At 40.9% G+C, this 214,621-nt stretch overlaps 3 protein-coding genes across 16 annotated transcripts; 2 read left to right on the forward strand and 1 right to left on the reverse strand.

Moving 5' to 3' along the window:
- The first annotated feature begins 10,572 nt into the window (after positions 1 to 10,572).
- On the forward strand, positions 10,573 to 24,991 carry gng13b (guanine nucleotide binding protein (G protein), gamma 13b). The gene is made up of 3 exons (XM_061847323.1): positions 10,573 to 10,912; positions 20,313 to 20,439; positions 22,063 to 24,991. Exons 2-3 carry the CDS (start codon positions 20,342 to 20,344, stop codon positions 22,166 to 22,168), a joined length of 204 nt encoding a protein of 67 aa, XP_061703307.1. The 5' UTR covers positions 10,573 to 10,912; positions 20,313 to 20,341; the 3' UTR covers positions 22,169 to 24,991.
- A 20,595-nt stretch (positions 24,992 to 45,586) lies between these two features.
- Positions 45,587 to 63,563, forward strand: rad23aa (RAD23 homolog A, nucleotide excision repair protein a). Its single transcript, XM_061846825.1, has 9 exons — positions 45,587 to 45,887; positions 47,979 to 48,140; positions 48,749 to 48,957; positions 49,961 to 50,004; positions 52,314 to 52,441; positions 55,391 to 55,478; positions 59,030 to 59,160; positions 61,377 to 61,538; positions 61,616 to 63,563. The coding sequence occupies exons 1-9, from the start codon at positions 45,822 to 45,824 to the stop codon at positions 61,727 to 61,729; spliced, it is 1,104 nt and encodes a 367-aa protein (XP_061702809.1). The 5' UTR covers positions 45,587 to 45,821; the 3' UTR covers positions 61,730 to 63,563.
- Positions 63,564 to 68,239: 4,676 nt separating this feature from the next.
- nfixb (nuclear factor I/Xb) lies at positions 68,240 to 185,700 on the reverse strand. Of its 14 annotated transcripts, XM_061846125.1 has the most exons (13): positions 179,487 to 179,836; positions 176,006 to 176,041; positions 152,074 to 152,605; positions 99,038 to 99,103; positions 96,559 to 96,633; positions 94,736 to 94,856; positions 91,742 to 91,777; positions 91,195 to 91,325; positions 88,616 to 88,690; positions 83,409 to 83,537; positions 80,064 to 80,239; positions 76,958 to 77,049; positions 68,240 to 72,387 (listed from the first exon to the last, which is right to left on the reverse strand). In XM_061846125.1, exons 1-12 carry the CDS (start codon positions 179,511 to 179,513, stop codon positions 76,978 to 76,980), a joined length of 1,476 nt encoding a protein of 491 aa, XP_061702109.1. In that variant the 5' UTR covers positions 179,514 to 179,836; the 3' UTR covers positions 68,240 to 72,387; positions 76,958 to 76,977. The 14 variants fall into 14 exon arrangements, with proteins under 14 accessions (XP_061702109.1, XP_061702121.1, XP_061702112.1 ...); XM_061846137.1 differs by lacking the exons at positions 176,006 to 176,041; positions 179,487 to 179,836 and adding an exon at positions 185,620 to 185,700; XM_061846128.1 differs by lacking the exon at positions 176,006 to 176,041.
- Positions 185,701 to 214,621: the final 28,921 nt, after the last annotated feature.

A 214,621-nucleotide genomic window follows, 5' to 3' on the forward strand; every position in this document is an offset into this window, starting at 1 on the left:
TGACAAGTTTGACAAGATAAACCAGAGGTGTCCGAACTCCAGCCAGGGGGCCATTTGTGGCCCACAGGCCATTTTTGCATATCTTACGAAAAAGAAACAGCCCGAAAAAACGGGATTTTTGAGGGGTGTGTGTGACAGCAATACGCTTCCGTAATATCCGCCCCCCCAAAAAACCTGAAAAAAGAAAAAAAGAAGAAAACAACATTGCCCACAGTCATATCAAATTTTTTTTCATTCAAATTTCAAAAAGGTCCCTATATGAAACAAGTACGAATGTTTCCTATTTATATATTTAAAACACCTCATCCAACACCTAATGGATATGAATACTGCAAAAATGACTTGTTTTGTTATGATACAGTGAAGAAATTGAGTATTTGAATACCCTCCTATATTGCAAGTCCTCCCACTTATAAATCATGGAGGGGTCGGAAATTTTCAGCGTAGGTGCATGTCCACTGTGAGAGAGATAATCTAAAAAGAAAAATCCAGAAAGCACAATGTATGATTTTGTGAATTATTTGTGTGTGTGATACAGCTGCAAATAAGTATTTGAACACCTGTCTATCAGCTACAATTCTGACCCTCAAAGATCTGTTAGTCCACCTTCAAAAGTCCACCTCCACTCCATGTATTATCCTGAATCAGATGCACCTATCTGAGGTCGTTAGCTGCATAAAGACACCTGTCCACCCCAAACTATCAGTAAAACTCAAACTTGTAACAAAATTGTACAACTCCACACGGCTGGTAAGGGCTATGGAGAAATTGCCAAGCAGCTTGGTGAGAAATGTCCACTGTTGGAGCAATTATTAGAAAATGGAAGAAGCTAAACATGACGGTCAGTCTCAATCGGAGTGGAGCCCCATCCACGATATCACCTCGTGGGGTCTCAATGATCCTTAGAAAAGTGAGCAATCAGCCCATGAACACAGTGAGAGAGATAATCTAAAAAGAAAAATCCAGAAATCACAATGTAGGACTTTTTAACCATTTATTTGTGTGATACAGCTGCAAATGAGTATTTCAACACCTGTCTATCAGCTAGAATTCTGACACTCAAAGACCTGTTAGTCCGCCTTTAAAAGTTCACCTCCACTCCATGCATTATCCTGAGTCAGATGCACCTATCACCTCGTGGGGTCTCAATGATCCTTAGAAAGGTGAGGAATCAGCCCAGGACTACACGACAGGACTTGGCCAATGACCTGAAAAGAGCTGCGACCACCGTTTCCACTGTGAGTGTGGGTAATATATTAAGACGTCATTGTTTGAAATCATGCATGGCACGGAAGGTTCCCCTGCTTAAACCAGGACATGTCAACGCCTCGTCTTAAGTTTGCCAATGACCATCTGGAGGATAAAGAGAAGTCATGGGAGAAAGTTTTGTGGTCAGATGAGACCAAAATGGAACTTTTTGGTCATAATTCCACTAACCGTGTTTGGAGGAAGACGAATGATGAGTTCCATCCCAAGAACACCACCCTTACTGTGAAGCATGGTAGCATCATGCTTTGGGGGTGTTTGTCTGCCATTGGGACAGGACAAGTGCATTGTAATAAGGAGAGGATGACCGCGACCATGTATTGTGATATTTTGGGAACAACCTCTTTCCCTCAGTCAGAGCATTGAAGATGGGTCGTGGCTGGGTCTTTCAACATAACAATGACCAGAAGCACACAGCCAGGAAAACCAAGGAATGGCTCCGTAAGAAGCATATCAAGGTTCTGGCATGGCCTAGCCAGTCTCCAGACCTGAACCCAATAGAAAATCTTTGGAGGGAGCTGAAACTCCGTGTTTCTCAGTGACAGCCAAGAAACCTGTCTGATCTAGTGAAAATCTGTGTGGAGGAGTGGGCCAAAATCCCTCCTGCAGTGTGTGTGCAAACCTGGTGAACAACTACAGGAAACGTTTGACCTCTGTAATTGCAAACAAACGCTACTGTACCACATATTAACATTGGTTTCCTCAGGTGTTCAAATACTTATTTGCAGCTGTATCACACAAATAAATCATTAAAAAAATCATACATTGTTATTTGTGGATTTTTCTTTTTAGATTATCTCTCTCACAGAGGACATGCACCTTCGATGAAAATTTCAGACCCCTCCATGATTTCTAAGTGGGAGAACTTGCAATATAGCAGGGTGTTCAAATAATTATTTTCTTCACTGTACATCAGTGATTCCCAAACAGTGTACTTTAGTGTGCCGTAAGCGCTCTTCAGGTGTGTCGTGGGAAGTTATCCAATTTTATGTAATTGCTAAAAAAAAACATTTATTTCCAAGAAATAATGTATCTTTATTCATCTATTTATGCCAGTGAGGCACAATGACAGAACAAAAAAAAAAAAACATCTATTAGATGGCAGGAAATACAGTAGTTAATCTAGCCATTTTTTGTGACATTTACTTTTGTTGGTGTGCCGTGGGATTTTTCAATTGTAAAATATGTGCCTTGGCTCTATAAAGGTTGGAAATCACTGCTGTACATGATTAAATGGAACTGTGTATCATACTACGGTGTCGATTCTCAGTCATCCTGGTCAAGGCTGAAGCGAAGTGACTGGACTGTTCTTTTTTGTTGAAGATGTTTCACTTTAATCCCAAAAGTCTTCTTCAGTTCTAAATTTTCTGGATGAAGCCTCTCTATTTATGGCTCTGTGGGTGTGTACCCTCATGTTCAACAATGGTGTGTGTTTGTCACTGTAGTTAAATCATAACAATATATTAGTTTAAGTGTTTTTTGGGTGGATGCTAGTCGAGTGGTTGAATGAATGCTTCCTGCTTCATTATGTTTTCACACCTCACGCAATTCGAGAAGGACAAGGCTTGTAGCCTACCACATCGTTCCAGGACTGGTCTAACTGTGCAGCGTACCGGTACGTATTTCCATCGCTAGAGGGCGGTATTTAGCCAAGGCACAAAACACTCTTAACACTATACTGTATATAGAAGCACTCGTTTGAAATATCCTCTTGGCAGAGATTCTTGCCTCTTTAAAAGGGACGTACACGAACTACTTGCATGAAAAAATATGTACTTCACTAGATTTGCGATCTATAACATAAAATGTATGGTATAGTATAGTATAGTATAGTATTGTATAGTATAGTATCGTATCAAGATAATGTGTCAATGCGTGATCACATTCAGATTTGAAAATACTGGAAGGTTATTGACAGAAGGACTGTTTAACACTCGGGCCCTTTCATGTATATCTGGGATTCCCCTTTTTTTCTATTTTTATTTTTCTACATTACTACAGTGAAATTGTGTTTGAACGTCAGTGTGTGCGGAGTTTGCCCGCCAAACATTTGTTGCTTGATCACAGACTACGAAAACAAAAAACGAGACAAAAATCAACCAATGGATGTTAGGTTAATGGGACTGAAGTGCAAAATGTGTGTCCACGTGTGGGCGAATGTTTTTGTTTGTTTTTTGTCTATGCTGCATGTGCAGCATGGCATAATGAATGGTTAGCATGACTGCCTCACAGCTCTGAGTTTTGTTTGAATGATCTATTTGAGTTAGCATGGCGGGTGACTGGTAAGCACATCTGGCTCACAGTTTGAAGGACCAGGGATCAGATCCCGACCTCTCCTCTATGGAGTTTTCATGTTCTCCCCGTGCCTACGTTGGTTTTCTCCAGGGCCTCTGGTTTCCTTCCACATGTGTTGTAGGTTGACTGAAGACTCCAAATTGCCCTAAGGTGCGAATGGTTGTTTGTTTATAAGTGCCCTGCTGGCGACCAGTTCAGGGTGTACCCCTGCCTCTCCCCCCAAAATAGCTGTGATATGTTCCAGCAAGCCCCCGACCCTTGTGAGGATAAGTGGTACAGAAAATGGATGAATGATCAATGTGAATATCAATTATCTGACTATACTCTAGTTGCCTGATTGGCTACCAGTCCACATTGTACCGGACTTCTCACCTTGTATAGGATAATCACAAAAAATGTATAATAACATTGTGCTTTTAAGATTTAACATACTGTCAAGTTACATCTTTGAAATCAATCTCAACCTTTATCATGGACGTAGGCCAAAAACTCTAAACTTTCAGAAGACCGACCAGGTTGCTCATAAAATTGTTTGTCGTCATTCACTTTCATTGTAGTGTCGTACGAAAAGAGACAGATGACAGCAGTGACTTTTATCGGTTCATTTGAGCAGTTCCGCAGCTTGGAGAAAGAGTAGGTGTGTGTGAGGAGATTTCTGCATGTCCAGACGGAGCGCTCCGACTGCAAATAGAAAAGCGGACTAGAGAGGACTGAATGTTGTAATGCATCCATAAATAAGAAATACATTGAATGCAGCAGCCTTGTTGATGCGTGTGCATACGCACAAACAAGTACGCATGCACATACACACACAAACACACACACACACACACACAACACACACACACACACACACACACACAACACACACACACACACACACACACACACACACACCGCGTTCCATTAGAGGAAGCTCTGGCCATTAGTAGTTTTATCTTCTTTGTGTGGGACAGCACTGACAAGACTCAATCCCTCTGCACATACTCAAAGACACTGAATCAGGCCCAACACACACACACACACACACACACACACACACACACACACACACACACACACACACACGCACACGTCAAGGATTTTTGTGTCCTTGTTTTCAACGGTATTTAAACGGACATCATGAACTGAGAGATGCCCTTCCATATTAATACAGATAATTACAACTTCATCTTCTTAAAGCAATCACTGCTTTCATGCTGATTACACACCTCAAACAGATGACTGTGTGTAAAAAAAGATCTTTGTCAGTCTTGCTGCAATTTGCATTTATGGAATGAACTGTGCCACATCTCCGCAGATCTTACAGAACATTATCTCTTTTTTTTCAGAACCAAAAGGCTGGAATGGCTTGTCGGGGACAAAAACTCACCTCATTAGAATCTTACTTTGAAATTGTCTTTCTGATGTGAACAGAAGACAAGATACAAATACTGTACAGTTACTATAAACACAAACAAAAACAAGTTTTGCAGTAATTCTACTTGACAAAGCTTTTCATATTTCCATTCGACAGAAAGAACTGTTCATTTCTCAAGGTCATAGTTATTTTGCAATCATTGGATGAACAGTACACCCAGTTCTATATCTGATTTTGTATGTATTTGTGAAATTCTGATTATTTTTTTAATTCCATGGAAGGTTACAATAATAAAAAAGCATCATAGTGGTACATTAATTTTAGTCTGATTGAATTGTGGTTAGCACATCTGGCTCACAGTTAAGAGACAGTGACAGTGATATCCTGTCAACCCTGTTTCAGACCTTCCTTTAGTTTCCTACCACATTCTAAAAACATGCATGATAGGTTAAATGAAAACTTTAAATGGCTTCCGGGTGTGAATATGAGTGTGAACAGTATATTTAAGACTTTACCGGATGTGCCCTGCAGTTAAATGCCAACCAGTCAGCTTCTTGTCCAAAGTCAGCTATAATACTGTAGTCTTCATCTCACCCAAAAGCCTAATGAGAAAAAGTAGTACAGGGGTGGAGTAATTTAAGCACTATCATCTGCACGCAACAACAATGTTCCGAATTATGCAACACTCTTGTATATACTTTATTTCTACAAAGATAACACATTTGTGAATTAAAATGGGAAATTAAATTAAAATGGCAAGTTTGTCCATTGCCACATGCTGTAACTGTGTCACCTTCATTCAAAAAATGCACATGCAACAAAACAAACACACTCATGCACACACTGGCACACACTTACTCACACTTGACCTGAATTAAGACAACGGGATGGCAGCTCTCTACCATAACTGGGTCCATTAGGGGCGAAAGTGCAGCTGAGCCACATGCCACTCGACCACAAGGGGACACAGGATTAAAGACACAATAGAGGAGTGGGGTAATGTTGGTGGGGCCTGGAGTGGATAAAATACAGCAAACAATAGATGACGGCAAAAACTGTGGAATTTAATGTTTTGCTATTTGTGTCCATTTATTGTTCTCTACCGGTGCATTCACAGCTGACAAGTGAGCAAATCTGTCATGTACTTTAATTGATTGTTCTATTTTCCACACAGAGGATCAATTTGTACTGTGCACAACATCATCAACTCGGACTTATCTTTTTGTTAGTTTGTAACTTGAGTAATTTATAGCAGAGGTTTCTGATCTCAACATCCATTAAGCTGTGCATCATGAATTAATGATCAGTGCTGAGTAAGACAAGTCTCAGTGCTGATGGCGCTCCCATCGCAACTGCTCCCACATCTGTGGGGGAGACTCCCACTTTTAGATATTTTTCTTCCTGCATGCAAGTCGAGATGGCTGAGTCTTCGAATACTGTATGCATTGCATTTTATGCTGTATTAAGACATGTGGAACTTAATATTTGAAACAGAGGAAAAGAGTGATACATACGCGAATACGAAATTGATAATAAACTCAGTAGTTCTGGCTATGCGAAAGCTCCGATGATCATTGATAATTAATAAGAATGCGGCACCAATTTCATTGTCATCTAAATCGCCCCAAAATGAGACACTTAAATCGTAAATAATTTCGCTCAGTTGAGACACTGACATTACGCTGTCATCATCATCATCATCATCATCATCATCATCATCATCATCATCAATCATCATCATCATCAGTGATGGAACCTCTCCTGCACACAAGCACCAATCTAGTCTCTTCCACTATGTTATTTTTTGAATATTTGACTTACAATGAACACATACAGTAGCTGCATGGTGGAGTAACTGGTTAGCACATCTGCTTCAGAGTTCTGAGGACCCAGGTTCAAATCTGGCATCGCCTGTGTGGAGTTTTTGTGGAGTTTTCTCCCACACCCCAAAAACATGAACAGAATGTTAAGACTCCAAATTCCCCGTAGCAGTTAATGTGAGTGTGAATGATTGTTTGTTTGTATGTCCCCTGCAATTGGCTGGCGACCAGTTCAGGGTGAGCCCAACTACCTGCCAAAAATTAGCTGTGATAGGCTGCGGCATACCTACAACCCAAGACAGGAGTAGAAAATAGATGGGTGGAAGAACACCTTAAGCATTCCTGTTCATAATACCATAACGCAATTCCGCCTCACACAAAAATAAGAATGAATGAAATTGGAGTGCATACTAGGTCAGTAGTTAACAGGATAACTTGCATGGTCAGAAATACATAACCAAAATCAAATCACAGTCTAGTTGATTAAAATGTTGCCTCATATTTCAGCAACGTTCGAAGATAAATATAACCTTCATTTGCTTTTCACCTAATGTCATGTAAAATGTTGTACAGTATTCCTGATGTCTCAGTTCTTCAAAATTTCCAGCCATCCATTTTCTGCGGTACTTATCCTCATTTTGGGTCAGTGGTGCACTGAGGCCTATCCCAACTGACTGGCAAGAGGTGGGGTGTGGCCGAGACTGGTCCCCATGCAATCACACGGCACATATAGGCTAAAACAACTCCCTTGCATTCACACCTAAGGACAATTTAGAGTTTTAAATGAAGCTAATGGCCCCGTCACACCATGACGTTCTGGTCAACGTTCTCTGAACATTTCAATCGTTCTATTTTTCAGCGTTCTCAAACGCGGATGGCACATCTCGCGTGTGATTAACTTGTGCCTAACGCATGACTTATCGTGTGTCTAACGCAGGAGAAGCGTGTAACAGCGACCAAATAAGATACCCCTAAAAACCATTAGCGTGTGCTAACGTGTCACTGGCGCGTGACGAGCAGCGTGTGACTAAACGGATGAATAACTACATAATAGCGTTTTGCTGACATGTAATTTTTACACAAGAACGGGAACGAAAACGTTGGAAATTTCATACTCACTTCAGTTGTTCTCGTGAGTTTGAACAGTCAGCATCATGCCGCCTAGACGAAAAAGAGGTGGGGTGCGGACTTCAGCAACTGGCGCTGCAAGTAAGAATGCAAAGCATCGGTTTATATACCCATATGCATGGACGTTCGGGAAACGCTTGAATGACGCTCAATGGACGCCAAAGGACGTTCGTTTGACTTTAGTTACACGCTGTGTGCGCAAGGGGATTGTTCAGTGGTCGTTGACAGGTCGCCAGTGAGTCGCTCACTGCAAAGCAAACAATTAAGTAAAAACCAAGTAACGCTACAGTAACGACTGACTAACGATAGCCAAATGCGTGCTCGGCGAACGTTAGTAAAACGTTCCACAAACGTTCTTGAACATTCTGCAGCGTTTAAAATTAAACGTTGATGAACACTGGTCTCGGTGAGAACTTTTGTGCATGTTCAAAACTTTTTTTCCGGACAGGCGTTCTCCGCCGATTCCCAGCGATCATTGACGTTCACTAGCGTTCAAACAACGCTCTTCTGGCGCTATCTCGGTGACCATGGGTGACTACCAACGTTTCCTCAAACGCTATAGAACGTTGACCAGAACTTCATGGTGTGAAGGGGCCATAACATTCACACAAACTCAAGACAGGAAAGCTGGAGCCTAGATTCAAACCACCAACCTCAGAACTGCACATGTGCGCTAACCCCTCATCCACTGTGCTGCTTCTCGATAAGACATTCTGTGAAAAAAGTTGTGGCTAGCTGGGTGGTGATGTAATCGTCATTTCAATGTCCAACATTGTGCATGCATAATTTGTATCATCAAACAGGAGTAACAAATTGAGTTTCACTATCCAGTAATCCTAATGCTGCTACCAAATACAGTCCATGAACATTTCAACATACCGTGTGCACAGCATTCAAGCACAATCCGTATTTCGAATTTCTGATTAGCAGTTTACTGTCATACGTACAATGCGGGGTTTTTTTTGGGGTGGGGGGAGGGGCGTTGGTCTCTCAGCTTCCCAAAATAATTGCCAGTCTGTCTAACGGGATTTGATGTCAACAGAGGAGAAATGGCCATTAGCAACCCATCATGTACTGACAAGATGTGAATAATGGGGGTCCCTGCGCAATTTTCAATATGGCTTGGGCAAACTATTTCATATCGTCGGTCGCAGGAACTCACCCGCTTCTCTTGAGGATAAAAAAAAGTATCACATGAAATATGTCCCGTGATCATTGGAAAGCCATAGAGACTATCTAAAGTATGCATTTATTGGTATAGACCTCTTAATCATGTAATGCTAAACTAAAGATTTCAGATATGTAGAATGAAACCTAATGTATGCAAATTTTCGTTTTTCATGTCTCCTTTGCAAATATTTAATTATTTGTCAAATATTGTGCTACAACCTATACTGTTTATTTTCTTACTTTTTGGAGTCCATGTTTGAAATGAGAATAGCTAACTAATTAGCTAAAAACAAAAACTCCTAAATCTTAATCCTTCATCACATGACTGGGGTATGGGCAATAAAGTGTTGGCTTGAGGAGGTTCATGGAAGAACTTTGACTAAAATTTGTTTGTGAACTGTCTGTACAATATGCTTGACCTCTGATCTTACAAATGGCTTCTGGATGAAGAGACAAAACCTGGGTTGTCTAGTGGCGCACATAACTGACTTTCATAGAGTGATGGTCTATTTAAGGCGATGGATTTATGAATAGTGAATAGTCTTGGGCAAAGGAAGGCTATCTAAACTTGTTTCTCATGACTCAGAATCCTTATTCCAGAACACCTATTTTCTTAAAGAGAAGCCATTCTATTCTTCGTTTGCGTTTGTATTCTGTGTACATATACATACTGATTACAGTTGCACATATTACTGTACTCAGAAATCTAAGAGCCACGGGACGGGAGCCAAATTCACTGGATGTTTCCGCAGATGAGAAATTGAAGAGATGGATGCACATAAATGGAAACAAAAGAGTTCTGAACAAGCTTCAAAGAAATTGAAAGTCAACTTCAAGGTCAAGGTATATCCGTGTCAGCTTGCACGATCCGCCGTTGTTTGTGGACTCCATGATCCTCCACTGTTGAAAATGAAGCATGATAACACAGACTATATTTTGCCAAACCCCATGTGGACATGCCACAAAGTTTCTGGGAGAAAGTTGTGTGGACAGATGAGACGAAACTGCAACTATGAGGAAAGGAACATCAGCTCTATGTTCAAAGATGCAAAAATGAAGCATAGTAATAAATGAACACTGTCCCAACTGTGAAACATGAAAAAGGCTCTGTTAAATTCTGGGGCTGCTTTGGTGAATATGACTCTGTCTACGGTACAGAGGCATCAACATCAAAATTTACTTTATGATAGTATCGACGGAAACTGGAAGCAATTTGACTTTGGAAAGGCAGAACCTTTGATGCATCTCTTGTGTTGGATCTTTTATTGTGCAAGTGTGGATATCAGGCACTGAAAATCAAGCTTAGAGTGGCCATATTTGGGCAGAACTCTCATGTGTGGCAGTACTAGAACACGCACACATGGGCACTGATGAAAGGCAGCTCAACTTGTCTCGAGACACTGACTCTCTCTCTCTCTCTCTCTCTCTCTCTCTCTCTCTCTCTCTCTCTCTCTCTCTCTCTCTCTCTCTCTCTGTCTCTCGATCTCCATCGTTGTGTGACGCGCACACGCAGACGCACAAAGCTTCCGGCACCAGAGTGGAGCGTGCACCGCACACCAGCTGGTTAAGTTGTCCTCTTCCTGTCCTTCTCCTTCATTCTCCAACACCCCCAGCCTCCATCCCAGCAACTCTCCCACTCCCAGCCCAGACTTCCTCGCACGGCTCGTGACCGTCTGTTTACGCTGGTGACTGTGGATTTATCATTTCTTCTCACGGGAATCTTGCGAGCGGACGTAATTATCTAACATTAAACCCGCTTTGACTGCATTTCACATCGGCAGTTACAACCGTTTATTTTCTGTGGCCTCCCTTTCGTTTACCTGCACCGGTCCGAGCTGAGAAGAGCAACAGCCTCTGGGGGAGCATCAGTGAGGTAACTATGCGTCTCATTCTGCACCTGTGACAAAAGATGCGTGTTTTTGATTGACAAATTACCACAAAATCAAGGGGGGAAATACCATTAACGTGTTTCATGTATTGTAGATCATTAACAATAGAGATCTTGGATTAGTAGTTGAACAAATTAACTTTGTGCACGTTTTCCTCTGACATTTCCCTTGCATTGTTTGGGAAGAATCATAGCCATCCTTGGTTATTCAAGTAGAGGTGAATCAAGGACAAGTGGACTAGGATGAAGATGTGCAAACACTTTTACCCTTACCTTGATAGTGCATGGATGTAGTGTGTACGGGTATATCTTTCTGGACTCTCTGCCCCTCCAAGTAATTTTTTGTCCACGCCAAGACCTTTTTTTATGAGATAACTCCTGCAATATTTGTACTAGACAGCCAAAACTATTGGGACACACCCTATAGAGGAGTGCTTCCAAATTTTTTTGAGCATGGGTACAGTTATCTTACATATACTGTGCAATGACAAACTCAATGCATAACTTACTATAGCCATAGCCAAAAAAGCTGGCACATGAAATTTACATAGAAGTTGACAGAACATGTATTTGTTCTATCTGTCACTGTACATAGCTGGCATACAGTAGACAGATGAACAAAGACACTACATAATTCTATATTTGTAAATAACTCCACAACCGATGAAGCATAATCATGTGCATACATGGGACACTGGTTGGGAATCACAGCTTTATGGGCAAAGAACCATAAAATTTAAATAAATGGGGTCATAGAACACAGTGATTTCACCCGGCTAATCAACAATTCTGACGAAAAGTATACCTGACAGTGCGAATGTGAGAGTGACTGATTGTCTGTCTCAAATGTGCCCAGCGATTGACTGATGACTAGTCCAGGGTGTAGTCTTCCATCCGCCAGACGTCAGCTGGGGTAGGATGCAGTTCAGCCATGATCCTGGACATGATAAGTGGTATAGAAAATGAATAGATAGATCAGGAAACAAACTTGTATTATACCAGTATGTGAATATAATAATCCACTTCAATCATTCATCATCCACCATCACAATATGTGTGTACACAGTTTCTATATTGTTTTTTTTTTTTGATAAACTGTTATTAGGGAACATTGGTTGGTAACCTTTTGTTTGTTAAATAGTGAGCCCACTTTCAACTCCAAAAGGCTCCATTTTGTTCATTTTAAAAGATCTTGCTGATTGCAGGAGCCCAGAACTATAAATACACTGTGGCTATGGCTTGAACTACCCAAATAGTGACAGATTGTCATTTTGTTACAAAAACGTTATGATGCCATTAATAACCCATTTATAAATATTTATAAATAATTTATAAACAATGAGTACTCAATTTTTAATTAATTAGAATCTGGGCATTCTTAATTACACATATTAAGATAACATAGACATATTGTACAAGCTGTGCTTCCAACTTTGTGGAAATGCCTTGGAAAAATACCAATTTTTTCTGAAGAGGTCAGTATAAAGTTTTCCAAATGAGTGGGAGTTGTTATCTAGTTCATGCAAACAGGAAACAACTTCATATTTTCTTCCATCTTTACCTCCTATTTTTAAGAACATAATGGAGGAAGCGGAATCAGGTTAGGAATTCGCTCGAATTCCATGACGTGTATCGATCAGCTTGGATCGACAGGATTTTTTTTTTTTTCCACGTGGGCATTACCAATGTTGTGTCACGCAGCAGTAGCAGTTGCACACAGTGGATATTGTGCACCAGTATCATTTCAATCAGTTTAAACAGCAAGGAGCCTCTTGATTCTCAATCTCCACTCTCAGCTGGTCAAAGGAGCTCTGCCTGTTCCTTTCTATTTTTAGTTTCTATTTACAACGCAGTAGCTATAGCGGCAAGACGAATCTTTTCACTCAGTTTCTCTCTCTTTAGTCACTCTTCTTTGTCTAATTTTTCTGTTTTTGCTTTTGAGTCTTTTATTCACTCTCACCTGTTCATATCACATTCACCACTGGCTCACTGCTTTAGCACTTAAAGCCCTTTTCCTTTATACCACCATTAAAGTCAATATGATTTGACATAAACGGCTATGCACACACATGTGCATGTGTACAGTATAATAGTGTGATGGGGCTTGGAAGACAGCAGAATAGGAAGGGGCTAGCAGAGGTTAATCTCTGGATGCTTTTAACCCAAATCACTACGTGACCTACATACCCTCAATAAAATAACCACCCTCACTCCCTATACCCCACCCCCACAATGGCTTTCCAATGCATTAGACCTACAGGATTTAACATGCCGATATGCAATATCGCTACACATAAAACATGAAACACTTGGGCATTCCCTAATTTGCATTCAAGGAGGCACATTTAAAGCGATTCCCTGCTCGAGGGCCATTGCTGAGTGCGGCTTTTATTACCATGACAACAAGGGGTGGAGCTAGGCGCCGTGTAGTTTAAAAATAGCAAAGGAAGTTAGCATAAAGTTAGCACTTCATCACCAAGATGCCGAATTACAGTAGAACTGGATCTCAAAATGGGTTTTTTCGGAGACTCTGCGAACCAAAGGCATTTTTCCCATTCAAATGAATGGAAATAGAATTTATCAATTCCAGGTGACGGTGGGGCCTCAAATTCATTTAACCTCACATTATTTGCTGAGGACTGGGAATGGGTCCTGCTCCAAATGGTGGAAGTCTGTGAGTAATTGACACTCACCTTAAAACGTTTATTGTTGCCTTCACCGTAGATTTCACGCGACATGAGAGCACTATTTTGTTTTCTCTACACTGCATAAGTTACTTAGGGTCAAGAGGAACTGGACCCTATTCGACCTGATTTTGGCAAAAAAGGGAGACTATCTCCTGGATTGGTCAACAGACACATGGCACATACAGATCCTGAGAACTTTTGCATATTCATAACATCAGTGAGTCGTAATGGAACTCACACTGCCTTCATCTAAGTCAGGCGAGTGTAGCACTCCCCCGTAAGTGCTGCTCAACAATAAATAGCAAAATATCTCACAGCACTTTGTCGTCAACATAAGCAGTTCCCTGAAATGTGACAGTAAGATGACAGTAATTTATGTCAGTTAATAACAATGTACATCTATCTTAGAATGAATCGTACTTATGAGGATTTCCAAACACCCACCAATTTCTTATCCAACTGTGGGAATTATAAATTACGTTATCTGCACAGTCATGCAACCATTTTGGGTTATGTTGTCATAATTAAGTGAATAAGCAAATGTCTAAAAAAATTTCTTAAAATAGCACATTTTTGGCATTATTAATGGTGTTGGACTTAAGCAGGAACGTGTGACTTCCATTGATTATAAAAGTAGCAGATTCTGATCTGTGCAACAACAAAGAAGAGGAATTAAAAAAAATGCTTCTGTGGATTAATGATTAAACAGTTTGAAAGGACTAAAAATAGACAAGGAGTCTTGAGTGAGTAAGTAACTGTGGAGAACAGAAGGAGGCAGAAAACAGCTATAATGAAACGGTTAAAGTGTGAGAAAGTGAGAATACTGCTAAGGGGAACTCAGACTCATAATACACAATCTAACAGGAGAACAACAGATTTGCTCTTTGATACCACATCGAGCCCAAAAATGCACACACAGCAAACTATATATTTGCCATGAACTTGGGTGTGAGCCCAAACGTACAAAATTGTGAGTATCTTCACAAAGAACACCAAAAGGGTCAAGGGTATACCTGATCGGTGGGTGCAGTGCAGTTTTGTAGTCATTATGTCTTAGCCACCGAGTTGTAAGGTTCACTCAGTTTGTTATGGTACACATTTATCAGTACTTCTATGGGCGAGCCTTCCAAAGTATAAGACCATATTTGAGCAGGGTTTTCTTGCAGTTCCAGTTGCAGTCGTATTATTCGCCTCACTTGTATACAGACACATAGCTATTGATTGATTCGTTGATAAACAATTGTCCAGTTATGATTGAAAGTGGCGGCACACTGGCTCAGCTGGTAAAGCATTGGCCTCACAGTTCTGTGGTCCTTGGTTCAATCCCGGACCCACCTGTGAGGAGAATGTTCTCCCTGTGCCTGTGTGGGTTTCCTCCAGGCACTCCGGTTTCCTTCCACATCCCAAAAACATGCAATATCAATTGGACACTTTAATTGCCCCGAGGTGTGATTGTGAGTATGGTTGTTTGTCTCAATGTGCCCTGACATTGGCTGGCCACCAGTTCAGGGTGTACCCCACCTCCTGCCCGTTGACAGCTGGGATAGGCTCCAGCACGCCCCGTGACCCTCGTAAGGATAAGCGGCGATGAAAATGGATGGATAGATGGATGGATGGATGATTGAATATAATTATTGGGTATTGTGTGTGTTGCAGCAGGAGTATTAATGTCTCTTGTTCATGATTAATGTCACCAAAATCTGATGAACGTTAACCAAACCAAACTGAATTGGAGCAGTGGAAAAGAGCAGGAGATTGATTTGTGGATTGTCATACTTTGGATTGTTTATCTATTGTTTTTTCAGTTGGTAGGCAACTTCCTGTACGATGGAGTAGGCTGCTACCAAGTGACAAGTGACTATACTATACTCCCAATAAAATGTGATAACTATTTTCACAATAATATGTGACTATAAATTCCTATATCAACAACCAACGTCAATGTGTGCTCCCTCAGCCAAATTGCAGCCAAGTTAAGAAGAAATTGGTAGAATGTTCAATGTTTAATGCTAAAACATTAAAGGTACAACGTGTACATGGTGGAGATCATCAAACTTACAACTTTGGTTTTGTCACTACTGTTTCAATACTGCTAAGAAACAGAAGCTAACCCCTGAATCAGTTCAAGGTTGATTGGTCAGACCAGATCCAACACATGTACTGTAATTTATCCTTCAAACAAGTCAGAGTTGTAGTGATGATAACCAATCCAATATACATAAAAATAGTATTTAGAATGAAATATTGTCTCTATGGTAGCTCAGTTAACATGGGAAATATGACTAAAACTCATCCACGCATTCCAGAGCTCCAACCGCTTTTCTGCCGAGAGGCCTGAAATCAGTTCATTCGAATTTCTCAAGCTTATGTCACTAGCGAAAATCTCCGCCTATCTGGGTGCTCACAAGCCAGCGCTGTTAACATAGCAAAATGGCAGCCAGTCATAGGAAAGGGGGCGGTCTTAGTCAAATACTGACAAATGGTTATGAAACTGGGTCAAACAGAATTCAGCTGCGAGAGCGTCTTTTTCTGGACAATGTATTACAAAAGTAAGATGCTTTTTGAAATGAAATTGACACTTTTTCACTAAGTCCATGTGAGATAGTCATTCTCTGGAGGTCTACAGAGTCAAAATATGGGACCTTTAAGTTGGCTGGTTTCAAATATTATTGTAATCTAACGGTCAAGCTCTGCCATCTGAGATTTAAAGACTAACATCTGGTTTTCATACTGCTGATGTCTCCATTTCCAAAGATTTTATTGGCAAGTAAGCAATGCTTTAAGTGTGCCTCCCCACCATTGCTCACCACATTTCTCTTTAACACAAAATTTCCATTCTTCCTCAAAAAAGGCTGCTACAGAAACTAAGAATGAGAAAACCCTTGAACAAGCTTGAGACGGTTAATTAGAGAAGGGGAAAAAATAACAACGTGGGAGATAATTAGACACTGGGACAGAATACATTCATTGGTCATTGGTCACATTGTCAGATAATCTAATGAGATGCTGTGCCCAGCAAATGCTGGAAAACCTGCCAGTATAAAATGAGCACGTCTGAGGAAAAGGGTGTGACGTTAGAGTGAGTGTTAAAGCAGATGGATTGAGCAGACATGCAGAGGTGAAAGTGAAGAGATGAAGGAAGGGAAAATGGAGAAGCAGGAGATGGTGACCTATAGAGTTCGAAAGAAGAAAACATCCTCCTGTCATCTCTGGAGGACTCTGGAGGCTCCAACTGGATCTCAAGCTCTCAGGCAGGGATTGGCCATTGCCCTCCCACTCTCTCCTTTTTTTTAAACTGGTAATAGATGTGTTGTATAATAATGTGCCTCCGACTCACAAAAAGACACAAACACACACTGTCTATTCTTGTATTTCCTGTTGAGCCCCTTCATATAAGTGGTGTTCTTCATATGGAGCCAAGATATAAAAATGGAAGCACTTATCAGGTTATATACTCCTATTTTTATGTGAGAGATTTGGCTCTAAAACAAGACGCATCGAGCAGCACTCCAATGATATTTGCCTTCTTTTCGGAGGCGAAAAATCCTTTATCTGTCACTGTTAGTGATTCTGCAGAAACATGTGTTCAAGCTATTGATGTCCATTCCCAAAGGTCAGAGACGTAGCATGGATTTCTTTTTTATGATGTGCAGCTAGATTCATAAATAATGGGACATTGACACAATTCTCATCTTTTTGGCTCTAAACACCACCACAATATATATGAAATGAGTTTTTTTTTTCAGGCAAAGAAGTTGGTAAGTTATGCAATGACCAAGTCGGTTACCTGGCCTGAATCTGATTGGACAAGCATTTTACTTGCTGGAGAAAACCGTGAAAGGAAAATCCCCCGCGAACAAGCAGGAACTGAAGACAGTTGCAGTAGAGGCCTAGCAGAGCATCATTAAGAACAAAATCTGGTGACTGATTGACACAAAAAGATTTACAACCAAGTATTAAAAGGAAAGCTTGATTTATGATTGTAAGAAGTATGATTTATGATCGATTGAAAGTGTGATTTAGGATTGAGCATTAGTTAGATTGATAGAGGGCATTAAGGAGGGATTTGGTGGATAGTGAGTGTGGGTGGTGTGATTAGAAAAAGAATCCTCAGACAAAGATAAAATGGAATGGAAGTAAATCATATTTCTCAGGCGATCGCATCATTGAAAACAAAGCAGTGCATCAGCATGAGCTCATATTGGAACTTAAATCAGCTCAGCTGCTCAGCTTACAAAACTCAATACGAATATATGCTTCTTCCTCATTGTATCTAATTACAGGCCATGTATGTACATTTAAGGTATTACATTTGGGGGTTTCTCTGCTAATTTATGACCATTACAAAAGGAGAAAATATTGCATGACCCAGCATGAACACAAAAATAACTAAAGTGAAATTCAAATATGAAATGAACAAGCTCACGCAAGTGCAAACCTCTTCATATGTAGGATTACTAGTTCAGTGACAATTATGATAAGATATTTTTTCAGCGTGTGTGCTAAGTTGTTAGACATATTTTATATGTACGCAAATACGTATCTTCAGACTCTTCAGTACTTGATGCTACTCTACATGTATTGAGGTTTCGGAAAAAACACTTGGCATAAAATACAGGAAGGAAACTTTTGCCCTGACAAGACAAAGTCAGCGGGCAAGAAATTGTCATGGCCGGGGCTTGCGAACGCGACGAAGGCAAGCCAAAGACGTGCAGGACTCAAGTGCAGGGAATCAGGGAGATAAGGCAGAAGTCCAAGAATCATTAAAAAATTATATTTAACTACAAAAACAAAACACAAACTAAATATAGTCCAACAGCCAATAATCAAAGCTAAAAAGACAACCTTAAATAAAGCTAAACTGCAAACTTGACAAGACACGGCATAGAGAGACAATGGCATAGGCACGGAAAAAACATGACATCAACAACCAATGCACTGAAAGAAACCCGAGAGTTAAATACACAGACTGACAAGAAGATGACCCGCAACTGGACAAGACGTTAGTAGTTCGAGGGAGCTGATTGGTCAACATAAGGGAGGGAGGTTAGACACGGGCAGGTAGACAAAGCAAACAAAATGAGCAGACGATCCACTGAAAACTTGGAACGCAAGGAAACATAAAACGAAACCAAACAAAACAAACGCAGCCCATGACAGGAATATTCATCAGGCCGGTGGCTTGGTACACCCCAAACTTGTTGCCAGCCATTCACGGGGCACACGGAGACAGACCACAGTCGCACTCACAATCACACCTAGGGGCAATTTAGATACTCCAATTAAGGCATGTTTTTGGGATGCGGGTGGAAACCAGAGTGGCCAAAGAAAACCAAAACAAGCACGGGGATAACATGCAAACTCCACAAAGGCAGCGACAGGACATGAACCCCACTCCTCAGAGCTCTGAGGCCAACGCTCTGCAACTGCTCCACCATGCCACCCTCCATTAATTAATCCATCCATCTATTTTCTTAGCCGCTTATCCTCACAAGCGCCACAAGGAATACTGAAGCCTATCCCAGCTGTCAACGGGCAGGAGGCGGGATACACCCTTAACTGGTTGCCAGCCAATCACATAGAGCACATAGAGAGAAACAGCCGCACTCACAATCCCACCGAGGGGCAATTTAGATTGTCCAATTAATGTTGCATGTTTTTGAGATGTGGGAGGAAACTGGAGTGCCCGGAGAAAACCCACACAGGCACGGCAAGAACATGCAAACTCTACACAGGGAAGGCTGGGATTGATCCCAGGTCCTCAGAAATGTGAGGCCAACACTTTCCAGCTGTGCCACCATGCCGCTGCATTCATGACAAGTGAAAGCTTATTCCCAGGTTATGCAAAATCCTTCAACGCTATAGAGTAAGAACGGGGACTCTCGGTTACACCTGTCACCCGTCACTGAGGGTTGAGGACACTCAGCCTGGTGGCCCGGCAGTCCGGCCTACTCTCTGCCCCACCATGCCTTTCCCCTGCAGATTTGTAATGCACCACATACTTTCCCACATTCTTTAGGGTGCGGGTTGGCCCATCTTACCCTCACCAATCCCCCCAATTTTAACACACGACAGAAACATGACCACGGTACAGGAACAATGGTTGCCGTTCGGGGACCTGGGCGCTATAGCGATACAGTGGTTGGTGGGTATTCACATTTCTCTTGGTTTAACTCCGTTTATTTTGACGCTGTTCATCAGATGTCATGAAACATCTTCCTGTTCTCATTGATCACTTTGTATTCTGAGTTGCTCCCTTAATTTCAGGCAAAGAGGAAAAACTGGATGCGTGGCATTTGCTATTTTTGTCCTTCTTACTTGACACATTTTCTCACTCTTCTTCATTAAAGCAATTTGAAAGCTCGATAAATAATAATTACATTAATAATCACCAACAAATGATGCACTGAGCTGCAAATACACATATTGAGCCAAAATCTTGTCAGCTGTATGTCTTTGGTTCTAAGTCCAAATTGCCTTTGGAGCTGCAAGTTTATACAGGAGTTTTTAGTGGGTTAGCCTCTTGTGGCTGAGCTTGTTTGTGCTCAATAAATTTGACAGCCTCTATTTCCTCCCTCCTTTTGGTAGACAACAACAACGCACAGCACCAAATCACATGTACTGTACTCCTTGGTGCACTCTCTGCATTTGAAGTACTTGTCTGTCTATATTTATACTCTTGTGTTCACTGTGTGCAGAAAGACAAGTTCTAAACCAGACTGCAGTCATGGATGAGATGGACCTTCCCCAGATGAAGAAGGAGGTGGAGAGCCTCAAGTATCAGTTGGCTTTCAAAAGAGAGAAGTCCTCCAAAACAGTGACAGAGTGAGTTGATTTTATCAAGCTTCCATAGAAGAAGAATAGGTGGCCCCTTTTTAATAGATGGCACTCAATAATTAAAAGCCATCCCTCAATTAATGGCCAAATCCGTTCTCCGCTTACACAAATAAATGTCTTTCCCCACACTTGGCTTTTCCCTCTCAAGAAAACATTTTGCTACTATCTAACTGTATTAACCTTTAGACTAACTGCATTTCGACAAAGGGGTGGCTATGCTCTGTATACGAAAAATGGATACACGCTATCAATAGAAAGTGATAATGCAAGCCAGTTGCATTATTCATTTAACACCAAGGTAGCATTGTGTGACTATATACTTGGATAAGATTTAAATATGCATAAAAGCATCATATCACGGGTCAAAAGAAACTGCCCCCTCCCAAAAAGTCTCTTGGCTTTCATTAAAAGATGAGGTTCATGCTATGGTCATGAATAACTGAAAGATATTTGTTGATAAGTATCTTCCTTGTAATCGGAATTAGATTGTTAACTCCTGACCTTTGGCACAATAGATAATAAACAGTAGGTGTAAATCTCAAATCTCCAACATTTTATTGTAACTATTAAAAGGTTAATTTGAAACATAGATAGGCTGATTTCCTAGGGGTAATAAGAAAGATCAAGTAGACTGGAAGCTGCTATTGTCAAGATGCTGCATTGAAGGTCAAGTATCAACTGACATGGTCAGCTCATCAGAAGTCCTTACAGCAGCAGTATGATCAAAAGTTTCTAAGCATTTCATATGTTTCCTATTTGAAAAAATAAACAGAAATCAATGTGAGGTTGCATTGTTGTGTTTTATACTCCATAGTGTAAAATATACAAACTCTAATCTAAACATCATCAATAACAGATTCAAGTCTCAATTCCAAGCATCATTTTAAATGATATTCTAAGGGCACTGAAGCGATTACAACTGGAATGCCCTGAGAATTAAGTGACCTGGATGAATAAGAATATTCACAGCAATGTTTAAAAAAATAATTTCTCATTCTTCTCGCAATTAAACATATTGAAAAGAATTCTTTATGACTCATTCTCTCCTGATGACATGATATCATCACCAACTTCAGTAGCAACTAATATCGGACAGACCTTTTAAAAACACCACTCATTTGAAAACGTTATATAAATGTTTGTAATTATTTCTATGGGGTGTATTAACGCTTTATAGCCATAAACTATATCAAACCATATTACTGAAAATCATCGGTGTACTTGTTGTCTTCTGTTCTAGAAGAGAATCTTTATAATCTAATGCATTAAAGAATATTGTGTTGTTTTTCTGGTTGGTGAAGCTATAATGAGCATTCAGAAAACAGAACAAAAAAAAGACCCGTTCCTTAGGTGTGTGCAGTTTTACATTATTCACCTAAAGCATTGCAGTTTGTCTGCAGTTGACGATTAAATATGGTGAAACAGGATGTGTCCAACAACTGTTAAAAAAAAAGCTAAAAAAAGAAAACTGACATCTGCTCCAGTTGCTTCCAAACCCTGTGTGGCATCCTTGCTTTGTTACCATAAATGGAAAGTATGGAAAGTGCATATAAGATAGATGTGGTAATTAAGTTGCTATGGAATTTAAAACGTTTCTGTCTGTTTTTAAAGTTTGGTGAAGTGGATAGAGGACGGCGTCCCGGAGGATCCCTTTCTGAATCCTGAGTTAATGAAGAACAACCCATGGGTGGAGAAAGGAAAGTGCATCCTTCTGTAGGAGAACGCACACACCCAGCCTGTTCCCCTTTCAACTTGGCCCGCAGCACAGACCTCCAGATGCCCCTTGACCCGAGGACTCTGCCACACAACCACTCACCATGAATGTATAACAGTCCCAAGCACACACACACCCCGACAAGGCCACACAAACACGCACTGACACACACGTTTTGACTGACTGCCACACTTTTCACTGCAAGTTCACTCTTGCCACGTAAATGCATAAGGATTGCTCAACAATGATCAATACACCTACTAGATGTCCCTGTATATGACAACCTACTTATGCAGCCGCAAGGCACAATGTTTCATTCTGTCGTTGAAATTAATTTGCTTTTATTTACTCATGCTTGATGAGCTAAAATGCGCTACTAAGCTTTGGCACTGTCAGACATTGAAGTTCTGCAGGCTTTTATTTTCAATGAGAAACACAGTTTGAACCACACGCTGCTCAACGGTTACAAACTGAACCTAACTTTTTATACTCCAAAGTAAATTCTTTAGTTTAGTGGCTGACATGATGCCTTGCAGTTGAAAACGGTTATTATTTGCATCAACGGTGATGACTATCTTGGTCCACAGAATGATTCATAATAGTTGAGGCGCCCCTAATTTCCTTGAATTAATACGACATGTAAAGAGCTCATGAAAATTGTAGTGCGGACTGTTTACTTCACTCTACACCTTTTGAGGACATTTAATTCAGACATTTTTAATTAACAGTAGGGTACTTATAGTAAAGTAGAAGCCTTTTCTACAAACATGAATGTGACAGCATAACATAACGTCATCTAAGGTAACGTAAAGGCCTAGTTCAAAGTGTGTTGCTTATTAGTATTTACTAATAACTCAACCAAAATTTTCACTCGCACATTCTGTTCCAAATGAATACTAAGAGGAATTGACAATATAAATGAACTGCACTATGAAAGCCACAAGCTCTTGTGGTAGAATTTGAATACAGCACCTAAAAGTGCAATGCGTGTATATATATAAACACAGTCACAATTTTAAGCATTGTAACTGTCCACTCTTTATTTAGGTCTGTGCATAAATAATGTAGATTGTTGTTTTCAAAAAAAAAATAGAATAGTTGAGCTTCCCAAGGATACAAAAAAATATCCCACGAGACTAAATTCACTGCCTGGAATAGTGACCAAACAACCAAAGCGTTTTCCCATAGCAGGAATGAACAAATGTTTACCGTGACAGCAAAAGTAGACACGTTTACAACTTTGAAAGTTATCATCCCACAAGAGTTCTGGCTTCATACGACTTTTAAAGCATGAGTTTCCTATTTCACATTACATAGTATAACTGCATGTTGTTGTTCTTAAATGTTATTAGGTCAGAGTCTTTGTGTTTATTGTTGCTCCGGCTTTCTCCAGAGTTCAATGCTCCATCTGCTCTTTACCTATAATCCCAATGGATAACACAAACACAAACACCGAATACAAACACTGTCTGGATAGACATGTACAGCCAAACCCCTTTAACTTATTAATCGATACGCTGTTTTTTTTTTTTTTTTGAGGGGGGGTTGCTCAGTTACTTAATTTATTTATTTATGAGGACATTTTTTATTATGATGAATGCTATCACTTTCCTGTTTTATTTACTTTGTCTCTGTTTTACCTCATATCTCCAACTCGAAAAAAAAAACATTGAATCGCACGATGCAACACCTTGTCAGATCAACTACTGCCTTTGACACAATCTCCTTAGAAGAATGTAAAAACTTGGCATAAGTTTAAACAGCTAGCCTGAACACATCAACAAAACACAGATGTACATGCACACGCATACAGGCACACACAAACACACACACATTGCTTAGTGAGAATGATGAACGAGGAGGACAAGGAGGACATGGGAACCTCACATCATCTCAGTACTGTAATGACTCTCATTATAATCGCTTTTTCTCGATGACCCAGCTCCCCGAAGGCTGTTCTGTAATTGGGTGACTTTTGCACAATGAATTAATTGCAAATATTTAATTGAAAGTAGTCCATGATGTGCTAATTAATTCGTATTTGCCAACTAATCAAGCACCCACCATATTGGAAAAAATTGTACCTTATGCGTCTTGTAGAACACGCAAAAGAGGAACACATTATCAAAAAGATACTGGTCATATTTATTAAATTGTGTGACTAAAATAAAGGCAAATGGAAAAATAAAATTCTGTACCTATTTATTAAATGGTGTGACTAAAATAAAGGCAGATGGTGGCGGGAAGAAGTCCTGTACCTCAAACAGTTCACTGAGAGGTAATGTTCCGTTTTTAATTTAATGTTTTTATTAGTTCATCTAGGCTCGCTATACGATTTAACGGAACATTCAGGTGACGTCCCCACCCGTTCCCTCACTCCATGAAGACGGACTCAAAGTGGCTTCCACAGGACAAAACGTCTGAGCTCCATGTGTAGCTTTTCTAAGTGCTCTCAACCCAAACTTTTATCCAACATTTGAATTGAGCATTATGGACACCACCACTGGAAAAGCAGCAAATGCTATTTACGTGAGATGCACAGTACCTAACCTGCCCCGGGTTTTACATTTCTTCTCTCTGACTACTGTAACTTTTTAGTTTCTTTTCTTATATTCAGAACATCTCTCTGTGTATGTTACTTCTATTATAATGTCAAAATTAACTTGTCTAACCAGCTAGCCACATATTCCTTGTGAGAGTGCTTTGGAGTTCCTATTATGCATCCGACTAAGCCCAAGTATAAAGATGGCAAGCAATAAATTCATGACAATTTTTTATTGAATTTTTTTGCAAAAACATTTATCTTATTAAATAAAGTAGAAGATTTTGAGAGAGGCTTGTTTTTTGTGTGTGTGCTTTATTTTAAAATATAAATCAACACAACATGCTGGTTTCATGGGGATTACATTTAAAGCTCTGTTGACTGGCAGAGCTGAGAAGGGGGAGCCGGCAATACTCCTATAATACGTCAATAGAGTACAAAAGTTGTTACGAGTTCCATTATGAGTCAATAAATTTCCTATGAAATAAAAGTGAAGCTCTCAATGTAACGGAAGGAAAAGAGAATGGTATAGGATACAGTTGAAATAAGTTGATCAATAACATGCTGAAAGATAACAAATCTGATATTGATTGATATCTGGGTAAAGGTAAGAATCAATTGAAGGTGTGAATTCATGAATTAGACCAAAGTATTGATTTTCAAATCCTGTGGCCATTGAAGCTAAATGGTGTCCACCATTTACAGCACAGTAGGTGCAACCAGCCAAGGTGCTGTTGATTCTAACATTAGTAATTTATGGTCTTCCTCATTTGGTAAAACACAAAAGCATATTACCTGCACCAAATGCTCAGAGTCCTGAACCCACTTATTGAATTTGTCACCCCTCTGGGAAAACTGCACACACTTTTCACCAAGTTAGGTACAACTTGAAAACCTATTTTTAGCCACTAAAGCATATTTGCCTTCTGATGCACTTGTCTTCCAAAATGGTAAGTGGAGGCAGCAAAAGTGAAACTCAATTTAAAAGCACAGATGCCACAGCATAAACATAGCAACACAATTGATCACGCTTGTGGCTAATGATGTGAAGCAATCAATATAAGCCAGTTCAGTGAGTACTGGTTTGTGAAGTTTCACTATGCATAAGCTGAAGAGTAGGTGGCTCTACAGGAGGAAGAAGATAAACAGCAGGTATAAGATATGAGATTAAAAACAATTTTGTATTCTAGATGAAATAGAAGCAACTTTCATAGACCATGTTTGACAATGAGGGACGTGAGAACACGGCACGTGCAGCTCAATCTGAGCAGATGTACTGTGTCCAACGTACCCAAAAACTGAGAGACACCAACAGGTAATTGCTTTTTCATTACATATGTTTGGGCTACAGTGTCACTGATTTCATGTGGCCCGCAAAGGCAAATCATATGTGTCAACCTCAATGATTCTTGTTCAAATCTGGACCTAAATTTCAGATTGTCATATCATAAATGACAAAGTTAAGATAGCGCAATCATTTTTGTGTTCCCAAACATCAACAATAGTTGAAAAACCCATTACCCTTGATTTCTGATTCCAAACTTAGTTCATAAATTCAATGTGTAAATGTGATGAGGCGTTTAAAGGTTTTTAGGGTTTCACAGTCATAACGGCCCACTGAGTGAAACGGGAACTCCAATATGGCCCGCGACAAAAATGAGTTTGACACCCCTGGTCTATACAGTGCCATACACAAAATGTTGTTTATTTCTATCAGTTGTTCGTGCTTCATCCTATTAGCCGAGACATTGTAGGACAGTTTGGTGCCCTCAGTATTGGATCTTTGATTTTTTCAGATGATGTTGTTTTGTTAGCTTCATAAGGCTTCAAATGGATTAATAACCCATTCATCCATTTTGTATATATTTTTTTCTGAGCTGAAGCCTATAGAAATTGACTTTGGGGTAGAGGCAGGATACAATTAGCCTGGTCACTACCCAATTGCAAAGAACTATTCACACGCAAACACACACACACACACACACACACACACACACACACACACACACACACACACACACACACATACACACTTAAAGACAATTTAGTCTTCAATGATACAGACATTTATGTTTTTTGTTTCTTTTGTTTTTAATGTGGGAGGAAGCCCAAGTACCTTGGTAAAGTCAACACAAGCTCAGGGAGAACATGCAAAGAAGATGTAACCCCAGAATTCAAACCCCCAAACTGGAAAACTGAAAAAAGTTGGATATGCTAACCTAATGGTTACAACTCATCCCCTAAAGTAATAATATTCCTTTTTTTTTTTTTAACATGGGCATTTTTGACATCGACCATCTTACTGAAAGTATTGGACCATAGAAAACCCGATGTGGACAAATAGCTGGACCCAAATGAAAGAAAATATTGTCTTTCTTCCTAAATGCTTCTGATAGCCCATAAATAACTGAGAGGGTTCTGTTATTTTTTTCAACAAACTATAAATCCCGTTCCTTAAGTTAGTAACATCAGCAGAGCTTATTAAATTTATTCAAATTAAATAGTGATGTTTGAAATGCTTGAGGAGGTTTAAACTGAACTCTGCATCCAATTGTTAAAAAAAAATGCCTGAAACACCCTTTGATGAGTTGGAGTGACAGCTCATTGTTTGTTTCTTCTCTAGATGGTAAAAATATCTTTTTTTGTTTACTATTGTTAACTATGTCAAAGAGTGTGTTATATAGAGTTGAGCTGATGTACAGCTTGACTTTAGTTCAGATCATACTTTTTATGGGTCAGCTCCCCACAACCCCGCTTTACCACTTTACGCCTACTAATGGGGGATTGACCTCCACACCCTCATGTTGCTAAATCCACACCCTCATTGTCCCTTTCCCCCAGAAATCCTCTCCTGCACACACATCACCCGTCTCCTCACTGTCTGCCTTCTGTTGGGTCAAATGCGTTGGTTAATGGCCCTCTAACTCCCAATTTACGGTCAGATTACACTCTCGCGCTCAGAAACACACATACCAGTGCATCTGTTCATGCATGCACACGTCCAAAAACACATTAGTCGCCCTGGAGTGTTTGTGCCCTTACATATGAACACACTCTGCATACAAAATGGGTGTTAATGTCCTGAGCCTGACCATTTCTGCTTGGATTAAGATAATCATAACATTCTTGCGCACTTTGATTCACACACACTTAAGAGGCAATCACTAATGCACAATGCCAGCATTAATAATCTCTCTCTCTCTCTCTCTCTCCTCTCTCTCTCTCTCTCTCTCTCTCTTTCCGTCACCAACGTAGTGTACATGCACACAAATACACTCCCGCTCTACATGCACACACCCCACACCCACACTGGCCAACTGCTCTCTAATCAATTCTTCATTGCTGATCAATCCCCACCCTCAAAGATGCACCTCTGTGAATGGAAACGTTTAAGATTCTGCACCTTGTGAGAATGCAGATAAAAAACAGCTCTGTAAAGGAAATAAGTTCTTTTTTCAAGGTAACTGTGGCGACACTGGTCTTCATTTGCATCATGAGTAAACTTACCTGGAGACAATCCCATCTGAATGGCTGCCCTGATTGCCAGTTAATCGCAGGATGCACACTACCTGTATCCAACCTAACAATCTTTCATGCTCATATTTACAATTGTGCAATTTAGTCAACAATAAGTTTACAGTGCATATTCTGTGGAAAGTGGAAAGAGGCCAAAGTAGATTTGACTTACATACAAAGTCCACACAAGATGAAAAACGAATAGGAGAGTCAAAGAATTTTCAATTGTGTCATAAAAGACATATTTCAAACCAAAAGTAGAAATTTTCACCTTGAATGTGAGAACCCCAGAGTAGACTCTGTTACTGTGACCTCCTCTCCCTGCAGACCATTAAAAATTTTTCCACATTCTTTTATGTACATTTGCCATGTCCCAGGTTGTCAACCAATGAGGAGAGTGACTTATGATGAGACCAGTGAAACCAGACTTGGGGAAGAGTCATCTCGAGTACAAGCAGAAGACCAAACATCGAAGCCTTCACTGGGAGAGTCCCCCATTTCCAAAGCTGAAGAAAACAAGACAGTCGAAGTCTAAAGTTAAAGTCACATTGATCGTGTTTTTCAATGTGAGGCGCGTTGTCTCCTGAATTTTTTTCTTCCTCACAGGGCCAGACAATCAACCAACATGCATCTCAAGATATCCTGCAACATTTGCTTCATATTGTGTGTAAGAAGAGGTGAGAATTGTAGGTGTAAAATTTGTGGCTGTTTCACTTTGACAACACATTCACAATGCCGTGAACATCGAACAGTTTCTTGCTGAGAATAACATGGCTGTGCTCATGCAAACTCACTACTCATTCAACTTCACTCTGTGTCATTTTTCTTTTTTTTTTTCATTTTCAAACTCTCAAGTGGGTAATTAAAGGGAATTTGAAGATTTGGATGACAAGATGGCCATGATGACTGGAGCTGAAATATTTTCAGATTAGTACATGGCAGAGAAAGTTGAGAACGTGTGTAGGACTGCAGGACAACATCACTTCTATGTGTGTATCACCAAAAAAGATTTGCTTACTTACTTACTAATTACTTCAATTCAATCAGGACTATTCATGATATATATGCTAAATATTTAGCAAATTCATGGCACTTTCAATGCATCTTGGATTTAATGCAATTCTTTCTCTCTGCATGAAGGCTATTTGGAGTATTCTAAAACCGCCTCTTCTGTGTTGTAATTCCTTCAACCCAAAATGTGCTTTTGTCCCCCAAAGGCATTTTCTAACAGTATGACAAATGGATCAAATTGAGCCTGATCTAAGAGATTACAGCACAGATTCATCTACAAATGCGTTGGATTTCCGACTCTTCAAGGTTACCATCAACTCTCATTATCACAACAAATGTTAATCCTGCAGAGGTAGGACTTATTTACTTCTGAAGCTGCTCTGCTATACACAGATCGGGCTTTCGAGAAACTCAACTGCTTTTATAGGTCTGTTGCAGCAGCGGCCATCCACTAGAGCCTTCTGTTGAACAGTATATCTGCACTCATCTTTGATTTATTGGACAACATTTTTTTTAGTCCTTGAAAGGTATTTGGTCTCAGATGTCTTGCACTGACAGTATCATAAAAGGTGATTTAGTATACAACTTTAATCTAACTAAAGGCAATTTCCTAAGTGCAAAGAATGGCAGACAAGTCAGGAGACTTTGGAGTTTGCATGACATCTGATTCACTTCTAAACAAAATATATTTTATAATGTTTTCTATTGGTTTTTCTTGGATTTAAAACAATACATTATAGATGAATATATTGTTTTACAACAATGACAGAATGTTTAATTTGACACTTCTACACCTTTACACTTGTATTTATCACATTAGAATCTACTGAAATATCTGTGTTTTTTGGGGTTCGAGATTTACTTCCAAGTCCAGGTTCAAGTTCCAGGTACTAGGACAACAGGAAATAGTCGTCACAGGATTTGTAGAATCTGATTACCATAAATTGTTCTTGTACCCGAGTTTCCCAGCCAGGAGTACCTCCTCTGAGCCAGTCATTCAAAAAGAATTATGGCAGGTAGAAAGCAGATAACCCGTGATGCCCCGTAGCTCAGTGGTTAGAGCACTGGTTTGGTAATCCAGGGGTTGTGAGATCATATCCGGTGTAAACCATCAGATGGTTTATCGTGAATTCCATCTCAGCTTGTTCTGAAGCCTAAATTTGGGGCTATAGTAAAAACAAAAAGTGTAGGAACATCCATCCATTTTCAACACCCCTTAACCTGCATAGGGTCACAGAGCGTTGGAGCCAATCCCAGCTGACTTCGGGCGAAAGGTGGACTAAATTCTGAACTGGTCGCCAGTCATTCAAAGGCCCCACCATTGACATGTGCTTTGTAGAAGTGGAGAGGGCATTTAACCATGTCCCATGGGGGTGCCTTGTGGGGGCTTCTCAAGGAGTATGGAGTACCAGATGTTGTGATCCAGACCATTATGTCTTTGTTCAACTGGTGTTAAACTTTGGTTGGCATTGCCGGTGTAATCAGGTTTGCTTCTATTGAGGATTGGAGTCCATTGTATTGTGAAGTACTATATTTCTCCTCTCAGATGACAGCTGTTCTAATTGCATAATGTGAATTGATTTAGGATAGCCGATTATTGATTATGGTATGGCCAACCTTACATTATGGCCAGGGCCACCAGTGATGTGACCTGAAATTATGTTTTCTTACATTTATCTGGCAACAACTACAGTAAATGGAGATAGTGTACATAAATACACACACACACACACACACACACACACATATATATATATATATATATATATATATACATATATATATATATAGTAAGTTCCTTTTGGGGTCACCACAGCGTGTCATCTCAGATGAACGCACATATATGTTTGGCACAATTTTTACACCGGATGCCCTTCCTGACGCAACCCTTCTCAGGGAGTGGAGGCCCCAGTGGGATACGAACCCACAACCCCTGCCAGTGCTCTAACCACTGAGCTACGGGGACTCATATATATATATATTTATATCCATTTTCTTTTGCCGCTTATCCTCACGAGGGTCACGGGGAGTGCTGGAGCCTAACCCAGCTGTCAACAGGCAGGAGGCGGGCTACACACTGAACTGGTTGCCAGACAATCGCAGCCGCAGTTTCGCAATTTCGAGTGTCCAATTAATGTTGCATGTTTTTGGGATGTGGGAGGAAACCAGAGTACTTGGAGAAAACCCACGCAGGCATGGGGAGAACATGCAAACTCCACACAGGCGGGGCCGGGATCAAACCCAAGTCCTCATATATATATATATATATATATATATATATATATACATATATATATATATATATATATATATATATATATATAATATATATATATATATATATATATATATATATATATATGATCTCAGCTTGTGAGCCAACGACGCACCTGCTCAGATCAGCTGCCACCATACTGTATAAGCAACCTCAATCCACTTCGGCTTTGCCACATTGTCTTCATGTCATCCCAGACTCTTCAGCAATTGGTTCCAGATTGACTACCTGGTTCCAATTGTGTTTGTTCCTGATGTTCCCTCATTTCCTCTGACAGAAAGACCTTCCTCTTGTTTCTAGCAGACTGTCGGTCTGTACCCTGGGGATCCGTCTGCCTGCCTGCTTTCTGTATCCCATGAATCTGCTTACCTGCCTGGCACTTGTCTGAGACGGGTAACCCTGGTTCGAGAACATATTCCCCAAATCCCATGAGGACCGTTTTGTGTTATGCTAGGACCTGGCTTGTGAAAACAAATATCCTGTTGGGTTCTACCACTGCCCATGACAGCCATCACGCAATCCCCCTCCCATGGAGTGGACTGAAGTTATTTTCAGGCTACATGAGCATATGAGGTCTACAGCAGATTTGGAAGTCTGTCAAGCAGTCGAAGCTTACAGCTGAACATTCATAGATTCATCCAACTAATTATAGAAGCTCAAAGCTTTGGTGTCGCAGCATGCTGCACATTCATCCACTCCAGCTTCGCCTACTCCCTCCAGATGCTCCTGAGCCCCAGTCGGGAACCCCAAAATGCAATGATGGAGACCCATTTACTGTGTTTCTGATGAGCTCTTCCTATAGATGCTCACTGAAAGTGTAGTGGTACACTCGCCTGACTTTACTGTAGGCAGCTCCCACTCAGTGACGCAGTGAATGTGAGAACAAATGGTTGTCCGTGTCTATATGTGCCCTGCGAATGACTAGCGATCAGTTCAAGGTGTAGCCCACCTTTCGCCCGAAGTCACCTGAAATAGGGTCCAATAACCTGTGACCCTAACTGTGTTGAAATTGGATGGATGGACACATTGACTGGTTGGGAAAACTCCTTTTCAAAAAGGGGGGCGACCCTCCCGTCTGCCAGAGGCACTGTTTCTTGACGTTAACCTGATGTCGCAAAGGCATGCCAAGCAATATAACACCAGAACATCCAGCACCTTGAGAATGAGTCCATCATTTTACATACACACTGTACATACAGTGCAAATGTAGACATTTTACATGAAGTTGAAATCACAGGTCAACTGTGTGTAGAAATAGATTTGTGAAGTATGAGGAATACAAATATTTTTGATACTCCAAAACCTTACATGTCAAATCTTAATAAAAAAAAATAGATGAACAATAAACTCGCTATTTTAAAGCACTTCTGATCCAGGATGAATGTGATTGCACCCCGACACATTTCTCATGTCTATTGCCAAATATGTCCATGTTAGGTACAATATATGCAAGAGGGGATAAATCACACCAGCCACATTTAGAAACAGTGGAGACCTAAAAATAGGCTGTGCCTGAGTCCTAGGATGTGGTGGGAAAAAACTGTAAGTAATCAACTGATTATATTTTATCCAGGATTCTCGCGATAGTGTATTGTCTGCATTGTCATAATGAGAGAATGCACCAGGATATGCTTGAATGTGACCCTCATCAATATATCATACCGATAAGTGATTAGTAAAGGCACAGCATCTGACTGTGATGTGGAATTTACATTGGTGACTTATTTTGCATAAATGTGACATCCATCACTCATGGATTTTTGGTACACAGCAATTCATCCAAACATAGAGTTAGAGCGTGCTATGAAAAAGTGAGTCATGTCTATCTATCAGTTGATTATTTTGTGTCATGCTTCCTTCATAGACTGCTGTGGGGTTTTCTGTACCACGTTATTTTCCCTTTTGCATTGCTTTCTGTTTTGGATTGGTCAGATTTCTTCATTTGTTTATTTACAAGTCACTCGAGATGAGAATCACGGATAATGAGAAGGAAATTAAACAATGTCATTGTACATTTGTTACAGGAAAACTAAATTACTTGAAACTCTGTTACCAATTTTCTTAAAACCACCCAAAAAGTTCATTTCTTGCAATGCGCTTTTCCTAAAATAGCTGGGCACACTAGTTTTTACAACCTAACATGGCTGTGTAAGTAACACAAAGAGGAAGCCGGCATATTCTGTACAACCCATTGCTGTATATGGAGAGGGGATGAAAAGATGTAGTTTATTGAGAATTAGGCACTGAGCCATGGACTGTGACCCTGCTTTGGAGGTTGTATGTGGCCTCATCCCTTGTCCTTATAAGGAAGTATACAGCTGCAATGTTTAATTATTTGTGTATTTGAGATTTAATTTCAACCTCTGGCAAGTGAATGTGTGCTATATGTATGTATGTTTCCTAAAATGACACCTCGAACCTAACTGTCCTTCCTTTTTTGCTGCCTTCTGGTCCTCTCTTGACTCCCTGTGTCAAGAGATTCGGGTCACTTGTGGGGCAAACTTCATTTCCGTACATGAGGACAGAATAAGAAATCCTGACACACTCGTTAGTTACCGGCCCGCTCGGCCAGGCTCACCTAAAAACACACAGCAGGACAAACTGGGACCTGTTAGTTGAGCTAATTAGCATGGTCTCTCTCATGTGCCTATACGTGCATGACTGTGTGCATGGGTGGGTTATGCTGTGTGGCCTACTTCTGACTGAATAAGGCAGAAGGCTGGGGCTGATGAAGATGCAGGGCTGAGAGAGGAGAGATATACTGTGGATAGAAGTGAGAAAAGGGGCGAAAGGGTTGTTGACGTGGGGGTTGCTAACCACTAAAGCACCCGAGAACCATGAGTTTCTGCCTGTGTGCGTGTGTGTATGTTTGCGTGCGTGTGTGTGTGTGTGCGTGCACACATTTCTTTCGCCGTTATTTTCTCCATGGTGTCATTACCTTCTGTCGTCCTCTCAGGGGAGTCCTTGTTTACCCAGCATGGCCTTTGAGCTGTCATTGCAGGAGTCTTACTGTATGTTCTTCATTGTCATGGCAACCAATGTGATGCAATAAGTCATCTGTTACACAAACAAATCAGATGAGTGGAATGTAAACTTGGAATCCATAAGCTTGTGTCAGTTTATTGATTGCATTGCGTAGCATAATGTAACTTTGCTTTGACGTGCCAAAAAGCAAAGCAAAGCAAATATATTTATATAGCACATTTTATACAGAACCAATGTTCTTTACATGATTAAAATCATTTGAATAGAAAGAAATAAAATGTTTAAAACAGGGAAAAAAAACAATAAAAGTAAAGATAAAAATGACAAATATAGATATCAATATATACATGAAAAATATAAGTACAATTAAAAACACTATCATTAAAAAGTGGAAAAAATATAGGTTTTCATCCTGGATTTAAAAACTTTCAACTTCTTCTATTTGTGTGCAACATACTAGCTAAATGCTGCTTCACCATGTTCCCCTTGACTCTCCACTCCATTATTTGACCCGAGTCTGTCAATCTCAGAGCTCTGCTGGATTTGTATAAACATTTCTTTCATGTATTCAGGTCCAAGACTATTTAGTGATTTATAGACCAGTAGCAGAACTTTAAAATCTATTCTCAAGATGACTGGAAGCATAAAAACTTGAGAATTGAATAAAAATACAATTATTACAATGTGAAGATTGCGCTACATTTACAGTGCTATGATATAAATTACACTATAACTTATACTCATTCCGTAAACATAACACTTTAATAAAATCTTAAAAGGGTGGCTCGGTGGAGTAGCTTTAAAGCGTTGTCCTCACAGTTCTGGGGTCCAGGGTTCAATCCTGGCCTTCCATGTGTGGTGTTTGCATGTTTTCTGGGTGTCTACATGGGTTTTCTCTGGGCACTCTGGTTTCCTCCCAAATCCCAAAATCATCCATCATAAATTAGACAGTGTAAATTGCCCCTAGGTGTGACTGTGAGTGTGACTGTTGTCTCTCTCCGTGTGTCCTGCGAATGGCTGGCAACCAGTTCAGGGTGTACTCCGCCTCCTGCCCGTTGACAGCTAGGTTAGGCTCCAGTACGCCCGCAACCCTCGTGAGGATAAGCGGGTAAGAAAATGGATGGATGGATGGATGGATGGATGGATGGATAGAATCTTAAAGCTGAAAAATCTCTTGATAGAGCTGCAACAGCCGGGACAATCAAACACACAAATATGAAATGAGAACATTCGCAAGGAGAATTGAGTTGAGCCTAATTCTGAACTAACCAGGTGGTAAATGGCCAAGTCAACTGACTGCAGCACCTGATGCCAAACACTAGGGAAAGCCCCTTTAAATGCACATTAACGTATTACAGTGTGAATGTGACTTTTGTCTTTATTACACATTATATTAATTTATAAACGGCAGCACGGTGGCGCAGCTGTAGAGCATTCACCTCACAGTTCTTAAAAAGGTGATCAACTTACGTGTAGAGGAAACATTTTCCTAATTCCCTTCTGAATGGTCTCAGCTGACTGAGGTCCCCTCGCTGTGCTTATGTTTAGTCTATGCCCAGTTGTTGGCAAACAAGAGATGAATACAGTATTATTTTATTTCATGGAGGTGGATATTGCATCATAGTTCCAGCTAAGCTATGCCCAGCATCATTTAGGATAAAATAACTTGTTGCCAACTACATCATAATCACTGCATTAGTTATCAAATGGAAGACTGTTCTTGTACTTACACAGTTAAATCGATCAGCTGATTTCTTTGGCCAGGCTCTATAAGCACTACATCAGCACGTTTTTTCTTCATAACATACCGTACAATATTCATCAAATGTTTATGCTGCTCAACACTCTCTAAATCACATCAATGTCCTTCAACACAAGGTCATAGATTCGTCGCCCAATCCATTCGTGTCATCTGAAAATGAGACAACTTGTGAGTCATATCTCCACTAAATGTATGTAATATTATGTAATGTATCAATATCTGATGAAGTCACAGATAATTTGCAAAAGAAACACAGGTCCCGCTCTGTCTTTGAAGCATTCAGCTGTAGTGAGAAATGGAACGGGTTGTAGAGCTGAAGAAACGGAGTCAGAGGCGGAGTGTTGAGCACAGGAGCAAACCTTGTTTTATTGCAGACATTAACACAGTGAACCCATTACGGTGGGAACTCACAAACACACTAACACCGGAAGTGTAACCAACAAGAAGGTCCGTGCGGAACCTTGTAACCTAACTCGAGGTCCCGTGGGTGAATTATGTAGACCACCATACCAGCCACCCCAGAATTCACCCATAGTCAAAATCCCTGTGCCGTGGAGGGACGATGGGTGTGCACTGCAGGGGCCGAGGGGGGGGGGGGGGGCGCACAGTCCATTGAGTCAAAGGGCCAAGGCCCTGACGGGGTCAAGGGCACCCCGGCAGGTGCAGGGAGTTGGGACAAAGGGGGCTGCCCCCGGCGTGGGGGAGGGCCAACCCCAAATGACGAAGGCATCGATCCTTCCTTGGGGGCACTCCTGAGGCCAAACATGACCCACCAAGTCGACGGTGACGTGGTCAGACCTCCTCTCAGGCACAGCAAAGGACTCCACGGGGGCTTTTGCGTGGCAGTGCACCTTAGCACACTGACAGGCCACGCACGAGTCGACCCAGGTCTGTACCCCGTGGTCCAAGGCCTGGCCCACACTCATACGGGAGTAGTCAAGACCCAGATGCACAGTGCCGACGACAGCCCTGGAGAAGTAGTCCGCGACCACATTGGATTTGCCGGTGATGTGTCGGATGTCCGTAGTGTACTCTGAGATGAATGACACTTGGCTTTGCTGGTGGGCGGACCACGGCTCGGCCACCTTGGACATGGTGACAGGGAGGGGTTTGTGGTCCACATATGCCGTGAACTCACAGCCTTCCAATAGGGAACGGAAATGGCAGATTGCCAGCCAGAGGCCGAGGAGCTCCCTATCGAACGTGCTGTATTTGCGTTCCCTGGGGACCAGCTGACGGCTGAAAAAGGCAAGTGGTTGCCAGGTGCCACGGACCCACTGTTCGAATACGGCCCCAACGGCGTAGTCCGACGCGTCGGTAGTGGGAGCGACAGGGGCCCCGGGGTGCGGGTGAGCCAGCATAGCGTCCCGACTCAGCGCGGCCCTTGTGGCCTCAAAGGCTTCCACCCTCTCGGGCGTCCGTTCAATGTCTTGTTTGGGGGCCTTGCCCTTAAGAGCCTCATACAGCGGGTGCATGGTGTGAGCCGCCCGGCGGATGAACCGGTGATAGAAAGTCACCATCCCCAGAAACTCTCGGAGCCCCTGACGTGAGCGAGGTCTGGGAAAAGCGGAGACGGCCTCCACCTTTGACGGAAGGGGGGCGGCGCCGATTTTGTCCATGAGGTGCCCGAGGAACTCGATGGAGGTCACCCCGAAAACACACATCGCACTGTGGATGATTAAGCCATGCTGCTCGAGTCTCGCTAAGAGGTCCCGAAAGTGCTTCAGATGTTCTTCCTCTTAGGAGCTGGCGACGAGGATGGTGTCCAGATAGACTAACACAAAAGTGCAAGTCTTTGAGCACCGATTCCATTAACCGTTGGAAAGATTGGGCCATGTTTTTGAGTCCAAATGGCATCCTCAGAAACTCGAACAGGCTAAATGGTGTGACTACAGCCGTCTTGGGAACATCTGAGTGGTGCTCAGGGAGCTGGTGATAACCACACACCAGGTCGACCTTGGAGAACAGGCTTTTGCCCGACAGGTGGGCCGACAAGTTCTGATTGTGTAGGACAGGGTAACGGTCGGGTGTAGTGGCGTCGTTAAGGCGGCGGTAGTCACCACACCCACGTTTAGTTGCGGCAGAGGAGAAAGTGGGCCGTGTCAAGCCAGGGAACTCACCAAGGAGGAGCTGATACTTGGTGCCATCTGAGAGGAGCTGATACTTGGTGCCATCTGAGACTGAACTGGAGAGACCGCCTTAAATCGCCTCGTTGCGGACACAGGCAACCGAGGAAAAAGTCAGTGCATCCACCAGATGCCCTTCTTCACGTCCACCAGCAGCCGGTGGGCACAAAAAAAATCCGCACCGAGGAGAGAGAAAGTGACAAAGTCCCATGTAAAGCGCCGACCCCCGAAACACAAGTCCACAGTCTTTATGCCATACGTGCGGATAGGGGAGCCATTAGCGGACAGTAGGGGTGGCTCTTGAGTCCCGCCAGTGGCGTCATCCGTAGTGGCGGTCAGGACGCTCCTCTGGGCGCCGCTGTCGCAAAGGAATTTGCAAAGGAATTTGCACCCGGAAAGGGTGTCCATGACGAAGAAGTCGTAGTTGCAAGGGGCGTAGCACCCCTTTGCTTTCGCGCCAAAATGGGCGTGGAAGTAGCACAAGCCCGAGCCAACGCGGCTGTCGGTGGCAATGGGGCCCCTACTGGATGGCACTCCCGCGCCCAGGGGCGAGTAACTGCGTGCCGGGGTCAGCAGCTCAGGGGAGAAGCGCTGGGTGGCCAGGAAGAAACGGTCAGCCTCCACAGCCAGGGCACAGGGCTCAGTGATAGTACTGTTAGAGAGCGCCGTCTGAACATGCGGCGGGATGTGTCTGAGAAACAGTTCCATGAAAAGGAAGTTGGGCTCCTCCGTGCCCAGCAGGTTTAGCATCATTTCCATGTGTTCAGAAGTGTGTCCCCCAGTCCATTAATAGCCAAAAGACGTCGGAGTCGCTCTGGCCGTGAGAGCTCAAAAACCTTGAGGAGGTGAGCCTTGAGCCCAGCATATATATGTCGGGCAGGGGGAGATGTGATGAAACTCACTGCTCTGGCTGCCGTTGAGCTCCCGAGGGCTGAGACAACGTGGTAATAACACACGGTATCACCCGAGATCCCGTGGAGGGTGAATCGAGGCTCCGTCAGCGCGAACCACACTGTCGCGGACGTCTCCCAAACCTCCGGCAATTTGAGGATGGTGGTTGCCATATTCGCTTCAGTCTCGGAAACGCCGGGACTGACGTCGGGGTCACCAGTGTAGCTGAAGAAACGGAGTCGGTGGCGGAGTGTTGAGCACAGGAGCAAACCTCGTTTTTTTGCAGACATCAACAGAGTGAACCCATTACGGCAGGAACTCACTAACACCGGAAGTGTAACCAACAAGAAGGTCCGTGCGGTCTGTCGTAACCTAACTCGAGGTCCCGTGGGTGAATTATGTAGACCACCAGAGGGTGATGAATAATTTAATGAATGTTTCTGGGTGTGGTTCTCAACAGTTTTGGTGTAATGTTGGTGATCCTTTACTATCCAGTCACACTCGGTTTTCAAACCCACACCACCACCATGTTGCTAGCTGGAAATCAAGTGCACTGACCACTGAGCTAAAAGCCCAAGCCTTTGACTGACTGCACTGACGGCTATGATTACGCAAAGTCCTTTCCCCCACAGAGGTCTCCAAGGGAGACTGAGTGTGCTACATTTAAAGGGAATGATATGAGACGCTTTCATTGGACAGGATTGAAGTTGGCTGTGCTTACGCCCAGAAGCAGCACAGATGTCCCTCTTTTTAATGAGCTAGGATGCACTGATACACGAAATTACCTGCCTCTCTGCAGTTACCCCACAAAATGAGTTAGATTTACGCCAGTCTTATTTTTGAGTAGTGGGTCGGGTGCGGGTTTAAACATTGACACATACATTCTATAACACAATCCTATGAGCATCAATGGAAATTTCAGAAATTCAAAGTGAAGTTCATGCAGCAATTGTGTTTTTCACCCGGGCAGTTAGGATCTTCAATGTCTTCCTCAAGAGGGTTCTAGAACTGATATTCCTACAGTCAAAAAGTGTCTAGGTTAGGTTAAATGACAACGAATTATGTGGAAGCGATTTTATCCGTTCATAATACTGACTAGGTTAAGCGTTAGGGAAATTTTATAGAAGGATGGATGGATGAACGATGGATGTATGAACTATTGAAGGGGAACAAGCAATGTCAGTCAGATATGCAGCAGCTTCCATGGCTCACAGAGTGTGTCACACCCACACAGAACAAAAATCTATTTTGCCCTCAGTAACAGCATCACTCAGCTTCACAGTTGCAACACTGAAACATGAACCGAGCTATTCCAATGACGACATATTAATAGATATTTAAAGGATATGAAAAGTAGCAAAATGTTATGATGTTTTAGCCATTTGAGGGGGAAATTCAAAGATTATTATAGCCTGTAGCAGTGAATGTTTCTGAGAAATTCAAGTTAATGTTGCATGCATGACCGTGCACCAAGATCGAATTAAAACCATGCAATCAAGGGGGGAAAGTAAAAATGAAAAGTCAGCTCAATGGTGTTGCACCCGTGAATGAAGTTTGGTGCCTATTATTTCTTCAACAACTAATTGCATACATGAACATTTGATCTCGGTCATTTTGGACTCAAATTGCCAAGCCACAATATTTTACGTATATCTTATCGTTTTTGTGAGGATGGCTACATTCCCAGAGGTTCTTTAAACACTCTGGTGAAAACAAAGCTTTAGCAGAATGCATTTGTTGTCACAAAATATGTCAAAATGTTTCTTTTGTACAGTGAACATGATAAAAATGATTTGCTCGAATTACACAGTAAATCTAGGTGCATCAGTTTGACTTTATTGGTTACCCATGTCATTTAATTATAGTGTCTTAAAATCCTTCTATTTTCTTTAATAAAGAGCACGCATTTAGTCAGTGCAGTAATCTGTTACATTAAGGCTTATCTGATTGAGATATTGTCATAATCGAGTGTAAGTCATCTCCACAGTACATGTTTCCGACAAGGCAGTCTTGTGCGGACAAAAGCCATCAGGAAGCAGGACGCACAGGCACACAACCATTTTTAGTGGGTCTGTTTGGAGCCATATGCCCACGAATACAGCATGTCTCAATAAAATATGATGTTTCTGCATTAATCTTTAATAGTTCTGTCCTTTGGAATTAACCCAGTTGAGCACACATTCAGGGCACCATGGAGAAACTCTTTGTTTTTTTCTCCAACTTTAGCCATTCTTTTCTCTGTCTTCTTTATTTCACTTTTTCTCTTTTCAATAAAAGATAAGAATACAACACTTTTTCTCCATTGGACATCATCGTTTACGGAGCCATAGACATGACGTGAAAAAAATACTAGTTTGTGCTCACGAACAAATTTTGTGCACATGACCCACTAATTATTGCGCAGAAACAACTAATTTGTATGCACAAACTACTATTTCGTGTGCATGAAATAGTTACAGGATGCACACTAATTGTTACTACATCTAAAGTAGTTACTGCGTCCATACGAAGAAGCCATGGATGAATTTTGGACTGCAGTAACCAAATTGAGCCCACTTTTACGGCTTTGCTACAAAGGATGCAGTCAAAACTGCAACACGCATGCGAGGGCTTCACGCAAAAATTATTTTCTTATCATGTTATCATCAATATCCTTGCCCATTGTGTGTTTTACGAGCTTTAGCCTCACCTTGACCTTCTACTTCAGAAAGAGTGTGTGATCATTTGCATACAATCCCATCCAGTATGGTAGCCGCTGCAATTTTGTGCACATCCTATAACTATTTCGTAAGCACAAACAACTACTTCGTATGTATAAAAAAAAAACTATTTTGTATGCACAAAGGGGTAGCTTGTCTCCATAAAGTAGTAGTTTATTGCAGTTTTAAACCATGTAGTAGTCCATGCAAAAAAAATAGCCCCCTCCCCATGCCATGTCTGGAGCTCTGTCATCTTTTTTTTCTGCCTTGTTTTTTGCAGATTTTTCCATGCTCTTACTGTCCTTTGCTTCATCCAACATCTCCCTGTTTTGACTGTTTCAAAAACAGCATAATCAATGGTAAAAGGATACCAGCAGATGGATAAATGAAAGTGTTTGAGGATAAAGCTAGGTCTGGTTAGTGAATACATATTCAGAAGGAACCGCAAGAGAGGATAGCAAAATAATGAACATCACTGATATACTCTGCCAAACATGACATTTAGCAACGGATGAGTGCACAAGTTTATAAAACATTTAGGTTGGAAATTTTTCAGGTTTTGACTGATCACCAAAGCCAGCACGGTGTACATAGTATACAGTACACGTATACAGTACATTAATGATGGAGGAAGCTGACACAAATCCAAACAAAACACGGGTTGTTTGTTTAAAATAAAAATACATCAAAAAGAAATGAGCATTTATTCCTGTTGATGAGAACTGATTGTGAGGAATGCAGTGAGTGCAGTCTTCAATTTACTCACAATAAGTACCCAGAGTATGTAAAGCAAGCCACACAGAATCTCACACAGAAACGTGTGTCGAATAACAGCTTTCAATGTTGTATTTCCTAGGCTTAAAAAGAATGCCATGCAGGATCTGGATTTTCAACCCAAGGTATTGTTTTCTGATCATGAAGAAAAAGGAGGGAGGGATCCTTTTATCGCATGTACTCGAGTACATAGAGCAGGAAAACAGTCAGCGAGCAGAAGTTCATTTCTTGTTGAGTAGCGTTTGAATGCCGTGGAGTTATGAAGCAGAATACACACTGTTGTTTTCATGTTTTGCAGTCCTCAAATTTTGCGCTTCAAGCAGCAGTATTATCTGAAAGTTGTTCACCTCTGTCATCTGGTGGCCACCCCAAGAAACTACAGAAATCAGGAATAAGTTTAGTCGGATGTTCGAACCACTTTCAATTTTCGGGACTACAAAGTAAATGTGAGAAAATTCGAGAACAATAATTTTGGGATGTACATCTGCAAAAGCAAGAGCTAGTAATACTTTCGAAATGTTTTGTTATAAACATTTGAAGGTACAGTATTTTATTATGTTACAATTTTAATTCATTCGATCTGTAATGCATTCCACTACGTTAATTTTACTTTCGCACAAACAACTACAAAATTATAATCCATGACATGTAACTACTACTAATAAGAATAACAACATTGCTAATAATAACAAGGCATTAATTTAAATCAATTTATTTTAAAAATAACTTTCAGCCCAGGTACATGCTCTGTTTGGCCCTTTACCCAATAGGTCATAAATGGTGGTGGTGGTGGGGGGGGGGGGGTGCATCTTGACCGTCATTCGGTTTAAAAACTCCCAACAAATCGTACGATCGGCTGTGGCGACCCCTGATGGGTCGAGCTGAAAGTTGCACCAACAAATCTATTCAAAGTTAGACTGAACACCAACTACCCAATACATTATTGTGTACAGTTTCCATCCATCCATTTTCTTTGCCGCTTATCCTCATGAGAATCACGGGTAGGGCTGGAGCCTATCCAAGCTGTCAACGGGCAAGAGGCGGGGTACACCCTGAACTGGATGCAAGGCAATCGCGGGGCACATGGAGACAAACAGCCATATTCACAATCACACCTAGGGGCAATTAAGAGTTTCCGATTATTGTTGCATGTTTTTGGAATGTGGGAGAAAACTGGAGTGCCTGGAGAAAACACACACAGGCACAACATGCAAACTCCACACAGGCGGGGCAAGGATCGAACCCAGGTCCTCAGAACTGTGAGGCCAACACTTTACCAGCTGAACCACCATACAGCATATAGTTTAAAATTATTGTGTGGTACCTCACTGAATGAGACCAACCAGTCAGGTGGTGCTACTGAAATTTTGTCAGAGGGGGCGATAACAGTAGTCTGTAGTTTAGAAGGTAAATATAGAAGTAGCAATTTGAAAGCTGAAAGTAATACAATACAATGAAAAAAGTTGCTACAATTATGGCTAAAGAGATGGGGAGACTTAGGCTGCCAGTATTTTTTCATTCAATGATATACTGTGATGGCAGCTATAACTTGATTTTTTTTTTTTTTTTTTTTTTGAAGATGCTGCCAATATTTGAAAGTTGCCTCACACCGCCACCTTGTATCTCTCACCAAAGCCACGGCCATCACAAATATGAATGTGCGGTGACTAAATATACATTTCATGAATGAACACAGTAAAGAAGCAGATGTTAGCCAGTGCTAGGGGCTCAATATTGTAATTTTTTTTAGAATAGAAAATTAATTAAAAAATATGAGAAGTGATTGCTTTACCTGTTGAGGGTGGTAATGATGACATGGGGGCCAGACTGTGTCTGCGTAGAACACCACTGTTAAATATGTTTATCCGTGTTTTGTATGGAGAACTGTACGATTGCTTCTTTTAAGCTTTTTAAGTTAAACGATTCATCCAAGAAACAATAAGCCTCATTTTGCGAGAGGCTGCCGTGTACTGCAGCTTTTAGATGCAGGACAGGGTAAATGATTGCCAGGCTCTGGTCATCCCTCCTGTCTCTACAGTCTGTGAATGTCTATCTTGTTGAGGTCCCCATACCTCAGTAGCTAGAGCATTGGTTTGGTAAACTACGGGTTGTGAGTTTGTTTCTCACTGGGGGCCTCCACTCCCCGAGAGGGGTTGTGTCAGGAAGGGCATCCAGCATAAAAAACTGCCAGACAAATTTGAGTGTTCATCTGAGACGATATGCTGTGGCGACCCTTGACAGGACCAGCTGAAAGAAAAACAAGTAAAATAGGCTCAGAGACAGTTGGATTTTCAAAAGGTTATTTTAATGACATTCTCTTTTCAGGTCATACAGACAGTTTTAACATGTGACAAAGAATATTTTTTGAAAACTGCAATCTTCACCTTTTTTAAAGTAGAATGTACAAATGAAATTTTATTGAGAGGGGGGGAGAGAGAGAGAGAGAGAGAGAGAGAGAGAGACAGAGAGAGGGAGAGAGAGACATCGAGATCGAGAGAGAAAGAGAGAGAGGGGGAAGGGAGTGAGGGAGAGAAAGAGATTGATTTTTTTGTTAAAAAACAAAGGAGCTCACGACTACAGCAACAGATTCAGAGAAGCCAGCTATTACCCATTGGTTGCACATATTGGGCAAAATTAGGGTTATCTTCTCTCTGAGGTTGGAGTGGGAATAATTGTGAGCTCTCTATCAATCACAAAATACATTCAGGCGATTCTTGAATATTTTCAGTTTGTACACAATCTTCATTTGTACTTGAGTATAAAATGTGAATGCTGTTCCCACCTCTGTGAGATACTTTATTCAATACACTGTGTATATTCATAAAACTAGAGCCGGTGTTGTCCAATTCACGCAGCACTGAACGAGATCTCGTACGTTCGATTCGGGCTCCGCTTCTGACCGCACCACCAACTTGTCACCAAAGATGGCGATTTGCTGAGTGCTCATGGATACACACATTTCACGGCTAGCCCTTATCCTACCACAGACGTCAACTGTAAAAACAAATTAACTGCTCATCGAGCCCATACGTGATCGTCGGAAGAACACCGGGAACAACGTAGGCCACCGCCACCATGCAAATCACGCTAAAAACACTGCAACAGCAGACCATTCAAATTGAGATCGACCCCGAACAAACGGTGAGTTGCGTCGGAGCTAACTTTAGCTACACTCTTCGTTGTTGAAGTGAATATTTAAGCGCATTTTAACACCAGTGTCTTGGTTTGAGCTTATTGTCACATGTCGAAAGTTGTGATTGAGTAGTATCCCCAGACGTTGTGCGTTTAGCTCTTGGTCCTCCACATGCTTGCGTCGGGGTGGGAACAACGCGAAACCTTACTTGTTAGCTTTAGCCACATAGCTACTCGAAAAGCCAGCGAAAAAAGTGTCCAGCGTAAAGGCTGGCGTTTTGAGCGCATGCTGTAAAAATGTCGAGTATTTATTCTCAAATATTTTTTCTTTGTTGTGCTAAATGTGATAAAATAGTACAGTAAATAGGATGTTTACAACATTTGTGCTAAAGCTAATGACTCTGCTATTTGCTTTGGCCGTTCTGGTTTAGCTGCATTACAAAGTAGCAGGCTAAATTTCTTAGCATGGTCACAGCCCCAATATGCAGTCTGACAGGCCAACGCCAACAACATGGGGAGGCATTCACCAACACACAACCTCTCATTCTTGGAGAAAACGCGATAGAATATCCTTGTGTGTGTGTACAATAGAATTGATAAATGGCTTTACATAACACCAGCATTGCCAGATATTGAGAGAGATTTTCAAAACTATTCCAGTGATAGTTGTTTTCCTGTGACAAATACTAAATAAGTTACTACTCTTCAAAACTGCTGGAAATGCACACATTTCTGGCTAACGTCTAATGGCAAAGATAATAGCGATTGAGAGTTTAGGTGTGACCTTTTTTGTTGAATAACAGTTTCAAACTTTAAAAACGTTCCTCATCTCTGTTATACTTACAGTTCACGTTGTCGTTCAGTTGATGTGTCGTCTTGATTTTGCAGTCAAACATACATTTAAAGAAAACAATTACAAAATTAACCAACATTTCATAAAATACATAGCAAGCAATATATGTATTTGCAGTTGACAAAAATTCACGAAATTAGCATTGGAAGCAATGAAAAATATGAAGCGATCATGGCAGGTCAAAGAAACATTGCATGGGACATGGCCAGCTTGTGCCCAAGAGCAGTAGCTGTTAATGTTTAGCTGAAACATTAATTAATGAATATTAAGTCAATTGGGTTAGACCCCTCCACAGGTTACCTTTTAGTTCATAAGTTTGTTATTGTTATAAAGAATAGATGTTCATTTTAGCACGTACTGCTGACTGCAAATAAAATTCATGTTCATAATTTCGACAATTTAAACTATGCAAACTTTTATTACCCAGTTCCCTCAAAGAATCAGAATCTAGAATTTCTTGGGAGCAGAATCAAAATGAGGAATTGGAACGGGGACTGGAATCGTTCAAATTCAAACGATACCCAACCCTACTTCTTGGTGTGGCCGTTTGGTGGTCTTGCATAGCAGGTTTGGCCTGATGTGACTTCCATGGGTCAAATTTCACACAATAACTGGTGACGTTTTTGTCATTCTAATTGAGGATCACTGGTCAACAGTTTACATGTAATGTGATCTATTCTGATATGGCATTTAGATATCCCACTATCATTAATCAGAATACCTGCTTTGCACATGTAATATGCAAATGGATGTGAACATCATATGATTTATCAAGATAGATGTCAGTCGTCTAGTTAGTATAGTGGTTTTTGCATTTTTATTGAAGCAAGAGCGTTATTACGTAATGTTAAAAATGTCTCCATCTCAAATCGGCTGTGTTTGGAAGGCGCCATGTTTTTAAGTGCATAAATGATAATATCACTGATCATTTTCATCAAGACAGAGTATGTTCAGCATGACACCATTCCGAATTAGGGTTTGTTTCTATGATGTAAATTGCCTTCTGATTAGTTTTGCAAAAAGAAGAATTCTTCCCTAATGAAATTCCATTCAGGTTTAGGCTGTTTATTCTGATCGCAGTGTTTATATGGAGGACTTTCATTGATTTGGACCTCTAACCTAATTCTAATCAAAATTCAAAGGTCCATGTAAACCATTGCTGTCTGTGCTTTGCTTCAGTGGTATTAACAATGTTCAAATTCTTGTGTGCCATTAGTTATTTAATGTGCTTTTGTCTCCTTTGTTAGGTGAAGGCCTTAAAAGAGAAGATAGAAGCAGAGAGAGGAAAAGACAATTTTCCTGTCTCAGGGCAGAAGCTGATATATGCCGGAAAAATTCTTCAAGATGACACGCAAATTAAGGACTACAAAATTGATGAGAGAAACTTTGTAGTAGTCATGGTGTCCAAGGTGAGATCATTGAACATATACACGGTTTATTTGATCTAGGTTCATTGGCCATATGTTTTGCCATTCAATTTTAATATCCAAATGTTTTCATATGATCTCCAATCAATAAATGGGTAGTTGGTGTAAACTAGGCTTGACACCGATCTCATTGACCTGATCAGTATCAGCTGACAATTATTCTATGCTGACCGGCTGATCATCTTTGTTATAAGTCGCCGATCCAATCAATTATATCATTTATAAACGCTGTCTTTCTATTTGAGGTCCCAAGATTTTCGATATAGTGATGGTGATTGCAGATATATCGACAAATTAGTGTGCACATACGAATACAATAGTACTGTACCATCTCCTTCAGCTCTGAAAAATACATTTTTGTATTTTGTAAGCAGCTACAATAATAAATTTAAAATTGATACCATATGATAGTGTTAATCATTTTGTAAGCATTTTTTGATGCTGTCCATGTATTTCCCACGTTTGTCTGCAGATATATCGAAAATTTTGTGTGTGAATATGAATACAATTAGAGCTGTCCCATCTGCTTCAGCGTGTAACTTCATTGAAAGACCTAGTCTCATTGCCAACACTTTTTAACATCGTCAAAGGCTAAGACTACAGCTGCTGCTGGGGCTCCTCCGGCTTCGGAAGCAGTCAAACCTACTGCCCAGGATTCCGGTTCCACATCAACCTTCGTTCCCACTTCAACCTCAGCCCCAGCACCAGCCCCAACATCTACCCCTGCAGCAGTCCTCACACCCCCCGAGGAAGTGAAGGAGGAACCGAGTGATACGGCAACAGAAACCCCACCAGCCAGGTAGAGTATATCTTTTCTTCTTTGTAGTCTTTGTCCTGTTCTGTTGATACATCGAACAGAAAGGAGGATCTAGATCCCTTTTGTGCCAGAACAGTTTTGCAGTCAAGAAGACAAAAGACAGCACATCAACCCTAATAAAGATAAGGAAAAGCTTTACATGATCACCGTTTTTGGGACCGACCATTTAGTTTAAAAAAAAAAAAAAAAAAGATAATGAATCAGTTATCGGAAGCAAACCTCCCAAAATATGGGACCTTTAATCGGGGGTTACTTCTGCTATGATAAAAGCGGTTTGGTTAAGTTTTGCTCACAAGACTCCTCACTTCATGTTGTATTGAAAATTATCAGTCTGACAATTATTGTATGTGTCACATCAAACACTGGCTCGCCATTATCGCCATACATCTGATTGTACCAAGTCTGTGTGAACGTGATACAGAATTGTCCATCTTATTTGGGTTCTCTATATACAAGTTGATTAATGCTCATCTGTGGCATTTTTAGTGCATTAATTTAGAAGAAACTGAGAAATAAATTGTTCTTGTCCGTTGATGGAACCATCCGATATTGCAGTGTTAGGTTGGGTTGTGCCATTGACTGAGTGTTTTAGTTTTCCAATACAGTACTGTCATGCCTTTTGGTCTTTCTCGCATGTGGATGGATCATTATTAATTACAATATTTAAATAATGTTGGTTTCAAGCTTGCAGATTCCTTTTTTTCTGGCCTGTTTGAAATTGGAAGGTTGAGAGCTCATCTTACAAAAGAACTAATTAATTGAAGGGCCATTCATCTAAATCCATTGAAATGATTTTTATGATGATCTAAATAGGAAAGTATACTACTGCACTACTTTGATTCCCATAATATTAGTAGCTTGCATCTCCCTCTTTGTATTTGTACTTCGTATACACATTTGCTTATTTTTCATAGAAGTGAAATGAAGATGGATAATGATTTTTTTTTTTAATTTTTATTCTTTTATTTTTTATTTTTTAATGTAGTTCCAGTGGAGGGAGCCAGGGTTTGGATGCCTCTTCTGCACTGGGTATGTCCTCGCTCAACAATATCCATGGTGTGGGAATTACAGAATAAGTAATCAAGATCCATTATTGTGTTCTTGTTATTATTATTGGCAGATGTTAAAAGTAGTCCACGATATAGCAATTACTGGTATGTGATAATCAATATTTTGGGAAAGAGCATAACCACCACAGTTGCTGTGTAATTAAAGAGGGCAACACGAAAAACCATCGCAAAGCATGCGTATCCATTCAAGAATTGAAACATTTGCTGACTAAATGCATTTAATTCAAAGAAAAGCTGTCCGATGATTTTTTCTTTCCAGAATGAAAAGATGGGCACCTGTATTTTACAAGAACAATAACTGCAATCCCTTAGTCACAAATGCAAATCTATTTTTCCACAGTAACCATTGTATGTTGTGCATGTACGTTTAATGATTTAAAATGTTTAAGTGGACTTATGCCTCCAAATGCACACACAGATGAACAGCCTGGTAAGTCGCGAGTTTCCTATCGTTTCTTTCAGCCAACAATAGTTAAACCCGTCCTATCAAGGCATTGCGAGGCATTTAGAGTTTACATGAACACGTACAGTGGAACCTCATTTTAATGGACCACAATTTAACAGATATTGAAAGAAACGGACCACCTAGACATGTCCAAAAATAGTTTCCAGTTGTCACTTAAACAGGCGTTCACAAAGTCTGTCTGTTAGTTCCAAAATTGGCCAGTTTGGTGTCCTGGCGCTGTAGCCCAATATAGACAAGACTTTGGAACACATGCATTTCTGGGTCACAGATATACAATATAACGAGATTCAACCAACAAACGTGCCTCCCCTGTGTATGTGGTGGCCATGTTGAAGGTGGCTAGATTAATTAAAGATGATCCTTTTTTTTGTGGCCATATTGAAAGTGGCAACTTTTTCAGGTCATGCATTGACATAGCAGCCATGATAGCAGGAGTTTTAGCTCTTGACAGACTGTAGAGTTCTGTACAGAGAGAAAGCAGTATGGTGGTGGTGTTTAAGAGGAGTAAAACACATGAGTCTCTGGAGTTTAGAATGTGCTATTTTTGGTACAGTAACTTTTTTTTGGCAAGCCATTGATTTATGGTAAAAGATTTGGAAATGGGACACACACTAATGCTCCACAGCTCATAAAAACAACACTCCTCGACTTGCCTATGAGTCCATAGACATTGTCACCATCAAGTGCACCAGTGTGGTAAGTTTTTCTCAACTTTAAAACTTTTAAAATATTTTGAAGTTTTTTTTTTTTTTTAAATATAGATTACAATAGGCTTATACTTTGCTGGGTGTTTTAGATCACAAAAAAAATATATAAAAAGTTTTGTACTGGGTGGTATGGGTGTATATGGCCACAAAAAAGTAGTTCACTATAACTGCTAATCTGCTGAACGGTTAAATGGAGGTTCCACTGTAGTTTAATTAAAAGTTTGTCATTAACTCCCTGCGTCTGACTGTTCAGCACATTTTTTTGTTGTTACTTTTCAGCTGAAAACCTTCACTCTCCAAGCCCTTGGGTTATTAAAACAAAGTAACAACGATGGACTCAAATCTTGACTGTCCACATATTGAATTGCATCGAATACATTTTTGTTTGTATACATGTATTGACGGATCAGTGGTTATTCATCCACATCAGGCTAGGATGCTCAAAATTATGTTTTTGTATCGTTTAACATTCACCAGGACTTTTCAAACTTCTCTGCTGTTTGGAAAAAAAAAACCCATTAAGATAATACTTCAATTTATATACGTTGAATTTAGTCTTATTTTTCTCATTGTGTAGTGACGAGTCAGATGAATGTTGTATGGTCTATTTTTTTGCTAGGTCGGATATGGTATAGAATTTTTAAAAAAAAAAAAAAAGCACGAGAATGCTTTTCTCTTATTAGAACTTACACCTTCACTTTGTATGACAGACGCTACTGCCATTTGTCAGGGATCTTACAGTCTGGAGAGCAATACATATCATACCTATATTTAAGCAGTAACAATAGCTGTCTCTAGTATGCGGTCCTAGTTTGGAACAGATTCCTGTTGGCCCCACTCACCGATTGTACACATGCCTTTGTCCTTCTACTGTTTAATAACACTGTATGTCTGTTGGTGAAATTCAGTGAAAAGATCATCAGATAAAACTCATGTTCTCTTCTTTTATAATCCGGTCTTCAAAAAACATTCAGTTTAGATGGTAGACTCAATAAAACAATTGAATCACAACATTAACATGATTAAATTAAGTGTCCAAAATGTTAACCATTATTAAAAACAATAGCCAGTGTTGTTTCTGTGTTGTGTTTTCAGTGACTGGAGCAGAGTATGAAGCAATGCTGAAAGAGATCATGTCTATGGGTTATGAGAGGGAGAGAGTGGTGGCAGCACTACGGGCCAGCTTCAACAACCCTCACAGAGCTGTGGAGTACCTTCTCACTGTAAGACTAACCTCACTGGATACCTCAATGCTAACATGCAACGCAAAACACCTTAGACAGGCTGAAAAAAGCAGCATTGAGGTTTGTGTTATAACCCTTTAAGTAATTTAGTTTTGAATACAAACAGTGCTGCAACATATGTGGACAGAAAATATAACAATACTCATGCATGGTATGCTTCATCCATCCATACATCCATTTTCTTAGCCGCTTATCCTCACAAATGTCACGGGAGTGCTGGAGCCTATCCCAGCTGTCAATGGGCAGGAGGCGGGGTACGCCCTGAACTGGTTGTCAGCCATTCGCAGGGCACACGGGGACAAACAGCCACACTCACAATCACACTTAGGGACAATTTAGAGTGTCCAATTAATGTTGCGTGTTTTTGGGATGCGCGAAACCGGAGTGCCCAGAGAAAATTCAGGCAGGCCCGGGATTAAAACCCCAGTCCTCAGAAATGTCTGACGCTCTTAACAAGTTGCGGCACCGTGCCATCCATAATTTCTCGTATATTATGTAATTTTCTTTTCCTTCCCCAAAATTTTCCAAAAGTCAATAGTACGCATTACACAAAAGTGTAGTAAAAGTTAGAAAATTCCTTCAGTAAATGAGGTACAGTATATGAGTAGATATGTTTTAGGAGAGCCATTAATTAGTTTAGAGTCTTGCGATAAGGTTCACATTTAAAATGTTAAAATTAATCTATTTTTTTGGAAATTGAGGCTGCAATGTGTGTGTAATATGTAAAGTTTTTACTGAAGTAACATTAATAATCTTGTTGTTGTTAAGGGTTACTAGATTTAGGGTGTCCTACAGTAAAGAAAACATGAATAAAGAACAAACAAACCTAGCTTTATTAGTATTATATTTAATAATACTGGATACTGGTATTATTAATACTAATACTGATCAGACGAAATTATCCCTCCATCTGATTTCTCCACTGCTTATCCTCACTAGGGAGGGGATCACCACTAATATTTGTTGCCTATAAATTTATCACTGGATTAAAAAGTCATGGGTGCACATTATACATAGGTAGAAGGGTTTTCCTCCCTTTTTATGGAGCCAATTTTGGGGTGCGGATCCTCGAGCGTCTCATACAGAAGAGATTACAGTAATGATACTGTAGCATACTAAGTCACTTCATTGTGAAACCGATCTTTGTGTATGACTGTATTATATTATTGTTGGCTCAGATTGTTTTCCAAGCAAAGAAAATCACTCTTAACACACTCGATACCACAAGATAATCTTTGGAGATCTAATAGAACCTTTGGTAAATTTGGGGGGAATAGGAGGGAATCAGGACCAAATCTTGCCAGTTATTGGCACGTTTGTTAAAGGTCAAGGGTTAAAGGTCAAAATAGATATTGAAATGAAAAATACATATAACATTATTCACTTCAATGTCTATACGAAAAAATAAATATGAGCGGAAAGAAATGCCATTCTACGACATCCAAGTGGTTGCCATATTGGCTGCATCCCATTTGTGACGTCACCCGGACATTCGGCAATGAAAACATGCGGTGGACCCTACAATGGGAGACGAACATACCCCTTCTGACACGGAAGCTCTTTTCAAAGAAGAGAACGTCACACAACAGAGTGAAGTTACCAGGGCAATATTACCCTATTGTTTCGAGTCATATTCCGATGATATGCGATCATGGCCAAACCGCCTCCCCGTCCGATCCACTTCAGCGGCAGAGATGAGCCATCGTGGCTCATCGCAGCCGGCCGGTGTGGCTCCTTTTTGGCGGCGAGGTGGCTTATCACGGAGCCAAGCTGGACTGCTTTAGGGCGTTCTTCATAGCCGCCGCAGTACGAGATGAACAACACCGTCGAGCCGGGGCGCTTTACGGCATTGTCACACGTGGCTGAGTGCGGCATTGTCGGCAGTGTTCTTCAGAGCCCCCACCGTCCGCAAGTCCGATGCGCAGCCTTTGCCTAAGCCGTGACCTGCGGACGTGGTGCCTCGGCCAGTGTGGCTCATTTTCGACGCCAAGGTGGCTTATTACGGAGCCGGGCCGGGCTGCTTTAGGGGGTTGTGCATAACCGCCGCCGTCTGCGATGAACAACACTGTCGAGCCGTGGCGCTTTACGGCGTTGTCGTCGCACGCGGCTGAGTGCGGCATTGACGGCAGCGGATCTTTTGTTACATTGTGAGAGACCGATAACGTGGTCCGCCCCAAACTATTATTTTTTTTTTTTAGTAGTTGTATACACACCTACCTGTCATTTGGAACCCACGAAGCTCTCGTCCTCTGCACCCGTGCAATCCATTTTTCACGACGAACCAGTTCTCTTGCAAACTTATTAAGGGTAAGTCCATCCTCCCTAGTGTTCAAGCAATGTCCAGCAATGCAATGAGCTGGCATTTTGGCTAACACGAAGGAACAATGAGCTATCTTCCCAGAGGTAAAACTAATAGAAACAAATGAGTCCACTTGAAGGCGGTCCTTTAATGCTCGTCACTTCCTGCTTTTTTTCGAAAACAAATCCCTCGAGAGGATTTTCATGGTGGGAGTTACAAAAAGCTGTATGTGTCAAAATCATGTTTTGTGGTGGAAAAAAACGCATGGGTCCATGTCGGCTGCTAGTTTTTTAATAATAACATACTAAAGATCATGCATTTCATGACAGTGGCCCTTTAAGACAAATGTTTATCTGCACACAAAAAAAGCAACCAGTTGTTTTCAGCTCTGCATCTATCTGTCTGTTTGTCATAATAATACTCCTGCCCACCTAAATTAATACACAATGTACATTTTGCAGCAGTCTTAAATTGAAATTAAGTACGGATCAAGCTTTTTATCGTGTCAGTCTTTTATTGCCCCCTCCCAAAAAATGTTGGTTTGGCTCAGTTCTTATAATTATTTTCAACTTTAAAAGTTGCATTGAGTAGCAATGAGCTGTTTGTCTTTGTTGTGTTTGTATTACCAGGGTCTTCCGACCAACCCAATCCAGGACACGAATCCCCCAGCGCACACACCAGCATCTGGACCCACAGAAGCACCGTCTCTAGCAGAAGGTGACTGACTCATATGAATAATTAAATGATGGATGTAGAAGACGCTCAGCCACTAACTTAAATGGGACTTTTATGCTTGGCATGCATCTGATGCATGATAATGCTCATCTAATCATGCATATAGTGTCGAATGTAGAGAAAATAGTGTCTTTGCAACCCTGCACATGCCCATATAGGTTGCCCATTGATATATTTTTTTTTTTTTACATTTGAAGAGTTTTTCAAAATGAGACATCCGTTTTTTTTCATTTTGAGAAAAGGGCTTGGTATTGAAGTGAAAACAATAAACTCAATTTATGTTTCTAACTATTGGGGGATGGAAAGAGATGCTAAAAAGTAACTAAACACCATACTACAAAAAATATTAGCTTTAATATTCACCGAGTTTTTTTGATGACAAATTTCATTTTTTCTCCAAAATGAGACATATTCAAACATTCTATTCTTGGCAAAGTGAGACATATCCAGATTTCGACTTAAACCTTCAGGAGCAGCTGTATTTTTTAAAAAAAATCAGTTGCTTTTGATAGGCAATCATGAAAACTATTTGCCTTTCAACATTTCAAGCATTTTAAAATAATATTTAAGACCATGACCACCACATTTAGAGAGTTAGGTATCAGAAATAAAGGTCAGTCACCAGTCACAATTTTCACAATTAGCTCACTAATGTCAGATGTTGAAAAAGGAGATGAAAAAATGGGAATTTCTTTTAAAAAGGTGTTTTTCAGTTATTTAGAAACTGTTTGTTTGTTCAGTATGAGGTCTTGGAAAGGCTGAGTTAACATCATTGTAATTTGGTGTATCTGTATCCGATTCTGCAATCCGACATCTGCAGGCATTGTGTCACTCAGTTGATTAATTTTGTTTATAAGTTGATGTGAGATCATTAAGAAAGTAAACTGCTTCAAACCAATCTACCAAGGTTAATATGGGTTGCGAGGGATACCAGCAGAAAAAAAATAGGTAGTCGATCTCATACACACATCTCCAAAATGAAATCAGTTTCAAACTCACAAATTCACTGTTTGAAATCTGACTCATTGAGTCTGCTTTCTTATGATTTTATTTATAGCTGTCGCTGTCGGGGGAAAGAAGACTGCAGAATAGGATATAAGTCTGTAGTAATAATAACAGTATTCATAATGCTCATAGACAGAAATTGAGTCTACTCCAAGGGTGGTGATTTCCTTTTAATTTCAACTTTTCTTAAATCATAGCCGATAACTTTCCTTATAAAAAAATGGCAAAAAAAAAGATTGCATAGAATTATAAAAATTTATTCATTCATTAATGATCGTTGGTGAAATATTTTGAACAACAAAATTACTATTCAAGCATTACACAATCATAGACAAAACAGTATGTTTATTACATTCAGATACAATGGTACTTGGATGAGAACTGAAGTATTAAATTGCAATAATTTCATAAAGAATTAAAATTAAATAGGAAAAGCACCCTCACAATGGGACAGCCTGCAAGTAAACCAGCACAATCACTGATTCATTTATTCGATATTATTAAACATTGATAAACAAAATACAAGACTTAGTTCAGCTTGAAAGCAAGAAACACTGTAAAGATAAAATCGACAAAAATGCATGCCAAGGATCCAAATAAAAAAACATGGTAAAATGTATCACATGGCAAAACAATGAAAAGGTTTGCTACTGACTGTACTGGATATTTTTCAGTGTAAACAAAAACAATCTACAAAGATCAAAAGTCTTTATTTTCTTTCAATTCATAAGTAGAAAAGAAACATTACTGATTCACACATCAGTAGATTCTATTAAAAATAGAATTCATGTAAAAGAAAATCCAAATGTGATAAAAAAGGAAACAATAGGTCAACTTCACAAAGAGAAAAAATAGGGTCTACTATCATAGCAAGCGCTTCTTCTTTTCTGACCCCGTTTCCGCTGGGTTTCTTTTCTTTCCCAGCTTCATTCTCTCCGGTGTCTCGTACATAAAATCAAACTCAGCATTAGCATCTCCCTCAAACGTGGGCGCAGCCATTTTGGATGATGATGTGGAAGATACCGGAACTTCCCTCTCGACGAATTCTGATTGGATGCTGCTTGCTTCAGCAGCGCACGCTGATTGAACGAAATTATGTGGCATTTTGCTCTAAATAAGATCTCGATATGTAGCATTTTGAAATAAAACGCGATCTTCTTTGGCTGATATAGAACGATATGTCGCACTTTCAACAAAAATCAGAGTATGCCGATAACTACCATTCGGAGCTGGATAATTTTGGCGCGAGTTTCGTAAATCTGAAGAAAATGCCTATGTCGCGTTTTGAAAATAAACTTCATTTATTGTTTTGAACTTTTTGCTGGTGGTATTAACATTGACAACACCGTCGGGGGCGCTTTCGGCATTGTCACACGTGGCTGAGTGCGGCATTGTCGGCAGTGTTCTTCAGAACCCCCACCGTCCGCAAGTCCCATGCGCAGCCTTTGCCTAAGCCGTGACCGGCGGACGCAGTGCCTCGGCCAGTGTGGTTCATTTTCGACGCCAAGGTGGCTTATTACGCAGCCGAGCCGGGCTGCTTTAGGGATTTGTGTATAACCGCCACCCTCTGTGATGAACAACACTGTCGAGCCGTTTTTTTTTTTTAACATTTAATGTTTTGAACTTTTTGCTGGTGGTATTAACATAGGATTATCACCAAAATATTTAGTACCCAGCATTTGTCGACACTAACCAGGCGCCAAATTCGCATTAAAAAAAAAAAGATGTGTATCATATCTGGTTTAAAGATTTGAATAATAAGAGCCACTCACACGCTGTAACCGTGTGAATGGATTCTCACAAATAAATCAAGCATACTCAAGAAGAGGTGACACCTTATGGAACATCACATTAGGATGGTCAACATTATAATTGAATGGTCATTATGGAAAATAATCATAAAAATAAACACAAGACAATATACCCTCATTATTGGTGACATTCAAAAAGTCAATCAATTGCTTTTTTTTCCCTCAATTTTTTGTAACCTTAAAAAATGTTACCGAGTGACTCTGTTAATTGAGCCATCCAGAAAAGACACATCGTTAGTTTGCTAACTGCAAGCTGGAGTAGTAAATCGGCATTGTTATTGATGTCGAGCACAATTACCCCATGAGCACTAAGCAGTCAAACAAAAATGTCACTTTGTCCTTGTATAGTGGGGGAGGGAACACTTGCTAGAAAGTATACACCCCTGCCCTGTGATGTCACAGGGCAGGGTTTCAACCACCCAACAAAATCAGGCTAATTCAAATGGTGAAAAAGATGCTTCAACTATATCTCAGCAGTTCTGTAGTATATTATGTCTTAGCATGTTTTCAGCGCTTCAAACATAAATAGTAGTAGTTAACTAGTTTTCTAGTTATGGAAATGATAGAAAGAAATGTAGAAAAGTAATATCCCATGTTCCTTTAACTGTGAGTCAACTGCTGTAGCTGTCTGAGTGCATTTGAAGTCTTCGCATCTGGCCTGTAATGTTTTTATCTCCCCTCTTAGTAGGATAATTCTGTTATTTGGTACGTCACCAGGTGAAAACCCCCTTGCATTCTTGCGGACTCAGCCCCAATTTCTTCACATGAGGCAGGCCATCCAGCAGAACCCAGCTATGCTTCCAGCTCTCCTACAACAGCTTGGGAGGGAGAACCCCCAACTCTTGCAGGTAATGCACATACATGCATGATGATCACAGCTGTATTGTGGTCAACATGTTAGAAGTTGTACTGCAAATTATTGACTGATAGTTCATGACTTGAGGAATTCTTGTCATACTACTAGATGGTAATATTTTAAATAGAAAGGTAGTCAAATAGAAAATAGCTCATTGATTCATCATATGTACTCCTCAACATTATAACATTAGCCTTCATTTGACATCACAAATGTGAAGTTCATCTGACCCAATTACCAAAATCCAAAATAGTGTATTTTTACTTTCAAGTGCCCCAATTTTGATGTTACAAGGTGTCACTCGTTAGAGGCCTTTTTTTTTTTTTTTTTTTTTTTTTGCTTGCTGTGCCTTGGGAGCCAAAATTTGATTTACAAGCGAGCATTACAATTTGCTGCTGCTAAATTGAAGTGTGGACAAAAAATGGTAGTGACTAGTCACCGCTACTTTCAGCCGTATATTGACCGAGACAAGCGGTCAAACAAGTACAAAATGAATGCACTTGGAAGGAGCATGGAGGAAACACAAACAGTGAACTGATTGTGTGGTAAATGGTTAACTGGTGCTAGAGTTGGAGCTCCTGATGTCACATTCTACAAGGCTATGCCTAGTAGATCCATCCATCCATCCATCCATCCATCCATCCATTTTCTTCACTGCTTATCCCCACGAGGGTTGCGGGACGTGCTGGAGCCTATTCCAGCTGAGACAGGGTACACCCTGAAATGGTTGCCAGCCAATCGCAGGGCACATGGAGACAGACAACAGTCACACTCACAATCACACCTAGGGGCAATTTAGAGTGTCTAATTAATGTTGCATGTTTTTGGAATGTGGGAGGAAACCGGAGTGCCCGGAGGAAACCCAAGCAGGCATGGGGAGAACATGCAAACTCCACACAGGCGGGTCTGGGATTGAACCCGAGACCTCAGAACTGTGAGGTCTATGCTTTACCAGCTGAGCCACCGTGCTGCCGCCTAGTGGATATGTTAGTTAAATAAAAATTTGCATTATTTCAGTGTTATGTAATACATGCACGTCACTTCCAGCAAGTTATCAACGATGGTTTAACTAAAAATAAGATTTTTATTACCGACGTTGAGCCTCCTCCGAATATGAACCTGAACCTCAAGACACCATACATGTTTTTGTACAGTTGTACAACAGAAAAAGAGTGTCCGCAGGCTCGATGTGATGGTATGTCGTTTTATACAGTCATGGCTAGAAATAATGCCACACCAGGAGTGCCAATGTTTTTTTAGTATGATTACACTTATATATTCATATATGTTTCAGTGACAGCACAAGCTTTTACACAGTATGCAGTATTCCTATATAGAGTATTGTGCTCCATTCGCGTAAGTACCGCGTAAAATACCGCACAGGAAAGTCTTTGTTGTGTAGATTGGCTTGTCATATTGCCAAAAGTGCTGCACAGGTCTCCCCCCCCCTATTGTCCAGTGCGAGATTTAGTTATCTTGCTGGTGGTTGAGGTCACAGGCACAGCAGCTGGTTTCAGGCTCTACCTAACAACATTTATGTATCCAATGTTTTCTGCTAAGTCTTTCTCAAAACACGCTGGTTCAAAGTGATTAGCAGTGTTTGGAATGCTTGCAAGGCACCCATGAGTGACAAGGTTTCGTCTCCCGTCAATGTACTTTGCCTATCCGCTGGTCAGGTATTTCTTTTTCACATGGAAAGGCAAAATCTCTTGCTGCTGCCTTAACCATTTGCACAACCAAATGCCACACAATAAACCATTGCTAAATCTCATCTCAATCATATGACAACAAATATACAAGGACGGGAACAGCAGCGTGGAACAATGGCACACGAAGTTAGATGAACACACTGTTTGGTTCGTGTTTTTCACACCGCCAATTATAGCCGAATACTCGAAGGCGTTGGATACAAAAACAGAAGAAGCATTCTGAATCATATTTAGCAATTTTCCTGCTGTATATCTGCTATATAATCACTTCGAAATGGCGGATGTGGTTTTTAAAGGCATTCTAGAGAACATTTTTCACATCTCTGACCTATAAGAATGGAGCAACATCAGAACCTTCCCCACCCACCCCCACTGAAAAATGTAATTGACAAGTATACTCCTCAAAGACGGTGAATAATTTGTTTCATGCAGTTTGTTGCTGCATAATTGTGCAGATGATGCCTTGACCTGTGGTTTGTCTTGTTTGTCCTTCGCACAGCAAATCAGTCAGCACCAGGAGCTGTTCATCCAAATGTTGAACGAGCCAGTGGGCGAGGGTGGAGAGGCGCCAGAGGTCGGAGAGATAGGCGCAGCGGGTGAGGAAGGTGCACCTATCAACTATATTCAAGTCACACCTCAGGAGAAGGAAGCCATCGAAAGGGTGAGTGTTTTTCTGTGATGTATATTCATAAATGTGGAAGTTTTAATTCTTACACTTTCTTTCTTGGCACCTGGCAGCTAAAAGCGCTGGGCTTCCCTGAGGCGCTCGTCATCCAGGCCTATTTTGCCTGCGAGAAGAACGAGAACCTGGCCGCCAACTTTCTCCTCAACCAGGGCCTGGAAGACGACTGAAGAGCTGAGACGATGGCCACCTTCCTGCTGCTCCCTCCCACCCTTCCCCTCTTCAAAAACTGCACCCCCAATTTACTGTACCGCCACCAACCTCAGCTCCACTCATCACGAGGGGGGAGGGGAGAGCCAGAAGGGAGTGGGGCGGGATGGGACGGGGTCAGGTTAAGACTAAACAAGATGGAGGTTGTGTGCAGGAAGGTCAGACTTAATGATAAGTTAGCTCATGGAAGGTCATGTGAAAGAGTGGACAAATCCACGTGAATTCCAATGGAATGTGTGGGCTTTGTTAAGGGGACATCCACAATTTGATTTTAGATGCGCTTTGTGAACATTAAAGAGGGGCTGAAGTTGCTGCGCTAAGTGTGTGTGTGTCTGGGTGTGCGTGTGTGTCTGTGTATATACACGTCTGCGTGCCTGTGCAGATGTGATACAAATACGCTGAAGTAATCAGTTTGCATTGCCTAAGTTTGTTAATGCTGTAGTTGAGCACATTCACCTCCTCTGCAACATGATCAGCATATGTTAAGCACCCCGTTTGTGTCCAGCGTTTGGGGCTCACGGAATCAACTGACAATATTTGATCTTCTCTTGTATATCCAATTTTGTCCATGCCAGCTAGAAAGACGGCAGCTGATATGAATTCTTGCTGAAACCCATCTTCCTTAAGGAACCCAAATGAACTCATGCTAGCTATGCTGATAGCTTCTGTTGGACACCAAAGTCCAGGAAAAGCTACCGTACAATTTAAAAAGTGAAATGAAAATGCATTCTGTGGTTTCATCTCCTAAAATATACAACTCTGCAAATTCATTGTATTTGAATACGATTAGTAGATGCTTGGAAATGTGCTCCCCAAAAGTTGATGTAAAAGACCATTTGAATCAACAGATCCTGTTCAATGGGTTGCCCGGAGTAGACTCAGAATCTTTCTCATAGAATTGTTACACATTAACTGGATCTATCAGTGTGGTGATTCTCAACTGCTGGGTCAGGACCTAAAAGTGGGCCGGTAAAACCTGGTACAAAAAAAAAAAAAAATACATAGGTCCTATTTGGATTTTTTTTTTTTTTTTTTTTTTAAGGAGGCGGGGGAATTATAGTACAGAGGGGAAACAAGTTCCCACAGGAAATCTATTAGATAAATGACAAGAAAAGTTACCAACTTTTGCAGTGCAGCTCAGCTTCTGACTAGCAGGGAATACGGTTAGCATTATGCTCTGGGCGTTTTGCCAAACTGATATGAAACTGCATTTAAAAGTATAAATTGGATTTATTCAGAGGCTATTTTTAATTTTAAAAAATACAGTTGAGGAACACTGTATTCGAGCAAAGGCCCATTTATTGTAAGTTACATTAGGCAAATGCTAATCCTGTCCCAAAGTTTCTTTTGTAATTTACTTTTTTTTTAGTCTCCATTTGTATGTTATGTTTAATCAATTCTCTCCTCAGAACTATATGTGGTAAAGAGATAGTTTTTTTTTTTTAAGTTTGACCTAGTTTTGAATAAAGTGCAGTACAGTTCTTTATAAATTTAGACATTTTGGATCTCAAAATTCATCTTGACGATCAACTATTCGGAAAGTGGTCCACTGTAGGGTTGTCACACTGTCCCGTCCAGGTGGAATTACTGTAAAACTTCTGCTACCAAACTGGCCCGGTTCTGGAATGAGGTTGTGTGGTGGTTTTGTTTCTTAATGTTGAACACGTATCGGATAAGAGCAAATGTTCACAGTGTGATTCTATATGTGTGAGGGCAGTTTGTGCTTGACTGTCTTTGCAGCATCAACATGATCTTGGACTATGCTGTGCTACATTAAATATCAGCAGTCTTTCAGGCATTTGTCTGTGTGGATCATTTGAAAGATCTCAAGATAGATTGAAAGATAAATTCATCCATTTTCAGAGCTGCTTATCCTCACAAGGGTTGCAGGAGCGCCGGAGCATATCCCAGCTATCTCCGGGCGGATTAGTATTTCCTGTAGTAAAGTGCAGGCCTACACAAATAAAAACAGAAAACCTGAATTTGTTCCTGCAGTCACCAGCGAGTGCGCTCAAAATGCTTAGTGGGTACCTGTAGTTGCAAGACATTGGTGATTACAAATACTGTTCATTTTGGCAGCCGTCTCATAAATAACATCGGGTGGTCAATTTCAAGTACAATGTCTAAAGAAATGGCTCACACGAAGCACTGAAATGGAAAAAAACTACAATAATGATTTCCGTTCAGTTTTAAGTGTGATATCAGTTTACTATTAGTGCCCCACAAAGAACCAGTGAATTAAATGTTGACACTCAGAATAATGTTGGTGGTTTAATTTTTCAATATTTAATTTATGTGCCATTTGATATATTCCGCCCCCATTTAAAGAGCAGGTTTTCCCTGGTTTAACAGGACGGATTTGGGCAGGGTTTTCTTTGCCACAAGAGGGTAGCACAACAACCTTTTATAGAACGATCTAAACACGAGTCCTAATCTATCCTGCCTACATGTATTTAGTCAGTTCTTCCACTTAAAAAGTAATGTCTGTAAATTTCATCCTTATTAAAGCTCATCTATTGGGGATGGGGGGAAAATCCAGAAAAATCCCATTTACTTTTAATGAGTTTGTTAGCAAATTACAGTGGAAAATAAATACTTGGTCGAGCAAAATTAATCTCAATCCTTTTTTTGTGTATCCTTTTGCCGGCAATGACAGAAGTCAAACATTTTCTCTTCAAAGTTTTCTCACACTGTTGCTTGTATTTCCTTCCCATTGCTTCATGCAAATCTCCTCCAGAATAGTGATGTTTTGTGGCTGTCGCTGCGCAACGCAGACTTTCAGCTCCCTCCAAAGGTTTTCTACGGGCTTGAGCTCTGGATCCTGGCTAGGCAAGTCCAGGACCCTGAAATGCTTCTTCGTTGTCCAGGTGAGATCATCGTCACGCTGAAAGACCGAACCATATTTCATTTTCAATACCTCTGCTGATAGGAGGAGGGTCTCATGAGACACGACCCCATTCCTTCACACAGATCCCTCATCCTGGTTCCTTTGTAGAAAAACGCCCTCAAAGTATGATCTTTCCATCCCTGGTGAGTATGATGTATTTTATGGTTGTTTTTGGGTTTTGCCATGTTATTAGGTACATATTCATTCTGAAATCATGTATGCTGTCACAATGCATTTTTGTGTATTATTGATAGTTTCAATAATTGCATGTTTACTGGTTAGTTCCCTTTCTAAGCAAGAAATTCAATTACAGCTCTAATTAGTCTTCACAAAATAAATAAATACATAAATAGATGCATTGCCCCTCGCAGAAAAGGCTTTAGGCAACGTTCACACTGTTGGGTGCCATGACCGATTTACTTTTTTTTTTTTAATCCAATCTTTTTTTATTGGTAGCCTTTCACATTGCAAAACCAAATTCAAATTCTAACATAAATGCCTCCATGAAGTCTGCAAAAAACATCACATGCTGCAATATATTTAAAGACATGAATATGGCCCCTCATGTAGGCCTCAGTCCCGAGTCCAGTCCCTTTATGTATTTTTCAATTTAAAAGCGTCTTTACGGAAATGTATTGCTGCCACACCAAAAAAAAAAAAAAAGGGGGCGCTATCACCTAGAGCATATCATAGCATGTTATAACGTGATAGCGACCCTTTTTTTTTTGGTGTGGCAGCAATACGCTTCTGTACATTTTCTTTTCAACGCTGACTGTCATGTGCTACTTCATCCGTTATTGCTTTTTGCACCTGTTCATTTTGTCAAACTATTTTGATGTTTTATGATGTATATTAGGACAGCACGGTGGATCAGCTGGTAAAGCGTTGGCCTCACAGTTTTGAGGTTCCAGGTTCACTCCCGGACCCGCCTGTGTGGAGTTTGCATGTTCTCCCGTGCCTGCGTGGGTTTTCTCCGGGCACTCTGGTTTCTTCCCACATCTCAAAAACATGCAACATTAATTGGACACTCTAAATTGCTCCTAGGTGTGATTGTGAGTGCGGCTGTTTGTCTCAATGTGCCCTGCGATTGGCTGGCAACCAGCCCAAGGTGTACCCTGCCTCTTAGGTGTTGACAGCTGTGATAAGCTCCAGCACTCCGCGTGACCCTCGTGAGGTTAAGTGGCTAAGAAAATGGATGGATGGATGGATGGATGGATGTATATTAGATCTGTTTTCTCGCTGTTGTTGCATATAATACATCTCTGATTCATATCCACATCCAAAATAACCCTGGGTCGGATGTAGGGGGAAGTGGGTAACAAAACAGAAACAACAGAATAGTACTGTTCACATTGAAGTGAAAAAAAAATCTGATCCATGTCACATGGTTAAAAAAAATCTCAGTTGACCTGCCCTTGTAAAGTTAGCCTATGGGTTACGGTAATGAAAAGCTGGACTCACCATTGACCTCAGCAGTCTTTGTGACTGGGTATAAGGTTGCTAACTAACAAGACAAGAAATAGAGTGCATAAAGTGTTCTATTAATCTTGATCTTTGGGATAGTATGATGGAAGTATATTACCAATGACGTAAAACAAAAACTAACAAGACTGTTTAAAGTAGTGGGAAAAAAAATGCACATTTCTGTTAAATATTTGAATAGCCAGAATGGGCCTGCAACCCAATTGTGCAGCAGGCCCAATTTTATTTTTCATATAACACCCCCGCTGCTAATAACCATGAGGGGGAACTAGAAAACAAAGTATTAAACAGAAAAAGACAAACACAAGTTACAGTTAAGAACATCCTTTTATTCAATCAAGTGTTGCTCTTTTCAAACTGTTTTTTATCATTATTATGGAAAAGAAACTTTAACACATGCATTTCACCAGGGGCTCTTGGAAGTGTGTCTGAGGATGGGATACCGCTTTGAAAGGACGACGAGGAGGAGAAGCATTCGTGGTGGTTTAGGTGGTCGTGGGTGTTGAAAACTGACCGCTCCCCCCTCCCTTCCACCTGCAACCCCAGTGACCTGTGCAACCTGTCCCTCTCCAATATGGCTTCTCAACTGTGGCGCTTGATAATACTGCTGCTGCTGGCATGATTTCAAGGTGCTTTTTCTTACACTTGCCAAAGTCTGTACATAATACATCACTTTGGTCTCTACATCTGCAACACACCGGTAATTTAGAGCCCATTTTGTGAGGCAGTGCGTGACATTTTTTCATTTTGATTTTTATTCCGATTGTGCTTAAAATGAGCCTTTAAGCCTCAACACCATGGAACTGTTCTGCTTATAAGGTGCTTTTGAAAAAATATTTGCTCTTATCTAAAAAAAGGTTTTGTTTTAAAGTGGGTCTTATTCAACCACTTGAAAGGTGCAAAATTGAGTGCAGCATTTTAAGCGCTGCCAAGGATATGCGGGCGCAGTGGAAAAAAAAAAGTCCAAATGTGATAATTAAAAAAATGAAAAATAAATAGACACAAACAAAGATTACAAACTAATCTACCTTAACTAGCAGTTCTACAGCACATCTCCCTCGTTCAAACCCAAATATGATTGCTTTGTGCCTCTCGAAACACTCCCAAGCCGTGACAGACCCGCCCCATCCTCAACACAGGCCAGAGCCCCCGGTGTAACTTGTTCACTTACATAAGCGGTTGAATGGAGAAGCTGAAGAAGATGGGTATGGTAATACAATGTGAAGCATACAGACAAGAATAACATGTGAGCTAACTGCATTCTGCTCGGACCGAAAAAAAAAAAACAAAAAACAAAACAAAATGAAAAAAAAAAAAATTAAACCCCACCATTCGGAGAAAAGAGGAAAAAAGGAAAAAGGATGAGGGGCAGCTATAGACTACTCCAGTGTCCAAGATAGACAGAAGACAAGATAGAGGAAAGAGAAGCTTATTTTTTGTCAGTTTTCTGTGTTTTTCAGCTTTTTTTTTAATTATTCAACAATAAAAACAGGAACTAAATCACACCAATTGCCTTTAGTACAATGTATACTGCTTTAAAAAGGAGAAGAAGAGAATCAAGTGGATATAGAAGGATGAAGGAGGGGACTTATTTTTTCTTATGAGACGGGATCTCAGGAGTATACAAGATGGAATCTGTGAACAAAAGGCACTTTTTTTAGGGACAACCTTTAAGATGCTCTGAATCTAGAATACTACTTCACCAAACAAATATTTATAGTCATTTACAAGTGGGTGATGGGGAAGAGGGGGCGGGGTTCACTTGTGAATGGGTCGACAATACCACTCGGAGCAAATGCAAATTTCCGACAGATTTTTTTTTTTTTTTTTTTTTTACACCAAATAAGACAGAACTCTTCCCAGACAAGAAAACAAATCATCATTCGTGATCTTTTTGTGCATCTCCCAAATGGGAAAGATCCTGTCTTAGTTCTATAGTAGGATATTGGATATGAGATGATACAATCCATATGATGTCAAAAGTTCATGAGGGGGAAAAATGCCTTTTGTTACAACTGCATTTTTTTTTAACTTCTTTTTTTTCCCTCCAAACAATGCCCCCTCTTGGTAAATACAAAAAGACAAACAGAATTAGCCATGCTTTCCTCAAATGTGTTTTTGACAATTTTGTAACCGTGTGTAGTATTATTTATGTAGATCTATAGTAGAGTGACTGCACTTTAGTCCGAAAACCACAAAGCAGTATTAGAGCCACACTGAAAAGTAAAATCCGAAAATCATGTTGTAAATCAGATGAGAATAAAACTGCACTTTTATTACAATCAAATTATAATTAAAATATAATTTTGGGGGGGAATTACTTTTTTATGGGATTATTAATATACTTTAGAACATCCTAACATGATGATAATAAAGTCGTAATCTGAGGGGGAAAAAAGTTTTGGTAAGTACAAATTCCGATACAAATTTGAATGCAACAATCTCACTCTCTTGTACTGTTTTGCTCTATACTAAGCGAGTACAATAAAGATTTAAAAACGCAGATAATCAAACAAAGGATGACAAGCTCATACTGTTAATGGCGTTGAAGTGGAAAAACGCAGGCTACCTCATATTTGTTATAATATTCCAGATCGTCTCAGTTCAAAGCTGTGAAAGATCGTTTCTCTGCCCTCCTCCCCCTTTTTTTCAGTGTGGCTAGAATACTCTTTGTGAGGAAGCACCAGTTTTCATCATAATATACATTTTCTGAGTTGCAAAATTGTTCCTTCAGCCCTCCCACATGTTGAAAACAAATAATTAGAAGTGAAATTTTTCTTAAAAAAAAAAGACCACACAAAATTTATAAAAACAATTCCCCCCTTACTTACAAAGAGTTTGATTTTTTTCCTCCACTCTGATATTTAGAGTCCCAGAGCACATGGACTTGAAACACAAATAACAACAACTGAAAAAGAAAAGAGATTTTTCCCCTCTTTTCTTGCAACACCCTAAACAATCGCAAACACATAAATCCTCTACCAAGGCATTGCACATGGCTCAATCAACACACATCATTGCATTTTGACAACGACGCTTCCCATCAAAACAAGAAAGAAAACAACTAAACATTAGCTGATTTTTTTTTAAACATCTACATTATCTGATTGCATTTTATTACTGTTTGCCATCGATTTTTTTCGTCTATCATGCCATTTTGTGCAATTGAGAGGCTGCTACTTAGCTCCAATCAGCCGTTTCTGACTGCCATGCTTCAAAAAATAACTAGACTGCCACTGAGCTTATATTGCAAATAAAAACAAAATTATATATCTATAAATATATATGTGTATTATATATAAAGATGCTTGCGATTATATAGTGAACTGTTCTCTCCCCTCTCCTGACAGTTTCCCCCTCCCCATCCCTACCCCCAACCATTCACTATAGCTTATGAAAAAAGAACCTGAATTCATGTTTAACAAATTGCATAATGGGAATACAGAGGCACTTCCTTTAGATTAGAAAACAAATTCGAGAAGCCACCATTAGTGAAGTCAGCAGAACTTGCTTTCTATGAGATGGTTGGCCAACTATCTAGCTTCCCTGCAGTCAGGAACATGGCCAGGCAGTCCAGTTATTTTGTGAGGTCGGGTGGGACATTTCGGACGTCCATCAGGGACTAAATGGACCATTGGGAATATCACGATGTTCTTATAAAAGGATTACAAGCATAAAGGCCTCGTCAGATTGTCGACATTTAAGACTCCCCTCTTAGATTTACGTGGAGCGGGGTGTGTGCACGGGTGTGTGTTAGCATTTAAGACGTGTGTGAACTCTGATTTTTAATTGGTGAAAGTGAAGTTTGGCTGGCGTGATTGTTTTAGTGCATTTTTTTGATCAATCAGGGCTCATCAATTCACAATAGACAGGGGACGAAATTTACCAGAGCCACAATTCCTAACCTAAAAACTAATCCTGGGCATCCCATTTTTTTTAATCAGCTAAAAAAAAAAAAAAAAAAAAAAAAGAGGAAAAAAAAAAGTGGGCACATGGCGACTGAGAACAGAACGATATGTCACATATTCATTTTGCTCCGCAGCGTGGTTCCCTCCGCTCTTGGAGCAGCGGCCCATCTGGGAGTGTAAACAACAGGGTAAACGTTTTAGGGAGATGGAAAAGAGCAACTTTCCCATCTTCAGCAACCTGTCCCTTCTCTTCCATTTCTCTTACACCACCATCACCAGCCAAACATGGTCCAAATAGTACAAATAGAGGCTTTGGTGCCCCTTTTTTTTGATCTCAACTAACACATTTCTTGATTATGTATTGTTTTGATTGTCGCAAAACCCAATTTATACTCTTGTAGTTGCCACCGTTTTTTTTTTTTTTTTTTTTTTTTTTTTTGCAGTTCATACTCCTTTTTAGGGGTTTATTTTTATTTATTAAGATTTGACTGTTTTCACACTCTTGTGCAGGCTAATTTATTTTTTCTAATTAGTGATGAGCATAATCTGATCATTCCTCAACATTCCTGCCAGTTAAATCATAAAGCCGTCAGCCATGGTCATCGCAATTACTCAACGTTTGAACATTGACTAAATTTTGAAGTACCTTTTTTTCTAATTGTAAAACCAGAACAATAAAAAACATACTTTGTGTGAACCGTGTGCATTGAAATCAGTAATTGTATTAGCGGTGGCATAAAAAAAATGTTTGCATGGTACACATAAAACTGCCCTGCAAATCTGGAAAGCAACAACTAGCCTGGCTTGCTCGAAAGGTGACAAAATCCATGTCTGTGCCTCTGACACTCTCAAACAAACAAACAAAAAAACAACATTCACTGTTTTATGCGTTCGATTTCCTTGACGGTAAGGTGGCAGTTTGCCATCTTCACACTTTGCGTTTGAGTGGATTCCACAAATGAGATTAGATTCGAACTACACTTGGAGGCTCAGGGCCAGGCTAAGAAATCTCTTTGTTCCCAAAATTTGCTCAACTAAAAGGGCTGCAGCGTCATGTTTACCATGCTGACATTAATGGCGTCAATGTTCTTTAGAACTTCTGGGAAGAAAGCAAAAACCTCCCAAAAATGTTTGAATTGTTTTCTTCTGTGTTTTCGAAACATGACCACGGGCTAGCTTTTCTCCACCTTGCTCCGACGTCCTACTGTGTTTCTTTATAAGGTGCTGTCATTCAAATACAAAACAATTACAAAATAGTACAAATCCAAAAGGAACTGAAATAAAAAGAACATGCACAAGATACCAAAAGCAATCATCGACATTACAAGAGGGCAAAGGGAGGGGATCCAATAACTGCTGCCATCTATATTGGTACATACTGATTTTACAGTGTTGGTTTGGATTGCTAATTGATTAATCACCGTTCACTGGGCTGACTTTGTAACTACACGTCACACCTCCTAAAAATACTACACAACGTGTTTTTTGTAAGTGTACACAAATACTGCGTTCATGGCACACCTTTTTTTTCACCCCCCTCCCCATCGATTTTCTTGTTTACAACGTGTGTGTGCAGATGTGACAGACGCGGAGCGATAACGTGTCTGCTACTTGTGCCTTGTTTTCTTTTTCTCTTGACTAAAACTCGGAACAGGCCGGTCTGGATGAGCTTGGTGCCTCGTAGGTAAATAGTGCACATCGATAGGATTCTTGTTAATTGATTCAGCCTGTAGGTGCAAAGCCTTCAAGCTATGTTTTGGCATAGTGTCTCTTTAGTTAGTAGGCGGGTCGAAGGGGGCTTATATGGAGTCACTGGTCATTCCAAGAGAGACACATTGGTCAATTTGTCTGGTTTTTGATGAAGTATGAACTGTAGCTTTCACTCGAAACACAATTGAGTATTGCATGATGTGTTTTGCTTAAATGTCAGTTGATTTTTGAGGCCAGTGCGTCCTCGCAAAGAAGTTGTTCCACAGCATCCTCCCGCGTCACTCAAATGTTGTGCCGCTTTTTTTCTTTTCAGGAGACATGCCTACATGTTGCTTGCCACCTTACCCTTCAACATGTTGCTTGCCACCTTACCCTTCACTGTCCTGTCGTCCTCTTGTCCGTCCGATCAGCTTTGCCCCATATGGCTCCTTCCTCTGATTGAATACAATGAGCCCAGAGTTCCTCTAAACACTGCTGAATTTTCCTGCTGTGCTTTGTTGGGTTTTGCCTTTGTGACATACAATGTGATGGCCAGTTGCTTTGTTGATTGTAGGATAATTATCTATTTCGGATTGTAAAGAAAGAAATCTAGTTGCTGGTTTTCACACAGATCTTGTCAGAGGAACCAAGACTGAAAGAAAGAAATACAGGAATACGATAGTTAGAGTTCAAGCTGTTAAATGAGGATATAATAAGCGACCAAAATGTGAAAAGTTTAGCTAGCTTTGGAAACTTGCCAGCAGTTTGAAGAAAAATCACTGAAGGTTTGTCAGAGATATACTCGAAAACAACATGATAAACATGAACGTAACTAGTTCAAAGTTAATGAACATTTCAAAAAACATTGCATTAATCTTACTGGAACATTAAAGATATTGGATGGTTTCACACGGAAGATGGATTTTCTACGACTTAAGTAAAGATGACATTTCATTAGTTACACTATGTGGGTATTTGGACAGAAATATAAAATCATGCTTCATGGTGGCAATTTAGGAAATAAGTGAGGAGGAGTCTTCCTCTGGGAACCATGAACATCTGTACAGAGTTTCACAGCTCACCCAAAGTGAACACAAATAATCTCAAGTGCCCCCTGGGGGGTTTACTGCAGTATGGCGCATAAATCTCTCCAAACTTAGTTTGAGACAAACTAAAACAATTAAAGCATGCGTTAACTGGATTTTCCCAAAGGTGTTGTGTATCTTTATAAGTACTTATCAAGAGGATGGATTTTCAAGTGTGGAGGTTTACTGCTATAAAATCAGGTGGGCTGTCCAGGGTCTGATTATTGTTTTTTTTTTTTTTTTTTAATTTTACTCATATTAAGATGGGGTTATGTATTTACAACTTTTCAGAACTGTCTCTTTCCCACTTTTTAGCGAAGCAACTGTTTTGCACAAATGACCAATCATTTATGGCTAAACGGTGCAGAAGCTTGATGATCTAGTTGCATCCCTTTCATCCTCCAAAGTACGACACTTCAAATGGCCGCGATTGTCTCTAGGGTTTAAAGGCTGTATTTTGGTACAGAGTAGAGGTCAGATGCTTTATTCATATGCACATGCAGTATTAATGGGACTCGATGGTTGACCCAGAGACTAACATAGATCGACAGTTCTAGTTAAGCTTGTTCCCTGAATCTTACAGTACAGTCCCCTCCAAATGTAGATGATGAACAAGGACAATTCCTTTCTCTTTTATTGTATACCAAAGGTTTCAGACCAAAAGGTTAATATGAGATAAAAGTTTAGAATTCCAGTTTTAAATTCATGGTATTTACATGCAGATGTGTAACTTTAGTGAATAACATTGGGTGGCATACCCCTTACATCCAACAACTGCATCAAGTCTGTAACCCGTTGATTTCAATAGACACTTCATTTGAAATTCTTTTCCAGGCCTTTACTGTAGCCTCTTTCAGATGTTTTTGTTTTTAGGGGGTTTCTCTCTACAGTCTCCTCTTAAGGAGGCAAAATGCATGCTCTAATGGGTTAAGGTCTGTTGATTGACTTGAGCAGTCTAAGACCTTCCACCTTTTCCCACCGATGAAGTCCTTTGTAGTAGTGGCATTGTGTCAATGTAATGTTGCATTATGAAGGTTCTCCCATTTAGTTCGGATGATTTTTTTTCTGTAAATTGCCAGACAAAATGTTTGCGTAGACTTCAGAATTCATTCTGCTCCTACCACCATGAGTTACATAATCAATAAAACTAGTGAAAACAGCTTGTGTGTTTTGGATCATAAGTAGAACCTGTCTTTCTACATATGTCGGTCTTTCCATCACTTTTGTAGAGTTACTCTTCCATCCATCCATTTTCTTAGCTGCTTATCCTCACAAGGGTCGCGGGGAGTGCTGGAGGCTATCCCAGCTGTCAACGGGCAATAGGTATACCCTGAACTGGTTGCCAGCCAATCGCAGGGCACACGGAGACAAACAGCCACACTCACAATCACACCAAGGTGGCAATTTAGAGTGTCCAATTAATGTTGCATGTTTTTGGGATGTGGGAGGAAACGGGAGTGCCTGGAGGAACCCCACGCAAGCACGGGGAGAACATGCAAACTCCACACAGATGGGTCCGGGATTGAACCCAGGAGCTCAGAACTGTGAGACCAAAGCTTTCCAGCTGAACAACCGTGCCGGCCAAAGTTAATCTTGGGCTCATCAATCCATAAAATATGTTTGTGCTTCTTTTTGCTGATGAATGGTTTGCATATACTCTTATGATATACACTGTATATTTCTTCTCTCAAAATCTTCTTTGAACAGTGGATTGTGATACCTTCACCCCTCCCCTGTGAAGGTTGGCCGTGATATCACTGACTGTTGTCTGGGTGTTTCTTCACAGCTCTCGCAATGTTTCTGTCATGAACTGCTGATGAAAGCCATGGCCGACCTGTTGGATGTCTGTTGCTTGTTTCTAGCATTAATAGAATCTAGTATTACTAGATTCTAGAAGTAGGTTCTTCTTCCAGGACATTCCAAATTTTTGTATTGGCTATGCCCAATGTTTGTGGAATAGCTCTGATTGATTTTCTGTCTTCTCTCAGCCTTAAAATGGCTTGTTTTTCTCCCATAGACACATCTCTGAGCTTCATGTTTGCTTAACAGCAAATGAAGTTTTCCCAGGTGAAACCCAAAGGCCAAAACAAGCAATCAATCTGATATTTAAGCAGTCAATCTAAAAGATCACACCTGAACAACTCGAAACACCCATCAGTGTCCCAGTACTTTTGCTCACTTGAAAAGTGAGTGGTGTCAAACAAAAGGTGCTTTGTCTCAAATTGTTTGACGTATCTGGATTTAAATACAAATGAAATAAAGATTAAAAATTAAAATTGAAATCCAGTTTAGTGTTGTGAAAATTCATCTCATATTCTTTTGATCTGAAACCCCCCTCATGCTCTACTTAGTCGCCCCCCTCCCATGGGCACAGTCTCAGCATACCTCCACCACGTCAGCGTCTCTCTGCTATTTTTGAGTTGCGTGAAGTAGAATGCAAAGCAGCGCTTTGAGCTATAAGGATGCGCTCTTGTTTTAATTTTGGACTCTGTGCATAGTTTCTTTATAACCAAGTTTATTGTTCGTGCTGACTGTGCTTGTGTAGAGTGTACTTAAGGCTAAGTGCTGTATTTTTTTCGACATGTAATAAGGATTTTTCCATTAAAAATTTGATTTTTACTGTTTTTTTTAATAATTTCTCGGTAAAAACAAAAGGGGTATCAGCGCTCCCCTTTGCTTTTTTTCCATTCCCCCTAAAAATACAAAGAATCACAGTGGTCATGTAAAAACTCCACTCTGGGACACTAAAACCCAACAGATCCCCCTTTGTGTTGGACCTAACAGCTGATCAGGACAAAAATAAATAAATACAAATTTGAAAATTGTAACCCCCCCGCCCTCCTCCAACAATTTATTTATTTATTTATTTTTACTTTTTTGGAACATTCGGGCCTGCCTTAACCCCTGTTTAAGAGCTTTATTACAAATTCTGGTAAGGGATTATTTGTGAGTAATTGTTTTAGCCACCCACTTTTTTACCTTCCCCTTTTCTGTCACATATCCAATATCCCACTAGAGGGCATCTGGAGCCCAGTGATCAACATGTACTGCATAGCATTGTTTTTCTTTTTTTTTTTTTTTAAAGTACTGTATATGCCATGTCCTTCCTGGAGTGTAATTATTAGCAAGACGTTTGAGTTACATTTCGGAGAGCCTACTGGGATCTTTTGTCTACTGGTTGTAAAGACATTAACCCAATCATTGTAAATGGGGACACCTTTATGTGTTTAGAACACATTGTTAAACTACCCTTGGAGATTGCGGAGGAGGAGATACATTTGTTGAGAAATGAAATACAATGGGAGTGATCTGTGGAATAGATTCTAATTTGTGAAAATGTAAGACAATAGAATTCATATTTTGTTTCTGGAAAAAAAAAAAGAAAATTTTCATGACAGAGCAAGGTCAGTCTAAAACAATTTCTCTCAAAGTGTGTGTAATGAATTAAAAACAGACAAGGTATGTCTTTCACGGAGGGAAGATAAAGTTTTGGAATTCAATGGAAGAAAAGAGCAAGAAAACAGAATATGAAAAGAAGCAAAGACCGTAAAAAGCGCATGAACAGCAGAGAAGAGGATGATTGGTGTAAGTAAAGATGAGTGAAAGTAACGGAGGGCAGAGAAACAAGGGAGGGATCATTGGGGGAGATTCAGATGGTTTCCATGTGTCGGGGAGCCTAGCTGAGCTGGCTCCAGGCGGGTGTGGTTATACACTAATGAGAAATGTACTGGTGGTAATGGGAGAAGGTTATGACCAGTGGTGGAATGAAAAAGGTGACAGAGGCACAATGGAGGACAAAAAAAAAACAAAAAAAAAAACAGAGCAAAATACAGCAATGCAAAAATAAGAAAAGAATGAAGTTGAGGGGGGATGGAGTGTGTATGGATAGATGACAAATACTTAAGATTAGAGCTAGCAAGGGGGGAATGAAAAAGGCAGCAGGAGAGTGCTTGTAGCCTGAAGCAGATGCTGCATCTGTGCCAAATACACAGTTGGCCACATATGGTAAACCTCAACGTACAGGAAAATACAGATGCGCATGTGTAATGTGGAAGAGAAGAGAATATCAGAAATGGGCGCGTAGACAATTTCCCCTCATTTGCTCACACGTGCTGTGTGACACTATCGAAGTCCCACCTGTGTCTGCTGCGGGATGTTCAGAAAGTTGTTGTCCCGTGATCCGATGCCGACAAACCTGTTGGGAGCTGTGGTGCCTGGCGTGGAGTATGCTATCGAAACAGAAGAGGACAAAAGGACATAAGTTCACACAAAGTCGAAAGTTGAATCATGGCAAGGAGGCAAATTGTGTAATCCATCCACCATCACTCCAACTATTAATTAAACAAGTTGTCCATAGGTTTGCACAAATATTGTGATGATAAAGGCTTGTTCGTATCTATGCCATGATATAGAGTATTTATTTGTCATTTGCAAAAGTATTTCTTGTTTTTTTATGGCGTCAACTTGTATTCTGCATACTCAAATTTGATCAATTAAATCGTCAGACTAACTTTTGATAGCCATCAATACGACTCTCACATACTGACTGGCAATGATTATAATTTATGGGTGATTTGGGAGAACACGGGGACCAATGTGACAGGGTTGCTGATGCAGACCTTTGGAAGGACATTCCCGAGTCCCCAAAGCCTAATGTTCGTTTAACTTGTGAATTTTACAAACACGGATGGGGGGGGGGAGTTTCCGAAAACCCAGGTTTGTAAATGAAAGCTCATTACTTATTGTTATGGCTATCTCTAGGTTTAAGGTTTGTTGGAACAATTTAAATGTACCCCATCCAAATAATCCACCGGTTACACTAGTAGGAAAATGGAAATCAATTTGTGTTGGATTCCTTTTGTGGTACAATGCACTTTAAAAGTTAACTAGAATGTCAGTAGTGGCAAGACGCTTCTTTTTGATGTCTTGCCAGGACGAGACACAGTTTGAGACCATTGAAAATGTTGGTGACTCCTCACCACCCATAGTTATTTCCTCTCTGCTTAAAGTGACTTCATGACTAAGTATTTCGACTTTTGAACACAACTGTTTGAATCCCATTGATAAACTCAGTGCTGAAGTACTTCAGCAAGCCCAACACTAGCACTGAGGACCATTCAGGGACATTTATAAACCACTGGCATCAGAGTGTGAGTAAAGAGCTGTTCAAGCACTCTTGGAACTCCAGGTTTTGAGAATTTCACAACTCAGTGTGGAGACTGAATAAGTACATGAATACAAGAAAGAGAAAGACAGAAGGAGAAGTCTGAGGTTAAGCATAATTCAATGGCATGGACACAGTATACATCCATTTACTGTATATAGGGATAACATACAAACAACAAAGGACTCTCAGACACTGACTGTGGTAAACACAAATACGTACTACATTTGAAAAACTGCTAAATTAAAAAGGTGCTCCATCCAGTGCCCCTCCAATCGCAGGTGAGGAAGAGAAATATATGACACATATGCGACTAATCCCATTTGCAAACTGACATCACAACTTTAAGTCCGGACACTCAACTTCACACAATTCTCTTTTCAGGTTCAGCATTAAAAAAAAAAAAAAAAAACAAATGGGATTATTCCACCATTACCAACACGTATTGCACCAGAATTCTCAGGAGACATATTATCATCTATTCTGAATCTGTACCTTCTGGAGACTAAATTCAAGTACTGATCTGATCGATTTGAGGTTCTGCTGATGAGTCAGGCAGGGGACAATCCACATAAGGGCATGAGGCTCAACATGTCGAGTTACTCAAACTGATGGGACCAAGGACAGAACCCAGATGCACGCCACAAAGGTCACTGGGATACCTCAGCTTCGTCTTCAACCTTTGGAGAATTTTATCTAGTGCTATAAACTCCGAAGTTTTTTTTTTTCTGTGTAGGCCCCACTTCAAAGGGTAAAGGGATGTGAGTTGTGGTTAGACATGAACAACGGTGGCAAAAAGTTGGAGGAAGAACAATGGGGGCTGGGGGAGGGGTTGTTCTCTAAAGAGGGCTCTTTGTTTCAAATTCTTTTTAGACTTTTTGATGTTGATTTGGTTTTCAAAATGGACTTTGTGGGGTCACTTACACGGAGATGCGGGCGATGAGAGTCCGCCGTCAGGGGGCGTGCTGTTGGGTTTAGAGTCGGGCATAGGGAGGGGCACTGGGCGGGCCACTGGGGGAGGTGGAGGCAGCAAGAAGGAGCCTGGCATTTTGCTCTGGCCGCTCCCGTTTGGCTGCAGACAACACAAATAGGGTCAGGAGGGCGACATGCGACAATCCGCAAACACGGGATGGAAAAAAAAAAAAAAGGACGCAGCTCGGGAGGCCAGGTCCCCAAAAATATCCATGACGGAGGTGGGAGGGTTGGGGGGGCGATGGTGGAAGAAGGGAGAGGAAGGTGGTGGATAACAACAACCAAAGGAATGACGTATGTGGACGGCATCTTTTATGGAGGTGTGAAAAATAATAAGTCACCACAGGGTTTGATAGGAGTGGGAGCTGGAGCTGGACGTGTGAGGTTCCACAAGGGTGGTCCATGGTGAGTGGAGGAGGTGATCAAAATATTGACGGCGTTCGCCCAGAAGATGGCAAGAAATCAAAAACCATGAGAAAATACTCTTCTACACAAGCACAGCACCACCAACGATACCAGTATCAAAGAACCGAAATCCAACTCAAAGGGTAACCACAGCAAGTGATGGAAACAGAAATAGAACACAGGACTGATGTGTTTGACTGAGTGACTGTCAGTGTGCTGATGTCTGCAAGTTGTGCGTGAGTGGGTGGAGCCAAAGGGAAAAAAAATCCAATCACCAAACACCAAAATGAATATGACAAGGATTTGACCCATGACCTCATAAACAAGGCATGCTTTGTAGTGTCTTTGTTTATTCTGTTTCAAGATCATTCAGTTGTAAATGAATAATGCAAATATTTTTTGTTCCAAGGTATCACAAACATTTGTCCCAATCTTTTTGTTTTCACTGTAATTACTAATCAGTTAAACCATCAGGATCATGTGACTAACAAGCATTTATCTATGATATTTTATTTTTGTATTAATTTTCTATTAAAACGTCTTTTGTGACAGATAATTGAGCCACATTATAGTGTTATCACTTAGCCTGATAAGCACAGGTTAAAGTTCTTCAGGTCATTAAAGCAAAAGGGACCTATGTGGTATTTAATTGTTCTTTGTATTTGAAAAAGAAAGAAAGAAAAAACAGGAAGTGAATCTTACCTGTCCGCCGGCCTGCCCTGGGCCATCAGCACAGACAAACTGCACAAACTCCTTCAAGGGATCCTGTCCAGGGTGGTGGTGGTAGCGGATGGTCGGGTGGGTGAAGTAGGGACTTGACTGCTGGATGATGGAGGGAGATGGGAAGTGTAGAGCCGATGCTGAAGCACGAGGACTCCCTGCAGACAGAGATATTTGTGTCACACCAGCGCAAGCCGTGCATGCAGGGGCAAGCAACAACCGTGCTGATTTTTATAGATTGAAGCAATGAATGATGTGAACCATGCCTGCAAGATGATCACATCACAACAGGAATCACTAAAGTTAAAAAGCAAATCTAAAATGCAAATCTAATGAAATGCTGTTTTGGGTTCAGAACTATGGTCAATGCTTGTAAAGTTTTATGATCACTCCAGTGAATCTATAAAGCCTGGCAGAGGATATTCTTGCGCTCTTATTCTCTCACAAACACGGCTTTCTGATGTCGGCACTCACAAATGCAAAAAAAAAAAAAAAAAAAAAAAAAAAGCAAACAATATTCCAAGTCATACATGGTTCACACAAGCACAGGACATAAACAGTTTCGAAACCAGACCCCGGAGCTTGTAAAAAAGAAATGCACAAAGAGATCATTGAGTACTTTCTTAAATTAGCAGTCCTTAATGCCTGCACGCCTATGAGCTGTTTTGAAGGTGTGAGTCATTGGCATCAGTGCAACTTGGCGTTGACTTCCTAAAGCAATTTTTGATTCGACTCACTTGTTGCCTTTTTTTTTTTTTTTTTTTTTTGGATATGACAGGAAAAAAAATAGAAAATCAGACAGCCTTCAAAGTATGCTGGTTTACGTCTTTTGTAGCAAAAGCTACACATGTATGGGAGGAAATGCAATATCTATCATCATTGTACTAGAGAGAGAGAGAGAGAGAGAGAGAGAGAGAGATCAGAGCAATGGTGTGAAGTCTGAGTGAGGGGCAGTTGCTCAGACACAAAGCCCCCTCTGTCAGACCTATATCCATTACTAAATCTACTTGATTTATTTTAGGGGCCCATTCTTCTCTTAACTGTGCCAGTCTGACGCCCATCCCATCCAAGCCCCCAGCTGCCCATGTAAGGCTGCCAACACTCTTTGGTAGTTACGTTTTATACATTGTGCGCGTGAGTGTACTTCATGAGAGTGTCAACCCCTCTGCATTACCCCCCAGAAAGGGGCCTATGTCTCTGAGCCCAGCAACACCTTGCACCCATGCCAGGCTTCCTGCACCCTATTGGTGCTGCTTCCCTCTTCTTATAGTCCCCCTGTTAATCCCATTAAAGACTGGGCGAAGGCCAAACTATCTGGGAGTATAGCGGGTGGGTTGGGAAATGGTTTATGGTGGTAGAGGTGGTGATGAGAGGGTAGACTTTGGATCCTACACCCTTTCTACTTCAGCTGAATGGGAAGAAAGGGACCACCATTGCCAAAAGCACCACCTTGCAGAGGGCACTGCCCTGTGAAGACAGCTTGGTGCGTCTCAGTCGCACTTCAACATCTCCGTAGACAAGATCTCATTCAATAAAATAAAAAGAAAAACACTCCGCTGATGACATGGTTTACATTTTATGTGAGCACGGGAAAAGCACCATAATGAACACTACTAACAACACTTTGGAGACAGAAACAAAATGACATCTGAATAATACATGGTTGTGTATATAGGCAAATTTGTACACGCTATCGGGACGGGTTTACTGGCGCTGCAGCCTATCAACAGTTAATGAACAGCCTCATTGCTTCATACTGGATTGATGGCTTGATAAGCCTTTAATGTAGCCAAACTACACAAAAAGCTCACGGAAAATTATCTGCAGAGAGCTTCTTCTTTGGCTCGATTCACACATGTAGCCTTTCCAAACAGGAGAAGCACCCACCCCCCGTACACACACACACTTGTGCGCACAAACACACACACTTTATCTGTGCGGTGGCGATAAAATTAGTAGCGCTGCGATTTATTGTCTGGACTCGTTAGGCTTTGTTTGATATCTGCTGTTATCATGAGCTTCTTGCTTCAGTGTGGTGGAGGACCAGCTGGTTCACAAAGCATTTCACTCCAAGTGCTAATCTTCTGCTCTCGCCAGTCTGAATAAAACAGATGTGATCACTGGATCAATGAAGCAGTTCTGTAAATAAGGGCAAATTCGTACAAATGGTAACTGAAAAATGAAAGGAAAGCATCTGAGAAACAGTCAACAGTTGACCTCTTTCAGGTTCATGGGGTAAAAAATGTTTCCAGCAACCCATGAACAACTAACTAGCTTCTGCATGTAGACACTGACGTTCAAGTTAGTTGTTGATTTGTAGATTATGGGTACATACTGAAATATATCTGGTTTATGATGTTTTAGGTAACAACGTTAATTAAAAAAAACAGATATATTTTCACATTAGAGGAGGTCGTTTGGTTATTTACATACAATAGCTGACAATCACCTATCGTATGTTAACCATACTATTTACAGCTGGCAAAATCCTTACTCACTGCCTCGTTTAAAATCAACCTACAATTGACCGGTGAGCAATTCGGGGTACACTCCAGGATAAGCAGGATAGAAAATGGATGAATGCAACATTTGATCCATTATTAAGTGAGAATAATGGACAGGAGGATCCAAGGTTTTCTTATGAATGGTAAAAGACAAACAAACGTCATACAATTGTGACAACTCACTCTGCCCAATTTTCTTAGAGCGCAATGGAACTGATCACATATCTAGTTCATTTCTGTTAAAAATTTTTCTCAACTCAAAATCGGTCTATATTTTGTTCGTGGACTATTTGAAGTGCTACATTCGGTTCCTCAAGAGCCAGTGTGGTTATATCAACGTGCAATTTGGAATTTTAGAAAGGAATGTAAAAGTCTATGGGACACATCCTGTACTTACGGTGCGTACAAGAAGAACGGAAACACTTCATTTTACACAGAATCAAATGGAAGACAATTGGGTGAGCCTACAAGAGGGAGCTCAAGCACTGTAGTATGCATAGAAGCAAATCATCTGCCACCCTTCACCAACTACCAACAGAAAAGCGTAGAAAAGCACATGCCCAGAATCCCGAGAGCTGTCACCAGTTTGACCAAAACCCTACAAGGTTAGAAGACACAGACGAGGAGGCTGAGGTGAGCACAGAAGAGCTATTTGCTAGATTTAAGGTTCCCAGCCGCTCTCATTTCCCCAAAACACTGCTCCCGCTTTTGCTTTTGCTTTTGGGGGTGGGGCTCAAGTGGTGGGAGTGGGTAGGAGGATAAGGGGGGGTTGATGGGGGGGGGAGGAGGGAGCGATTAGCGTCTGGAGCTGGATTGGTCTCACCTGGTCTCACTCCCGCCAGCATTGGCAGTGGGTGGTGGGTGAACGCCATGCGAGGGGACCTCGTCTGGGAGGACAGGGCGCTGAAATCGAATTTCCCCGGCTTCTTAAGAGAACCAGGCGATGACAGTCCTGGTAAAAAGGGGATCAACAAAATGGCAGAACAGAGACGTGGTTTTAATGAAACATGGCTGCGTTGCTTACTTGGACTCTATGAAAAAAAGTATTCTTGAATTTGGTTACAAGAATCAAATGATTATGGTCGACGGAAATTAATGTTAGATCATTTGAATCATCATAGATTTAAGTAGACTGGCTTAACAGATGGGTCGACTACACTCACTATTTGTAACTTAATGTTTGCGTACAATTGGCTGTCAAATTAGGGCGTGGGATGTCGGGGCAGGGTTTGGTGAGAGGCCATGTTTGAAGCAGCAGGCTTTCAGAGTAAAAAAAAAAAAAAAAAAAAGGGAAGTGACGGGGAGGGCAAGGAGCGTGACTGGGCGCAGAGTATCAGGAGACAGGAGAGCTGGGAAATCTAGTGGCGATCCAAATAGGATCTCCACCAGAGTGCATTTACCAGTGGTGTGCTTTGACACAGCGCAAAGCTGACCGGAATAGAAGATTAGAAATATCACATCCAAAGATAATGTGACGACTCATCCAAAATCTGTACAACCTCCTCGCAAAGGTCCATCCAGGACAAAGAGACGTTCGGGAACACAACACAAACAACATCTACCTTTAGCCTTTTTGGAATGAAAAGTGAGTTGCCCGGTGGGACTGAGTGAGCCACCAGACAATTCCCAAGTATATCAGGTATGTAATAATACTGCTTAAAGACATTATGTATAAGTCTTGTTTTATATATACACACAACACACACACACACACACACACACACACACACACACACACACACACAGGCTGTTGGGGCATGGTTGTGAACACTGGGCAAGGTGCCACAATAGGCTGGGAGAAGGCTGCAGATGGATGGAAGGAGTTAATTGGGAGAGCGGTGGTGACGGCATGCGCCTACAAATATGTTCAAGTACCCCCCACCCCCCTCCATCTATAAATGTCAGCTGAGGTGGAAGACCTGGATGAAACCTCCTTCATTTCGGTAAAAATGGCTATGCTAATTATAGGCCCAGCTCACCAGTGAACCAGAAACATGGCCAAAAGTGTGAGAGCTACAGATAAAAGAGGCTCGCTGCTGTGATCTCGGCCTCGTGTGGCCGGCACTGGGGAAATTTATTTTGATATATGGTCATCTAAAAGGTGCAATTTAGAATTTCAAGGTTTGAGGGCCAGACCCAAAAAACACATTTGACCTCTGCAACGTACCGCAATGTTGACTTCTTGCTGAAATGAAGCACTGAATACAACAATCCGCAAAGGCAGACGCCAATAGGGAAGTAAAAGAATAGAATAGTACACTGGTGTGGACAAAAGGACCGCATCCCCCCCCTCCTCCTGCAGCATACTGAGGTCATGTTTGGCTTTTATCACATTTGCATGGGAGGGCAACAGATTTCATGACACAAGATTCACACATGGATACACTCACATAATATGAAGCAATATGAAACATTTCTTTTCTAAACAAAGAAAAGCTTTCATGGAAATTATTGTCTCTCTTGTTGCCCACAACAATCAATAGTCATAGGTATGGGTTGTATGGGAACTAAAAATACGATCCGGTATATGAGTAAAGATGAAGGCGGGAGGAGAAGAGCAGGGTGGCATCCCCTCTGTATGGCTGCAGATGTAATTTAAGTGGTGGACAATCTGAGGACTTTAAATGTAAGGAATGTGAGGAAAAAACAAAACAAAACAGGATGCACACGTGATGGACAACAAAAAAAAAAAAAAGCGTTTTCAAAACTTCTAAGTACACACATGGGAATTTTGTCCATCAATTCAGAAGAGCATCCATGAGATCAGAAGTCAAAAGGGGCTGGCTCCCTAGACTGCTTATTCTAAGATCATCCCAAATGGGTTAGATGGGGTTAAGGTCTGGTCTTTATACATTTTGCTTTGTGCGCTGGGCCAAGGCTTGTTCAGAGACATTTTTTTCAGATGAAAACATTCTTCTGTTAGCACAAATTAAAGAATAAGAATGTCTTCCATTTGTCTGATATTTGACAATTAAGCGTATGTTTGCAACGGAGCTTCGTAAGCAACAGGAGGCAGCCATTTATTCTCCAGTATCGAAGGGTGATATCTATTAAATATTAAAAATAAATAAGCAAAAGCACATTCACGTGGTCTCGTTTCAGATCAGTCTATAAGGCGCTAGACACACATGTTATAGCCTTTTCTCATTATTAAAATGAATGCAAGACATCACTCCTTTGGCTCTTTCTGGGATTATTTTGCTATGTTTACAAATTTAGTAAATTTGCAATGAACGACATTACTGTCCAGTATGAGCAGTACATATCTTAATGTAACTTTGTTGTTTCCAAATTCGTTCTATAGTCAGAGGCTTATACAAGATTTTTTGTTTATTTATTCAATTTGATGATCAATGCGTATCTTACTCTAGATTTACATGAGTTAAAAATGTTATTTGAAATATTACTTGTCATGCAATGCTGGCTTTTTGTTTGGCTTAGAAACAAAAATCTAATTTGATATTTGTCAGAGTCAATGATGGTGTAGTGGTGCATGCGCCTGACTTTGGTGCGCTGGCCGTGGGATTGATTCCCGCTCAGTGATAGTGTCGATATGTGCCCTGGAACTGATTGGCGACCAGTTCTGGGTGTAGTCCGCCTTTCGCCCAATGTTAGGTTGGATAAGCTCTGGCACTCCCACAACCATTGTGAGAATAATGGGGTTGAAAAATGGACATATATAGAAATACTGTAGATCAGGGGTCACATCCTTTTTTGAGGCTGAGGGCTACTTTGTGAGCACTGATCGTACGAAGGGCTACATGACCAGTTAGCGGCAAACTTCAGTCAGGGTTCATTATACATAAAATATTTTCGTTTTCATTTTTTAATTATACAGCACTATTTTAAAAAATATATTAATGTAACAAGTCAGATTAAAAATTTAAAACACAAAATAATTTGTGACCTGTGCTATTTTTAGAACCCGGCTCACGGGCACCTTAAGCGGTCCTCGCGAGCAACCATGCCCCCCCGGACACCATGTTGGTGACCCCTGCTGTAGATATAGATATTTATTGTATCTTCCTAGGTCAAATTTTTGGATTTGACAAATTTCTGCAGCAAGCCCACTGCACAAGGAGACTGGCAGGAAATTGCTCCCACGACCATCTCGTCTCATCATGTTAACAGGCTGGCAACCACACAAACCGCCAACTGTCACAACGCAAGTGCCTAGCACACACACTAGCACAAGAATACACATATGTGGACGCAGAGCAGAAAGGTACAACACACATTACCTCAAATATTCAAGAGAAAAAAAAAAAAAACAGGCCCAAATATAGTGTCACTGATTAGCTGACTAGCTCACACATTATTAACGCTCCAAAATGGCAAACAAGGGAAAGCCCTTCAGGCAACGCAAGGAGATCTTGACAACATACTGTACACACATCCCAAAACAATTGTCCAAAGTCCACAAATATGTGAGGACGCCACCACCCACCCACACCCACCGTCCCCAGCCCACCCATCCCCCGGGACCCCCTCCACCAACAGTTGAGCTGTATCGAATGATTTTCCCACCACTGAGAGCAGGAACAAGCAGGAAAATGAAAAAGAGAGAGAAAGAGAGAGAGTAGAGCAGGGCAGGGCAGCACGCAGCAAAAGTCATGATGAATCCCATGATCACCTGCTAAGCTTTGGAGCTTTTCATTCAGGTTGAGAGTTACCTCGAGAGCGGGCGGAGGCCTTCCCCTCATCCCTCATCCTCCTGTCCTCCACCCCTCGATCACTCTCACCACCACCACCAGAGCAGATGTCTGCTGTAACCCAGTAGCTCCCTTCACTGCAGACACATGGAGGCACCATCTGGACTGGAACACAGTTCCTCTCCAGATTGGGCAGTGTGTATGTGTGAATGCATGTCACAGAAAGAGAGTGTGCTAAAATCCTGCTTTTGCACGTGCATTCGGGTGCCTTTTGTAGAAGTGGAAAGAGCGCGTCTCGGTGACAGAAGACATCTTGTGCATTGATGATACACCTGGGCGTCTTTAGTGGTGTTTGTCTGGGCCACGTGCCATCGTTCAGAGGCAGGTCTGCGGCAGGTGGCTTGCCTTCAACGGCTGTTTAGACGATCAGAGCGGGAGAGTCCCAAACGCCGTAATTCAACAGTTGCTCGCGCACCACTTTCTGACAACACCCAAAGCGCTGAGCTACATCTCCTTGACAAGTTTATTTTGGAATTTGTGTATTCATGCGTGCAAGGACGGCGGACCGTATGAGTTTTGCATGTGATACAATCTGTACAGTACTGTGATAGTCTTTGGACATCAATGTATATCTTTTAGCTTTTAAAGTGTAATATAACATTGTTTTATTTGTTTGTTGTTGTTAATGTGTTAGGTACTTCCTGTTCATGGAGGGTGATGAACATGTTATGATTCTCTTCCTCTGAAGCCACAGTAATCCGAATGGTATAAATAAATTGCTGTGTCCCAACACCCATCCATACATTTACCGAAATTCAAGGGATTCTTCCTTGGCTTGGTTGTAAAACCCCCTCCAAAGTTCTCCAGAAACTGTTTGTATTTTTTGTACAATACTTTAACTGTCCTTAAGGCTATTAAAGCAAGGGAGCTAGTGATAGCAAAACACTTTCTGCACAGTACCGTGAAGCTGCTCATCTTAAATTTAACACACTCAGGTTTGTTTTTATTTTACCAGTCAGTAAATGTGAATGGTGCACCGGGGCTTTTTTTTTTTTAATCCCCCAGATGCCACTCAGACAGGCTGGCGGTGAATGCTATGGAGATACTGGGCAACCAAAAGGCTTTGGTTAAATCCATGGAGGACAACAGCAGACATCTGGCAGAAACATTACCCCACCCAGCGGCAGCATAGCCAGAAAACAAGACACAAGAGTGATGGAGACAGGAAAAGAGAAGAGATCACAAGAAAAAGTACATACTTGATCAAAGAAAAGCGAGAACGGTGCAAGGTGAGGATGTTGGGAGCCAAAGTAGAACATATATATGTATATAAATATAGAGTACATGTACACAGTATAATGTTTAATGTTGATCTAACCATGGTAAGGAAACTGCACTCCATCGCTCTCATGCTTAATCTTCCTCTCCTGCACACTGGCCAAATGGTGCTGCACTGAAAGGCCAAACAGGGGAGAAGGGAAGAGTTAACAATGGAAGAGGGGAGGAGAGAAGTAGACAGAGAAGGAAACAGATGGAAAGAATGAGAGGGGGAGAAAGAGAGGTGGTGGTTAAATCATGGACAATGGGGGATTTACGTTATAGGGTGCAGCAAGTGTCTGTGTGTCTATTAAATAGTTTCATCGTTACTGCAGTGCTATTAAACGGCGGTGTGACAGTGACTGCGGTTTGAAAGTAAAACAATTTCGAAAAATAGATTGCACCGAGTCCAATTCCAAATCCAGTAGCTGTACATCAGGCCTATTTTAATCCATTAAAACAAAATTAAGGTGGAAAAATGTACACAAGGCTTATTTCCCCTTGTCAGAATATCCTGTTACACAATATGGAATATTCTGCTGCAAATGCCCAAAGTAGAAATAATTATTTCGTGATGATGGGGGGAAAAAACAAATGTGCAATAGTTTATAACTATTCTTTATTTACTTGCATGGCTGTTAATGTGTAATGAACAAAATTAATAACATATCACAATTATTAAATACTATAATGCTGTTTTTAGTTTGTATACCAAGAATACCAATACATTTAGCTGTAGAATATTACTAAAAGACCGGTTAAAAGAACTACATGCTGCACTTTACAGATCCTGTACTTATATCTGAACTGTTGATCAAGCTAAGCATCAACAATGCGGCACTCAATTGTCACAAGATCCATTTGTTAGTAGGCAGCTGTTCCTGCTTGAACTATGCAACTAACACTAAATAACACAATCTACGATCGTGATTCTCAGTGTGGTATTAGTACCACAAGTGGTACACAGAATAACTCTAGTGGTATGTGAAGCATGATGGAATTACTGTAAATGTGAGAAAACTTTGCATAGTTGTATCATGGCTTGAACATTTTTTTCTTTTAAATCGAGTGCAGTTATATTCAACTTTTAAGTGCAATGCATTTAATCTTAGAATTATTTGTTTTCCAACATTTATTTTGTTGCACTCTGTGTGTAACTTAGCGTACATGCAAAAAGTTTTAAATGAATAATTTGAGAACATTTTTAATCAATACTTAAGAGTGTATTCTTGATTAAACGGTGCATAATATTACCGTGGCTTACAATAATATTAAATGTACCTTTTAGGAATAAAACCATTGCTACATTTTTGTGGAACACGTAGGCCTACTATTCCACAATACTCTAAGGTTTGTTCATGAGGCTGGAGGTTAGGGAGTTGAGAATTTTTCATGGTAGTACTTGGTGTAAAATGTTTGAGAATCCCTAAGAAATTTAAAATCCACCAATAAAAATATACCACTATTGTATGCTATGTTGAGGACAGGAGTAGCAAAGGAAGAGAGGTTTCTATTTAAGTGCAAGTGCCCGCTGCTCTTAAAATGTTGTTACATGTAATTACGCATAATGGCAGACACAGGCCTGGGATCGTCGTCAGTGTACGGCGGAAACAGGGTAATAAAGATAATTGAAACAAAGCAAAGGGTTTCACAAGATAAAACACAAGCGTTAACAATGCATACTGATGGGCCAAAGGGGGAGATGGTGAAGGAGATGAACAGTTTTTGGTCCACTTCAAGTCAGTTACTTTTCGGAATGGAAGAGCTTTTGGGAGTCTTTGGTAGGTGTCAAAAAGAAGGGAACATTTTGGAACACACTGTTTTAAAGGAAAAAAAATCAAATGGCAAGCACATCTCTTTCACAGCCGTCTTCTGTTCACTATAAAAATCAGCGCGATTTAGCTCTGGGCTCCATTTGGGCCAAATCAAAGCAAATAAATAAATAAATCAAATACTGTGGTGATTTGTATGTTTTAGAGGTTTGTGCTGGAAAGTTACATTTCTCTTCAGCTTTCAAGCAGATGCAGAGAGGTTTAAGACCAATATTTAGCAATACAATCAACCCCTGCATGTTTTCAGTTCAGCATTTGCAAATTCGTTGATTGGTGAATTGTCTTTGGGAAGCTATCCCCTATTATTAACTTTTTTTTTTGTGCTCAGGCTAAAGCCATGTCTAACATGAAAATATTGCTCCGCAATCTGGTGGCATCCTTGTGCCATGCACCTTTGTTGAACTTTGGTGAGGAGCTTTATTTAGTTGGGCAAAATGTTTTGCTGCTATCTTATGGCATCTATATGCAATTGGGTGTTTTTTAAAAATCTAAACGGCTTCGTTTTCCACCATTCACTATCCCACGTAGATGGCGCAGGATTACTGTAATTGGAACTACATTATTCGAAATTCTCTCTTGACTTTAGCCCCCTCATTGTTGTCCCAAGTAACACACAACCAGTTTCTGTCAAGTATAACGATTCAATGGTGCAATTTTCTTCGACTATAAACATATAATTTGTCGAGATGTTTGGTTCTTACCACAAAATTTGAATATTGTAGCGGCATTCTGACTTGAAGTGGACCTCGAGAGAAGCATCTCAAAAGTGCAGAGATTCAAGATATGGTCATGGTTGAAGATGGATTACCTGCATCAACATCATTGGGCCAACCGCTGGACTGCGAGCTGCTGCCAGCCGCCGGCGAACGGCCCGAGTAGAAGACGTCATCCACCGGGCTCTCCATCTCACTGTCGTCAATGGACTTGCGCTTGTTAGAGCTGAGAAGGAAGACGGAGGAGGTTTTTTTGACTCTTGAGTATGATAAACTGATACTTGGCTCGCAGTGCTCAAGTACAAATGACAAGTTCCATTTTGTATTATGTTTCATGCCATGAAGCACTACAAGTAATATGAGGCCGGATTTTTAACTTAACATGTTGTATCACGTTTCAGCCTACCACTAGAAACCAAACGCACAATATTATGTGATGCTCGGGTACATTCTCTATGTGTTTACACATTCTTATGGACTCACACATCTGTGAGCAATAAAATACAAGGGGCAGAAAGCGTACAAGCGCTTCAAATTGTGTGTGTGACAGCTTGCTTGGCTTTTGTGTGTATGTGTGTGTGTGTGTGTGATGAAGGGATCTGTGTTACATTAGTATCAAGGGAGATATGCTGTGATGAGTACCTCCGTGGGAGACTTGCATAAAGCTCCATTTCGGTCCTGCAGCGTAAGATGAGCGGGAGAGGACAAGGGAAAAACAAAACACCCAAACATCAGACAGAATGACGGATGGATTGGTTGGTAAAATGAAAGGAAATGAGAAGGATTAGTGATGAAGGAGCAACAAGGCGGAGGAGAAACCACAATCAAATAGAAGAATCAGCTAAGCGCAAGAGTACGGTAGATTGCAGATGTTAAAGAATTGGGAAGTGATGAGTAATAATACATGGGTTTGTGTAGCTGTGTATACGTTCTCACTGGTCACAACATTAGATACCCTCCACGAGCTAATGAGACCCAACAAGTACTGAAAACAGCTATTTTTACAGCAATAATGGGGGCATACCCAAGCCGTGGGCCAACACTAATGCAAGATACAGTATTAGTAAGATTTCTCCAAAGGTAGCTTATATGGTACAAAAGTGAACTGGAGCGGGCACACACTATAGTATGTGGAAAAAGGTTGGGCCACTCACTGTAAAATCAGCTAAAAATGGATAGTTGCAAAGTATAAAACTTGGAAAACTTGCAGTCAATGTTCCCTTCCAGTCCTGTAGGAGGCAGTAATGCACATTACAACTTGCACACCAGAGGAAGCTGTGGCACTAGTATCATATATATTATACAGTATGTATCCAGATCTGGAACTTTTGTTTTATTCCTTAGCTCTTTCCGTAGTCCCGTGTAATAAGGAAGAAAGTTCATATTTTTTATATTGTTAGAATATTATCAAATGAATATCAGTATAATCATATAATAATAAACTAGGCGGGACAGTGGACAACTGGTGAGCACGTCAATCTCACAGTTCTGAGGACAAATCCAACCTCCCTGTGTGGAGTTTGCATGTTCTCCCCATGCCCGAGTGGGTTTCCTCCTCCCACATCCCAGAAACGTGCTTGGGAGGTTAACTGAAGGCCCTGAATTGCCCACAGGTGTCAATATGAGTGCGAATGGATGTTCGTGTCCATGTGCCCTGAGATTTGCTGGTGACCAGTTCAGGGTGTACGCTATCTCTCTCCCAAAGTCAGCCGAGGACGGCTTCTGCGTGCCCACGACCTTCATGAGGATAAGCGGTACTGAAGGTGAATAATAATAATATGCTACGTTTTGAAACACTAAGGCTTTATTATCATTAAAAGATGAATAGGAGATGAACAAGAGATTTCATTTCTCGATACTTACATTTGGATCTGATAGACAATGGAATTAGAATTAGTGTATTTTTTTTTCAAGTAACCAAATGTATTGGAATGGCAATACTTATGCACACTCTATAGCAGTGACTGTCAATGTGTGGTACAAGTACACAAGCTCCCTGTAGTGGTACACAAAAAGAAAAAAAATATTCAAATGGTACATAAATCTACAGTTCCTTGAACTTTTGGGGAGTACAGTATAGTGCTTTTTTTTTCAAGTACAGTTTCATAGTATTTACCTCTTAAGTACTGAAATTTGAGTTTAATATTTTATTTTTATTTTCATTCAACATATATTTAGGTCCACTGTGTGTTAATTCTATTTGCAAGACATTTAATTTAATCTTTAATATTGCAAGTGCAGTGGTAATCTTCAAAATGTGCATAATGTTACAGTAGCTGAAGAATAAAACCTCTACTTCTCTGGGGTTTAAATCAAATCCTTCCACTTCTCCCCCTCATGGGCTCCTGTATTGGCTTAACAGTGTGTTTTGATACAAGAACTCAGTCAGTTTGAGAGCATTTCTTTAAATCTGGACGATGTTTGAGTTGACTTGTGAGTTCATTTCGTACGAGCATCATATGTTATGTCCATGAGTGTGTCCAGGAACCAGACCTACAATCCCAAATCAAGCTCCCAAACGGTAAATGGGCTTTTACTTGTATACTGTTTTTCTACCTTCAAGTAATTCTCAGCATTTTGAGTACACTGTCTCATCAATTCATAAGTCTCAGAATTGGAATTTGAGGCTCAGCGCCTTACTTTCTTGCCTTCTTGTTGTTCGTGCTAACGAGTGGTTTGTATTCTCTGGTTTAGGCTGGCTCTGCATGTTTGTTCAAAAGGTCTTCTGTGACAGTAAAAAGTGATACCTGATAGCTGGGTTGAAATCAGGGGACGTCATCAATCATTGCCAACTGTGGGCCTCTGAATCCCTTTGAGGTTATTTTGTGATTAAGGGCTGTACAAATAAACTTGACTCAAAACTTGATCCTCACTTCTGCCCTCTGGATGTTGTTGCTGTTGTCACCGACAGTGGTTTTGGGGCCCTTTTTTAATTTTTATTTTTACAGCTTCCACAATGTTTCTCTCATCTACTGCTGTTTTTTTTCTTCAGTCTGCCTATCTGACATATGTTACCTGGTACACCAACAGCGAAACTTAAGTCGGCCAGAAGTGAAACTTTGTGCAATACGCCTGATTTATTTTCCATCTATGCTGAGCGTTCGCATCTACTTAGTATGAATTTATCATCACAGCAAAAATCCAAACCTAAAACAGACCGTTGACTGTTCACCATTTGATGAGTTAGTGTAATAAGAAATAACTACACCATACAAAAAACAAAAAAAGGAACGCACCCGTCAGTCATATCTTCCAATACTTTTGCTCACCTAGAAATTTCATTACAAATATCCATAAAAATCCAGATGAAAATACCTGGAAATAAGAGCTGAATTACTGATCCTTTGTCTCACATTTCTTTTTTAATGTCAAACACAAATCTTTGTATTGTAAAATAAAACTAATGGAATTGTCTAATTGTTCCTCTACTTTTAGAGAGCAGGGTGGACAAGCTGGGGAAAAAAACAGCATAAATACAAACACACGAGAACCGTATACTCGATTTTGGTTTAATCATATAAGTCAAATATTATTTAACTAGTGGTAAATTTCCTATTGCATCTCTTTAAATTGAGCCAAGAATATTGTGGCGAGTAAAGTTTATAATGCGTTTGTAACAGAACACACTTTGGGTACCTGGTGGAAGGAGTGGAGGTGATGGAGCGCCGTCCTAGGGTAACCTGGTTGATGTTGTAGTATCCGGGGCTGTCCAGGTCAGCCAGGGAGAAACTGGGGCCAGTTGCCGTAGCCACTGGGGCTGCAGAACGGGAATACATAAACCAAAAACAAAAGTAGCACATGAGAACGGTCAATACTGACTTCAGCACTGAAGACAGCCTTTTGCATTTTTTTTTTATAATAATGTATTTTCCAGACGACAGCATTTTTTTTTTCTTCCACATGAGCTGCACTGGACCATACGCCGCGGATATACTGTATACCATACGCACTGGTACATTGTAAAAATGTGATATTCACGTAGAAAAACTTTGTAAATATTCATTTACATATCTTGTTTCCAAACAGTGACTGTAACACAGCAGTAAAACGGCTCAAACATTACAGAAAAGTCATTGTTTTTATTCAACCTCCTCCTGTTCACTGAAACGAGTAAAGTATCGAGGTTGGGCTGTCTCAGAAAGCCTCACATATCATTTCAGTTTCTCAGTCACAACGGAAGTTGTGCTATTCTCCTGATGTATCAGTTAAGCCTTTTAATCCGTTGGTGATAGTAGATTCTTTCACGCTGCTTCCACTGGAAGGACTTCGCATGCGGCCACTTTTTGTAAAATGTTTTTAAATGAATTAAATTAAACATATATATTTTGTGGTCGTGAGTGTCGTGCAGCTTCAGGCTTTTAGGGCACCAAAAATTTCCGCAGTGTTCTTCTACAGCCATTTCAGGTAGATTCTTCTTCTACGCACATGTGAAAGTAAAGTCTCCTTCTTCTCCTCCACATTGGAAGCCTCTGCACATGCCCCAACCTGGGAATGGCTATGTTGGAACCATTTTATAACTAATAGCATTTTAACCACATCGGAAAACCGGCTTTGGGGTTCACGCCGCCAAAAACCATAGCAGTTTGTCATCCAGAAAAGATGGTACTATATTATATCAACTGAACAAAGAAAAAGTGATTTGGTTGAATTTTTTTTTTTTTTTTAACAAGATAGTGCCAGTGAAACGTCCGATCATAAAGTGCGTGTTTGAGGTGAGTGCAGCTTTCAATTGAGCTTCTTGGGTAAAAGTGCTTTTCTACTTGTATTGTGATTTCCCCTTCAGGGAACCCAACGCTTTCTTCTCATTCAGCTACGTAATAATGACATGGACTTAGAAGGAAGTAGAGTTACAATATCTTGCTTAAGGACACTGGCATGGTCACAGGGGCTCAGGGAGATGACCACCTGAGACATTCCCCATTGTTTATTGTTTTTTAAGTCTCAACGCTGCAAATCTGTTTCTTGGACTTTATTTCATGAGGTCCTAAAAACTTCCATTTGTAATTTCTCGTTCAAGCATCAACCAGCTCAAATCTCCTATGACAGCACCAAACAGCAAACGTGTTGTTTGGGATCATTTTCTAGTTAGAATGTACCTTTCAGAATGGAAACAAATATGGTTATTTCACTTTTCATTGTAGTACCCAGTTCAACAGTGTGGATGGCCGACAGAGAAAAGGAGTGGAACAAGTTATATCAGGTTTTGGATAAACATATGAAATGAGTTAGTGAGGTCAACTGAAAATTGTAATTCATGTCATAAATGTGCATTATGCCCCGCCTCCAATTTTTTTACCAGTTTTTGAAAAGAGAGGTTCTGCTGTGCTGAACTCGGCTGCAAGGTTTTTTCGTTTGTTTTTTTTCTTCTCAGCAGTGGACGCGGTGCAGTGTGCAACAAATGATAGGAGCAGTGTGTCTTTCTGGAGAGATTGACAGTGTAAATTATAGTTGTGACTCACTCTGTGACACGCGGACCAGCTCGGCTACGTTCCACACCCCTGAAGTCACAAAGCAATCCTGGAAACTCAAGTGGCCTGTGTAGAAACCAGAGTGAGTGAGTGAGAAGGCTGCGTGGCATATGTTGTGGACATACAGTAGATGTGCATGTGGACGCACAGGCACACTTTTACCCGTACCGTACTTTACTAAACATGAACATGCTGAGAGAAAGTGCAAGAGGGTTGACACGCGGCTGGTGTCATACAGTGCGAACATGTGTTTTCTATGAGTTACAGGGGGCTTTTGGATTCTGACATGTTATTCTTTTTTCTTTTGACAGTTCAGCATGCACAACCAATTAGGCTAAACTAGATGGTACGACCTCCGGAAGGATGGCTCTATGATGTACACACAAATGTAAGGCGCAAAGATGAGGTCTCGACTTGAGAACTGATCATTTTCGGAGCCTTAATTACAAGCAAAAAAATTGTAGAATAATTTGTATCCTTTGTAATTGTGTAAAACAAAAAGACCTGCAATTCAGCATAACCTTTGCTTGTAACAAAAAGCCGGGAAGAACTGCGACCCCTGTAGGAAGCAGGTTCCGCCTCTCCACTCACCCTTAACATTTCTCAGGTCCTCACATTTCTGAGATTTGATTTTTATCATGCACCAGCATAATGTTATTGAAACAAGATTATGCTACAATAGAGACAAGTGATGATGGCACACTCTACATCTCTTACTGTAGCTATTGAATTATAAAGATAAGACAAAATTGCATGCAGATGATCGTTAACAGTATTCTATAACATAGTAGCAAGTATAGTATATACAGTTTGTATACATGAGATTTGAGACCTTAAGTGGCAGTAACAATTGTGTTTTTGTCTATGTTCCTTCTACAGTACCTCCTGTACAGTATAATTTCCTTTTCAGACACTGTGGTGAGTACAAATATACAGCAGTAAATACTTGCTAAGTGACCAGGACCTCGTCAGAAAAAAGAAGCCAAAACGATAAATACAGCGTGGGAAAAAAAAAGAAAAGAAAAAGTCAAGTGTTGAAATAAACAGTGTCTGATTGTATGTCTTTAGTGTGGGTGCAGCAAAGTTTCTAAAAGCACAGCAAAACTCAGGAACGCTAATGTTAGCACTATGGGAAGTAGTTATAATATAAACTATGAATGTATTGTATAAGATTATATCTCTCAAAAGTGCATTCATAGATGCCTCGTATGCAGGTCTCCATTGATTCATTCCGCCATAACAGTTTTCATGTTGGATAGCATACACTTGTCTAAAATGTCTTGAATAGATCAATTAATTGATTAAGTCATTCACTGCCGGGTATTTTCAAAGCAGATATTTCCGAGCATTTCAAACAATTTTACGAGACCCACAGAATATTGTGTTCTTTGACAATATGCGTAAGCAGTGAGCCTACCAGAAGTAAAAAGTTGACTATCTTTTTCTGTTCCGTAGTAATCAGAAGTAGAACATGCGTTGACTTAAAAAAAAAATGCCAGTCTGTGACCAAAAAGTGGGGAAAATAATCATCTGGTAAAAATAAGAGTGAGTAGGGGCTTTTGCTGGTAAAAGAATGTATTCATATACATACAATTATATAACGCAACATCAGCCAAGCTGACTCCCTGCACGGCTTGAGTACAACGTCCATGGCTTTTTTTTTTTCTTTCTTTTTTTTTTTTTTTTTACATTCACTCCATCTACAGGAATCTGTTAGTCATTACTGCATTTTACAAACCTGATTATCACAGTCAAGAGACCTAAACCGAGAAAAACGTACTTGACGTATGTACATATGTATGTATACATTGGTGGTAATGAACAGTTGAATTTCTGCTGTATATATATATAATATAACTAAAAAGAGCTTTGAATACTTGGCTCTGTAAAGTGACTTTGCACTCCAGATACAATTCTAGTTTTGGTTAGATAGTGCTTTAGTTGTCCACTTCTTCATCATGAGAAAGTTAGACATAAGGTATTAAATTGTCCTGATGCTGTGGCCCCTCTTTTAATGTGCCTCTTTTCACATCGTCTCATCTGGGCTCCTTACATTGTTTATCTCCTCAATACAAGCCCCTTCCTCATTTCCCTCCTGCTCCCCATCTCTCGCTCCCCATTCAGTCAAGCACTGTGAGGGTTAACCGCAGCGGCGACAGCGTATGAGGTCAGTGCTAAGCTCTGCAGCGACCATGTGGTTCCCATCTTCTAATAACGTCAGTGTGATTTATGAGTGGCCCACCACAATCCCCGCACTACAGTACCATCAGCTCTCCTTAACATAATAAACCTACCCGACTCTATTGGGACAGACTTTCTCAGAGGGGCCCGTAATGTCCAGTCGGTGCAGTGCACGCACACGTGTGTGTTAGTATCTATACAGGCCCGTGCTGAAAAGTCATTTGAAACCATTTCTGCAAGCATGTGTGACTGACTAAATTGTGAGATCAGTGCATAAATGCATACTTACCATTTGGCGGGGGCTTGACATCTGTCTCTCCTTGCTGGTTTGAGTTGTCTGATTGTCCTGATTGTTCTGAAACATGACAAAAGAGAGTAAAAGAGTCTTGGTTATTCAGGTGGACAGGAGTCTGAAACCAACCCAAGAATTGGGCAGTTTCACGTCTGAAAGAGGTTTTCAAATATTCACAGGGAATTAGGTCCAAAATACTCTTTTCTTTGCTGTATTGAATTTACATGCCATTTTTCGGGGCCTGTTTAGTGCCTTTTAAGAATATGCACATTGACTTTTTCTTGCTTCAGGACTCCACCTATAGCTGACCTAATAAGTCAAACCGAGGACTAAGTGCCATCAGTAAATAATAAGCAACATGGACTAAATTTGAAAAGCCAACGATAGGAGAACAAAAATAAAGTATATAGTACTGTAATCCAGGGTTAGAACAATTCACACCTTTGCAATTTTTTTCAAGTTGCAATAGATTTACAGTACCTGTATACATTGTTCTGCTGAGAATCATTCAATATTGAAATGACCAGTGCATTTTATTCAGGTTTACAATTTAACTTTGCTAAAATGGCAAATTTTAACTTTAGATTTAAAACCACATTGACAATAATATTATGTCAATGCATTATCCTCTTAATAGTCTGTTTCAGAATGTTTTTCTCTCCTACGCACCGTATTATAGTTTTGTTCCAGAGCAGTGGAGGTGAAGCTTTAAAGGCCCGAGCTTCCCCAGTAATGATTTGTAAGTCAAAGGATAATTGTGACGTGCACATGTTAGGGGATGTTTGGATTGTATTTACTATTTTAGCAAAAGCCTGGGTCATTTTAAGTTTGTTGCGGTCTCAAGCGACCTTGGCCTCTCTGATGCTGGTATGTGAGATGAGGGGCGATTGTACAAATGTGCATTTTTTTTGCAGGGCTTGTGGGAATTGTCTGGAGTATATCGCTGTATGTTTATGTGAACTTGTACCGGGACAGGCGGGCAGAGGGTTGCCTGCTTCAGCTCAGTTAGTTGGGCCAATTTAAAGCAGCCTTGTGGAGCTTTATGGCCTGTACCATTCAAGCCCATTAGCACGCAGAGCTGTGGCATTGAGGCCTTCCAGGGCCAAGAGGGGAAAATTTGGCCCGGGCCAGAATACGGCCCCTTGCAGCCGCTCCACTGCCCCCGAATCTCAAAGTCCTCAAAGCCCAAATCAGTGCCTTGATCTTGGGTGGCACTAATGCTTTGCTTGCCAGCCCACTGCAGCACCATTCACCGTGCTGCCCATCACCACACACACACACACACACACACACACACCACACACACACACACACACACACACACACACACAAAGAGACAACCATAATCACCTCATCGCTCTGGTTCAGACAGAAGAAAAGAGAAGCCGAAGGAGATATGCAACATTTGCAATATTTTGACCGCTTTCCCCTCCTCCAGTCCATCTTCGTGAAAGATTCCCTCATTTCCTATCGCCTGCCGTTCTGTTTTTCTTTATCTATCATGCTGTTGCTCCACAGCGTCCTGGCAGCCATCTTAGCGCTTGGCAGCCATTTTAGGTTTGGCGGTACCCAGGCATTCCTGCTAGCTGACGGCACCCCCAAACCAGCACACATACGCGCACACACACATGCAAGTGTGCCGGTCTTGTTTCACAGAGACCCAATGGTCTTTGTAAAAAAAAACAAAAAAACAGCATATATGTCGCGTTAATGGAGTGCAGCGGGATGCTTAACTGAAGTCCTGTGAGGGCCATCTTGCCGTAAAAGTAGTAGTTTTTTTTAATGTAATGTGTTTTTTTTCCAATGTACAGTACTCGTACAGTGTCACAAAGTACAGGGACAGGAGAGGAAAGAGATCGCTTCAGGATAATGCATTGGTGACAACCATGATGATACAAAGCATTGAATTTGCAACCTTCCTGTTTGAGTGATAATAATCTACCAACCAAAAAGCAAGCAAGTGATATAGTAACAGCTGTACCATGCCAAATTTAAAGTTCTTAAACCCACGCGATTTGCCTGATAACTTTTCAGTCATAAGTGCAAAATGTAAAGCACTCAAACGCAACTGTGCTCCCCACAAACAATTGTCAAAATCTATAAATGGAGAAAATATTTCTGATGAGGTAAGTATGTTAAAATAATCCTTGTACCAGGGAGAAGGCACGACTCTATCACCAACATAGCGTACATCCAAATGAACAGCTTAAACAGAACAGCCAAAAAGAGCGAAAATCTAAAGTCAATTGATATTCTGTGAAAGAGTTGACTACATTTTCAAAGACAAGATTTGAAATAAGCTGGTCCATAGTAAAAGGATTTATTATATTAGAGAATTAGAGACACAAAATAATGTAGCTGCATTATTTTGCAGCTTTTTCCATTTGTGTTGTGTGTTCGGGGTGGGGGATGTTGGGGGGAGTGGTTAGTCCCCAGCATCAAGGAGTTCGTAATAATTCGCACATGTACTGTACATATCCAAAATATTAGAACCAGCATATGGTCTATTGCGGATTTACTGTGTGTGAACCTTGGAAGACGTACAGGGGGGCGTCACAGGGCGAGGTGCTGCGTGTAGACTACAAACTCCAGTCTTTTGAACAATGGGGAGTCTTGCGTGTTGTGATGAGCTCCTTGCTCCTGCTGATGCTCTGTAGACCACCAGCCGGGCAAAAGCACTGCCAGCAAGCGTCTCATACCCACAATCACACCAGTCACCTATTACAGACATACACACACACACACACACACACACACACACCACACACACACACACACACACACACACACGCACACACAGAAACCACTGCGGTCCATAACCCCAGGAGCATTTAGTAACACACTCAGACTCTCTCGTGTACATACACAACATGGATTCATTTCCTTGCAAAAATGCTACGAGACACACACATACTGAAGCACAGATGAATCACCCTTATCTAGTGCACACAGTTGCCCCAAGGCCCCATGGTAATGCCCCTCCAAAAGATAATACACAAACACACGCAGGCCACCAAATACACCGTGTTATCATTCTTACCACACACATTATGCTGCCTGGTCAATGGAGTGTACTCCAACTGATATACTCCTTACACTTGTACACGAAGCTTTCAGACTGGCTACACATTTGTCACCTTGCAAATTCTACACATGCACTCTTACCCAGGTAAATGTACACACACACACACACACACACACACACACACACACACACACACACACACACACACACACCTAAATCATAAATATAGACTTTAATTGGTAAAAAAAAACAAACACTCAAATACTCATGGGCAGCCATTTTTACCGCTAATGGAGGCATTCATACAGGATGTGAATACAGATGGCGCAAATGGCCTTTCATTTTTTTTTCTTCAGGTTTTCTTGAACGTCTACCTATCACAAACAAACAATCTCTGAAGTAATGAGACTTTACAGTTAGTATTATTGATAGATATATAAAAAAAAATTAATCACGAGAAAGTCAAAGATATACATTCTGAAAGTAGGTATCGGATAAAAACAGTATTATGGCTTTTGGATTTTTGAATTCTAATCTTATTGAATTTGAATGTTTGGATTGAAATTATGAAGTTCTTCAACACCAAACTCAGTATGACCTATGACCCTTTTTTTTGTGCATCGGGGCACAGTCCTGCCCGAACGGAAGTGGGTCTTCCCTAAACTGTTCCTGTTCCCGAACTTTGTTGCAAGCATTATACTGTGATCCAAAAAAAAAGTTACATCATTGAAGCACTAGAAGCCCTCAGTGTTGAAATGCTAACATCGAAGCAGGCAACTGCTCAGCTGTGACTGTCAACTTTTGGTTTTGTCACTGTGCCTGTGCTCTCGGTGTACAGTGTCGTTTAGGGCTAGCGGCGCAGATGCAGAAACGGTTCACTTCACAGTCAAATGATAGGGACCGCTACCTCCGACTGCTTGAAAGCTCCGTGGACAAGTCCGCCACTGTTCTCACCCACTTCATCTCTGTCTTTCCTCTGCCACTCTCTTCAGCTGCCTATTCATCTGTCTAGATGAGTTATGGCATTTAAGCAGCGCCGGTCCAAACCCTGTCATTCCAGCTCCGGCGTGTGGGTACCGGCAACAGCTCAGTATCAGACTCTGGGTAAATGTGGGAATCCAGTTGCGGTGCTGTGTCCACACATGTATGGCCAGATGTGATGGAAACTTTGAAGCACAAAGGGGAATTTTTGCACGCGTCAGATTTAGCATGCGCATTCATAGGACAAGTGCGCAGAGATGGAAAACAACATCTGTATTCAAAATTCAGCTGTTGCAAAAGTGGAATTTGCTATTTTAGACAATTAAAGAATGTATCCTACAGATTGATTGATCAACAATAAACCTGTTTAATCCCAAAATGCACACTAAAGCCATCAAAATTAATGCAGTACAAGTATAATGCAGCATCCTCAAAACAAAATCCACGGCGGACGACACATGACAAATAATCCAATACTATGTATTCCAGTCCAATAGTTTTGAAGACACTGATCAAACAATATACTTATTTTTGCAGAGGTAGTTTGCAGTGGAGAGGAGTAAAGCACCATACTGAGAGGTGTTTTTAATATTTTGCTGCTAGCTAATTAAGGGAATCATGCAGGAGGAAAAGTCAGAAAGGCATCAATCAAAATGGAAGATTATTTTCAAGGTGGAGTCGGAACTTCTGACACGGCTCTTGCGCTGGATCTCATTTAATGATGCAGGTGTACCCAATGTAGTACGGTAATGAGTGCATAACATCACATTTACGTGTATGTGTCTCCCCCACTTTCAATTTTCTCAGCCTCTTGAACGCCCCCTCCGACCCACCCCCCGTCTACTAGCCTCTGGATAAAGAAACCCAACCAACCTCCCCAATTGGGTTTCGCTTAAGAGGTTTATCAGTATGTTGCTAAACATTCTGACCCTTTTTTTAAATCTTTAATGCGCTTAAAATGTTCCAAACCCTCCTAATCCCCACGGCTATCCCACACAGATGTTCAGTCGGCTCTTTTATTGGACTTCATTTTTACATCTTTTTTTCTTCGTCTTCTCCTCCTTCACCCACTTCACATCCTCATGCTCTACCTCTTCTCTTCCCTCCCATGGTTCAATTCAGTGATTCCTTCCCAGTTTAGGAAAGTTAAGGCCAACAAGATTTTCCACCATCCTCAGCCGTCACAACCATCTTCTTCATGTTAATCATATTGCATTGTTTTTTTAAGGGCAGTCCAAAAGGATGTTCTCCAAATGCCTCTTCCGTTCATGTTGTAATTTGAGGACATATATTTGATCAAACATCTAAAAATCATCTTTATTACCTTAATAAGATAACAGCATATGTGTCCAACATTGTGCAATTTTCATTTTCAAGGGTTCGTTATCCATCTTGGCAGAAGCATGATATTATGTGGTCTTTTTTCTTTTTTTCTCACATCTGGCAGAAGACAATAAGGATACTGAAGCTGGGCCACTGGCAAACTACTAATATGACACTATTAAAGTCTGGAGTGACAGATGAATCTCAATGAGGGAAGTATGTAATCACAAATAAAGACGAAGCCTTCAGAAATTGAGGGACCAACACTGGGATTTTCTGCTTCGGGATGGATTTCCCCCTTGTACTATTTTTGGTGCTTTCCTTGAAAGTTATTTTGGCCACCACTCCCTAACTATTAACCCGGCAGCTTCACATCCTAACAGTTCTTCTATTTTAAAGGACAGAAAGTAGCAATTACAATCTCCTAAAACACCAAAGCAAGACTACGTAATCATTTTATTGCTGTAGAATCAACATGAGTACATCTTTATGAAGTGCCCTGAATGGCTGGTATGTTATTACATGTGACAAGAGAACACGAGGTGATTAATTGTGAGACATTTTTTGGGTGCTTTGCTCAAGAGTGACTGTGTGGGGGTGTGAGGCTAAAAATATGGCGTTTGATTTACATGGATGTGATATTGTCTCTTATATGTCTCTTATGATTTGTGTATATGTTGAAGAAAAAAAAATGTCTGGCGAGCACATGTTGAGGCACAGTTGGAGATAAGCATGTAAACATCTGTGACTGAGGGCTGAGCACTGGCGTGTGGGAGGGAGACTGCCCCCCCCCCCCTTAAAACACAAAAGCATGTGTGTGCACCAGCATGTATGTTCATGGTTAGTATGTGCATGCTCCTTACTAGTGTGTATGTGCTTCACATTGATGAACATCGATGCCCCCCCTTTTTTCTCTGCATGTATAAGTATGTCCACGTGCACGACGTAGTGCAAGCCCTGTGCCAGCAAGAAGCAGGTGTGGGGAGACAGCCCTTCCATTGCCCGTTACCCATCTGCGTGGCCGTCTGTGTGCCGCCTGCAACCTCCCAGTGCCAATGCCACAGAGTGGGGAGGAAAGGGGGGGGGGGGTGAGATGGGCCTAAAGGGACTCAACCATGGGAGAGAGACGAGGGCAAGGGATGGAAAGATGGAAGGCTGAGTGTGAGTGGAGGGGGTGGCTGGCTGGCTGCCCATGGATACCCCCCCCCTAATCCCCCTACCCAGTTTCTTTTATCTTTTATCTGTGCCTATGCTGATGAGCTGTGATGTACAGGGGAAGCCGGACAAGGGGAAGTAAAGAAGGAGAGACGTCTGCTTGTTCTCATGGCTTTCTGTACAACGCTGAAGGATGTAATCAAGTTTGGCTTATATGGCACATTAAAATGATGCTTTTCTTTCATGTAATGATTTTTTCTTCTTCAGAGAATCATGTCCTTTTTTTCCTGCATATTTGTTCTGAAGCTACTTTCTACTATATTAGACGAGGCGAGGATGTAATGTTGTTGTTCGTCCACCAGATGTCCCATGTTAGCAACGGGACACACGGCAAAGACACACGCTAAATAAATCAACCTGAAAAATGTAAGTTGTGGGAGTCTTCAGGAGAGTGGTGGAGCTGTGTTTTTTTTTTTTTTTAAACGGGGAGAACGTTGGCATATTTCGCTTTCGTCCGACCAAATATTTGTGCCGCCAAAACTCTCCTACACTCAAATATGCAAGAGTAAACCTTCAAGGGTTTGTCAAAGTTGACATATTTGACTTAGATTTCCACCTTGATGAACCACTGCATTTATTCAAAACGTTGAAATGATTATTATTTCATGATTATTGTCTTTCAGAATACCTCCCGGAACTTTATTACGATAACACAAGCAGAGGTGACCCGGGCTGTGTGCAGTGAAAAATAAAGTCATGTTTCAGTATATTCCATGCATAAAAATATATAGCACTGAGGTTCAAAGCTGATATTTGTCAGCGTACGTGCATGTGTGTTTATGCGGGGCATGGTCTGGGCAGAAGTGGAAAAGGAGATCATGTGATGCCAGGCTTTGCCAGGGAATGTGGGGAGAGAGGCTGAGAATGAAGGGGGAGGGAGGCAGTGAGGGGAAAAATGGCGGCAGAAAAAGAGGGAATAGAGTCAGACAGTATAGAGAAGTAGAGACAAGAAAAAGACAGAAAGAGGAATGAATGAGAGAGGAAGAAAAGAGGGTGGGGGGTATTGTGAGAGCTGTGGGAACATTTTGCCCCGCCAAGAGAGACGAAGAGAGAGGGACAGAGGATAAAAGAAGGCATGAGAAAGAAAGAGACTTGTTGGCAGAGCAGTGGAGGAGAGCAGGGGGTGGAGGGCGGGGTGGGGTGGGGGGAGCCAGTATACACTGGGCACCAGCTAGTACGCAGACATCAGATCAGCCGCATAACATTAGTGGCAAAGAAAAGCAAACACACAACACCAGAATTACTACTTGAAATAAATCCAGACACAAAAACTATTCCCACAACATAATGAAGACGACACATTTGAACAATGCAGTCTTCCCTCGCTGTATCCCAGTTCACCTATTGCGGATTCAATGCATTACAGATTTCTTTTTAGATGCATCCATCCAGTCATCCATTATCTGAGACGCTGATCCTCACAAGGGTCACGGGAGTGCTGGAGCCTATCTCAGCTATCCTTTAGCAGGAGGCGAGGTACACCCTCCATCCGTTTTCACAATCACACCTACTCATATAATGCAGAATTACCGATAGTGTGGGAGTGTGGTGTAACATTTTTTTTGTGGTAAATTAAAACCTTTATAGTTTAAAATATCTAACAGGATTACTATATATACATTATGTATATAAAATACATTAGAATAGTACTATGACTAAAATGTAATTCGTGCACAGTACTGTACCTTTAAGAGCATAAAGGCATTTAAGTGTATAAAAGGAGTTTATAGGAGTATCATAGGATTTAAAGTAACAAGGGGAAGATTAATACAAGTCTTGGAGGTTAATACTGCTTTAAAATATGTATAAATAAAATAAATATGATCGCTACTTTGCCAATTTCACCTATTGCGGGGGTGGTCTGGAACCTAACCCCCACAATAAAGGAGGGAGTACTCTATGGTGCAACTAGTAATAGATTGGGTTAGAGTTATTGATCATGAAAAATAGATCATTAGGGATTCTGTCGAATGAGTGAAATTGTTGACTAAAAAATGTCATGCAATACTTTTCTGTAACCATGCAGAGGCATTGTGGAGATTCATTTTGTATCAGCACATTTAGACTCTATAGAAAAAAAACAAAACAAAAAAAAAACAGGGTATTAGCTGGTACTATATACCCACATCAATGACAATCTCTACTCTGGCACAACAATTCTTCGGGGCTGCATTATTGTGTCCAAAGACAAAGGGAAAAACTGAATATTCAAAGATTGCAACCAATTTCCATATTAGGGTTGCTGTTGAGCTGGAGCTTATCCCAGCAGAGTTAGGGCGAGAGACTGGCTCACCCTGGCCCAATTGCCAGTCAGGGAACATATAGACAAACCACCACTCTCATCCAGTCACACAAACTCAAAACTCGTTAACTCAAAACTGCAAGGCAGACGTGTAAACCACTATTCCACATGACGGAATCCCACTAGAGATATTTGAAATGTCAAAAGAGAATGAATATACAGTATAAATATCCATCCCATCTTTCCATTATCTGACCTGCTTATCCTCACAAGGGTCGCGGGAGTGGTGGAGCCAATGTCAGCTACCTTCGTGCAGTGGGAGGGGTGCACCCTGAAGTGGGCGCCAGCTAATCAGCATACACATACAGTATACAGTATTTATATATACTGTATAGAAGCAAAATAACTGCAGATAATTTGCTTTGGAATCACACTGTTTTACACCAACAGGCCTTTAGTTTAATCAAACCTGAGCCAGAAAACACTAACAATTTATTTTGGGTTTGTGAACTAAGCAAATAAACACTCCCAACTGTATCTGGAGCTTGGAGGACATCTTTAACGAGGGCTGTAAAACTCCACAGAATCACATAAACTGGGCCTGTAAAAATAATGTGTGCACTGCATAAATGCTCATTTGGACTAATGAATTGTGGGAGCAATGAATGGCTGCACATCCTCCCTTCATGATTAAGATAGAGGCAAAATGTCTGATAAGCATCATTCATAGGTAAGTCCTGCTTTTGCTTTACACTCTGAGTAATACAAGCTTATCCTGACCACCTTTATTTAAAAAATGTGTATTACCTTTGTGTCATCCATTTAAAACATCCAAACACTGTACTTAGAAATGTCCAATGGGAAAATGAACTGCTTGTTCAAAAAAAAAAAAAAACACACACTGTAGGATAGTATGGGGGGGGGGGTTAACAGCATGAATTCTATTGAATTAAATAATCAGATTGTGATTGGAGTCCCCTGATTTGAGTCCAAAATTGGATCAAATGTTGTAACATAATATATTCCAGACCCTTATCCACAGTACTGTAGTGGAATGTGTGCACACACGGTGGAAGAACATGCAATTGTGTAGCAGAAAAGACATACAATCAGCATACATCCTCAAGAGATGGGGGTGGAGGGGCTTTCCAAAGAAAAATGTTAAGCGGTCCAGAAACAGTGATTCTGGGAATGGGAACCGCCAGATATGCATACCATGAAGTGATCTTATACTTTCTCAGAAGTAAGAGAGAGTGGTTAAAAATGACGGGGATAGACAGGACAGAGGTGCAGGAGAAAAGATGAGGTTTGAGAAAAACAAAAACAAGCAGCCAAAATGAGGGCACAGATAGAAAAGCAACCTTTGACTGCCTGCTGTCTGAGAGTCAGCGCCCAGCCGCATTTGTCAGTCTGCGTCCCTGGGTGAACCCCGTCCAAGTGTCAGTGGCTCCCAGCACAGGCCAGTGTTTGTGTGGTTTGCCTGCGTGTGGCTACGCACTGCCGTGTTGCGAGTGTCACTGTGTTTATGCGTGGGAGATGTCTGCTATGTGTGTCAAAGCTGGCTTTATCTCTCAGGCAGATAAGGTAAGTAAACAGCTGCCCCCCCCCCCACCCCCAGGCTTCCTGTCTCCGGCATGCTAGCCAGCCTGCAAGCTGTTCATGCTAGCAACCTCCTGCCCTCACCACATGCTCCCCAGTGTCATGTCCAGTCCACAGGGAAGGAGGAGACAAGTGAGTCCCTGGCTCCAACCCTCCATCTTATCGCCAAGGCCCAAAATGCAAAAGGTGGATTGAGGGAAAACAGCAGCTATATTAAATATTCCCCTTTTAAAAGATGCCATTCTGGATGCTGTGCTGGGCGAAGAGTTAACGATCTGATGTAATCGGACAGTGCAAGTGATTCAAAAGGCTTGTTATACATGTTGCACATTGAGGATTGGCCTAGTTTGAACAGCTTAAGGCGTCACTCCAGGTCAAGCTGTTTGCAGATTTATTCTTACATCTATCAATCCATCTATTAACTTATTAACCAAGATAAAACCTTCCTTCCACCCACTCATCGGAATCCAAGCAACATTAAAAAAACTGCCAATCCACTTAACGAGTTACAGTATCTAATGCGGATAAACATATTGATTATAAGGCATCATTATCTGAGAACAGGCACCCGTTCAAATGAAAATCGAGAGGTAGATGTTTACATGCGATTAAAAAAAAAAAAGGGAAAATCCATAGGAGCTTAGAGAAAAATATATGCATGCTAAGAATTTTATGAATTGGTAGGTTTAATGTCCATACAGTCCTCCAAAAAAATACTTGTGTGTAAAATGGACTCATGGAGAGCAGCAGTCATGAGGTCACATCTGGGGGAGCCTCAGATGTACCTTTGCTGTTTTTCATCCGTCTGAAAAGGGAGAGACATACTCAAATTGGCTCCACTCCACTTGAAATTTAAACCCGATGATGCCGTTTGACCAACGAGGAGCGGTAAAAAAGCCACGAAGCCCCTAATGGGAAACTGACGACATGCGTATTCACATCAGCTCTCTCTCTCTCTTTTTTTTGTCCATTTTCATAAGAAATGTCATCACGGTGCTCTAATGTCAGATTTTCTCTTCTCTTAGAAACTAGCAATGTTTAGATGCTTAAAACATGTACCCTTAATATTTCAAGGCAAGAATTTTTCAATAGAAAAAAAAAAAACAGAAGCTACCTCAGTCCAATAGCAGCATACAAAACATTTGTATTATCATTACAACTTGTTTTTGACGAGAATTTTCCTCATGAAAATGTTTTGGCCACGCGATAGTGTGCCTCAAACATGACGGAGCTCGACTGTTTTTAATTTAATTTGATTTTTGAAGAAGCTGCCAGTGCATTCATGCAAATTTTGGGGTGAATTACAATGGACACTGAGCCAATCCCAGTTGAGCGAAAACAGGAGTCAAAGCTTTCATAGCAGCAGCCTTTGTCCTTTGTCATATATTTAAGTGACCTTTTTTTTTTTTTTAATGATAATGATTTAACCAGGAAAGCCTCACTGAGATTGAAAGTCTTCTTTATGAGAGTGTCCTGGTCCAGGACAACAAGTATTCTTGCAACACAAACATTATCTAAACAAATCTAAACAATGAAAACTAAATAAAAAAAGACCCATCCGTATCATTTGTCAATGGGACATACAGTAGCATGACTCCAAAATACTACAAACTTACTACTTAAACACAAGAGTTTAGGAATCTGCAGCATGGTTTTCTGTGGCCTTATGGTAATACAGAGAAGATGCTCAAGTTGAGGGACAGACCAGAGGAGCCTGCATCTGTTTGGCACTCGCTCAGAGATGTCTAGTATTTCATACCGTGGCTCTGGGATCACTGGGCTTGCTCAGCCAGAAGTTTATGAAAAACAGAGAAAGCAGGAACGAGTGGGAATGAAATGATGGTGCGGCAGTGAAACCCCCCCCCCCAAAAAAAAAAAGAGCTACATGACACGAGAGGACAGAAAATAGAGATAGCAGAGAAGGAGGAGGTTCAACGCATGAAATGAGAGAGGGAGCTGGTCTGGATGATGATGTGGTGTTTTCCATTCGGCCTTCAGTGTGTAACTACATGTGTGCGTATTTGGACTGGCTTCTCCTGAGGCCCCCGAGTAGCCTGGAGGGCCCTGCTTCCCTCCATGTGGGAATTCAGGTAAAGAACAGGTGCGACGTCATATTTAAAGCACACACGGGCAAGTTGGAGAGAAAGAAGAGACATTTGATTTTATGTATGCTAAGGTGCAATAATGTGTACAATTCTGATAACACCTATAATAGAATAAAGGACTGGGCTTGTTTTTATGATTAACAAAGGCATTCGAGCCAAAAACCTCTTTAAATACACTTTTTTTTTTCAAAACATGTTGACATTTATGTGTTTTTTCTGCCCTATACATAACTGTAATGAAAATCCAACACTGGATTATAAAAGTTGTATCTTTCACCTAAGCAATTAAGCGCAAACCAACTTAAATTGTGAATTTATCCACTCGGGTTCTGGAATCAATGACAGTATCCACAAGATATTTTTTTGGACTATGACAATGCATACCAGTAGTTTAATTGTGTGGTCAAAAAAGGGTCATTATCTCTATATCCCCAAACCGTGACCGTCACAGTGAAATTTGATACAGATTTATTCATTTGCACATTCCATAGTCATCCAGAAGGGAGACAAAATATTTGCACACTCACAGAGTCCACTTTTCCAAGTACCATATACCATGAAAGATAATAGAATACACAATAGTATCATACTACCATGACCCTGAATAAAAAGAGTGTTTATGATGAACAGAGAGCATTTAGAACATAATTTACTTTCCTCCTATGTCTGTCTGTCCAACCCCTTGACCCAAAGCGAATATAATAATCCCTTCCCATCTGGTACCATCTGAGGCAGGTTCTACCACTATCTTTTGATTTCTATGTATTATTCTCTTAGACTACATGCATCCATTAATCATTATTTTACTGATAGGTCGTTATGCTGTAACACAAAACAACCATTTTAATGGCCTCTTTGATCACATGATTAGGTCTTGATCCCCTGATACAGCCAACAAAGACACAATGGGGGGGGGGGGTTTACATAATGTCTGCCCGTCACTGTCCTCTGCTGCAGAAGAACTTAAGCACTACAAACCAATGCTTGTATGTATTGTCAGCTGCAATTGTGCATCTGACAAGACGATCTAAAGGTACAATATATTGCCAAAAGTATTCGCCCACCTCCCTTAACTCAACTGTGAATTTTAAGTGACATCCCATTCTTAATCCATATGGTTTAATTTGACATTAGTACACCTTCTGCAATTATAACATCTCTGACTTTTCTGGAAAGGCTTTCCACAAGGTCTAAGAGTGCGTTTATGGAAATTTGTGAGCAATTTGCCAGAGATACACGTGTAAGGTTTCACACTGATGTCGGATGAGAAGGCCTGGCTCTCAGTCCCCGCTTTTATTTATCCAAAAGTGTTCTATCGGGTTGAGGTCAGAATTGTGCAAGCCAGTCAAATTCATCCACATCCAACTCTCTTATCTACGTCTTCGTGAACCTTGATTTGTCCACTAATGCACAATCGCAGTGGATACTTTTAACAATATAGTGCAATAATGACTGTGACCGAAACTATCCATTTATTGATATCATCACAACATTGTTCAACTGAGCGGAAAATTATCGGTATTCCACCATATTTTATTTTGGAAACAAACAGATAATTTGGGAACATTTTATCCTTTGACACTCTTTTCTACAAAAACAATAAACAAAATATATATATAGCCCAGCATTCAAAATATCTCGCTGTGCATGGACAAAAATATATGCGCAATCACTACATTTATATCCTGCTATATTTTGTTGGAAAGATAAATGACACCATAACACATGTCCACCTTACTCGAGTTACTTTCTGGTTCCTCGTAACGTTTATTATTTGTTGTGCAGTTTCAACTTTTGACTGTTTTACTGCACATGCGAACGCTAAAGAAGTTAGCAACCATTATTTCATTTGAAAACAGTAATACTATCTGTTCTTTCTCTGTACCTTATGTCCTTATTGGGTTGGAAGTGTGCTGGAGCCTATTGTAGCTCACTTTGGAGGAGAGGGTGAGATACACCTATGCCCATATAGCCGACATGGCACACGAAGCAGTTTTCGATTGGTCATTGGAAAGCTCAACATTGAAAGATGCAACTGGTGGCCAGCTCAACAAAAATAGCAAGTTTTTGCTGAGCTGTGTGGCTTAAAACAATTTTTGTAAAAGAACATGGTGGGCGATTGGGGTTGGTGGGGTTGGGGGGCGCAAATGGTGTCTCTGTCAGAGGAGGGAGAGCCTGGAATATGCTGAGTTTCTTAACTCTGATCAAAAGCAGAAGATGCCTGCTGTGGAAAAAGCATGACGAAACACAAAGTTTACATGAGCTAAAGGCAGAGTGGGAGAGTCGGGAAGTGTGGTGGAGGGGAGACAGGCAGAGAAACAAACAGACAACTACTGTCCAACAGCTGCACAGAGCAGTCCGATGGCAGAGGTCAAGGGAGAAATAGAGAGAAATGGGGGAAAGAGTGAACACCCTCATTAGAAGAATGGATGGCTCAAATTTGAGCCCAGTATGGAACTATGGCGCCCATTTCATGATTCAATCCCCACTCCTTTAACCGTCTAACCATTTTTAACCAGCCTTTTCCCTTACTGTACTCTTCTAGTCTATTTGGCAGCTGTAGTTGGTTTTAAAAGGTCTTAAAACACAGGAAGGCCCGTAAAACGTACTGAAAATTGGAGGAGGGAGGCTGAGGCGAGGTGTGACAAAGAGGCACAAAGTTAAATTAAATCTTAAGCTACATATTCACCAGGCAACAGTTGAGGTCAGCTTGCCACAGTATGGTCTGAAACAGTATCGCCTGCTCTGTTTTCTGGAAATCTCCCAAATTAGAAATCCCATTGAACTGCACCATAACGCACAACTCGGTGAATTTTACCAGTTATTTGTGAAAACTCAAGTTTGTAAACTCGCATGCCTAAACTTTGCCAGAACTGCATCCTCGACCATCCTTCATTTTAATCACGCCTTCATCTTGTCTTCATCCCGCCATTGCGTGTGTAGTAAGAACTGACATTGCAGGGGTAGCGCAAAGCCCCTTGTTGACCATCAGAAATTGACAAGCAAAACGGCCGGCTGCAGTCCCTTCGACCCCGTCGGGGCTCATCCCATCCTCTCCTCCCGTGTCGTCTCCTCATGCAGGCCTAATCCCTGCGGCTTTACATCTTAAAACTTTCCCCTGCTAGCTCAGGACAAGACCCAAAGAGAAATTAAAAATGTGCCCTAAGACGCTGAAGAAGTCGGCTTTGGAAATAACATTAACCCGACTGACATGACGGACTCCATAACTGCGAGTGCATCACAGCCACCGTGGGCTCCTCCCACATACTGTATGCTTGTCTGCCTTCATCCCATGCAAATTCCTGTCCTCAAATCACACTCTGAAACACTGTTTACCTCCATCTGCTTTTGCTTCACTGCATTCTCTTGAAGTTACTGCTCGGTGTGTCGGGTGGGACTGAAATTCTTCGCAGCAGTTCACTTTCCTCACTGGATCAAATCACCGTGTTCGGCCAGGTAGTTCATTACTGCAAATTTACGGCCTGTCTGTTTGGCTTGCCTCAAGGAGGAATAAAATCAGGCTTTGGTAGGTGATGCGATCTGGGGCCAAACCCAAATTCCTGCTTCAACACTTTTTACAGTTGAATATGAAGTTATATCATATTAAATGTAACCAGTAAAATGTAAAAAAAAAAAAAAAATGAAACTCTTCTATGTGTTTGAAGGACCTCTGCATTTCTGAAACAATGACACTCATGAATACAAGTGCGGTACATTAAAATGTACACACTTGCATGTAAAATAAAATTGCCTGTCACACGCTGTTCAATAAATAACTCCATTTGTAATATGTTATGAGTTGTGTTAGTTTATGTGTGTGCATCAATGCTTGTATGAATGGTTAGGTTGGCACGAAAGGTTATATGCCTATCATTTGTAAACATGTACATAAAATTGAAATAGATGTGAGAATAGTCTGGCTGTAGACCTGCCAATGGAGAGTAACTTGATCTGGAAGTATGTACAACCTGTCATTCAGGTACACGCCTACAAATCTACCACAAATAACAGACAACACTGCAACTGAACCAAGAGAAGGCCCCATTTTAAATGGATCAGGCTCCATACTAATACAAAAATAATGATGCTTTCACTGTATCAAGGCCTTCAAAGCCTCCCAACCCTACGTGCTCATAGGCCCTTTGGGGATTTTCAGCCATTTGAAAATATTTTTAAGAGGCCTGATTGCCCCCAGGTCCGCGGCTCAGAGAGGCCTTAAACCCTGCAGCTAAATCCTGGGGTTATGTAAGGCAAAGTCCTAAATCTCACCAAGCCTGATGTTACATATTACTGTAATTGCGAATAGGTGGGTGGGGGGGGGGGGTGTACAAGCCGGGGTGAGAGTGAAGACATTTGAAGAAAATTGACTTTTGGGTCTGGTGAAAGGAGGAACGAAGAGGAAATGAAAAGAAGGAGGTGTGAGAAGATGGATGGAGTCGTGGAAAAAGGAAGGGGGAACTCAAAGAGGGGAACGAATGAGACGGGGTCTCTTTCAGCACTACATTTCTGTTTGAGGAATGTACTCTCTCTCTCTCTCCTCTCTCTCTCTCTCTCTCTCTCTCTCTCTCTCGCTTTACTGCTTTCATGATGGTCTTCCCTTGAACGCAGAGCTGGGGCTTGCATGATATGTTTTTGCTCTTGCCAAAAACAAACTAAATGGAAATACAAAACTCTCTGAATTCCTCATCTGTCCACCTGAAACCTCCTGGGCCAGAAAGAAACAGACCCACGTATCGTGTGTGAATTCAAAACGTCGCCCCCTTGAGAAGCATTACCACAAAAACTCCACTGTTTTTCATATCGCTACACCTTCTTTTTTAAGCGTGCATGTTTTCTGAGCACAGCGTTTGTATGTATGAATCTGAAATGTGTATGCAGGCGGATAAGGCATGTTGTGATCACATTAAATGATGCAAGGCCATGTCTAACGATGCAAACAGGCTTTATTTATTTTTTTTTATATATATAAAGACAGAGCCTTTAAAAAGCTTGCAGGGCCTACAGTGTGCCTGAGGCCCTTGATTGTGACAGTAAGCGTTAAAAAAAATATATATTCATATTATTCATTTTAGTAGGCTGGTAAATGTGGATATATTTGAACTTTTTAATAAGATCAATGGAATCAATAACTTAGTTGTACATGGTGGTGGGGGAAAAAAATCCTGCAATCAGTACAATGTATGGTCCAAGGGCTTCATCCCCATAGACCAAAGTACACACTGGGCTGGGGAAACAGAAAGGGAAAAAAATGATTGTTTAAATCTATGAATTCCCCACTGAGCCATCCCCAAAACAGCACCCACACGGCCTTGCAGCCATGTAACCCAGTCTGTTGCTATGCCTATTAAACATCACAATGAAACCAAGCCTGTATTCCCACCGGCACCAGAGATTGAATTATACGTCGCTGTGGATTACAGTGCTGTCGGCAGGAAGGATAGAGGGATGCAGGGAAGACGAAGAAGCTTAGGTTCAAGGAGGGGTGGCTAAATGGTGTAGATCACTCACATTGTCCGTGTCATTGGCTGCCACCCAAGAGGAGGCCAGTCAACAAAGGGACTGCGAAAAGCAAAGAGGCTTTCTCTGCGCTGTGCTCGCTGTGTAATGTCAGGTAAAATGAGCTGTTGGGATACGTCAGGAGAAGTCAGGGGCATCAATGTAGCGGAGTGTCAGAAGGCAGCCATGGTACAAATGACAGTAGACCAACAAAAGACAGAATCAAGTTATGCAGGTTTGGAGGCCCTTTAAACCAAAGTTATACACACTGAATTTTAAAGTAATCTTACCTCCGATTTGCTCCCCTTGTGTGAGTTGCTTGCAGACTTCCAGACTGATTTGTTTTCCAACTACTTTATTGACAGACATCAGCACTGATTAAAGATTGAGACGTGTTGAATAGCCATCGATCGATTCAGAGTCAGAATCAGAAATAGTTGTATATACTCTGTTGATGAAACTGTATTTTATTTTTCATAAATATTTTCAATACAGTCTGTACCAGCAGACTGGAGTGAAATACATCAACAAATTACGCAATTCCTCTCTACACAAAGCTAACTGTTACCATTTTGACATACTGTATAACGTCTATTTGGTGATCACTTTGGTGTCCTCACTGTGGCTCTGGATAAAATGTGCTGTCATTTATCTTTAATCCCACATGGGATATAAATTACATGACTTTGAGAAAGATTAAATAATATACACTCATTGTGTACTTAATACACCCAGTAAAGGTTCTTAGCCCGTATTTCAAGTACAGCGTAAAGCTTTGTGGTTTCACAACGTCATTGTGGCCTGAACAGATACGATATTTCCACGTGTGCAAATATGCAAAGTCAGCACTATAAAGATAGCAGATATGTCAGTCATCTCAGCCAAAACTGCATCATTGATTGCTTTCTATTGCTCCCAAAGAGAGTGTAGTGTTGTCAAGGCATTGTGAACACGATCAGAGAGTTTGACTGTGCTCTGTCATCCCTCTGTCATCTCGCTCTCCCTCCGGATCATCATTTTACTGCATTTATGAGCCCCACATCTGCATCAAACATCATCTCCTCAGTCAGGGGTCAAAATATCACAAAAACGCTTGGATAAATGGGTGGAACAACTTTGAGATTTGAAGAGAAGAAGAGAAGATTTGGAAAATGAGATGCAATACCTTCTATTCTGGAGATGGAATTTCAGGTTAAAAAAAAAACAAAAAAAAACACCATTCTTTGGGTTTTTTCAATTTGAAATTCATTAAAATGAAATATTAGCAGGGAGAAAAATATTCAGTTATTGGAACAGATGTAGATTTATATGTTGCGATTGGATGGCGACCAGTTCAGGGTGTACCCTTCCTCTCGGTCAAATGTAGCTGGGAAAGGTTCCAGCATCCCTGTAAACCCCAGTGAGGATAAGAAGTACGGAAAATTGCTGGATAGATCGCATGGCCTTGTTTTAAGTGGGTCTTTTAACAATTTTTAGGTGAGATAGAACTCTATTTGTGAATGGTCGTCTTTTGTGGTTAGGTGCTGTGATTGACGGCTGGTCAGTCAGGGGTGTTGTCTGCCTTTCCCCCAAAGTCAAGTGGCCCTGAACAGGATAAGCAGTACAGAAAATGGATGGATGGATGGATGGATGGATGGATGGATTCCCTAGGAATCTCATTCAGCTCGACCAGATACTGAACATTTCCAGAACTGTTCTCGTGTTAGCCTATGCCAAACCCAATTCACAAGTGTGTCTTTCATCCTCAGCAATACAAAATAAAAATGTGGAATGCTAACTAGTCCATAATTTTAGGGTTAGAAAAAACAAAACAAAACAAAACAAAAAAGTGCTATCCTGAGCTGTTTTGAAAAATGTCCAATGTGACTGACTGCTCCCTAGGTGATTTCAGTGAGTACTTACACGCTAAAGGAAATTTTACTGCAGGAAGTATCTCACCAAAACTAATCTCGCTGGGATCGTAAGATAAAATGGAAAAAAAAAATGGTTGGTGGGGATTTACTGCAAGAGAAGGACTCAGTGCAAGATGGGAAGAGACTGAGAAACGGCTGCTAAAGCTCTCTGCAAAAACTGGCCGCTGTGTTGTTGTCATTGGTGCAATCTGAGAAGTGTTTCCAAATCTTTCTTCTTATTCCTTACTTGCGCTTTCGACTCCTCTTTTCTTCGTCCTTGAACCTACAGGAAGTATGCTGGGCAGGTCATTATTTCTTCAAAATATGTCTCCTTCATTTAGCAAAGAAAAAAAAACAGAAGAAGAATACTGACAGTGAAGGTGAGAACTGTGGGCCGTGATTATCCTTGTCACGAGATTAAGTCAGTAAACATCACAAATGGAAAAAGAAAAGATTTGTTTTAAAAAAAAAATGTAAAAAAGGCACATGATATTTCATTTCTTTTTCACGTGGGCTCTTGTGGGCAAATACAAGGACAATAATTTGGGTAAGTTTCGGTATTTTGGACCCAGTAGCATCAGATGTCTTGATTGGTACTTTTAGTTGCCTCCTGTGGCTCCTCTCTCAAATGTAACAGAATCAGTCTGTCTCTGCGCTTCTGTTTAGACTAGTGTTCTGGTATTTTATTATAATCACACAGTCTTCAATGACGTTATTCCCAGAAACACTGGCTAAAACTAGATTTTAGTGTTGCATGGCCAGGCTCCTTATTGCAACCGTCATTTTCCTCGGCAGACTAACTTCAATGCCCTCCAAGGCATGAGCATGAGGATGTAACTTTGAAAATAAGAGAAATTACTTACTCTTTAGATTTGACAGTGAGTTTAAGACTTCATCATATCTGAGGTCTACAAAAGAGGTGTTTTTTAGAGGGGGAGGGGGCTGATTGGCTCAGGACCCCCTGACAATTTTTCAATCCACCCCCCTTTTAAAATTTCAAGCAGGGGCGGAAAAAGTTCACCTCTAAAAAATGGGGCGCAGCCCAAAAAGTTTGAAAACAACTGGGTTAACTCAAGGCTTAAAATTGTGCTTACGTGAAAATCTAAGTGCAGTTTTCCTGACTGTGCTCTGTGACTGGCTGGCAACGAGACCAGGGTGAAGCTCGCCTCCACTGTGATTGGCTACAGCATACAAACAGGATGTCCCATTTGAGGATAAGCAGAATAAAAGATTCATGGATGGCTGGATGGAAGTACTGTATGGTTCGATGCATTAAATTTGTTTAGTTTAAACGAACAAAAATATGCTAATCATACATCATTAAAATAGGCCCGGAATAGCAATATTGATAACATGACATTAAATATGATAAAATATTTACCAGTTCAATATTTTCATTTTAACAGATGTCCGATTCCAGTTCTACCATGACTGTTGCCCAGTGAACAGGGCAAGCACCAACTGTACTAAACAGAGCCCAGACCTCTACCAAATCAAACTACAATAGCGATCTTAAAAGTTATGCTGTATGTATCTAAGCGAGTCTTATCTTTCCAAAATGGATCATCCAATTCTCAACAAGCCATTGTGACCTCAGGCTCAGATTCCGCCCCCAATCGAAAAGCACAACCTAGTCTTTTAATCCAGCTCTATAATCACGAATGCTCCTCTGATTAACATCAGGCCAGAGCCTCAAAGCTCAGCCCAGAGTGTAACAGGGAACCCTTGAATTAAAGCAAATGAATTTCTCCATTGATTAAATCATTGAGGAGATTTTTTTTTTTTTACTAGTCCTACTAAAACCCTTTCCTGTAAATTTGCTCCCAGTCCATAGAGTTAGTGAAGGGATCGTGAGGGAGGCGGGTTAGCAGTGGCAGGGATTAACTTGTTTGGGCTGTCCGCAGGCTCAAACTCTAAGCACTCAATCACTCAATCACCGGGATCTACCCGCTCACAAGGACTTAGCCTCACAGATCCCACTAACATTGACCGTGGTCGGAGCGCTAAATCTATCTGCTCTAGAACTGACCTCTTCAGCCGCTGATGATCCTGTATCCCGATCTACATTGACCAATATTCCATCCCTATCAGTAGCTTGGAATGAATGATGATATTAAGCAGGGAGGGAATGCTGGGACAGTCGCATACAGCGGGTAGGTACAATATTACAAGCTCTTAACACTAACTGCTCGAACTGCAATAACGACTGACAAAAATGAGGAGTAGAATAAATATGAAGCAAGGTGGAGCTCAAAACATCTTTTGTGTCTTGGTTTTCTCACCGCCACTCAAATGTGTTTTCACTGCGAAAAGCAGACACACATAATGATACATTTTTTGATTTTCAAAACCTCTGTTTCAGGAGGGTAGGAAGAATATTGTAAGCAACAAAGGGAAATAAAGTGCTGGTGTCCATATTCCAAAGGACTGACTTTTCTAACCTCACCTAAAATATATACACCATTCAAAGAAAGAAGTAGCTGACAATACCGATTGTTTTTCATCTCCTCACTGTTGTATTTGAGATCAACAGACCACAATTTGGATGTGGTTCAACAGGTCAAAAGACCGAGCTCACTCAAAGACCACATAAAACTTATTGGATCAATAACAATATTTGATTGGCAATAACTACAGAAAAACAGAGAATGGCTTACTGTGCATTTGACAACTAAGCTACTCCATCTTGATCTAACACCTATCCACGGAGTTGATTGCAATCTTTGACAATGCCTCTGGGTAACTACACTATACCACACACACACACACACACACACACACACACACACACACACACACACACACACACACACACACACACACACACACACACACAGTACAGGAAACATCAGGCAATGATTAAGCTAATGTAGCCGTCTAACAAACAGAAATATTGAAATCCATTCAATTGTGTGACGGAACCTTCCCTTGTCCAAAAGCCTTAATGTCTAATACTGAAGGAAAACCTTGACTGAATTGTTGATACGGGGGCCGGGCCAACCAAACTAAGTGGTAGAGCCAGGATCTGTAAGTCAGCCTTTGATTTATTTTTATATTATTAGTAGGCTTATTACGTTTTCAGTTTTAGCAACACAGACTCCAGCTACGCTATTTTTTTTCCCAATCACTGAATAAAAATATGGCTAATGTGCAAAATATTAGGAACACCTTTGCCATATTTGCAGCTGACAAAGAGGCCATTAACACTGACCGCCCTTCAACGGATTCAATAAAAAAAAAAAAAAAATATATATATATATATATATATATATATATATATATATATATTTAAAAAGACGGTTTAATTTTTACAAAGGGAGGAAGCTGCTGAACACTGTTTTATCTGTTATCTTACACATAAGTAATAATTTGGCAAATGAATCCATACTTTTATTTATAGGCGGAATTGTTTATAGTTATTGCCCATCAGAGACACCGTCAGAAACCTTGCTTCGGCTGTAGAAACACGTGAACCCACCTGGTCAGAACCACATCAAGAACATTAAAGACTCAGTTACTTGTCTTTGTTTTTTTTTTTATTTTATACATAAAGCCCAATGTTTTGCAAGTTACTGCCAATGTGGTGAAAATAAATAGAAAGGGAAAGCTAATGTGAGGCAAGACAAGCTGGAGAAAAAAGGGGTCCTGAGGGAGAAGGAGCAAGAAGGAGTCCGGCAGCAAACGGCGCGGTGCTGGTGTCTGTTTTCCCTCTGGCTGGTGATGGGCGACTGCAGCCAGCATAAACACATGCCTTCATGGCTCACACATTTCCTGCTTCAGTCCACATCCCAGCACTGGGCCACACAGGCTCAGGACACTGCTGCGAGTTGTGCATGCATGCAGCAAACTGGACTTATAATTTATTTCTGAGGATGTCTATCGAACACAATCACCACCACCACCACCCCCCACAAAAAAAAAAAAAAATATTAAATCAAACCACAGGTATCAATTGTTTCCTTTAGCTTGTTGGTTTTAATATCCTCCTACTGATGAGATATTTGTGTGTTGCATCATTCGATTATTTTAAGGGGAATTGTAGCAGCAAGGTTGTCTAATGCGCTGATTCCACGCACCTCTTTTCATCTGTGGAACAGCTTTGTCTCTTAAAACGAGAACCTACTCCTTCAACTTTCAGGCAAAATCCAGCGGAAAGAGATTTAAGACACAATGGCAGCGGGTAGAGAGGGCCAGGGGAGTGTGGGAGACTGAGAGGCAGGAGAGATACGGCTTCAACAGAATGACGACAAGGGAGAGCAGGCCACGGTGACGGCGCAAGGGTCTTTCATGATCTATCATCCTTCAGAGACTTCACAAGAAATGCAGCCATTTTTCTTGGTACAATCCTATGTGCGGTGCAATCCTGCTGTTACTCGACATTCCGAGCCAGCTCCAGCTGCATCCTCTCCCTTCCACGTACTTGGAGTCACATGATTATTCACATATGCTTAATTTTAGGTGTTAATTTGATAAATAGCAGAATGAACTTATGTTCTTGCTGAGGGCTGTATGAATTTAAAGCAAAGGGGTCATTGAGGCGAGTCGTTCCCTCTCGTCCTGGCAAATGGGGTGTAAAACAGCCTTAGTACACCATAGTCCAGAAGGAGATGATTATCTGGAGCTAATTTAACCCACAGTGGGGCTCAGTGTATCCCTAAAGGATAATAGAGGGGTATTTTTACGGCAAACACTACAGCGTACAAGGTGTCCCAGAAGAAGTCTTACAAGACGGTCATCCAGGCGTCATCACCTTATGCAGTCAACTCAGTATCGCCAAATCATAAATCCAGCTAAGGGGGAGCAAGCGGGATGTGCTGTATGTTTACAATTAAAACTGACAGAAAAAAAAATGTGAATGACGCACTTAAAGACTCCTTCATGTACCGTGCGTAGCCTAAACACTGCTTCGAACTGAGGCCCGAGAGTAAGTTACAGTGCAGGAACCTCTTCTTATAACACTATCCTGTTAGCCAATAAGAAAATTCCAAGGCTGAGACCTGCACATGTTCTGGCTAGGTCTCACTGCTGTGCAAAAACCCACACGTTGAAGCGTCAACTCTGAACTTGTGTAAACTTGTTAATAATGTGTATTAAGTGCATTTGCTTGGGTCGTTAGTGCGCGCACAAACACACGCACAGATGCACACAACAACAACAAAAAAAAAGCAGAAACCCTATCGCTAGCTGACCTATCAGCTTCCAGGAAAATTAATACGGGTGACAAACTTTCTCATTTGACACTTTCACCCTATGCCTACCCTTCTCCCTTTCTCTCAGTCTGCTTTCAATTCTGCCTGCAGCCTCCTAACAACTCCAGTGAGGTCATTCTTTTCAGAGAATGTACCCAGTAACCCCGAGCAGTGTGTCTTTGCATATATGTGTGTGCATACATATCCTGTATCTGCCACATACTCTGCATGCATAAATGTGTGTGCGTGGCTGCGCACATTCTGTTAACCCGCAGCATGCAGTAGGACTTTTCAAGCTGTGGCTCAACCCTCACGCCAAAGCACAGTGGTTGTTACACAACTAGAACCCTAACATTATCAATATCTATGTGTATAAGCATAAATTTGCCTATTTGCATGTGTAACTTTTGTTAAATAGCCTAAGAGGTATGTGAGAGAGCTCAATGACAACTCTTATATCAGAAGAAAAGGAAGGAAAAAGCAAAACGTTATGATGATGTTGCTCGGCTGCATAGGTACCAGAAAAATGGACAAAGAAATGTCTGAGTTAAAGATTATTCGATGCTTTTAACTTCAAGGGTCCTAACAGAGGAGAAGCTTTACGTGAAACTCAGTGGTGATGGGAAGAAATAAGAGCTCACAAGTACGGTACGGGTGACTGACTGAGTGAAATGACCAAACTTAGCAGTGTGCCTGTGCTGACAAGAACATTGTGTACATTTAGACCACAGGCCACAAAATCCTGCACTCCTACATATTACATCCACCTCAGGAGTGGAGAAAAGGGTTTAGCCCCAAATTTGGAAACCATAAACTTTGGCCACGGAGCAGAGTATCGAGTTTCGTCTTTGCTTCTTCACGATGATCCAAAAGCCGAACAACATTCATAAAGGCAGGTTTTTCCAGGGAGATATCTTGATTTAAAAATAAATTGATAAATTAATTGAACAGTGCTCTTGACTGCGTTATTTAATTATACAAATAAAACAGTGGCGCAGCAGTAGAGTGTTGGCCTCAAAGTTCTGAGGACCAGGGTTCAAATCCCGGCCCATCTGTGTGGAGTTTGCATGTTCTCCCCGTGCCTGCGTGGGTTTTGTTCCGAGTATTTTGCTTTCCTCCCACATCCCTGCCAAAAACTAATAAAAATTCTTTGGAGACTCTAAATTGCCCCTAGGTGTGATTGTGAGTGCGACTGTTGTCTGTCTCCATGTGCCCTGTGATTGGTTGGCAAACAGTTCAGGGTGTACCCTGCCTCCTGCCCGATGTGAGCTGGGATTGGCTGCAGCACTCCCGTGACCCTCGTAAGCATGAGCGGCTCAGAAAATGGATGGATGGGTGTCTCGTAAAGACAGTAAAACATAACACGCCGAGCTAAACTAGTTCATGTTCAAATCCACATGCCAATTTACATAACTCCAATTTCTTTATATTGTGGTGAAATATGAGCCCGTCACTACGATCTCGATACTGCCTGTATACCCCAGCAGAATCTACAGTACTCATACTTCAAGTTAGAGCAGTAATTCCTCACCACTGTTCCACAGCAAGTTTGGGTGCTATGACAGATCGTCAGGTGTGCCGCAAGAAATAATACCATTTAAAATATTTTTCACAAAAACGATTCTTTAATACCCACACTTAACGTGGTTTTGTTCACCTACCTATGCCAGGGACGAATACAGATGGACCAATTAAATCTTCCACCAAAAAGTACAATTAACCCAATGATGATCAATAATTAGGGTTGACTTGTGAGTACATGGCTGTCCTGCCATGACTGACAAACCTTTCACGCTACAGCCTCTTCCTTATTCGCTAAACACCACCGGTCACATTCACCGGCGACCGGCACTCAGTGTTTGAGTCCATTCTCCCGTTGTGTCAGTCTGCTTGCCTGCCAGCTTGCTGCTCCCATAAAGATGCAGGAATGAGGGACCAATCTCATTAGGGGAAGATTAGGCCAACATCTGTTTGCTGTCCCAATGCCACTACCGCTGCAGTGGAGCTGTGATGAGCGGTAATGCCACTACTAGGGTATTGTACAGTGAACATGCACACAAACACAACCACTTTACAAACAATCCGACCTGCTACGAGATCCTAATCTCTGCTGGCATTTTTTTTTTTTTTACTGTGGGAAAGCAAGCAGAGGCCAGAGAATGTCTATATGTGTGTGTGAGTGTGTGTATGCGGGAGTATGTCGTCTTTGACCCATGTGATGGTCAACTCCACACACTAAACCTAAAACAAGACAAGAGGGATGAATGGGCAAATAAGGAGAGAAACCAAACATTTATCATTCAATGAGAGAGGGAGAAAGAGATTGAGGGGGGGAGTCAAACACGTGAGGGGGTTAAATGTAACAGAAGGTTTATTGTTTGTGGTTCTTCGGGGTGGGCGAAGGGGGAGAACGGAGGTAATGGGAGTAGAAGAGGAGGAGGGGGAGGACAGAATGGAGGGCAGTCATGTATGCATATGCAGACTGGGACCCTCGTTCAAAACAAAACAGATTTGGATGAACAAGAACTACATTCAATATTATTGACAGTGAAGAAGTAGTTCTAAATTCTGCGCACATGGAAAAAAAAAGTCTTGTGGTCACATAAGGCCAAGACAATGACAAGAAATGTTTCAAGGCATCAAGTGAGACCACTGTACCAAAGCGCAAAGCTTCTGTACCAAATCCCTGACCTCAACCTGGTCCAAAAAAAAAAACAAACAAAAAAAAAAAACCACTGGGTCCATGCTACGAAAATAACTAATTTGAAGTACCAAATTCTGCCACAGAAAGTCAAACAGTTCAAATGTTCTCAGAAGTATGACTGTATTTGAGCCTGTATGTACAATTTGGACCTCATGTGGAGTAGAAAAAAATAATTTAATGAAAAATACACGTGTTATAAATTTATTCAGTTCAGGAAAAAGAACAGTTCACTAAATAATAATTAATAAGATATTCTTCCCCATGCTGTAATGTAAACTTCTGAGGGTGACTGGTGGCAACAGGCACCGAAATTGATTTAGAAGGATGACACAAAGGCATTTTTTTCCTTTTTTTCCACAATAAATTACTCAATGGAAAGCAAAAGCAATATTTATAAGGTTGTTATTTTCTCTTAAGAAGTCAACTCGACCCATTTTGTGTGTTGGAATGAATATTTTTCTTCCTTTAAAGTGCTATGAAGAAAAAGCTTGAGAATGACTGTTTTAAATAATGACCGCCTATGGTTTCTTTTGTATGTTCTTCTTCACTCATTTATCTCAACTTATGACTCTAGAGGGATGAAATAAAGTCTTTATATTAAGTAACATTTGCTTTGGATCTTACAATGTGAATTAACACCTTACACTAGTTCTTTCTTTTTCAATCTTTGTTGACTGTTGGACTACCAGGATTGTTAACTTTAAAACATACTATCTTGTTTTTTTTTTTTTTTTAAGGATTTATCTGTTTAGGTAGAATTATTGTGAATAGTGTCAGAAACACTTACACATTGCAGGATTCATGCCAAAATTATCCATCTGTTCTGCGGTTTAGGTGCGAAGATGGAGTCCTGCTCAGGACAAGCAAGGCGTGTAAATCATGCAAGGCACAGAAATAAAACACCCACACGAAAATGCACTATTGCACTCATTCATCAACTACAGATGAAACACACACAACCAGTGTGTACACTCGACTATGCGAGGGATTTCCAAACTACAAACTAGCCAGATGGCTGGCAATCTTCTTGGCAACTTTTACAGACTTTTTCAGAGGGAATGTGCTTTTTGGCTTGATTGCAGAGAGGCTATCCATTAAGTGTGAAGCGAGAGCCAAGAGGTGATTAGCTTTGCTTGAAGCGGAGAGTTACACTGAGCCTGTTCATAATATAAAAAGGCACCCACCTCGATTGCTTCCTGCGAGCTGGTATTTTAAAAGAATCGCTAAACTAATGATATTTACAACGTTCATTGTACTACAATTATCTGATTTATAGATGGCCCGGAAATCGGAGCATGCGACGTATTCGAGAAGGTCGAAATGATTGATTGGGTTAAGAATTCCCTACGTCTGATTGGCGGCCAAAGTCCAGCCCGCCCTAATGAACATAAGCAGGATGGAAAAATGGATAGATGGGTTGATAAATTGACTGTGTGGAACAGTCAAGTAGTTAGCAGTCAAAAGAAGGAGATCATGATGAAAGTAATGGGAAGCACCAGCTATGCTATGAGACTGTGGCTCCAGACATTTTTCTGCTCAATGCAATGAGACTAAAACAGGAGTTCAGAACTTTCATCGATCCAATGACATTAAAAATCATTTTCAAAAGTTCCATTGTCACCGCTACGGTGCTATATTGGTTTGCACATCTGCCTCAAAGTTCTCAGAACCCAGATTTGAATCTGGTCTCGCACGGAGATAGTTGGGATAGGCCCCAGCATGCCTGTGACGCTAGTGAGGATAAGCGGCACAAAAAAAAAGAATTAATTCCATTTCCCATGGTGGCAATGTTTTCTCTTACCACAAAACAGGAAACATTGCTGAATGCAAACTTTAATATGACGGCATATAATGACAATGGAATCGCTGAGGTTTCTTGTCTTTGGCCAACAATACTGTAGTTTATCAGAACAGTGGAACCAGCGGAATTAGACTCTATTTGTGGTGGCTATTGCGATCTATGTATAGGAGAGCCACATGTTCTAGCAAACCTGGATTACTCTGCTGAGAATTGTTTTGGAGCTATATATTATCTCCTTGATTTGTTCAGAACCATCATGTGATCCTTGTGCCAAAATCCATCCAGCATGGATTTCTTTATCTTTTTAAATGTATTTTTAGGTTTAAAGTCTAACTTTTTTTCACTACAATGTTCTGTTGACTGATGCAGCCTTTTTAATTTTCATATAGCATAAGTATAATACATAAAAATGGAGAGTGACACCACTTTGCCAGTAGCATGATAATAAATGACAAAAAACAGATCCACACTAAGTCGCTGACAGCGTGACAGTTCACTCGGCTGTCTTGAGTGTAAGTTTGGTCGCTACTTGGTGACGGTGAGAATGCGCGTGTGAATGGTTGCCTGTTTTTGTACTGTATGTGTACTGCTTTCTGCCAAAAGTCAAATGGGATAGCCTTCAGTTCCCCACAACCCCAAACAGGATAAGCAGTATAGGAAATGAATGGATGTGGATCCACGTAGATTGGTCTGTCTTTCTCTTGCGTGGACTCGTTTTCGTTTTCCGTCTCTGACAGTTTTAAGTAAATACCAGCAAACAAGCAACTATTTCTGGCAGCTGTGGGCGCTTCTCCCTTCCAAAAGTCATAGAAGAGAGAGGGCAGGGGACTTGGATTAAATCACCCTCGCAGATGTGATTTAAGTCAATATTAAACTACAGTGTATGCATTTAGTTTTGTCGAAAAAAAAAAAAAAAAGGAAAGGGGAACTAACTCAAAGCGCATCAAGCGCCGACAACTGCCCTTCGCTTGACAGAATAATTGCAGAGATAATTATTAATACAGCGGGATTTTTCATATTTCAATTTCCTCGTACCCCCTGCTTGCTTTTCTTGTGTGTTTCTACAGGTCTGAGCAATCCGTGTGGTGTTAAAAAAATATTAAAGAGAAAAAATAACAGCCGAGCTGTCAAATGTAGAGTCTTAACACAAACCATCTGGTGGAACGATGGAGGTAAACAGACGCAAACAGAGCTGGGCTGAGAGCAAGAGGAGGGTGGAAAAGGAGGCAGTTGAGGGAGGAGAAAAGAAGCAGGGATCTTGAGAAGGGGAGATAGGGGGGGCTAGGCCAAATGCTGAAAAGGAGGAGTAGGAGAGATGGGAGACAGGAGGAGGGGAAGCGAGAGTTTAGATTGGGAGACAAGGGAATGGCGGAGGGTGAGCAGGAGGGGGAGGAGGGATGATGGGGCGGGTGGGGGTCTGGTGGTGCTGAGGGTGGCAAATGTTGTCTATGAACAAATTAAGGCATTGTAATCGAAACTTGACAGAAGGAGAGGAGGAGTGGGCGCTTCAAACATTTGTCTGCTTGTATTATTGGAGACTACAATACAATAGCACGGCTTTATTCCAAAATGCTAAAAAAAAAAAAAACACTCGAAATTGAAGGCGGTATTGCTGGTTTCAAACTGTGTTTCAGGGTGTGGGGAGGGATGAGAAATACATTTGAAAAGGTCAAGTTTGAGGAATGGTCTCTTACCTGTTGGTGGACGAGGGGGGGGGGGGGGTCAAACGCAGCAGAAGGTCAGAAGAACAAACATGGAGGAAGAAAAATAAGAAAGCCCTTAATAGCATGTTTCTGAACACATCCTTTCATAAGCGCTATGGTGCGAAGTCACATGGCGATAAGGGCGTGTAAAAATATCAAGTCAGCAAGTTTTCTTTACAAAATCGACTCTGCAAATCTGCCGTATCAATTCCCCTCCTGGCCACTTCGGGGCGCTGTGTGTGTGGTTCCTTTCTGGCCAGAAGCCAAACACAAATGGCTAAGTGAGCAAACAGTAGTTGTGAAGCGAGCTACTTCCATTTTAAATCTGACGTTCGGGGTCATTTATTCACCTGCAAATCCAGAACAGAGAAATGAACAAAATACTCTTTAACCACGATGGACAAATCCAACGGCCAGAAGTCGCAGTCGCGGAAGTATACATGACGTAACACAGCACTTTTTGAGAATCCTTAAAGTTGAAAGAAAGAAACATGCAAAACTACTTAAATACCCTGAAAATAAGAATAGTAACCATAATAGGTAAAGAAATATTGTTCAAATATACTTGCATGTAACTCTTTCAATATATAGCTGTCATCATGTTTTAACTTTTGTCCTCTATATGAACAAAGTTAGGTGCATTTTTTATTACAATTTCTAAGAGGAAACGAACAATTTAAGTTTAGATGCACTTTATACTTCAGTTACACTTACATTTACACACTGTATTTTTTTTTTTGTTACGTGCATTATTTTCAGATGTTTCATTGGTTAGAAAATTACCCAACATTTTTACATGGCATCAGAAACATATATCCATATTTTATCAATGTCCTATAATTATTTCTGTATTTTTACTTTTTAATGATTTGAAATTTAAATCATTATCAAATTGAATTGCAACCTAAAAGAATCAATATCATACCGAAATGTGACCTAAAGACCCCAAATCGAATCGAATTTTATCAAGAGGTTCTTAGCAACGCACAGCCCTACAAGGGGATAAAGTCTGTCCCAGCTGTTCAGAGGTTAGCCAGAGTAGACTGATACCCCCCCCACACACACACACACGCATTCTAACGAAAAAGCAACTTGAGATCGATACACGTTGTGGATTGTGAGAGGAAGCTAGACTCCTGAACCCACACCTCTCTGATTTATTTCCAGTCAAACGCTTGTGAGGGTTTCCTCCAGATATTCCAGCTTCCTCCAACACTCACAATCAAAACTTGCGCCTCTTCCACGAATAAAACACCCGAAACACGACACAATTATCCGTAACTATCAAATAAGTGGTGTGAAAGAATAAATAACTTTGCCCCAGTTTGTCCCATTGCATTCTCTTTTCTGCGTAATCCTCCGTTTGTTGGCATGCTCCCAGTTAGGCGACACGAGCGCTGATGAGGCCAGACATAAGGTCAGTGACCTCAGGCCCTACTCTAATTGGTCCTGTGATAAACAATATCCCTCTCTCTCGGGACTGTGGTATACCAGGGCTTAGTGGAACAAGGGGTAGAGTAACGAGAGGCTAACGAAGCCTCCTCTCACGCAAGGATTTGGTAATACGCTAATTAATTTTAAGAGTCCGACATTCCCTCACTGGTCCTTCCTGAAAACAGATGTTAAGATGAGAGAGGGCCGAGGGAGGGCCGAGGGGGCAGCGGTGACAGGGGGGCGCTTGATCTTTCAGAGGAAACACAGACACCCAGAAGTTAGTGAGGCCGCTGAACGAATACGGCCAAGTGAGGATCAGAATAATTCGAATGTCTCTTTCTTTGACAGGTAAAATTCTTAGTGAATAGAAGCAGTGCAGAGGATGAATGAATGAAAGCTGTGTCCATTTTTTGAGGGTGCCTGACATCTGTTAAGATTCAACACAAATGACAAATTGGAATTTCAGTTTGATTCATCGCAGTTTTTCATAGCTCTCTGATACTGTTAATCAAAAGCGTACATTATTATCGTCGTGAAGGTAAAACACCCCCCCCCCACCCCCCATTCAATCTCATTAGACAGTGCAACTGTGTAATGACATGGCTCATGAGTGTATGTGTGCAGATAGCAATTAAAAAAAACAAAACTGTGCATTGCATATTATACAAAAATCTAGGTTGCCATTTTGGACTTGGGTTGCAATGTGTTCAGGCAAACAATAGCAAATGCTTAGTTTCATGTATTGATTCATTCATTCACTTTCCATGTCGCTTATCTTAAATTTAATTTATTGCTGTCAAATTTGTCAGGGAGATCTGGAAGCGATCTGTGATCCTGACAGGAGGGGACGGGTGGGATGAAGCACACACGTGCGTACGTCTGAGGGAGGGTGGTCCAGGGAGGCCCAGTTGTTGTAACCTCTGACCTTTTGGCACGCTCCAGGGCCTCCCTCAAGCCACTTCAAATGCACCCTGCATGTGACCCCCCCATCATCGTGCCACAGCAAGACCAAGGAAAGGAATCAGTGAGAAGGCAGCTCAGCTGTCATCACTGCTCACACAACAAATAAACTTTGCTTCTGCTGAAGTTATTAAATTGACTATTGATCTATCATAACAAATATTAAACCAAAATGCTTTTGTTTTTACTTGCCTTAAATAGCTTCAGCTTCCATTTTTATTACCTCTACAAAAAAGTTTGTAATGACTAATTTACTAGCAATTTATTGCCCATTACAATGTTAATTCCTACCAGGCACTTTTGCTACTTTAATAGACATATTTATTCTTTTTTTTCTGCCTCTCCTGGTCTTGGGGCAGCCTCACCAGTGTGGCAACTCTTTCCACACAAACATTCTGACCCACATCATCAAGCACCCCCACCCCCGGCGCGCAGAGAGATAGATGACAGATAACAGAACCGTGTGTCAGTCTTTGCCATTGGCATTTGCCTTAGTGTGTGTGGTCTGATTAGTCAAGCCCCTGTAATTTAGCCCCATCACAGCGAGTATGTGGCACAAGCGGGACTGCTCAGGCTGTTGAGCGGGCGGGGCGCGGGTGGGAGGAGATGCGGGGGACATGCCAGCACCAGGAAACGCGATATCATACGTGAGCTGTCAACTTTCAGTGACAAAGCAGAGCCAGAGTGCTTGTTGCCAGGCCAACATAATCTCAAAGCAGTTGATTTGACTCCACGTCTTGTCACTGCGGCCCTCCTATTACCAACCGACATAAAATCCACCTGACAGTTGACGGGAATCTGTGATCAATCATCATGATGAAGCACCCATTCACCCTGTGTAAATATACAGTTTAACATAATGCACAGTAAGTGTTGCATGAGTGCTCCAGTCCACATACAGGAATTCCCTTCAAACATTAGTCTCCTACCACACTCGCTTACACTTCCAAGACTGAGGTCGGAGGGAGGGTTTTGCATTTATTTTGGCTGTCTATACAGGCTAACATAGCCAGACCAGAATCTTCCTGGGTTTCTTCTGGCCCGTGGAGCAGAAACAAGGTAGCAAACGCTCTAAAGAGGAAGATTGCATTACTGTCTTGGGACGCCACAATCGTTACTATGATTCCGCGGGGGGAATGTGATCACTTTTCAAGTGTATCCAACAATACACAGTGATAATTAAGTTTGTTTCTAACGAAAAACTACAATTGCATGCTTGTTGAGGACAACCATGGAAGTTAGCATGCATTCAGCAGTTGTTGATGATGCTGTATAGGTACAATAAAAGCTGTTAAAAATTCAATAATATAACATGTGCTAAAATAAATCTGTTGGTTTTTTTTTTTAACAAGGAGATGAGACAAGAAAATTACTTTTGGCTGAGGTCTCACTTTCTGTGAGATCAAACCAAACATTGAACATGTGCCAAATAAAACGGTGACCAATGTTGTGCTCAAAAATATCTGCGATGGATGACTAGTAATCAATAAAATGCTTTGGAGAAGTGATAAAACATTTTTAAAAAAATGCTTCAAATACTAACATTTTACCTGGTGTTTGGTGTGGGGATGACCTTAGCAGGGTTTTAAAATAGTTTCATTGATATTAATGAAACGACTTGTCCTTTTTTATGAACCCTCGTTAAAAAGTTAACAATACAGACCATTGTTCGGCCCACCTCACAAAATAAAGTGGAAAACAAATTTATTACATTGTTGAAAATAGTGGTCTCAGAGACCATCCAACATCATGAAACACTTAAAATGCAGACTGACATTTACAGTAAGCTCTCAAGGGCAGTGGCAATATCCTTACATTGGCTGGCGATCTAATAAATGTGTTAATGACCATAAAATAGCACAGCAAAACACATAAATCAACAAATAAATAATACATGGTGCGAGAGGCGATTGTGTGGTCAGATCTTAAGTCACTCAGTACTTCATTTCCCGTGAAGGATCACTCAAGAATTCAGCAATGTGCCGCTAATGTTTTACAAACAACTGCTGGCCATATTGCCGATCACAACTGGCAAAATTCCCTGCTCTGGGGGGGGGATGATTTTGATTTGGGCCCAGTACACAGCAGATTGAGCTGTGATAGTGTCTGTGTGTGTGTGTGTGTGTGTTCGCCATCACACATGTTCGAACTGTCATCGCTTTCGTCTGCGCAAAGAACTATGCATACATTGCATACGGAGCGAAATATTGACACAAGCTGCTGAGAGCGTGACTATAGTGTGCGGCGAAATGCAGGAAATTCCTATCATTTGAATCATTATTTACAGATAATGGCCTCTGCATGTGATTATCAAGGAATGCGGCGTTACGCATGCGTGATGCCTGCCGATGTTGACCTGCTGGTGATTTCGAGGTCAAACTGGGCCTCTCGCTGATCAATATCTTTGTCAAGAAAAGAATGGAGCTCATCCCAGCGACCCATAATAGCAGATGTAATGAATTCTACAGTCAATGAGCCTAACAAATGTTCAAAATTCATCCTCTCTCCTCTCGCCCGCAGCCACCAGGACCATTGTAGCAATTAGTATAATGAATGTGGTTTCACTGGTAGGTAATAACACACTGCATGGCAAAGCCCCTCTCCCCGCATTCACTCGCTCAACTATGAATGCCTGGTTTCATTACAGTACAACCCCCGCCTCCTCCCCCCCAAAAATAAAAAATAAAAACTCACTCCTGCTCGGTTTTCCTCCCTCTTATACCTCCTAACTCCTACACCCCTCCATTCCGGTGTGTTCAAATCTAAACAAAAGACACATCTGGTCTGTCTCCTGCCCGCTTTCTCCGCTCTTGCCTGGTCACTCTATAAACTCTCCTTGTTTCTAGCCCGTTTGGGCTGGTTTAATCGGCATCAGAAAAACAATGTTGGTGGGAAGAGTTGGGTGAAGTGGATTTGCTCATGGTCCAACCGCTCAATTCGAGTCTGTTCCTGGAGACCAACTGTGTTGCATCCCTCAACCTCATGTATACAAACTGCTCACTGACTGTATATTTATCTGCCTCTATAACCATTTGTTTATCCAACGCTGGTGGATGACAGAGTTTTCTCGAGCTTTAGTGTGGTGAAGCAGCAAAGCTTCTGCACTCATCTCCGGCGGTTGAAATGCAGAAGAAATAAGGAATGTCGCAGCAAGTATTGATTTCTCTCGCAAAGGAGAATCTTCCTGATCCGCTGTGACCAGCCGAGCCCTAAGGGAGTCTCCTGTCTCTCCTCCGGGCCCACTGACACCATCACATCTACCAATGGAGCAGCAAAACGGAGGGCATGCTTGACCCTCATTTAAAACAAAAACAGTGGTCCCCCCACCATATCTATACCTGCCTAATAGGTGAATCCCCAGATGCCGGGCCGCAAGTGTTCAGGGGTTCACCGTATGTGCTATTTTTATGTTGATTCACTTATCAGGTTCTATCTTTAATGTCAAATGCGTCACCATATCTCAAAAAGTGCCTTCCTTTAACCTCACAAGTTTGAAGGCTTCACATCTGGACCCAAGGTGGTATTATTGGACCACATTCACCCCGTCTATTTTTTTTTTAAACCCTTTCCTTGTCTCAGTTTTTGTCATTATTTTCCCCACCATAGAGCACTCTTTTCATTTGCTCTCCTCCAAACCCTCTTCTTCCCCTCGGCTCCCCCCTAAAATTTTATACAGAAAAACATTCCTAGTGTTCCACACGGTTCCAGTGAAACCTGGTGCTTATTTTCAGTGCCCTAAATTGATAGCAAATGTGAGAAGAGATCTCTCCTTTCGTTCACTCTTTGCTCCCTTCAGTCTTACCACAGTTCTCCGCCTCCTCCATTTTTGGCAATAATAGTGCGGATACGTGGAACATTTGCACGACCATATTGAACCCCGGGGTTTGATGTTTTTAAAGGTGTTCTACTTTATATCTAACTGCTTGTGTTTTTGGAGAATTTCTGGGCTAAGAAAGTTGACAGCCTTGAGACTGAGTCATGGACTTCTTGTTTTTCAACAAGCCCCCCCACTGCCCTATGGAGGCCAAACCTGGTCAGCTTCAGCTGTCTTTACCCATAATTCACCAATCTCACAGTGTTTGTTTTCTCTTTTTGCCCTCACATCCCTCCTTTTTTCTCTTCTGTAGCTCGTAAGTGAACTCCTAACTCCTCCCTTCATTTTGTGCGGATTTGGAGCCCTGCTGGACCCAAATGCTTTCCATTGTCATGGATGGGAGCCAAAGAGAGAAACAGAGGCTGAAAAACTCCCTCTCGGTTGGTAAGCCTGATAATAGTTTGATTACAAACAATGGGAGCACCGAGACCTAAAGTAGAACTACAACAAAATCATGTGACATTGCTCTTTGTCATATTTTCAAGCATCACAAAAATCATGACCATAAATCAGTTACACTTGCATAAGTAAGACAATACTAAGCCTCACAAGTAGCAACTCCACATATTCTGTGAAGCTGGAAACATTAGCTGGTACACGCCTAAATAACGACGACTTTTAGAAGAACTGAATTATGGAAAAGCTTGCAAGTGACTGACTAGGCCGGACATGATGCATCAAACCACATTTTGTGTTTTCCATTTTGGTATGACTAGAATGGATTTTCAGTTCATCGCTTGTTACTTAGTACTACGCCTTGCAACTTTGACCTGTTTACCTGCCCCCTAGAGGCTAAAGGTCACATACAGTACAAACTAAAATCAATTTACTGACTATTGGATAGCGTTGGGCTAGCTGGTGGTTACTGAGCTCTGCACGGATGGAGAGCCAGGCCTGCTTGTTTGTACTGGCCAATTTTCAGCATTCCACATGTCCTTGTGATTTTTGTTCTCTGACCTCAGGAGACCCTCCACGCTACTGTAAGTTATACTCACACCAGGAGAACAGATGGCTTGGGAGAGAACACTTGAACCCTATTGGTCTTCTGGTCTCTAAAAGCATGTATTGAGAAAAAAAAAAGAGCCACTACATCGATGAATCTGACATGCAGTGTAATTAAATATAATATTATATCTAATTGATTTTTGACATATTACCCATGGAGGTAAATTGTAATTAAAATGTTCCTCAGTCAAACTGTCATCATCATATGAGGACTGTCAGAAAAATTCCAGGATTGGGAATTAAAACATTGATAACACGACAAGTGATGTGCCGTTTGGAGAAATGTAGATGTTGTTCGTATAATGAAAAAAACTGGCGGGATTATCACATCACATCACATCGTAAACTTTCAGGAAAGTCAAAGACAGCAAGCCATTTTCAACACTTATGACCAACATTTTTTTAAATAACAGACACTTGTGGGACTAACCATTTGTATAGGTTTATACAGAAAAAAAGGAAATTAAGCAAATTTGTACATAGGTGGTTCCTGCCTAAGAGCGATATGTGCATTCATAAAAAAATCCATAAAATCCAGAGAAGACTTTCAGAGTTTGTAAACCCTTCAGAAGTCTCTTGAGATACAGTATGCTGATGTCTCAATTATAATATCTAATTATTATATTGCTTTTTCAATGACATTCTGAATGTTACTGTAGCTTGGAAAACTCCACAATTGTAGTCCAAGTGAAAGAATAAGGAGGAGTAGAAAGATTGTCTAGGCAAAAATATAATTAATTACTATTGGAGTAACAGATAATATTTAAGAATTGTTCTGAAACGTTTCCATCAAGGTGAAATAGCAACAATCCACTGCTTTCTAATTGTCAAGGCATCCATGTCTGTGTTGATGTTTGGAATTGGAGTACCTTTACAAAATAGTTCAGGAAAATAGTGAGTTCATTGACTTTAAGGGCAACTTTATGTCGGCATAACAGTGTCAGTGTCACCCTGCCCTTCTGCGTCGCATTCGTCAACTTAATTGACCTTGCAGGTTGTGCTGCAAGATAACACGGAAAAGAAAGGGAAGTAGTATTCGCTGAATTTATGTGTGCAGTAAAGTTCCAAAATATAGAGGGAATCTGGCAAGGTACCCCAAGACATCAGCATGTGGTGGGTGCTTGCACAAGATTAGGAGGAGATGGAGAGTTGATTTAGGTAAGACGAAGAGAGGGAGGTGTGCTCTTAGACAAAATAAGAAATGAGCACAGCCTCGGGCCTGATCTAAACAGGATTTACCTGTTGCTGCCCGGAGTTGACTCTCTTCCCTCATTTATCCAACAACGCCGCAAGGCCAAAGAACCCAAAGACCTTGTTAATTACAACACGTTTGCATAAACTGTTGCAGAATTTATCTCCTTCTGCACACTTTCTAAACTCCAGTTCTGGGATTATCAGACAATACAGCCCAAAGACGGAACCGCAAAAATTTCTATTAACGCTTTTAATTTAATAGATGTTCTTCAGTCAAACGCTGTGAAATCAGTGTCGCCAAAGGAATAATAAATTATAACTAACTATGTAAAATAATGCTGTATATCTTCATTGGAAAACAGTAGCTTGGCAAAATGTGGAAAACAGCGGCGTCCAGAAGCGCAGGGCACTTACGACGAGCCGGGAAAAAGCACAAAAAAGGCACGTGTGTTTGCATGAGGCGGAATGCAGCGGAAGAAGAGGATCCAGGTAGGCTCCACAGGAAGAAGAATAAAGAAAGAGAGAAAAAGGGAGTATTGTAGTCCTAGAGAGTGAAAGTCGTAAAACAATGCTGTGCCACCCAGTGACCACATCAAGGCTCCTTCTTAATAACAGGCTTACGCATGCCAGCCTGAATGTTAGCATCTGTGACTGTTTGTGCTGTTCAGTCAGAGCTTTAACTGGCTAAGTTAACCGTGGATTATTATGCGCCGCATGAAGAGATGTAAAGTACATTTTCCAGTTTGAAAAAAAAAAAAAAAAAAAAGGGAGTGAAAGTAAAGTTGCCTCCCATCTGTGTGGTGTGCAATTTTGAGGCAATTGTTTTTTGTTTTGGAACTACACCACATCTTGACACCCTTATGTCAACTTTAGTCTGTTGATTAGCCTACAAAACATAAAAGGTGGTAGGAGAAATATTACATACAAGGGAAAGTGTACTAATGTAAGTGCTACCCGTCAAGCCACACCATTCAAAAACTCTCACAAATACCACCACTTTTTATTGTGTGTTCATGCAACGTTTACAGTAGCAGGTCAAAAGTACGTTATACCATATTTCAAACACTAAACATGCTTTTTTTTGTATATAACTGCAGTCACGTCAAACACATAATCATGGGAAGACACCACAGAAGTACGGTTTTTGTGAATTTGCTTATCAGGAAACATCTAATTTGTTTCTATAGAAGGAGAGCCATGGAAAAGTTCAAAATGTTAGCCTCTGCCTGTCAATATAAATTGACAAGATAATGTTTAGCAAAGGGATGATGAATACTTATTAATATGACGTATAATACTGTAATGATGAGCTTTTATTAAAGGAGTTCCAACACAGTTTTGTGCCTGAAAGTAAATATCGGTACAGTATATTATACAAAACCTGCAGAATTAACTAAAACAGGTAAATGGAATTTTATATAATAATATTATTCATACTTGAGTCCGCTGGAAAGACAGAAACAGCAGCTCTCGTAGTAAGCCATCTTTAGTTTGTCGGGATAATCGTGGTTCTTAGCAGAAGGATTTCCCTGCATAACTGCCAGGATTGTGTAGTTTGAATGTACGGTCTAAAACAATCTTTCAGTCAATCAGGAGATGGAGGAAATTTTTCAAAGGATGTATCCAAAACTGAAATCTTGGCTTTGTACTAATCACATTAGCAAGTTTGTTTAGGTCATGCTAGAGGAAAACCACTTAAGATCACAGCAGAGAGGAAAAGGACTCCATTTCTGTTGCCTTTGCTGTGAATACGATCTTGTTTGGATTTACTTTACAGTCAGAACCAAATAGAGAGCAAAGACAGAAACAAAAACAAAAAAAAGCAAAGTCTGGAGAAAACATTTGGGGGATCTTACCGCTCTTCGAGCCAAAACCACTGATCAAAATCTTCCCGCACAATGAGGGCCAGGTTGCTATAATTCATTGTGATCACGCGTATTTTTTTTTTCATCCACATGACCAAAGAGAGGGGCACGTATCCCCTTTCCACCGAAGTACACATGGGGCTAGACTGTATACTTGAGCTGCTATTTAAGTTGTCGTGAAGTCGGTTGACTGATGAAAAAGGCGGGAGAAAGAGAAATCACACATCAACAATGGCTCGCTGTGTCTACACTGGTGGAGTTGAAAAGTTGTCCACCATTGATAACCATTTCCTATCACATAACAAGCACTGTTTTTTTTTTGTTTTTTTTTTGGGGGGGGGGTTCTTCTATGGTCAGGGCATACAGATTTTTTACATTCACTATGCGTGAACCACTAATGCAAAAGGGATGGATTTTATTCGAGTGAGTTGGTTTTTTTTTTTTGGTTAGTCATTTTTTTCCCAAATATACAGAACCAAAATTTCTACAAAGGTTGGTACGTGCTGAGCTTAAATGTTGGTGTAAAACCATAGCGGCAATGAAACTTCTAACTATTGAAACTGTGATTTGCTAAAACTGACAAATGACAACCTGTGAAACCTCTGTGAGATTGTCAAATGGAATGATGAGACAAAACTTGAGCAAGTTTACCTGATTACTGTTTACATCCACAAAAATTTTCTTCTTCTTTTCCTTTCGGCTTGTCCCAATTAGGGGTCAGGACAACATGTCATCTTTTTCAATCTAAGCCTATCTCGTGCATCTTCCTCTCTAACACCCATAGGCTTCATGTCTTCTCTCACAACATCAATCAACCAACCATTTCTTTGCTCTTACAAAAATGAAGCATTAAAATTAAGACAACACTGTAACTGCTGTGTAACTTCGGGTCTGTGCCAGATACAATGGAGTCTCAAGACTACCAAGACATCCTCGAGCGAAATGTGATGCCCACTGTCAGAAAACCTCTTGACCGCAGGTCAACAGGATCATGATAAAATAAACACACAGCTAAAAAAAAATATGTATATTAAAAGACCCAACGCACGCATCGCAATGCGCTTTATCTGCTGTGACGTCGGTCTCCTGTAATACATTGGTCCCCAACCTGTGGTAAGTGAACCAATATCGGTCTGTGAAGAATTTGTTACCAGGCCACATAGGATGAACAATGAATGAATAGAATATCCGCTGCATTACGTTTTTGCATGTCAAATGTGTTTTATTTTGAAGAATGACCAGATCTTCTCTGTTGCAACAGCTGCATGTCGCAATTGACACATCGAGACTAAAATGAACAGAACGCTGCAGGAGTTCTATTTTTGAAGAGATTCATTCATGGGGGGAGCAAAACTCAAAGAACAAATCATTTCATAGACTGATTCAGTTCATTCAATGACAAGATTCATTCCTTTGAACGAAAAGTCCACATACAAAAAAAAACAAAACAAAAAAAAAAACACCAGAATGCACATCGGTCACTTGATATGTTACTAAAAATAATGCAAACTGGCCAAGATTTGTAAAAACTAACGTCTTCGGCGTAGTCTTTCCAAAATGAAAAAAAACCTGAAGAGGCAGAACAAGAGCCTCCGACCTTAAAGAAAAAGAAAGCTTATTTTATCCATTATGATGGGTTGTATTTTCCATGCATTTAACATTTGTTTTCAAGATGGTTGTGTTACTTTGTTTTTGGTGTACAGTGTATCTATGCCACAGCTGCTGCACAGTGATTGAACTGAAACATTAGAAGTGACCAGCAGAGACCTGTTTGGACGTGCTGAAAAAATTGTACACCAGTTGCAGTTCCTATTTCACTCTTCAGAATCAAAGAAAGCAACTACTGCGCAGCTACGAGAGTGTGCGTGGTGCGTTCAGTGACACTGTGTAAATGGGAGTGAATGTGTACTTTTTGTATCGCAGTAGAAAACTGTCAAATTTGAGTACCAGGAAAACTATGTGCATCTGAATGTTTTAGTTAAAACACTGTATGATTACACAGTGATAATATGGAATTTATTTTGCTTTGTAACATAGGATTCCACATTTTAAAAATCACCTTTCAAACAACATGTTTTTCCTCACATTTTTGAAATTGTGGTGTGAAAGCTGCAGCTAGCTACGAGTGTGGACAGACTAGGTGGCAAAAATGCTGAAAGGAAATTCCAATATTTTGAGGGTAGTATCCTTTCATCGACTTACTGGGAAAAAAAGAAAGATGAAGTAGTTCAGTTTTGGTCTGTCATCTATGTGTTAAATGTCTAATTATGAACAATGAACTGAATTATTTTTGGAGCAGTGAACAGTACTTTGAAGTAGTTGGTTGAGAAAATGAACTTTCCTAACACTGGTTTTGTATTGTTTCACATCACAATATATATTTTCATATATACATTCTGTTACCAGTCGAACCACATCGGACGTCTGCGCTCTAACTAGCTGGTCTTGTTGTGACATGGATGCCTGCACCCTTTGACGGAATCGAGCGTCAGTGTTTCCTTGGAACTACTTTTCAGGACAGTCATTCAAAACCTGACAAAGAGATTAGATTTTGCTTTTGCGCAAGCCATCGTGTTTTCTGTACAAAGCCCTTTCCTTATCTACTGCAGAAAGTCCCTTTTATCTTTTTTTTTTCTTAGAGCCTCTCCTTGGTTCCTCTGAAATAGTCTTGCATATGCTCAAGACCAGCATGTTTTAATACATAAACACTGGCGTACTAAATACAGTGCCTTCACTCGCCTCTTCTGTCGCAATGTTAGGTATGAATCCATGTGTTTGGCTTATATGTTTACTGGAGGAGAGTCTTGCATGAATGACGACAAACAGAATAATAGAAACTCAAACAGAGATGCTTATCGTCAACTAATCAGATTGACGCACACTTAGGACAAATAGAGCGACATCAGTGCCACTGCTGCTGATGTTGGTTATTAATGAGTGGAAAAAGGTACAAAAGGCAATAACATGGACATTCACTTCCTTCTTAATTATTCAATAATAATAATAATTCAACAGATAATTTCTAAAAAGGATTTTCATCATCGAAACATTTGTTATTTCATCTTTCTAAGGAGGGCCTAATTGACACGATATTCACAGCCTCCGTGGTTCCAGGTGGCTTATGCGAGTGCATGTAGATGCTTCCTTGCAAATGTAGTATTTTCTCTTCATGTATTCACCCGGGCCTATTGTGCAGGCATCAGGTGCAAAGTGGGTTCAGGTGCCGGGTGAGTGAGGGGCGGTCCGGAGAGAACCATCACACGCTCTAATACAAAGTGTTTGTTGTTGCTCGGCTAGCTTCTATCGTGTATTTGTGTTTCTGCATGGAGGCACACATACTCGTCTCCATGCGCAACACCTAAAAAACATACTTCACACGCTGGCCTCCAGCAGACTTACACAGAGCCAGTGGGGAGTTGGGCTTAATCTTTTAAGAGCAAAAGCAGATTGTGTCAAAGAAAAGGAAAGCAGAGGGGATGCAGGCCTATGCCTATAAATGCTACTTCAACTTGCATGCAACGGCTGGATTAATACGTCAATTGAGTATTTATGCCATAGTTAATATCTGGTGTTAAGCTCTAAGCGCTACAGACACAATCTGTTTGGGACTTAGCCTTGAGTGACTGGGAAATGCTGATGATAGTTACGAACTGTTCAATATACTAATAATATATTACTGTAAACAAAAGTTACATTTGGTAATCAATTTTCTGCACTTGACATGGGAAAAATTCTTTGTTGTGTCTTGAAACAACAACAACAAAAAATGTTTCATCATTCATTAACCCTGAATTTGTTGTTGCTCTGTTGCAATTAGAGAGTTTACAGCCTCAAGTTGAGCATTAAAATATGAAACCCATTTGTATACCTGTACTAGTCATCAAGCTTTGTTCCTGGGACTAATTTTGAAAATGCACCTCACGAACACAAATTTGTTTTAGAGGCTGGGCGATTTTGTCATTAGCACACATGCCAAGAAAGTTCTGATAAAATGGCCAACTTTTTCTGTCTGTCTTCAAGATGATGCAATTTTCAGCGAACTTAGCGGAGTTGTGTAGCATACGCACCAAGGAAGGCCTCATATAAGTCTGTGCTGCATCTGTTTAACATAACAAAAACTACGTGCTTTTACTTTGTCCGTAGGAAAGTTATGAAACCTTGAGCACCGCAAGTGCTCTTCAAGTTCCTTTTGTTTTAATATCTTTGGACTCACTGAGACTGCTTTTTATGATTCGTAGCAAGAAGTTTTGTTTTTGGGTGGTCTGGCCCATTAAGTTTTGCGATCTCAGTAAAGCTTTGGCAACACTTCTTTAAATTCCGTAAAAATATGATCGACGATAGATGATGGGTTTTCATGGTCATAGGTTCAGGTTTAGAAACACTTCATTACTCCAAAACTAAAGCCAGATTTTTACAAATAAGGACAAGGTTTTACATTTGTGGATATGAATACAAGGTGCGTCAATGCATTAAAAAATATTGCATCTCTCAAATGGTCATCCTTAATGTAAAGTGTGATATTGAGAGCAATAATACTATACCTAATTTCCAGTATCTGGTGTGTCCTGGTACCAGGTACTTTTATTCAACTGCATAGGTATTTGAGTGCGGAAGACCTCAATAGAGTAACAAGGATTGCTGCTGTCTGAAATTAATTGGAAAACATTAATGGACCATTGTACAGTTCTCACACTGCACGCCTCTAAGCCAAGAAAAGAGTCCAATCAGGCCAATAGCTGACAAACTGTGTAGTCACCCTAAAAAGTACAGTAGAAATAGCTACTGTACCTCTGTTCATTTGTTAGCCTTTGGAAAATTACTGCAACAGGGGGCCTTCTTTAGCTTAATGCAAAATTGTCATATCAAATAGTTTCACTCTGATTGACAAAGCCAAACAACACAATTCATCACTGTCTACCCTTCTAATTTGCTCCATTTTTTTTTATCTTGCGAGACGAAAGCCAATCGAATGTTGTCTTCTGTTTTGTTTATTACTTTTTTTTTTTATGAAATGTATGCATAGAATCTGCCAATAAGATTTCCAGTGAGTGTGAAATCATAGATGCGAGTGGTGCACTGACGTTTGACGGTATAATAAGCACGCTGCCCAACCAAAATTGCGACTGTGAAACGGAGCTGGCCAACCTTATGAAACAGAGACAAGTGAGGGAATTCTCCTCCTGTTTTTGATCAGGAGCCGAGAGCCGCTGCCTGGATTTAATGGCCGTCACAGAAATACACTGCAGGAGGAGTTGTGAAAAAAAAAAAAAGATGTTGAAGAAATGAACTGCAAAGGGTGGGTACAAATGAATCAGTGGTCAAAAATATGAAGTCATGAGTTTAATTCAGAATAAACAGCATTCTGATATCATCTTTCCAAAGAAAAGAAATACGCTGACCTTCATACTCACATTTGTCATATTTGCTGTTCAGTTGCTCAAAAATGTCACGGGTTTATTTCTCATGCCATCAATTTGAACAGTCGCACTGACAAAGACAAATTTGACTTTTAGCGTGTCGAACTAAACAGGCTGAACTCTCGATAGTCACACAATTTTGTTCGGGACTCCTTAAATGCGTGACAAAAAATAAGTAGGCAAGGCTGATTAAAACTTTTACGAGCGTATCCAGAGAGTGCTTTTGTGAATAGGTAACCCCAACAAGGACTTTTATATACGGTGTGTACTTTACAGTCTGAGGCTTTATTCCATACTGTGATTCACACTGGGAAAGGAACCCCCACCCATGCAGCCCCATATATTCACTGTGTTATTTCAGCAAACAAAAGCTAGGCTCTCGAGGCCATGGGTGGATCCATGAAAAGAAGAAAGGAGTCCTGCTCCTGCCCCGTCTGAATGGGGTCCTTTCACACTTAGAGAGGCCTGTTTACTCTCCCTCAATAATGGCTCTAATTTTCTGATCATTATTGAGTAATTTCATCCTCCCCCGCCAAACCCGGCGTTTAACGCTTTCTCTCATCACTTACGGGCAGCTTCTTCACTTCCTGCAAAGATCCATAGTCTGTGGCCCAAAATGATAGGCACCCCAATAATAATGTGCATCCTTCCATTCTAGGAAGTCCACCAGGCACCTGCAGTGTCTATTTATAATAGTACTAAAAGAAAAAGAAATTGTGTAGCATCACTGAGACCATACTTTTTGATTTAAAAAACAATGTGGAATATTTTGAGAATGCAAAAGAAAATAGGAAATATGCCTGATTACTAGAATCATTTTTTAAAAATTAAACTCCCCTCACAATAAATGGAAAAAAAAATGTCCTCAAACATCCACTCACTCCATTTTCTTGCCACGCCAAGTTGCAAAAGCCTCCATCGGACAGATCCTTAGGGGCACGAGGGATGCACAGAGGGGAAAAGGTGTGAAACGTAAACAAGGCTATGGCAGGGAGAAGTGTGGAAATGAGAGGGAAAGCGAGCAAGCGGGAGAGAAAGGATCTGAAGGAGAGAAGTTGGCAGAGACGGCGTTGGTTTGAAAAGCTGGCATCTTCTAAACGGGGCTGCAGCTTCGGGTGCCAAACGCTGCCAAGCAGCACCACTAGCCTGAATATCTGCCCTCCCTCTCCTTTTGTTTTCAGCATGGCATTCTGCATCAGCTTTATTGCAAGCTTTTCTTCTTACCTTATATCAGCGGTCGCCATCGCTCCAAATCCAATGACGGGCATTTATTGCCATTAGAACGGAGGAATAAAAAATAAATATTTCTCATTAATGATCACTATTATATAATTGCAAATGATTATAGTCGGTTTGTATATTATTTACCTATAGTCACCTTTAAAAAAAAAAAAAAAACAATAACATAAGTGCGGTGGACCCTGCACTCTGCTCTTTTCTGGATGCAGAGATCCATCCGAAAATACCAGGCTGTGTCGTCACCCTCCGCTCCACCGGACCGGGACAACAAGGAAAGAGGGAGGCTGTTTCGAAAAGGGGCTGCTGGGAAACGGCCCAGAAAAGACGTCTTTGCCTTCCCTGCCTTCCCTGCTTCTTTCTCTCCTCTCGGCCCGCTTGCTGCCCCACATATCAGGAAGTGGACAAGCCAAGCCCCCCTCTGCAGGTCTACAGACACATTTCAGGTCTGGCGACTGGACAGAGAAGGAGTGGACTAGTCATTCAAATTCATACGCGGAGACAACATTGTGCCGCCGTTTTGTTGTTTAAAAATCCATAATGGTCAAATAAATGCAGCAGTATAAAACAATAGAGTAAGCCCATCTTTTTCATTATTAACTATGCTTATTAATGTAATAAATAGATTGTTGTTAAACATGAACAACCATTTGTTCATTGAGTATAAAAAAAGAAAACAGATTGGTGCTTCTTAACAGAATAAGATGTGCAAAGCATAGCATTTATTAATTAACATTAATTATACAAACAATTAGAAACTACTGTACAGTGAAATTAGGAAATAAAGGTAATCCAATAATCACTTTCTGGTACAGCGGGTTTTCTATTTGTTATACTAAACTTAACCTTTGTTTCTAAATTTAATTTAATTTAATCATAACGCACTGCATTATATGTATCGTGTCTTCTTTTATTCACTAAACTGGATAATTGCAGTGGATGTAAAGCGGGTTGGACTACCAGCAGTGTGTCGAGCTGTTCAATACTCAGAGTTGCACTACAGCGCAATGCAACGTCGCGAGAAGGGTGTAAAAGCAGGTCAGAAAATCGGGCTGTGCAAACGTGGAGCAATTCCTGTTTTTTTTTTCTTTCAATAATACATTTGCAGGCTCTATTAAAATGGACTAATCTCTTTACCAGCGCATCCTTGTACTCTGCACTCTTCCTTTCTCTGACACTCCTACAATATAGAGAAACACACACACACGCAGCTCTGAAAAAGGTTTTCCCCAAGTTTGATGGGCCTTATACCGGTACCACGGTTCTTCTGAAAACCCCACAGTGTCGCAGTCACTCTTCAGAAGTTGCTGAAGCTCAGCCTTTATTGGTCCAATTACTCAAAATGGCAACAATCTGAAAAAGCTTCCATTTAAGTGTCAGAGGAGCAATGTTTTTCCACACCGGTTGTCACGGCCCCAACACTTTTTATCTTTATTATGTGTCCTGGTTACAGACGAATGCCAGAATATTGCAGAACCATTCTGTTCTCTCACCCCCTACAACTCCAACCCCCCGCCACCCCCCAAAAAAATGCCCAACACAGAACATCCCTCCAAGATTTTTTTCACCTTTACATAATTTCCTACAAATATTCAGCAACTCACCATGTGGCATATTTGATCAGCAACATGAGCAGCATTTTCTCCAACAGATGTTATACATTTTAGGTTTAGGATATTTTCACATAAATGATGTGAAAGTGTTTTGTCTCTCAATCTGGTCATCTCTCTGCCCTTTATGAATTAAGGGTAATCTCCGGGGCATTTGCAATGTTGTGAAAATGCCTCCTGACATATAATGTAATAAACAAACACCTCGTAGAAGCACCAAGTAGGGATGTGGTGAATATAAACACACACACACACACACACACACACACACACACACACATACAGTCCATACACTCTCTGTGGGTTTTAGGTTTGGCTTTGGTTTAAGCAGACCTCACTCCCTGATAAAATCTTTTTATCAGAAGGGCACAAGTATTGAAAGTCGTATGAGACATCTCGGACTCTAAACATGACTAATGCTGGAACTCTGTGGATGAGTAAGAATGACAAATACGGAACACTTTGCAGCGAGAACACGACCTGATCTGAGCCTTTGGGTGGAAGCGGGGCCAAAACGGAGCCCGAGCGGTGAGCCAAATATTGGTTTCCATGAACGTGCTCAAAGAGAAAACTCAGCCACCCTCCCTCCTCATGTTCTACACTTCACACACATTGCAGAATGTTTTTTTTAAATCATCTTCAAATGCAGAATAAGTGAGAAGAAAATAAATCATTAGTGCCAGACAATGTATGTATTCATCAAGAGGAGGGAAAAAGCCTCTTTGGTAGTGTAAGGTTGCAGCTGCAGCACAGAAGTGCTGATCCAAATGCTGTTTTGAGCTGCTGAAGCACAGACTGGAAGCCCGAGTCTTTAAATTTGCAACACCACCACCACCACCCCTCCAAAAAAAAAAAAATGCAGAGACACACAGTGTCCAGCTGAGAAGCAGACACAGATGAGGGGCTAAACCGAGGGAGGATCTGCTGTTCTGTCAATCATACCACTTGAAAGCAGAGCCTCCCCTGCAGCTGGCGAAAGTGACATCAGTGGGACAAGAGTGCCGAATCGCTTGCCACACGGATTGGGGGGGGGTGAGACGGCTGCAGTCCAATCATCAGGCTTGGCAACTGATAGCTTCCGCAAAGACGCCGACACTCTAGAACGAGGGGCTAAGAATAAAAGTGTATAAGTGCCAACCCAAAGGTTAGAATGGACACGTGCTCTGTTTGTCTTCTGTAAACTCCGACTAACCCCTGGCCCAAACGGCACAATACCGAAGAAAAAAGGGAAAATAAAATGAGATGTTTGTCGTTTGAGTCACTTTCCGCTCTCAGTGCAAGGTGCAACAGAGCCAGTGCTTGTGGAAAAGAAGGTCAGAAGAGGAAGCCCACATGTGGTGGCTGGCTCAAACAAGGGCATGGAAAAATCTTGTCCATAAAAATATGAATAAATAATACAATTAAGCTATTTTTGCAACAATGCTGACATACGTATGAAAAACATTTAAGGGGAGCACCAACACAGCAGAAAAATGAACTCGGTTCTTGCGCATGCGAGCGATCTGCTGCCTGGCTGCCGGATTCTGACACTGGGTAAACAAAGGCTTTACTCCGAGGGGCACCAGGCTGCGCTGGGAGCTAATCTGAGCCGCGGTTCGCCACGGAGCATTGTGGAACAGGAAGAGGCGCTCACGGAGGCCCGGCAAACTCAAGCCGTGTTACACACTAGGCTGAAAAGAGCGTGGCATGGGGTTCGCTGTCACAGAGGAAGGCTGCACCTCCCTGCCAAGTAGAAGAATTAAGGCCCAGTAACTGCAGGCCACTCTGTGGTAAATGAAACTGGGATAATAATAAAAAGCAGGCGAGTGTATAGACGTATGTGGCTGTGAGATCAATATTTAGACTTCGATGTACCTTCAGATGGAAGCAAGCCACCTAAACTGTGACTGAAAATGTTTTCCAAATTTTAAATAAGTCAGGCACAATATACAGGATGTAAAATAATCACTGACACATTATTTACATAAATGGCATTTACTTTGAGAAACCATTAAGGTATTCAATTCATTTTAATCATGACATTTGGAGTTGTGATTTAATTTGAGCTGCACATTAAGTAAAAATTATAATGCAATGCAATCCATACCTGACTGAAACTTCAATTAGCTGTATAATGCTTTTTATTAATTTATCAATAAATGTGTCTTTTGTAGATGTTTTTCACAAATTAATATTTTTATTTGTTAATGCATAGAAAATAAGGCAATTATGTTCAAAGTTTGATCAGGAATCGACTTTTACCAATAGTTGTGCTGCAAAATATATAACTACATATAGTAAATTTCAAAGCATAAAATAATGTTTTAACTGCAGAATTCCATGATGTTTTCCTTGCACTAATGCTATCACTTCCTCAGTTGAGAACCAAAGACAGAAAAAGATACATTGAAAAAAAAAGCCTCAAATTGCTTCTATAGCTTTTAATGAAATGGTCAGTGATGGAAGCTGGTCAGGGGGTCTGAAGGAGAGGAGTGATGCATTTGTGTGTGTGTGTATATGTGTGTGTGTATGCTGACAGTTAGAGGAAAGAAAGCTGAGCCGGATTCATTCAGGCTGAGGATGCAAACAGGCGGACTCTCCCTGTCTTTTAAACTACCTGGGATCAAGCCAGCTGTCACAGCGTTCTCGAGACCACCACACACACACAAATAAAAAAAGAAAGCCACGCAGACTGCACTGCTACTGATACACAACAATCTCATGAAAACATTCACATGGATTATAGACACATGACATACTGTTGCGCGCGGGCACACAGAGGCACACAGAGGCACACAAATGTACCCATACACACAGACGGATGCATGCACATGCAGATAAACAGGTCAGCAGATGCTAATGTTTACTGATGGTGCTGGGAAACGTGCACATTTGGATTTAGACAAATTTGCGTGCAAATACTTCAACAAATGTACTGATGCAAACACGTCCCTAGGTAAACACAGGTTTTAATCCTCACTGTCAAATTTTCAGAATCTCTTAAAACCAGAAATACACCTCAATCTCGGAAACATGTTGAAGATTTTATAGGAGAGATTGTTTTACGTGACCACTAGTGTGGGTAGACCTTTGTAATAAAAAGCTAACCTGTGGTTATGTGACTTTGTGTATGAAGGTTAAAAAAAAAAAAAAATGGTGTGTTTGCTATGTAGGCAAGACATACCTGGTGTGTGGACAAAGTAGGCTAGGTAGAGGTCCAGCTCCTTGACCGTCACTCCAATGTGGTGCGGCTGGACGCACAGGCCGTGGTTGGAGCATTGGGGCGACTTGACCAGCCGCTCTCCGTCCGTGCTCTCCAGTGGGCTGCCTTTGAACAGGATGACCATCACCAGGTCCAGCCTCCACACCTTGTCGGCCTGACGAAGGCAGTCGATGCGGCGGATCTTTCCTTTCTGGTCGGGATTGGACAGCACACAGCAGGGCGGCTTCTTTCCCGTGATGGTGAGCACAAAGTCCTCGCGGAACTCGGGCCGGATGTCCTTGCGTAGCTTGGCGAGTAGGCGCGAGGCCCACTTCTGCTTGATCTCGGGCTTTTCCCCCAGCAGCTCGTCCTTGACCGCGCGCTCCTCATCCTTGGTCATCCTCTTTTCATGCTTCTTGAAGTACTTGCGTTTACGGGCTTGCAGATTGAACCAGGTGTACGAGAAGGCACGGACGTGGGGGAGGAGGGCCTCAATGAAGGGATGAAATTCATCCTGGTGAATGAAAGAGAAGAAGGTGGTTCAAATGTGCTTTTCTTTTGAAAAAGCGAATGCTTATCTAGGATAAACCTAAAGGAACATGTTGGCAATTTAAATGAAGAAACACATGCATTCAACTGAAACTACAAAATATTTAACAACTAATTATACTGTTTTTGTCAGCATATATAGGATTGCAGTGCAGTATTAAATTCAAATTCACAATTTATATTGTAATATAATGTAAGCTTAAAAAATAAAAACTGTAGACATATCAAATAAAAAAAAAATACATTTTTCATTGCTCTCCTTTCACACAAATAATCCATGCAAGGATGCAATTACAAAACGAGACACTTCAAAATGTGGATAAGCTGAGCACACTCGCCACTTTCCGCAGTAAAAGAAGTTATTCTGCTGTACCATAATACCTTCACTACATATCTCTGGGCAACAAAGCCCAGATCTCGCCATAGCGTTCCAGTGCCAGGGTTGCCACACACCGGTCGCTCACCATCGCCAAGTTTTGCCGCCACAAGACCACTGTTGAAATGTGCTGCTAAAAGATCAGCCATACCATTTCCTGTCTCTGCTATCATGCAAAAGGACCTCCAAGCAGACTCACAAATCCACAACAAACTGAAAGCACACAGAAATCGTCACAGAACACCACACAGCTACAAGAAGACAGAAGGCCTGGTAGTTACCATTTTGCACTCTCATCATAAATTTGGCACAGCGCTTAAAGTGAAAAAAAATCTCCTGCAACAGTTTTTTTTTTCCTCCCGCGCTCCCCAATGTAAAGCGAGTACTGGTTTGGCAAAGAATGGAGAACTAATGGGGAGAGAGAAAAAAATTGAGGGGATGTCAAAAATAATTAGCAGAATAAGCTGCTTACTAAAAGCAGTGGGTTAAATTTTTTTAAAAACAAAAAACAAAAAAAAAAAAAATCAGGAGGGAAAAAAGTTCAGGTTTCACTGCAATAGGAACTTGGCAGGCAGGTCAATAAGCAAGAACAAAAAATGCACGCAAAAATGTCCAGGAAAAATAGAATTATTAACAGTATTTGAACAGTGGGAATTAAAAAAAAAAAAAAAAAGAACAACACAGATGATGCACTTAGAAATTAAACACTCCGTTGTGCATCTCCCCCACCCACGCAAAAAAAAAAAAAAACCTTTGACAAAAAATCCTTGGCAAGGAGTAATTTGGTAGTGGTGTCTGCTCTGATCCCTGGGCCCGGTGCAAGATTCACTCACACACACACACACAAACACATACACAGAGGGGCCGATGTGGGGGGCTGGGGGAGGGGGGGGGGCTGGGAGAGCAGAGCACAGAATGGGGAAAAAAAAGGAGTCGAATGTTGGACGAGCGCATACGACCGCTGGCAAAGCCGAGTGCCGCTTCTTTTTTCCCCTTTTCTCTCCAACTCTCTCTCTTTTTCTTTCTGCTTTCCCGCTTGCTGTCTCTCGTCCTCGCCGCGCTCTTTCCCCAACCATTGCTTGAGCCTTTGCCAGCTCGAGTAAGGCCCACCTATTTGGCAACACGACGCCTGTAGCTCAGCCAATGCGTTAGCTTCAAGAGCTGAAAGGGAGGGAAGAGAGACAGAGGGAGAGCGTGGAGGAGGGAGGGTGGCAAGGAGAGGGAGAGAGAATGGTGGTGATGGTGGGGGGGCTGCCAGAGGGTGTGCAGCCTTGTCGAATGTCGCGCAATTTGCCAAATCGACAAGTTCCACTCTGACACAGAGACAAAGTTCAGGGGAGTAAGTCTTCCCCTGCACCAATCCCCCGCAGCCCTCAGACTGCCTCCATCTTTAGTATAGCTGCCACAACCCCCCCCCCCCCCCGGAGCCCTGCTTGCATAATGCCACCTTGGCAGAGGATGGCAGAGAGACGGACGCACAGTTTCAGAATCCCTCCTGACCAGCACCACCCGCAGCTGCTCGTGGGTTTACCACAGCAAACAAAGAGGAGGACACAAACCCAGCCAGCCCAGGCTCTGACTGTTCACACACCAGGCACATATGCATGAATGGCGAGATGATTTCGAGGCACCGATACAGTCGGGGTGGGGGGGGGGGCGCTCAAATGCAGATAAGGTTACAGATTTTTGAGGGTAAGGCAACAAGGGAGGGAAAAATGAAATTGCCTCAGCTGTTTCAACACAAGATAAATGCTCAACAGAGTGTGATGTGCCGCCTATGAATCCTAAAATTACACACATCCTCCTAAACTCCTGTGACAATTTTGGGAAACCAGTCTGCGAGTGGCGCCGGCTACCATGTTGCCTCGTCGCCAAGCAAGTCATTCAGGGTCGCACCTGCACTGCAAACAGCTAGTCCGAAGGTAAACTGTGCAGTCCCCCGTTCAGAATCCAAAAAAAGCCACAAAAAGGTTTTTTCAGTGAATGGCTGGAATGCTGTCCTGTCCACCTCAAAGAAAAACAAAACAAAAACATGATCATGAGACTGCTGGAGCTAGTAATTATGGATAAAACAAATCTGACATTACAATGGTTCCCTAGTGCTGTCATACAGTCTAAAAAGCCCTGTGGTTCATTTTCATTAGTCTGCGCTGACTTGTCCAAAACCCAAGTAAAAAAAAAAAAAAAACAAACAACAACAACTGAGGTTACATGTTGTGGCTTGCATCAAGCTTGAAATTCCTCATTTAATCAATGCAAATTTGCATTAAGCAAACGCAGACACTCATAGACACGCACACGTACGCTGCAGCCAACATTGTTTCACTAATAAAACCTTGTGTTTTCCAATTCCAAACAGAACACGTGATTGTGTTTCATCACGGCGCCACACAGGCAACGCAGGCCCGCAGGAGAACCGGACTGACTCTCACTCCTGACACTTCCACTAAAGCCAAATTAGATGAAGCAACAAAAGAAGCCAATAAAGGAAAAAGGATTCGCAAGACTCATTGTGCTCAGCTTGTGTGGCAGTTAGGTGGCTTCATAGTTAAATATATATTTGGTCTCTCCCCCACCCCCGACTGCCACCACCTGCAGAACACAAATCCGGAAACTCAACGACATGAGATAAACTGGCACTTCAATGTGATCCCCGTGTCTGCCTTTCAAACTCAATGACGGTTTTCTGGGTGACCCTGCCAAAATGCAAATAAACCAGCATTCAAATGTCATAAAGATTTGACTTCAAAGGTGTCACCGTCATTCTCCTTAGTCATACTATTTGCTTGAAAACGCCACATAGCCTACGTAAGTACAATTCTAGGAATAACTCCTCAAGCCTTTAAATTGCTAAATCTTGTGGGAGTACAACGACAAAGTGGAACCCTTCGTGGGTGAGCAGCAGATCTGCTTTACATGCAGGGCCACTTGAATGGATGGATCCACTCAATAGGGTCCTGGAGCAGATACAAACAACACATGGAAGGTGACTTTAGGTTAATCCCTTTACCTGGCTATTAAATTAGGCCAAACGTACTTAGACTTCAGATTTCATTTAGATTTAGCATTACTTAGAAAAAGTCTGTGATTTTCCACTAAGATTTTTTTTTTCAAAGCTAAATTAACCTAAGGTACAAATTTTAAAATCAAAGAGGATGGAATTCTAGTTTAAGACAAAAACTGAACTGGGTTACATTGGGGAAAAAATACACTCAAAAAGCATAAATCACATCATCAGTGAAATAATATTTGGAAAGTCGTTGCACCTGCAGGCGTTTCGTAATTAGACCCGGTGCATCGCTCAAAAAAATACATCCCATCTCTGCTAATGAGGATAATTAAATATAAACGTTTTTGCGAGTGCGAGGAATTTAAAAAAAAAGTATTCTTTAAAAGACGTGTCGTTTCTGCAAGCGACCCATTTGTACATTTAAGCGCTCGTCAGTACGACGTAACACACACACACACACGTCTGATGTGTGTGACAAGAAAATGAATTGCGTCTCCGTCTGATCTACCTCGGATGTCGCAGTGAAATGCTCGCAAATCGCGCCGGGTTTTCATGGGGTAGGCACGAGCCCGCATTTCGGAAGCGGCGCCCCTAAAATAGTGCAAGGCTGCGGAATGATCGTTTACGTCAAACACACATTTCATTACATCCATCGGAAAATCCTCATTTGCGGGATTCAAAGCGTCTGCGGAGACTCGGAGACGCGAGGTGATTTTTCTTTTCTTTCTGTGTGACTTTCTTTTTTTAATTCTCTGCACGTCTGACCGACGGGTGCCAATTTGAGATTAACTCTTTCACTGTGGAGGGGGGGCGTGAAGCTCTGTAGGAGCGTGATTCCGTCAAACGGCGCCCAGGAGTCGTTGCACTGTGCTCATTTAATTACGAATATGCAATATTTCAAAGGTCGTTTTTAACGCTTTAACAATATTTTTCATGGCAAAATTGAATGCATTTGTACACATTTTGCCTTTGACTTGGGGTGATTTCCCAGCCATTTATATATGGATCCATCCTCCAGTCAAAATCTAATTTACATTCAAAATATTTAAATACATTTCCATCTGGATTTATCAAATAAAACGATATTTCCATTAATGCTTTCCCTCTTTAGAACATACTATCATTGAATGAATACAATAACAATGCTAAAATGGGCCTAAAGTAATCCTTTAAAAAAAAAAAGTGTTTCCTTTCTTATTTAATTCCAGGTAGATTTTTGTTAACAGTGACTATGTGAAGCAGTTTAGAATTTTTGGAACAATTTATTGCAGTGTTTTCTGTGATTCATATCCACCGGCCACTGCAAAACTGCTCAAATATGGGAGAAAAAAAAGTCTCGGAGGCGGCCCACAATGCCTGGCTTCAGGCCCCTACGCCCTGCTTTGTCTATTCCTGTGTTTTCTGACCTCGCTGATGTGGCGCCTCATTTCATTTGACCAATTAAAAGACAGCGTGCATGACCAGAGGGCCCACCAGTCGCCGGGTCCTTCATTAGTGCAGCTTTGCGCTGGTGGGTCTCCGCTGTCCTCTCCTGCCCGACTTGAGCGTCCCTGACCCTGGACAGATCGCGACACCGCCTTCCCTTAACCTGAGCTCAGCTGACCGAAAGCCAGTGCAGTGCAAAGGACACCAGGATGGAGGACCTGGTGCAGATTTCAACAAACTATTGACTTTTTGAGGGCAAACAGGTCGAAGTGTGTTTACTGGTTTCCTCTCTGTCAAGTCTAGTGCATTCAAAGCTGGCATCACCGCCGGCCTGCCAGTGGTCACACCCACAGTTACTACGTTGGTTAGACATCAAATGATTACATTTTAAATGAAGCAGGGAAAAAAGTGGTCCAGAATAACCCACACTCTTTGTTGCTGTGGGAAGCGAGTTAGGCATTAACATCCTGAATGGCTTGTACTCATCTGAGTTCAGAAAAGCCGCACCTTGCTATGTGTGAAAAATCTGCAAGCAATTTGCGGTGGTTGCATGCTAATTTTTCCCAAGGTGGTCCACGGTCCAACCAACTGAGGAAGAGGCACGCACGGCACATTCCAGACCGACAAAGAGGCTCTGATGCCTCGCTGAAACCTCTGCAAGTGAAGTTCATACTTTGTCCTGTTTACATCTCCATCAACTTGAGTGTCACATCCTGCAGCAGGTGGCGCATTGCAGGGCAAACCAAGTGATACGGATACTATTTCAACCCACTCTGCATAAAAAAAAAAAAAAACAAGAAGAATCACCACTTTAGTTACTGTTCCAATTGGGATTAAATCATTGTGAACCAAAGTTATTTGATGTTTTCTGTTAAGGATGAACATGCATGTATGGACATCCAGACAGGAGATAAACAGTATTGATGTATTTATAAAAGCAGAGCACACATTACCGCCTGACATACATTTTACCCACATCCATGATACGTCCTGACAGAGCTCATTAGAGCATTTTGATGTCAGATTTGCATCTTTATACCCTCACAACGGGGCCAAAAACATTCGACTTGGGGCAAAATATGAGAACCATGAAGATACAGTTGACTTGTACAACGCTCCAAACTACATCTGTAACAGTTTTGCTCAAAACTGAAGGCAATGATGTTTGCAAAAGCTGAACTTTGAGTGCAGCTCTTATAATGGTTCTCATTATATCATCTAGATAAAGAACATGTGGAATCGAAGCTCATGATGCTTGCCTGTGTGTGTGTGTGTGTGCGTGTGTTCACGTGAGTTGCTGACCACGCCAGGCCGACTCAGCGTCACGATAGCCATGACTGTTTTCTCACCGTGCCAGCCAACAGACTGCCGCTCTCTCAGCCGCCACTACCGACTGGACTGGAATGTGATTTGTTGTGCTAACATTTTGGATTTAAATATAACGGTGGTGAAATGGGGGGAGGGGGGGATACTACTGGCTGTGATAGAAAAGATCCAAATACTAATCCTGCCAAAGTGGCTGGTTGATGTGACAAACTTCAAAAACCGCAGCCAGCTTTTAGCAGCATTTGGCCGTCAGTGGGCGTTAATTTTCTACTCTGCTGAAAACCAGCTGTGCAATCGGTAAACACATTGCGTTTGACCAGCAACAAAGAACCGCATTTAGCAAATGTTCTATTTTTCTACTGTCCACCCGTGACCCGATCAAAGGTGATATATTTTTATTAAAAGCAAAAGACAATACGTCGAGATTCCATTATAGGCAGCTTGTGTCTATGGTTTGTGGTAGTCTTCACTAAATCGCTTTACTAAGATTTTAACTTCATCCAGAATTGCTCGCTGATTAGTCAACAAGCCCAAAGGAAGGTAATGTTATAACATAACCTCTCTTATGAGCTGCATAATTACATTTTTTTTCAAGGGAATACATCTCAACATTCAAGTATAAACTTGCTGCTAGGAAGTTCATTCTCTTTTTTTTAAAATGCCAATATCACCTACACCGTTTCATAAGGAAAGTGCACTACTAAAGCCAAGTGTTGACACACTAAATGATAGCTGAAGCTTCATCCGGAATCTCTCGCATTGTGCAATGTGCGGAAAATGCATACTTGAGCATTTTTTTTAATGAGTAATATGGCATTGACACCACCTTTCCCCACTCAAGGTGCAGCGTTTGACTGATTTATGAGAAAGCATTAACACCCTATTAGCGCTACTAAAAGACATTACACCTTCTTTTTCCATCACACGGATGGATACTTAGGGCTTGTTGTTGTTATTGGGCTTTTCCCCCTCTTAAGAATACCTTTAACATTGGAAAATGTTCTCGTTGCGGCCTTTTACCGTTGCATGCCGATCACTCTGAAATATTAAACTTGATGGAAAGCAACTTAACGCAAATCACTTTTGTTTGTGGGCTCCATGAGTCTTCATATCCATTTTAGGCCACTTTACACTCATTTATTAAATATATGAATAAGATGACTTTGCTCATCTCCACTTCCATAAAAGGCTAAATTGGGGGTTGTACGTTTAACGGTCTGGGGGGTTGGTTGCATGTTATATGTGTCGATGGGTCGACATGATACCAATGTTGGGAAAGAATCTGCACAGACGACTGCATGCATTCCAAATACCAAGTGAAACAGTCCAAAAATAAATATTAAGACCTAACTGATCAGTCAGTCAGCCAGTAAATTAGCTGGGCCATTTAATGACAAAGAATCAGACAAAATACTGTAAATGAAAAAAATATATACATGTATTATTTTGCTACAATTGTTATCTTTATTAAAATAATAGTATTCATTTTATGGTCTTGAAAATAATAAGGCGATTAAATGTTATAAAAATTTTATTCATCAGCAAAAAAAAAAAAAAAAAAGAAAAAAGAAACATATTGGTCGGGCCGGCTGTTTCACTCTTAATACTACCGTACCATCTGCACAGCCCGTGTACTTGGAGAAGCATAATGCAACACACGCATCAACCCATCATGAGTCGGCAGCCTCTTTGTGGTAGTCCGCGGGTCTGTATTGATACGTACCCCCCACCCTTCCGTGTAAATTTTCAGTTGTTGAAGGCACATTTGAATACAGAGAACTCAAATCGTTTTGTTAACCTTATTGAGATGCGCTAGAGCAGACTGGATCCGGCACACTGTCTAAGGTTCTCCCCCCAAAAAATGTGTTGCGCGCTGATTGACCATAAATGCAAAATGACAATCACAGACCGAGCCGAGAGATAGAAAATCTCTTGTGTATAAAAGCTGCAGGAAAATAAAAGTCCACTACTAATGCAACGTTGAATTCTTTGCAATCAGACAAATAAAGGGACAATCTAGCACACAATCAAACTAGAGATTTACCCTGTGCTCCTGCCAACAACGAGGCACCTCCTCTCTCTGAACAAGGGATGCACTATTGACTACACCCCCGCTCTTTCTGTCCGTCTCTCCAGTCTTTCCTCTGTGCCAGTCTGAAAGGCGCGATGCCAACCTCTTCCACCATTGGGCATGTTGCCCTGCCCTTTATGCAAATGCTTCTCCAACTTGCAACCATCCACGTCTGCGCAACCCACCGCCGTCCCACGGCCTCGCGCTTTAAAAACCTTCCAATCTGAGGCGCGGTTAAACCATAGGATGGTTGTAAATTCAATGTCGTGAGCATCTCAAACGTTGCCGGCGTGGACCTCGACGAAAGCAGGAAGCGTGATGTGAAGGCTGTAGGCCATAACCTTATATAAAAACACCATCCGGGGGCAAATATTTAACAGAGGTGTGGTTGGTTGCATGTGTCTGCACGAGCCCTGATAAAGACCAGAGGAAAATGAAATGAAAGCAAGAGGAGAAGGAAATTTAAAGAAAGACTGTCACTGCTAATTCTGATACATCTACATTCATTTAAATATATTTTTTTTCCAGCATTTGGACTGGTCTGTTCACTCCAGTTTTACAGGTCGAATCCAAAAGTGATAATAGAGAAAGATTTGCAGAGAAAGATGTGAGCATGAGACAGTATAAAACTAGAGTATAGTGTTGATGCGTTAACACAGCAAATTTCAAAGCACACATTCCGTACAACCTGGCTGCACGGTGGAGGCACTCGAACCCACACGCCACAAACACACAATACCGCCTTCCTATTGCAATGGAGCAAGTGCATGAGGACATATGGAAGAAGCTGATCATACCTTTTCAGAGTTAAGTGCAGTATGTGTCCAATAGAATATTTGAAAAAGTGACATTCCAGTATGGATTTATAGTACACTCAGGTCACAATGTTACATACAGCTGCATAATATCATCAGATTAAGTACCTGTACCAAAAAAAAAGTATATTTAGATAACTAATGAATATGTAGATACTTATTCATTATGTACATTTAGATTAGATCATTACAATAGTAAGTCATTAATATTTTGTTATTTTAGAGTGGCTAAATAGCTAAATAAAACAAAAACGCATTACTGATTATGTCAATCAAAACGATATGTGTAAATGTACTATGTTCAGAACCATTCATCTGTTAAAAAGCACTTGGATACAGATACATATCATGGGGATGTGCATATTAACTATATAATAATGAAGAATCGTCTCACTAGTGTTGAATTGTTCATTGATCAATTGTGGTTTGTAGCGTCTGAGTCCAAACGGTAGTGTTGACGTAATAAAATCATAACTTTGAAACAAGAGCTGCATACATATTTCAATATGATACTTAAACTGTAGCATGGCAAATAACTAAAATATAAGTAAAAGCAGTGAAATCATGGGTGCCAAAACTACACTTCATATTGTCTGTTTTTTTAATTCAAAGTAATATTGGGCAGTGAAATACAAGTAAAAATTAACCTTGATAATACAATTTTGGCACAACAGCTATCTATTCATTTTTGTTTTAAATTATGATTTTTAGCCTTCTTTGAAAACCAAGAAATTGCTTCACATGAGAAACATTTTTGTCATAAAACATATAAAAGTACCAAGCAGCACACACACACACACACACACACAATCACACACACACACACACAGTTTGGACAGTTCATAGTAACCTCAGTATAAAAGTCATTCGTGTACACTTTACTTACTAGTGAACAGGTTAATGGTCATATATTGTCTTAACATTATTAACACCCATATTCATATATGTTTAGGTTAGCACGGTGATTATTGGTTAGCTCATATGCCTCACAGTGCTGAAGATCCAGGTTCAAATCCAGACCCTCTTTTATGGAGCTTGAATATACTTCCCGTGCCTGCATGGGTTTTCTCTCGGAGCTCCGGTTTACTCCCATATCCCAAAAAGATGCATAATAGGTTAATCGAAGACTCTAAATTGCCCATAGGTGTGGATGTGAGTCGACTGGCTGTTTGATTATTTGTGCCCTGTGATTGGAGGCGACCAGTTCAGGGTGTACAACTCCACCAGGCAACATTATTAGACAACATTAGACTACTGGGATTAAAACTGGACTTCAAAACTCATCAAATTACAGATAGAAATTCATCTATTAATTGATGAAGAGTATAACTTTCCTCCATAGTCAAAATGCAGTCACATGCCCATTCCTGTTGCCGTTACTCTAATGTCATATTTTACGACTTGATCACTGTGTTGTTGTGACTTTTGTCTTGACCCCTCCGGGGTCGCCACAGACAGTCACTCGCATTTGTTTGGCTCCATTTTTGTAGTTAGGATACCATTTCCTGGAGTCTAGAAAATAGATCCTCATACTGCTCCTTGGGAGATTTATGGCCATTTTGTCAAGCTAAATTCTTTTTTTGCCAAAAACTTTTTCCATATATAATGGGCACCAGATTATAAAGCGCATAGAATAGACGCTACAGTAGAGGCTGGGGTTAAGTTATGCATCCATTTGTTGGAGTTGGACTAAAGGCTCAATATTGATCCATATATAAGGTGCACCGCATTATAAGGCGCACCGACATTTTTTGAGAAAATTAAAGGCTTTTAGGTGCAACTTATAGTGCGGAAAATACTTTATATATCACAAGTCTCGATACAATAGCTTTAAAGACCTTCCTGGGAAAGAAAGAGTAGAAAAAACTTTTTTGTGTGTGTACTGTTTCACCAACACACGCACAAACACAAACCTTTTCTCACCTTCCAATGTGTGCTTCCTTGACAGTATCAACATTTTGAAAATGCAATCGGTGCCAACAAGTGACAGCACGCAGCAAAGCGAGATTAGAAGTATGCAAAGAAAGACAACCGGGGGTCAAAAACAAAACATTTCCCTCATCTCACTGTGACTTTCACGATGCTGCCCAAAACTTGAGCAACTCTAATGTCGTCGGCGGGAATAATCACAGATGGTAAAAGATACATCTGAACACACTTCAGAGCAGATTTGACATCTACACCATTTAAATTGCACAGCCGTGAAACACATTAAATGTGTGACTATACATGAAGGCGGGAGAAAATTGAATGAGGCTTTTTCTTGCAGGAGGGCCCAGATCAGAACTCTTAACTATGGGATTTGGTGCCGTTGCCTTTCTCCCCCTGGAGGGAGTAATTAGGTTACGGAGGACAACTGCCGCATTGTTTCAACAGAGAAGGGATTGTGCGGGCCAAAGTCCCACCAGCAGCATACGTCCCTCGCTACAAAAATGCCAAACGGGTTCTGCAGACCTCGGACACACATCCACACACCCAAACAAAAGAGGCAGAAATCTTTTTGAGTTTCCTCTGTTCAGGAGAGAAAATATGCGGCATAAAGCATTGGCACTTGTGTATCCCATGAAATGTCAAATGTAGTCCAGCAGTGTCAGATATCCTTCTGTGTTGTTGCAGTTGTGCGATTCTGCCTCTTTGCAGTACGACGGTTTCTTTTGTGTAACTTAAGGGAATTTGAGTGTCTCCTGTTTCCAGGGTCTTGGCAACAGACGGCGCTTCAAACTAGTATAATATAGTTATGATGCATTTGCATTCCTTCCAATCCCCCAGGAAATACAATATGCCTATATCGTGTGTTTTAATCACGCTCTGCTTCAAAGGAACGGGAGAGCACAAACAACGACGTGTTTAAACACGTCATCCGCTGATTAATTGAAACTCGCACTAATTGTGAACCAAGAAAACAAAAACAAAAAAAGATAGTGGACCCCAGTCTAATATGATTATGAAACAGTGCGGCTCGTTCCTTCCCGCCAAATTCCCTTTTTTTTTTTTTAATCTCATTTTCCTGAGCTGAAAGGGAGAGAAATAACAGGCATTCTTTTTTTTTCAAGTTTTTCCACTCTATTCTCAAGGCCTTCAGCTCCTCCAAGTATTAAAAAAACATGCACCTTTGAATTCCCGCCCACACATCCCTATTCACTTTCATCGTAAATCTCCAAAGCCTGGCTGCAATATACGGTCAATTTGTGGTCCCCGCATGACTCTTAACTTTTCCTTCCTCAGAAATACTTTTATTCAGGTGTGCACATTGAAAGGGAGAAGTGAGAAAAACCCAAAAGCAATGAATGGATTCGATGTATGCCACTGTGATAGAGAACTATCGAAGCGCTTTCCACAGGTGGTGGATGATGATGATTGCTCTTATTCCAGATGATGACCATAATGAGCCCAGTTTGAGTTTCACCAGGATTTTATCTCAAGATGTGGCGGCAAAGGGGACTGACAGCGGCTTGACGTGTTTCTTCGACCGCCAACCGCGCACCCCCCCGACACACACACATTTTTCGCCGTATCCACAATCAACAGGAATATTATTCCGAGAATATGTACAGTGGAAACTCCAAAGTAAAACACAATCCATTCCCGGACACTGGTTGACTTCCCAGTCCATTAATTCCAATTACGTAACGTTATATAACATTTAAGGTTCAGTGAATACATTTACAGTTTTTGTCCCAGGTTTAAACTTCACCATCATAAAACGCTGCGCGTAATTTTTAAGGAGAAGTTAGGCACACTAATACAACTAAAATGAAGTACAACTAACTACACCCTGAAGACGTCTGACAGGCAAGCAATGCAGAGGTAACAGGAAGGTGATTGAGGAACGTTTTATAGGTAATAAGGGAATTAATACAGAAATTCTGCAAAGGTACTGGAACATTGAGGTCCAATATTTTTGGTGCAGACTGAAACCACTTGGGTTTTGCATCAATTACAAGGAATTTGGGACAGAGGATCAAAAGTTCAGCTTTTGTTTTGATCAGTCACACAACTTAGAAGGCAGCATTGCTTGTAACCAAAAGCCAAATTTTCCAGCAACTAAAAGATATTGGAACAGATCGACTTAAAATAGACAAAATTGAAGAACTTTTTTTTTTTTTTTTTTTTTTTGCTTGGAATAACTGCAGTAAGTCTGGGAACTCATTGCCATCACTACAAGTTTTCATTCTTCATTTGTGGTGGTTTTTCATGGTTTTTCATCAGTTTTTTCCCATTTATCTTGGATCATTACTTGCGTCAGTTACTTCTATAGCAGCTAAAATATGTACTCTATAGGGTTTAAGTGTTGAGAGTTTCTATTTTTGTTTCATCAGGATGGTTTGTGTTCACCTGTAGGGTTTTTTGGGGTTGTTGTTGATGTTCTTCAGCAGCTACTTAATCACTGGCAATGACAGCTGTTGAATTCAAATATCCTTGTTAAAATGGAGACAGCAGTGAATGAGTTAAAGCTATTGCTTGTGACCAACGTGTGTGCAAACGGTTGGATTTATATTCACAGGCTCTACTGATAACTAGTGTGATTTTCACTTATGATGACTCCTCAACTGCCAGTGACAGTAGTTTGAAGCACATTTCGGTTGAAGCCCAAATTCTACTACTTTAGGGACCTCTAACATTGGACGTTTCTCCATACATAAATAAGGAGAGTAAGTAGCTGACAGCAGGAACTGGAGCAAATTCATAATGAACGTCAGAAGCAAAGACTGTCGAGACAGAGATAAATCTGATCATGCTTTGTGTTTTTTTTTTTTTTTTAATCTCAACACTGTTGCCAAATTCTCACTCTGCACCGATATTTCCATTGTAAGTTGCAACTTTCCACAGATCTTAAATTTATTTCTCTGGGCCTTAACGGAGCAGAAAGTTCATATCTGAACTCAGGCCCAGAGTATGGTGCCGCTGGAGCAGGATAGTAGTTACTGGGTGTCTGAGCCAAAGGGAAAAGCCACAGAGTTGTGTTTGAGTATAACCCTGAGCCCCCCTTGGCCTCCTTCACAGAACTCTCACTCTGATCCTTAAAAAAAAAAAAAAAACAAGGGTCTATTTGGCAAGTCACAAGAACCGTAAAACGAACACTCAAAATGCCCAACAAACACACTTGCACAGACATCCACATTCAACAGTGTAATAGCTCCCGGTACCCTCTGTTTGCTCACAGCTGCCAGGTCTCCTCACAGTTCAGCCGAGGTAACGATATGTCATATTATGCAACAGAGTATAGATTTTCCACCCTTGGCACGACGCCAGCTTCCTGCTCCAAAGAGCCAACGCCAGCACTTAGTTCCACGGGGTGACAGTGAGACTTTACCGGACAGGGTGGGCCTTTGAGATACACTGCGGAGGTAACGTGGCGAAAATGGGATACAATCAAGCCTAAGAAAGGAAAGAGACAAAAGGCAAACATGCATGCAGCAACAGTGTTCCATGTCATTCTTTGTCCTCCCTTTTTACCCCAAAAAACTCTCCACTTTACGTCTTGTTTCCCTACTCTCAAAATCAGGTCACAACTGTTTTCATTACTGTTTGACTTGCGGGTTCACAAGCCTCCAAGCGTCAACGTTCCTCCACCCACCCCCAAGACAGGAAAAGATTTTCCTTCATTCATTAACCCATTAAATGCCGTTCGGCATTCACTGTGTTTCACTCATATTTTGAGCTACAGAGAAGACAAGATGATGACTTTGAAAGATATGAATTAAAAAAAAATGTAACCATTATCTGATAACGACTCAATGTGTTTTTTGCAGCGCACAATAAAAGCCGTGCACGTGTGTCTCAACACACCCTCGGGTTGTGTTTTGGAACGGACACATGAGGTAATGCAGGATGATGATGAAAACTTCTGGAAAGTCGAAACACAATCAGCAGGCCAATCAATGCCTCTTTCCCCGACCTCAACTTAAATCTGGAACCAAAAAAGTGATTGAAAGATGATTACTGCTTTGACATTAATTGGTGGTCTATATGGGTTATGTCATCCTGCAATGAGCGCCCAATCTGAGGTACAAAACGATTGCAAGTGCTTCTGCAGGTTTCACCAGGGGTGTAGTAACTCATCCGAGTCGAGTTCTAACAAAGTTTCACTCTGAAATGAGATTTTTGAATCGAATTATGACGTAGTCGAAAAGCAGGAAATGATCATTATCGTCGGATACCTACCAAGCCGATCGGATCGATGTAGTCTACTTCTTTCTTTACTCATCAACTACACCAAGTTTTATTGAAATTTGTTTCTTTGCATAATCCTGCTTAATGTACCTGTCACACTAATTATCAAAGCAAAGCCAGTTGTGGACTGCACTAAACTACTATGTATTGATTTGGATTCCAAGTGATATGCCTACATGTACCACGCTGTTGTTAGAAGTATTGTATGCTTAGCAAGAGTTTAAATTAAGAAGTAAGACTAGGAAACAGATACATTTTGGCCAATCACATGAAAAAGGCATAAAAGAGACAGAAGTTAAAACAGTTGAGCTCGAGAAAAAAATATCATTGATGCGTGTTTGAGGTGTGCTAAAGACAGAAGGGTTGATAAAGTTCGCCTATGCAAAACTTGTCAAGAGAACGCAAGAGCAGTCAGACTACCAGAAACGACTCGAGATCAAATTTCATCCAGATTAGTCTGGAAGCTTTGTAATGAGGGGTCTACTGTATATATTTAGCTGTTGCAGGGAGATATAGGTCAGACGGGCCAGCCAGGGCAGACAACATAGCCCGTTTGCCCACACTGGAGTGACCTTGATGGGACGCCATTGATTTGAAACAACAACTCCATCTATTTCTGTCGACCTGTGACGGACCATTACAGCACGCTCCCTGTTATGCACAGTTGAACCTTTGTCTGCATTGTGTGTAGGGGGATCTTTACAATTCAATTACAATTCAGTTTGTCAGAAATGTGACTGATTAAAGAAAGCACAGAGGGGGAATTGCTGTCAACATTTGTTCCATTTGTTGTTACTGGCTTTTGTTCAAATGCACTCAAAGCGAGAACAAAACATGCTCACTAGCATTTTCCAGGCTGTCCTTAACACAATGCGACATTTTTTTTAATGTCACAATGATTTCATAAAATTGCATTTACGATTGGGCCGACACTACATGGTTCAAGTGACACAATTTAGATTGTTGCTCTCCAATGCGGCACTTCTGAGATGTGTCATGGCACTGAGAAAAGAATCTGACATTGTCAGATTGGAATTCAATCTACTAAATGTGGGTAAATCTCTCATATGCACAATACACATCTGCCAATAGGACTGCAGTGCAGTGCAAACACAGATACCCTGTCAATATCAGCGTGATGTCATCAAAATTCTGTATCCCAATTGGTGACGTATACACACCCACCTAAATAACACATTGAAGAACACCCTGTAAAACATCTGTTAATCCAAACCTCAGCAAATGTACAAGTGAATAACTTTAAAAACTAAAAAGAGCCATGAAATCTGAATTGGGATTTTGGACCAACAAGATAAATCCAATCTTCTTGAAAGATATTTTCAACAGCAACAGCACGCTGTAAACAAACATCAAAATATTACCTTGTGACTTGACAATGAAGAATAAAGATAAAAAATGTGCCACAATGAAACCAGAAAGAGGGTTTCGAAGATTTCTGAGTTTGGGATCTTGATCTAATTTGTTTCTTTGTTGTTATTTCAAAGCGGATTATTTCCATACACCTCTAAATTACAGTGGAGAGACATAAGTACAGTAAATTTAAATGCAGTCTGACATATGTTGAGTAACTTCCGGAACATCTGGTATGTCTCTATTTTGAAGAACTGGACAGCATATGTCCAATTTTGTAGTACAAAGCTACAACGTTGTCATTTCTACGGTGGACCGGAGGTATCAAAATGTACTTCAGATTTACCATCACCAAGACAATGAATTGACACAGCGGATCTTTTTGCAAATTTCTATATTTCTCTTTTTGTAAATGTATAAATTGTAATTACTAGTTTTGTACAGTATGCTATTAATTAATACCTTAAAATTGAAAAAAAAAAACATCAGCCAGTGATTCTTTGCATTTGATTGCTTTCTGTACCTTCCCTTTTTATGTGATATCTCATATGTAAATATGCAGACTAATTTGGTCATTTTTTGTTTTTTTATTTATATAAATTTGCAGGAAATTGCATGACACCGTTGTCAACAGAATGGTACACCCTCCTCCCAGTTCTGACTTCCCGGGTTAAAATCCTACCTTCCGTGTGAGGATTTTAAATGTTCTCTCCTTGCCCCGCGTGGGGTTTTCTCCGGGTACTCCGGTTTCCTCCCACGTTGGAAAAACATGTATGGTAGGTTAATTGAAGAATCTAAATTACCCGTAGGTGTGACTGTGAAGATAAACAGTTCTTTGTTTATATGCGACCTGCAATTGGCTAGAAACTAGTGCAGGGGAGAGGTGAGACCAAATCATTGCTTTGGAAGTTGCAAGTAAGTGTCAAATTTTTACCATCAACTACCAAGTCAAGTACCATGTCAAAGACAAGCAATTCCCGAGTCAAGTCCTTTACTTTCCATTTTGAGTCCTTTCGAATCATTTGAACAAAATGTTCTAATATATAATTATATACTTAATTAATATATTATGTATTTAGTCCAGTTTCATCTCACATTCCAAAAACATGCATAGTGGGTTCATTGAAGACTCTAAATCTTAGTTGTCAAACTCAAGGCTCAGGGGCTGGATGTGGCCTGCTACATCATTTTATGTGGCCCTCAAAAGGAAATCATGTGCATTAACTTCAATGATTCTTGCTAAAATCTGAAATAAAATTCAAACCTGTCACATGTAATGAAAAATTATGTTGTGGTACGGCATTTTTCTGCAGCCAATTCCTTTTTTAAGGTAAATTGAAATGTTTAAGGTAATTAAAATGTTCTCCCCGTGCCATGCAGATATCTCTGTTGGAACACTCAGGGGCACTACAAGAAAATATTACATAAATAACAGGCAAAGAAAAAAAGGACCCAAAAAAAGAATGCTGCTTCATGTGGAATTATTGGAAATAAAGTAAATTTTTAAAAAGGAATACAAGACTGAATCTTGAGAAGACTGCACTGATTAAATCTGACTGTAATGAAAAGCAAAGCAAAGCTGGCCCACCGTGTATAAATGTTTATGTGATGGAGCTCCAAGCTAACTGATATTCCTGTAATAAATCTGTAACGCAGAGCCTTGAATAAAAATGGCAAACCTTCTCAAGTCAATGGGATCGAGACCGAGTGAAATCATTGCTGTTCATGTCTTGTGACAATTTGTCAAGTCGTGTCTGTAGTAATGAAAGTCATGACTCGCATCTGACTTGAGACCGAGTCATGTGACTCGAGTCCATACCTCTGATTCAGTGAGACCCGCCTCTTGCCCAACACACCCATAGCCCTCGTGAGGATAAGCGCTATGTAATGCATTGATGGATGAATGAAGGCATTTAACAATCTTATGTTGTAGGTCAAAGTGTTTCAAAACATGTACATTTGTTGGCAGTTTTTTCATTTGGCTTATACTTACCAACCAAAATACATTACTGTGGGGTGTCTAAATTCCAATTTTCCAGTCAAATAATTTGGAATTTGTTCACAATTTTTAAGCAAATCAGCTTCACAGTTATTAGGAAATTAATATTTATTAGTCCATGGAGGGAGCAATAGATTTTAACGAGCGTGTACACAGACTTAAGTGAGTTCACAATGATTTTCATTTCAGGTTATGTCATTTTCTTTATTTCAATAAACATAAAATGACTGGTGTCAGGCCAACACCTCCAAATTTGGTCTATTTACTATTTTTTCACAAGTAAATACTATTGGTCAGTCACTGTGTGTGTGTTATTTATACAAATGATGTAAAGTGTTCAAAAAAAACAGCTTGGTCTCTTTGACCTTATGGCGTAACAAACATGCCATTTTTTTCGTTTTGTTTTCCTGAAAAGTTTTGGAGATACGATACTACTGCCCCTATGCCAACGATGAGTAAAGCATCTGAAAGATAAAGGACAAGTTTTCCAGTTCTGATCAAACTGTTGCATATTTCACACTAATTTCTTCGGGGGTGTCAATGACTCAAAGCCCCTGGGTTGACCTTCACAGCTCTCAACATCACTTCTGTAGAACTTGCTCCCAAAGTAACACTTATGCTCACTTTGGACGATACATTGGGCGAGAGAAAACTACATGTTTATTCCACTCCAGTCCCTCTGATACAATAATTATAAAAAAATAAATAAATAAATAAATAAAGCCTTAGATAACAAGGGGTGGCTGTGGGTTCCATGCTGAAATAGGAGCATGTGCCTCTTGGTGAGCTGCATTTGTCCCAACACAAAGCTGCCCCTCCCTCATTCGCACAACCGCGGATGATTCCATCCTTCATAAACAGCACGTGTGCATCGCCACCAGCACCTTGTCCTCAGGCGCTCTGTCGGATTGGACGTCTCAGTGCTCCAAATACACTCATAATGGCTGCACTGTTATTTAGATTTATGATTCAAAATCTGAGGAAAGAACATCCTGTACTGGCGGCTGCTACTCAGTTATGACGAAGCGCTCAAATATTCACCACTGAATTTCTATTTTCTGGTACTGGGCCCCTTTTTGGAGGCGGGCAACCCCTGTTTTCACTGTTCCCACATTGTGTACACTATTTTGTCTTGCCCTGTATATTGTAGCTCAATTATGTAATGTAGCACTTGTGTGTGTGTTCAGTTGCCATAGGAACAGCACAACATATCGCCGACCGCAGAACCTCACAGGGCCTGTGGGCAGCGCAAGGGTTGTGCCAAAGACTAATCCAAGCCAGAGGTGACAGGAACGAAGGGAAAGGGACACACATGCATGCACGCACACACACACAACGAGTGTGAGACTACGTTCACGCAGTCGCCAGCCTTATAAAACACAAGCACACAACACTGGATATCCTCCTATTCGTTTTGGCCAGAGCCTCCCGTGGCAATAGCGGCAAGAATCCATTCTCCACGGATGTTGGGACAGCTGTGGCGATATTGAATTAGACGCAGTGAATTCTGCTTTACTGTCTGCAGTTAAAGATAAAAACTACATGCCGCTTAATTCAGATCTGAATTGCCTTCTGCAGAAAAGCACCCAGCTCACCTTTGTTTTTTGTTGTTGTTATTCTTTACTAATAATTGCCATGAATTTAGTCCAGCCAGGCCTTTTTCCCAGCAAAAAAAAAAAACTATATTACAAATGTGACATTTATCAGAGAAATCTGAATATGCGCACGTCATCATATCCTCATTTATGTAATTTTACTAATTAGCCCGTTATGGTGGAAATGGTACAAAAGGGCTGTTGCAATCAATGGACACAATAATTTAGTCCTTATAATGAGTAAAAAGTATATACAATGGAGACCCGCTATATATATAAATACATATATAAAGGGAAATTCAATAGCCTTTCTTATCATTAACCAGTAAAACCTGATAGACTTGTATTTGCATGTTATTTAATAAAATTCCCTCAAAAAAGAAATAAATGCTGATGGGTATGTAGCTACACTTTCTCAATTGACAGTGGTAAAGGTTAAGCATAATTTTAAAATTAAAATTGTTTTAATATTTCTAATTTTGAAATTCCTTTCCAATTCTTCTGTACTCCTGTTTCCACACCAACGTTATATTATGGTTAGCGAAAAATGCTGTATAAATGAGTTATGCCAACGGAGGGTGATGCTACCAGCAACTGACGTCAGCAAACTCGTTGAGTGACTCAACAGCACCTCTGCTGGTTGCAATCAAGAAATGCCAGGCTTCACGCTGCCCGTTGGCCACCTTGCCAATGGCTAATGGAAACAGGACATGGTCAAGCCAATATTGATAACTTCTCAAATAAAAGTTTTAGTGGGCGCGCTTATTCCGCCATGTGTGAATGTCATTAATAGTTTAGTTTTTCCTCCGCTTTGTAAAATGCTTCAAACCAATAGCCAACGCTGGCTAGAACCAGTCAGGCTTAGGGGCTTTCCCGGCTGCGGGGAGCGGCGCATGGGGGAAGACAAGACCCGATGCCGCTTGGCGCCGAACTGAAGCGTGCATATTTATTACCGCGCTGTATGTTTGAAGCGTCGATCTTCATGTGTCCTGCAATTCACATTAGTTTTCGTAGCTAGCTAGCTGCCTTGTTCCTCAAAGCACAAGCCGCTAATCCCGCTTTGGTTGTCTGGCTCGAACCAGGGCTGCACATAGCTAGTAATCATTTGGGAGACCACAGCAAACATAGTCAGGGCCTCCCCCCCCACCCCTTTTATGTAATTTAGACCACTTTGCCCTGCTTTTGAAATATGTTAGAATGATCGGACAGTTAAAGCCTTCTATTTATCACCAAGTTTCAATTTGAGGAAATTTGTATCCAAAGTCCTTAAGCTTCTTCTTAAGTATTATCAAATGGCAACTGAATATATTTAACGTTTACTCAGATTGATCAGAATATTAATCAACACTGAATATAGTTCACCATTTCCATTGTTTTTCTTGGTGATGAAAAATCATTCATGTCACTCTCCACTTTATCCTCAGCTGACACCAACAGCAGTGCTGCTACTACTGGCCAGAGAATATTTATACAGTTTTACAGTTTACAAGGCATGAAGTTAAATCAATACACTAATACTTTCCTGTGATTGAAGGTTTTTCTTTTTACAATTCAAGAGTAAAATGTGATTTGTTCTTCATATAAATTATTCATTTTATCATTACATTAAGGCCTGGCGTATAGGAGTTATTTGTTGGTAATATCCAACCTTATGTTGGTCATACTATAGAATTCATTTCATGTGTTTCATGACTAATACTGAGGATAAATGTTTGTTGGACAAAATCTGGTTGCGAGAGAGCGTGATTGATCAACCCTATCTGTCAATTAAAATTAGAATGAGTTAATTGGCCTGTCTCCCATCTAAAAAAAAAACAAAAAAAAAAACTTTTACTAGCTGATGGGCCACTTTTCCTCATAAATATCAACAAGGACTATTTGGTGTGCATGTGGACTGAAGTCAACCTTCTGGACCGCTGAGGCAAGCAGCTAACGATGCTTTTAAAAATGAAACGAATGACATTCGCCAGTGAAGACTATTTTTCAGCAAGGTGTTTCATATGGTTTTCTGGGGGTCTGTGTGGGGGGTGTTTTTTCGTGAACCATATAACGTGACACAAAAACTACCTTGTGCACTTGGAGCAAGAACATTAAATGGAGCTGATCCAATGTCAACTGAGAACATAGCAATAATTTATTTTGTACTATGGTTCCATTCCATTGATTTGAATCCACTATAGAGCTGTTAACTTGTTTTTCAGGTCCAAACAGCGAATGTATGAATATTTGAGGCCCGCCTCAACATCTTTTGTAAAGTCACCCTGTTAATTATACTCCTTTAAATCACAGTAAACTATGTTTTCTCCTGCTTTCTCAGGCTTGCCACGCTGAATAATGTTTTGCTGTTTTCTTTCACAACACTGCTCTCTCTAACAGGGTGATAACGTCTGGTGCGGATGGAACAAAAATACAATACATCCTCTTGGAGCAACATAGAAGTGTTTGCAGTAGACTGGTACCACAAAGCAATCATTCATCTCTATTTATATACTGGAAATATTTAAAGTATATACGCTACAGTGATCTGCAAGAATGAATGAAAATCATCATGTATGCTAACTTCCTTTTTGAAACAATAAAAGGTACAATGGCAATTTAAGACCCACATCGAAACAATCTGATTTTATAAAAATACATGTAGCCAAAATTGTGCTGCTATGAGGCTTTAGTAGACTGATCGAGACCAATATTTGGATTATTCCGATTGTTGGCTGTTCTATAGAAATACTATAGAAAGTCCAGAAAGAGAACCAAACTACTGCATTCCCAAGACATCTCACAGCATTTCCAATGCAGTGCTATACAACTGCAAACTGAAATTCGGAATCCAAAGGCTTTATTAAAATATGCCGGGATTCTATGGCTTTATTTTCAATGGTTTTCATAATCTCCTAGCTCTAAAATTACTTTTAAATAGATCCAAACCATTCACTTCATCTATGTTGAAAAAGTCACACGACGTGACAGAACCACCAACCGCGTTTAAATGTTTGCAAATAGTCCAAATAGTCAAACCTTATACAGTAATACTGACAGGCTAAAGGAAATATAGGCAAAACTTTAGTGCTTTTGTACATTCGCATATCATTGCTGCTGCAAGTCAGCATGTCCCCAGTGCTTTTCACACACAAAAGAAACAATTTGTCAAGGAAGAATATTAAAAAAAAAGACTCTAATGCTTAATAAATAGGGACAAGACTTACCACTAGGGCATTGTTTAGAAGGTGAGTAGGATAATACTTTAGTGTTGAGAGGGTGTTAAGAGGCGAGGAGAGCAGAGGGGTCAGCGTCCAGGCGGGCAGAGGTGGGGGGCAGAGGGAAGGAATAAGTTAAAAATGTCGCAGTAGTGAAAATAGTGTGACATGACAACATCACAAAGTTTGCAAATTGTAACGGCATTCTGGCCTGATAGGTGACATACTTTGAAAAAAAAAGAATTGACAAAATCAGGGGAAAAAAATAGCAGCATCAATTTAAAAGTACTTTAGTGTAGGACATTGTGTGCTCGGAATGGGAAATGCGGTTTGAACTCAGAGTAGGAGATTTTTGAATAAAAATGCCACACACACATATAGACACACACACATATATGCATCCAGTTTTCACTTCCCCAGACCACCGTGCAGCACGTGCCCCACTTTCCAGCAATCATTCGTGACTGTTAATCATTTATCGTTTGACGACTGCAGCAATATTACAGGCTTGAGTTTGATTTTGCTTTAATTATTAACAACAATTAAATAGACAAAATGTGCTGTCTGTCTATCTACAAACAATTCTGTGAGGAAATGTTCAATATGCGTGTGTGTTTGTGCGCACAAGCCTGTTTGGATAGGGCTGTTTGCTTGGAACAAGAAGAAATGAAACTTATGGGTTATTTTCATATTTGATCAATAACGGTAAAGATATAACCAGATAAGTTTCATTTTGAAAATCAATTACGACTGATCTGAGTATTTGAATTATTGCCGGCGTTCATCAGGTAATGATTTCATTCAAGAAAAAATGTGCATCAGGGTTACAAAATTTCAAATTAAATTTCATGATTTCCAACGTGTTTTCTGAAGATGGCAATTCTACTTTTTAGATGCAAAGTTTAGACATTTCCTGTAATATTCATTTTCAAGAAAACTAACACAAATGCATCTTAGTGTCTCGAGAGTTCTTTTTTTTAACTTCTTCAACAGTCCTTCTTTCTTCCTCAATTTGTCTTTACCGTTGATGCCACTGGAGGGAGCCTCCTTAGGCTGTCGCAATACACCAGAGGGATCTGTCAAATGAAGTGCCAGGATGAGGCAGACATTATGCATTCACACAATAGTAGACAGAAATGGAGATGGCGTTATTTCTGAGGTATGGACGAATTTATGAACGTAAAACAATTGAACATCTTTACCATAATTATGAGTGCAAAAGGACAATCTAATGGGTTTAATGAGTAATCAGTACAAATTATTTATGCACACGTATCAGCAGGGTTTAAAGGTAGAAGCTCTTTATCTTTATCGTAATGCGAGAAGTGTATTTCACTGGGCCATTTGCTCAATCAATGGGTTCCATAAACTAAGCTGTGACAAAATTGAAGTCCTCATCATTGTGTAGGGTTTTTTTTTCCCCCATAAAAATTGAAGAAATTCTGGTCGGATTACATTTGCATTAGACTGGCATGAAATGAACGTATTTACCTCTTGATTGTCTTTATCAAGATGGAATACAATTTTAAGTCACCAATAACTTTTTGAAAATAGGACTGTCTTCAAGCATGGCTGCTTCACCACAGGAGAGAATTACACATAAAAACCGAGGTGGCATCCGAAAAATAATTGCTGAATTTTACACAAATAATTAAAAAATATCTTTACCCTTATTAATTAGACTATATAAGAACTACCCTTAAAGTTGGAAGGAGGAATATAATATACAATTTGTATACCAGCAATCGTAAATGTCAGTACAAAGTTGTTTTAAATAAATAACATGACATGGTTTGGACTAGATAAATAAATGATTTCATAAGTAGGCATATTTTCCATGCAATAAGCATAAAATTCGGTTATTCGCTGTATGTTTTCCTGGTCATAACAAGCTTCCATGAAGCGACTCTCCCCTCTTTGAGACAGTCGACATACAAATTCTATCTGCTTTAGTAAACTTTGAATTTATTGGGAGTAAAAGAATTTAAAAAATAAAATGAAGTTCCTTTTCTGGTGTCACCAAAAAACTCGGTCATATTCTTGAGTGGAAAGCAGACCTAAGACTGTACGCGTGAGAAAGACGCTGCAGAGAGTCTTCTGCAATCGCCTCTGGTAGCAAATAATAAATTGTGGAAAAAAATAAATTAAAAAATGGGGAAAAAAAGACATCACCAGAAAACATAATGAGGGATAAACAAGTCTGCTTCATAAATGTATGCCTTTTAGCAGCAGAAGAATGGACAGAATAAATTCTTAACATACTCAGAATCACATTGACCTTAAGCGAGGTTTCACTTAAAACTGAAAAGTAATACATTCAAATAAAATAAAAATACATTGCTGAGATATATATATATATATAAATCAATGCGCCAAATGTGACAGGAACCACTATTTTACAGCAGATAATAGTTATTGCTGTAATAGTAGTTTGTGAATGAAGAGAGCAAGTTTTACAAGGAATGTTAGATTGCTCAGACGGTCTCAAAACTGTACAAACGTTGAGAATAAGCGGTATAGAAAATGGATGGATGGATAGATGGATGGGTGGATGAAAAAATTATCTACTGGAGGCACACACACACACACACACACACATCCACACACACACATATTATAGCTGCACTACAGAATTTATGTGTATATACACACACACGATGTTTTTGACGCGTGAAATACTATAATTTAAAATAAAAGACGCTCAGTATGTTGAAAGGAGGTGAAGAACAGCAACGAGCAACTTTTTTTTTCATACTCCTTCAAGGTTCAGACAACTCGGCTCGGTGGTTACTGCGTAATCTTGAAGACCTGACTAGCAAACCAGAGAGGGAAAACATCCCCACAGATGTGAACAAAATGACAGTTTGGATTAAGTCTTTCACCAGCAACCCCCTTTCCCACGTGTGAGATCAACACGCACACGCGAGCGCGCACCTCCAGTAAGACACAAAATGATGAACTTGATCCTTTGCGAGACAGATCACGTGTTGCGTTCAAGTGCAGCGCATTTAAACAGGCAAAAGCCGTGTCCCATCCCCATGGAAAAGTCAACATTCAATCCAAGAGGATGCAAAGCTATTTAGGACGCACACACACACACACACACACACACACACACACACACACACACACACACACGCACACACACACGTTCACACACTTTCTCCTGCTTCCGTCCTAATATTCAACTACCAAATCCAGTCTGACGTTCTCCTCCTCCTGCTGCTGTAGGATCCCCTCCTTCTTTTTGTATGAAATACATTTGGGATAAGCGCCATTTTCTCTGCCCCCCCCCCATAAAAAAAGAAAAATTACAGCCCATGACTCGCGACAAAAAGTATTGCAGCGCAAGTTTGTGGGAGTTAGATTCAAGCACAAGGAAACATTTTTAGGTGGGGGGGGGGATATAATTTTCATGGCAAGCGCAAGCAAAACCGGCGTCCCCCGCTAAAGCGGCGCAAAAACAACGGAACAGGAGGAGGCAGTTTACCTGTGTCAAGCAGTACGGAGAGTACATGTTGATTTTTCACGCAGAAGAAGCGGAGATCGGATTGAAATTGGATGGAAGCTCGGCGCGGTGCTGCATTGCAATCGCTCGCCGTCCTGTTTCTCTCACTCCATGCTGCAAGCTTACAGTAACCCCGCCTAGAACGCTTACACAAACTTTCTGGGGGAGAAAAAAAAGTTTGCCTCCCACCCTTTTCTCGTCTATGCGGGACGTCTAAGGCTGCGCCGCACACTTTCTATTGGACTCGCAATTTCAGTCAGAAATGGGAAATTATAATCATATTTGGTGCATTTAACGAGTAGGTCATTGCTTCCTTACTCGGTAGTGTCACACGCTCCAGTTGCGTTCACAGACACTTCGGATTTGCAGTGCATAATCAAATCATCATCAGTGAGACTCGCGCGACTCAAACGCATCTTAAGAATAGAGCCACCACCTGCAAGGCAAATTGGGCCGTGTATATTATCGGGGCAAACCTTCACAGTTAATCCTGTGAGAAAGACACAACGTGGATTCAGAGTGGCGATGCATTAAATAACAATTCTCCGCCACATAAATATATAAAATGTTGTTTTAACTGTTTCCCTTGCAGCTGCTGATGCAATCATTTCACCCGAGCTCCGTTTCGCTCTGGATTTAACACCTTCATCCATTCAAGGGCGTGTGAATAGATGCATTATTTCGTGAAGTGAAGACCATTTATCCACTGACTGAACCATTTTTCACCCCGTCCAGAGGCCACATCTGTACTTTTCATGAGAGGCCAAGCCAAACACTCAGAATTCACTGGAGTTGAAAGGGGACATAATGCCAAATACTGAGGACAGACATATAATCAAGCAGTATCAAAATACCGTCAAGTAAAAATGTGTGTATCGTTTTGTCACACACATACAGTAGCAGCTGATTCCTCCCGTAAAAAAAGAAGAAGAAAAAAAAAAGAAGTTTCTTGAATGAGATCCCAAACGATGGTAAAAATTTTGCATGGGAGTGAGGTCATTTTAAAAATGAAGAAGAGCTAATTGGGGGCCTGACACAGGAGTCCTGCAGATCTACAGCATGAGGCCAACCGGTTGTCGTTTGAAACCGCAAAGCCTGCGCAGGTCAAACAAAGAGATTTGGATTCTGTGTGGCCAATTACTGCTCACAACAGCCAGAAAATCACACAGGGAAAAACTCTGCAGTCATGTGGTGTTAGCCCCCCCCCCCCCCCCCCCCACCACCACCACCACCACCACTACCAGAAAAAAACAGGTCACCCCTTGGCCTTGCCACCATTACAACAGGACACCATAACAGCCGATCCGTACATGTTTTTTTTTTTTATTATTTATTTTGAAAGCACCAGGGGGGCAAAAGATTTTGAGAGTGGCGGAGAACAGGTCGTAATCCTTGAAACGAGTCCACTTGCAGGAAACACATGCGAGCGCACCTCAAACGAGCCACGCATTTAGCGGTCGACGTGAGTAAATCTCTCATTAAGGAGCACATGCTAGCGCCATATGCTTACGCGCGCTGGATCTGCCGCCGCTCGGCCTTTTCACACGGTGCAAACGTGCACATTTTACGGCTGCTCCGGAACAGGACCATTTGGCGTTTTGCAAGTGGGACTGAGGCTTTGGACGGTATAAGCAAAGAACATCAGGTGGTGAAAAGAGTCGGCTTGAAACTGGTTGGTTGAGGATGGAAATCAGAAGTTCTTCTGATATCCCAGGCAGTAATAACGCCACACCCAGCTGTCGCTTTGGTGTGAAGGGGAGAAAGGGATATGTGGTTGTGGTGGCTGGCTCAAGGTCTATCTGGCGTTGCTCTAAGTGGCTCCCAATATAGGAGCCATGACCTGCCAAAGACTCTTGACTGGTCAGAGGATCTGTCCAAAAGCTGACTTCTGAAGTCAATTGTGTCTGTTACTTGAGTACTTGATGTTTTCCCAATAAATACATGAGGTGTGTCAGAAATGTTCCAGGACTGGTGTCACAAATCATAGATTTCAAACCCCAACTACAAACTTGAGTTTTTCACTAAAATGTCGGCCAGATGATCAACTGACACGTCTAAAACCTGCACCATTTTCTTTATTTGACTTACGATTGGCCTAACTTTTAAGTTTTTCGAGTTACGAGCGAAAGCCTAGTCCATTTTTATGTTATGTCACAGTTATGAGCAGGATTTATCCATCGCTCTAATGAAGTGGAAAAAAAGGAGAACGACAGTTGCGATGCACTTTCACCCGTTGAATGGAATGAAAAACACAAATACAAAATGAAAACACTTACAAGGTGCAAGTACAAGAGGCAAACAATGAGCTAACCTCGTGGCAAATAGTCAGTCAGAGTTCCTGACATCACATACCAGGCCCCGCCACCTTCAAGGCACACATCACACAAATACAACAGGGTGTGTTTGTGGCTCAATTATGCTCAAGTTTATCCTTTTACATAGTATTTTTCATGTTTTTAAGTTCATATTTTATGTGGGCCATAATTGGCTGGCAATCAGTTCAGGCTTCAACACAGTTTATGGCTGCAACACATTCCCAAAAACCTGGTACAAGGTCATATTTACCAGTGTGTTACATCACCTTTTCTTTGAAGAACATTCAATACATGTTTGAGAACTGAGCACACTAACTGTTGAAGCTTTGTAGGTAGAATTCTTTCCCATTCTTGCTTGATTAACAGCTTCAACTGCTCAACTGTCTGAGGTCTCCATTGTCGTATTTTATGCTTCATAATGCGCCACACATTTTCAATGGAAGAGAGGTCTGACCGCAGGCAGGCTCGTCTGGTACCTGCACTCTTTTACTATGAAGCTACACTGTTGTATAATGTGCAGAATTTGGTTCGGCATTGTCCTGCTGAATTAAGTATGGGCATCCATGAAAAAGACGTTGCTTGGATGGCAGCGAATGTTACTCCAAAACCTCTATGTACCTTTCAGCGTTAATGGTGCCTTCACAGATGTGTAAGTTTCCCGTGCAATTGGTGCTAACACAGGTCCATACCGTCACAGATTCTGCCTTTTGAACTTTGCGTCCATAACATTTGGGATGGTATATATTTCCTCTTTGGTCCGGAGGACTCAATGTCCACAATTTCCCAAAACAATGTGAAATGTGGATTTGTTGGACCACAGAGCACTTTTCGACTTTTCATCATTCCATCTTAGATGAGCTCGGCCCCAGAGAAGCCGGCGGCATTTCTGGGTGTTGTTGATAAATGGTTTTTGCTTTGCATTGAAGAGTTTTAAGTTGCACTTACAGATGTAGTGCCAAACTGTAGTTGCTGACATTGGTTTTCTGAACTGTTCCTGGCCGATCAAAGGTCATGGGCATTCACTGTTTGTTTTTGGCCTTTCAGTTTACATGCAGGGATTTGTCCAGATTCTCTGAACATTTTGATGATATTACAGACAGCAGATGGTGAAACTCCAAAATTCCCTGCAATTGTACGCTGAGGAACATTGTCTTTAAACTGCTTGACTAACTTGAGAGAAAAGAGGTGAACTTCATCCCATCTTTGCTAGTGAGTGAATGAACAATTCAGGAAGCTCCTTTTATACCTAATCTTGTTCTCAATTAGCCTGTTCACCTGTGGGATGTTCCGAACAGGTGTGTGATAAGCATTCCTCCACTTTTGTTTTACACCTATACCTGCTTTTTTGTAACATGTTGCAGCCATAAAATTCCAAGCTAATGATTACTTGCTCTAAACAATAAAGTTGATCAGTTTGTTCATGAAGTATCATGTTTTTGTACTGTATTCATTTAAATATAGGCTGGCAACAAGTTCAGCGTGTTCCCCGCCTCCTGCCCGTTGGCAGCTGGGATAGGCTCCAGCACTCTCTTGTGAGGATAAGCGGCTAAGAAAATGGATGGATGGACAGATGGATGGATGGATAGGTTGAACATCATTTGAAAATCATTGTTTTGCCTTTGGTGTGGGGAGCGTGACTTCGGTTCCCACTCAGTGACGGTGTGAATGTGAGTGTGAATGGTTGTCATGTGCACATGTACCCTGCGACTGGCTCGTGACCAGTTCAGGGTGTCACCCTCCTTTCGCCGGCGGTCATTTGAAATGAAGAAAGTGATTTTGATAAAAACAATGAGAAAAACACATTTAAGCATGACTATTTTGTATATTTTCTTTATGTATGTATCCCTCCAGTGGCAGAACAGTGGTGATTGGTGAGCACATCTGCCTCACAGGTCCGCGGATATGGGTTCAAATCCGGCCCCGCCTGTGTTGAGTTTGCACGTTCTCTCTGTTCTCTCTGTACCTTCATGAGCCACATCCTCCCACATCCCAAAAACATGGATAGTAGGTTAACTGAAGACTCCAAATTGCCCGTTGGTGTGAATGTGAGTGCAAATAATTGTTTACTTTCGCCCTGTGATTGGCTGGCGACCAGTTCAGGGTGTATCCTGCCTCTTGCCTGAAGTTATTGCTGGGATAGGTTCCAGCACGCCACAACATTAATGATGAATGAATGAATGAATAAATGAATGAATGACTATCCCAGTTGATTTTGGGCAAATTCTGAACATGTTGTAATATGAATATGCACATTTTTTATTTCGAACAATGATAAAAGTGTGTGATGAAGACTTATAAGAGGATTAATTAATGTTTGAAATGTCTCTTTCATAATGAGTTGGGCAAAGATATTCACAATAAGGCGGCATCATCTTCCTTAATTGAAACGGATTGATAGATGTGAACTGTATGTCTGTGAAAGCCGAGAAATAGCCGCATTCAACCATAAACATTCACTTCATCTGGGGCTGATTCTAAAATATGGTCAAAGGCAAGCTAACTGACCTTAAGGCAATGATGTCATAGCATGCCTTTTAAAGCTGTTTCTCATGTGATCTTCATCCTGCTTGGAGGCTTTTTGGTGCGTAAATGCATAATTGCTATGATATGCAGTGATGTATGAAATAGTATTAGAGTTAGTAGCAGCATTTCTCACACTGATGCAAGTTTGATAAATATAAAGAAATTTGTTTTAAACACAGACATAAAGCATCAGCAATTCAGTTAATAGTTGCATTGCTAACTACTCTATTTTGCTTTGTTTCTTCAGCATTGACACATAATTTTGTAAAAATACTAACTGCTGGATGGCTTATGGGCATGTAATAGCCAACAATGTGTAAGCACACCCTCTGGGTTGTGCTCTGATATGCAGTGGTTGACCAGCATTTTAGTCATCAATTTACTGCAACAATATTTGTTAGCATTGACATGCAATTTCTCTGGAATTTACCATTACTGGCTGAGTTTGATCGTGATTTATTACTCGTAAAGCACTTGCCCTGTCCTCCTTGGGAAAGTCAAGGGGAGAGCGGCCCACGAGAGGGAAGCAGCGACTCTTCCCCGGTGCAGACCTCCTTGTGACACGTCGAAGGTAGACACCCTCATGTGGATGCTCTTGAACTCACTGCCCCTGGAATCCAAAGCAGCCGCACCGACGATCCTCCTCTTAACCCCCCCGCAAAAAAAAAAAAAACGCTCCTACCAGCCGTGCACCTCAATTAACAGCCATCATGCTTCTTCTTTGTACCCCGGGACACATGATACTCTAGCAAACCAGATTTTCTGTGAGACTTGGCGTGAGTCTTAATTCAGTGAAAACAAAAGGCCGCAGCCTAGAAAACCTGCAGCTCCCATCTCATTAGCAATCACATTTCCAGTCATCTTTCTTGTCTTAGCCCTTCACTCCGTTTTTTAGGGGATTTTTTTTTTTTTTTTTTTTTTATCATGCTGTGCAAATCGTGTGATCCCTTCCATGAAGGCTTGCCGTTCTTTTTACACTTCATACAACTCGCTGCACGTTATGGCCATAATTTTCATTCCTAGGGGGGGTTGATGGCGAGGGGGATTTTGTAAAGTTGCAAAAGGTCCCCTTTTTGTTGAACATGCGTGTGGAAATAATGATTGTAATGGGTTGCAGCTGACTTATAGTGCTGTGAATGACATTATAATTGTGGCAATTACTAAGAACTTCAATATTAACTGTACAACATGGTAAAAATGAGTAATGAATCAAATGACTCATAACAATAATAATAAATTGGTAAAATAATAATAATAATAATAATAATAATGCATACCCTGTATGAATCTGATACAACAAAGCATTCAGGCATCCCAGGGCCTCTGGAGGGTTCTTCATTCAACAGAAAGTTTTCAGTTGCCTGAAATAATAACACAATAGTTATTTCTTCATAATTGTATAACCATTCAGTGTTGTGCAAAAGCATGAGGCCACCCCTTGTGTTCATGTTTTTAGGGGTTTTTTTTTTCCCAGCAGCCATTTTGTCATTAAATATGAACACTTAAGATGTTGGTGTGACATTCATTTCATTTTCTTCTTTGGAATGGTTCAGAGGTGCATTTTACTGTATGCAGCAGCTCTAGTAATGTATGTCAGGCTGATTGTATTCTGGTAAATAATTATAATGATGGGTGCATCATGGTATTGCTACAAAAACAGATCTAATGATGGCTAAAAACAAATGTTGTGTTGTGGTCCGTGTCAAAGAATTATATTGTGAAGAGGTCCCACCACATCTAATCACATCTAATTCAAATAATTCAATTAAAAGGCATTCTCTTTCTCTGTCTCTCTTTCTTGCTTTCTGTATGCTGAATGGTGTGTGTCGCCTGCCCTGAGCCCATGTGTTGTGCAGGCCCGAAGCCCATCACTCATTGCAACTTGAATGGGGAGCAAAATGTTTAGCTGTGGTGGCAGCACACAATACTCTAGCACAATGGCATTTCCTGTCGCTGCCATTTCACCTGCATTGCTCACTGATTCAGCAAAAATCATTCACACACACACACACGGACCCACCCAGACGTGCACACACGCACACACGCACACACACACACACACACACACACACACACACGATTCACATGCATATTCCTGCGACATGCACGTGCCATACGTATAACCCATAAATATACTCAGATACTCAGATCCCACTCGCCCGTAAAGCAATCCATTGTGGTCTGGCAGTCATGCAGTTTGATAAAGTATTCCAAAGAAGTTTTTTGGGAAATTATTTCAAGGTTTTTTTTTCAAATCTGTTTTTATGTGCTTTGAATATTGTGCATGCTGAGGGGCGATGTTAGCTTATTATTTGAGCTGATTTTTAACTCAAGCGGCTAAAAAGCTAAAATTTTTACATTTGAACATTCGTATCTATGTTAGTTAGCAACTAGTGTAATTCCAAAACTAGAGCTAATGATATCAAACAAGCGCCATTGTTTTTTTTTTAATGTATGATGTATCATTCTCAAAATTAAGAATAAAAACCACGTTGTCAAGTCACCTGAAAACTACCTACAGAACAGAGGATAATTGACGTCAATTGGTTCAAGACATGAAAAATCATTGATCAGTTCCACACAATCAATAAAATTCTCAAAAGTCTTTTAATTTATTATGATACCCTATTCAGGAATAAGTCCTATTGTTGATCCAAACATGATTTTTCTTTCCAAAATCTGTCATCATCATTTTGCCTTTTACTGAAATAAATACAAATACAATATGAAAAGACATATTCGCTTTTTGGCATGAAATAAGGCAAAAGCTTTCCTGATATTGGTTAGTTAACCAAAATAATTTCTATTTGCTCAATGCCATATTAATGAGAAAAATATTTTTTGAAGAATCTATTTAATTACTTTCTTTAATTTCAGAATTTTAAATACAGTAAGCTTACGATGCCTTTAAATTACTTGTGAAAACCTCAATGATGCTGTCATTTCTTTGAATGCTTCTGAGAGGTTTATTGACAACATTTAAGTTAATGAGAGAAACACCTGTGGATGTAGTTGAACTATGCACACATGAAACACCCTGCTTATTTGTGTAACATCATGGGAAAGTCATAAATCATGAGAAATCAGTCAATATATTAGGACAAGAACTGTGGGCTTCCACAATTCTAGTTCATCCTCGGGTGCAATTTCCAAATCCCTGAATGTGGCACGTTCATTTGTTTAAACAATTGGAATGTCCATATCTAATAGTTTATCAAAAGATGAGCATAACGTTCCGCTCAGAAGGAACACTGGTTCTGTGTCCCAGATATAAAATTGCTTTGTCCGAAATGTCAAAACGAGAACAAATGCAAAATGCCTTGTGAAGATGTTGTCTGAAGCGAGTACGTGTGTGTCATAACCCACAGTGAAATGAATACTCTACTGACAAGGGCTGAAAGGCCTCTCTGCCAGAAAGAAACCATTACTCCAAATGAAACAAAGAAGACAGATTACAGTTTACATATGCACATAGGAACAAAGACCTTGATTTTTTAACACATTCTGTGATCTGACGAAACTAAAATCGAATTTTTTGGTCATAATGAGTATTACTACATTTGGAGGAAAAAGAGGGGCATTTGAAAGGCTGAGAACACCACCCCAACTTTGAAATACAGGGGTGGCAGCATCATGATTTTGGGTTGTTTTGCTCCAAGAGGGACTGGTACACATAAAAAAAAATACATGCAATCCTGAGAAAACAAAATTATGTGTAAATACTGACTCCACCAGGAAGTTGCGGCTTGAGTGCAAATGAGTCTTTGAAATAGAAATTGATCCAAACAATTTTGCTAAACTGGTCACGTAGTGGCTTGAACGTAAGATAGTCAAGATTTTTGCGATGGTCATCACAAAGCCCAGATCTCAATTCTATTGAAAACTTAAGGGCAGACCTGTGTAAGGCAGACCTACAGTTCTGTCAGGAGGAACAGACCAAAATCCCTGCCAACTATAGAGAGAAACTTGTGGAAGGACATTCAAAATGTATGACACGAGTCATTCATTTTAAAGGCAATGGTGCCAAAAACACAATTCTCTCATTATTTTTTATTATTATAACATTTGGCAATCCTAACACCCTAAAATGAGAAAAGTCTAGTCTGATTTCAAGTCAGGAAAAAAAAAGAGGATGTCTTTTTGTATATGTATGTAAACATCTGGTTTCAACATTGACAAATACTGTATATCTTTTGAATTACCTATGAAAACCACTTATTTAGTGTATATATATTTTTATATATATTTTCAAAATCCATTTGCTGTGAACTAAGTGAGTGCTGACATTTTATTTAAAAATACCACTATTTTTGTGGACGTGACCTGAAGGAAATTTGTATGTTGTGAGAAATGTGGGACTTGGAGTCTGAAGGACAATCTATTAAATGTCAATATTTTCATTTTTAATGTTTGTTTTTGAACCCACTGAACTTGTTACAAAAATAGCGCAGTTGCCAGGTAATAAAAATAACTCAAGAAAGCGACTTTAGATCAGAGCCCCTAATTTAGTTGTTGGACAGAAGGCAACTAATCCTATTCCCCGGATCTGTATTTTATGATCTTTCGTCGCATCTTGAGCAGAAACAAACATGGACTCCAGAACCAGAACAAATACACAGTACAACGTAGCAAACAACACAATGTAAAACTATGCGTTTTGAATTGCCGTGTCAGAAAACAGGTTTTTAATGGAATCAAAACAGACATTAGGTCTCACGAGCTTTTGCATATGCAGAAACGCACACGTGCAAACTATGACACAGGACTGCACGTGAGCAAATACATGAACAGACACATACATAAACACACAACTATAATAAGTACCAGACTTTGGCCAACCAAGCTGTGGTTTGAAAGAGAGAGACACAGGCTATTCATATCCTGCCGAATGAGAGGTTACAGCTCAAGCCTTTTCCCTTTGACTGCAACACAGGAAGGGCATCTTCTTGAGTTATTTTACTGTTTGCCCGGTAAAAGATCCGAAACGCGGGATGATTAACGTTGGCTTTGTTAAGCGCAGGCTGCGTTGCTCTAATGAGTTGAGCGCAACCCGCGTGTAGTGTTCGCACAAATTTAGAATTGGCATTATCCAAGCGGCTAAGAAAACATTGCTCGTGGCGTTCGGCCTCAGCATCCATCCTCTCTTGTCATCATCAATTGGTGGGACAACACCGAAGGGAAACCATTTCAAACCATTCGTCCCACTAAATGCTGCCCTTGTCAACTTCTTTGGGCTTTCTTTTAAGCTCTTAAACTGGCCGGTCCAGCTGAGGGATATATTTTACTCTGTTTATAATCACAGAGTAGCGCAAAAGACGGCAGACCGGCAATTCTAAGTGCCTGTTTCTGTTAAGAGTTTTAACACAAAAAAAAAATGACGTGTGCACAACAAATCAGCTTCAAGTACACTACGGACATAAGTCCACTTAAAATGGAAAACACTGACAATAAAGAACACCAATCAAAACCAAATCGGTCCATTGCCATTTTTCTCACAACACACTAGCGTGGCATTGTTTATTTTGGGCTTATTGTTTATATGTACATTGCTCCCAGCAGCAACAGCCAACTTTCTCTCCGTTTCATCTCCAAGTCGTTTGTAACGGAGCAAAGCATTAAATACTGTACCATGCTACCTTGACGTACATATCAAATCAAGTCGAGTTTATTTAAGTATCACTTTTCGTACATTAAAATGCAACAAATAGTGCTATATAGAGGTGGCACGGTGATTCACCTGGCCTCGCAGTTCTGAGGTCTCGGGTTCAATCCCGGACCCGCCTGTGTGGAGTTTGCATGTTCTCCCTGTGCCTGTGTGGGTTGCCCCTGGGCACTCCAGTTTCATCCCACATTCCAAAAACATGCAACATTAATTGGACACTCTAAATTGCCCCTAGGTGTGATTGTGAGTGCGGCTGTTTGTCTCTATGTGCCCTGCGATTGGCTTGCAACCAGTTCAGGGTGTACCCCGCCTCCTGCCCGTTGACAGCTGGGATAGGCTCCAGCACTCCCCGCGACCCTCGTGGGGATAATGTGTGAAGAAAATGGATGGATGGAAGTACTTTACAGAGAGTTCGAAAAAACTGCTATGAATAGCAAGAAATATTAATTTAAGTATTCCTTTAAATTAGCTGAAATACAGTACTATTAACCATTGCAATCCCCACAAAACAGTAAAAAATAAACAATAAGAGTGCATTGTAAAGTGTAAATATAAACACCACATAAGAAGGCAGAACATTGGATGAGTGGTTGGCACATCAGCCTCACAGTTCTGAAGTGTTGGGTTCAAATTTGGACTCTGGCCTTTCTGTGTGGAATTTGGATGTTTTCCATGTTTATGTGGGTTTTCCCTGGGTACTCCAATGTCTTAATACATGATGCAGCTGTATGTCTTGTCCGGGAGGAGTCTAACAGCCTACAGCTGAAACCACATAAAAACATTTGGACAAAAATCCATCGACAAGATGGCAAAAACAGGGCAAAGCCACCACAGTGAACAGCACACCTATGGGGGAAATTGAGACAGCGTAACAGCGGCGTGCCCATAAATCATGATGCCGATTTTACTCATGACAGAGCACTGCCGTGAGTGGACAGTGTATACTATTTATATATGACTTTGGTATCGGTGCTTTGATCTGTACCTTTCGGGGGCACAGCCTCGTGATTGAAATCAGAGCTCTGAATCGAGAGTGGCCATTATCATGTTGGTTGGTTCGTCTCTTTGCTCCTTGCAAGTGTTTGCATTTTGTATTTGTGTGTTTGACAGTTTGTCTTGTTTTAAAAAAAAAACGGTTACATCGGCGACTGTGGCGCTCCATTTTTTCACTTCACTTGATGTATTGAGGTATATATGAAGCTTGCGCATAATTCAAATTTTGGCTCTCAACACAAACCAAAATATTAACCAATCAACAGCTCATAACTATAAAAAAAAGTCGGGATGTTGAGGGTACTGATGTATGTCTGTATGTGTACTGGCCTTTTCCCTGTGTTGCATAACCTACCGTTGATCGTACCTTATGACACACGTGTTACTTTTCATTTAACCTTGCGTCTGTCTCATTCTGTCTTGTTGCCAGTTACATGTTGGTTTCTCGACCTTGCCTTTGCTTCACGTTTTGGCATACCTCTGCCTTCTACGATTGACTGTCTATGCACCAAACAAACTTGTTATGAAACTGTGTGTTTCTTGGAACTTTGGACATCTATTTAGGTCTAATCCAACAATCTTGGTTCACAAAAACACAGTTCATGAACAATTAAATTTCTGAAGGAAGTGGTCAAAGGAATATTACCTCGGTTCATGGACAGTCTTGATACTACAATACTGGGATGTTCTTTTTCTTGCATTGTCTAAACCTTCCCTCTTTGCATTACATAGTTTTGGTATTGTCTGATGGCACCCTGTGGCACCCCAACCAGGCACTCCATTGGTGGATGTTTAAAAGGCTGAATCCACTCTCCCTTTTAATGTCTCCACAGCAACTCCAGGACACTTGTGATGACTAACATGCATGTGATTGTTGGTGATTCAGTAGCATGTTTTTGTAGACACACACTCGTGGGATTTAATTGATTGGTGTTGGATGACTCGCTAATCACTATGCACAACTCTTATGACAATGTGAACTTGCAGGACTGTTCTTCCTCTTGCACTCAATTTCTACAGGTGTTAACATAGTGTATAGGCAATCTTACCACATCCTGTTAACAGTATGTAACTCATATCCCTATCAATTATTTTCTCATTTTGTCCCTTCCTCATGGGGTGTAACACTGTTTTCCCAGCCCTCCTCATAAATATACAACTACGTACAAATTTGTATTGTATTAGCATTCAACGTCATACTTCTCTTGTTTCATCTTTTATTCTTCCCTTTTCTCTCTAGCTGTCTCCTCTGAAACTTTGTTCTGTCTGAGTGCATGCAGTAAATACCCATTAAAATATAAACAACCACATACGGAGTATATTGTACGTCGCAGTTACATTCATCCATTTTCTCTGCCACTTATCCTCACAAGGGTCACGGGGAGTAGATCCTATCCCAGCTGTCAACAGGCAGGATGCAGGGTTCACCCTGAACTGGCAAACTCCACACAGGCGGAGGGGAATCGAACCCAGGACCTCAGAACTGTGAGGCCAATGCTTTGCCAGCTGATCCACCATGCCGCCTACTTCCCAGTTGTACAGAGAAAATAAAAACTATACAGATCCTCCATTTTGCTTGGCTCACTTTGATTGGTTCGTGACACCCAATGGAAGACATTGCGTGCAAACATTTGACTTGTGTCTTTTAATTGACGAACTCCAATCAAACGTCACTACAGTCATCCGGGCAGATTGGAGCAATAGCTATAGGAAAGTCAAAAACAAAACTCTAAAAATACATCACGGATGCAATTATTGATAAATGAAAGTACTGAACGGCATGCAGACTATTGTAATGGAGTTAAAGTACAGTTTCTTCTGAACTCATCCATCCATTTTCCAAGATCCTTACACTCACAAAGGTTGTAGGAGTGATGGAACCTGACCCAGCTAACTTCAGGCAAAGGGCAGACTACAGCCTGAACAGGTCGCCAGTCAGTCATAGGTTACATATCGACAACATCACTAAGCGGGAATTGATCCCACGCTACCTGCATCGAAGTCAGGCATGTTTACCACTACAACATCAACGACAATGCAAATACTTCATGAAAACTAAACATACTATCATGAACACTACTTTGATAAATACAATTAATCCAAAGTGTTACTTGAGTAAAGTATCACTACCCACTGTTGATTTTTTTGAGATGTGGGAGAAAACCAAAGTGACCACAGAAAAGCAACGCAGGCACGGAACATGCAAACTCCACACACGGGAAGCCAGATTTGAACTCTGGTCCCCAGAAATGTGAGGTAGATGTGCTAACCAGTCATCCAGGTCTTTCTTTTGAGAGTGTTGAATACTTTGATGTTGACATTTCGCATGACTTCATACTCTGTCCAAGTATGTGATCTCTGGATATAAGCAAGAGCCGATGTCTTTGTTCTTGCTTTTTTTCGAGAGGACTGACATAAAAGACTGTATTTGCTAATTAGATTCCACACAACATTGAGCATTACCAGATTAATTCGATGGAGAGTATTGATAATATGTGTACTTTTGACAGATGTTTAAAACCACTAGGACTAAAATGGTAAAAAATGATGCAAAAGATAAGAATTTTTTTTTTTCATTGCCGTGTAGCGCAATATATATTTCAGCATTTGTCACATTAGCGCTGTAAAACTTAAATATTTGTATTCTGTCACAAAGCAAAACATCTCACGTGTAAGTAGTCTTTTCTGGCTCAGACTCAACATGGATTTCAATTTAATAAAAGCTAAAACCAAACAAAAACATGGCTCCAAATCAACTGTGTACTGCTTTTATTGTATTTTATGTTCAATCTTTATTCGCCTGTGGTTGTTTTTTTTTTAAAGTGCACAATAACAAAATAGACTTGAGTTAACTTTTTGTTTCTACTGAGTGGAAATAGTTAAATGTTTTCTGACCTTAATCAAACCAGATCATGAGATAAAAGGATACACAGTTTGCCAGTGTTCCCCATTCACAGCTTGATCCTATTGCTTGAAGAGGGATTTATATCACACTATGATAACAGCTTTAAAAAAAACTGTTAAAACCAATGTTGGCAATGATATGTTGCCCAAACAGAGTGGCACGGATACAAACTGGTTTGAGATGAGAATTGACGAGCCAAAAGCAAGCAAAAGAGAAAAAACAGTAACCTGACTGTCAAAACGCTACTATTTGCTTATTCTGTCAATATTAAGTTAAGTTTAATACAAACATGACAAACTGGAATCATCAGCATCAGAATTTTGGTATAACAGTCTTCTTCCTGATTTGTAATTTTTTTTTATAAGCTGTAGCCACCTTTTGATGACTTCAGTGGAGATTTAGGTATAAAAATTTTACATATTACAATCTGTTTGGATTGTAATTGAAAAGGTCTGATGCGTGTTAACAGTGGATTCATCCTTATTTTAGGGCTCAAACAGGTCGGGGCCGACAATCTTTAAAAAACAAACATGTTCATTATTGATGACAAAAACACTTTGTGTGTGGGGAACACCGACTTCTCCAGAGTCATGACGTACACAATTGTGAGGTGCAACTGAATCTAGCCAATCAACAAAGGACCGAAGACTGGACTGAATATGGGAACAACTGTAATAAAAACATCTTACCAAAACCAATAAACGTCATTTTGTATAAAAGTGGGCTCCCCAGACAGCAAGAAGTATTTTCAAAAACAAGTTCTGATTCAGACCATCAGCATTTTACAAGGCTCTCAGTTCGGGAACATTCTGCAAACACTGGTGCACATCTAGAAGTGTTTCTTCTTCTTTGGGTTTGTGACATTACATGTGATCATGTGAAACTTTGAGCTTTAGGCACACCACAAACAACTACAACTGTTGAATGCCCAACTTTAAAAAAAAAAAATCTGTATGTGTGGGTTGTGTAGCAGATCTTTTATAAGTGGAAAAGCCCTTGTGTTTTTACCAGACCTAAGTTTGTCACTTGGCACTTCCTTTTCAAGGCTACGCTGCTCACCAAGTCAAGCAGCCAAAACTCACAGAACCTGGGCGGAGTTCAGCAAGTTTTCATGAATGGCTGAATGATTTGGTTTTGCTTTGTTTAAATTTTTTGACTGCTGCTTATTTGCGTTGTATTGTTATAAATCTCAAGGGCATTGCAAAATGTACATGAGCTCTCAAAAAAAAAAAAAAAACATCTTGGTTTTCACAATCAGAATCGACTTTATTGGCTAAGTATGTAAAAAACACCAAGGAATTTGTCTCCGATATTTGGAGCCACCCTAGTACGACATACATGTTGAGTACCACAGCAGACTAACTAACATTTTATTTACTCCAAGTTGTTTAAAGAATGTGGAGTCTTCAAACATTTAGAGCAGTTAGAATGCTCGTTAGTGCGATAGTCCAGTGCAAATGCCATTGTCCAAAGGATGTCAAGACTTCAAGGAGTCTATGTCACCATATTGCAGTTGAAATGTATGTTCGGTGTTCAAGAGGGAATACGCTGTTTGAATGCCTGCTAGTTTGGGTTGGCATTGTTCAGAAGCACCTCCCCGAGGGAAGGACCTGGAAGAGCTAGTGGCCAGGATGTGGAGGGTCCCACAGGAGCCCGCATGCTCTTGTCCAAGTTCGAGTGGCGTGGAAGGCAGTAGGGTGTGGTTAAATAAATGTGACCTTTTAAAGATTCTTGGCCTGTGGCATAAGATGCATGATCTAACATGATTCACATTATTTCTTTGAGGGGCAAATACACTGTCAGTCACTGTACATACATGTCAGCGAGTAAACATTTGACTGCAGTATAGAAAGTGTGTAGCAAGTATTAATCTTGGTTTGTGGAGTTCCTCATCTGCCTGCTCAGTTATCTTCACCTCTCATAAAGCATGACAGCTCTTAATAGGGATGCTGAAGTTGGCCCGGTTTCATGGCGTCGGATTAAACAGAACACATATACATATGGCCCACCCTTCGCTATTTCTCAGGCTTCACACACTTCAGCTCAAAAACCACCTGGGTCTCAACAGTCTCGAAAGCGATCATGAGAGGCAGGTACCCTCACAATTAGCGAACAGACCTGCCGTTGCTTCGCCGCCGCTTCCCAGCCAATGAGCTCGACATTTTCTCGAGCATCAGAGGCTCGCCTTCCGCGAGGACACGACACGCACCTTGCCTCGTCCCACTTCATTCCGACTTAATTGCATCCTCATTCTTCACCTGCTAACAAGCTAACAAACCTGTGCAGATGTGGCAAGCACATCAAAGTGCGGGAAGGATGGGAGGAGGATGTTGTTTGTTGAAAAAAAAAATTGAAAGGGGAAATTGGTGTTGTGTGAGCCCAAGCCAACGCCACCTCAGGGAGAAATGCTGGGAAAATGTGATATTTTACACCTGTATCTAAGGGGTGATGAATACAAGGCAGGGCGCGGGGAGGGAAGTGGTAATTAGAGCAGTGTGTGTGTTTAAAAGGATTTTTTAGTATGTTTCTGGGGCTCGCCACTGGTCCTGTTTCAGTATTCGGTTTGGTGAGACACATTCCATGCCAGATGATTAAAAATGCTAAACCTGGTTATGAATGCTTAAAAAAAGTGGAGGAAATTCTAACAAATATGCAAATATTGTTGCGGTGATAAATAGCTGGCAAGCGCTGTGTAATGAATAATGCTATTGGCTCTAATTCCTCATTAAAGCCCTAAAGAGGAGCAAAAAGAGAGAAAATGCATGTATTGTTGCCGTGATTTTATTTTCAAATTAAAATGACACAGCAGTGGATAGCAACTCATTCCCAAATTAAGTCGATTCAAATGACTCTGTTACACAGCTGCTGTGCCGCCTGGATGTCCTGTGGAACTAATTAATGCAAGAGTTAAGACTTGACAAAGTCATGGAAGCACGGGTAGCTGTGAGAGCGTTAACAGTCTCATCAGTCTGAGACTCGCTAAGACAAAGTAAGACTACTTAACACTGTGAAACATGTGTCTTTATTTGATATGTTGAAGTTCTATAACATCTGTTACTGACTCTATGAATGCATGACATTAGTTATTTAGAGATAATGCATTAGTTTCTTGTATAATTCCAACATTTTTTTCCTTTCCGGAGTGAAAAGCGATACAGCATATGAAAATTACGATTCCCTATTGAAGTTCTATTTAACTATTCCACATCAAAAATATTTTTTTTTGTAAATGTTCTTGAATAGAGAAGTTTTTAGCATATAGGAGAAAAACATAAAACTTGAATAAAGAGAATGAAAAGAAATAAACTGGTTGTTTTGTAAAATGTAAAATGTAAAAGTCACAAATGTGCATCTAATCTGTGCCCCACTCAAGGGGGCGTGGCCTAGTCAGGGACCTCAGAAAAAATGGCCGATTAATAGTTTGCATACCTTCCAGACAATTAAGCACTCTGGGTGGAGCGACCTTTAAATATGGACTTTCCCTGTCAAACCTGGCCTCGCAATAATTTTCCCAAAGATTTTACTGTTTTTCCTCTTTTGGACTCCAGAGGGCCGTTGTACGTCTAGTGCCCCATGAAGGTGAAAGGTCATTACAGCATGTTTTGGTGCCACATAGCAAAACATGTAGTCGCTCAAATTATTTATGAATAAATTACTTTTGTGGGAAGTACTGATGCCAGTACTGTACCGAGGTATAGACAAAATGTCATGCTATCATATTTCCCCATATCATTAGATAAAAAACCAAAACAAAAACTTGTGGGACAGCTCATACAGTCTTTTAGAAGCCCGTAGCCGAAAAAAGCTGACAGTCAATGACTGCCTGTCTTCCGACAAGTTATGAGCGCGCAACTGTGTGGACGCTGGAAGAATAAAATGGCTCCAGTGTGCCGAGGTGACTAGCTTCTGCCTCCTGCAGACACATTAGCACGCATTACCATTGGCCAGCGGGACATAACCTCAGAGTCCAAAGCTCCCGAGGCTATGTGAGAAAAGTCAGGCAGTGTTATAGGCAGTGGATTCTCGTGTGCCGTTGGGCAAACGGGATTCGGTGCACACCGGAGTCAGACTTACTCAAAGGAGGTCGATAGCCACAAAACTGTGGGACAACTTAGCATGGGTGCGCACCATGGGGATGCCCAGCTTGGCGTGCTGGGATCTGGAAAAAGGCTACACTCTGGAAATCGAGAAGTTCCAGAAGAATAAGAAACCACCCGGATGCAAATGGAAAAACGCTTATTATCCAAATGGTTCACTTTTTGAGTGGACTGAACTGAGGCTGCACAATGTATTAAATAAGGTACAAGAATAATGCATACTAAAAGCTTGAATAAAAAGATTGGAAGCTCGGAAGACACAGTATGCATAAAATACATATCAATATAGACAGAAATAACTGATGGGAAAAAAATATATTAGAGCACTTATTTCTCAAGTTTCTTGTTCATTTTTCATGCCAGGTTAAACAAAAGGTACCGTCGTTTAGACAAATATAATACTGACAAGGAAATGAGTTCATTAAATTTGACTATTTATGCCATTTTCCATAGCTTCTTGATAATAACCAAAAATATATTTAATAATACAATGAACTTTTTGCAGGCTGTACGGTGGATGACTGGTCCGCCCAACAGTTCTGAGCACCGAGGTTCTAACCTGGCCTCGTCCGTGCAGAGTCTGCATGTTCTCCTTCTCCCTGCGTTGGTTTTCTCTGGGTGTTCCCGTTTCCTCCCACATCACAAAAAAACATGCACGGTAGGTGAATTGAGGACTCGAAATTGCCCGTAGGTGTGAATGTGTGTGCCAACAGTTGTTTGTCTCTATGTGCCCTGCCTCTCGCCCCAAGATACCTGGGATAGGCTCCAGCACGCCTGCGACCTCGCTGAGGATTAGCCGCTCGGGGAATGGATGGATTGATATATTTTTTTCAATTTATCGACCAATTCATCAGATTTTTTTCCGCCTGCCAAATGTTGAAATCCTTGGCCTAAAAAGAACGCTTTCCGCCAGATCATAGTTAATAAACGAAAAATATTAAACACGAGCATCAACAACGCATCCAACTTTTCACCTTTCAAGAACTTCTTTTGGAGGAAATGTTTAGTTTTCTAGGGAAATTTCAAGGCCAAGACAGGCATCACTGTAAATATTCAATAATGTATACTGTGTGTACTTATAAGGATGAGTGACAGCCAAGTCAGCAATCACACAATGCAACAAACCGCTAATCATGAAGCAGGCCACACACGCGCGAGCACTTGCACAGAGACGCATGCCCCTCCAGGCATACAACTTGCAATGATGAAGTTACAAGTGCTGTTGTACAACAGGCACATCAAATCTTATCAGACCTCAGCTCGTGAGTGCGTTTGACTGAGGTGAACTTGAAAATACACAACGTTACAAAATGCAACGCACCTTTCCCATAAAAAAAAAAGGTTTGTCTGTTTATTGCTTTGACGTCTTAAAATTAATTGTGGTTAACTTATTTTTACTCTTGTAAAACAGGTCAACAGGTTACAAATGATGCAAACATGTTTTCTGGTGCTTGTCCTCGTTCGGCCTCTCACGGGTACGCACTAGTTGGCAGTTCATAGGAGATGACAAAAGGCTACTTTTGGAATTGATAGTATGGTAAATAAAGATTTTATGATGCTGACGATTTGAGCCTGGGATTGACTATTTGAATTAATTCCCATGAGGAAAGACATGTACAAAATACAAATACAGCAATGTAATGTAATGCACGGTATGTTGCAGTACTGCGTTCGTGCATCCATTGTCCACTTTCAAGTTGAATCTGAAAATGTCTTGTTTTGTTTGGATGTTAAATTATAACTTTATGAGCAACCATTTTTGCACACAACACTTATCAAAGGCGACTGTACAAGAGGTTAAACATCTCATTTGCTCTGCGGCACATTTGTACAACTCATCTTAGCGATGGATCTAAATCATCTAAGTGGTGTTTGTGTGTCACCCGTGAAGATTCGGTCTCGGGAGAAACCTGAGGCCGATCAACACATACTTCATCACCGTGCAAAATTATTTGTGGCAAACTTTCCTGTTATTTTAAAAATAAGACGGGTTGCCATAGCAGGAGACTCACAAGTCAAGATAATCCCACATGAGACTTGTCCTGAATTCTGTATCCTTTTTACCGAGGAGGTTTTTTTTTTTTTGAACAGCTGCCACATTATCTTGGATTCTTGTAAACAAATAATTATTCATACTAATAATCTCCCATATTCATGTGCAAATAAGATGGCTTTCTGGAATCTGAGAAGCGCCAAGGTTGTATGTGGGAGGTTCCCCTAACAACTGGCTCAAGTTCAACGCTAGAAAAGAGAGAAAATAGAAATCATCTCAGGGTCACCGATGTGTGAGTTATATATCATAGCTCATGTGGAAAATGCAGACATTTCTTGCTACAGTTGCAGTTTTGCATCAATACATTTGACAATTCGTGTGAATGGGGAGGAAAATTGTGGATTTTTATCTGGAATTGGTCAAATGAGTCAAGAAAATGATCCCAAAGGGGTTTCCACGAACTTTGCTTTATGGTGTGTGGGAATATCACTGAATTGTACAACTAACCAACATGCAAAAAGGACACATTTTGCACACTTACACAAAAAGTTATAGTATTGAAAGCAGTTTCCAAAGATCATTTTGATTTTGCAAGCACTTCACACCTCACCAACCTTTACACATCTTGCAGGGCGCCTTTCGGCTGTCTAATTACACCCTATGATATGATAGTGCGTATAATACATCTACCTATTAATAGTAGGGATGGCAGCGTATGAAGAACTCAGCCAGGACAGCTCAGAGAGATGGAGAAACCCAAATTGGATATTTCTTCATGACATGACATAATGTTAGCTAGAATTTTTTTAATAAGTGATGTAAACGTGATGTGGTGGGACCTTGGCGCTTGTAAATGCGCGCACAGACACATTAGCGATAAACCCCAAACTTCACTAAATGCATGTCATTAAATGCAAGCGCTGCTACAATCACGTTTAAAGCTGACTGCACAAATGAGCAAATTATTGGTTTACACAGCACGTACCATTGTGGTGTAGGGAAAGGTGCCAAAACCCTCTCAGAGACCCATTTTCCACTCTAAAAAAAAGAAAAAAAAAGTTCGGCTTCCAAAAAAAAAAAAAGTTTGTGGGGGGAAAAGAAAGGACTTGGTTTCTCGTTCAGCTCGGCCTTATAATACCGAAAGCAAACACGATCTGGTAAACATTGTTGTTGCTTTTAATGTAAACTGCAGGCTGTAATCCAAGTCGACTTCTTCATGCAAGGTGCGTCATATTTCCATGAAATTCGCCCCGAGTTTGGGTTGCGGTCTCTTGCTCTATCTCTCGCTCTCTCTCTCTCTCTCTGTCGTCCAGCGTGCGTCGTGGAGTCGACTCGCTCGTCAGCCGAACCGTGCGCCGATTAGCAGCAGCTTTCGCCCGAACTGCCGTCCGCGCTCGCTTACTCGTTCCACGTGTAGGGAAAGTTGCGGAGATCTCCGGAGCTCCGTCAGCCGGCGACAAGGCTGTTTCTTCCCAACGTCAATGTCCCTCGTTGGGAAGAAATTGGGTTAAGTAACACACCAAAAAAAAAAAAAAAAGATGAAGCGAGAAAATAGCTGCGTGGTCGCTGGACCGGGCGAGGACGCGCGGCGCTGGCCGAGTGCGGCCGCGGCGGAGCGCAGGGCGGCTGAATTATTAATAACCGCAGCGGTGCACAGTCTGTCGTGCTCAGTGAGGAAGCAGGGCGGCAGCTGGGGGTTTAAAGGAATTAAATACCGGCTCAGAGTAAAGCATGGACGCAGGGGGATTAGCGAGGCTGCACGGGCAACAGCGCAGCTATAGGGGCAGCTCCAGGCCGGCGCACTCACTCAGCACGACGGGAGGGAGCGGGGACGAGTTCGGTTCGGCTGCTCGGTGTCTCTCGCTCGTTAAAAAAAAAAAAAAAAAAAAACTTTATTTTTGGACGCGGGGCCTAATGCAATAGAAGAAGGATAGGGAGCTGTTGAAGTCATTTCGCTGATTAAAATAACCAAATCCTAAATAGGCATCTGCAGGGCAAATGTGATCTGCAAGGATGCCATACAAAATTGAAGGGGGAGAGGGATATGATTTATTTGAGTTATTAAAGTTCTACGTTGTTAAAAAAAAAAAGGAAATATTCTCGTTATAGCAACTCAGTCCTTTTTTTTAAAAATGTGTTGCACTTGTTTGAAATTCACATGGTGATTATATCGGATCGCATATGGCACAATAACGCCCCCCCACCCCACCCCAACACCCCAACCCCACTCACGTGGACCCTGTGGGTTTGGTCCCCCTGCTTTAAGCAAGAAATTGAGCTGCAAAGTTGCGGGGATCCGATGCAAAATACGAGGTTTGTTTACAATAAATATTTTCTGAAATAGTTTGATGAATTTGGAGGTGCAGGCTTCAAGTGAGCGCAGTTTTGAACATCCCAGGCAGCCTCTGTGAACTCTGGAAAAGGCAGCAAGGAAAAGCATAAAGTTGACATCGATTCCATATGATTCCATAGAAGCACATTGCAAAAATAAGGGCAATCGATATGTACTTGCTTTACTTCTCTTTTAAATATAAAACAATAGGTTTCACTTTTTAATCCGGTGATTCTTATTATCCTTCTTGCTATTAACATTTAACTATTTTGATCAGTATACTTTTTTTTTGCCTGTGGTTGGAGTAATTGTAACTTTTTTTTCCCATTTTGTAATGTGTTTATTTTCAATATTGCAATTATGTATTTCAATGAACAGGTTTTCCATGCGCATTTGTCCCCCTGCCCCCCAAAAAGAGGATTAAATACGATTCACCATCCCACACGAGATCCTATGACTATTGTGTGCTTATGACAATGGATTAAAAATGTAAACAAATACTAAAAACAAAAATAAATAAAAAGGCATTTTATGAAGTATAATTAAACATTTTGTGAAATAACTTAATAAAAATTAATACCACCTGTGTCTTTTTATACATATCCACGTTTTAAATAAAAGTCCACAATTATCCGTTAATTAGGCTCTTCATATTAACGCAGTTTCAAGTGGCAGCAAGTCCAGCAGAGAAAATAATTAGTTTTTAATTCAACAGAAATGGAAAAAAAAAATTATTTCCACAGCACGTCTGCTAAACCATCTCCAATGCAAAATTGACAAAAACAGGCCAAATAAATCATACACAATTTCCACAGATTAATATTAATTTAGGATCAAAATTCTTAATTGGCTTGGATTTTTGGACTTAACCTGAAGTTGAACATTAAAAACACTCTTCAGCTTACTCTAATAAACATAAGGCCTAAAAGCATAATGCGGGGCTTTGATAATCTTCTTAGCGACGAAATGCTTTTTAACGGATTAATATGTTCTTACACAGTAAAGAGGTCGATATTCGTTGTTTTACAGGACAGTCATTATGTAACAGGCCCATTTCCCAAAACCTGCTAAATGGGACAGAGCAAGTGCAACATAATGTATCCAAAATCGGACTCATAAATTGCTTTTAATAGACAATTTGTCTCCGCGTGACCATGATGGCAACGGGACGCGCGTACATTAATGCGCGTGCACGCACCATTCTTCAGCGAACGCCGCAAGGCCCAATTGTATCGTCTTGGCTGCAGGTTTCAACTTTTGAGACAAAAGATCCTCTGGGCAACGATCCATTTTAGGAATGTTGACCTTGGCAGCCCCACTCGAACCGCCCGAACCGCGTCCATTCTCTCGTTTCTTTGAGACGGAATGGCCACGTTTGACCTGCGTATAAAGTCGACATTATATTTGGAGGCCGGCATGCATGCTGCAGTCAGGCCAAACAAATGTCTTCAAATAGAATTTAAAATATCGTTTGATGGTAAGAGCAAACCTTGGAAAAAAAAATAAGAATAAATAAATACTTTCAGTGGAACTGGCCATCAATGTAACACAGTGTTCCGTATTCTAAATATTACAATGGTTCCATCAAAAAGAAAAAATCCAATGCTGCAAAAAGACTGATCCATGTGCATATCTTTCATTATACAGTACCCATCAAATTCGGATTACATTCTAGCCAATTACCAAATAATATTTTGAAATGTTTGTACATCAAGTTAAAAAGAGGCACTGACAAATATTAAACTTCAAGTTACTACTGCAGTGGAGCGTTTCTTACAGGTTTTTTTTTTCATTATAAAACAACATTTTAAAATGTTTAATTTGATTTTAAGGGACCAAAACAACATTGAGTGAAACAAATAAACATTTGTTTACAAAAAGGATCATAGACTTGCACCTATTGATAATTGGTTACAACATGCAGTTGATTGGCTTTGTTTACGTGTAGATGTGCACGCCACCGTCGTATGTATCAAAACTATCCTTTGCATCTCATCTCCAACCTTTTGGAAAACTACTAAAAACCTTGTACCGACGTATTCTTCACTTGTCACACATTCAGCCAATGTTGTACCGCGCACATTGACAAAGTTCAATTGCAATTTCAAGCGCTCGCATCACGGAGAGCAAAGTCAAATCCAAAGCATGTCTGGTGGGATATGCAGTACAGTACTAGTACTAAGGTGCTCTCCGACTGCATACTTTTATCAAACCTTCTTTACGTCGTGCACACACTTTCACTACCCAGACACTTCATCAGTTGCGACTGTCTTGAAAAAGGGCCTTTGCAAAGATCCTGCTAACTTTTATTTGATACTGTTGCATAGATATTTGAATGTGGGAATCATTTGTAGTGAATTAAAACTGCAGTACATCATATTGAGAGACGTTTTTAATGTTCTGGTTGCTTGGTTAGCAACCTGATATAAAAAAAATACTTGCAATGCACGGATGTCACCTTTTTCAGACCAAGTGCGAGTACTTACATTTGAATACTTGCAGACACCAAGTTCAGATAGTTGATTCCATGATGAAAATGTTTTATTTTAAGTATAATATTATGAGATAGGGGCAGCACGGTGGTGGAGCTGTCAAGCATCCCAGGTTCAAATCCCGCCCCTGTCTGTGTGGAATTTGCATGTTCTCCTTGTGCCTATGTGGGTTTTATAATCCCGGAACTCCGGTTTCCTCCCACATCCCAAAACATTCCAAATTAATTTGACACTCTAAATTGCCCATGGGTGTGATTGTGAGTGCGGCTGTTGTCTGTCTCCATGTGCCCTGCAATTGGCTGGCAACCAGTTCAGGGTGTGCCCCATCACCTGCCCGTTGACAACTGGGATAGGCTGCAGCACTCCCGCAACCCCTGTGAGGATAAGCGGCAAAGAAAATGGATGGATTATTAGTAAGTAGTATTAGTATTAAAATATCATTATTTCAGTAAGATAACATACAGATTTTATGATAAGACCAGAAGATGTGAGTAGCTATTGCACTTTTACTAATATAATTTATTTTCACAAAGTTGGAAGAATACATGCTATACCTGTAAGTATTATGACATATATATATATATATATATATATATATATATATATATATATATATATATATATATTTGTCTATGTTGCTGCACCCTTTGTGTTTGAATAGTCATTATTTGAAGGCTTATAGTGCAACAACAGCGCGGGGTGCTTGGCATAATGTGTTAGCATTAATTTTGTGGTGACTTCATGTGTTTTAAGACCAAGTTTCATCCATCCATTTTCTTTCGCCGCTTATCCTCACAAGGGTTGCAGGAATGCTGGAGCCTCTATCCCAGTTGTCAATGGGCAGGAGGAGGGGTACACCCAGAGCTGGTTCCAGCCAATCGTAGGGCACATTTAGACGGACAACAGCCGCACTCACAATCACACCTACGGGCAATTTAGAGTGTCCAATTAATGTTGGATGTTTTTGGGATGTGGGAGGAAACCCACGCAGACACGGGGAGAACATGCAAACTCCACACAGGTGGGGCCGGAATCAAACCCAGGTCCTCAGAACTGTGAAGACAACGCTTTACCAGCTGATCCAGCGTGCTGCAGACCAAGTTTGTGTTTGATTAAATATACATCGGGTGTACTGATTGGGTTTTAGTTTTAAATCTAACTGAAACTGTAATGTCAATAAACAGTTGAAGGAAGCAGAATTGACTCTTTTTAAATAATTCTTTGCTATCTGCCAAACTGTTCATGCACCCTTAGGGAGCACAGAATAGTAACGTACTTAGCCATATATGACAGGGTGGTATCAGACATCATAGTATTCCAGAGTTTATACAAGTCCCAGTGCGCATACTGATGTACAGTTTTGGCGTATCTGCTCATCTTAAAATAAAAAATAGTGCAGCGCTCCATCAGTGTAACCGCAATACTAAACATATTGTTTGATCATTACTGGCATCAAGGTGTTGCTGTGGTTGGCCTGTCACCGCGAAGCTCCAATTGCTTAGTACCCTAATTAAGGACACGTAATATAGGAAATGAATGGATGCAGTACATGATTACTTCTGTAAAAGTGTCAATCAAAATGAAACATTTGAAAAGGAAGCCTCCTTAATTCAGCTTTCATTTTAAATCCCATCATCTTCTCCAGATGTTGCTAACAGTGGCTGCTAGCTGAATACACGCAAGCTTGATCACACCTGCAGGGCAAAGTGGTGAAATTAACATCTGATGAATGATTGGTTGAGACTGAGGCCTCGCAGACAGCCGATTGGCCATGTAGAGGATTTGTCGAAGTCACACTAAGAGGAGCCTCCAAGTGTGCATACATGTGTGCTCGGATCTCCCAGGGTATCCTGCACACTCCTTTTCCTTATCATGCAGCCACAAGCCCCCACTAGAGGAGTGCTGCTCTCAGCAGGGCAGGACTACCAGTTAACGGCTTTATCTTCGACCGGCAAAGAAGGCTTTTATAGGTCTGATTAACTCACCGTTTGACTGCCTTGTTTAGGGTGGGATAGTGAGAAGAGGTGCGTAATTGTGATTGTAGATAGTCATAATGGCGTTTGTTTTAGCGGATGTGAAGAGAGCTTCCTCTATTAAGTGTCGTGATGTCGTGTTCAAAGATGCCCGTTTTGCTAAGCTGTTCCCATAACAGCGTGACAGTGATTTGTGACACACTTCAAGCCATACTTTAAAGTGCATTCCATTTGTATTTGTGTAGCGTGTGAGGCCTGTTGTTTTAGCTAGATTTCAATGTAGATGCTTTCTAACATCTCATTGGATCTTCATTGAAGTAGCAACAAAAGAAAAGCTTTCTTGAATGACATTTTTTCCCCATTTGCACAGAATACAGCTGAACCTGACAATGTCGCATTGCAAAGTGAATTTCATCACCGCTTGACACTTCCTTGGCAGCAGTGACCTCAACGAAATGTTTATTGTAGTTGCAGGTCAGACGAACACGAACAGGAGGAATTTGTTTTTATCCAGCAATATTCAGCAATATTCTTGGGACATCTGGATGAGAATCCCTCTCTTAAGGTCATGTCATAGCATCGCAATTGTGTTGATGGCAGGACTCGAATTTTCCTCTGAAGCCATTCTGTCGTTGTGCTGTTGCTTCAACCAATCTTCTGTTAAGCTTTAGTGGGACGGATGGTATTAAGTTCTTCTGCGAAATATCTTGAGAAACTTGGGAATTAATTTTTTTGGTCTCAGATAGCAATGTGTCCAGGCCCTGAGAGAACAAGCAGTCCTAAACCTAAGTACCCCATCCACCATACTTCCCATTTTGGGTGAGATTTTGATGTTGTGTTGCTCTTCTCTCTTCACATACTGTAGGGTTTTGTGTTCCTTCCAAACCCCTCAACCTTGATATTATCTGTCCACACAAAATATGGCAGTAGCACTGTATAACATTCAGGTGTTCTTTTGCAATTTTCAAACATGTCGCAATGCTTTCTACGGAGAGCAGTGGTTTCCCCATTCTTTTTTTAATGCAGAAGTCATTAATTAGCCTATGGGGTTCACAAACCTTTGCCCGCCTGTGCATGTTTGCGAGGAGTGTCGAATAAAAACATAAAAATATGTTGTTCGCATGGCATTTTTTCAATCAGACTGTTAATCCATTGTTGTGACTTGAATACAGATCAGATCACATTTTATGACATTTATACAGAAAGCCAGGTAATTCCAAACAGTTCACATCGTTTCTCTTGTTAAGTGTTTGTCTCCCCGCCTTACAGAATGAAGACATGTGCTTTGCTCTGGTTTTGGGTCCAGCCTAAACCACCAGAGAGTTTCATCTGTGGGGGGAGAGAAATGAGAGGAGGTGGGAAAGGGGCAAGTCTACTAACCCTCCCAATATCCTCCACAACCCACCGCCAACACCATAGGAGAAAGCAGAGCTGGTATAATCTCCTTTTTTGGCACTCCATGAAAGAGAGACGAAGAGCCACAAGGGTCTTGGTCCACTTAGATGTGCTGCCCCTCACCCCAACGGTCTACATGCTATCGCCTCTTTCCTGCCTTGTTTCTGCTTATATGTTCTTTGCTGCTCTCCATCCTTCTATTAACCCGTTTCCCAACAATATCACACTTTCTCATTTATAGTACCCTCTTAGTTTTGTCTATAATTCCACAAAGTTGCAATAGGAGCTTCTCCGTTAAAATGAAGATTATTACATTTGTCAAGAGTTCAATGGTGAGAGTTTATTTATTTTTTGTCAACAAGTGGTTTCAAAACAATAGATAACAATTACTTTCCAGATGCTATGTGCTCATTAAAACACAAAAGGAAGAAGTTTTTAAGACCAAATTTAAAGAGTTCTTAGCAGTGTAGGGAATAATTATTCAAAAGTAAAATAAACACAATAATTCTCATTTTTCAGGCACAAAGCAGTGCTGTGACACTCTCAGCTGTATGTAGTACTCTATATTGCATTGTAACCTGTGACCGTGTTGTTCTGTTACTCTACATGTCCACTCTTTACAATTTCTATAAAAAGTTTTGCATCTGACTTTGAGGCCTTGTTCACGGGCAGCTGCAATTTTCCGCTCGTTTCATTCTCGCTCGAGTGCGAATTCGCAAGAATGTGAATTGTATTCGTCAGTTCCGGTACAGGAAAATACCAGAGTGTCAGGATATAAATGTTCAAATAAGTGCAGGAAAACATTGGGAAAAAGTTTTGTTCACATTCCAAATCCAGTGCAATTTCCACCAAAACAAAAAACAGCAGCAAAGGCACTTCAGAGAACTGGAACTTAGTACCTCGTGGATAAATTAAAAATTCAAAACACATGGTTGTCTGTGAAGATCACTTTGAAAGGTAGGGAAGAGCAGAAGAGCCAAGCAGACAGAAAACATTTACACATTAGCACCTGCAAAATCTATAACTCTCTACAATTTGCCAGCCAACACAGTTTGATGACACTGTGGAGTAGCAGCCTTAAATTACTATTTCACTCTTAGTGTTTGTGTGTGGCTTCAGAATTGCTTATTACAGCCTCATTCTCATCAGAATACACTTTGCTAACTGCAAAAACTGCTGACAAACACAAAGAAACAGTTCAACAATTGCGTACTGTACATACTTATGAATGGGATGAATTTGTGTCTAATCTCCCCCTTTTGATCAAAGTCAGATAGAGGTGTCTATCAAGATTATCCTGTGGCGTTGGGTGCATTGAAAGTGGTTTTTCCTCCACAATCTGCTCGGGTCGGTATTTGCCAGAAGCGCGGATGGCCTGCGGCAGTGTGCGGCATCTCACGACCTGGCAAATCTCGGTTCTACGACAAAACATCTGGATTGGCAGACGACACGCGTGACTGTTGGTGGAGATGTCAATAAGTGTGTGGTGTGCAATGTTGGTCATCTCAATACATCACAATCATTTAAAATCAAATTTTAAAAAATCGGCTTAGATATTAAGAATTGGTAACTGTGTACGACGCTTTACCAGAAGTCTGCGCTCTTCTGCTATTTTAGCATGAACCCAGAAAACTGAGTGAGGATACATCAGGTGTGGATTTCATTTTTTTCCTCATTCTGGTTAAAATTGCAAGATAGAAGATTTAAAGAAAATATATGTATCACAATATCATTCACCCTCCCCACAACCCACACTTTCACCTGTCTTTCTCACATCCGATCAGGAGAATCCCTATTTTTCCGCATCCCCCCCCCCCCCCCAGCCTGTACTTCCTTGAGTCTCATCACCTTCACTTTGGTCTTGATCTCATCCTTTCTGCCGTCCATTTTTTTTCAATGGGTGTAGTCTCCTCTGTGGTACCGTTATCTATTTGGTGGTATATTCCTGAGAACATTAATATTCATGACTAAGCCAGTCTGTGGATTCGACTCCCCCTCTACCCCCACACACCCACACACACACACACTGGGTGCTGTAGTTCAAGGCAACACTTGGTAGTAACACATGGTGAGACAGGTGTTGCAGGCCAAGCAAGACATCTGTGCGGTAGCAGAGCAGGAAAAGAGGAGAATCAGGGGCAAATTAAAGGGAACGATCTGCGTTGTTACAAACAAAGATGGAGTTAGACAAGAAGAGGAGATAACCCGACATTGGTACCGTAAAATATGATGGTGAAGACAAACAGCGGTTTGGATATACAGTACTATCTGGATAAAGGAGAACCAGACAGACAGACACTCTGAGGCGGTGGCTGGGGTTACCCGGGCGAAAGGAGTGGGACAATGGAGACTGAGGGGAATGCCAACCAATGGGAGGGTCTGTCTGAGGGTGCGAAGAGAGACGGCTAGAGAGAAGATGAAAGAGAGAATGAGATAGAAATTCCTGGAGCCGAAATGCAGGAACCTCTGCCGCAAAAATGAAGCAGTCAATATTTTTAACAAGCAATGACTGGTTCCAAATTGAAAGAAACTGACCAGCCACTCAAAAAACAAACACACACACACACACACACACACACACACAAACCACGAGCCAGACAGTGCAGACCTTCAATCAAGACGTTTATCATTTGGCACGTCAGTGATCCACAACAATTTATAATCTTAATAGGTAAAAGGAGGTTCATGTTTATCCAGGTCCAGAATGACTTTTGTAGTGTAATAAGAGGCCATAGAAGCAAATCAAATGACAAGCTGATCTGAGAAGATTCGTCAGAGAAAAACAGGATGCAGCTCAACATGCTAATTGAAATTTTCCGTTAAATTGCTACCAAATGTGCAGATACGTGTATTGAAAATTCCAGCTTCCCTGCACAGATAGACCAAATTAGACAAGATTTGATAAAGATTTTTTTTCCATCTATTACTCACCATGATAAATGGCAGTTGTAATGACATCATCAATTTGCGATTGGGCTTGCTATGGCTAAGACGAGCATGAAAACATTCACAAGACAGCATCCTGAAAATATACGCAACAAATTTGAACCTGTTAACATTTCAGTCAATAAGAACATATGAATTCTGTTGCTGCCCTGGAAATAAACTCCTTAGAATCCATCCCTTCACTAAAGTTGAACTGTTAAAAGTGCGTGTGTGTGGGTGGGGGGAATCCATATTTGTAATTGTTTATTCAACCACAATGTGGCAAGATCAGTTTCTGTGATGCACCTCCAGCCCTCAGGTCTTCCCTCAACACATCTATAAACCTACTCTTAACTCCTCGAGTTCTCTTGCCTGGTATCGGCATCCTCATCATCTTTCTGGACTCGCAATCTCTTGATTGATGAATAATTCATAACAGTGAACAAACAACGGTTAAAAAAAATGTTAAGCCAGAAAACAGAAACCCCGAAAGACATGCAAATAAAAGTTGATGAAATAAAGTCTGCACACAGTGGCTTGTGCCCAAAACCTGCACAATGTGCATGTCATGGATCTGATGCAGCGAGTGGCGCAGATGGAGGGCTGCTCTTTTTGCCAGGCTGCCCATGCCCAGCCTGTGCCCCTCTTTGTGCCCCTTAGCACCCTGTAACCCCTCCACCCATCCTCCCCGCTTGCCATCTCCTGCATCCCTGCACAGGGCCCCAATTCTGGCTACCATCCCTCCACGACTCCCCCTCGTCACCCCCCCCCCCCCTTCACATTCCCACCCATCCAAGCAGAGGGTCTACTTCTGCCCTATATAGCGGCGAGTGCAGCAGGCTGGCACCGAAAGGGAACCCTCGGGTTTACAAACTGTGTCAGGCCTCGAGACACTTCTGTGATCGACACTACATGCTGCACGAGGGGATATGATAAAGAAATAATAATAAAAAAAAAAAAGAAAAACACCAAGTGATGGAACACGATTGATGTTGTCAATGTGGAATTTAAGATAAATGACGTAAAGGTCACACATAGAGAAAACTGTCGTTGCAATCAACACAACAGTGTAAAGTAAACAAAACATTTTTGAATCTAGAGGCACAACAGGTGAGGTTTCTGGCGAGAAACTGTTGAAAATGACAACCAGATTTGGAATCGTGTCTCTTGAGTGTATCGTGGCCTTAATGAAAATTGATTTGCTCCGGTGGGTTTCAATTAAAATCTCACATCCTTTGGGACAAGACCTAGATATCTTTGATGTAGTCAATCATTAATGCATTCCTCCAAAGTATCTTGTGACAAGAATTTAAGTAAAAAGTTGACATGACGAAAAGTATCTCACAGCTCCTCAACATTGGAAAACAAAATCAAACCACTATCTTCAGCTCAATGAGCAATACTTTTTATTTTTGCAATTGCAGTAATTTCACATCTCCGAGGTTTTACTGTGGCCTCGGGCCACCAAATAATTGCAGCAAAGCACGAGAATGAAACATTGTGTCATATTTTCTAGCATCCAAAGTTGAGTTCAAAGCAAGAGAAGGAGGAAGGAAAGACAAACAGACTGATTCATCATTACAGAGTGAAGGAGAGACAGGAGGCATCCATCCTACCATGCACCATGACCTGGCAGAGAAGTCATAACACAGCTGCCACCTTTCCCACGCCATTCCACACTGCCACGCTGCCTCCCACGCCAGAATCCTCTTCCTGGGGCTTCTGATAAATATATGAATATGTCAACAAAGTCAATAGGGGGTGGGGTGGGGTGGGGGTGAGGGGGGCCAGACACTGTTTAGGAGCTGTGCTAGTAGGATGCTGCTACAGCTTGAGTGGTAGAGAGTGTCCGTATGTATGAGTATATACTCTATGTATGATCTGGTGTGTGTGTGCGTGTGTGTGCGTGTGTGCTTGGAGGCAGAGGGGATACAGACAGAGAAATGCCACAGACCCCTCTCTAAGCAGCTGTGCTTCTCGCTTTGGTGGTCCAAATGCATCTTCTGCCATGTGCACTGTCGCCGAGCCGCCAACTCTGCACAAACAGACTGATGTGCCTTCATGGATGCATGCAGCAACAAATAATATTCGCGAGATACCTTTGCACATTTTATTTACTTTTCATGCAATTTTATGAAGCCATCATTTGCTGTGCTTTATGCTTTATTATGAATCCACTTGAAGGCTTCTCCTGGAACCTTGTGCTGTAAATAATGGACAACAACTATTGATGAAATGATGATCTATAATTGCTTTATTGCACGCAAGAGAATATGAAATTATGTCTGTGCCATCAGATTTTGAATGTGAATGACAAACACTGAATGTTTTGTTCACCATTGAAAAATTCTGTGTCGAAAAACTGACTTTAAAACATGACTTAGCTGTGGTTAATCTCATTTGGCTCATTTCACTGACCACAAGCAAGGGTTATTAGCGCCAGACGTGTGGGCCAAAATATCTAAAAAAAACATAAAAAATCTTTCCACTATCCAAAGATATTCAAGAACAGATGAGAAATGAAGTATTATCAACATCTCTTCGTCAGGAAAGGGCTACAAAGCTATTTCTCAAGATTTAGGATTCCCATGAACCACAGTAAGAGTCATTATCCACAAATGGAGAAAACAGAAAAGTGGTGAACCTTCCCAGGAGGGGTCGACCTCTGTAAAGTAACGTTCAGATCACGAATCCAAACAATTTGGTGAAACTGACAATAGAGTGAAGAATTGATTGATTGAACATCACAGTTTTTATGCCGCGATGATATTAACAATTAAAAACAAGTGAGATTCATTAATCACCGGGTCCCATTCACAGCTGCGCTTGATGAAACTCCATTTTTTAGCTGCCAGTTTGCTTTCTCTTAGTCGCCATGCCTTCAATGTGGAGGGAAATCTGTTGTTGGTAAAACAATAAAAACAAAAAAAAAAAAATCATTTTCTCCAGTGGTTGTAAACAGCTGGCCATGGCACAGATGAACTCCATTAGTGTGGATTTCATTTAGTCAAGCTTGTTATAGGAATAAAAAAAGAAATGTTTGAGTGCTGAATTAGTAGGCCCCTCTGTTTGTGTTCTGTGTTCAATCCTATGGATCGGCAGATATTATCGAATGCATCGGATCTCTTTGATCGTACCGCCCGCTCGCCAGTGCGTGACTTCGCTATTTCGTCCCCGCTTTCCTCTTGCCTATTCCGATGCACAGCTGTATGTTTATGTAGGACTTCATTAACAAACAGCTTGCGTAGCGAGTGCTATTATCATTGCGTGTATTCCCAAGTGATGGATACATGTTGCACTCGTCTATGAGTTATACATCCATGCATGGTGGTTGACGAGAGGTGATGAAAAGTGTGACGAGTGGCAATTAAAAGGGACCGTTCGAGCACGATAGCCAGCTCAATGCAATGTTTTTGGCACGGAATCCCCTTTTTAAAAGCGCGAGATGACCTATTGTATGACCCACCCCATTTCTCCGCCTTTTCCTTCCACACTTCCCATCAGTCTCGAGC

This window comes from Syngnathoides biaculeatus, chromosome 16, assembly GCF_019802595.1.
Source record: "Syngnathoides biaculeatus isolate LvHL_M chromosome 16, ASM1980259v1, whole genome shotgun sequence".
In the NCBI taxonomy this organism is placed as follows: domain Eukaryota; kingdom Metazoa; phylum Chordata; class Actinopteri; order Syngnathiformes; family Syngnathidae; genus Syngnathoides; species Syngnathoides biaculeatus.

Coding starts and splice junctions, on each gene's coding strand:
- gng13b (XM_061847323.1), top strand. CDS start 20,342: ATGGATGAGATGGACCTTCCCCAGATGAAGAAGGAGGTGGAGAGCCTC. Junction 20,440..22,062: donor TCCTCCAAAACAGTGACAGA/GTGAGTTGATTT, acceptor CTGTTTTTAAAG/TTTGGTGAAGTGGATAGAGG.
- rad23aa (XM_061846825.1), top strand. CDS start 45,822: ATGCAAATCACGCTAAAAACACTGCAACAGCAGACCATTCAAATTGAG. Junction 45,888..47,978: donor AGATCGACCCCGAACAAACG/GTGAGTTGCGTC, acceptor CTCCTTTGTTAG/GTGAAGGCCTTAAAAGAGAA. Junction 55,479..59,029: donor AGCACCGTCTCTAGCAGAAG/GTGACTGACTCA, acceptor GTACGTCACCAG/GTGAAAACCCCCTTGCATTC.
- nfixb (XM_061846125.1), bottom strand. CDS start 179,513: ATGTACTCTCCGTACTGCTTGACACAG. Junction 96,634..99,037: donor TGTCAAGCCCCCGCCAAATG/GTAAGTATGCAT, acceptor GTTTCTACACAG/GCCACTTGAGTTTCCAGGAT. Junction 91,778..94,735: donor ACCTCCACTCCTTCCACCAG/GTACCCAAAGTG, acceptor CTTACGCTGCAG/GACCGAAATGGAGCTTTATG.